Source organism: Aquarana catesbeiana, linkage group LG03, assembly GCF_042186555.1.
Source record: "Aquarana catesbeiana isolate 2022-GZ linkage group LG03, ASM4218655v1, whole genome shotgun sequence".
NCBI lineage: Eukaryota > Metazoa > Chordata > Amphibia > Anura > Ranidae > Aquarana > Aquarana catesbeiana.
The window spans coordinates 121,442,586-121,730,943 of record NC_133326.1 but is presented as its reverse complement, the minus strand read 5'-3'; the positions used below and the strand labels follow the sequence as shown (position 1 = coordinate 121,730,943).

The 288,358-nt window shown below is 42.0% G+C and overlaps 2 protein-coding genes across 5 annotated transcripts; one reads left to right on the top strand and one right to left on the bottom strand.

Moving 5' to 3' along the window:
- Positions 1-47,088: 47,088 nt before the first annotated feature.
- NR2E3 (nuclear receptor subfamily 2 group E member 3) lies at positions 47,089-59,201 on the top strand. The gene is made up of 8 exons (XM_073619112.1): positions 47,089-47,519; positions 49,019-49,169; positions 50,344-50,447; positions 50,547-50,795; positions 51,605-51,786; positions 52,060-52,300; positions 52,409-52,514; positions 58,130-59,201. Exons 1-8 carry the CDS (start codon positions 47,465-47,467, stop codon positions 58,260-58,262), a joined length of 1,221 nt encoding a protein of 406 aa, XP_073475213.1. The 5' UTR covers positions 47,089-47,464; the 3' UTR covers positions 58,263-59,201.
- Positions 59,202-79,965: 20,764 nt separating this feature from the next.
- MYO9A (myosin IXA) lies at positions 79,966-257,638 on the bottom strand. 4 transcript variants are annotated; one of them, XM_073619113.1, is made up of 45 exons: positions 257,505-257,638; positions 257,279-257,400; positions 193,146-194,051; positions 178,816-178,910; positions 176,505-176,567; positions 171,000-171,099; positions 168,582-168,638; positions 168,297-168,394; positions 164,796-164,922; positions 151,965-152,054; positions 151,752-151,874; positions 148,359-148,493; positions 142,829-142,950; positions 142,567-142,708; positions 139,837-140,032; positions 139,234-139,365; positions 131,244-131,319; positions 130,464-130,613; positions 130,236-130,275; positions 120,577-120,699; positions 120,389-120,469; positions 119,817-119,927; positions 116,117-116,239; positions 115,747-115,896; positions 114,229-114,542; positions 112,385-114,142; positions 107,113-107,197; positions 106,605-106,772; positions 104,567-104,679; positions 104,065-104,189; positions 103,641-103,852; positions 101,637-101,753; positions 99,849-100,040; positions 99,463-99,510; positions 98,196-98,307; positions 97,581-97,642; positions 97,251-97,443; positions 94,141-94,269; positions 93,780-93,885; positions 93,497-93,628; positions 91,826-91,949; positions 91,627-91,680; positions 88,188-88,375; positions 81,423-81,565; positions 79,966-81,311 (listed from the first exon to the last, which is right to left on the bottom strand). In XM_073619113.1, exons 3-45 carry the CDS (start codon positions 193,989-193,991, stop codon positions 80,902-80,904), a joined length of 7,965 nt encoding a protein of 2,654 aa, XP_073475214.1. In that variant the 5' UTR covers positions 193,992-194,051; positions 257,279-257,400; positions 257,505-257,638; the 3' UTR covers positions 79,966-80,901. The 4 variants fall into 4 exon arrangements, with proteins under 4 accessions (XP_073475214.1, XP_073475216.1, XP_073475218.1 ...); XM_073619115.1 differs by lacking the exon at positions 91,627-91,680 and having other exon boundaries at positions 257,279-257,632; XM_073619117.1 differs by lacking the exon at positions 106,605-106,772 and having other exon boundaries at positions 257,279-257,632.
- Positions 257,639-288,358: the final 30,720 nt, after the last annotated feature.

The window sequence follows — 288,358 nt, the reverse complement described above, 5'->3', positions numbered from 1 at the left end:
TTTCTCTCAGTCTCATTCGGCGGAAGAGAGACGACTGCACTCCTTGGACGTTGTCCGGGCAGTCAAGGTTTATTTGTCTAGATCTGCAGGGATCTGAGGATCAGTCTCCTTTTTTGTTTTACCAAAAGGACCCAAGAAAGGGCAGGTAGCTTCCAACGCTTCCATTGCCAATTGGGTCCGTCAATTGGTCATTCAGGCCTACGGTCTGAAACGTAAAGCTCCTCCCTTTAGAGCTCATTCTACCAAGGGTGTAGGAACTTTCTGGGCTTTTCGCCATCAGGTATCTGTGGCTCAGATTTGTAAGACTGCTGCCTGGTCTTCAGTGCATACGCTCACAAAATGTTATCAAGTGGATGTTCGAGCAGCCGAGGATACGGCTTTCGGCCGCAGTGTACTGCGGACTGATGGCTATTGCTTGGCAGGGTGTCTCCCTCCCCTCAAGGCTATTGCTCTGGGACGTCCCAGCAGGGAATGGATATTAACCTGACTCTGTGTCCCATGATGTATGAAAAAGAAAATAGGATTTTTTCATCATACCTGTAAAATCCTTTTCTTTGAGTACATCATGGGACACAGAGATCCCTCCCCTCTTTTTTGAGGATTCAGTGCTTGCTACAAAACTGAAGTGCTTCCTGTATGGGGATCACGTCCTGTCTAAACACCTTTGGTCTACCAGTGTCCATTCACCTGGAGATGAAGTATATCCCAGCAGGTAATTAATATTAGCCCGACTCTGTGCCCCATGATGTACTTAAAGAAAAGGATTTTACAGGTAAGTATGACGAAAAAATCCTATACTGTTTACACTTATGCCTGTTATACATGTCAGTTCTATGTCTGATGCTTTCACTGACTTCACGAAATGGATGTAATGACCTGTTTTCGCTCGTTGCGTGCTTCAATAGAAATTATATTTGAAAAATAAATCTCTTCCTCACAGTCCATTGAGGGACACAGGTACCACCCCTGTTTATGGTCATTGCCCCGGTACTGCTTGCTACAAACTAAGCACGATAGATGTAGGAGTGGTTATATTCCCTAGCATTGGCCTACAGTTTTCTGTATTTTATTGTCCAATCCCGTTGTTATTTGGCAGTTATTTTTAGAATCATGTGCACCTCAATAGGACTGACCACTAAAGTACATGAATAGGACAATTAAAATTTTCTGCATTTCATGTTTAGCCATTATTATTACTCCTTTAACTACTTGCTTACTGGACACTTATACTCCCTTCCTGACCAGTCCAAATTTCAGCGCTCTCACACAATGAAATTTGTATCATTCTTTTCACACAAATAGAGCTTTCTTTTGGTGGTATTTAATCACCTTTGAGTTTTTTATTTTTTGCTAAACAAACAAAAAAAGACCGGAAAAAAATAAAAAAAGTTTTTCATATTTTGTTATAAAATTTTGCAAAGGGGTAATTTTTCTCCTTCACTGATGGGCACTGATAGGCTGCACTGATGGGCGACACTGATGAGGTAGCACTGATCAGGAGGCACTGAAGAAGCTGCATAGGTGGCACTGGTAAGCACTAATAGGTGGCACTGGTGGGCACTGATTAGCTGACAGTTGATCACGTGGTAAAGGCCCGCTGTGATTGGCCCTTTACCCTGCTCTGTGATCAGCTGAGTCCCAAGGACCAAGTCCCAAGTAAACTGGTTCAGCAGGAACTGGACAACTTTTGCTTGTGTACTCCTCTGCGTTTAATAGAAGCTGGTCTAATGACTGGCTTCTATCGAAAGGTCAAGCTGGAAAACCAGCATTCGATCAGCGCTTGCAGCCTGTGGCTGCAGCACTTATCTGTGTATTTTGATGGGGTTGGAGTCCCACCTGTAAGGATACAGTAGTGCAGTAGGAGAGATCTCTGCATACACATTGTTTGTCTTGATGCGGAGATCTGTAAGGTTTTTTTTAGTGCAAGCCACTGGTTGAACAACAAAAATTTTATGTGTATACCCTGCTTTAGAACTCAAACATATATCAGGCTTTCCTCTGTGGTTAAAAGTATGAAAAAGGCTGCACTAGGATTCTGGTTAGCATTAGAATTTAATAGAATAAAGAATGCAAGTATTATCATTATTCATTGGTTAGCAGCTGACTAGATGAGATGCATTCCATTCTGACTGGTCATATTAGCATGTCTACGTTTACCAGTCATTTTAGCAATCCTCTATTTGCAAACATCAAGTTTTATTATAATTGCCAGTTTTTTTTTAGACTGCTAGGGATACAGAAACATTTGTTGGTCACTTTGTTATACATTTCTCAAAGCTACTGTATATGCCAATTTATGCCAAAATCGTATTTAAATTTGGGTGTGTTATATGTATTTATTCTGTCAAAAACTCACATTATCTAAAGTAATCTTACAGTATGGGTTTCTTTTAGCAAGTTGTAGTGTTCATAAGGATAAGAAAACGGTGCTATAGCTTTGATCAGCTTTGGATGTTCTAAATCGATCGGGAGCAGCTAAGCCCCATCACAGGGATGAGAGACACAGATCTGACAGCCTCAGCTGTCTGAGCGTCAGAAATCTGCTGAGGGCATGAAGATGGTGACTGTCCACAGATGGTGGCTGTCAGAGATCTAGGTCAGGACCATGTGCTAGCTGTCAGAAAATCTGCTGTACATTTTGGGGTGCCTATATGTTATTGTGTGCATAGGTTTTCTCCATGCATGGCTTTATGTCTTGCTCTGATTGATACATACATGCAGTGTTGAAAATGTATTGTTGTCTTTAAGTTTGATCTGGCTAGTTACTAAAGACAAAAAAAAAATCCAAATGTTTTTATTTTTATTCTACTCTACTCATTATAGGAATGTTGTAGCAGTCAGGACTGTTGTATTTATTACTGCTATTGACCATTAACCTTTGTTACTTAAATAAAAAACCTGAGACAGGAATTATTATTTTTTTATTCCCTTCTGTTCATGAGTTTGGGTAGTATTATTGGGTAGTAAAATGTGTTGACAATCTATCAGTTGTTATTTTATTGTTCCCTGTTATTTTAGCTTTTTAGCTCTGGGTAAATTGGTGTAGCAATGTCTGTGTAAAATACAATTCTTGTTATTTAGTATGTAAATGACCTACAGCACATCAAATGGAAAAATGTGAGGAAGGGAAAAACTGACTGATACCATGAAAAACACAACAGATAAAAAATTACAAAAGCTTTATTAAGTGATAAACACATACAAACACCAAGGTTTTTTCAGCTCTATTTAAATGACAGGCAAGTAAACCTCCAGGTCCAATAAATTTGATTCTCAGATGGCAAAGGGTGTGTATCTATTTTCCTTTTTTCCTCCCCTTTACTCCTTAAATATTTGTATATCTGTCTATTATAGCCATCATTTTCCTTTTAGAAAATCAAACCCTCATTGGGAATCTTCCTACAGTTATCTTTTTACTTGCATGTGATTTGTCACAATGATGTGGCTTTGCCTTATAAATCTAGTATTAGGGATTCTTCGTGCTTTTCTTAAAAATATATATATCATTTGTCCCTCTGTGAGACTGGTGTGATGGTAAAGTCTCTTCATTGTGAGGATTGTTCCCTGATTCTCTGAGCTCGCAGTCACCCTTACCTGACAGGTGATAGTAATCCGGATCAGATGGAGAATGACATGAGGTAGAATTATAGACACCACACTCCAGTGCAAGTAACAGGCTAAACTGCCCAGCTGTCGTGTAAAGGCTTATATCTCCTACACAACCTCTCATGCCGTGTACACTGACGTTCTAACATCTTTTTGTTGTAAGATGTCAGCTTGTTGTTTAGTTTATGTTGGACCATATGTCAAACAAATGATAATCCCACACTTGTGTCTGGCCTATTACAAATCCAGAAATGTTTCATTATAAGATTTGTTTTTTCTTAAATGTCTATACTTTATCTATACAATGCTAGGATATTATTTTTTTACTTAAACAACTTTGACAGTTCTATTCTCCTGTAAAAGAGGTACTTTTTCATTCTTCACAGTCTCGATCAAATCTGCACAGCTTTCCTCGATTACTTACTTGAGGTGATTGTAGCCTTATTAGTGCAATTGTGACAGAGAAAACTGAGAGCTGTCCATGATACTTTTTTATTTGCACTAACACACAATTTTTCAGGACAAGCTTTCGGGGTATGTCCCCTTCTTCAAGGTCCAAGCAGTACTGATTTACAAAAGTTTTAGCAGAATGTTAAAATGTTAAAAAAAAACAAAAAAACAAAAAAAAAACAATCTCTGAGGAAAAGGGGAAAAAAAGCAGCAGAGCTAATGAGATAAGACAGAGGGAGAGCCATAGACTGGAGGGGGTGGGAAGAGCCATAGACTGGAGGGGGCGGGATGATAGTCACAGAGGGGTTCTTAAAACTGTAGTATAATGGGTAAGGAAACCAATATCTAAATTTAGGCCATTATTTTTTGTGTCAAAAAGAAGTATCATTCTTAATTCAAACGTTTTCCTTTTCTGAATAATCCATTTTTAGTTTGATGGATGGGTGAAAAGTGTTGATCAATGAGAAAAATTGTTTTAGATTTTCTTCACCTTCAGTCCATATCATGAAGATATCATCAACATAGCGATAATATCTGTATGGCTTTTGTTTGCTGTTCAAGATTGTGAGGCCTTTGGACTCCTGCTATCAGCAACTTTTAACCTGATCCAGAATCCCAAGGTATCCCTTGTGCAAATGCTGACCTGACGGAAAATGTGGATAAAACAGAGGAACTCAGAATCATAAATTTGTCAAATCATAAACTTTCCGCATCAGAAATACAGTCCTCTCAAAAGGCCTCACATTCTGCCCAACTACAAAATTGGATAATTTACAGGTATGGTCAAAGATGGAGGAATTCTTCAGGAGACTAAGGCTCAAAGAATATTTAAACAGGAATGAAAGGAATCCTAGGACAACAGGAGGTGACAAAAAGAAAAAGAACAGCAACTTCACACCTCCACGAGAACCTCAAACTGGACACCTATATTGACAGCTTCAGGCTGCGAGTCACATCCCTGATATCCACCCAGCAAAAGAAAATATAATACAACCTTTCACCACTGGAGCGAGAAACTGTACACGATCTGCACAATAATCAGGCCATAACCATTAAACCAGCAGATAAAAGGGGAGCAGTCGTTGTGATGGATACAGACAAATATATACAAGAGGGCCAGAGGCATCTGGCAAATACTACTTACTACAAAAAACTGGATTATGATTCGACCCAGGATTTTACTAAGCAATTAAAAGGTCTCATTACAACAATGCCAAGCCACCTACATTCAGAACTTATCAATGCGTTTCCAGATAATCCAGAAATTGGAGACTTTTACATACTGCCCAAGATTCACAAGCCAGCAAATCCAGGCAGACTCATTATAACAGGTATGAATACACTTACGGAACATATCTCAGGCCTTGTAGAAAACACGTTCAAAACGTTAGTTATGAACACTGCGCGCTTCCTGCAAGACACCACTGATTTTCTGAACAAGATTAACAGTATACAATTGCCACCAAATACACTTCACTATAGATGTAGAATCTCTGTACAGTAACATCCTTCACAAGGATGGGTTTGTGGCATGTCACAGATTCTTACCATCCTCAACAAACCACAAATACACTGCTGAGGATATTACACAGCTCATGGTATTCATTCTTACACACAACTACTTCACTTTCAACAATGACATCTATCTCCAGTGTATGGGTACTGCTACGGGAAGTAAAATGGCACCCCAATATGCAAACGTATTTATGGCTGATCTGGAGGACAAATTCTTGAACAGCATACAACAAAAGTCATACAGATATTATCGCTATGTTGATGATATCTTCATGATATGGACTGAAGGTGAAGAAAATCTAAAACTATTTTTCTCATTGATCAACACTTTTCACCCATCCATCAAACTAAAAATGGATTATTCAACTTCCTAGACACTACAGTATACATCAGGGATGACAAGCTTCACGCTTCAATATACAGAAAACCGACTGATTGATGCAGCAGATTCCAGTTTTCTCCCCCAACACACTAAACGGGCCATCATACACAGCCAGGCCATCAGATACCACTGAATATATTCAGACCCAGAAAACAGAGATAAACATCTCATAACACTGACAAACTCCTTCCATAAGAAAGGTTACAAAGACAAAACCATCAACAGCATAAACACAGCCTTGAAAACCCAAAACCCAAAGAGAAAATCTCCTCCAATACACAGGGAAAAAAACAAATAACCGAGTACCTCTAGTTACCACATATGACCCAGCACTAGAAGGGATCAAAGATCTACAACCCATTATAACAGAGGATGAAACTCTAAAAGAAATATTCCAACAACCCCCTTTATTGGCTTTCAGACAACCACCCAACCTCAGACATAAACTAATCAACAGGAAACTTCTCTCCGATTATGAAGTCACAAATAATGGAAGCAAACCCTGCAATAAAAAACGCTGCAAACAGGGCAACCAGATCAATCTATCCAAAAGTGTCACACACCCAAATGGGACCTTCATTATCATGTGATCATACAGCTGTACCTCCAGTAATGTCGTGTACCTCATCCAATGCAAAAGGTGTAGCAAAGAATCTTATGTTGGTGAAACAGGACAGAAGTTGCAAGCGAGGTTGAATTTGCACAGACATACTATAAGAGAACTATCGTTGCGCTCCAGGCGCACTCGCACACGTGCACATAAAGAACTTGGCAGATCACAGATGCGCCAATGCGCATAGAAATTTCCTTTAGCACTAGCCTATTTAAGGGGCGCACTGACCTCAGACAGATGCTGACTGATCTTCAGCTGTTCCTGTACCTGTATCCTGTTGTTACTTGCCTGTTATCCATTGCTGAACCTTGGCTTTCCTTGACCTTGCTGTTGGACTCTCCTACACTTCTGATTACTGGTTCCTTATTCCGGCTTCCTATTTGACCCTGCTCCTGCCTGATGTCTTGGTACCTTGCTGCCCACCTGCTACCAAACCCGGCTATCCTTGTGACTACGCTCCTGTCTCCTGTTTGGCTCTACACTGCCTTCCGGGTATCTGCAACTATGTTCCTGCAACCTGCTGCGACTTTCTGCCTCCCAAGAGTCACATCTTCTGCTTCAAACGTCCGGGGCTACATTTGGAGGCACCCGTGTTCCTCCTGTCCCTTGGTTCCTTCTGTCTCCTCTCTCAACGGGACCTGGGCTGGAGATACAAGAGAGGCTGACCTCGTCACTTCAGACTCCGACCAGGTACGTGACACATACTTCAAGGAACATAAAGAAGGCCGGACTACACTATAGAAGACCTCAATGTTTTAGTTTTTAAAGGGAATTTCAGAACTATCCAGAAAAGGAAAACTTTTGAACTAAGAATGATACTTCTTTTTGACACAAAAAATAATGGCCTCAATTTAGATATTGGTTTCCTTACCCATTATACTGCAGTTTTACGCCCCCTCCAGTCTATGGCTCTCCAGCTTTTTTTTTCCCTCAGAGATTGTGTTTTTTTTTTTTTGTTTTTTTTTAACATTCTGCTAAAACTTTTGTGAATCGGTACTGCTTGGACCTTGAAGAAGGGGACATACCCCAAAAGCTTGTCCTGAAAAATTGTATGTGCAAATTAAAAAAAGTATCACGGACAGTACTCAATTTTCTCAATGACTTGAAACCTGAAGCAGCCTGCCCCCAAAACCTGTGCGCTGAAAAATAAGAATGAAAAATACATGTTGTTGCTGTTTAATATGTTTTAAAGTACATTTATATTTTTGGTGCTGCAAATGCGCGTAGCTTCTGCCATTTGTTAAAGCTAACCTATTAGCCACTTAAAATTTTAAAAGTCCTGCTTAGGAATAGGCTGCCACCTCTCTTCGCCTGAACCCCACCTGTGCAAGTTTTTGAAATTAGTTTCATTTTGTTACTGTGACTGCTTTTAAAGTTGACATGACTATGTCAACTTTATACCTTTTTATTGTCAATTAAAATGCCTTTGATTATTACTTGTTCAGCATGTCAGACAGAAGTGCAATGTTTCGGAAGAACAGTGGGTCCCTTTTCTGGGCAAAATATCAAAGTATCTGTCAGAATAATACAATGCACAGATGTATAGCGTGCAAAGACATCATTTTTAAAAGTCTTATCAACATGTTATACAACAATAACAAAACACTAGGAACAGAGAAGGCTACATACCCACTCTGCCCCATAGGCCTCCCAGGGCCAAAAAAATATAGAACTAACATAGTTCAAACTAGCCTAAGGAGCAACAAACATTTCCCCTCCGCCCACCACCCCTATCCCCCCCAACTATAACCATCAGCTGGAATTCAGGAGATATATAACACCAATCACCCACAACATGTACTTATTATGTCACTTGTTCGTTTGAATTCGGGATATAGCTTTCTAGGATAACTGGGTATACATAGATCTCAGAACATTCATAGCATTTAATAATAACTACTACCGCCCATCTCCTATTTTACGCGACTGCGTAATCCTCTAAATGAAAAAAGTCAAGTCATCACACAGTAGTAGAGGAGTCCAGCCATGCCTGCCATACTTTGTAAAAAAAAAACTTACATCCCCTGGAGACATATGTGGCTTTATATAGGTGGATTACCGAGTTCATCAAACCCTCCAGTAGGGTACAGTAGGAGCACTTTCTTCTAATGCAATAAGATGGCTTGCCTATCATAAAACAACCCTATATTGAGTAAGGTGCATTGAGTTAGAGAGGGAACAATTTCCTCCACCAAACTTAGGAGACAAACTCTTTGAGTCATAGGGATTGGAACACCGAGAACCTCAGATAAGCAGGAAATGATCGCAGACCAGAAACTCCAGAACTGCGCTCCACATTCGCTGGTGAGGATGAGCGTCATTGCAAACATGCTCCGCATTCGCTGGTGAGGATGAGCAACATTCATCCATGGCAGAAGGATAAATGCGTGCCAAGCTGGCGTGTAATAAATCCTATGTAGGTACTTAAACTGTCTCTAGCTGACACTAAGTGTTTGAAAGGGTGGTCCCACATATCTTCCCAGTCTTCTCCTTGAATTTCAGAAATTTCCGCCACCCACCGTTCCCGACATCTAGTTACCGCCGGTGGTGTTTTTAAAAAAAATAATTTATATGTAACCGATAAGGGGTTTAGCCAGTTCTTCATCCGTCAACAAATATTCGAGGGCAGAGAGTAACACCTCTACCCTCCAGGTGGAGGACTGTGTCTGAAATGCATGACATAAAAAATATGAGTTAGGAAGGTCATGTCTTGCCTTTAATTGATAAAACGTTACGAGTTCACCCTTCCTTGTAATGTCCCCTAGCACCTTAACACCCCTAGCCCACAGTATGGGGTCGGGCAGGGAGTAGAAATGGGGTAAGTTAGGATTCATCCATAGTGGAGCAGAGGGTGTAACACTGAAAAAGCTGGGGGAAGTTCGTAGCTACTTCCCAAGCTTTTATGGTCACTTTCATTGACACATGAATGAATGAATGAATGAATGAATGAATGAATGATTTATAAAGCGCTGCAAATGCGAACTGAATCGCCTCAAGGCACTGGATGCATTCTCTGATGTCCACTTCTCAGAAAAGGAAGGTCTTTAGTTTTTTTCTGAAGGCCTGGTGGTTTTCTTCCATGCGGATGTTGGTAGGAAGAGCGTTCCATAGTCGAGGTCCTTGGACTGCGAATCTTCGTTCTCCCTTTGCTTTGTAGCGGTATTTGGGAATGGTAAGGAGGTTTTGGTTAGCTGATCGAAGACTGCGATTCGGTGTATAGTGTTTTATTTTCTCGCAGAGATATGGTGGGGCGTTTCCTTGTACGCATTTGTGGGTGAGGCAGAGGGTCTTGAATGTGATCCGTTTCTTCACCGTTAGCCAGTGTAGGCTCTTTAGGGAGGGGGAGATGGATTCCCAGGGTTTTTTTCCTGTTAACAGTCTTGCCGCCGTGTTTTGGATGAGTTGTAAGCGCGCAAGCTGATATTGGGGTAGTCCTACGTAGAGCGAATTTGCGTAGTCGAGTCGGGAATTGATGATTGTTCCCACAACTGCCGCTTTGTCCTCTTCTGGGATGAAGGGGATGAGTCTACGTAGTTGGCGGAGGAGATGGTGGGATCCGCTCACCACTGATCCTATTTGTGCATCCATTGTCATTCCTGAGTCAAAAATGACTCCGAGACTCTTGGCTTTGGTACTTGGGGAGATGGTCTGTCCAAGGATGGTGGGAGATGTCCATGTAGTCTTTATTTTGGAATTTTTGTTAGCTTGTAGAAGAAGAAGTTCTGTTTTTGATCCGTTGAGTTTGAGGGAGCTAGTGGTCATCCAGTCGTCTATTAAGGAGAGGCATTTCTGTAATTGCTGATGAAGGTCTTTTTGTCCGTTGATACGAAGGTAGAGTTGGGTGTCGTCAGCGTATGAATGGAAACAAAGATCAGTTTTCCTGATGATATTGAGAAGTGGGCGGATGTATATGTTGAATAGTACTGGTGACAAGGGTGATCCTTGAGGGACTCCGCAGGAGACTGCCCGGGTTTCCGAGGTGAATGTACCTAGTTTCACTGTCTGGGAGCGATTCTCTAGGAAGGATGTAAACCATTTTAGAGCAGAACCTGTTGCTCCTGCTACTTCAGCGAGGCGGACGAGTAAAGTGTTGTGGTTTACTGTGTCGAATGCTGCGCTGAGGTCTAACAGTACCAGGAGACTCTGTTCTCCATCGTCTGCTGCTTCAAGGGCATCATCCCATATTTTGAGAAGTGCTGTTTCTGTGCCATGGCCTGGGCGGAAGCCTGATTGCAGAGGGTCCAAGAGTTGGTGTGTGTCCAGGTGGCGTTGTAGCTGTTGTACTACCGCTTTCTCCATAATCTTGGAGATGGCGTTGAGGCTAGTTATTGGTCTGCGGCAGTTAGGGTCCTTAGGGTCGAGATTGGCTTTCTTTAGCAGAGGTTTGACGATGCCTTGCTTGAGGGAGGTTGGCACAGTCCCTTCTTTAAATGATTGATTTATGAGCTGTGTTAGGATAGGAGCCAAGATGTCGGAACATTCTTTAAGCAGTTTAGTGGGGATGATGTCGTTCGGTGATGTGCTGTCTCGAAGGCTTCTGATGATGTTTTTGGTTGTGTCTATGGTGATTGGGGACAAAATGAAATTCGGTGGTTGAGTGATGTTTGTGTCGATATCTTCTTTTTGCTTTGGTTCAGTGAGGGTGATCGTTGTTTTCTGATGGATTGATTTCCGAATGTTGTCTATTTTGTCGATGAAGAAATCTGATAACTCATTGCAGAATTCTTGAGTATCGTTTCCTGGGGGCTCTAAGCAGGTCGGGTTCATAGACTGAGCCACTATTTTGAACAGTTCCCGCGGACGGTTTAAGGCGGATGAGATGGTGTCTGAGAAGTGTTTTTTTTTGGCTTTGAAGATTGCCTTGTGGTATTTCCCCGTGAGTGCTTTGTAGTTAGCATGGTTTTCCTTGGTAGGATTTCTTCTCCATGATCTTTCAGCTCTTCTACGTTCTTGCTTGAGTAGGGTGAGAGTACCATTGAACCAGCTAGAGTTTTTTTTGCGGATGAGTGTTCTACGTTTTGGCGCCACGAAGTCTGCTGTTTGTAGTAATACATTGTTTAGGGAGTTGAGCGTTTGTTCTGTTGATGGTAAACTGGATTTCGGGCCTCTGTATAAAGCTAAGCGCAAATTCTCATATGATCCTAACTGTGCTGCGTCTAGGACCATCTGACCAGTAAGATAATACTTCTGCCAATCTGGCAGTGCTAACCCCCCCTGCCCCCAGGGTTCTTGTAACACCTTTATGCCTATGCGAGGCGATTGGGGAGACCACAAAAAGGACCCAAATATACTGTTTAATTTGTGAAAAAATGATTTGGGAACCCACACTGGGGGTTTTCATAGAAAATATAAAATTACCCGCAGGAATTTCATTTTTAGAAGATTTATACACCCTAGTAGGGACAGGGGCAGCTGTTTCCACATTTGTGATTTTTGGTTAAGCTGTGTGACTAATGGGAGAAGGTTTAGGGACATGTAATCCTGAATGTTTGCTGTTTTTTTTACCCCCAATTAGGTAATAGAGGAAACCCACTGCAGCGGAAGACTTTCATCCGCAGCACTCCGTGCCTCCGGACCCAGCATTAATATGAAGACTTGCTCCAATTCACCCAAGAAGGAGGAAAACTGGTTGAGTATCTGCAAGGCCGCTTGAAGGGACAGCCCTGGGTCCCTGAGGAAAAGGAGCAAGTCATCAGTATATAGTATAGCACAAGGCTTTCCCTTATAGTTCCCACCTGGATTGCACCCACTTCACTAGATTGACGTAGAGTTCTCGCCATAGGCTCCATCATTAAGCGAAATAGGAAAGGGAGGAGAGACCATCCTTGCCTAGTACCCCTACCGATATCGAAAGGATCAGAAACCGAGAGCCCCAACCGAATTGCCGTCCAAGGGCTGCTATACAATAAAGTGAACCATTGCCGGAAATTAGGCCCAAATCCCATATTCTCCAATACTCCATGCATATACCACCAGCCAACATAGTCAAAGGCCTTTTCTATGTCTATAGAAACTATGACTTTTTTCAGGGACTTCTAGGGTATCTAGTTGTAAGTGAGTGAATAATCTTCGTAAGTTAGTATCTGTGGACTTCCCGGGCATAAATCCTGTCTGGTCAATGTCCACCAATGAAGAAATGACCTTGGCCAGGCGTGATGCCAACACCTTAGGATCTTCAGATCCATATTCAGTAACGTTATGGGGAGATAGAAACACTTGTGTGGATCTTTACCCGGTTTCAATAGGAGCACTATATTTGCCTCCAGCATTGAAGATGGGAGGACCCCATTTTCAAGGCAATTACCAAAAAGCATACTGAGTCTCAAGGCAAGTTGTTCCATGTAGTGTTTATAGAATTCTGCTGGAAATCCATCTGGGCCCGGGGATATATTGGGCGGAAAAGTTAATATCGCCGCTTCTATTTCTAGAGCTGAAATATCAGCATCTAGAAGGGTAATGTCTGAGTCTGATCATTTAGGGAGGGAGAGTTAATTCAATAACTTGTCTAGCTCATTGATGTCATATGATGGTATAGGGGAATAGCGAGCAGTTTAGTAAAGCACAAATTTCTCCAGAATACCGGCAGCACACGGCATGCAGTATGGGTAACATTGAGCGCTTTGATCTACTAAAAAATGGCCGCGATCACACAGCAATAGAGTGTCCGCAGTCTTCAACAAAATGGCCGCAATTACACTATATAATGATTGACAGCAGAACCGTACAATAGAATTCCCCCTGAGGAAGATGCGTCATTTCCCGGTATCGACGCGCGTTGGGGAGGGGACAAGACGAAGTGTGAGACGCCAGGGAGTATCAGCAAAGGAGAGGGCACAATAATACAGCGCTGATATTGTTTCTGGCTTGTATAGGATGGTGCACTTCAGCACTTATGAAATGTGAGTACCCCACTATAGGGGAGATTGTTATCTTTTAATAAAACTTTTAAAGCGATATCACACTATCGAGTTCCCTCTGTTTTTTATATGGATACATGTGCAAGCAACCGGCCAAGGATCTGAATGCTGATTACAAACCCAGAGGTGGTTTAAAAGCGTGTTTTGACCGAGCTTAGGTGCAAGGTCACACGCTCTAAGGTGAGCACATACACCAAAGGTTGAGAACAAGAGTGGACACTTGTTGTTACATAGTTACATAGTAGGTGAGGTTGAAAAAAAACACCAAAAAGTCCATCAAGTCCAACCTATGTGTAATTATGTGTCAGTATTACATTGTATATCCCTGTATGTTGCGGTCATTCAGGTGCTTATCTAATAGTTTCTTGAAGCTATCGATGCTCCCAGCTGAGACCACCGCCTGTGGAAGGGAATTCCACATCCTTGCCGTTCTTACAGTAGAGAACACTCTACGTAGTTTAAGGTTAAATCTCTTTTCTTCTAATTTTATTGAGTGGCCACGAGTCTTGCTAAACTCTTCTGCAAAAAAGTTTTATTTCTATTGTAGGGTCACCAGTACGGTATTTGTATATTGAAATCATATCCGCTCTCAAGCGTCTCTTCTCCAGAGAGAATAAGTTCAGTGCTCGCAACCTTTCCTCATAACTAAGATCCTCCAGACCCTTTATTAGCTTTGTTGCCCTTCTTTGTACTCGCTCCATTTCCAGTACATCCTTTCTGAGGACTGGTGCCCAGAACTGGACAGCATACTCTAGGTGCGGCCGGACCAGAGTCTTGTAGAGTGGGAGAATTATCGTTTTATCTCTGGAGTTGATCCCCTTTTTAATGCATGCCAATATTCTGTTTGCTTTGTTAGCAGCAGCTTGGCATTGCATGCCATTGCTGAGCCTATCATCTACTAAAGATGATACCATCTGTAAAGAAAATTACAAGAAGGAATCAAATAGAAATGGACTTTTATGTTGCGTTTTGTTTAAGGCACATTAATGCATGAATACATTTTGCACAAGAGCACTTTAAGCATGTATTAAGCATATATTTGTTAAATTAACTATATTGGTTAAAATCAATGTGGATGCTCTTTATTTATCATTGTGTACAGTCGCATGGGATTGCAATCTTTGTTCGCATTAGGACTATATTGGAATTGTCGTATAGGGATTGCAAATTTAATCGCATAGAATACAATATGGATGCACTTTATATATAGTATAGACAGTATCGCATATGATTGTTATTTTTAATTGCATAGTATTGACATTGGAAATATCGTATAGGGATTGCAATTTTTAATTTTATAGGAATAGAATACATGCAGAACATTTGAATATTTAGGATTGCAATATTTTGGTATGACTCTTCGGAGTTGGCAATGTCAGTATTGAGTGTGATGGTTATATAACTACATTCGGATAGCGCAGCATTTTATTATATCATTCACTGAGTTGGCATGAGCATATGGGATGTGATCACTGCTAGCAGCTGTCCCTAATCATCATTTGGAACCCTATATGGTAGCTCGCAAGAATTTATTTGTTCTTCGATAACTTTGATTAGCATTCCCAGGCCCATTCTTCACCAGGCTATCGACCAGACGACACATATCTGTGTAAAAAGAGAGTGGAGGGGCGCTGGCCCCTTGAGAATCAGTCCCCATAGACACGGGACTTTTCTAGTGGGATTTTGTCAGAGGTGGCTTCTTATTCCCTCCTCTCTCGCTTCTGAGGGGGAATACCCTTGCCATCACTTCCTCCATTATGCTGATCTCTTCCGCCTGAAAACACACTGGCACTTCTTCCTGCCATTCTATCAGTGCCCTGACTTGATCCATCTCTGCGGAGGCTTCAGTTTCCGCTAGGTAAGCCCGATGTCCTGGCACTAAAGCTCTCAGCCACCTACTGATCTCCCTCTCTGTATGCTCACTCCTAGAGATCTCCAGAACGGTGCTTCTGTCGATTGGAGTCCCATAACTTCGACCCCAAGCGACTGTGGCCATGGATGCGGCTTCCCACTCAGATTGCGGCTCCGGTCTATGTTGACTGGGGCCTGCTGCAGATAGCATCCCAGAGGAGCCACCAAATGTAGCACAGCCGCCTTGGGGACTGCTGAGAATTACCTGCTCATCTGCCATGACCAAGTGAACCTTCCAACCCACCTGACACTCTGGGTTCAGACAACCTGTTAACAATATGAAGTAAGAAACGATGGATAATGTTATATACACAAGTGTACACTATAGGCTTCATATAAGTAATAGCAATAAAGTTAACGTTGCAGATCTGTTATTCTTCGCTAGCTAGTTGGAGCTTGTTAACTGTAATCCATTTGGTTGTAGATAAAACAATTGGTTCCAAGTGGCGAAGGCCTAAGCCATCTGAGTACAGTGTTCCAGCATTGCAGTAAAGTGTTCTTGGGTAGAGATGTGTGTGCACGGTGTTCTGTACTGGTGGAAGTGAATAGCTAAAGATTGAGCTTGCTCTCTCACCAATGACCCAAATCGATCCGAGGTCTGCTAGACAGGAACACAGATGGTAACACTCCGGCAACGGATCCTCTGTCTCGGCCTTCTGTAGTGACTTTCCCCACACGTCCGCGCTGATGGGTAGGCGCTGTAAGTGATGCTAGTAACAGGATGTCTGACAGCGGGTAACAGGAGTAGGCCTCTTAGGCCTCGTGGTGAGAGTAGCATTCCGTGTGGTAGGCCGTGACCTCTCTCTCTGTCATAGTCCGTATATGCAGTAAAGCATGCTTGTTATACTCACTGTGGAACCAAAGGGGTTAATCCTCCGCATTGTATTAAAAGGCTGTTTAATCCTGTCTTCTCTGATCCACTCCTTCTTCCACTGTCCCCAATCCATGTCCTGATAGAACAGATTCTTGGAGTCAATCTGCACATGCTCAGTTTGTTGTGTCTTGCTAGAGATTTTTTTTTTCTTGGGAGGGTGCATGTGATCAACATAAGGCCAATCAGCACTATCCAGACACAGGGTCAGGGGACCTGCAGCCTCATAGGATAGTCAGAGGAGAATGAAAACTCCTGCAGCAGTCTGTATTTACTAAAATAATTGCATTTCCATGTTCTGTGTACTGTGGGAGAGCATATATAGTGAATGCAGGCTCCTGGGGTTAGTAACACTTTAATGTGGATGATCCCTCATGGAGAGGGATCAAATTTTACATTTTATGCAATAGTTATTTGAGTGACCAATGTTTACTGTTGTTTTTTTTTTTTTTTTAAGTTTAAAGTATAAGTTTAAACTAAATGCAAAACTTTGTTTTAATGGTGATAGGTTAGAACCACAGTCAGGTTTTTATAGATGTCTGTCTCTTCTTTAGAGAGATTTAGTCTTTCTAATTGTCCTGATCACCAATGTCACATAAAATGAAAAAGAAGTTAAATCCAAAATGTTGAGTCACCAGAACAGGAATAAAGGGAAAGTCTTTTAATTGGGGATTTCTTTCTTTGACAACTGTCTAAGAGAGGATATTCCTCTCATTGACAAGATTTCCCCTCTCTTCCAATTGAGTCTACAAAACAGGAAGTGAAGGAAAATCTCCCTAATCAGACAGAGATGGGAAAAACATTTTCATTACAATTCCTAAACAATACAAAGCGTTCCATCTGATCAGTAAATGCCACACTAAAGACCTTGTTGACATTTGACATGTCAATTCAAAATTATTCTACACTTTGTTTCTGAGGAAAACACGTTCAGCAGTCCATCAATAAGGGTTCATGCACATGGATGCAAAAAGATCAGATATGTACAGCATTTTCCATGCATCCGAATGCACCTTTATTCTAGCCAGAGGGGTTAATTTACTAAAACTGGAGAATGCAAAATCTGGTGCAGCTGTGCATGTTAGCCAATCAGCTTCTAGTTTCAGCTTGTCCAATTAAGCTTTAAAAAAAAATGGAAGCTGACTGGTTTCTATGAAGAGCTGCACCAGATTTTGCACTCTGCAGTTTTAATAAATCTATACCAGGGGTCTCCACACCCCGGCCCGCAGCTCACCCAGGCTCATAGCATTGCCGATTTGCTGCCTTTTAAAAGCAGCAGACCAGCGCTATGACTGGCAGGTCCCAAAAACAAAGCCGCCCCCCACACCCTCCCATGCTGCCAAGGGAGGGTGTGGGGGGTGTGGGAGCAGTAACCTATTACCTTTAACCACCAGATGCTGATACCGTATCTGTATGTGTGTGTGTATACCAGTGTTTCTCAACTCCAGTCCTCAAGGCGCACCAACAGGTCATGTTTTCAGGATTTCCCTCAGATGAAACAGCTGTGGTACTTACTAAGGCAGTGAAACTGATCAAATCACTTGTGCAAAATAATGGTAAGCCTGAAAACATGACCTGTTGGGGCGCCTTGAGGACTGGAGTTGAGAAACACTGGTGTATACTGTATGTGTTGCACCTCAGTCTAGAGCAGTGTTTCTCAACTCCAGTCCTCAAGGCGCCCCAACAGGTCATGTTTTCAGGCTTTCCATTATTTTGCACAGGTGATTTGATTACTTTCAGTGCCTTAGTAATTACCACAGCCGTTTCATCAGAGGGAAATCCTGAAAACATGACCTGCTGGGGTGCCTTGAGGACTGGAGTTGAGAAACACTGGTCTAGAGTATATATAGTGCTAAAAAAAAACTTTGAATGCAGGTATATTCCTGTGCTTGGATGTGACCTCATTCACTAACATTCATCCTCCTTTCTTGCTTTAGTTGTAAAGTTTTCTTGGGACTGTACAGAGGGCAAATGCATTATATTGCTAAAATCCTGATGTTGAAAGCATTGAAAGTACAGCAAAAAAGAAGCAGGTCCAAGAGTGCCAGGTCTTTCATAGCAATTAATAATTTACCATTTAAAATGACAAATGTTCAAAGGTGATTGTGGCCAGCAAATGTTACCAGCACCTGGATTTTACAGTAAAGAATAGGAAATCAAGATTTTGGGTGAATGGTGGTGAAAGGGGCTCAGTTGAGTAAATGATCCTGGGAATTGATCATTCGTTCTTATTTAAATAACATAGAAATAACATTGAAAAATAGAAAATGACTCGAGAAAGAGCTGTTGGTCTTTATTGATTATCGCTACAGTCTTTCGTACTATCTGTCCCTTAGTTGTTTGCTGTAGACAAGCTGACAACAAAACTGCCATATTAGAAGTGCCATTAAGTGCATTTCAGATGTCACTGAAGCTCGGTGTAGGCTTGTTTTCTTTTTCTTAGCTGACAGATGGGTAAACCAGCATGGTCTTCTGCTGCAGTAGCCAATTCTTCTCAAGGGTCAACATGTTTATCTCTAAATCTGGTAAACCATTGTAATTTTGAAGGGGGAGTTCTCTGTTTCCACATGGCCAGGATGCATGCTTTAGTAACAGTTAGCACGTCTTAACAGTCAGTGTAAATTTTTTGATAGATAAGGGGGTGTTGTGCAGTAAGTAAGCTAGATTCCTTTTTAAAGAAATTCGATTTAGGGGTAGGGTAGCTTGTTTCCACCAAGTTTCAAAAGATCCTGACACTTTGGGCAATCCCAGAAAATACTATATGCAGAAGAGTGCCTTCTGCCTCCAAACATTTCCAGCATTCATTAGAGTTACGTTGAAAATTAGGTGGAACTTTGTAGGGGTTCTATACCACCTTGTAAGGCGCTTGTAGCTTCTCTTTTGATATTTTCTGGCTATCGAGACCTTTTGTGCAAACAAGTATACATTCCCTCTGAGCTTGAGTAATAGTGGTATACAGGTCTTTTTCACATTTGTTTAGGAACAGAGGTTAGTATTCCCTTCCCCCCAGTGTGGCATTAAGATATGATAGAACATGTTGACTTGAGGACTGATCAAGACAAAGTTGCTTACAAGGGGCAGGTTCTTTCACTATCTTAAACTCTTTAGGTAAATCGCAGACATGATTGACTGGGAGCGCAGTATAGGAAATCAAGCTCAGCTGAGAAATTGGCTTCAGTTTCTGATCTGGTCATAGGGTGGTTAATGGAAAAGCAGGCTAATAGAAAGATCCTCTGCTTGAGCAGGATGTGAACTTTTGGAGTCTGAGTGGCCTTGCTGGAATTATATATAAGTGCAAAAAAATTATAGAAAAAAAATTCAAACGTCCAAATTAACGTGGAGACACCAAGAGGCGGTTAATCTGAAGAATAAACAACAATAGAAAGTCTCTCTTGACGTGTACAGGGAAATTGATAAAATATTGATCCCAAAAAGTGCAGTAGAAAGTGATAAGGTTGGTACTCTTACTAGAGACGAGGGACACATGTACTATATAGCAGGTGTGTCAAACAGGCATTGGTGAGGATGAACCTCAACGAAATCCACCACAGGAGGACACTGTAAGCAGGATAGGTCCCATCCGATATACCCCAAAGTTTCCCGGTAGCAAGACACAGACTCCAAAACTTGCGGTGAACCGCATCAAAATGGTGCAATGATCCATGATGTGCATGAAAAAAAAAAAGAGAACTGCACATAGTATAATACCGTTTGGTATATTTATTGTAAAAAAGGGGTTTACACGTACAAAAATTCTGGATAAACAAGCTTATATCATGTTGGTAAGTATGCAATGATATCACGACCGTCACCCGACACGTTTCATCCTATCGGACATCATCTGGGGTGTGCCTAAGATAGGGAACATGGGGCTTGGTGTTGGGGAGAGGTTAATGTTTAAAAATATTGTTTTAATAATCTGTAATGTAGCACCAACCCACAAATACTGTTCTGTGCAATGTGTGGTTGTTGTTTTTTTGCATTCTTTATTTACAAAATAATTTTCAATATTTTAAAACAGTCAGTAAAAAACTAACCAGAGAGAAAACAAATACAACAAAAATAGCACAGTAATAAAACACCCAATATTGGTGCATAAAGAAATTGGGCTGTAGCAACAACCAGAATTGGGCCCCGGTACCCTTACAACATAGAAATGGATTTCAAAGACAAGATTACTAGACATACAGTTTTCCTGTCTTTGCCGGGGTGTACCATGGCGTTGTAATGAATCACCAGGGAAGGCGGGAAAAGAAGGACGGGTGGGGGAATAGCAAGAGAGGGGGAGGTTAAGGGGTAAGGCGGGACATAAGTATGAGAAGGACATGTAGGGTCGCAATTAGACTTGCCCTCCCCTCCAAGCCAGCACCACTGTGGCAGAAATAGCCCTGTAGCTCTAGTCATGTCAGGGGGCCACCTCTTACGCAACCAGGTCAGTCCCGACAGTAAACTTACTAACTCATTCTCTCCAGGGCTTTACGTGGATAGAGGAGGCAAGTGGTCCACCAATATGAGCTCAAATTTAGAAGTGCAAGAGTACTGTAGCCAGTAAAACCAAATCTTGTTAAATTTCTCTTCTGTCCCCTTTAGAGCACTAGTAAGACTTTCCATGTATTAGTTGTCCTCGACCCTACGGAACCACTGGGACATGGAGGGCACTGTTGCAGTTTTGCATAATGAGGGGATGTATGAACAGGCCACATTGACCAAATATTGAACTACTGATTTCTTATACACCCTAACCGGCATCAAAGTATGGTGTAGAACAGGGATATGCAATTAGCGGTCCTCCAGCTGTTGCAAAACTACAAGTCCCATCATGCCTCTGCCTCTGGGTGTCATGCTTGTGGCTGTCAGAGTCTTGCTATGCCTCATGGAACTTGTAGTTCTGCAACAGCTGGAGGTCCGCTAATTGCATATCCCTGGTGTAGCAGGAAAAAAAAAGGCATATAAGGGAATATGGGTGTCTGTAAATTTTTGTACAGCATTGTGGACTTGTTTCCAAGAGGGCAGAGCACGACCAAAATATTTGTAGAATATCTCCCTTTTCAGAATCACAATGCCAACATCTTTCTGAAAAACCTGGGTATGTTCAGTGCAAGATAGTGGGATTCTGGTACCATCTAGTCATAATTTTGTATCTAGATTGGTACGTATTGCTGATAGAGGATTTGTAGGACAAGGTGAGGATTTTAGAGCAGTCTTTAGCAGAAAACTCTATATTAAGATCTTTCTGCCACATCTCCAAAAAACCTGGTGATGGGTAAAAGGTTTCTGCAAGCAAAGATTGATATGAAAAATGAGAGAGAATGATTGGGAGGGTCTATCAGACTACATTCCCATTGAAACCTGTCAGAGGGCGGTCATACAAAGGGGCGGAAGGCGGTGATATTAAATAGTTCGAAAGTTGGAAAAAATGGAAGTGGCTAATGTCTGTGAACCGTCAGTCTTGAGACATCTAGGTAACAACCAGCCAAGTGGAGTGCTGTATACAGTGGTGTGTGGTGTACATGTCTTGTGCGCACAATGTCTGAAAAGCTGTACCTTGCAACCCAGGCATGAAATTTGGGGTACCTAGAACCGATTAGAGAGGGGAGGGGCTCGATGACAGCCCAAATTGTAGGAAGGCCAAGCTGCAAAAGCGCCACGTAGGTGCAACGGTAAGATGGTTGCGCAAGGAAGTGGTGTGTAAGGAGGGGCTCCAAGGGAGATGATGAGAAAGTCTGTTTTATTGTGATTCACTGTTAAATTTCCTGCGTTTGCTCCAATCTACGGCCCTGGTTAAGTGTATTGTTAGTTAGTATAAGCATGCGATGGGCAACGCCATACCCCCTCTGTCTTTATCCTATGGAAAATAGAATCCTTAATGCGAGGAGGTTTATTAGCCCACACAAAATTTTTCCATGTAGACTGCACTGACTTGGGGAATGGAGATAGGCAGTATTTGAAGAACATACACGAATCTGGAAAGCAAATTTTGCTTAAAGAGGAACTGCAGTCTGCTTGCATAATTTGTAATAAAAACATCTTTGTCATTCTGAAGCTTCCCTCAAACCACTTTGCATATTATTTTATATATACTGTGATTCTGTATTTGCCAAATATGCTGCAGAAATCTCCTTCCACTGAGTATGGCTGCAATCATTTTAACTGTGGGCAGCTGAAGCTGCTGCCTGTTCACTTCCTGGATTTACACAGACACACAGAGGATTGTGAGAGAGAGAGCTGTGCATGATGTCATAAGCTTTTTTTCCGGACAAGAAACAGGAAGTGGGCTGTATAAGGTATTTACTGGCAGAAAAAAAAAAATTACTATCCAAAGTATGCAATGTACACATTGAAATGATAACTTCACCAAACATATTATTAATACAAAATAGTCCCTTTCATCCATTCTACATACCGAAACTCATTTTCATCAGTATTTTGAAATAATTTCCAGGAACATATTGCTGTTAATAAAAATGTACCAATCTAGTTCTAATGTTATCTAGCAGGATTCTGATGCATTGCTAACTCAGCATGGCATATAGTAATATCTAGTTTTTCTCGTTCAGCAGAATAAGAACTAAAATGCCATTATTGTGAATGGTCAGTTTTTTTTAAATCAAAGGCAGTGACAAAATGTGCAGGGGCAAACATTTAAAAAAACAGACACAATCCCTATATGTTAACCATGATGTGGCAGGTAATGGAACCCATATGTTGTGAAATGCAATCATTTCATAGTAAACAATTTAATTGCTATAAAACACGTTTAAACCTAACACTAGCAACAAAACACACACAAAAAAAAATGTTTTTAAATATTTCTGACTTGCAGCTATACTGTGATCTCCTACTGTTAAGCGCAACACGGAGTTGAGAGAAGTATCCTGACTTAGCCAATGTATCCTATCAGTATATAAGACTTATAATTACTGATGCTGGGAGGGGTCCTGGTCTGTGCTGTTGTTGCTCATACAGTAATTGCTTGCGTCTCACTTTAATGCAATGTGTAAACGTATTAGGAGAGGATTATGGGATTTACAACAACGTTGGCTCTGAACACACTCCTTTCTGATCCCTTCACCATGGGGGTGAGGGCCAGCAGTACATACAAGGAGTGCTTAGGAGTTTAGAATTTTTTTTATTGACCTTCAACTCGAATGTGTTTTGTATCATTATACCTATAGGATAACTGTACAGTATGCATATGTTCTATATACATATTTGTCTCCCAGTTTCCTCCTTGAAGTCAAACGATACTATGAGGATGTGTGAAAGTAAACTGCGACATAGCTATGGTTAGTGATGTACCATTCCATATTTTATGAAGTAGAAAGATGAGTATTCTCAGTGGAAAGAACTTCTGGCCGCAAAACAGTGTAGAAAACACACTGACAGATATATTATTTTTCTCAAAGCAAAAAGCAAAGTGGAAGGGGCAAACTGCAGTAACCTAAGAACCTCAGATTTAGTTTACCAAAAGCATAAGCCTGAAAGATGATTTCTGATAATTGTACTTTGCTCTTTGAATAAACCTGGAATGTTCATGTTCACCCTAATGCAATAGTGCATGTTCACTTTGCAAAATGAATTTTCACTTAGGCTAACAAATAAGGTAAGGCTGTGCTGACTTTGTCCAATCATGTGCGAGCAAAAATCTTTTTTTTTTTATTTTTTTTATTTTCCTTGCACGATTCTTTGAAAAATGAATATTCACTTAGCTTCACCCAATTCACTAAGTTTTGTGAAAACTCACTTTGTAAACTGAACATTCTCTTCTACTTAAGTAAATCAAATCATTTTGTCTGGATTGCCAAACATTAGTTAAGTTATGTAGAAACTACCCTGTTTCTTTGCACACCTGACCATCACTTTTATTTTTATTTTTAGCAATTTATAGTATGTAATCATTGAGGCTTATAATAATGGTTTTCTTACCAGTGATAAAAGTAGTAAGTAGAAATCCATACCGAGGTCAAACAAGGTAAAGAAGCCCCTCAGTCACTGTGCCCATTCTTTAAACCCACCATCTGCTGCATGATTCCTGAGCTTTGAACACATTTGTCAGCTAATTGTCTTGTGTGTTTTCTGCTGGGTCTATAATTTCTGGATAAATGGATTATTGAAGGATTTTTCTAATTACCATCATTTATTGTCTGACCCTACAGCTGTCACTATGTGGTAAAGAACATACCATTAATATAAGCTATTTTCTTATTTTTTGCAAATAAACTAAAACCGAAATGCAGCTATTGCCTCATGTTCTAATTACCAATGATGTAACATTTTATGAACAGCGGTAAATGTTTCATGAAGAAACAAAGAATTACGGAATTCACCTTTTCCAGTAGTAAGGTCAGCAAAAAGTCAGCAGTATCTAACATACCAAATGCAGCCTAAAATGTAGTAATGCTAAAAAAAAACAAAAAAACCTTCCGAATAATATAGGTTGATTTTTTAATTTTTTTTGTAAACTATAAATATACACAATATATTTTAAATTACAGTGAATGTTCACCTACATGGTGCACATCCAAAGTTAGAATAGTCATAAAGAATAGGAAAAGGGCTTTTAAAAATGTAAAAATGAAGGAACCGTATTATAATTTGAAAGCTAAAACAAATATAACAAAATATGTAGAGAGGAAATCAAGGTAATAAAAATTCAAAATAATTGGGAAAGATTAGGACAAACCCCCAAAAATGTTTAAAATAAATTAATTGTAAACATATTACGTCCGCGAATATAGGCCATGTACAAGATAATTCAGACTTTGTAACTGGTGATAAAGAGAAGGAAAATGTATTAAATAACTTACTCAGGTCAAAGGAAAATAGGGAAGCTAAAGTCCATAATGGGCATAGTTGTGGCATAGGATGACAATAGATGAAAAGTGATATGGGCCAGAAGCATTTAGACAAAATAAAGTAAATAAAGCACCTGAACCAGATTGCTAAGGCTGCTTTCATACTGATGCTCTGCGGTTTACCCACATGTCCCTAAAGACATGAGCTCGGTTATTTAAAAGCCATTGTTTCTAATTTTTTGAGATTTTTTAATGACTGGCGTAGTATTAGATTGGCGCAAGGCTGATGTGATGCTTATACTTAAAAAGGATCAAAGTCTTTACCAAATAACTACAGGCCAGTTGTAACTTCTAAATTCAGAAAAAATACTTGAAAATTTGCTAAAAAGAAACACACAGTAGAGTATTTGCTGCAAAACAATATTATAAGCAATTGCATTGATTCACAGAAGTCTGAAATTGTGAAACAAATTTACTTTTCATGAAGAAGCAAACACTTTGATAAACGAGTGGCTGTAGATACAGTATCTCACAAATATGAGTACACCCCTCACATTTTTGTAAATATTTTATTATATCTTTTCATGTGACAACACATGAGAAACAACACTTTGCTACAATGTAAAGTAGTGTGTGTACAGCTTGTATAACAGTGTAAATTTGCTGTCCCCTCAAAATAACTCAACATATAGCCTTTAATGTCTAATGCCGCGTACACACGGTCGGACTTTTCGTCTACAAAAGTCCGACAGCCTGTCCGACAGACTTCCGGCGGACTTTCGGCGGACTTGCAGCAGACTTTCTAACGAACGGACTTGCCTACACACGACCACACAAAAGTCCGACGGATTCGTACGTGATGACGTACACCGGACTAAAATAAGGAAGTTCATAGCCAGTAGCCAATAGCTGCCCTAGCATGGGTTTTTGTCCGTCGGACTAGCACACAGACGAGCGGATTTCGGGTCCGTCGTAGTTACGACGTAAAGATTTGAAGCATGTTTCAAATCTAAAGTCCGTCGGATTTGAGGCTGAAAAAGTCTGCTGAAAGTCCGGAGAAGCCCACACACGAACGGATTACCAGCCAGCTTTAGTCCGTCGGCGTCCGTTGGACTTTTGTAGACGAAAAGTCCGACCGTGTGTACGCGGCATAAACCGCTGGCAACAAAAGTGAGTACACCCCTAAGTGCAAATGTCCAAATTGGGCCCAATTAGCCATTTTCCCTCCCTGGTGTCATGTGACTCGCTAGTGTTACAAGGTCTCAGGTGTGAATGGGGAGCAGGTGTGTTAAATTTGGTGTTATCGCTCTCACGCTCTCATTCTGGTCACTGGAAGTTCAACATAGCACCTCATGGCAAAGAACTCTCTGAGGATCTAAAAAAAGAATTGTTGCTCTACATAAAGATGGCCTAGGCTATAAGATTGCCAAGACCCTGAAACTGAGCTGCAGCACGGTGGCCAAGACCATACAACGGTTTAACAATTCCACTCAGAACAGCCCTCACCATGGTTGATCAAAGAAGTTGAGTGCACGTGCTCAGCATCATATCCAGAGGTTGTCTTTGGGTAATAGACATATGAGTGCTGCCAGCATTGCTGCAGAGGTTGAAGGGATGGGGGGTCAGCCTATCAGTGCTCAGATCATACACCGCACACTGTATTAAATTGGTCTGCATGGCTGTCGTCCAAGAAGGAAGCCTCTTTTAAAGATGATGCATAAGAAAGCCCACAAACAGTTTGCTGAAGACAAGCAGACTAAGGACATGGATTACTGGAACCATGTTCTGTGGTCTGATGAGACCAAGATAAACGTATTTGGTTCGTATAGTGTCAAGCATGTGTGGCGGCAACCAGGTGAGGAGTACAAAGACAAGTGTGTCTTGCCTACAGTCAAGCATGGTGGTGGGAGTGTCATGGTCTGGGGCTGCATGAGTGCTGCCAACACTGGGGAGCTACAGTTCATTGAGGGAACCATGAATGCCAACATGTACTGTGACATACTGAAGCAGAGCATGATCCCCTCCCTTCAGAGACTGGGCCGCAGGGCAATATTCCAACTTGATAACGACCCCAAACACACCTCCAAGATGACCACTGCCTTGCTAAAGAAGCCAAGGATAAAGGTGATAGACTGGCCAAGCATGTCTCCAGACCTAAACCCTATTGAGCATCTGTGGGGCATCCTCAAATGGAAGGTGGAGGAGCGCAAGGTCTCTAACATCCACCAGCTCCGTGATGTCGTCAAGGAGGAGTGGAAGAGGACTCCAGTGGCAACCTGTGAAGCTCTGGTGAACTCCATGCCCAAAAGGGTTAAGGCAGTGCTGCAAAATAATGGTGGCCACACAAAATATTGACACTTAGGGCCCAATTTGGACATTTTCATTTAGGAGTGTACTCACTTTTGTTGTCAGCGGTTTAGACATTAATGGCTGTGTGTTGAGTTATTTTGAGGGGACAGCAAATTTACACTGTTATACAAGCTGTACATTCTTTACTTTACATTGTAGCAAAGTGTAATTTCTTCAGTGTTGTTACATGAAAAGATCTAATAAAATATTTACAAAAATGTGAGGGGGTGAACTCACATTTGTGAGACACTCTGTATACTTGGACTTTGAAAAAAATGTTTGCCACAGTTCCCCACACAGGGCTAATGTGTCAGTTATGGTCTATAGCAGGGGTAGGCTTTTGAGCACAGTGTGCCAATTTTTTTTTTTTTTAAAGAAAATTGAGAGTGTCGGTTCTAAAAAAAAAAAGTCAACTTCACACTCTTAATGACGAAAAAGAAAAAATGACTTGCATAATAGTAAGAAATGAACATTGCGCTTCCAAAGATCAATAATAACTTACCCTTTACACCTCAGATCAGTCCCAATTTTCTGCACCTTTACATCTCAGATCAGTCCCAATTTCCTGCACCTTCACACCTCAAATCAGTCCCAATTCCTTGAACCTTCACACCTCAGAACACCACAATTCTTGTACCTTCACACCTCAGATCACCCCAATTCCTGCACCCTCACACCTCAGATCACCCCCAATTCATGCACCTTCACATCTCAGATCACCCCTAATTCATGCACCTTCACATCTCAGATCAACCCAATTCCTGCACCTTCACCCCTCAGATCAGCCCCAATTCCTGCACCTGCACACCTTAGATCAGTGAAAAGTCCTGCACCTTCACACCTCAGATCACCCCTAATTCCTGAACCATTATACCTCTGATAACTTCAGTTCCCACACCTTCACATCTCAGATCACTCCAATTCCTGCACCATTACAACATACCGTATATACTCGAGTATAAGTCGAGTTTTTCAGCACATTTTTTTGTGCTGAAAGTGCCCCCCTCGACTTATACTGGAGTCGAGCACTTTTCTGCAGCAAAAAATTTCATTTTCTGAACCAAATTTGGGGCCCCATATCTCAGGGCCACTTGGTGCTAGGAACCCCAAATTTGGTGTGCAAACCCAGTGAAACTGGTACCACAACATATTCAAACCTGGGGTTCCTAGCACCAAGTGACCCCGAGATACAGGGCCCCGAAATCGGTTCAGAAAATGTAATTCTCTGCTGCAGAAAAGTGCTTGACATTTTCTGAACTAACTTCGGGGCCCCGTATCTCAGGGCAACTTGGTGCTAGGAACCCCAAATTTGGTGTGAAAACCCAGTAGAACTGGTACCATAACATATCCAAAGCTGGGGTTCCTAGCAGCAAGTGGCCCCGAGATATGGGGCCCCAAAATAGGTTCGGAAAATGTCATTCTCTGCTGCAGAAAAGTGTGACATTTTCTGAACCGATTTTTGGGGCCCTGTATCTCGGGGCCACTTGGTGCTAAAAACCCCAGCGTTGGACATTTTATGGTGCTAGTTCCACTGGGTTTGCACACCAAATTTGGAGTTCCGAGATACGGGGCCCCAAAGTCGGTCAACTGTGTCCATCTGCAGCAATGTCATTTCGGGACCCTTTGGGTTCAGAGACCCCAAATTTTGGCTGCAGCTAGGGGGCATCTAGGAACCTTTAACTACCGAGTTTGAAGTTCAGGGGACCTATGGCTGCAAATGGGCACAGTGAGGCTGCAAATGGGCATTGTTGACCCTCTTTTCCACTTACAGTAGCTGTGCATTTCTCACCCTCGTCTTATACTCAGGTCACTAAGTTTTTCCCATTTTTTTGTGGTAAATTAGGGCCTCGGCTTATACTCGGAACGACTTATACTCGAGTATATACAGTAGATCAGCCCCAGTTCCTGCACCTTCATACCTCAGATTACCCCAATTCCTGCACCCTCACACCTCAAAACATACCAAAACCTGCACCTTCACACCTCAGATCACCGCTATTTCTGCACTTTCAGATCTCAAATAAGCCCCAATGCATGCACCTCTAGAGACCAGATTAGCCCCAATTCTTTCGCCATCACACCCCAGATCAGCCCAGTTCCTGCGCCATCACAACCCAGATCGGCCCCAATTCCTGCGCGATCACACCCCAAGTCAGCCTTAGTTCCTGCGCCATCACACCCCATATCAGCCCCAGTTCCTGCACCTTCACATCTCAGATCACCTCAATTTCTGCACCTCCACACTTCAGATCACCCCAATTCCTGGACCTTCACAACTCAGATCACCCCTATGTCTGCACCCTCACTAACTACTACTTTTAGAAAACACAGACTAAGCACTTACGTCAGGGTTTCCAAAATCCCCCCCCTTACATCAGAGCTCCTCTCCTTCATACATTGGGTCCTTAGAGTCCTCCCCCTCACATCAGGATCCCCAGAGCCTTCCCTTATAACAGGGTCCCCCATTTACATCAGGGTGCCAAGAGGTCCCTGCCCCCTTACACCTGGGTCCCTAGTGTTCCCACCCCCTTATATCAGCGTTCCAAGAGTTCTCCCCAAAACATCATGTTCCCCAGAGCCTCCCCATTACATCAGGGTCCCCAGAGCCCCCCCCATTAAATCAGGATCCCCACAGGCTCCCCAGACTTAAATTAATCACCAGGGTCCCCCCTTACATTGGGGTCTTCAAAGTTCCCCTCCACTTAAATCAGGTCCCCAAAGTCTCCCCACGTTACATCAGGGTCCCCAGAGTTGCCTGCATTACATCAGGTTCCCCAGTGTCCCCTTAAAAACTCCATCATACTTAGACCATGTACCGCATGCAACCAAAACCCCACATAATCTCACTCATCAAACCATAACTCTACCAAACATATCCTACCTTCTATCCAACCCAGCAGTACCTCAAATGCTCAATACTCCACCACCCATAATAACCACATAATCTTGAAAATGTCCAAACCACCTATACATACATGCTCACACTTGCACCCAAACTCACACCCAATCCCCAGCGCAAAAACATGCACATACACATAACCCCATCCGTGACAATCTGCACAATCACACACCAACCTCAACACCCACACCACCATGCATGCTGACACATTTGCACGTGCATATACACCCACCCATGCACACACCACAACCACATATACACCAACACATAAAACATGTGCTTGCATGCAAAACATTCCTGTACATGCATACACACTTACCCACACATAACTGCACATACATACACATACCGCAACATATTTGCCCACACGCCAGCCTCCAAACTTGCAAAGTCACAACACCCCATTCATAAAACAGTGCCAGCCAACCCTGTTCATCTGCATTCATAGCCACATATCCCAAACCAACAGACACCAAGAGCAAACAAACCAAACCCCCATGGAACCAGACTGAAGAGGTAGGGGAAAAAAATAAGCAAAAAGCCAAGCCAGCAAGTACCCAATACAAAAAGTGACAGCAGACGAGAATGCTTACACACACCTGCTATTGGAGAGGGCAGTCGCCCCTCCTTCACAGTGTGTCCCAGCTTCCATGTGCCACAGGACTGCAGCCATTGCCTCTCCCTTATAGTAGTCCTGCCGTTGGCGGGGGGGGTGCCCAGCAACTGCACACGTGCCATCGTCCCGGGACCCAGTCAAAGAGTGTGGCTGCACCGGGCATCAACTGCGGGGAGACGGGGATTGGAACCATCAACAGCGCGCGCCCGGCAACTGCACACAAGCTGCTCTCCCGAGACTCAGGCACAGCCAATGAGCGCGGCTGCACCGGGAATCGCTGGGGAGGTGGAAATTGGCACCGGCAACTGCGCACGTGCTGCTATCCTGGGACTCAGGCACAGCTAATAAACACGGCTGCGCTGGGGAGGCGGGGATTGGTACTGGCAATTGTGCGCACACTGCTATCCCGGGACTCGGGCAAAGCCAATAGGCGCGGCTTAACCAGGAATCAATGGTGAAGGAAATGATTGCATGCCGCAGCAGACAGCAATACTCAGCTTGCATGCCATCATAAACACAGCTGCGTTCCATGTCTGACACGCGTGTTGGGGGTTGCTGACCCCTGGTCTATAGGCTTAGAAGATGCAGTTTGTAAATGGATAGAAAGATGGCTAAAAGAATGAATCCAGAGGGTAGCGATTAAAGATTTACACTCTGAATGATCTCAGGTTCAGTGTTGGGACCCTTACTTTTTAATGTACTTATAAATGATATTGTGTTTGGGATTAAAAGTACCATTTATGTGTTTGCAGATGACATCAAGCTAGCAGTGGAATAACATTCTTATAGGATGTCTCCAACTTGCAAGCAAACTATAAAGCACTATTTTATTGAACAACTATGTTACAAATAAGGTTTAATGTTAATCAATGTGAAGTTATGCACTTGGAGGCTAAAAACATACACGTAATATAGGTTCTAAGGGGAATACATCTAGCGTTGAGAAGGATCTGGGCAGGGGCGTAACTAGAAATAGCAGGGCCCCGTAGCAAAATGTTGTATGGGGCCCCCCTGCAAACAGCCCCCCCCCCACAGCTGCCCTAGTGTCAATGCAGCGTGACCTGTGCCCAATGTAGTGTGACCAGTGCCCCATGCAGCGTGACCTGTGCCCCATGCAGCGTGACCTGTACCCCATGCAGCGTGACCTGTGCCCCATGCAGCGTGACCTAAAAGTATGGTTAAACCATCAAACAATATAAATGTGCAGTCAAATAGACTTAAAGGTAGAGCTCACCTCTCATCACATCCCAAAAACAAATAACGAGAAAATATGGACCCCAAAAGAGGGGTGGTGACCCCAGGGATTTTATGGGTGGGAGGGAGCCAAAACAGTAAAGAAAAGTATAAAGGTGAAGGATGACAGAGTTTTATATAAAAATTGTAAACTTTATTCAAAATATCACATAATGTAGAAAATTAAAAACAATCCAATGTACAGAAACTGCAAAAGATCCTTTACATACAGGTTCTACACATGAAGAACTCATACGTGAACGATACATATGGAAGAATCCAACATGTTTTGGAATATATGAAACGTGAATTCCTTCTTCAGGGAATTTCCTGTGCAGTTATACAATGTAATCTGCAAGTGTATACAGGAGTTGGTTGGGGAGCTTGGGAAAAACTATAGCTGGTAATAGTGACACACCAACAAAAAACAAACTTACTTGTTACACCATTTATAGTTGATTATAAGAATCAAGGAGGATGCAATGTTCCGAGTGTAATGCTTGCAGTATTGATCGCCCAAATTTTAGAGGTAGTGAAGAAGAAAGGATTGGAGTGGATTGAAAACTCAAACCATCGTTTGGTAGTGTTGTCCCATATCAATATTCATGGGTAACAGCATTTGAGACAGGCAGAGTCATAGAATGCATCCGGCCTATGCGGTCCACAAGGAACGGCTAAGTGGATACCTATGCCAAATCCTATGGTACAAGAATAATGCATAGTCAGATATGCTATACTACATATGAACTTTGGTACACAAATCTATATATACGGGAAACGTGGCCTATATAGAAAATTGTAGGAGCTGGATAAACTCAACAATATATGCTACTTTCAAAAAGGGGGGGGGGGAGTGGAGAAAGAAGGTTTTATAGAGTAAAATGCTAAATCCATATATATGGACCTATGCTCTGTTGTATCCATGAGTATGGAACTGGCAGGCATGTTAACACATTATGGCAAAGAGGGGGTTTAGGGCCTATGTATAGTATAAAAAACTACATAGTTTTTGATTGCTATATAGGTGAAAAATTGCCCATGATTTATAAATAAGGAAGCAATTTACTAAATAAATATAGTTAGTTACTTGGTATCTAGCAATAATTCAAGTATATATAATTGCTAAGACATAAAAAGAATAAAGGACCAAAAGAAAGAGCATGATAGCCAGTGCTTACTTTGTAGTTGAGAGTCTGCATACACCTGCTCCACAAGACACACCAAAGGTGTATGAGAGGAGACTGGTGTGTTGCCAGATTATAAACCAGCGGATTGCGAGGTGTAACCGCCCATAGAGGGGGGAGAATCTCGCAGCTGTAGGTGTTTTGGTGGATCAGAGACGTCAGAGAGGGGAGGGCGGTATCAGCTAGGCGATACTCCTCCCACTGCTGACAAGTGTCAGCAAAGGAGGTGATACTATCACCTAGAGCTCGTTCCCCCAGCGCAGTGGAGTATGACGACACCTCGCCGGCTGGCGCGGTGACATCAGACGTCCAAGCGCCACCGACACGGAAAGAGGGACACCAATGTAGTGAATCCGAAGGTCCGCCTTCCAGCGCATGCGCAGATGGCGGAGTGCTGCAGATCCCCAGGCATCCATGGTATGGCTCCACGCATAAATGTAGTAGCAAAAAAAAAAAAGTAAAAAAAAAAGTAGAAAGCTGTAATAGCTTTCATTTGAATTTCCCGTCTTCCCAGGGCTCATCATCACATAGCCCCACTTCTTGGCCTGACACCTTTGATGACGTCACACGTCCCGCATTGGATTGGCGTTCTGTCTATCAGAGGCGCCAGGCCAAGAGGTGGAGCTATGTGACGTGAGCCCCGGGAACACTGGAAGTTCTAATGAAAGTTATTACATCAGGCAATTCAGCTCTCTGCTGATCCGGGTGGCTTGCCTCTTCCTCTGCACCGGTGAGGCTGTATGGGGCACAGGCAGACCAGGCTGTATGGGGCACAGGCAGACCAGGCTGTATTGGGCACAGGTCACAGCTTGCCTCTCCCTCTCCTCTCTCTTCCCCTGGCTGGGAGACTGTGCCGGCGGTGCTCTCATCCTCACTGGGCCCCACTTGGCTGCGGGCCCCATAGCACCCGCATGGGTCGCTATGGTGGTAGTTACGCCCCTAGATCTGGGTATTCTGGTAGATCAGACTTAATAATAGCATGCAATACAAAGCTGGAGTTTCTAAAGCTAACAAAATACTGTTGTCTTAATGGTATAGACTCCAGAAAGAGAGACCAAAATGTGCCCCTGCACAAATTGTAAGACCTCATCTTTAATATGCAGTTCAGTTTTGGGCACCAGATCACAAAAAGGATATTGGGGAACTGTAGAAAGTGCAGAGAAGGGAAACAAAACTACATCTTCCCCACTCAACACACCTTGCCTAACAGCACAGTCCAGTCTCCTTATTTGAACTGGCTACTACTGAAGAGGTTACAAAACTTTTTTCAGATGCCCACCTAACCAATTGTCCCCTGGATCCTGTTCCCTCACAACTATGATCACCCTCTTATTCTATTCTATGCTCCCTCACTCACATCTTCAATCTCTCTCTCTCTAGTGGCACCTTCCATTCCCCTCTAAAACATGTGCAGATCATTCCCATACTTAAAAAGCCCTCACTGGACCCCACCAACCTGAACAACTTAAGACCCATCTCATTGATCCCATTCACCTCTAAACTACTAGAATGCTTAGTCAACAGCCGTCTTAGCTCCTACCTCAGTGAAAATAACCTTCTTGACCCCTTACAATCTGGCTTTCGCTAGTAGCACTCCACAGAAACTACTTACGAAAACTCACTAATGATTTACTAACTGCTAAAATCAATGGCCACTACTACATACTTTTACTATTTGACCTCTCTTCGGCCTTTGCAAAAAGCCGAAGAGAGGTCAATAAACTCCTTCTCAATAAACTCTGTTCCCTTGGCCTCCAAAATTCTGCTATATCCTGGTTCTCCTCCTACCTATCACAGCGCTCCTTCAGTGTTATCTACAACTCTGTCTCCTCCTCTCCATTGCCCCTTTCTGTAGGGGTCCCTCCAAGGCTCTGTTCTTGGTCCCCTTCTCTTCTCTATCTACACCTCCTCTCTTGGTCACTCGATAACCGCCCACGGCTACCAATACATCTCTACGCCGATGACACCCAAATCTGTCTACTCAACTCACTCCTTCAGTCTCCTCTCGCATTAATAACTTACTAACTGACATATCAGCATGGATGTTGCACCACTTCCTTAAATGAAATCTCTCTAAAACCAAGCTGGTAATATCCCCCCCAGCCCATTCCCCCCTCCATTCCTCTTCCATCAAAATCAATAATCCAACCTTCAATCCCACCCCTCATGCCAGGGTACTAGGTGTAATCCTAGACTCTGACCTGTCCTTTCAGCCCAAAGTCCAATCGTTGTTAAATGCTTGTAGACTTCACCACCGTAATAGCTCTAAAATACGCTACTTTTTAACAAATGAAACCACCAAGCTCCTCATTCACTCCCTTCTTATTCACTCCCTTCAATCTGTGAAAACTCATCTCTTCAGGGAAGCCTCTAACGCCTCCAACTAATCTTTTACCACTTCCATCAGCATATTCCCCACAGGTACAACCTTTTGTACCACCTGCCCCACCTTATTAGACTGCAAGCTCTTCTGAGCAGGACCCTCTCAATCATCTTGTATTTTATTATATTGTAACTGTATTGTCACCCTTTTATATTGTAAAGCATGGCGTAAACTGTTGACGCTATATAAATCCTGTATAATAATAATAAATAATAGGCATGCAGGAGCTCAGCTATGAGAAAAGATTAGTTAGGAAGAGGTGATATAATCACCATTAATAAATACATACATAGGGGGTTATTTATGAAAGGCAAATCCACTTTGCACTACAAGTGCAAACTACAAGTGCAAAGTGCACTTGAAATTGCACTAAAAGTGCACTTGGAAGTGCAGTCGCTGTAAATCTGAGGGGTAGATCTGAAATGAGGGGAAGCTCTGCTGATTTTATTATCCAATCATGTGCAAGCTAAAATGCAGTTTTTTATTTTCCTTGCATGTCCCCCTCGGATCTACAGCGACTACACTTCCAAGTGCACTTTCAATGCAATTTCAAGTGCACTTTGCAACCCCCATAGTCCCTAATGTGAACTTAGTTAGAGTTATTCACTTTAAGATCATTGCAAAGGACATGGGATTATTCTTTACATTTGGAGGAAAAGAGGTTTATCCACTTGCTTACTGGGCACCTAAACCTCTCTCCTGCCCAGACCAATTTTCAGCTTTCACCGCTGTCACACTTTGAATGACAATTGCGGGGTCATGCTACACTGTACCCAAATGAATTTTATTTGATCACCTCTGGGGACAACAGTTTTATATTTTGTTATAAAATCTCACTAACAGGTAATTATTCTCCTTCATTGATGTACGCAGATGAGGCTGCACTGATGGGCACTGATAAGGTGGCACTGGTGGGCACTGATGAGGCATCACTGGTGGGCACTGAAGGGCACTAATAGCTGGCACTGATAGGTGGCAGTGATGGGCACTGATGGGTGGCAATGATGGACAGTGATAGGCAGCACTGCTAGGGCATTGATTGGCACCACTGGTGGACATTGATAGTTGGCACTGATTGGTGGCTCTAATATACACTGGTGGGCACTGATATGCACTGTGTAAACACTGGCAGGTGGTACTGATGGGCACAGATGAGGTGGCTGTCCCTCTTTCTCTTCGGGACCAATGTCCCTTACACAGAAGCCGGTGATCAGCTTTTTTTTTCTCCTCACGATGTCAGCGTGAAGAGAAAAAAAAGATTACCGATCTTCTATTTACATCACGTTATCAGCTGTCATTGGCTGACAGCTGATCACGTGGTAAGGGGCTGGGATCGGCCTCTTACTCTGATCTGTGATCACCCGAGTCTTATTGACTCAGTGATCACAGCACGCGCGGGGAGCATGCAAAGGGGAAGATGTCTATTGACGGCCTCCCGGCAAAGTAGGTCCGCGCTGTAGCCATCATTCGGCTATAGCGCAGATGGGAACAGGTTAACCTCCACATATGGAAAGGTTTATTCACACTAAGAGCTGTTAAAATGTGGAATAGACTCCCTCAAGAGCTAGTGCCGGCCAGCTCAGTTATCTGTTTAAAAACAAATAGCTGGATGTGGAGATTGTTAATCCGGGGAATATTCATTTGCCTTGAGGAATAAGGAAGAATCCCCCCCACTGAAGTGAATTGGAATATGCATTATATGTTTTTTTTCTGTCTTCATCTAGATTAACTGTGGTTATAGGGTTCTGTATATGAAGGTTTTCCATCTATTTATTTTTTTTTTCTATCGGTGTAACTAGATGGACTTGTGCCTTTTTCAACCTAACTGTCTATCATCTTTTCATTTGCTTAGATAAACGTGTAACAGTGATCACATTGATGTAAATAATAGTCTCAAAGTATGTTAAAACTTTTGTATGTGTAGCTTGTCATTCTTTGTGGACAGCTATATTTGCTCAAGGCATGTGTAGGCTTTGCTTCTTGCTTTGTAGTGCTACACAATGGATGTGCTTCACTTCTCCTTCTCACAATGAAAATGTATAAATAGGTGACTGAGCAGACATGGTAGTCATCTTGTTAAAGGTCTTTCCACCCTGTATGGCAGTGCACAGATGAAATGTATTAATTTGGTTCCTAGGCCAATGATTGATGGAAGCTTATTCTGTTAATAATTCATCAATATCAAACATTTTACTTTCAAATATTAAAATTATAACCAAAATTACAATGTTGCATAAACTGAATTCCTAATAGAGATATTATTTATCTTCATCAGTTGGAACAATCAGGGAGTCCATGAATGTATGAGAAAGTCTCCCTTTAGCCTCACATCGAAGCAAACCCTTGGATCAATGGTTAGTGGCAAACTCAGCCTGGACCCCCTCCAGGCCATGCCCCCAACACATTTTACTCCGCGCTTCAGAGCTTAATCATGGGGAATCAGGAAGTGCATCTTACATTCCCGGTAGGAAGTAGAAATGAAGCTACATTTCTATGTGTCATAGACATTCATTGTATGTGAAAATGGCATATTATATCAAACAAAAATAAAGAACATAAATGAAAGAAATGCAAATAAGGGAATGGGAGCGCTTCCTCGCCCCTACCACCCCCCAAATCTGCTTCTGGCCCTGTCTTCACATTCCCTTCTCCTTCCCTTGGCCCCCCATCATACTTCCCCCTCCCTTTTCCTCAGGGTTCCCCCCCCCCTTTTTTTCTAACTCCCTGAGCGTCTGTTTTGTCAATATTTTTCTGTTCCCATGGTCAAAAGGAACAAGGTGGTTTACCACAGTAAAATGTTCAAACTCATACATTGTGTATTTTGGGATCATTGCCCCTCATGTCGAGTTTATTTCTTTGGTATCTTACCAGTCTCTTATGTAGATATTATGTACCTTGTCTAGTGTTATTGGATACTGAAAAATTACTGTCAGGTTGTACTCTTGAGAGCTATTGCTGGTTCTTTGTGGGGCTCTTGCGGACATTTATTGTTTATTGTACACATTGGCACATACAGTATTGCCACAATCTTTTGTAAATGCACAATGTCTAAATAAAGAATCACAAAAAAATGTAAGCAGAGGATGGAGGAATTTGGTAAATATTGCATGACATAAATTTCTTGATCCAAGATAACCAAACTTCCTTGAATTTTTTTCAAGAAATAATGAAAAATGACTGATCAATTTTTGTTTATTAAGTACCATATCAATTTTGTTGATCTCTATTATTATAGGTATAGATGATCTCCAGGGCTTGGCTGGGGTTAAGATTAGAAGTTTGAATTTGAATGTTTTTGCATTCCTCCTTTGTAGACCGAGGAGGCCTTCTTACAGTTTGGGGTTTTCCATATTGCTTTACCTCATACTGCATAGATAAGATGTTAGACACATTAGGGCAATCTCACCAAATGTGTTTGAATGTGCCAGCCTCTCCTCATCCCCTAAAGCAGTTGAGAGAAGCACCTTGAATAAATTTTGCACGCCTTTGGGGAAACCGTAGCACTGCAAAAGTTATTTATAGTGAGCCTCAATTTCTGTAGAGTTGTGCAGCTGTTTTGCATATAATGTCAAACATCTTAACGAAACAACGGGTATGAGGTAAAATATATACGTTATAATTTTATATATAATGTACCAGGTTTCTGTGTACTGCTGGGGGCCTCTTGTTGACAACTTTAGTGAACACAAATTGATAGAGTAATGACTGAGGATAACAAATTTAACTTTTATTTATCTATGTCACACAACTGCATTTAGAAATATTGAAAAGTGATGGCAGAAAAAGTGGTCCACTGAGTCTGCCCAGTTTTTTTCGTAAACAGTTATTTAAGCATTTCATCATCTGAAGTATCAGCTTAATGTGTTTGAAATGTAATTATGTGTTTGTTGAGAACAAAAAAGTAATCCTTTTTTTCTCACTTGTGTACATTTTAGCAAACTTTGATTCTTACCTTGTGTTCATTTTACATGATACGCCATTGCACTTCCTCACAGAATGCTGAATGGGAGGGGGTCTGTCCACTTTAATCACACAATCAGTTCAAGTGTTGTAAAAAGAGATAACCACGACTTGCATCCAAAGGTCCAATACCTATTGAGAATATCTCATGTGGAGTAAAAAGTTGAGGATAAAGCTGGAGGTACCTACAATTTCTCCTCAACTATTGTGAAGGACTTCTGGAAAAAGAACAGAGCCAATTTCAAAAGCAGGGAATTAGATTTATGGGGGCCTACTACATACATAGATTCTCAAATGTTTTCATGGTTATCTTAGATTTTTTTTTGCTAATTTAAAGGAGTTAAAATGAGTTTAAAGGATGGTCACAGTATGCATTGCATTTTACAACATCAGCACTATAAAAGCAATATGAACAATTGTTATTTTTGACATTCCAATATTAACTTATTTTTAAAAAAATCTCCTTTATGTTGTGAGTGCTGCCTGTCATCTGGCCGCCTCTGTCCACAACTTCCTGAATTCCCTGCATGATTTCCAGCTTCTCCTCTGCTTTTTACTTTTAATTTCTAAGGACTACATATCCCATGGTACATTGCTGTCTGCGCGCCGTGATTCCTGTATTGACTCTGCCTCCTGAAACTCCTCCTCTCAGCACCTCTGTAGGTCAGAAGGCAGGCTCTGTGAAATGTGTTACACAGCAACGCCTATTTACAGGGCATAGTGAATACAGGTCACAGAATTCAATTAAATGTAATTTTACAAACTTCAAGATGGTTCAGATTAATAGGAGTAGGCTTGAAATAATTGAAATACGGGGGGGCAGGAGGCGGAGCCTAGCAGAGCAGACATGCATTGTTAGAGCTCCACACCGCTGAGGAGAGAAGAGAAGGACAAAGCGGAGCCTGCAGGCTCAAAAGGTATCCATTTGAACCTTTTTGCCCCAGGGAACAAACTGTGAAAGTTTGGGCAGGAAATATGGTACTGGGAGGAAACCGTGGCAGAAATAAAAATCACCTCACAAAGAGCTCACAGGCACTCACTGCAGCTGAAGCAGCTCCAGTCACCTCACAAGATACAACATCAGGGCGCTCTCACAGACAGAAAATGTCACAGCAAGACTCTCCATTTGAGTCAGATACAGAACAAATCCTCTCACAAACTTCTCCACAAGCCTCCTCAGCATCCCCAGTAATATTATTACAATTTGAAAAGATGCTTCATAAGGCTTTAAAACAAACCTCAGACCAAATAACAAAAAGCCTAACCAAAGAAATAAGAGAGCTGGGAAACCGCACCGCAGCCTTAGAAATAAAAATGGATGAAATTGAAATTACAACCCAAGAAAATATAACAGAATTGGAACAATTAAAAAAAGAGAATTTAATACTTCAAACTAAGCTCGAAGATTACGAAAATAGAGCCAGACGTTCAAACTTGCGCATAAGGGGAATACCTGAAACTGTGACAGACCTGCAATCTACTATTACTGCTCTATTACAAGAACTAAAGCCAGATATCCCTATTGAGCGTTTAGAACTGGACAGAGTACACAGAGCCCTCACAGCCAAAAAGAAAGATGGACCCCCACGTGATATAATCACAAAATTTCATTATTACAGAACGAAAGAACAAATACTAATTGCTGCAAGAGAAAAAAGGGAACTTAATTTTCAAGGACACAATTATCAAATTTTTGCTGACCTATCCCAACTTACTATTACTAAAAGACGATCCATGAAACCCCAACTAATGGAACTGCAATGCCACAACATTATGTATCAATGGGGCTTCCCCTTTTCAGTCAGATTTAACTACCAAGGTACAATTTACAGAAGCAGATCAGCAGATGAACTACAACAAACCCTTTTAAAATTAAATCTGACAGAACCCACAAGCAGCAACACTCCCACACGCAGAAGAATGGCGTCATCTTCACCTTCAGGCAGAACCCAGAAAATTTCAGAACAAAATGGGAATCATCATTCTCACAAAAGAGGCCGTTATGCCACATCATCCATGGACCAAGAAGATTCAATGGACTGACATCCTAATTCCTGATATCTCTTCATTTATTATACTAAGAGATGGTTCTCTATAAAAAACCTATATTTATAACTGAATGTAACTGCATTCTGATAGTCACACACTGTGTGGGATCATGTTACATTCCAGTTATATTTCTTATTACTTCTGATTCATATAGCCTTAGAATATATAAGTGAAATAAGGAAATTCTTGTTCAGTTATATATTATCAGGTAATAACAATAGATTTATTACTTTTTAGGACAAATATGTTCAATAATCCAGAAGTAATGGAAGCTTTTTCTTTCTTTTCTTAAAACAAATATATTATTACCTAACTAGTTCTTAGAATTATGTTTTTGTTTATTCTAATCTGAAGCAATACAACCTCAATTTTATGAGTTAACATATCTAAACAGTTACATATGAATAAAATATGTAATTGTTTACTCTAAAAGGGTTAAAATCCCCAAATAATTCAAACTATCTTCATCAATACCAAAGTTATTAACAGTACCTTTCTAACTGAATTATTTAGCCTAGGGCAAGACTAACCATATACAACCACCCTGGAATAAATAATTTCAACAAAAACTATATTCTGCACTCCAATTAATGAAACATCATTTTGATGTCTTTTGACATAGCACTTCTCTCCTGTAAGCGGAAGATCCGTGTACCCCCATTAGCCCTCCTCATTCTCCCAACCATATTATGTGGGAGTGTGACGAAGGCACTTATTCCCCTGAGAGAGATATTTATTCTCTTTCACGGGTAAATTGTGATTACTTGCAAAAAATAATTTATACAATGGATCATCTAATCTCATATGTTTTTTGTTTACTCTTTACTCCAGAATTCACTGGTTTCTTTTCTATCTATTCATCTCTTCAGTCCACACAGGTTGATCTGCGCAGTCAGCTCTGCATAACAAAAAGTAAGTCAAAACTATTTGATCTATTGCCATGGCACCACTGAATATACTTTCCCTGAATGTTCAGGGAATAAATGTCCCTCAAAAAAGGACCAAAGCCTTCCGTACTTTCCATAACAAGAAGGCTCACATAGTATGCCTCCAAGAAACACACTTCACCAAAGATTCTACTCCAAAATATATTTCTCCTTTTTATCAACAAATTTACACGGCTTCTGCCTGTACCAAGCAAAGGGGAACTCTAATTGCATTTCACCGATCCACACCATTCACCTTATCATCAGAAATTAAAGACCCAGAAGGTAGATACCTGATACTCATGGGTTATATAATGGATACAGCAATCACGGTGATTTCCTACTACGCTCCTAACAAACAACCTACACCATTCCTCTCACATATATTACAAGTGATTAATACACACAAAATAGGAACAGTGATAATGTGTGGGGATTCGAACCAGGTCCTCCTCCCATTTCTAGATAAATCACCTTTTACACCATCCAAAATAACCTCTAGATTACCTTTTTCTCAACTTCTTTCCAAATACAATCTGGTAGATTCATGGAGAGAAAGTAACCCAATGAAAAAGAAATTCACTTATTTCTCGCACCCTCATCAAACCTTCACCAGAATAGATCATATTTTTCTAACAATAGGAATGATACCAGAAATTATTGCATCAGATATAATTCCGATTCCGTGGTCTGACCATAATGCAGTATACACTACTATAGCCTCAGCCATACCAAAAGCGCATGACCCAACGTGGTACTTACCGGACATAATGCTCAAACACCCACTACATCAGATGGCCATTGAACAAACTTTAAAGGAATACATATCAATTAATAATACAACAGACATCTTCCCAATAACACTGTGGGAAGCTCATAAGCCTGTCTTGCGTGGTACAATACAAAGACAAATGGCACTATTTAAACGGGAACGCAAAAATCTAGCAAAAAAACTAGAACTCAATTTTAATGCAGCCTACATATCATTTCAAGATAATCCATCTCAGAGTACAAAATCTCATCTGGAAAAATCTAGATTGGAATACGATCTATTTCTCACTGAGTCAGTTGATAAATCCCTCAAACGCTCCAAACACAAATTCTACATGAATACAAACAAACCAGGTACATATTTGGCTCGGGCATTAAATTCAACTAACAAATCTTTCAAACCAATACGTTTGAAATTATCAAAAAATGTTTACACTTGTAATCCAGTTAAAATAGTCCATAAATTTCACTCACATCTCGCAACTTTATACAAGACAAACAATGAATTTAATCCTACAGAGGCTGAATCCTTCTTCTCAAAAATAACCTTACCTGAGTTATCTCAGAATCAAAAAAGCAGTTTGGATGAGCCTATAACTATAGATGAAGTTGCTAACGCCATAAAAGACCTAAAACTTAACAAAAGACCAGGCCCAGACGGCTACTCGGCTTTATACTATAAAACATTCTCAGAAATACTCTCTCCCATTCTCACTGAAACTTTTAACAAACTTCTAGATGGACATTCTTTTCGGCAAGAAACACTAATGGCAATTGTTTGTATGATCCCAAAACCCCTTTCTGATGATACTTCCTGTGTGAATTATCAGCCTATCTCTCTGTTAAACCTCGATATTAAATTATTAGCAAAAATAATAGCAAAACGCCTCAATAGCATTATAGGAAAATTAATACATAGAGATCAAGTAGGCTTCATGCCAAATAGACAGGCAGGCGATAATATACGCAGGGCAGTGTTATTGGCACATATTTATTAAAAAACGGAAAATCCCTTTATGTTTTCTATCTCTCGATATTAAGAGGGCATTTGACACAGTATCCTGGCAATATATGCAATATTCATTACAAAAATGGGGTTTTGGACCCCACTTTTTAACATGGATCAAAGCATTATATAATAAACCCAAAGCCTATATAAAATATGCTGGATACAAATCTGAAGCCTTTAATATCGAAAGAGGTACCCGACAGGGTTGCCCATTATCTCCCTTATTATTTGCCCTTATACTCGAACCCATGGCCCAATACATCAGAACAAACCAAACTATAACTGGCATTGAAGTAGGAGGTATTACACACAAATTATGTATATTTGCAGACGATATATTACTTTTTCTATCATCACCACAGGTCTCTGGTCCTAACTTAATACCAGCTCTTGATGGATTTGCAGCCCTATCCGGCCTTATGATTAATCCTAAGAAATGCCTAGTGCTTAATATTTCACTCACAAACATGGAATTGATCCCGGCTAGGGCTGCACTCCCATTCACATGGGCAGAAAAATCAATCCCATATCTTGGAATTCATTTAACAGCATCTCATTCTGACTTATTCTCAACCAATTATCCTCCTGTATTAAGACAGATCACAAATCTAATAAAACAATGGTCGCAACTTCCTTTATCCTGGATAGGGAAGATTAATGCAATCAAAATGACTATTCTACCCAAATTGCTTTATCTATTCAGAGTCCTCCCTATTCCAATTCCTTCCTATTTTTTGAGAATAGTACAAAAAAGAGCAACTTCGTTTATATGGGGCTCTTCTAAACCACGTATACCTATACACACACTACATCTTCACAAAAATAAAGGAGGCCTGGGATACCCTAATTTTACTAACTACTACAGAGCAGCACATTTGGCCAGTCTGTCCAAATACCATGCAAAACAGGAAATCCCATTATGGGTATTTATAGAGGCTTCAGAAAATGACCCTCTATTAATATCAAATTTATTATGGCTTGATCCTAAAGACCGCTTTAAAATTCATAATCCCATAACTAAACACTTCTTATCTCTCTGGGATAAACTAAAAACCAAATATCAGTTACAATCTCCACACAATCCTCTCCTTTCTTTTATCAGAAATCCGGCCTTTTATCCGGCATGGATCTACCCAAATTCTTTTAAAGCTTGGACAACATCAGGCATTCAGACACTAAATGACTTCATAGCATCTAAATCATTCCTTTCATTCCCATCGCTTAGAGAAAAATATGATCTACCAAACTCTGAGATATTTAGATATCTCCAAATCAAAAATTTCTATACACCATTCCTAAAGGGGGATACACCATTATCCCAATTATCCATTTTTGAATCAATCTGTACAAAAGATCCATTTGCTAAAGGTACAATTTCATCACTTTATAATCAATTATATGGAGTAGCAAATCTTAATAGACCCTCTTACGTTCAGAGGTGGGAGGAGGACCTGGGACGAACTTTAGAAGACACGGACTGGTCTAACATATGGCTCACATCTAAATCATCTTCACCCAACATCTTAGCACTGGAGACAAATTATAAAGTCCTAACTCGCTGGTACCTTGTACCCGCTAGAGTGGCAAAATATTCACCTAATACCTCAACTCTTTGTTTTCGAGGATGCCCAGAAATAGGCACATATTTACACATATGGTGGACGTGCCCAGTAATCCAAACCTTCTGGAAGGAAGTCTTCGTGATTGCATCTAAAATATTTAAAAAAATAATACAACCAGATCCATATTTAACTTTACTTAATCTAAAACCGGAATGGTTAACACTCTCTCAATTCAAACTTATGATCCAACTAATAACGGCTGCAAAACAAACAGTGGCCAAGGCATGGAAATCTCCTACATTGGTACTAGCAGAAACAATTCACAGAATGAATAATACAATGTCCCATGCTAAGATGGTAGCCATCGATCAAAATCAAATTCCAAAATTTGAAAAACTTTGGCATCCTTGGATAAAACAACAGTTCCTGTCAAACTTCAATGACTCTGTCCTGTTGCCATGGTAACAGATTAAATGACTTACAGAGACACCCATTCTAAGGCTTCAAAGAGAACTAAAAAGAATAATAAACTGACGAGCGGGACAACCTTGTGGACCATACCTCTACCTTTCAACCCTTTTTCTTCTTTCTCTTTCCTTTTCTCCACCTTACGATTAAAGCTCATTATCAGAATTTATTTGACCTATATACACTCTACTTGTAAACAATATGTATAGTAGGTATAAATCATTTAAATACCTACAAAAGTAACTAAGGAAATGATATATATCTTTAATTTAGGTTTACGTGAACCCAATGTTTAATATTTGAAATTTCATGATATTTACCTATTTAAACCCTACTGTAAAACAATGAGCTTACTTTATAGATCCTTGTAAACTTACTTTATGTATCTTTATAACATTGTATACTCAATAACTATTTTACATTTTGACCACAGATCATCCAGCAATAAAAAGTCATTGCTGGGTGCAGATTGAAATGAAAAAGTGATTGCTAAAAACTTCACATAAAATAATGTGTATTGTATCTATGAGGTTAACAATGATAGGCAATAGTCTGTCAGAAGTCTTCTGACTAACTTGAATACTAAACCTTCACATAACAGAATAGGCTCCATGCTTCTTCTCCATTAAGATGTGTGGCTGTGCCACCTTCTCATAGACAGTAAAGATTAAGAGGATGACAAGAGGCATCTGCTTACACAGCGTTAGGAGCTAATCTCCAGGCCCTACGAAAACTCCTGAACGGAGACAGGAGCAAGAGAATAATAAAGCTCTCCATTCTCACTCTGCAGAGCTTCACCTCCCTGCAGAATCATCTGATTTTTGGATCTACCCTAGTATGATACAACATATCAGCTGCTTCAATCAATATACTAACTAATTTAGTGAAACTGGGCTCACATGTCAAATTGACAGACTGTTCACACCTCTGAAAGAAGCTTAGAACCTGATAAGAGGAGAATCATCTGAGGAAATACTCTAGAAAGTTAATGTGACATGAGTTCACCCACTGGATCCATTCTTAGTACCAGCGCAGAAGAAAGCCAGTCAGGTAAGCCACAATTAATGATACTCTAACTCCATCCATCTTATTTCATCAATTTTTTTTGCAATAAAATTGTTTTCAATGAAGATTTCTAAAAAAGAAAAAACAAACAAAAAAAACATACCTTTATAGATAAACATATATATTAACATATTTAAAAAACACATATCTGTTAATAAAAAAAAAAAAAAACACATATATGCTTTAACAAAAAAGGAGTAGGCACTGGGCAAGATAAAATAGTGACTGGGAAGAGAGGGATCACTTTGGCGCAGTTGGCCAGCTTGAATATGTATTGCAATGTATGCAAACTAAGAATCCCTTGTTTCATAAACAAGAGTTTGCTATGTAAGGGTTAACAAGTGGTCACACCTCTTTAGTATTTCAAGTGTTGTATATAAAGAAGCTACTTAGGACCTTAACACTTATATCTCCATTTCTACCACATGGTGCAGGTTAGTAATTAAAAAGGGAAGGAATGCCTGAAGTTACTGTATTATATTTTTATTACGCTATAAGTTATGCTTACTCTGCTGTAACCCCTATATTATTTATTGATTATTTTGGGTTTTTTTTTTTTTTTTTGGTGGGGGTGGAACACACCTGGTTACACGCAAAGATAACTATTTTTAATACAATAAAATACATTGCCCACCTCCTTTGTACATTTATTGAGACAGAAATCATATTGTCTCAAATTGTTAAATCCAATCTCATTTAACAATATGGGTAGAAACAGGCATTATAAATATGTATATCTACATATCATCTCAGTAGCAATTATGAAAAAGCAATCAGACTGATAAACCTTGTACATATTTTTCAAAGCATCTCATTTTTGGCTGTGCAATTGCACATACTGTAAATACAGTAGGCACATCTAGCATTTATTTTACTTATACTGAGAATATGTTATTGTGTGTCTTTTACTGCATGAAGTAAAAACACGTTTCTCATGATTTAAAGAACATCCGTTTGAAATGCTGAGCCACTATATCTCTATAAAATGCATTGGTGACTTTTTCTTATAAGAAATACATTGGGAGAATTATTTTTACAGCATCAAACTGATTATGTTTATACAAAGTGGTGAACATTTAAACCACATTTTTTTTATTAGCAGATGTATAAATGTGTCAATTCACTAGCAGAAAAGCTAGGAATTTAAAAAATCAAATACACCTAAAATTGCCTATGGGTCTTATTTTTTTTAAAGTGTTTGACAGTGGTTGAGAGCAACCACTGTCAAACACTTGAAAGCAATAAGTCCAATCCACACCTTCATAACAACAAAAAAAAAAAATTAGGAATAGGAACTTCTATATCATTAGAGACTGTGCTGCATCACTTTAGTAAGCAAGGCCTGGGATGTAATCTTTGTTATGTTGGGAAACTTTGGTTGTATCTTTAGTTACTATCCAAATACATCTAGACAGATTTATGTTGGCCATAGAGAGAGAATGAATTGTGAAGAATGGTGTTTAACTCTTTGTTTTTCCTTCTAGTTCCTAGTCCTGTCTCAGGTCCAACCCCTAGCCCGGCTCTGCTGTGCAGAGTATGTGGTGACAGCAGCAGCGGAAAACACTACGGCATCTTTGCTTGCAACGGTTGCAGTGGTTTCTTCAAAAGGAGTGTCCGCCGAAAGCTTATCTACCGGTAGGTCCATTCTTAGAACTTTGAATTCTTCAAATTCTGTTCACTTTGGTGTCACAATAGAACGATTGTATAATTAAATATTAATTTAGGTTGTACATAATAAGATGTCAACTCTATAACTTCATATTCAGTAAATTATAAAAAATAAAATTAAAAAAAGAGCTAAAGATTGAAATGGCTGCTGAACAATACACCTAAAATGGCAGAGTGCACCGATAAATGGTGTTGATTGTTACAATGAACTCACCAAGAATTGTGTTTAAACTAGGCACATTTTGCATACAGTGACATGTATATTCACCTCATATAAAATGTAAGTTTCAATTCTGATTTTGAGCCCAAAACATTGGAGTTCCTTTGTTAGTAAATACTAATACTAAGTTAGGGGAAACAAGCATTCCGATGGTTGCACTGTTAAAGTGTTGGGTGCATCACAAGCTCTTAAAGTTTTGTGGATTGTTCAATGCTGCCTCAAATGTACAGGAAAGGAAGATGCCTTTCCATATATAGTAACATGTACAGAGACACTTTACACACATTTAGATGATTTCATATTAATAATGCAGTATTAAATCCGAAAACAAAAAAGTAATATATTGCAGTTTTTCAATCATTAAATGTGGTGACTGCATTTATTTTCTCTCTGTGGTATTTTTTTATTTTTACTTTATTTCACCTGTCGATCTGGCCAGTAATATACTTCCTGTCTTAGGATGGCTCCATTCTAGATGGAGGAGCAATGCAGACACCTTTAGACAGCAGAACTGACAATCTGGGGAGAAGGTGGTGCTAGATACACTAGCATATTTAGATGGACCTGACAAACTAATCAAACCTGAACTCCAGCTAACATTTTTTCAGCAGTTACACCAACAGGTTATTTTTTTTTTCATTTTTGGATAAATGTTTTAAATAAATGAACACTGACCATTGTAAGCACACCTGTCAGTATTAAATAGTTTAACTCAACCCCATAAATGCCACGGTTTCTGGGCAGGTCCGTCTGTTAAGGGAAGTTGAAAAACAACAGACTTACTGGCAAGATCATCAAGTGAAAATAAAGGGAAAAGGCTAAAACTAATACAGCTACTACATGCTTGTTCTTTTTAACCAATAAATAAAGAATACATTTTAAAAAACAGCCTTTTTGTTTTACTTTGTGTGTATGCTTTAGATGCCAGGCTGGAACAGGGATGTGTCCAGTGGATAAAGCACATAGAAATCAGTGCCAGGCTTGCAGGTTAAAAAAATGCCTTCAGACAGGCATGAACAAGGATGGTAAGTGTCTTGCCTGCTTTCTCAGGTAGTTGGCTTATAGTATATGACCGCTCTGTAAGATCGGTGATAAAACTATGTGATTTATTCTTTTATCTTCAGCTGTACAGAATGAGCGTCAGCCTCGCAGCACAGCACAGATTCGACTGGATAGTATTGAGTTAGAGACAGACAGCCGCTCTGAACACTTGGCAACCACACGAGAGCCTCCTCCTTCCTGTCCACCAGTGAACAACTTACGAACCCCCGTCCCCAATAACATATCAGGAACCCTCAGTCCACCCCATAACCACCGATTCATGGCTAGTTTGATGACAGCAGAGACTTGCGCCAAACTGGAGCCAGAAGAAGGTATGGGTCCTTTAATTGTGAATATAGATATAGATATGTACTTTTCAATATTCATCCAAGCATATTAACTTATTCCTAAATCAAAGACCACTCTCTCTGTAGTAAGGTCATATCATTTTGTAGTTTAGAGCGGATTTTTTCCTTTTCAGATATACTAGGTATTCAACTTCTGATTTTATCCATAATGCTAGGACCAGAAGAAAGAGAATTTATAAACTACTGAAAAAGCAGAAAATAGATTTCACATAAAGATTGAACTTATTTTAATTAATATGCTATGACAAAAGCAAAGAAGAAGGAATAGACTGCATGTGATCTGATCCCTGCTGCTTTCTATGTGATGGCAGCCTTGTTTCCATGTATCACAGCCTGGCGATAGGGTTTAAGACTCGTAGTGACTGACAGACGGGGAGAGTAAAACGACAGGCACTAATGTGTGAATCATACCTCTCTGACCAGAATGTTACTTTGAATTTCTGGAAGTGTTTTTATATTTTTCATGCACAACCCATTTAAATAGGTAATTTAAAAGAATTGGTTTTCAAAAGTGTGAAGTGAATATTAAAAACAATTGTGTGTATTGTAATTAGGAATTATAGCTTCTCTTGTTTGTGGATGCTTAAAATATAAACTGGTCTACTTCACTTCGATTCATACATTGGTAAATCAGTCCCATAAATGAATCTGTTTGATCAAAAGTCTTTTTATGGTCACAGAATTGCTATGCATTAAATCTACAATTACAGACAACTCAGTTTATTGTCAACTCTAATTTGTAAGACGTACCGATACCATTTTTTTTCTTCCAGCTGATGAGAACATAGACGTTACAAGTAACGAGCCAGAACGAACACCTAATGATTTTCAGATGTCTGCCTTTATCACATCCAGTCCAGAAGGGGTGTATGAGACCTCTGCCCGACTCCTTTTCATGGCAGTGAAATGGGCAAAGAACCTGCCAGTCTTCTCCAACCTTCCATTTAGAGACCAGGTGAGATTAGAAACTGCAAATGTAAATTCTACAATTGTGTGCTGATTTAGGAAGATTTTGGCTGCCTCAAAGAACAGTATAGGCTGCTTATTCAGAGCAGGAGTACAGTATTTAAATTTCACCGTATAGCCTAATATTCTGGAGAATGTCAACGTGCCCATGTTTGTGTAGACCTTTAATAAATACAACCATCATGCTTATACTATTATGCTTTGTGAATCCAGCTTTGCGGAAAGACTTGATCGAGTTTTATTTTTTATATTCATTATGTAGGTCATCCTTCTAGAAGAAGCATGGAGTGAACTGTTTCTTCTCTGTGCCATCCAGTGGTCTATGCCACTTGACAGCTGCCCCTTGCTGTCCGTGCCAGACTTATCTTCAAGTGTTCATGGAAAAGCTATCTCCTCCACTCTGGACGTACGAATCCTTCAAGAAACAATCAGTCGTTTTAAATCGCTAAGTGTTGACCCAACAGAATTTGCTTGCATGAAGGCAGTACTCCTCTTTAAACCAGGTGGGCATTTGAATTCTGACAAACACTCAAGTCAAACACTGAAATGAACGTTCTTTATTTAGAATAATCTCTTTTATCAAACCTTACATCTTACTTGCTGTATTTCAGAAACCAGAGGCCTTAAAGACCCTGAACAAGTAGAAAACCTTCAAGATCAGTCTCAAATGATGTTGGCTCAACATACTAGGAATCATTATCCCAACCAGCCAGTCAGGTAACTAAACATTCGCCAGCAACTTAATTTGTAAATATTTTCTAGCACATTTGCCATGTAAACAATTATTGATCACATTTGTTTATAATAGGATGTAGAATGTCACATATGTAGTAAGCTGCAAAAGGAGTTTTTACTCTAGACAGCAAATGAGTTGTCCATAAAACATTTCAGCACTAAGAGGGGTAATTGTTTATATCATGTATTTTTGATATAATTTATGTTTTTAGACTACATTTTTGGGGTTTTATATAGTTTGTTTTACAAATAAACATTTAATTTAAGTGATTATAAAGCCATTTTTTTGTAAAATGAGATGATAGCAGGACTTACATGCTCTTGCTTTTTAATATTTTCTGAGATTTTCGCAATACATAAATAATGGTGATTCTCCCACTGCTTATTTTGCTGTATGTGCGCCCCCTAGTGTGTGTGGAACATATTTGAGGGGGGCCTTGAATATCTTTTCTTTCTTCTCTGTTCTTGCTCCTCATACTGTAACCCAGCAATGCTGCCCAACTTCATGTATGTGTGTACCCTCTGTGCTTTCTGGGAACTATGGAGTCTCCCTGGAGCGTCCACTTTGTGCATGCTCCCATTTTAAACCACATGCTTATGTGCAGCCACTCCCAGCATCGCACATACATTCAGAGCGAAAGACGCAGAACCAAAGCCAAGCCTTTTCTCCTATTCACAGCAGTGATTGACACTGGCTCCCGTGCTTTGACTTTGGTTCTTGGTCTCTTGTGCTGCCTGTGTATGTGGTATTAGCAGCAGCTACACATAAGCTTGTGGTACAAAATAGGGGTATACATAAAGTGCAAACTCCATTGGGACTGCATATGTCCCGGCAGGCAGAGGGGGCACACATAACAGATGTCAGGCAGTGATGAGCAAGCACAGAAGAGAAAAAATTAGGGGTAAAAAACAGCAACAGCATACATGTCCTGCTATTAGCATCTCATTTTACAGCAAAAATTTGGTTTTATTATCATGTTAAGGAGCCATTGTGACAAAGGATTTCCCAAACACTATAGGGTTTCTAAAGAGGAACCACAGCAATAGTTGTTTTCTTTCATATTCGCAGGGGTTGCTTTACTAAAGACAAACAGGCTGATAGGGGTGGAGACCTGATTTGCTCAGTTAAGAGAACATTGATATGTACAATGTTATTGCTACTGATGTATGTTGGTTTCCTCATTGATCTTGATGTAACCCCTGTCTGATGTACTGTATGATTAATACTCATGTGCGCAATAAAATCTTAAACCCAAAAAAAAAAAAAGACAAACAGGCTGTTAACTTTGAAGGGAATTTTCCCTTAGCTTAGCGAATGGGGTGAAGATTTATTTTGCAAATAACGTGCACGGAAAAGCAAAACAAACAAACAAAAAAAAAGTATTTCTGCTTGTTCATGATTGCATAATGTAAATCAGTTCCTGCATAACTAAATTTACACCTGAAGCCTCCTCTAAATGTTTTTTGGGACTGTGATAAGCTTGGCATCTTCTACCCTATCTGGAGGACATGCCCCATGGTTTGTAAGCTTTTGACCAGTGTGTACCAAATGATAAAACAGGGATGCTCCCTTCAAAAAGATCTCAATTATTAATTTAGCTAATAATGGCTTTATTCATGGTAACAAAACAATAATGAGAGGATGGAAATCTGCAACTCTCCACACCCAAGAAATACAAACCATGCATCCATACAAATCAAACAAAACAAAAAGATAACTGTTAAATTGACACAATGCTAAAATTCAAAATAATCAGGACCCAATAGGTGGATAACTACCGCCCCTGCAGACTTTGATCAACTCCTCCTCAAATTATGACAGACAACTACAATGTGTCAGTGTTCCTCGCCATGATCCCCAGCAGTTACCCCCACCCTCTAGTCTTTACCTACCTTATCTTTTCTCTCTGGCTCCCACTCTTCACCTGTTACATAAATTGATGGGTTAGTAGGTGTTAGTCACTGCTCTGGCTCATTCACTTGGTGAGTAAATTTCCCCTACCTACCCCTCAACCCCTACCCCCCACCTGTGTTTTTGCTGTTTTGGTATATACTTACCTCTTTCAGAAGTCATCAAGCCAGTCAGGTGATACACCAGGTCTTGCTCTTCATTGCCATAAAGCCTGGGGGCAGTCCTCTGCTCATCCAAAGAGCTGGTGTGATGTTGCAGTGCATAATTACACTATAAATGAAGGGCACCATGATCACGCTTAACCGCCTTACCATTTCATATGTGACGAACATTTATTTCTGGTGTGCAGTTTATAAACGTTGCTTTGGAAATAGCCCTTGGATGGCAAGTGTTCCAGAATTGAGCTTTGGGGCTCTGTACCACATACTGTAATTGCTGATTGATTAGCACAGCGATCACATGATGTAAACTAAACAGTGTAGTGTTTTCATCTGTGAGTGCTCCCCTTGTTCCTCTGCCCTATAGCGAACCAAAAAAGGAAGGAGGCAGAGCTAATAACTGACTTGTTCATTCATTAGTTCCAGATTAGCGGCTGCAGAAGCAGCAGCTACTAATTTAATGAACAGATTTTAACCCTTACACCTCCCTCTCCATCCTGTCTCTGCAGTGACTGTATATTAAATCCTTCCCCTCCCTTAGGCTGCACATCTCAACATTTAACCCTTCATCGCCATCCTCCCATAGTAGGTGACCTGTACATCAGCCCCCTCCACTTTTCCTTCCTCTGTGTATGACCTGCACCATTTAAAAGTTCTATGCTTTACCCATCAATACCGGCGTTCGTTCCTTATTTCCCCATAATTTTTAGATCAAATTTAGATACCGCTCAGGTAGAGAGGTAAAGTCCAACTAGACCACTGTGAGTGCAGGCAGGGATAGGGAACTTGTCCTAGGTCCAAGTTGCAGCAATGTAAAAGGAAAAGATCCATACGTCGCACATCATGAAGTAGACCCATGTGCATGAAGTGAGATGAATGGCAGCCTCAGCCCAGACCCAAGCCAGGCCATGCCCCCAATGTGTTTTACTCATGATTAAGCTCCAAGGGGCAGAGCGAATCTTTTCCTTTGATAAAAGATTAGATCACCTTGGGGTGTCTATTTTTCAAAAAGGAGTAATTTTGGGGAAATCTGTATTGTCCTGGCATTATTAATTGCTATGTTTTATAGCTGTAAGTAAGAAAACATGTTTAGCCTTTTTTCTTTCTACATCAAAAGAAGAAAAAAAAAAAACAGCAGTTATTAAATACCATAAAAAAAAGCCTCTGTGTTAAAAAATTACCGGTATATCAATCTTATTGGTTACAGTGATGCATGACAGAGCAATTGTCAATTAAAGTTTCACAGCACTGAAAAATGGTCTGGTAATGAAGGGATATTACAACCTAGTACTTGTTGTTAAGAGAAGGGTGCAGTGACACCCTTATAAGTTCATGGCAGAAAGTATGTGTAGTGATGTTCTTTTCTCTGGTTCTTTATATCCAAAACCAGTTTACTATGTGTAAGGGTATGAACAGATTAATAATAAATAAATACATTAATATAAACGTATCCATTTAATATGTCAGCCAATATACCAGCAAATCCTTCATAAATATGGTTAATGGTCTGAAGTTCTGCTTTTCCTACTAATCTTCACCTCTCCACCTGCAGTGTGGAGGATGCATCACCACAACAGACACAAGAGGTAAATTTAGGTATCGTCACTCCTGTCCTCTTACAGCAGGGGTCTCCAAAATTTTCTGTACAAGAGTCACGTCGTATATTTTACAAATATTCACAGGTGATAAAATTTTGATTTATGAATTAACAAATCAAATTTAAGTAAATTAATATTTTTTTTTCTTGGGAATTTTTTTTAACCACTTAAGCCCCGGACCATTTGGCTGTCCAAAGAACAGAGCACTTTTTGCGATTCGGCACTGTGTCACTTTAACTGACAATTGCACGGTCGTGCGACGTGGCTCCCAAACAAAATTGATGTCCTTTTTTTCCCACAAATAGAGCTTTCTTTTGGTGGTATTTGATCACCTCTGCGGTTTTTATTTTTTGCACTATAAACAAAAAAAGAGCGACAATTTTGAAAAAAAAAAAGCAATTTTTTTGCTTTTTGCTATAATAAAATATCCCCAAAAAATATATAAAAAAAAAAAAAAATTTCCTCAGTTGAGGCTGATACGTATTCTTCTACATATTTTTGGTAAAAAAAAAAAAAAAAAAAAAACGCAATAAGCATTTATTGATTGGTTTGCGCAAAAGTTATAGTGTCTATAAAATAGGGGATAGTTTTATAGCATTTTTATTAATATTTTTTTTTTATTAGTAATGGCGGCGATCAGCGATTTTTATCATGACTGCAACATTATGGTGGACATGTCAGACAATTTTGGCGCGATTTTGGGACCATTGACATTTATACAGCGATCAGTGCGATTATAATTGCATTGATTACTGTGTAAATGTGACTGGCAGTGAAGGGATTAACAATAGGTGGCGCTGTAGGGGTTAAGTGTGTACTAGGGATTGATTCTAACATAATCGTGATGACACTTAACGATCACAGGGAGCTATGATCGGTGACACTGTCACTAGGCAGAACGGGGAGATGCTTGTTTACATTAGCATCTCCCCGTTCTTCCTCTCTGTGAGACGATCACGGGTATCCCCGCGGACATCAAGTCTGTGGGACCAGCGATCCTGCTCACGGCCCGGCATGCACGCATGCGATGGCACGGTGGCAAATTCAAAGGGACGTACAGGTACGCCCATTTGCGCAGCCATGCCATTCTGCCGACGTACATCGGCGTGCGCCGGTCGGGAACCGATTAATCAGCATGGTATGATTTAGAACAAGAGGAAAAAACCTAAATAAACTAAGCAAAGAAATTCCACATAAACTTGAGCCTGTCAGAGTCTCTTATATCAGACTCCCTATTAAAGTGCTCCTCACATGAGAGTCCCTATCAGAGTCCCCTCCCTTACATCAGGGTTCCCATAAGAGCCCCCTCTTATATGAGGGGGCCGGAGAGGATCTTGCAGCAGGCCATAGTTTGGAGACCCCTGTCTTTCAGTATACTTGACAATTCATATATCTACCCCTCTGTGTACTGAATCCACCAGACTAATTTTATCAATTGCCACCAAAACAACAGAGACATAAACTAAACAGCACACCATGTAGAGTTTCAGGATTGGCTAGCTTTCAAACAATTGTAAATATTTAGAGAAAGTTTAATAAAATATGTAGAAATATGAACAAGATATCTAAATTTGGGGGTGTAGTTTTTAAAATTTCCAAACTTTAGAAATTGTTTAAAAAAAAGTTTTTGTAACTAGGGCTGAGCTATATTTTTAACTACTGTATATTTAGCATTTCAAACTATTTTACCTGTTTGTCATAAAACAACGTGGGAGTATGAAGTCTCCAAAGAATTTAATGGAGATTGAAACACATTTGTGAGCCTGAGAAGCTGTGTGGCACTGAGGAGACCACATAGCTGACATCTCCTGGATCGGGGCCAGATGAGTATAAGATTGGTTGAGGGCAGGTAGAATGAATAAAATAAAATGTTCAGTTACAAATTAAGGGATTGGCCATTCACCTGCAATTTGTTTTCCCTTCTATTAGGTTTGGGAAGCTGCTTCTGTTGTCCCCATCTCTTCGCTTCATCTCCTCTGAGCGCATAGAGCTTCTGTTTTTCCACCGTACCATTGGCAGCACTCCCATGGAGAAACTCCTCTGTGACATGTTTAAGAACTGAACAGGTCACTCAGCCAGTGTTGCGGAAGCCTAAAAAAAAACAGCTGCTAATATAGTAGTGAAATGCAAGGCCCCCTTTCAGGGGTCCAATCATGATAAGAAAACTGACTTAAGAATTTCACTGGAACTTGAGCACAGCAATGCAATCACAAGCCAATGACTTCTGTCCTACTTATTGTCATATTGTGTGTGCGTACATACTCAGGGGATATCGTGTACCTCCTGTCTGCATTTACAATGATGTATGTGATGGTCTCTGCTTATAACATGTATGGTCATAATTTAGAAACGAATGCTAAGAAACTGGAAGAAAGGAATAGCAGAGTTGTTGTCCAAAGCAACCTCATATACTAATTTACAGAAGCATAATAACCTAAACTACAAACATGTCAGGGTGCAACAGGCCAGTGGTTCTCAATCCTGTCCTCAAGTACCCCTAACAGGCCATGCTTTGGGAATTTTTCTTAGATAAAATAGCTGTCCAAAATACCAAGCCATTGACTCGGATTTAAAGCACTTGTGCAAGATAAAGTAAAACCTGCAAACTTGGCCTGTTGGGGGTACCTGAGGACAGGGTTGAGAGCCACTGCAATAGGCAGCGCATATGTATTTATGGTGCTTTTGTTTCCCTTTATTTATTTATTTATTTTTATTTATAGACATACTGTTAGTAATTTTTGTCAGTGTGCTGTGTTGCCAGCTTCAGAAGGTTTCATGTGAGTAAAAAATATTTTTTTGTGTGTGTGTTTTCTGTTGCACCCTGCAATTTGCTTCTTGAGCCCTCCTGTGATGTTAGACCATTTTTCGTTTTTACAATGTTTTACAGCTTATATTTAATAAACATTTATTTTACAGTCCAGACGTACTAATCTCTGAAGGGTGAACCAAACTTCTTACGTATTCATACGGCATGGACACGGCTGTGCCTATACAATTTTCATAACATAGCAGTAATGCACTACCAAATTAAAACAGAATTAGAAGTGTGCTAAAGTGGCCAAAGCTCTTTAAACCTGCTAAAAAGTGATGTGTCCAGTAAAGGAATCAAAAGAGGTCCTGCAAATGTCTATTTGTTGACCACTGGACTTCTGTATCTGAAGAGGCTTTCACTCAATTGAAGAAGAAGTTGACATAACCACCAGTCTTAGCATAAGCTAATGTCTATAAGCCATACAGTGCCTTGCAAAGTATTCACCCCCCTTGGCTTTTTACCTATTTTGTTACATTACAGCCTTTAGTTCAATGTTTTTTTAATCTGAATTATATGTGATGGATCAGAATACAATAGTCTAAGTTGGTAAAGTAAAATTAGAAAAATATATACATAAAACTATTTTTCATAAATAAAAAAATGATAATTGGCATGTGCGTATGTATTCACCCCCTTTGATATGAAGCCCATAAAAAGCTCTGGTGCGACCAATTACCTTCAGAAGTCACCTAATTAGTGAAATGATGTCCACTTGTGTGCAATCTAAGTGTCACATGATCTGTCATTACATATACACACTTTTTTCAAAAGCCCCAGAGGGTGCAACACCTAAGTAAGAGGCACCACTAACCAAACACTGCCATAAAGACCAATGAACTCTCCAAACAAGTAAGGGGCAATGTTGTTGAGAAGTACAAGTCAGGGTTAGGTTATAAAAAAATATCCAAATCTTTGATGATCCCTAGGAGCATCATCAAATCTATCATAACCAAATGGAAAGAACATGGCACAACAGCAAACCTGCCAAGAGACGGCCGCACACCAAAACTCATGGACTGGGCAAGGAGGGCATTAATCAGAGAGGCAGCACAGAGACCTAAGGTAACCCTGGAGGAGCTGCAGAGTCCCACAACAGAGACTGAAGTATCTGTACATAGGACAACAATAAGCCGTACGCACCATAGAGTTGGGCTTTATGGCAGATTGGCCAGAAGAAAGCCATTACTTTCAGCAAAAAACAAAATGGCACGTTTTGAGTTTATAAGGCATGTGGGAAACTCCCAAAATGTATGGAGGAAAGTGCTCTGGTCTGATGAGACTAAAATTGAACTTTTTGGCCATCAAAGAAAACGCTATGTCTGGCGCAAACTCAACACATCACATCACCCAAAGAACACCATCCCCACAGTGAAACATGGTGGTGGTAGCATCATGCTGTTGGGATGTTTTTCAGCAGTTGGGACTAGGAAACTGGACAGAGTTAAGGGGAAGGTGGATGGTGCTAAATACAGGGATATTCTTGAGCAAAACCTGTACCACTCTGTGTGTGATTTGAGGCTAGGACGGAGTTTGACCTTCCAGCAGGACAATGACCCCAAACACACTACTAAAGCAACACTTGAGTGGTTTAAGGGGAAACATGTAAATGTGTTTGAATGGCCTAGTCAAAGCCCAGACCTCAATCCAGTAGAAAATCTGTGGTCTCACTGCTAATGCGCACAACTACCCAGTCCACCATTGTAGTTCTAGGAGTTTAAATGGGCCATCGTTGATAAGTTACAGTTATCTGCATGGCACTATGTAGAAAAGAAAAGATAATAATCCTTTGACATACATCCTAACCACAGCTAAATTTGATGCCAGAGGACATCATTGTTTGGCTGCCTTATCCAACTATCAATTCACCCTGAAGTACAGACTTGGCCCAAAAAACATTGGAGCTGATGCCTTATCTAGATGTCCAGGATTAACTTCTGTTGCCAAAAACAGTGAATGGGAAGATCTCCCTGGTCCCAGTGTTGGGGCTCACAATGGCTGCAATAGTTGAAGATCAAGTAGCCTATTTTTAGATGTGGCTTATAGACTACATGGGAGGTGGAGCAAAAGCTGTGCCAGACATGATTGCCTACCCTGCTGTATTGGGGGCATTTGAAAACTTCTTCATATCTCCACAGTGGTTGATCAGAATTGGTTCTCTGGAGCGGGCTGTGAGTGCCACAGACCAAGAGATGTTGAGGAAGGCTCTACCCTATAAGTGTAGTTGGTTACTAAGAGATTGTGAGAAGCTGAAGACAAAAGGACTTCCCTGTCGATATTGTATCATGACCACCCTGGGACACAGCATTGTTTCTGAAAGATGGTCTACATCTGGGCTCAAAATTTCAAGTCAAGAGCTACTAGCCAGGTCTTAAGAGATACTCAGCACCAGTTGCGCTACCCAACACCTACCCTGCCCTGCCATTTAAACATGCCCTCATAAATTATCTCATTAAATGACACTGTTAAATGTTTTATGCAGAATTACATTACAAAAATAAATATTAACAACTTTATCAGGGCAGCCTCACCAGTGCATGGGGATCAGAGAGAGGAGAGCTAGCCAGATTACACAGAGCGGGGATCTTTCGCTGTAACATAGCATGGATTTTAATTGCTCAGTGGCCGCAGTCAAACGAAGTCCCGCCTCCTGGACCGGCTCCTATGATACATGTCACACAACTTTTTTCTACTACTTATTTCCAGGCATTGGACTAGTGTGCTGTCTATCATAGGAGCTGGTCCAGGAGGCGGGACTTTGTTTGACTGTGGACACCGGGCAATTAAAATCCATGCTGTGTCACAGCTAGAGATCCTCCTGCTCTGTGTGATCTGGCCGGTTCTCCTCTTCCTCTCCAAGTTCCTGGCCAATCACTGGGAAAACAGCTCCCATTCAACCCTGCCTGCCCCCCTCCCTTCCGAAGGGAGGGGGCAGGCAGGGTTGAATGGGAGCTGCCCCCCTCCCTCCCACGCTTGCCCTCAAATTTTTTCCACTCGCCAAATGCGACTTGGGAAAAAGAGATACTGGGCTTCATTTACAGAACCAGATCGCATTCAGTATTTAGGTTTTTCCCAAATATTGCATGCAATCCTAAAATGTCAATTCACTATTTCTTTATGCAGTATTTACCGCATAAAACAAAAACGCATGGTAAATACCGCATAGAACAGGAGTGAAAGTCAATTTACAAAAAAAAATTTAAAAATGCATGTGGTAAATAAGTAGTAGACCAGGCGTGCTATGATTAAGAAACCAGCAGCCGCCGGCATTCTTAACAACTAGTAAACAACATGGCTGTTAAGGAGCGGGTGGGTGCCGCATTCTTAACCGATGAGTCATCAGCTGTCAGCTGAATGAAAGAAATGCCCGTAATGAAATATTAAGAAAAAAATTGGCGAGGGATCCCTCCCCCCCACCACCAATCCATTCCCGGCCCTTCAAGTCTGGTATGGATTTTGAGGTGTACCCCACGCAAAAATGTAAAAAGAAAAAAAAGCGTGGGCCCCCCAAATCCATAACAGACCCTTATGCAGCCCGGCAGGTCAGCACTAGGGGGGGACATGCAAGCACACCCTCCCCTCCTGAACCATACCAGGCCACATGCCCTCCTCATGGGGAGCACCTTCTTCCCTGTTGATGGGAACAAGCGCCTCTTCCACACAACCCTGGCTGGTGGTTGTTGGGGTCTGAGGGTGGGGGACTTATCAGAATCTGAAAGCCCCTCGTAACAAGAGGGCCCTCAGATCCTGGGCCCCCCCATGAGAATGGGGTACGTAGTACCCCTAGTCACTCACCCCCAAAAAAAGTGTATTGTAAAAAACAGTAGGCAGTCCTATATTGAAAAATTTTTTTAAAATGTCCCCCGGTGTAGACCCAATGTCAATCACGACACCCACCGCCACTGCCGCCCCAAAAAAGAAAAAGAAAGGTCCGCCCTCACCATTTGACAATTCTTAAATATCTAAAGGTCAGGCTACTCGGTTACATCACTGGGTAACCCTACCCCCTTGTGACATTGGCTAGGGGCACGCTGTGTCGATGGCGTCACAAGGGGCGGTGTCACCTGGTGACATCTGATGGCTCCATCCCTTAGTTGTTTAAGAACTTACAGCGAAGCTAAGGAGCGGGGTCACCCAATGAGGTCACCGGATGACCCCGCTCCTTGTGACAATATATACCCCAATTATTTTGTAGAATATGAAAGATGATGCTATGTTTAGTAATTCGATACTTAACATGGCACACTTTAAAATTGCGCACGCTAATGGAATGGCGACAAACTACAGTACTTAAAAATCTCCATAGGCGACATTTTAAACGACTTTACAGGTTACCTGTTTAGAGTTACAGAGGAGGTCTAGTGCTTGAACTATTGCTCTTGCTGTAATGTTCGCAGCGATATTTCACATGTATGGTGTGAACACCGTTTACATATGCTTGTGCGGCTTATATATGCGTTTGCTTCTGTGCACAAGCACAGAGGGATTGGGGTGCCTTATTTTAACAAAGTCCCTTTAATTTTTTTTGATCAGCTTTATTCCTATTACAAGGAATGTAAACATCCCTTATAATAGAAAGAAGAATGACAGATCCTCTTTATAAAGAGATCTGGGCTCAAAAAGACCCCAAATCTCTTATTTATCTTTAAAAACAAAAGATAAAAAAAAAATAAAATGTTTACTTCCATCCTGGACCAGAAGTTACATTGTCGCTCTGGTCCTCCAAGGCCATAGAGGCAATCAAAGATGATCTACTCTTTGATCGCCTCTGCGACCAGCTGGCGGCACCATCGGGCGAGCCGGCGGAAACGGTAAGCCAGAGAGATACCTGCGAGCAGTGGGAGGGAAGACATCCCCTACCACTGCTTCTGAGAGCATTCCAGCGGCTCATGCTGGCTATAAAAACAATACCAGGGTTATGGCTGAGATCTTCAGCCATAATCCTGGTAAACCACTTGCAAACCACAATACGTATTGCAGTCGGCAAGTGGTTAAGGATGCTGGCTACCGCCCGCTCCGTATCAACCAGCTATTTACAGGCTGTGGTAAGGACACTGGCTGCAGCCTGCGGTAAATTACCACAGGCTTTCACTATTAAAATTCCACATGACTTCATAAAATAACTCACGCTGTATTTTAGTGGTGTTTTTTAGTGAATGTCAAAAAACTTTTTGAAAAACGATGTGCGGTATATTACCGCTTTGTGACTGGAGCCCATTGTGAATAGTCTATGTAGACGTTGCCTCAAATGTTTATAGAGGAAAGCACTGCCAGTTTGTGCTGCTCCAATGGGGCATTTACAGAGTTTGAGCCCTATGGACTTCGTCTGTGTAGATTTTCTCTGCATTGACAATGATTCAAGAGAATTTGGAAATGTACTGGTGGTGACCGACCACTTTACCCAATACGCCCAAGCACTTATTACCAAGGACAAAAGGGCAGTTACAGTTGCAAGAGTGCTTTGGGAAAAATATTTCATCCATTACAACCTACCCCACAGGTTACTCTCAGATCAGAGATTTTGAGAGAAAGCTAATTAAAGAGTTACTTCAGCTGCTGAAAATTCACAAAAGTCAAACCATCCCTTATCACCTTGAAGGTGAAGCTGTCTCTGAGGAACACAACAGGATCTTGCTTGATATGCTAGGTACCCTACAGGCTGAAGACAAGCATACCTGGAGCCCAGGCTTGAAGCCATGGTCCATGCTTAGAACAGCACCAGGCATCAAATTTTCCACTGATGGTATTAGTCATTAAAGCCATTACCAATTCGCGTCTCACCTGCAAGATAGTCTGCTTATTGTTTAAAAAGAAAAAAAAAAAACCCCACAACTATAAAGGCCCCTTTCAAACTGGAGGAGTCTGCCAGCGTATCTGCCTGCTCAGCAGGGGACCTTCCCACTAATCCCTGCTGAGCAGGCGAACGACAGGTCTGTGTCTGCTCTGCTGATGCAACGCAAGCGAAGAAATGTCATCAGCACACCAAGGATTCCTCACAAGGGTCCAAAGCTTTATTCACCTGGTCACACGGTACAAATATGGCACACATACGTCTGATGCAAAGCGGACATGGACACAGCCTGCTGTCCTCTATGGGCCATCCATTTCCATCTGACTGTCATCCGATCCACCAGATGGACGGGGAACGATCCCCATATGTCTGTTTTTGGCAGACAGTTGAGGGACCTAGAAGCCTTTAACCTTCTGGGACATCCAAAAGTGGTTCAACTGAGGGGTGGGCAACACAGCAAACAAATTCCTATAGGCCCAATAAAACAATAGAAAACTGGGGGCTGGCTAGAGCAAAAAGAACCACTAAAAGCTGACATTAGATGAGGCTGAAACATTCACCTGGTAGAACTTCAAGAACATGTAAACAGAAGACCAGGTGGCAGCCCTGCAATCTTGGAGCAGTTGCTTGATGCCAAACACATCCAAGAAACACTCACAGATCTATTTGTGTGTACCTTGGCAGAAAGGGGTGGAACCCGATCCTTGAGACCATAAGCTTAAATGATGTTTTGTGTGGTACAGTATTTAAAGATTCAAGATAAGAAGCCAGGGCACCCTTGAATGTAAATTTTCATTTGATGAACCAGAGCAGAGAGAAAAAGAAAAATAACATTGTTATGGTAGAGGTAAAAAGCTAGAAACTACCATAGGCAAGAAGTCGTCCTAGCCTTGCAGGTGAGAGAGCAATGTCTCTGATGGGTTTAAATGGCAGTTCTTGAAGCACAGAGAGAACCAGATTCTTATCACACTGAGTCACAGGGGAATGAATGGGGAGCTACACTAGAGACTCCCTGCATCCATCCACAGGACAAGGCAAGGGTAAACATTGAACAAAATTGGTCTGCCCACCCATTACAGGCCATACTGTGGTCTGTATACACAACTGCCAGCTGACTTGGAATCACCCCCCCCAATTGGGGCGACTGCAAATCTTTTATTCGTGTTGCAACTCTACCACATTTACAGCACGGCAAAGTCCTCTGACTTCACTGATTGGAAACTCAGACTTTTCTCATGGAAACTCCTGTGAATTCACAGGTTATTGGAGAAATTGTTCCCCACCCTTGCCCGACAACTTTATTAAACAGGGATCAGTTTTCCCTAAACGTGACATTCAGACACTGGTAAACATTAACAAGCTACCATGGTAGAGCTACCTACAGATGACATTTTGTGACTCAAATACAATACAAACAGTGCTATGCACATCCTCTCTCACTTTTAGAAAAAAAACTGCATGAATAAAAGGTCCCAACACCCACTTGATCTATTTCGTATAAGAGAACTCCCCCAATGCTGACGAATAATCCTTTAGGCTGGGTTCACACCTATGCGAAACTGAATGTGGATTTCTCCGCATCCAATTCGCATAGCAGGAGAATGTGATTGGCTCTCTATGAAGCCGGTTCACATCGGGCGGCTGCGGAACGCACTGCACAGAAACGCTGTGCATCTTTGCCTCTGTTCAGGCAAAGATTCTGGCCTGATTCGTCCCTGAAACGGAGAACAGGGACAGACAGCGTTGCTATACAATCCACGGCCGATTTAGGAGTGAACGAGCCTTAAACAACAATGGGAAAGGAAGCTGAAGATCTCCTTCACTAATGAGCAATGGCTGACCATCTGCCAATCAGTTTACCAGAGCTTGTTTGTTTAATGACACAAAAGACAAATTATCAAATTGTCTTTTTCGTATAGGACCCCCTTTTGAGTACACAAAATTGACCCTAAAATTTCTTCAACCTGCTGGAGATGCAACACTGAAAGGGACACTCTGTGTCCAGTGGCGGCTGGCGATATATTTTTTTTGGGGGGGGCAAATAATCAGTTCCCAACACCCATACTCCCCTGAACCTGCTACACGCCAATAAACAACAACCCCATTTACTGGCTAAACACTTACTTCGCACCTCATTAACGCAGCATGCAGCTTGATCCCCTGATTATGGCCAACACCTACAGTGCCTGCGAAGAAAGACTGAATAAAGCAGGTGGATAACTTTTTTGAGATGCAGTCCATTATGCATTACAAACTTGACAGATTGCAACAATTTAACTGCACATGAAATACATGAGAGGAATTCCACAAATCAGCATCATACAAGGCAATCAAAAACAAAGATTAAAAGATTCTTTCTCATCACCGGTATACTACACTCAGGGCCAACATCAGCCCACACAAAAACCTTGCAATTTTCCCTCCTACTATTTTTTTTATTTTTCGAATGCGCCCCACATTTCTGCCATTCTTTCCTTCCCACAACCCCCTACCACTTACGGCTCTCTCTCTGCTAGCTCAGCTGTGGGCTTAACATAGCCAATATAGTGAGGGGTACTGGACCTCAGGCAAAACCATGGACCAGAAGGTTCAGAGTTATTTAGATATACCTTTTTCTTTCCCTTGCCTAACTTGATTATACCCTACCAATTTTCTCTCCCCTCCCTTCTTCCTTTCTCTATTTTTTTTCTCATTTCATCCACATGATAGTATACACTATTACTGCACAGACTGTCAGGACTTGAATATCCTCGATTTCTTGCCCGTCCTCCCTTTTTGTGGTGAGATTCAGTACAACCAGCAAAATGTTACCCGTGTATATTATCACTCATGCCCAACCGAATGATAATTCATGTGTAAGTTTTAGGTCTTTATTTTTGACCTGTATCATATTCAGTTTTTGTATATCCTGATGTACGACTTGCTTACATATACTCTCCATGTTATGTTATTTTGTGATGTGTGGAAATGCGTTTACATATTGTTAAAAATCAAAACTAAATAAATGTTTAAAAAAAAAACTGTTTCTGAAACATGATGGAAAGAGCAGAAAGGTCCTGCTATAGGAAGGAGGGGATTTCTATCCCCTCCCAATGGACAAACCCAATGGACAAACTCCTAAGGTTTGAAGGTCATCAGAAAGCCCTCCATCTTCCAGATGTAGGCATAGCCAGCTAAGGAATTCTGCCTATCAATTATCTGCATCTGGGATGTAAACAAAGCTTGAACATGAAGATCTTCCTAGGATATAATTTGATTTAAATTTCTTGTCCCAGCAAGAGTTCTTGTTCCTCCAAGATGGTTGATGTTGACCACTGACAGAGCATTGTCTGACTGGATCGAATACAGATCACAGCAGGATGGTCTAATGTTGGAGAGATAGTCAAAGTGCTCAAAGTCCAAGATGCTGATTAGGAAATTAGATTCTACTGAGAAGTCCCCTGCACTAACAAAGTGCCCTAGACTCCTCCCCAACCCAATAAGCTAGCATCCATTGATCTTTCAAAGGATAGGGCGGAAAGACTTTCCTAAATTCAGAGACGGCTCCTGAACTACCAAGCCAGGGACAATCTGGTTCTCGACGCTAGAGGTCGACCGATATGGGTTTTTCTCTGGCCGATGCCGATATTTAGAAATCGCAGCGGCCGATGGCCGATATATGATGCCGATTTTTTTGGGCCGATATGTTAAGCCAATTTTTTTTTTCTTTTTTTTTTTTTTCCCTTCATCTCATAAAAACTAACAGTTAGACCCCTTTCACACTGGGGCGTTTTTCAGGCACTTTTGGGCTAAAAATAGTGCCTGTAAAGTGCCTGCAAAACGGCTCCCCTGCAGTCTCAGTGTGAAAGACCGAGTGCTTTCACAATGAGGCGATGCGCTGGCAGGATGTTAAAAAAGTCCTGCAAGCAGCATCTTTGGAGCGGTGTATACCGCTCTTCCACCACTCCTGCCCATTGAAATGAATGGGCACCACTGCTGAAGTGCCTGCAAAGCGATTCGGCAGCGGTGATTCACGGGCGCATTGGGCGCTAGCTGGGTTATAAGCGCCCCGCTAGCAGCCGAATAGCGCCGCTAAAATGACGGTAAAGCGCCGCTAAAACTAACAGCGTTTTACTGTCAACGCCTGCCCGCTCCAGTGTGAAAGCAACCTTAAGTAATAAGTGATACAGAAAATGTCTTACATTTAAACATTTATTAAACAAAACAAACCTCCAATCAGTTCACTTGTATGTATAATTTAGATTAAAAAAAAAAACTATATCTTAAATATTAAATACACAAAAACAGGTAATCAAAACTTTTGGGCAAAAAAAAAACGGGCTAACTTTACTGCTTAGTTTTTTTTAGTTAATTCAATAGTGTATTTTTTCCAAAAAAAATTGCGTTTGAAAGACTGCTGCGCAAATACCGAGGACCACCAGGGAAGGGGGCAACATGTGGATGGCCAGGTATGTACCCCATGGCCATCCACATGTGCCCAGTCTGTGCCAATCAGTGCCCACAAATGGGCACTGATTGGCACCATTATATTTCAGTTATGCCCAGCAATGCCACCCATTAGTGTCATCAGTGCCACCAGTGTCCATCGGTGCCACCTGTCAGTGCCCATCTGTGCCCACCTATCAGTGCCACCCATAAGTACCCATCAGTGCCACCCATAAGTACCAATCAATGCCACCTACGAGTGCCCAGTGCCGCCTATGAATGCCCATCGGTGTCACCTATGATTGCCCATCAGTGCTGCCTCATTGGTGTCCATCAGTGCCCGTCAGTGCAACCATATAAGTGCCCATCATTGAAGAAGAAAACGTACTTATTTACAAAAATTTTTAACAGAAACAAAGAAAAACTTGTTTTTTTCAAAATGTTCGGTCTTTTTTTATTTGTTGCGCAAAAAATAAAAACCGCAGAGGTGATCAAATACAACTAAAAGAAAGCTCTATTTGTGGGAAGAAAATAATAAAAAAATTTGTTTGGGTACAGTGTAGTATGACCGCACAATTGTCATTCAAATGGCGACAGCGCTGAAGGCTGAAAATTGGCCTGGACGGGAAGGTGTCTAAGTGCCTGGTATTGAAGTGGTTAAATGGTTAAACTGAAAACTCCTACACAGGAGTTCAGTTCATTGATAAGTAGAAACATTGTATCTTTTTAGCTTCTTTTATCAGACTTGGCAGGTTGCCCAGAGAGGAAAGAAGTCACTCCACCAAAGACTTCAGGCAACTTGCATTGACTTCTATTATAGAAGTCATTTGCAAGTCGCGCTGAAGTTATAACCGGCCTTTTTTATCAGCACAATCGGCCGATGCCGATTAATTAAAAAACGCCAAATATCGGCCGATATATCGGTCGCCCTCAACTCGACGCCAAACAAATCGATCTGTCCAAGGACTTGATTGACTTGTCCCACGATGACAGAATGTTGTGTTGTAGAATTCTGGAGTCAAAATGGGCAAATGGGACTACCTTGAAGGACGCTACCATCAGACCCAGAGCTCCTATGTAAAATCAATTGTCAGGCAACTCCTAGACTACAGAGTATAAAACTGAAATTAGATTATTTGGGTTTTCTCCTGAGGGAGAAACACTCTAACCCTGAGCTATGGCTCAGACTAGATCCAGATACTCCAAATGGTTTCTGAAGGTTCAGAATACATCCAAACCACTGAAATGTCTAGACCAGTGATTGCGAACCTTGGCACCCCAGATGTTTTGGAACTACATTTCCCATGATACATAAGTACACTGCTGAGTGCATGAGTATCATGGGAAATGTAGTTCCAAAACCTCTGGGGTGCCAAGGTTCGCCATCACAGATCTAGACAGTCCACATTACAAGGTCCACATTACAGAGCCTCAACCAACGGTTTCCTCAAAAGAGGTTGTCTAAGTATTCTGCAATGCTAAGACTCAAAGACTCATTTATGAGTGCCAGGGACTATCAGAATCAAATTCACTGTGAAGTGTATGGGACACTTTGCTAAGTACCTTTTATTTTTAATCCCGTTTTTATAGTTATCGTCTATTTTGTAATTGCTTTTCGGTTAACATTTTTGTTGCACCATTTTTTGTTTTCATTATATATTTTAACATTGTTAAAATGGAACTCAACTGTATCTAAACAAACCGAAAATGCTATTTACATTTATTTTTAATAATAAAAGCAAACTCACCCATCCATGGCTCTATACCTAATTTTGTGATTTAAAAAATCACTTTGGAAAACATCCCCCAAGCATTTCTAGCTGCGGCCATCTTGAGTAAGGGCATATGATTCATGCAGCATTTAATTCCTGGAATCTGTCTGCCCTTAGCTCAAGCATGCAGGCAGGGCATGATTAGCTGAGAGAGCTCCTCCTCCAGATGAAAAAAATGCCTAAGAAGACTCAAGGGATGTATGGCATCATTTTTGCACAGGCCATAAACAGGAAACAACTGAGGAAATGGGAAAAAAAAAAAAAAAAAAAGTTTAAACGCAAGTAAATATTACTTACCCTTCTATCCAATTACTAATGCTAGCAGCATAAGGATTAAAAAGGTTAAATGTTGATTAAGAGAGTTTAGTTCTGCTTTAGGCTCTAAATACTAGTTAAAATATTAAAGAATCCTTGCCTCTGAACACTACCATATTTTAAGCTCTGTACATTTCTGTCTTGGCACGGTGAGTGGTTGACATTTCTTCAACTGTACAATTGCTACAGCAGATGCTGTGAATGATGTGCATTCCCATTAAAATGTGGTGGCGGCCACTGTTTGTGTTTGCAAAGGATAACAGCGTTAAACAACTGCAGCAACGAACACTCCATCTACTGGTGCTTAGATTACGGTCTCAAGAGCTAGAAAATCTCTGCAGGGCAAGGCTGAGAATGCAGTTGTACACACCTACACTTTGAAAAGTGAGGGTGCACCTTCATGCAGAGGAAGGTTTGTCTAAGGTTTTGGTGGACTATGAGCCCCGGCCTTGTGGGTGGATTCAGAGTTAAACATTAAAGAAATTGATGTTGCAGAAGTGGTGAAATGAAAAAGACTTTTCTGAACCATGAGGGGGAAACTTTTCCAGTCTGTACTTTCTCCTATGCTGTTTACACAGAGGAAGATAAGTGCACTTGCCAACAGTACCATCGTTGATAAGGACATCAAAAGGTCATGTGGATGAAAACTTGTTCACAAACAGGTTACATGGTCCAGTACTTTAACAAAAGTGCCCTATGCATGTTCACTGACAGTAGATGATAGATGAAACAGGAATCTTCAAGAAGACTGTCATAACTGAAATGTAAATCTACAGCCATTTGTTCCACGCCTTCTGTAACAGACATACCCAAAAAGACTTGCAGCTGTAATTGCAGCGAAAGGTGGTTCTACAAAGTATTGACTCAGGGGGGCTGAATACAAATGCACGCCACACTTTTAAGATATTTATGAAAAAATAAAATAAACTAAAACCATTTATCTTTTCTTTTCCCACTTCACAAATGTGGCACTGGTATATTCTCGCAATTCAAAAAAAAAACATATGCATATGGTAAAAAAATTGTACCATAAAATTTGAAGTTTGACTTCAAATCTTGGAGCATCCATTAGTTGTAATTAGTTGTATCCAAATTATTACCCTGGAAGTCTGAAATAAAGTGTAAATGAAATCCAGTTAGACTGTTAATTGGTGTTTAAGATGAAAGTCGCTGCTCTTAGTACAGAGTGGTCCAGAGGAGGTCTTGATATCCAAAGGCCACACGGGTATGTTTCCGTCTCCCTCGCACATGGTTAGAGGACCATGTCAGGATTTGTGTGTCCCAGCAGATAACTGAACACCTTGACACAGAAAGTGTAGATTTCATGCAGTGGTTAAAGAAAAATAGATGAAAGTGTGGTCCAGAGGAGGATTCCAGTGTAGCGAGTCTCTTTACATCCCTCACATGCTTAAAGCGGACAACCACAGGTCTATGAATAACTGGAAAGGCATCTCCTATATAGAGTCAAAATGTCCCAATAGCATATTTTATGCATCATGGAGCAAACATGAAATCAAGGCAATCATTCAATCCAACAGGTGGGTTGTCCCCATAGAAGTCATGCAATAGATATCAGATAGCAATGGTAGTCATTCAATTTAAGCACACATTTCCATATAAATCATAGTAACCAGATGAATACTTATCACTCCACTACATCCACCCAACCGGTCATGTTGGCTGAGATTTTATTGAGGAATAATGCCATCCTGACCGGTTCTGCCGGCTGCCTCAGAAGTACGGCTGCATTGTTTGGCATGAATCGTATCCAAATGTAAAATGGCCACTCAGTCGAGCGCAACCGCGCATGAGCATTTCAGACCATCAGGCACCAAATTATAACAAGGTAAAAACGGCAAGGGGTTGATACCCTCACTGCCATCTAACTGGACAAAATACAAAATGGCTACCAATTATATACAGTACTTTACCATAAAGGTATTTTCCTTGCGTTATAGATAAATGGAATATAGTAAAGGCCATTCACACGGACCCTCCCCTAAGGGACTATACCTGTTTGATGCATGCCAATATTAAAATCACAACAGACTATTCATCAAAAAGAGGTTGAATAATGCTTTAGTTTACAGATCGACTTCAAAATATTTGCAAATACCCCCTTAAACACAAGTTATTACAGTTATTCATAGACCTGTGATTGCCAGCTTTGAGCGTGCTAGGGAGGTAAAAGAGACTCACTATACTGGAATCCTCCTCTGGACCATGCTTTCATCTATTTCTCTTTAACCACTGCATGAAATCTACACTTTCTGCATCAAGGTGTTCAGATATCTGCTAAGACACCTATGTATACACATGGTCCTCTAACAGCATGCGAGGAAGGTGGAAACATACCGGTGTGGCCTTTTGATATCAAGTCCTCCTCTGACCACACTGTACCAAGAGCAGAAACTTTCATCTTTAAGCAGAGTTCCACCCACATTATTTATTTATTTTTTTCAATTTTAAGGCACCCATTCTGCTGGTAATTCTCTAAAGCATGTTGTTGCTAAATCCACCATTCTATTACATGTTTTTTTTAAACCAACCTTTGTTTTCTCTTTGCTGAGCACTTCCATCTTGATTGTGGGTAAGTGAAGCCCACTAGGACTCTTTTCCAGGATAAGACGCTGCTGGCTACCCAGCATGCACCTCCCGATATCGCGCATGTGCATTATACACTGTGTAATCACAATGCTTAATCTTACATGGTCTGAAGTCCTTGTAGAGAATTACAGGTAAAAGTGCAGTAATTTTCTTCTAAATATGCACACAGATCACCACGCTAGCCAGCTAGCTCCGCAGCTGCCTCTTCTGTATACAAACAACTGATAATGGCAAAGAACACCTCATTTCCCTTTTGAAAAATGGCGCTTAGGTCAGCCTTGCATCACGTAATTTCCTGTTTGGAAATAACGTGATGCAAACAAGCGGCGATGTCCACTGACTCCTGGGAATGACGACACACATCTCCTAGGAGCAGAGGCGCCACAGGATAGGACATACCTCGCAGCGGCGCTGTAAGGAGGAAGAAAAATGAAAGACACTATCAACAAGGTACACAGCGCTAGAAAAAAAAAGAAAAAAAGGCAACTGTTGTTCAACATGCGGGACTGTAGCCATTGAAGCAAAGATGAAATTATGGGTGAAACTCCGCTTTAAACATCAATTAACATAAGTCTAACTGGATGGAATTTACAGGTTTTCCAGGGTAACACATTGGGTCCAATAGGTATATACAGTTACATAAATACATAGTCAGGTTGAAAAAAGACACAAGTCCATCCAGTTCAACCATAAAAAATAAATAAATAAAATAAAAAATATCATACAATCCCATATACCCAATTCTATACCCACAGTTGATCCAGAGGAAGGCGAAAAAACCCCCAGAAAAGCAGAATCCAATTTGCTACAGCAGGGGAAAAAATTCCTTCCTGATCCCAGAGAGGCAATCAGATTTTCCCTGGATCAGCTTTACCTATAAATGTTAGCACCCAGTTATATTATGTACATTTAGGAAAGAATCCAGGCCTTTCTTAAAGCAATCTACTGAATTGGCCATAACCACCTCTGGAGGGAGTCTATTCCACAGCTCTTACTGTGAAGAAACCTTTCCGTATTTGGAGATGAAATCTCTTTTCTTCTAGACGTAAAGCTTGCCCCCTTGTCCTCAGTATTGACCATAAAGTGAATAACTCAACACCAATTTCACTATATGGACCCATTATATATTTATACATGGTGATCATATGCCCCTTTAATCTCCTCTTCTCAAGAGTGAATAAATACAGTTCCTCTAATCTTTCCTCATAGCTGAGCTCCTCCATGCCCATCAGTTTGGTTGCCCTTCTCTGCACTTTCTCCAGTCCCCCGATATCCTTTTTGAGAACTGGTGCCCAAAACTGAACTGCATATTCCAGATGAGGTCTTACGAATTATTTGTACAGGGGCAAAACTCTCTGGAGTCCATACCTCTCTTAATACAAGAAAGGACTTTGCTCGCTTTGGAAACTGCAGCTCGGCATTGCATGCGATTGAGCTTATCTACCAAAACCCCAGATCCTTCTCCACCATTGATTCCCCCAGTTGTACTCCCCCTAGTATGTACGATGCGTGCATATTCTTAGCCCCCAAGTGCATAACTTTACATTTATCATTAAACCTCAACTGCCACATAGTCGCCCATTTAGACAGAGCATTGAGGTCAGCTTGTAAATTATAGACATCCTGTAAGGACGTTATTCCACTGCATAGTTTAGTGTCATCTGCAAAGACAAAAATGTTACTTTTAATCGCAGACCCAATATCATTTATAAATATGATAAAAAGTAAGGGTCCCAAGCACTGAACCTTGGGGTACACCACTGATAACTTAGACCATTCAGAGTAAGAATCATTAACCACTACTCTCTGAATTCTGTCTTTAAGCCAGTTTTCTATCCATTTACAAACTGATATATTCAAGCCTGTAGACTTTACCTTACACATGAGCCGTGTGTGGGGAACTGTGTCAAACGCTTTTGCAAAATCCAAGTATACCATGTCCACCGCCACCCCTCTGTCCAAGGTTTAACTTACCTCCTCATAAAAAGAAATTAGGTTTTCCCATATACAGTCTATATGGAGCATACACATCCAGTACCAAAGGGGAACTTATACATGCCAAAATGGATATAATGTATACAACTAATGGATGCGCCAATATTTGAAGTCATACTTTTTTTTTTTTGCAGCAAGGATGTGGCAATACGTAGCAATAAGGGAGATGTGGCAATACCTCCCAGATGAGTTGCTGTAATGTGCACAAGTGCGGTGAGCAGTATGAGCTTGTGCGTTGTCCTGGAGAAACATGACGCCCTTAGAGATCAAAACAGGCCACTGACCATCACTCGGAACAAGACAGTAATATTCATTGTTGATAGTGGCACCACGGGGTATAAACGCCACATGAATAACATCACTTTGGTCTCAGAAAACACTTGCGATAACATTACTTGCAGATGCAATTGTTCAAAATGTTTTTGGTGTTGGTGAATCCACATGCTTCCACTGCTTTGATCCTCGTTTTGATTCCAGAGTGAAATGATGTTCTCAGTTTTCTTCACATTCAATGATGCGATCCAGAAAATCCTGGCCTCCCCTGTCAAAACGCTCCTTTAACGCAGTGCAGATTTAACTCACCTGTGCCAGGCAAAAGCAGAAAGCTGTCTTGGTAACCAGTGTGCGCTAACTTTTCGAAAATGCAAATGTTCGTGAATAATTGTGTTCACCATCCTCACAGAAAGCGTCATCTCGTGTGCAATTTCATGACAGGTTATGCATCGATCATTGAGGATCAGGTGTTCTACGCGCTGAATGTTTACAGGAATGACTGCTGTGGGCTGGGAACTACCACGGCCGGGATCGTCACTGACTGACGTACGGTCATCTTTGAAATGTTTACCCCATTCAAATGTCTTACTGTGGCTGAGCGTCTCATCACCATACTGTGCTTGAAGTCTTCTGTAGATATCCATGGGTTTTACGCCTTCGTTCACAAGAAACTTTATCACCACGTGCCCTTCCATGCATGCAGTAACACTGTTGTCTGCCATCTTGATTAACGGTTTCTGGACTGGCCTGTGATGTGTGTTGCCTATCAGTAATAGAACACACTTGCCACTTACTACTGCGTGAAGTACCGCCACGCTAGCATCCTTTTTTATACCTGTAAAATTAAAAGTCCCAGTTTGAACCTACATGGAACCCAGTACCCAAAGGTCACTTCCAGGCTATGCTGGCACTGTCCAGTTCAGAGGGGTCTGGACCTGGCACTTCAAAAGCCAAGCTGAGTAAGGCCACACTGAAGAGCTCCAAGCTTTAGCAGTCATGTGGAGTAGGGTTTTTACTGAAGAATAAATTAGAAAAAAAGGTGGCAGCAAACACTAGCTATTCTTTTCAACATGCAGAGAAGAAAAGATGTCCATCCTCTTGTGACACTGGCAAAAAAATTAAAGCATCCTGGTAGTGGGAGGATGGGTTGGCCCATTCAAAAAAGTGGCTCAAAGAGTGAGAGAGCTAAAAGCTGAAAATTGGTCTGGGCAGGAAGGGGGTTTAAGTGCCCAGTAAGCAAGTTGTTAAATAAAAACATAAAAATATTCTTCATTTGACTTATCAGTATCATATCATGTAAAAATACTTACATTTAAAAGAGTAACTCCACTTTTGATGAGAAAAAAAACATTCCCCTCTGATTGCATGTACATTACAAGGGTTTTAACAAACTGTTACAGATTCCTACTTTTTGTTATTCTGAGGAAATCCGTGTGTATGTGTCTGTGTTCATGTGCTCAGTAAGTCTAATGGGAGTGGTTTCATAATTAACCAGCTGCTGCACCTGCGGGCCTCTAATGAGGAAAGCTGCAGGGTCAGCATCCCTTTAGACTTGATTTCCTATTGGGAGTATCTCACCAAAAATGAAATTTTTGTTGCAGGGGATGCCTGAATTCTGACTTGTAGCTTAGTGCAGACTTTTGGGCAAATCAGTGAGCCAATCACACAAGCAGGCAATGACATATCTAGGGGGCGTTCCATACACATTCCGTGTAGGGAACACCTCCAGGTTGCCATATTGCATTGTATTTTACAGACAATGAAGGCTCTGCAGACTGAAAAGGAGAGGTAATTTTTAATATCATTCAATTACAATATGACTTGCGTGGCAATTGTATATGCTATATTATTTATTTTTTGCTATCTTTTTTTCCCCACGAAAGTTGAGTTACCCTTTAAGGTTTACATATCTTAAAGGTCCAGAAATCAGTACTCAAATTACATGAAAGTTTTGCTTGAAGCTGAATTCTATGCAGATACAAAAAACACCTGTTAATGCAGCTGAAGGATCTCTAAATCCAAAAACAAAATGGTTAATATATTGGATCTTACCAGTCATTAGATATTGTGGCTATATTCGTTTTATTGTAAATTTTATGTTTTCACCAGGTGATTCTGTTAGTAACACGCATTCTGTCTTAGGGTAAGCACTTTCCCAGTATTATTTCAAAGGACAGGATTACAGAACACACCCCTCCTCTTCCTCTCCATAATATATGGGGAGGTGTTCTGTACAGCATATACAGAGAGCACAAAATTCATCAGCTCGCAAGATTTCTAGCAAGATCAACAAGTGTTTTTTGCACTTGAAATTAACAGATATAACAAAACAATTTCAACTGTATATTTAACAGACCAAATAAGAAGTTTATGTTCAGGCTTACATACCCTTTAAGTATTCATTAAAAATCATTAAGGGCCAATTCACACCATATGCAGTGACAGACGTTTTGCCACATGGTAAAATGTCTGTCACCACAGGGACACACAGGAAACAATTGTTTCCTATGTGTTTCCATTCACACTGCAACGCAGCCTAGAGCTGCCAAAAAATTCAGACATGCTGTATTTTACCGCAGGACACTGGGCCCGAATCACACTGCAATGTCAGGCAGTGCAGTGTATTGCACCACCTTAAATTGCAGTGAATGAAGTGCAGGTTTTGTACACTTCAAATAAAGCTTGTACAAAAACAAAAAAAACAAAAAAAACAAAAAAAAAACACCCCTAAACCTTGTGAACAGCCTTCCCAGAAGAGTTGGAGTGTGTCTATGGGAATGTTTGACTATTTTTCCAGAAGCGCAGTGGTGAGGTCAGGCACTAATGTTGGACGAGAAGGCCTGGCTTGCAGTCTCCGCTCTAATTCACCCCAAAGGTGTTCTAACGGGTTGAGGTCAGGACTCTGTGCAGGCCAGTCAAGTTCCTCAACCCCAAACTCGCTTATCCATGTCTTTATGGACCATGTTTTGTGCACTGGTGCACAGTCATGTTGGAACAGGAAGGGGCCATCCCCAAACTGTTTCCACAAAGTTGGGAGCATGAAATTGTCCAAAATGTCTTGGATGCTGACGCCGTAAGAGTTCCCTTCACTGGAACTAAGGGGCAAAGCCCAACCCCTGAAAAGCAACCCCTCACCATAATCCCCCCTCCACCAAATGATTTGGGCCAGTGCACAAAGCAGGGTCCATAAAGACATGGATGAGCAAGTTTGGAGAGGAGGAACTTGACTGTCCTGCACAGAGTCCTGATCTAAACCTGAGAGAACACCTCTGGGATGAGTTAGAGCAGAGACCGCGAGCCAGATCTTCTCATCCAACATCAGTGCCTGATCTCACAAATGCGCTTCTGGAAGAATGGTCAAACGTTCTCATAGACACACTCCTAAACATTGTGGACAGCCTGCCCAGAAGAGTTGAAGCTTTTATAGCTGCAAATGGTGGGCCAACTCAATATTGAACCCTACGGACTAAGACTGGGATGCCATTAAAAGTTCATTTGCATGTAAAGGCAGGTGTCCCAATACTTTTGGCAATATAGTGTACTTACAGAAGGAGAGAGCAGAATGCTGACTTTACAAAAGAGTTATGCTGCTCCTTCACTGTCATATCAGTAAGTTGGAAACATACTCTGAGTCAAATGGAGGTCCAGGTCCTAAGGAGGCGACTGTATCAAGAAGGCTGGAAGAACAAACCCTTTGGTGTGTATGACAGTTCACGTTGTATATTTAACTGCTTGCATGGAATTCAGCTTTCAAGAAAAGAAATAAAGAGACACTACATTTTAACGTTTTGCAGCGTTTGTTCTTTAATAAGCTCTGGGTTTGTTCGCAATGTGATGGATTTTACAGCCGTGAATTTACAAGATTTTACTGAATACATACAACAGCATTGTCTCCCATTGCACTTTGCACCCAGTGTCTTCTCCAAGGTACAGGCCATTTACATTCAGTATGGAAGTATCTGCCCTGGATAAGGTTCAGCAGGCTAATCATGGGATAACATCTGCAGCCAAGATATTCTAGATAACAAGGCAGTGGCCCAGTTTCTATGCCTGTCCCATACAAGTTCTCTTCTGCATAAAAGAAGGTTTCACTTAAATTTCTTTGAGCTCTGAACTCTCAGCATCCAGATGCCATTCCCTGGAACATTGTGCAATCTGGAAGGTATATTGTGGATCCTGCAAACACATGGAATGTACTCATCCAATTGCTTGAGCTGTTCTGGTAGGCAGTGTAGACAAATGTCTTTGGAGTTCAAAAGCTGGAGTGACTTACCCCACAGAAATGTTGAGCCATGCATTGCAGGAGGCTCCAATCTATCAAAGCTTTGTGTAACCACAGTGCAGATGCTGCTTTAAATTAAAGGGAATGGTTTATTTATATAGGGCTTAGAAACCACAAATAAAATTAATTAATAACATTAATATAATAATATTTATAATAAAAGCCTCTTTCTCTTGAGATCAGTATGTGCTGATACAGGGAGTGTTAAAGAGTCCTGGATGAAGAACCCCATAAGCAGTAGATACAGCTGGATAAGGCTTTTGTTAACATGGCCCCTTGGGTTCTTGGTATGTTGCTGGCAGCCCATGCTCCGTGGCTCCTGGCCGCAGTGAGGCACCAGGGTAAAGCTATGGTGGAGGGCACAGGTCTTGGCAAGAAAAGGGTTAGGAATGAGCATTGTCAACAGAAGAAACAGCACAGTATACACTTTGTTCAAACCATAAACTCATTGCTCCCAAACAAGACAAGGGACTGTGAGCTGCCATCTGATCCCAGAATCCTTTGTTCCCCACTGTCTGGAGTATCCCTTGGTTTCTGGGGGGATTGTTTAACATTCTTTAGTTTTTGACGTCCTTTCTCAGGGTTAAAAGTTCCCCGACTTGTAAAATGTAGCGGGGGCGCAGAGTCCAAGACGTCGGCAGGAGCTGGTTCCCGATAAAAGGGAGATTTTGTGTGTAAGTGGAACCTCTTTCTGCCTAAGTGGGGTAAGCAGGAAGAGGCAGTTGGAGAAGAAAGGTTATGGTCCCCACTTTCTGTATTGTCACTTTCTCTTTTGATCGGTCTCCGGGCTCGCGTTGGCTCAGTTCTTGGTCCTCGCATGGAGCTTAAAACCAAGGCTCTTTCTGTGGAAACAAAAGTGAAATAGTGTGAGTGTGTGTATAAAAATGATCTTTCTGTGGAAAAGAATGTGAAGAGAGAGAGTGAGAGACAAGTGTACAAAAGTGTCATTCTACCTGTCCGGCTGGATGCCGCACCCTCAGATTCACAGTTCAGGTTCTCAGAGCTGTCTGCTGTGCCAAGTGATGCTTCAGACTCCAAGGTCTCATCATCTGAGGCTCGAGGTTCTAATGCCAACATTTCATAAGCCAACTCCTCTCTAGACGGAGGGTAAGTAAAAGAAAAAAAATATAATCATACATACACGTATTATATATTAATATATACACACACGCACATACATAGACACATACAATAACTACCAATGCTCTTACAAAAGTAATAGCGGTACCTCATTTTACTCGTTTCATGGCTAGAAAGTATGTAATGACAACAGAAGGGACCGACAAAAAGAAAAAAGTTTTTTGTACTCTCCATAAGGGACACCAGACATTCTTTAGACTGTGAACGACCGCAACATACAGGGATATACAATGTAATACTGACATATAATCACACACATAGGTTGGACTTGATGGACTTATGTCTTTTTTTCAACCTCACCTACTATGTAACTATATGTAACTAAGTTACACTGCTTGCTACAGTGGAGAGAGACCCTGGCAGCACAAAAAAAGAAATGCTGGCCTTCAGGATATCCTCATCCACAACCATCATGCTTCAGTTTTGTATCGAAGTAGTAACAAAAGCATAAAGAAACACAGAAGTGAGAGGAGAGGACATTTCATAAAGAGTACAAAAATCCAATTTTATTTATCCTCTTCAATTGAAGGAAACGGTAATTCTTTAGACTGATGGGATGTCCAAAAGCAGTCCACCAGAGGGGATGGAAAACGTAGCAAGAAGGCTAAAAGACTCAAGAAAAACAAAACAAATTGGCCAGGGACTACATGCAGGCCAAAGAGTTGCCTGAAGGACCCAATGCCCAAAACTCGCATTAGATAAGGCCTGAAAATCCACCTGGTTGGACTTTAAAACCAAAAGAGAACAGGTGGGTGAGAAAATTTCAAACTTATATCACATATTCACCAGCAAGGCTGATCCAAAAATACAACATCTGAGCAAAAGCATGAGGACCCCAGATGGTATTTTTGGCAGAAGCCTGTGACAAAGGGGTGGGTGGGGGGCTGGGGTGTTGGGGGTGCAGCCTGCGTCTCACCAGTGCTCTATAAGATCCTGTCCTTGGCTGCCTCTCCTCCCTCCCATTCTCCTCCTTCATGGCCACAGAGAGGGAAGGGAGTAGTGGTACAGGGAGAAGGGGTGTGGGTGCCACCCACCCTCTGCCTTGCAACCTTGTCCCCAGCAGGCCACAGATCGGCACCGGTCCATGGCCCAGGGGTTGGGGACCACTGCTCTAGACCCAGAAATTTTAACGATGAGTCAGTTCTAGTGATGAATTCTGAAGGGTTCAGGAATCATCCAACCCACTGCCTGCCACGGCCAACTTGTCAACAGTGAAAGCCATGTCCAACAGAGCCTGCATCAACTGTTCCCTCCACAGGAGGTTGCCCAATTATCCCACAATGGGGATACCACGACTAGTACTAGTACTAAAAGTACCTTGAACGCCGAAGGTTCAGATGATAGACTACAGGGAATCTGGAATAGACTCACTCAGGAACTAGTTCAGACCAGTTCAATTGAATAAATAAATAAAATAGATGGATGCATTCCTAAATGCACAAAATATAATTAAATATTAACCGCTTCAAAGCCAGGCACTTTTACCCCCTTCCTGCCCAGGCCAAATTTCAGCCTTTTAGAGCTATAGTTACATAGTAGCTGAGGTTGAAAAAAGACCATCAAGTCCAACCTATGTGTGTGATTATATGTCAGTACTACCTTGTATATCTCTGTATGTTGTGGTCGTTCAGGTGCTTATCTAATAGTTTTTTGAAACTATCGATGCCCCCCCCTGAGACCACCGCCTATGAAAGGGAATTCCAAATCCTTGCCGCTCTTACAGTAAAGAACCTTCTACGTAGTTTAAGGTTAAACCTCTTTTCTTCTAATTTAAATGAGTGGCAACGTGTCTCTCCGCATTGAGCGTCCACGTTGAAGAAGCGCTCTCCTTGGTGGACATCTGTGCGGGCGTGCTCCTGAGTCCCGCATCTGTGTCCATTCACACAGAATGCAGGACCCCCGCCCCCGTCATTGGATTTGATTGCCATCAGCGGGAGTTTCTTTCCTCTCTACATGTGGGCAACAGGATTGTGGATTTCACACAGGAAAAGTTAGTGCTTTTCTATTTGTTTTTGCATTTTTATTTCTCATTTTATTTTTGTTTGAATGTACATAGCTTCTAACAGTATCCTTTATAAATAAGCGATCAGGAAGTTTACACAGTAGGATATCCTTTACATTTCTTATTTTTTGCACTTTTTTTTCACTTTTTGCACTATATGCACTCGTGGTATACATACCCCTCAAGTATTTAGAGGTTGCAAATGACCTCTTAATAAGAGCAGCGCCATATCGATCCTTCCCCTCCCCCTTTTTTTACCCTCTCTATCCCTGTGATAAAGGGTATACCCTTGAATGGTTGCCAGACAATCATGAGAGCTGTTGAACCAGGTCTCTAAAATTCCCACAAAATCCAAATCCTCCTTGTACAACAGTATCTCTAGTTCACCCATCTTGTCCGCCAAGCTCCTGGCATTGGTGGACATGCCACGTAGCTTAGAGCGGTCGCATACTATCCTCTTATTGGGTGTTCCGAGCTGTTGCACTTTGAATGACAATTGCGGAATGTCATGCAACGCTGTACCCATATATAAAATGTTTATAATTTCTTTTCATACAAATGGAGCTTTCTTTTGGTGCTTAATAACCACTCGGTTTTTTATTTTTGCTAAATAAACGAAAAAAGACAGACAGTCAAAAAAAAAAAAAAAGTTTTTTGTAGTCGTTTCTGTTATAACCTTCGCCCACTGTAGTTTTTTTTTGCCTTCCTCTGGATTAACTGTGGGTATAAAGGGTACTGTATATGAAGGTCTTCTATTTATCCCCCTTTTAGCATGGTTTGAACTATATGGCCCTGTGTTTTCTTTCAGCCTATGTAATTTCCGAGGATCTATATACAGCACAGGGACAATGCCTGGCTGGTCAGTGCTTGAGTTATGTGCAGCACACAAGCACACTGTTCCATTCAATAACACATACTTCTAAGCGTTCATGTGTTCTGCCTCCTAAATAGCGCTGTGTCACTTATAGTTAGGGATAAGGAGGACGCAGGAAATAAACAGTAAAATTCCCCTTGTAAGCCCAAGCCAAAATAAAGATCAGGACTCCCCATGAGATCAACTTGCAATGTACAAAAAGTATAAGCCAGCTCAGAAACAAAATTAGAAACTGTAACTCTCCACAAAATGGCGATTCTGCTAGAGTTGTATCTGTAGAAAATATCCTCAATACCAAACACAGGTAACCATGACCCAGCATAAGCCTGCTAGGTAGTCATAATAGTGAGTTGCAGAGATGGGGACAGGAAAACTGTCCCAGCTCTGGACCAATAACTCCATATTGAATCACCAGATTTGAATAGCAGAGTCCTGTGTGAACTGGACTACTGACATCAGGATTGTTGCAAAAATTGGTATAGATAAAAAGGTGATCAGCGCAATTTTGATGTAAATATATGAGCTCTAATCCAAAATAAATAACTCCTATATAAATAAAAAATCTAACTCCTGTGCAAAATAAGCAAATATAATCCTGTGCAAGGTGTATGAATAAACGCATCAAAAGCTAACAACTGTAGCAAAGTGCATAAAGTGCATAAACTCCTGTGCAAAATATATAACACAATTACCATGGTCCAATTGAGCAAAATATATAACAAACTGTGCAAATAGGTTATAAAAGAGACTGTGCAAATATGTTATAAAGTCCCAAATAGTCCTAATAACATGAAACTACAACACAATCGATTGTGGTGTAATATTAGTTCACTCTATCAATAATGGACCAATGGATAAAGTGCTGAATGTGCATCAAACAAAGTCTTCAATAAAACAATCTTCGTGCACCCCACTTAATGCTCTCTGGACTCTTACCTCAATATGAAGTATATGTCGCTAATGTTATCGTTCACAGAGAACGGACATACATAGGGGAAAAAAAAAAATCTCCCATAGTGCAAAAACGTATGTATTAACAAATTTATTGAATGGCCAAATGGGCACTTACAAAGAAAAAGATTTAAAAACAGCAGAAATGTGAATAATTCGGCGTTCGGGAAGTTCCCCTGATGAAGTTACGTGTCGTGACGTAATGAATAGGGAGTGGCCGGGTACCAAATGAACCAGAAGTGACGTAAGAGGCGTCTGGAACGCCGAATTATTCACATTTTTGCTGTTTTTAAATTTTTCTTTGTAAGTGCCCATTTGGCCATTCAATAAATTTGTTAATACATACATTTTTGCACTATGGGAGATTCTTTTTTATCCCCTATGTATGTCTGTTCTCTGTGAACGATTGTGCTGGGAATCCGGAAGCCATCATTTGCCGGAAAGACACCACTTGCCATCAATGGATCCATGGATGTTCCCCAGTTATGTTGATTTCTTTAGCGACATATACTTCATATTGAGGTAAGAGTCCAGAGAGCATTAAGTGGGGTGCACGAAGATTGTTTTATTGAAGACTTCGTTTGTTGCACATTCAGCACTTTATCCATTGGTCCATTATTTATAGAGTGAACTATTATTACACCACAATCCATTGTGTTGTAGTTTCATGTTATTAGGACCATTTGGGACTTTATAACATATTTGTACAGTTTCTTTTATAACCTATTTGCACAGTTTGTTATATATTTTGCTCAATTGGACCACGTTAATTGTGTTATTATATATTTTGCACAGGAGTTTATGCACTTTGCTACAGTTGTTAGCTTTTGATGCGTTTATTCATACACCTTGCACAGGATTATATTTGCTTATTTTGCAAAGGAGATAAATTTTTATTTATACAGGAGTTATTTCTTTAGGATTAGAGCTCATATATTTACATCAAAATTGCGCTGATCACCTTTTTTTCTATACCAATTTTTGTGCACTGTATACACTTTAGGTCTAGCTGCAATTTTTATTCATTTTATTTTTTGAGATTAGATTTATTCACGTGATAGCGCGAGGGACCATACCTATACATATCCTACTATACACATTCAGGATTGTCACAAAGACATAGATAATGAACTGGCAACCTGTGCTACTTGGCTAAGTGGAGAGCTACCCAGGATTTTCAAGTCCAGACCATAGTTTACTGAAGAAACATAAAAACTTAGGGCTGTTGCATAGAGCAGTGGTCGCCAACACGTGGTCCGTGGACCACGATAAAATGTTGGTGGTTCCAGGGGTTCTGCCGCAAGTCAACATTGTGGCGGATGCCACCCGATGTTGTTTCCAGTGTTGTTCTCAATGTGCATTGATACCTGATGTCTCCTCTGTAGTTCCGGCTCCTGTGAACACCGAGTGCGGTTCCAGGAGTGGTGCAGAGAGCAGGAGGTGAAGAAAAAGGTGGCTTCCAATGGCAGTGCATGGCTGAATGAGGCAGTGAGATCCAATGATGAGTCTGTGTAAGGCACCAGTGTGATGCAGAGATGCAGACTGCAGGGGGGGGGGGGGGGGGAGTGGGACAGAGAGCTGCAGCATTGTGTGTATAAGGCAGCAGTGTGATCCAGGGGGAGGGGGGCAGAGGGCAGGAGCATTGTGTGTATAAGGCATGTAAAATTCAGGTTAGTGGTTTGCGGGATTCAAAATTGTGAGTTTAGTGGTCCGTGAGGTCCGAAAGGTTGGCGACCAATGGCAAGGAGAATACCAGTATAAAACTGGGAAAACCTGCTCTTGTTGGCCAACTAGAGAGGCTTCCGGGATTTAGCATATCTGGCATAATTTTACCAGCAGCTGTTGATAGCAGAAAACATCTTTCAAATGAGCAGAGAACAGAAGTGCTTAAAAGGGGGTTGTAAAACCTCATGGTTTTTCACCTTAATGCATTCTATGCAATAAGGTGAAAAACCTTCTGTAGTGCTGCAGCACCCCCCCCCCCCCACCCCCCTGTTTTACTTACTTGAATCCTGTCATCCTCTGGCCGGGAGTGAGCATACCAGCGCTAGCTGGTGTCTCGTGTCCTGATTGGATACATTGATAGCAGCCCGACCATTGGCTCCCGCTGCCGTCAATCAAATCCAAACACGTGGCGCTGGGGGGCGGGGCAGAGTCCTGTATTCTGTGTGAATTGACACAGATGCAGGACTCGGGAGCATGCCCGCACGAGTGTCCAACTTAGGAGAGCCTTTTCCAACGTGGACACTCTATGCAGGTAGGAGTCACCAGCGCCGCTGAGGGACCCCAGAACAGGAGGATCGGGGCCACTCTGTGCAAATTGAACTGCACAGTGGAGGCAAGTGTGACATGTTTGTTATTTAAATAGAAAAAAAAAACAAAAAAAAAAAAACCAAGGGTTTACACCCCCTTTAAGAAAGTTTTTTTGTGTCATCAGTACCCAGTCTAAAGAATGCCTGTGTCCCTCAATGGACAAAAAAGATGTATCATCCCTAAATTGCAAAAACATTAAAAATATTGCAGCAAACGATAACATTTACATAACTGCATTTAATGTAATCAAACCACTGAACCTATTTAGTATTAAACAATGAGAAGCGCTGCTAGGATCAGCTTGCATTGGTTTCCTGCTCTACACTGCTGTAAAACTATTTGATTGGTTGCTCTGGGTTGCTGCTTGATGTTGTGAAAATTAATTACAATCTCTTCATGCGCCTGCTACTGTACCATTAACTGTGCCCCAAAACCTACTTTTCTTTCTGCAGGGTCTCAATCTGATGAGCCAGCACTCTTTCCTCTTGCTGCATAGCTGCTTCCTTTTGTTCAGTGGTCTCATCCTCAGAAGGAATGGTTGACAGGCCATGATCGCCAGCAGCATCTGGTATAGAGGAGCGCCCAGTAATCACAGGGCTCAAGGTTGAACGCAAGCGTCCTTTGCCCTAAAGGGATAGAAGACACTAATAAAAGTCTACGTAATTCGATATATAAACACTTGAATAGATATGTCATACTAAATATTTGTTTTTGTCCATTAGCCTTAAAACCAACTACAGCCAAAATGTTCAGATACAACATGAAAGGTTAAAGTATAACTAAAGGCAAAACTTTTTATTCGTTTTGGATAGAGGAGAGAGGGATTAGAACACCTGTCAGTTTGTATTGCTGTCTGGGCCCCCATTAAAAGAGATTCATCCCCTATTTGTTCTGTTTACCATTACCAACAAAAGTAAAGTAAAAGAAAATCCCAAATTTTGAGTTGTCCCCAGAAAAGTAACAGAGGGGAAATTTTAGTCTTCCAATAGGGACACTAGTTCTGGTGACCTGGGGGTCCCCAAGGAATTTTCTTAATTTGCAGGGATTTCCTCCCACTTCCTGTCTGACTATAGGACAGAAAGTGAAGGTAAATTTCTGAAATGGAACACCGATGGTGAAAAAAAAATCTGACAAGCGTTATAACCCTCCCTTACTCTATCCAAAATGAAAAAAATAGTTTTGCCTATAGTTCTACTTTAAGTGTTTTTGTCTTTTTTTTTGCTGTCCCTGTCTCTACTGGGAGGAGTTCTTGTCACTCCCTGCAAGGACAGGAAGTGCCAAAAAAATATCTTTTAAACAAGTAAAAACAAAAAAAAAAAACAAACAAAAAAAAAAAAAACTAATGCAAGGAAGGGTTAGAACTTACGACAACATTTTATTGAGGTCAGTGTCTTCCTGTTCCATTGATGTCTGTACCCCCCCCCCCCTTATTTGTTGTAGAGGCTTCACATGGACAGGAAATGAGGGAAAATTTATTCAATGGAGTCACAGGCAGAAACAAAAACCTCACAGAAATGTTGACCTCTTTTCTACATTCAAAACTAGAAATAAAAATAGTTAACTAACTAAAAATTAGTTAGATTTGTGCTTTAAGCAACCTGAAAAAACACATAATGGCTGCGTGTCCTCATAACTGTATACCATCCTTATACATATAGCATTAATCAAAATGTAGGATGTCTGCCACTACTGTTAAAAATCGATTTGAACCTTTTTCAGGACTATAAAGTTATATATTTTTTTTAGTTCGATAATCATGACATTTTTATTTTTCTATTTATTTTCCAGCGAGAAGGTAAACAGTTAAAGAGGAACTTCGCCATTTAAAAAAAAAAAAAAAAGGCATTTACCAGTAGTCCAGCGCTGTCCCAGCCAGTTCCTCTCACTGCCGCGGGTCTCCGGCGCTGCCATCTTGGACATGGGAGCTGGTTGTGACTTCCTCAGGAATCACAGCCGGCTTCCTACTGCACATGTGCAAGATCCTGTGGGAAAGGGACAGGGAGACTTGCCCCCTGCAGCCTCCTTGGATGTGTGATGTGTCCTAGGGAGCTGCAGGCAGGGAGGGAGCGGGGCAAAAGATGAGGAAGTTAGGAAGCTGTTGACAGTCTGCTAACCCCTCAAGCTGTATTTCCAGAAATGTGAGTGGGAAAGTGGAAGAGTTCTGTGTGGGGAAAAAAGGGAGAGCTATAAATCATCCAGGCTGGCTGGTTGCACCAGGGGAAGAGAGTGTTGTATGCAGGTAGGGAGCACAGTAGTCACAATGTCCCTACCTGTGACTGTTTCTAAGCTGTAATGTGACAGGGCAGAGCATCTAAACTGCACAGTGTTGCAAAGGCCAAGGAGCAGGCTTGTGTGGGGCTAACAGGCAGACAGTTGCTGTTGTGCTTCTCTCAATCTACCACAGCCTCTCCTCCTTCATTCAAGTGGCCAGAGGGAGTACAGGATCTCAGGGGGACTAGAAGAGACAAAGTCAGGATCTGTAGGAGGAGGGCTGTAGAGGACTGATGGAAACAGAAGCAGGCACATCTGGTCAGAGGGAGTGACTGATCAGGGGGCATTTTCCTAAAATCTGATTGGCTAAAAAGAGGAAAGAGGTTGGCGGGGGAAGGAAGAGGAGACATTACTAGTGGAGGCAAAATGCTCCTAATTGGCCAAACAAAACTTTGACTAAAGCACGGGCCGAATGTGGGAGACAACAGTCGACATTTGGCCCATGTGTATGTTCGCCTGTCCGGTTTCGGTCGGACGAGTATGCTGGTAACCAGCATCCGACCGACTCCAGATCAGCGCTCTCTCAGCCAATGGCAGAGAGCGCTGATCCAAGTGTTCTGGCGGGGGTGCTGCCCCCCTGTCACAACACAACAGCTAAGCAGGGGATATTACTGAACTAAACTTGCATAGTTAGTACAGCGGCTCTGACCGGAGCTAATAGTTTTTTTCATTCAATCCGTGGGGTTGAACGGAAAAAAAAAAAACGAAAAATGTGTACCCGGCTTAAGGCAATATCCTTAATGGGAGGGAGAGTGAATCTGTGCTGAGAAAATGAAAATCTAAATAAGCTTTTATAATATTAAAGTGATTTTAATCCTTTAATTATGTTTTGTTTTTTAAACAAACATTTCTTACCTGCTCTGTGCAATGGATTTGCACAGAGCAGCTCTGATCCTCCTCCTCTGGGGTCGACCCGCCAGTGCTCATGGCTCCTTCTGCCTTCCGAGTACCCCCCTAGCAAGCTGCTTGCAAGCTACAGAGATTACCTTGAGTGTAAATAGCATGTCAAAATGACTACTAGATACGGCGATATAAGAAGCTGAAGCTATATACAATTTTTGACTTGTAAAAGTGTAATTTGGCCCCTCTGCTCCTGCATCCCTCTTGATTTTGTTAGATATGGGTGGCATTTTAGACAAAAAAAGGAAAGTTTGGGAAGTAGAAGAGAACAGTGCAAGACTTTTTATACTGAACATTCTTCCTATGCTAAATAAACATCAAGATATTTTTATGTGGTGTTGCAAGCTCAACATTTCTGAACCTGCAACCTATTCACCACAAACACACAGTGCACACATGTACATAAAGTATGCCATAAAACATCAGGGTGTAGACTATGGTACACATGAAATCTACTGGTCTATATTCAGGATAAATGCAAATTGTGAAAGGGACAACATGGGCACTATTTATAACATATGCACAGTAAAAGTTCTCTAAAGTAGATATAATTAGTGAACGTATATGATGGAAATAATGTGAAAATGACAAGACATGCTTAGTAAGGACTGTGTAATTAGCTACTGTGATTAACTGTGATGTTTAAGGATGTGGGTGGGAACAAAATGAGTGAATGCCACAGACAGCCTGATCTGAGTATACATACCGGCAAGGTGCTGCGGTTTATGCTCATAAATCTAACTGCAATTAGTACGGGTTTCTGGATTGAGAAGGAGATGAAAGGAAAGCAGAAGGTTAGAAGCAGGAGAGGAGTTAAAGATGGTGAATAAAGGAGGTAGTTCTGAGTGTGGAAGTTAAAATATGGAATTCCCTTTACCTCCCCAAAACAACCACATTCAACTTACCATGGACCTGCGGATAAGGGACAGACGACTCTTGGCTTTGTTCTCTGCAAATTCCAGGCTGTTTATGTCCTTCAGTCGAGCCTTGTATTTATTCATCTGCTCCACCACAATCAGCTCTACACATCTTTAATCAAGAAACAGAAGCAGAGGCAGAGGAAATTCAGATACAGTAGGATCAAAAGGATATCGATCAAGTAAAAATGCATATTTATATGCTACTTTTGGAAACATATAGCATGGAAATCTTGACATATGTCAAAAGATTCAGTTAAAAGTCACAAGTACAATTCAAAATATTGGCAATTGCAAAATTCAGCTAGAGTGTATGTGACGTGCAAACAAACATCAGCATTTTTGCTAATGTTCCTTGAAATTTCGTATATTTTGGTAGTGTAGAGAGAAATAACAACAAAATCAGGCTCATGCAAACAGCATGGTTCAGGCCCCCTGAAAACGTCCCATTAGACAAAACGTGTCTGGGCGGAACTTACGCACTGACGTCACGCTGCTGCAAACTCAGTCTGCAGCGCCCATCTGTGCAAGTATACAGCTTTGTATTTTCAAACAAACAGATTTGATCTGGATGTTTTTTTATTAATAAATCTTCTACACTATGAGAAATTCTAGCCTACTCTGTGCAAGCTGCTTTTTTTTTTGTTGCTTGATGCAACATGGATGTGAGAGTACAGAAATTATCTGGGTGGATACATCAGACCGGAGTTGATGCCTGAAACCACGGATTTGTGGAGTGATCGTGGGGGGGGCCAGCTGACATGGCCCATGGATTGGCTCCCGTGCAGCGGGCACGCCCACCGTATCTAGTGCACAAAACAACATACATTTACGTTGTTTCGTGCATTAGAGCCACCCTGCCGCAGTATATATGTGGCGGGCTGTCTTTAAGTGGTTAATGCAGCAGAAAGAACTCAGAAAAAAAATGTTTGGAAGATAGGTGAGTCACATGACTGACAGGTCACATGAGGTGCACCTCCCAGTTTTTGAACGTTCATTCATATAAATAGTTCTCCACTGGCATCAGATTCCCAAAGCCAGTGAAACTGAGCACATTTGTAAAATATACCACAGTGCTTGTTAAAGCAGTGGTAAACACAGCTTGATTACTACTATGTCATCCCTTCAGAGCGCTGTGCCACAATCATGGCTCCCGCACGCATGCCTGGGAGTGGCGTGATTGCAGCTCAGCCATTCTAACAGCTGAACCTGGAATTAAGACCCGGTGAAGAAGGAAGCCCTGTCAGTGGTGACAGCATGCCCCTCTGGAGGGCTTCGTTTTAAAGTAAGTCTTTCATAATGTGCTAGTATGCGGTGCATACTTGCACATTATGGAATTGACTAGCAGACATTACTACTGCTTTAAATGTGTATGTGTGTTTTTGAAACAGCAGTATAGCCAAAGTAAGCCCATTCTTCGCCTTAATAAATGGACCCTATAGTGTAAAAAGAGAGGTTATCGTTGCAGACTAAGAAAGCATTTGGTGATCATTATATGGGTGAATATATTCGGGGATGTTACATTGTAATACCTCTACATCATTTCTAAGAGAAATAAAGGTCATGCAATAAACTGTGTGAGTTGCTTGGTTTGACTAGGGGTCATTAGTGTCGATACTAAACAAACTAAAGTTTTTAGCTATTGTTCATCTTTCTTACGCTGTGGTTTTGCCAATGTCCTGAACACTTTGCAGTGGGTCTGTGGTATCCGGACAACGGAGAATACAAGGCGCAAACACAATTGCCAATGCATTGGCAGACATGCGATTAGTCTCCTCCTGCTGGGCAATCCTAAAAATATAGGTAACAAGTAATTAATAATATTACCATGAATATATAATTTAAAATACATATACCGCTATATCCAACATGGAAATGTATACTGTCACATTGGCAAACGATTCAGACTGTAATCAGCACAACATTGTAAGATGCAAGATACCTGACAAGGTGAAAGATAAGTCTTTCCAAAGTGCTTAGGTGCGTTCGAGATAGCTGATCGATAACAGAATAAACTCCCCTTACAGTTTCCTTTCTTTCCCCAAGACCTATAAGAAAAAAAAACGAATTACATATTTGAAAAAGTAAAAATACAAGTAAACCAAACTATTGCCTAAAGCTTTGGCGGTTCAAAACAACTTTGATATAAAGAATTGCATTTTACATTTAATAAAATGAGACCATAGAGAAAAAATTGCAATTATGTGGAAGTAGACAAACTGAAACAGACGCATAACATGACACTGGAAATTGTGACTGCAACAAGGCAGATAAAAAGCTTACAAGTACTTATTATTACTCACCCATAGATCTGAGAAACTCTTCATACAGTTCAAATGTCATCAATGGATTGGGAAGTTCCCTTAACCACTGCTTGAACGCGCTGGCAATCACATGGATGTTATATTCATCAAGATTAACACTATCAATATCTGAAAAGAAGGGTTAACAAAGATCAAGATTTGGCTTAAGGAATTAAAAAAATAAGACCCTGGTAGAGATGGTCTTTAAGTCGAAAAAAATACACACTATATGTAGAAAAATATAATGGTTAGAATAGAATATGGAAGAACACAAAACAGTCTTTTTATACTTCTTGTAAAATCCATTTCTTGGCATTTATTAAAGCGGAGTTCCACCGTTTTTTTTTTTTTTTTGTTTTTTTTTAAGTCAGCAGCTAGAAATACTGCAGCTGCAGACTTTTAAACTATGGACACTTACCTGTCCAAGGTGCCCGCGATGTCGGCACCCGAAGTCGATCTGTCCCTCGGCTGTCGGGTGCTGCCGCCGCCATCCTCCGTAAGGGACAGAGAACATGAAGCAGGGTGCAGGAAGAGAGTAAATCCCCAACTTGTAGCCCCTGAACACTTCCTTTACTCATACATCCAAAAAAAAAAAAAAATCTGATCAGATATCCTTAAAGACTACCAAACATCTCCTGACCTTGGAAAGTAGGGGCATCTCTTCATTATGAAGAGGGTTTGAAAGGTTGCTGGGTAGCACAGTGGCTTAGTGGTTAGTACTCCTGCCTTGCAGCAAAGTGGCTTAGTGGTCAACCCTCCTGCCTTGCAGAACTAGGGTCCTGAATCCACATTACCTAGAGTTTGCATGTTCTCCCTGGGCTTGTGTGGGTTTCCTCCAGGTACCTCAAGTTTCCTCCAGGTACCTCAAGTTTCCTCCCACACTCCAAAGACATGCTGATAGGTTAACTGGCTCCTGTCTATATTAGCCCTAGTATGTGTATGTATGCATGTAAGGTAGGGTGCTTAAATTGTAAGCAAATTGAGGGCAGGGATTGATATGAATGTACACCATATAAAGGGCTGCTTAAATTGTCAGCTACATAAATGTCTGTAATAAATATTTTGGAATTGCGAGGTTTGCAACTGAACTGGATTACTGATCTTGGTCTGGCCTTGAAATTGGAGGTCTGAGAGAAACAAAAGAAACGCTTCTTGGAATCAGAGGCAGGATACATTTTTTTTTCCAGTTTGAGGTAGGAGGCAAACGTTTTGAACCTTCCACAACTGCAAGATTAGTAAAGCTGGCAATACACGGTGGATTGTGGAATCAGTTTTTTTTATTTCCCCAAAAATAAACTAACAGTGTATGACCAGGTTTAGGATACAAGTGGGTAACTCAGACATATGCTTAGTCCATTCCTCCACAGTCTGACAAAGTGGCATGAAAGCTGGGGGGGGGGGGGGGGGGGGGGACAAGTTTTTGGAAAGAGCTTTCAGATATTTGTCAAGCTGATTTATAAACACTGAGGCATCCTGAAAAGAAACAGTCCATGTTTTAAGGCAGAAAAAGAACTGGGTAGTAGTGGGTAAAAACCATTTTTAAGAAGGGTCTCCTCAAAAGGCTATTGCTCAGAAAAAACATTTTGGAGGAGAGAATAACTTATCAGGATCAATTTATTCTTTATACAAGACAGGTTCACGGAAGGAATTTACTGGAAAGGTTTTTACTGACTTTAAAGTGGTTGTAAACCCTTACAGACCACTTTAACCTACAGGTAAGCCTAGGTTAAAACCTACATGGTCAAGGAGATATTTTCCTGAAAACGGGCACCAATGTCTATGGCGCATGCGCACTAAGCATGCCGTTAGTGACGGCGATCATGTCGTCACTGGCGGCTCCCGCGCATATGTGCTGGAGTGATGTCATCGCTGCTCCAGCCAGTCACAGCACCGGAGCAGTGATACCCAGAAGGAAGATGGATGCTTCGTGGAAGAGGGGACAGTGGTGACATTGCAGGCTCCTGTGTCAGGTAAGTGACACATAATGTGGCATGCATAGTAGCCCATTATGCTTAACCTTTGCAGGGAAACAAAGAGGAAGTAAATCCATCAGGGTTTACTTCCTCTTTAAGGGAAGAAAGACTTGCAACAACAGTGGTTTTAGTCAAAGGTTCCTCCATTTTTAAACATGTCTGCACCACGCCAATAAGAACCAATATATCATCATTGAGCCTGGAAGATATTAACAGGTCGAGGTTCCTCAGCTACAAAAACTCATCTAGAACAGATTTATGAGATTCCTCCTCAAAGAGTGCACCCACAACAGCAGGAATGTCAGGTAAAGACTCTGGAGGGGAATGTGTTCCAAGTCCGCTATTTCGGTAAAAATTTGTTCATAAAATCTAGCATACCGGTAGAGAACCCCTCTCTGTATGACACAGAGAAGAGATTAACACCTGAGAGAGTCAAAAAGGCTTTAAAAAAGTGTGTAGATTCAATAAGGGGGAACAATCCAGGCAATCTGTGTAAGGCGCCTGCTGGTGTGAACAAGGCCTAACATGCTGCAAACACATCGCACAATCGATGCAAACACATGCCACTGAGTTTACGGTGGGTTACCATAGACTTGAGTAGAAGATACTTCAACTCCTTCCAAACTCCACATGAAGTTTCATTTTTGAAGCGCAGCAATGTGATGCGACACAAACGCTTCATGTTTTCATAATGTAAACCGTACTGTGTGCTGTCCATATTATCAATTGCAGAGTGCTTTACTAGGAGTTTGAGGAGCGTTAAAAATGCGCCCCAAACTCCTGCATTTAATGCCAGTATGAACAGGGCCTTATAGTTTGTTCTACTCCGTTACTTTGGTGTTATTCGCTTGTGAATGTGGGAAAAAAAAAAACATAGGAATATGAAAAAAAAAAAAAATATTGAACAATTTCTTTAGATACATTTATACAATAGTTCATTTTTGTACATTTACAATCTTTCTTTCTTCTGAAATGCTTTTAATAATAGGCACTAGCACAGTTAGCCACAGTTGGGAATGACATAGCCAGAAGACATAGGCAAGCTAAATGCAAAGAACATGGAAGCTACAAACTATAGCATGGAACTGATAAAAGAAACATAGTCAGAAAGGTGGAAGAGAGCAGGCGCTGTGTCACCTGTGTCCAGGTTTTGTCTAAGTTCCCGAATCTTGTTGGTGGATCCTGGTTTTCTGTATATTCCTTCTGTATACAAGCCATGCATCTCAATGTAGTTGATGAGTTTCTCCAGCAGCACAGGTACTAAGCGGTCCTCATTGGTAAGGCGTGACAATTCTATCCCAAAGTGGCGGGGGGACAGTTCATTGTCATACTAAGAATAGCACAAAACAAAGACAAATCAGACAGGAGGGTAGCACTGTAAAGATGAATATTTTTATAAAGACAGAAATACTTTTAGGCAACACATTGCTATAAAAGTGCAAGTCTCAAGATAAAAAGTGAATCTACCTTTTTACTGCATGTAGTAGTGATCTGTGAACAGCACTTCTTGTGGCAGGCAAATCTACACACTGAGAAACAGTACCAAGGTAGTTTTTAGCAAACAGGTATTGACGTTTAGGGATTCTACATACTAGACATTCTATATTATGCAAATTCAAAAGGTAACAAAATGTATTTTTTTATACAACATTCATTTTATTAAACAGTCCTCCTCCTCCTAGATCTGAGAGTCATTAACAAACACATTGGCTTATACCGGTTATATTTTAACTTACAGCAAGTATTTTAATGCTGAAAAATAGTGCAGCAGACTTATAAAAGCTGAAAGAATGAAAGAAGGGAGGGTAGTTGTGTTGTGCTACTTTTCATATATAGATACAGTATATATATACACACACACACACACATTAATATATATATATATATATATATATATATATATATATATATATATATATATATATATTACACATACATACATACATTTTTTTTTACAACCCCCTTACACCTGAAAAAGACTATACAATAGCAATGTCATAACTGCATAAATCAATATGAGCTCATGTCAGACATGCACAACTGCATCTGTAAATTGGATTAATGTATTTCATGCATTCTTACATTTACAAACAGCTGCTCGGTCCATGATCCAGATAAGTGAAGAGCAGTACTCGCAGTATGTGGGAATGTTGTACTGAGTAGTTTTAAATATATGGCCATTGTGCTCCTCCAACTAAAATATAAAGAGAAAAATGGGTAAAAAATGGTAAGAGTAAAAGACACCACAGGAGATGTTAACCGGTTCCCAAATGGCTCACGCAGATATACTGCGGCAGAATGGCTCCCCTGGGCAAAACCCTGTATGGGTACGTCCTTCCACTTTTCGGCCACCAGGGGGCACGCACGCCCGCTGCACAGCTGGGGACCCGATGCGCGTAGCTGGCGGGCATGTTTGCCGCCGGCCACACACGAGCGCCAACACGGGGATTAGTGTGTGTAAAATCCCTGTGCTATCAGAGGAGAGGAGCCATATTGTTTGCTCCTACCAAGTAGGAAAAACGATATGTCTCCTCTCCTAGTCACTCTCATCCCCACACACTTAGAACACAATGAGGGAACACACAGTTAACTCCTTGAGCGCCCCCTAGTGTTAACCCCTTCCCTGCCAGTGACATTTACATAGTAATCGGTGCATATTTATAGCACTGATTGTTGTATAATTGTCAATGGTCTCAAAAAGTGTCCAAAGTGTCCGATCTGTCCGTCGCAATACCGATAAAAATCTCAGATCGCAGCCATTACTAGTAAAAAATAAATAAATAATAAAAATGCCATAAATCTTTTCCATAGTTGTAGATACTATAACTTTTGCGCGAACTCAATATACGTTTTTTGCAATTTTTTTTTTACCAAAAATGTGTAGAAGAACATATATTGGCATAAACTGATAAAGAATTTTTTTTTAACAAAAAAAAATTGGGGATATTTATTATAGTTATTAAAAGTAAAAAAAATATATATATTTTTTTTTTTCTAAATTGTTGCTCTTTTTTTGACCATAGCGCAAAAAATAAAACTGCAGAGGTGATCAAATACCACCAAAAGAAAGCTCTATTTGTGGGAAAAAAGGACACAAATTTCATTTGGGTACAGCGTTGAACGACCGCCAATTGTCAGTCAAAGCGACGCAGTGCCAAATTGTAAAAAGTGCTCTGGTCAGGAAGGGGGTAAAATCTTCCAGGGCTGAAGTGGTTAAACACCGACAAGCATTGGTTTCAAGAATACAAATGATACAAAAGATGACTCTGACAAATTTATGTAAAAAGCAGGCTAATCAACTAAAAGATGAGGACCGGTAAAACTGACAAGATGATTCCCATAAACTTACAATATCTGATTCTTTTTTCCTTCTTTTCTTCCGTTCTGTCTTTTGAATCTTGAAAGGAAAAAACACAACATAATTTTCATTTCAATAGAAAAATATATCCCATAAAGGTTAAGGCTGGCATAGATGGAGTGATTTTCTTTTCCGCAACTACAGGTTGCGAAGAAGAATATCGCTCAATTCCCCCATCAACACATACAGTGTTGACAGGAGAATTCCTCCTGCTGAGCCATTTCGTTCTTCCGAGGGGGATGCTTGCAATATTTGCATGTAAAATCCGGAAGGCTGATAGATACATTCAGCCTGCACATACATGGTTCGAAGCTCGGCTCGGATTGAAACTTGTCTATGGCCGTCTTTACTGCTGCAAGTCAGGTGCTTACAATTACCTTTCCTGGAGTATAGTTCAGGGGTTTATATTCGGTGACGAATTCATCCAGGAAAATCTTGAACGTATTAATCCAAACTTTCACTGGTGATTCACTCCAGCTCCGTGGCTGATGCTGTTTCATGGTCTTATCAAGGATCTGCTCAAACAGGGCACCTAGATCTCGGTATCGGATACTCTTTCCATCCTCGCCCTGTTACAGATCACACAAGTACATTTATTTACATATGTATACCTACAAGGAATCAATATGGGCATATAAAGTATCAAACAAACGTATAGATCCCTGGTGCCCAACACATGGACCTCCATCCCTCTGCGGGCTATTAGGCTGCATATAGATTACAGAGGGACAGAAGGGTACCAGAACGCTCCCTGTGTTCCAGCCCCCGCAACTGAGAGAAAGACTGTACTGTGGGCAGAGTTATCTCTGCAACTGAAAAAAAGTTTACCGTGGGCAGATATTTCACTGCCACTGGCCATCAACGCGGGGGGTGCAAAATTCTCTGCCAGTGACCACCAATTAGGGAAAGGGAGGGAGGGGGAGGGAGGGGGAGAAAGGGAGTACTGACACCAATGTTGGCAGCTATTATTGCATCCACTGACACCAATGTTGGGGGCTATTATTGTGTTAACTGACAAAAGTGTTGGGGTTAATACTGCACTCACTGACACCAATGTTGGGGATTATTAGTGCACTCACTGACAGCAATGCTGGGGGTTATTTATACTTCAACTTTTTCAGTGTTCAAAAAATGCAGCAGGACCAAAATTTATGGGCTTTGAGGTACGAAAAATGTGCTGCTATTGTGCAGCCCTATTGAATTGTCGGGGGCTGCACGTGATCCCCCCTATAATTTTTAGGTTGACCACCATTGGTATAAATCAATATGTAAAAAGCACTACTACCCAATAATCCAGATTAGAAATCATATACCTTACGTGTAAACAGCTGAAACAGAAATCTGAATGTGCGTAATAAACTACCAAGCTTCATTGGGCTTTGCATGGTTTTACTGATAAAGCTCTATAATGTAAGTAAAGTGAAAAAGCCTTCAGACATGAATTTATGCAAAGCATTGTAGCATTGACAATGGGATTTTAAAAGATGTATATTTTAAAAGATGTATATTTAGATTTGTTTTGTATAAAAATACAGTAGTCACAATCATTATTGTGACACCTTGTGATGCACTATGGAATCACAAACACAAGGGGGGATTCAATAAAGCAATAAAGGACACTTTTCTGGCAGTATGTCCCCTTTAACATGGCCTGAGCCCAATTTGTGAAATCTGTGTGCCAATTTTGGTACCATCACCAACACAAGAGCCAGAATAAGGTAGACTTTACTACCACACATTTTAGAATCTGTCAATGTTACATCTCCCAGCACATTAGCTAGAATGCTGGCATTCTAGCAAATAGTAATGCATCCCCAGCTCCATTCAACTGCCAGCTGGGAGATTCCCCAGTTGACAACTGTAAGCAAACAAAGAGGAAGGATGCTGGCTGACAACAGCGTCCAAATATGCCAATGGGCAGGAAATCTCTAGTATCCTGGCTAGCAAGGGGCTAAACCTACACTGGGAATGAAGTGTCCGTGGTATGGATTGATGTAGCTGTTTCTGACCGATACATGACTCTTTAACCAACACTGACATTTTTATGCAGAGTAGAGAGGGAATTCTAAAGAATGCCTAGGACACCATGAATTCCAGAGAATGGTGACCTTATGTTAAATGTTACATATATCAAAATCTTCTTGTTAAAAAAAAAAAAAAACTACCATGAGTGTGGTTGAATACAGGCTGAAAATATTCTGCCGGAATTCCTTCAGAGCTCTTTTAAAGAGAACGTCCACAAAAGAATCCTTCTTTCCATCTTCAGAATCCAGATCATTAATCTAAAAATGAGAAAAGTACATGTAACTACTATAAAAAAAGAAAGCTGCCCTGGCATAAGATCTCTGGAATTAAAAGGAAAATGCACTCTAGCCACTTAAAGACCAGCCTCCTTTTGAGATTTTGGTGCTTACATGTTTAAAACAGTTTTTTTGCTAGAAAATTACTTAGAACCCCCAAACATTATATATTGTTTTTTTCCTAACACCCTAGAGAATAAAATGGCGGTCATTATAATACTTTTTTTCACACCGTATTTGTGCAGCGGTCTTACAAGCGCACTTTTTTTGGAAAAAATTCACTTTTTTGAATAAAAAAAAATAAGACAACAGTAAAGTTAGCCCAATTTTTTTTTTTATATTGTGAAAGATAATGTTACGCTGAGTAAATTGATACCCAACATGTCACGCTCAAAATTGCGCCCGCTCGTGGAATGGCGTCAAACCTCAAAAATCTCCATAGGCGACGGTTCAAAAATTCTACAGGTTGCATGTTTTGCATTACAGAGGGCTAGAATTATTGCTCTCGCTCTACCGATCGCGGCAATACCTCACATGTGTGGTTTGACCACCGTTTTCATATGCGGGCGCTACTCAAGTATGTGTTCGCTTCTGCGCGGGAGCTTGTCGGGACGAGGCATTTAATTTTTTTTTTTCTTTATTTTACTTGATTTTATTTATTTTTACATTAAAAAAAAAAAAAAAATTCTGTCACTTTTATTCCTAATACAAGGAATGTAAACATCCCTTGTAATAGAAAAAAGCATGACAGGACCTCTTAAATATGAGATCTGGGGTCATAAAGTCCTCAGATCTCATATTTTGACTTAAATGCAATAAAAAAAATAAATAAATAAATACATTTGTCATTTGAAAAAATTACATTGAAAAAACGTGCCTTTAAGAGTTATGGGCGGAAGTAACGTTTTGACGTCGCTTCCGCCCTGCAGTGTCATAGAGACAGGTGGGGGCCATCTTCCCCTCACTCGTCTCCATGTCAGCCCAGGGGACAGATGCGATCGCCTCCGCCGCGGGCTCCGGTAAGTGGCGGAGGGCACCGGATTGCAGCGGGAGGGGGGCCCCTCTCCCGCCACCGATAAAAGTGATCTTGCGGTGAATCCACCGCAGAGACCACTTATCTTGTAGCCGACAGCCAGCCGAACATGGGGATACCAGGGTTATGGCAGCTAGCTGCTGCCATAACAACGATATCCGTCCCCAAAAAGGGACGTATATGTACATGCGGCGGCCTGGCAAGTGGCTAGACTAGTTTTAAATGTAAAGAAAAAACTGACAGGGGGGCGCATACGACAAGTGCATTACCACCACAATTTTTATTTTATAAAAATGCCAAAAACATTCTCACAAACATTAGAAGATACAAGCATGTCAAATCACAAATCCAGCTCAAGTGATGTCCAGATCGTTATGGTTGGAAAGCTGATTTTTTTTATCAGAGAACCTAACTTTAAATGTATATCAGTCCTTCAAACATTTCCTGGCTTCCCAGAGAAGTCAGGATTGCAGACCCCCACATATACATATATATATATATATATATATATATATATATATATATATACACATATACACATATACACACACACACAATATATATATATATATATATATACACACATATATATATATATATATATATATATATATATATATACATACATACATACATACATACACACACATATATATATATGCAGAAGCGAAAACATCAATGAAATAAATTTAAAAAAAACAAACTCTGAGACTCAAGGGGGGGTTTAGGAAGAAAAAGGCTCAGGGACTCAAGTGGATTACCAGCTAAACTAACATAACAATAAAAACATGAATATAAAACAATTGAAAAGCACTATGTAGTACATAATTTATCACCTTTTTCTGCAGAAATTCATCCATACACTTCAAGTCACTGGCACTGCAAATGATTTGTGCTCGTTCATTCTGCCACTGTGCAGGTTCCAGAGTAGTACTACTGATCTTGAGACTCCTCCTGCGTTGTACCTTTGGAGAGGGATCTTTGTTTTCTTTTTCACGTCCTCGGCTGAGGTCTGGACTGCGAGGAACAAGCCAAAATCCTGCATCCACTGGCAAAAAAAAAAAAGAGAGCAAGAAGCACAACATGATAAACAGGTGTATTACTTAAGGCAAAACAGTAAAAGAACTCCAACATTGCCCACAGTTTCACGTTACGTAAACAATTCCTTAGGACAAGGTTTAACAAACAACTACAATGAGGAACAAAGAAACTGAAATATATGTGATAGAATTGTATGTGATAGAATTGTATTACACTCACCATCCATGAAATGGGTGCCTTCTTTCCCTGTAGGCTCATTATCAATCTCCAGAATCTCTGACTGAGGAGTCAACTTCTCTGCTGCTTTCGTCTTCCCCCAGAAGCGAATCTTTCCTCTCTGAGGACTAACACGACAAATAATTGAATCAGTAATTCTGAAAAGAAGGGTAAAAGTAGTTTCCAGGAAGACTGGAAATCCTATTTGAAACGTAACTTTATGTAGTGATGTGGACGGTTCACTCTAACGCTAGAGTTTTTTGGGGCTGTACACTGAAGTTACACATTTATTTATGCCCAACACTTCCAATAATAAAATTTGGTATAGCATCAATTATAAGGGTTCTTTATGAGAATCACTGGTTGAAATGGATGGACTCAAAATATATGTACTGGAAACATATCATTTCATCAAAAGGAGTTGTAAAGGAGTTGTGAAGGGGGGTGGGAACACCTCCATGTACCAAAGAAAAGGAACACGTTATTTGCAGATTAAATGTCTCACCGCGAGTCTGGCTCTGCAGCTCTATGTGTAGGTATGAAGCGCGACATCTCTCCTTGAGAAACAGCCTTCTGGAGCTTGCTGGGCCTCTCCCCAGGCTGAACTTTTTGTAACAGCTAAAAGACAACATTCGGTTACCTCACTTTACATGTAAAGAACAAACAGTTCTGACAGATATCTTGACAATACACCACAACAGGGTTCCAGTAAACAGTTGGAAAGGACAAATATAAATATAATCTTCAATGAGTAATTAGATCTACATTGGATCCAAATTTGATTGTTTATAATTTTCCAATTATTACGTAAAACAGAAAATGAAGGCAAACACATTGTTAAAGATATTCATATTAAGTAAAAATCTGGTTAAACAGCACTAATCTGTTAAATCATAGGGTTTCTTGCTAGTTATTTTTTTTATTGTTACTGGTGAGTTTTGTTTCCGATATAAGCATGCTTTTGTACTGCATCTCAGATGAAAGAGCCAACCCCAGAACAGAGGAAGTACAGTAGTTCTGTCATTTGTGCCATGTAATTACTTGTCAGGGCAAGATGAAGGTTTTTAATAGCCCATGTGGAAAACATGAAGGGAAATCTACAGATGGATTGAGAAACCCTTGGGGCTCACGCACACGGCCGTAAGAGATCCATATTAAGCACACATTTGGGCGTAAAGCCCCTTTCACACGAGAGATCCGCTCAGATCTCCCTGTCCCTTTTTCAGGCAGACCCAATCAGACCCTCCAATTTCCTCTATAGGCAGTTGGATGTAAACAGACTTGTATCTGTTTACACCCAAGCTACCTCCAATCCAATCAAAAACAAATGAAAGGGGATCTGTTCCCCTCCGTCTGACTGAGTCAGATCGGAGGGCAGTCATGTGTAAATGGACTTGCCCATTTATTTGAATGCCCATTGAGCAGAACGGGCTGTGTGCGTTTACGTACTGCATAAGCGGAGCAGACGCAGACCTGTCATCCGGCCGCTCCGCTCAGCAGGGGATCAGTGGACACTTGGGTAAGTATTGCTTTGATGTGAGTATGACTGTGTACAGACACTTCATATTTCAGCCTTTCATTGATTCAGACAGGCTGCCGGCAGTGGGTTGTACACAGCTCCTATGACTCCCAGGCAGAGATTTACGCTCAAATGTACACTGCATGGCCCTGTGTATGAACCAATAATATAAATTGATCATTCCCTTCACAGTCCTTAGCGGTGGTCATTTGCAGGGACTCGCTCTCTTGGAACTGCAACAAACATTAATTAGTGCTGTAAGGTAAGCCAAGAGTCTTTGACAATGCTTGCATTGCTGAAAGGAAGAACAGTTTGTTAGTTCCTAATCAAAACCAAACTTTCTCTTTGGGAGGTCGTATTGGTTTTCATCTAATTTGCCAAAAGCTGTACAGTTGGTAGGAAAAGTGCTGATAAGTGAGAGTCTTGATTTTCAAGACACAGATAGTTCATGCTATTAGAGAAGGACATAAATAAAGAACAAAACAAAGCAGCAAAGAATATACAACTTGACTGTGCACCAGGAGACAACAGAGACGTCTGTGCCCAAGTGTGAAGGGTTTGATCTACATGCAATAGAAAAATCTATAAAGATATTATAGGTAAGAATTCTATGGCGGAAGAACATGACATATGCATACTATGAGAGAGGTACATACACTGACACAAGGAGAAGGTACAATGTCCATAGTTACAGGATTAGGACATACAATGCAAACGTCATAGTGACAGATGCTACAGATGAATATGAAATATAAAGTAGTACTTTATAATCCTGGGAAGAAGCAAATGGTCTGATTAATGTGCGCAAAGTCAGAGATCTAAGCAGTAACCGCTATGACACGTGAAGCTAAAAGCTAGACGTGGACAAGCATATGGCAGAGCAAAAGGTAAGATCTGTGACACATTCGTCATACAAGTGGTACAAATGATTTAACCCTGTCCAAAAAGAAATGGTAATGTGTCACCTGTACCAATTGTTGTAAGTGATTCATACTAGAAGCGCTACAGCTGTATCTGGATTTACCATTTCAGAGTCGCTGTGACAAGCCGGGACCTGTCTGCCTGCCTCATTAGGATCGGAGGAGGGGTTCGGCTCCCCCTGTTCATCTGAATCCTCCTCAGAGTCTGCCCCCCCTCTAGTCATAAAATCTGAACGTGTTCGCGCCATGCGAGCTTTTCGTCTGTGCGGGGCCTGACAGACAAATGACAAAGGACATGGGGAACGAAAAATAAAACAAAAATTACATGATGCAAAACGATAATCCACACCAGAACAGACATGAGGAAACACATAAGGACAAATGCACAAAAAACAAACCATATAATTGAGAAATGTAGAAACAACAAATAGGAGGCCTACATTAAAAGCAAACAACAAATACAAAATAAAGCACACAAAAAAACCCCCAAGACTACATGATTGATGTGTTAACATTGGGTGATCTGTATATGTAGATATGGTGAATTGTCCTAGAGATATGGAAAAGAGCATTTTCCCAGGTTTACCTCCTATTAAAAGAACTAGCACTCACCTCGCTAACTCCAGATGGTTCTGTTGCATCCAATCTCTTTACTGGATCACTGCGTGTAATTCGGTGTGGTTGAACAGTGGAATTACTACAACAGAGTAATACAAAATCAGCAAATATATGGAAAAAACAAAGAGCGATCCTTCATTTTAACCCAATGACCTTACCAGTAGCATGCTTCCTATCCACTGATGATAATGCTCACTCACTGTGCTATATCTATGAAGCTTTATCAACCTAGGACAGGAAGTCTTTTAGGACTACAGACTACTCCCTTTCTCTTCTGTTCTATATATATGTTCTATAGTTCACAGATAAAGCTGAGAACAATGCTAACTTATAAAAGTCAAAGTATAACTAAAAAGTCAGAACTTTTTTTTTTTTTTTTTAGTTTTGGATAGAGTGGAGAGGAATTAGAACGCTTTTCAGCTTTTATTGCTGTCTGTTCCCCTGTTAAGGAGATTCACCCTCTCTTTTTCTCCTGTTTACCATTATCATCACAGTACTCATATGTCTCTACCATTATCATCAAAAGTGAAAGTAAAAGAAAATCCCCAAATTTTGGGTTATCACAATAAAAGTAATAGAGGGGGATCTTCCCATGGGGACACTAGTTCTGGTGACTTGGAGGTCCCCAAGCAATTTCCTCAATTTGCAGGAATTTCCTCTCACTTCCAATTTGGTTATGGGACAGGGAAGGCAAATCTCTGCAATGGGGCACAGAAATTTGACAGGGGTTAAAACCCTCCCTTGCGCCATTCAAAATGAAAAAAAAACTTTTTTTTTTAAATCTAGATTTCGACTTCAATAATGGCAGACAGCAGAGAAAGTTATCAGCTCACATGATATCTGGCAGTATCCATAGGTGTATTGAACAGACATAACAAAAAGCTTTAAATAGCAACATTTAGGAGACCAAAAGAAAGCTAATAAGAGAAGTACCCAGTTAAGGATAAAGCTAAGTGACCTGAGTCTTTAATATCATCAGAAATGAAAAACAACACAGAAGTTTGTAACTTTAAAGTTCTCAAGCCATGGCTTACAAAATAAACTTAAAGGTTGCCTTTAGCTTGTGGAAATCACTCACTGGTAGCATTACTTTTTCTGTACTTGTTAGCAGTTGTTGGCTAAGATAAGCCTATTGTATCTTTGTGGGACAACTAATCTGAAATATTGTGAGAAATTCTTTATTACAGGCAACACCAACAAAAACGATTAGGAATGGCCTATGTAGCATAAATGTGGCATGCATTCCTGGAATGGTATGCTCACAGCTTTTTGTTCTCCAAGTTATAAATACAGCTGTCTACCACATGCTTGGGAGTGTATAATGATGCAGCCTAAAGAGGACAGCACAAAACGCAAAATGATGTACTACTTTAAAGTTCAAGCTGATAGAAGAACTGAAAGGGGTCCGGTAATATATGCAGTCATAGGGGGTTATTTACGAATAGCAAATCCACTGTGCACTACAAGTGCACTTAAAGTGCACTTGGAAGTGCAGTTGCTGTAGATCCGAGGGGGACATGCAAGAAAAAAAAACAAAACAAAAAAAACAGCATTTTAGCTTGCACATGATTGGATGATAAAATCAGCAGAGATTCCCCTCATTTCAGATCTTCCCCTCAGATCTACGACGACTGCACTTCCAAGTGTACTTTAAGTGCACTTGCAGTGCAAAGTGGATTTGCCTTTCGTAAATAACCCTCATAGTCTCTTTAATTTCCATAACTGTTGTATGTTTAAAGTTTGTTAAGCTATCTCTATTTGGACACATGCTTATTTTAACCTTGGGACAAATGTGCTCTATAGTACAAAGCAACTAGAGACTGACAGCGCCCGCAACATGTAAACCGCCACCAATTGGTATGGGAGCGGTCAGCCTCTTATTGCTTTGAATAGAGCATCCTTCCCGCAGATGTTCAAATACATTCCCCCGCTGAGTCTCCATCAAGAATCACAGTCTGCTCCTAATCAAAAGTGCGAGTGAGGCCTTATGCCTGGTACACACTACTAACGATCCGACTTTAGTACAGCGATCTCCCCCGCTGAGCTGTTATGTTCTGACAGGGGGCGGCCCCCCTGTCAGAACACCCTGATCAGCACTCTACACCACTGGCTGAGAGAGCTGATTGGTTGCTGGTTTTCCAGCACGCTCGTCCGACAGAAGTTGGCTTCTGTCCAACAGGGTGCCATACACAGGGGCCGAATTTCGTCCAGTTTTTATTGAACCGACTGATATCGCCCAACATTCGGCCAGTGTGTATGGGGCTTAAGGCTAGCCACAGGGCTGAGTGAGCGAAATCAATAGATTTCCCCACTCTACACTGAACCGAATGGATGGAAGAATCTCCCTTGCTGGCTACTGTATCAGAATATCTGAACAGTGACTGCATGACTTTCCAAAGTTTGCCAAGCCAAGTAGTTTTGAGAGGGTCACCCATGGCTTAAATTCTGGCCAGCATGAGTCGCAAAGCCCAAGAATGTATTTTAAAAAGAAGAAAGGGAGTGCAAGTGAATTATGTAATAATTATAAAATAAATGACTTGCATCTTTAAAAGAAAAACAAAAAAAACAAACATTTTTCCTGCACAGAACACAAACCAAAACCATTGCTGGTAGTGACCTACAGGGATTGGACAAAAATATGGAAACACCAGGTAAAAGAACTAAATCATTACCCACTATGATGTTGGACCGCCTTTGGCATCAAACACATTTTAAGCCAGTTTTAAGGGCTCCCTTTTGCGCAAACCAATCAATATACGCTTATTGCGATTTTTTTACCAAAAATATGTAGAAGAATACATATTGGCCTAAACTGATGAAGATTTTTTTTTTTTTTTTAATTTTGGGGATATTATAGCAAAAAGTAAAAAATAATAGAGAACCAAGACAGAATAGCTCCAACCACTTCCTGTTTGTACAGAGCAGCCACGTGGTAACACCATTTGCTTCTGTGTGCAGGCAAAAGCATCAAGCCATTCAGCAATACTGAACGTAGCAGGCAGGAGTAGAGGCACTGAGCATTTTTGCCAGTGGCAAAGCTTTTTGTGCCAGCAAAGTGTTGGTGCCAGCAATAGTCAGTGCCAGCAATACTAGTACTGGTGCAACACACTCCTCTTTTTTCCGCTGGGCCATTCTTTCCATGATCATCTTGACCTGAACCAAGTCAAGTGTCAAAGAGATCAAACTTTATGAATTCATCTTGCAAAAAATTCACAAAAATGCCTGTTATCACACCGCAACCTAACCACACCTCAAAGCAGATCATTTCCTCCACATCACTTCCTCTTTAAACACTTCCCACTTAAAAAAAAAAAAACAAACAAAGAAAACCACAACACTTTCACTCTTGATGCTTCTTTACCACTTCAAAAACACAAACAAAAACGCATCAAAAACAAGTCAAATGCTATAGGTGCATTAAAGGAGTGTTGTTTCATTCTCCATAATTAACACACGTGTGAACAAGCCCTAATACAGAAACCTTACAATAGGTTACACACAACCATGGGAAAATAAATTAGGAGTTAAAACATTTCAGATTTTTTTCTTTTTTTTACATTTCTGCTGAGAAATGAGCCAGCATGGAATATGGCCTTTTACATTCTAGGGTGTATTTGCATGATGGTTAAGAAAAAAAATAATCAATCTTCAGAAAGCAGGTTTCTTCCTATTGGGACAACTCTGTACACTTTGTTATGGATTTATCAATAAATCCCAATATTTAAGTATTTCTTGAATTCGATTTTCCACATATCCACTAGATATCAAAGCAAATTTCAACTGTTTTTGAACAGCATTAAAAAAAAAAAAAAAAAACAGTTCAAAATGTTATCAGACAGGATTCGCCCAATATCGGTTCTTCTATGGGAAAGTGCTTTAGTGTACTATTCATTCTATTTATCATTCTGTGAATTTAGATTAGTTTTGAAACTCTTCCAACTCTCAAACATTTGTCGCCTTGCAAAATATTCAAATTATTCCCTGGTTTTAAGTGTGGAGTGTGAATTTTTTAGTGATCCCTTTTTTGCCACTGTCAATTTTTCCCTTTTTAAAGAGTGCTGAATCTGCTTTTTAAATATTTTCATGATTATTTTATTTATTTTTTTTTTTTTACAGTAAAAAAAATAAAGTCCCCCTCCCCTTTTTTCAAACTAACCAACCTGACACACTTGGCAGACAGGCTGGTATCTAAACTATTCAGCACACCCTGTTTCCAGGAGGGAGTTTCAAGCAAGGGATGGTTCATTCCCCACCTATCTGTGCCACAATGGCTGTTCCCTCCCTGGTGGACTTGTTTTATGGGTACCCTGGACCACTAACCAGTCAACTGGTGAATGCAGGTAAGAAGGCTAGGAAAAAAAATGTAAAGAAACACACACCACACAAAAGAAAATATTTATGTCTTTTGAGGCAGGCAGGGGAACATCAGCCCATTTTGCTGGCACCACCCCTCCTGGGCACAGGTGTGCTGAAGAAGCCAGTGCTGGGGTTAGCATTGCATTAGATTAGGATGCTTTGGGGGGGGGGGGGGGGGGAGCAACCCCTCCCCCCAAGCTGAAGGACATGTGGGCTGGTATCAACATAGCATAAGGGCTGAGGATATCATCCTGCGTGCCAGGCTGGTTAGCTCGGCCAGGGAGGACACTTTTTTTTTGCTAAGTCTTGCTTTATTTTTAAAAGATGACATTACTCTCCAGCCCCATGGAAAGCATGTTAGCAAATGAACAAAAATGCCTGTTATTTAAAACAAGATTCATCCTACAAAGATTTATCCATTGGTGATTTATAAAATGTATAAATAGCTGCTACTGGACAATCAAGATGTGTTTAACTGTACTAACCAGATTCCCAAAGAATGTCATAAAATATAAAAGGACAAGTCTTCTCAGAAATTGCTGGACCAATTCTGTTGAATCTTACTTTGACTGAGTGGAATTTACTAGCGAATCATTGATAAATACACCTTTTAGTCTTTAGTAGCTTATAATCTATATTTTAAATACATTTCAAACTGGTCCCAATATATTTTTCTCATTGAGGTACCTAATCCGCTTGCATCTATTAACATTTCAAATCTACTACAAAAAGAGAATTGTGAACACCATAGTGCTTTGTTTACTTTAATTGTGTATCTGGCAAATTACCTTATTATTCATTTCTGTGCCCATTAACACCGTATGGCTCAATTTATCTCTCACAACATGGCAAATGACAAGATAATGAAGGAGAACTGCTATAAAAACAATTGTAATTCCAGTAAACTTACTCTGAATCGCTACTAACATTCCCTTTGGGAGTGAAAAAGATGCTGGAATTCACAGTGCTGTGCAACCAGGGGCGCTTCCCTGTATTTCCTGTGTCACCAGAGACTTCCCCTTTGGGGGCTTCACGCGACTCCCTTTGTTCAAGGAACATGCTAGCTGGACGGTCATGGTGCAAGCCTGTATTCCCTTTAACAGTCAGTCCTTTAATCTCTGTTCGGATAGGATGGCTTTTCCATTCCGGGTTCTGCAGTAGAAGAGACTGTGGCCTATCCGACTGCCTGTTAGAGTCTTTTTTAGGCATCTGCGAAGAGTGTTCAGGTTCTTTGACATGCCCCTGTTGTTCTTTCGATCTGCGTTGTCTTTCTAGCTCTTGGTTTTCTCTACGAATCTGCTCCATCATAAGTTTTTCTTTTTCCTGCTGCAGTTGCTTCTGTAACTCTTTCTTCTCTTTACTGAGCTTCTGAAGTCGTTGCAGAACAGAGTCAGAAGGAACTGACGCATTCTCACTTTGCTCCTGATCTTTAGACAATTCCTGGTTTGGAATATAAAAGGTAGGGAGGCTGCTGGAAAGGGGAGGCTCACGAACATGTGACTTGAAAGGGACAGGGACGGATGCCTTGGCAGGTGCACTTTCGGATAGCTCACCTCCAGGAGACTTCTGTCTCCAAGTGGAAACAGACCCCCATGCTATATCAACAGCACTGGAAGTAGATGAAGAGGAGTGATGAGAATTGTGATCCTTTTGGCTTTCAGAGAAGGCCACCTGCGGTGCAAATGGAGCTTGTAAATGTGAGGCATGTTCCTCAGCAGCTGGAGGATTGGTTAAAATAGTCTGAAAACTAAAGTCCACAGGTCCATTGGATGAAACATTTTCTTGTTTCATTGCCTTTAAGTTTTCATTTGAAAGTGTGCAAGGAATGCCATTGGACTGAGAGTAATGTGGCCCAAAGGTAGGCAAACTCTGTGGGCCATTGGAGTGTGATATTAAAGGTTCCTTCTTAGTGGGAGAGCTTATTTGGTAAGGAACGCTAGCACTTAGTTCATTGCTGGAGAGGCTCATAGAATCATTACTTTTAGTATTTTGGGTGTTGTGCACAGGAGGGTGAGGAGAACCTTTTGTTGGGGAGCTAGAAGATCCAAATGACTGAGAATACATTGGTTCAGGCATCAAAGTTGCAGGTAATTCATTGGCGAGAAGGTTTTGGGACGTGTCATTGACAGTATTTGCAAGTCTAGGAGTGAGAGAACCTGGAAGTTGATTATTAGATACTGGGTCTGTGACACGCTCCTCTAATGGCTGTGGATTCTCTTCACAGCTAATATGTTCAAAACTGCCAAGGGATCCCTCACTTTCAGGAGTGTCTGGATGTTTATCTAAGATTATTTCGGCGGACCAGCGCCTTTCCTCTGAAGGAGAGACGCCACCACTTCGCACTTTTAACAATTCAAGACTGAATTGAGCCTGTTCAAGTTCTCTCATGCGACGGCTTTCCCTCTTGGCACGTACCACTTTTCTCTGATTGGAGTTTTCCAATGATTTTGGCCTCTCTCTGATATGCACCTCACCAGATAAACATTTTTCAGAGAGTGTTGATGCTGGACTTGGAAGGTCTGCCTGCGTCTGTTCAGAGGTGTCCTCCCAGTGGCTAATGTCAGTATCAGGAGTGAGAGGTGGAGTCTTGGATGCTCTGCTATCATAATCTCCCAAAGAGAGTTCTGGCTGGAAGCAGTTTGGTATTTCTTGCTTCAGTAACCGTAACCTGTAAAATTAACAGGCATGAAAATACACACCCAATACCACATTGCTGTACAACTAAAGTATATAGAAAGTATTTATATGAATTACCTGCGTCGGGCTATAAAGCCTCTGCATGCTGCTTGTAAAGTGATAATGTGTTTTCTTTTATGTTGGTACAGTTTTCTTTGAACATAGCTCCTCCAACATGCTTGGATGCATATTGCCGCTTTTTGTTTGCGCAAAGAATGATCTCGCCAGGATCTCTGTATAGTAATGGATGAAGCTTTCATCTGCAGGTAGCTTTGTCTTGCTCTATGACCTCTCCACCAAGACTGAATGAAACAAGCTGCCTCGAAAAAAGAGTGGATCTTGACTGGAGGTTCCTCTGCATTCCACCGCCTCTTGTAACATCTCCAGCATCTCTGTAAAATAACAGGTTTTATTTCATTAAAAATCATTAATCATTAAAACCGGACCAGTACATTGTGGATATCAACTTTTTGTTTATAACTTTTTGTTAATTGAATATTTTCAAAAAATACACATTCACATATTTCTTACAGCATATAATAAAGTGTATAATAAAAAGTGTGGTAAAGGACATAATTCATACCAAGAGACTTATGAGGCAGTACTTACACATGTAAATCAATGATCGTTTATTAACATACAGTTGTCACTAAAAACAGTAGAAGTACCTAAGGGAGCTGAGCAACATCCTGGATGAGGGCAATTGTCAGCAATGTATTCAAAGCGGCAGCACAAAAAGTGTCATGTCTTATATATGCCAATAATGAATTTTACAATAAGTATGTAATAGAAATCTACAGTAACCTGAATCACAATGCTGTAATACAGATGAAGAACACGGTTGGAATGCGAGACAGAGGAGAGAAGGAAGGAAAATAAAAAAATGTTATAGAATAGAGCGAGTATAAGCTATGGAGGAGGCAGAGGAGAAGGTGGAAAGGGGACAGTTCTGTAACCCCTACCCTGCCAGATAATCTCAAATCTCCACTGCCACTTTTGGCACTTTTTGGGGGAGTAGGTATCTGGTTTTGACAGGTACCTGCTCCCACTTCCAGTCAGATGGGTGCGACAATCTGAGAAGATGTTCGGCCCCCCCCCCCCCCCTTCCTTCCCCCATCACAGGTCCCAGAAAACTGCGGAAACATTCAGAAAGTGCAGCACGGCTCATGTATGAGCATCCCTTAGTTAGCCAGCGCTTGGACGCAAAATCAACTGAAGAATCGGCTTGGGTGAGGACATCGCTGGATCCCTGGACGGGTGAGTGCCCTAATATTAAAAGTCAGTAGATACAGTATTTGTAGCTACTGACGTTTAATTTTTGGGGGGGGGGGAGCTTGGAGCTCCTCTAAGTTTCCCAGGGGTATGCAGAGCAGAGACTGCCTATTCGCCACACAAGTCATTGTATGTCCAAGATACACCAGCGCTGCCAGACTTTGTTAAAGTTGGTGACTGATTCTTAAGCTTAGCTGTTAATTATTCCATATTATAAACAAAATGTATGCATTTTTATAGGTCTTCTTTCGACGGTGGGGGCGTCTTCTTCCATTTTAAGGCTATTAGGCATCTGGCTGCAGATAGTGAAAACAAACTTTGTACCTGGATGATGATGGCTGCATCTTTAAGGTGCAAGAATCTCATGCGCTGTAATCTTGACCTTATCCAGCGCTGGAGAAGAACAATTCTTTGTAATACTGTCTGATGTAACATGTCTCGAAGGCACTGACGTTCCTGTTCCTTCAAAAAAACCTGAAAAAGCGAAAAACTATGAGCAAAAGACAATACTAGATTGCAGCAATGTTTTCTGTCGAGTGGGCAGAATATGTAACTGTAATTTGTTAGTGCACTAAATGAGCCATATGAAATACTTAAACATTTGGAATACTGTGTAAAACTACCTAGGTATGTGAAATGTATTCATTACAAATTCCATGTGATAGCAATGTAAAGGGGCCAATTCATTCCTCACCATAGTCTTCCCAACTTGATATAGCTCAATGCTGTGACCAATCCTCCAGAAGAATTCCTGGATACACTGGCGGGTACATGTAACATTTCTTGGCAACAATACTGAGAACTGATTTACAAAGTCCTAGGGAATACAGTAAGAATTCTGTCAGTAGCTGGTAAAATCATAAACTGTAAGTACATAATATAAGTGTTCTAATAGGTTCTTAATGTCTTTGTCGGGCACTTCCTTGTTGCAATACAGGACAGCTATACCTAAACACACCCAATGCAGGCTCCTAGCTGTTTTTGACATACAAAGAAACTGATGTAAAAAAAAGGCAATATTACAAAGTTTTTCACAGCACCTTCAGATTCAAAACAAAAAGTAAAAGGGGTTGGAGCAGCTGTATACCCAACAAGGCGTTCCCGATTTATAAGATGAACAGACAAAAGGTGGGGATGTAGTAGTAGTGATTATAGAGAGTATTATTTTGCTGGGCTTTTTAAATAGATATCAGGTCACATCCTGATTTCTTTTCTATGTCAAACACTGTCCTGATTGAGGAATATAGTGCACACAGTTTTAATGTGGAGAAGGGTGAATATTTAGCCACCACTGATGCCTTTACAGTAGTACACACCTACAAGTAGGAATGAATGCAATTAAGATATATTTGCAACAAGGCAGATTTTCAGAGGAGTACACAAAAATACGTGTGAGAAGATCTGGATTTTGTGCTGAAATAGAAGGCCTTCCTCTGTGATGGCAAGTGGTTCCATTAAACCAGAAAGAACAATTATTGATAGGCACATAGCAATTGAAGGCAACCCCCTAGAGGCTAGAACCCTCTAATGCATCTGTCGTCTGAACCTGTATCCTGAAAACAAATCTGACCAGCTTGTTGTTGAACCGAGCGGTTATTAAATCCACATCTTGTGAGCACAATGCAGACATATGTCCCGGGAACACCTCCAGATAGAGAGACCATTTCTCAGGTTTGGATAATGTCTGCTGAGAAAATCTGCCTGCCAGTGTTCCACCCAGGGAACCTATACCATGGAAATAAATGGAACATGATACTGGACAAGACAGGATAGACTCTCTCTCTGTCACAGCTGCAACACCCCTGATACTCCTCCTGAAGGCTAATGAAAGCCACAGATGTGGAATTGTCAGACTGAACATGGACCAGATGATTGGTCAGAAGAGAGGTCCAGTAAAATAATGACAGGTGAGCTGCTTGTAACTCTGGAATGCCAATTGGAAGCTTCGCTTCTACCTGAAACCAACCACCATGGATGGACAGATGATCCTGAACTGTCCCAATCCAGAAGACTAGGGTCAGCTGTAAAATCTTCCAGAGAAGAAAAAAAACCTGTCTCCTGACAACATCAATTACAAAAGCCACCATGACAGAAACATTGGGGTTCAAGGATGTAACTGGATCCAGAGAAAGACTGGATTTTTTCCACACCATTGAAAATGTTCTGTTGCAAAAATGTTCTGAAGTGAAATTAAGCAAACAGAATTGCTTAGAAGTTCCATATACCATCAAACCAGCACTCACATGCAATGCAGTGTGACTGACAAATTGAGTTTAAGGCTGAGGAGGTCTGTAAGTGTAAACAGGTTTGAATAAAAACCTTGAAACCTTTCAGTTGGGGAAGCAGAACCAATATTCCCAGTGGACAGTAATTCCTTAAAATGCTGAAAAGAGGCCCATCTGACTTTGCTGAGGCATATGAAAATTGTGACCTTTGGATGCTTCCTTTCCTCCTGCACCCAAGCGTTGCCCCTGTATCCAAGAAAGCTGGGTTCCCACCCTCAAAAAACAGAGCTAGCTATGCATGCAGAGGATATCGAAATTGGGGGTACACTGAAGCAAAGCCTCAGGTAGCTGACCATTGGGTGACAGGGTCCTGAGTTAGAAGATACAGTTAGCACTCACAGACAGTATGAGCCCACAGGACAGTATGAGCCCACAGGACAGTACAGAGCAGAATACAACACATTGGTGAGCATTTGGCAACACTAGGTTTCAAAGTAAAAAATTCCAACATTCCTGGAGCCTCCATAAGACCCAGGTGCACACTTTTCATAGTGTTCTCCACAAGTATTGTCTGTACAGTAACACACACCCATATCTCAGTCACATTAGCATAATTTAGGCGTCTTACAATTGTTGCAGGTACATTCCTGGCACCTTGGCTTCTACATTGAACTCCCAAAACTGCCAGGCTTACACCTCAGGCAATGTGCTCCTTGTATCAAAGCCGAAAGGCATCACAGATACTTGGTCCATGAGGGCAGGTATTGTGGGGTTAACTTCCACCTTCTGTCAGAGTTGTGCAGTTTAACATTCAGTCAAGAACACACAGACAGGAGTAAAATGGAGGTGCACTGCAAGTGCTGTGGGAGTATTCCCAGTAACATGCGTTTCACTACAGCGGGCGATACATTCGCCCATAAAATGGCAGTCACAATAATATTGGTAGGAGTTGGAAGTGTTTTTGTAGGTAGCATGTTTGTGACAGGCGGCTACTTGTAGCCTGCATTCATTAACATCTAGTCATGGGGTATACAACCATTGACAGGTACCCAATGCTAATTGCAGGATTGTCGAAGAGAGAACGGGGGGAAACCTGCACTTCTTAACAGTAGAAACGTCTGAAAATGTATGGCTGTCACTGAGAGAGCACCAGTATACTTAAAGAACTTGTAAAACTTGTGCCTGTGGGCTGACTGGAGAGACTTCTAGTATTTCAGTATCTGGCTGAATCTGCCAGCAGCTATAGATTGTGGAAAAAACTTCTTAAATGAACAGGAAAAAAAAAAATCAGAGCTGAGGAAAACGCGCCCATTTTCCTTGGAACACAAAGCAAAACTGAGCAGGTGTAAATTGAGAGCAGTTATAGCCTAAAATCACTGTTTATATTCAAAAACACTTCATAAGGGGGTACTACAAAGGGACTGTGGGAAGCAAACACATATGCATTTCACTGCATATAAATAGGACATTTTTTTAAAGTAGAAATCATGCTAGCTTTATTGTTCTGTACAAAAAACTTTTTCTGTAAGCAATTTCTTTATACACAACACTTTAAAAATGGTTCCTGGAGGAGCCATCCAGCTTGCATGGCTTACTTTTTTTGTACAAGGCCATCCACAGACTATGGTTATCAAATGCAGAACTAGTAGAAAACTGTTTCCTAAGATTTGAAAATTAGCTTGTTCCCACACATTCATCATGTGCTATAAGGCCAAATTAAGGTTAGTTCAGGTGTTTCCAGTGCAGGGCTCAGTTAATGCTGTAGCAAAAAAAGAAATTTCAGACAATTCTGTGCTTCCAATCTGTGACAACCGTTTGGGAAAGGCCTTTTTCTGTTCCATGATGACTGACATAGGCAGGTCCATAAAAACATGCTTTGATGAGTTTGCTGTGGAGGAACTGAATCACCTGACTTCACAAATACTTTTGTTGGATAAATGGGCACAAGCTTCCATGGACAACCTCCCAAGTCTTGCAGAAAACCTTTCCAGAAATGTGGAGGCTCTTGTGGCTTCTAAATAGGGGGAGCAACTCCATATTAATGCTCACAGTTTTCGCATAGGATGTCCAACAAACTTACACTGGTTTGATGGTTAGGTGGTACAAAACTCTTGGCCATATTTTGTGTATATAACAGAGCTTGTGTACATAATAAGACTGCATTCTAACCTGAAAGGGATACTTGCAGCTGTACCCAGATTGGCGAATTCGGACTGTTTCCAACATTCCTGTGTAACGAAGTTGCCTGAGCACCAATGAATCATTGAAACGCAAAGGCACCTGTGGCGTTAAGCAAAAAGCAAAAAAGAAAAGATAAATACACTCCAGCAGTAAGGTACACAAATATACTTTATCAGTTACTATTAATTTGCTTTGTTAAAGTAATCAAGATTGTATGCAGACAAATGTGTGGTTTGTATCTTTGTTCAGCCACGTTCACAAAAAATACCATTAAATTAGAGACTCGAAAAAACACACCACTGTGAAAACGTGACACCAATGCAAGATTGAGAATCTAATTGTACATATAAGAAACTTTTATTAGAATTTAGTCCTTGTAGTGCAGGAGGTTATACTACAAACAGTATTTTTGCTTTGTTCAAAGATGGGCTTTAAGAATAAGAAGCAGGCTCCCTCCAGAAATTCTAGTCACAAAGTATACTTTAGTTGATTCCTTATTGCTGCAAATGAATGTGCACATTCGTGATAGGTGTTTTGAAACTCAATTTTAAGTTAATTACCTTTTCTGCATTGGAGCGGATGCATTTCACAAAATAGGGCTCTGCCTGACCCAAAGTTTCCATCAGCTTGTTTAAAGATGCCTAAAACAGTGGAAAAGAAAGGGGATTTCAGAATACACACTGGCATGGGGTAATCTGTGATATGAAATGACCAGAGAGAAGACAATCAAAGAAACATGGAGCCGCACCTGAAATTGTGCACTGATGCTTGGTGGCTTTTTCTTCTTGTGAAGATGCAGCAGGGACTTGGTGATACGATCATGTAGTGTAAGGTTAGAGAGATGCTTTAGAGACTTCACATCCAACAAGTGCTAGAGTTTAATGAAAAAGTCAAAAACTTTTCAATTGTCTATGCAACAAAATCCCCAAAAACTAGAGATCACCAGTAGCTCTCAATAAAATATCCTAACAGTGGGTCTTAATCAACATTACTGTATTTTTTTTAGTTTATCTATTTATTTGTCCAGGCTGATTCAAACGTTTTTTTGTTGTATACAGATAAGTTCTAATAAAAGCAGCTTTCCAAACACACGTAACAAGCAAGGTGATATTCATTCGTCAACAATAACTGGGCCCTCCTGCAAAAGTTCAGGGAACCAAACATTAGAACTAAGGTGAAGGAGACAAAGGAACACTGGGAGCAAGAGAAAAAAAAAGGAGAAGAAATAGAGAAAACGAGAAGAGAAGGAAAGAATGAAGGTCTCTTCTCTACAGGCCAAAACCTACATATCTACGTCTAAAAGATTCCTGTGGGTTCTGAAAGTTGCAGCGTTGATGTAATCTACCCAGTTACCGTTCCAGGCTGAGGTGTAGAGGCCCATTGACACTCAGGATAGTAGGAATCCCAGCGTAAGAAAAACTCATTCAGTGAGCAATGAACATTTAAACATAAAACCACCATAACTGAACCTGGTGTGGTTGTATACATGTGAAAGCCTCAGTCAATGCCACGCTTGGAGCCAGACTCTCCAACATGTTTCGCCCCGCCCACCGGGGCTTAATCCGGGGTCACCTATGATTAAGCCCCAGTGGGTGGGGTGAAACATGTCAGGGGGCATGTCCCAAGAAGTGGCATTGACTGAGACTTTCACATGTATACTGTACATCCACGCTACGTGAGTGGTAGTTTTAACATGTCTCCAAAAAGTGGGGATAGGGCAACAAAAAGCTGGCAAAATACAACTCAAAAAAAGTTGGAAAAGGGCCATATTTACCACAATGTAGCATCACCTCTTCTTTTAACAACACTCTGTAAATGTCTGGGAACTAAGGAGACTAACTGCTAGCATTTCGGGAGAGGAATGTTGTCCCATTCTTGCCTGAGCATACGCTGCTCTAAAACCTGGATATATACCTTTTAGCATTTGATGGTGCATTTCCAGATGTGCAAGCTGCCTATACCATACACACAAATGCACCTCCATACCATTAGAGATGCAGGCTTTTGAGCTGAGCGCTGATAGCAAGCCAGAAGGTCCCTGACCTCTTTATTCCGGAGGATGCGGCACCCATGGTTGCCAAACAGAATGTCAAATTTCAATTTGTCGGACCACAGAACAGTTTTCCACTTTGCAACAGACCATTTTAAATGAGCTTTGGCCCAAAGAAGACGGCTGCGTTTCTGGATCATGTTCAGATATGGTTTCTTCTTAGCATGATAGAGCTCTAACTTGCATTTTTGGATGGCATAGTGAACTGTGTTCACAGACAGTGATTTTTGGAAGTTTTCTGAGCCCATGCAGTGATGTTCATCACAGTATCATGCCTGTTTTTAATGCATTGTCACCTGAGGGCTTGAAGATCATGAGCATCCAATGTTGCGCTTCGGCCTTGTCCCTTGTGCACACAGATTTCCCCAGATTCTCCGTTTTTTTTTGAGGATATGTACCTATAGATCATGATCAGGATGCGCATCAGGATTGTGACCACCATCTTGGTGATACACTAGGTGGTGCTGTTGCAGAGTTTTTTAGTGTGGAAGTCAGTGCTGGGGACAGCGTGGAGTGAGAGGGAGTGTGTGAGCAGAGGACCGGACCTCCCCTCTACCCCTGAGAGCAGCAGCGCGACGGATGGACCCCCCCCAACTGGATCAGACTCCCCATGACTGGACCGGATCCCCTCGCGACCGATAACGGCAGCGGTGACCTGGGGACCTACAGCGGTGGCAGAGTGGGACATCGTGGTGCGGGAGCAGGTGTACTGAGGACAGTAATCACCCCTCAAGCGCGGACAGAGGAGGCGGGGGGAGATCCAGCGGGACCGGGAGGTGGAAGGCTGACAGGGAGAGGCGGCAGGTAAGGGAAATGCAGATCGGAGGAAGAGTGCGAGGCTGATCAGTGAAGCGGCGGCACTAAAGGTGACTGACTGAATGCTAGTGTCAGATTACAAGGGGAGGCTGTGCAGAGTGACACAGAGACACAAACCATAAAACCTGACTGACAGTGTATGCGAGTACCTGAGTAGTGTGTGTACCTGTGTATTGGGAGTACCTGTGTATTGGGAATGTTGGGAGTACCTGTGTATTGGGAGTACCTTAGAGTGTGTGGATCGTTAGTACCTGAGTATTATGTGTACCTGTGTATTGTGAGTGCACGTGGACTGTAAGTACACGTGGGCTGCGGGTGCACATGGGCTGCGGGTGCACATGGGCTGCGGGTGCACATGGGCTGCGGGTGCACATGGGCTGCGGGTACCTGTGTATTGTTTTGTTGAGTACCTGTGCATTGTTGAGCATTAATGCCAGGAAACTAGCTGTTAATTAATTTGGACAAGGTATAATCCTCAATACTCATTAAATTAGTAGATACGATGCCCGGCGGGTGTGGAGATGCGACTCGGTGTACATCTGATCGAGGGCGAATATTGCTGTGCAAAATGTAAGCACATTGTTTCCTTGGAAGCCCAGGTTCTGAATCTAGGGAAGCAACTGTCAGCACTGAGAAGACCCTCCATACTAAAGGAGAGCCAGGAACGTACTCGGCAGGTGTCGGCAGGGGCCAGCACAGAGGCGGGTGGAGACAAAGAGGTGCAGGCACTGGAAAAGAGTAGATGGGTGACAGTCAGGAAGGGTTGAGGGGAAAGTGCCAGGGAGGCCAATCATGGGCTGGAACATCCCAATAAGTACACTCCATTGAGTGACATTGGTGAAACCAGTCAGGGACCAGCATTGCTGGAGCTGAGGGACTCCCCTAGCTGCCAGGGGAAGAACTGCTCCAGTTAGTGGGGGGAAAGCGAAGGTAAAGTAAAGACAGATTCTGGTGGTAGGGGACTCAATTCTTAGGACAGAGAGGGCAATCTGTGACAAAGACCTGAAGCGCTGAACTGTTCTTGTCTACCGCGCGCTTGGGTCCGGCACATCACAGATCTGGTGGACAGATTACTGTGAGGGGCTGGGGAAGACCTGACTGTCATGGTGCAGGTTGGCACCAATGACAAAGTCAGAGGCAGATGGAGTGTCCTATAGAACGATTTTAGGGACTTGGGAGCTAAATTGAGGAAAAGGACCTCCGAGGCAGTATTCTCAGAAATACTACTGGTACCTCAAGCCACATCAGAAAGGCAGAGGGAGATTAGGGAAGTAAACAAGTGGCTGAGGAGCTGGTGTAGTAAGGAGAGGTTTGGGTTCCTGGAGAACCGGGCCGACTTCTCAGTCGGTCACCAGTTCTATAGAAGGGACAGATTGTACCTAAATGAGGAGGGTGCAGACCTGCTGGGAATGAAGATGGCCGAAAAGTTAGAGGGACTTTTAAACTAGGCGACTGGGGGGAGGATCCAGAGGTAGAGATAGTCAGCATGGAACATATTCCAGAGGGTAGTATTGGGGGCATTAGTGGTAATCTCGGAACACTGAATAAGAGGACAGTATGCGACCGGTCTAAACTACGTGGCATGTTCACCAATGCCAGAAGCCTGGCGGACAAGAGGAGGAACTAGAGAACTTGAGATACTGTTGTACGAGGAGGATTTAGATTTTGTGGGAATTTCAGAGACTTGGTTCAACAGTTCTCATGGTTGACTGGCAACCATTAAAGGGTATTCCCTCTATCGCAGGGATAGAGAGGGTAAAAAGGGGGAGGGGTATTCCTGTATATCAAGAATAATATACAAGTGAATGTGAGAGATGACATCACTAAGGGAGCTAGGGAGGAGGTGGAATCCTTATGGGTAGAGCTCCAAAAGGAATGAAACTATTTAGGAAACAGCGATCACAGGTCAATTAGCTTCAGTATAAAATCACACATATAGGAAACATAAGGGGAATACAAAGACACTGAATTTCAAAAGAGCCAACTTCCCTAAACTACAAACCTTGCTAGAAGATATAAATTGGGATAAAATCTTAAGAACAAAGAACATGGAGGAGAGAAGGGTTTGCTTTAAGAGTATATCGAATAAGGGCATTAGCCAGTGCATCCAATTGGGAAATAAATTTAACCACTTAAGGACCAAGCCTCTTTCTGAGATTTGTTGTTTACCAGTTAAAAACAGTTTTTTTGCTAGTAAATTACTTAGGACCCCCAAACATTATACATTTTTTTTTCTAACACCCTAGAGAATAAAATGGCGGTCGTTGCAATACTTTCTATCACACCGTATTTGCGCAGTGGTCTTACAAGTGCACTTTTTTTTGGAAAAAATACACTTTTTTGAATTAAAAAAATAAGACAACAGTAAAGTTAGCTCAATTTTTTGTTATATTGTGAAAGATAATGTTATTTCGAGTAAATTGATACCAAACATGTCACGCTTCAAAATTGTGCCCGCTCGTGGAATGGCGACAAACTTTTACCCTTAAAAATCTCCATAGGCAAGGTTTAAAAAATTGTACAGGTTGCATGTTTTGAGAACATTTTTCTTATTTATTTTACCTTATTTATTTTTCCTATTACACGGAATGTAAACATCCCTTGTAATAACAAAAAAGCATGACAGGGCCTCTTAAATATGAGATCTGGGGTCAAAAAGACCTCAGATCTCATATTTACACTAAAATGCAATAAAAAATTTTTAAATTGTCATTAAAAAAAAAAAAAAAAAAAGGTCCTTTAAGAGCTATGGGCGGAAGTGATGTTTTGATGTTGCTTCCGCCCTGCAATTATATGGAGATGGGAGGGGGGCAATCTTCCCCTCACTCGTCTCCATGTCAGGCCACAAGAAGGATCTGATCGCCTCCGCTGCTGCCGACAGCTCCATTAAAGTGGTGTTCCGGTCGAAATTATACTTTTTAAATAGAAATACCCCTATAATACACAAGCTTAATGTATTCTGCTAAAGTTAGTCTGTAAACTAAGGTCTGTTTTGTTAGTTTATAGCAGTAGTTTGTTATTTTATAAACTTACAGCAGGCCATGGGCATCTAAAGCCAGACTGTATTTCTTCCTGGATCTCATCCTTGCAGATCTCGCACATGCTCAGTGCAGCACAAGCGGTGTAATAGGTTTCAGGTCAGGTTTCCATAGCAACAACAGTGTCAGAGGAAGTTGCCGCCCCTTCCCAGAAGGCATTGCAAACAGGAAATGATGCGATGGGCCACGGCCAGGGAGGAGGAAGTGAAAAATGAATACAGCAGATATACAGTAGGTGCTGAGAAAAAAAATTAAAAAATATCCAATTTGTTTACAGTTCACAGTTTAGTGAGGGATGCTGAAGAGTTGTAAAAGTGGGTGGAACTCCACTTTAAGCGGTGGAGGGCACCGGAGCACGGCGGAAGGGGGGAACCCCTCCCCCGCAGCCGATAATAGTGGTCTCGCCGCGAATCTGCCGCAGAGACCACTTTTTTCTGAAACTGGACAACTCACTGAAGAAGAGGACACCGGGGTTATGGCAGCTAGCTGCTGCCATAACAACGATATTCCTCTTCAAAGTACCAACGTATTACGACGGTGGGCAGTCCGGAAGTGGTTAAAAGAGAGAACAAAAGTCCTGGATGGCTTAACTCCAATGTAAAAATGCATATAAAAGCAAAGAAGAAAGCCTTCAAAAAATACAAGGCTGAGGGATCATCATCAGCATTCAGACTTTACAAGAAATGTAAGGGTGCAATTATGGCGGCTAAGATAGAACCTGAAAGACACATAGCGGAGGAGAACAAAAAAAAAATCCCAAGAAATTCTTTAAAGTACTCTTTAAGTATATAAACAGTAAAATAGGGAGAACAGACCATATTGGCCCTATAAACAATGAAAGAAATCTGGTTACAAAGGACGGGGAGATGGCGAAGGTATTGAATTTATTCTTCTCATCCGTTTTCAGGAGGTAATCAGGGGGCGCTTCAGTAACCAAAACTGCAGTGTTTATCCTCATGACACATCACAGGAAGCACCCTCATGGCTAACAGGGGACAGAATTAGAAATAGACTTGGAAAACTTAACATTAATAAGTCACTGGGACCAGATGGCTTGCACCCGAGGGTCCTTAGGGAACTCGGTCAAGTAATTGCCAGACCATTGTTCCTAATTTTTACTGACAGTCTACTGACTGGAAAGGTACCAACTGATTGTAGAAAATCCAATGTAGCACCAATATTTAAAAAGAGCCAAAATACATCCCTGGGAATTACAGACCAGTTAGCCTAACAATAATAGTATGCAAGCTCTTGGAGGGGATGATAAGGTACTATATACAAGATTTTAGTAATGAAAACTGTATCATTAGCAGTAATCAGCATGGATTCATGAAAAATTGTTCTTGACAAACCAAACTATTAACCTTCTATGAGGAGGTGAGCTGCCATCTAGATAAAGGGAGGCCCGTAGATGTGGTGTATCTGGATTTTGCAAAAGCATTTGACACAGTTCCCCATAAACGTTTACTGTACAAAGTAAGGCCTGTTGGCATGGACCATAGGGTGGGTACATGGATAGAAAACTGGCTAAAAGGGCGAGTTGAGAGGGTGGTGATAAATGAGGAGTACTCAGAATGGTCAGGGGTGGAAAGTGGGGTCCCCCAGGGTTCTGTGCTGGGACCAATCCTATTTAATTTGTTCATAAAGGACTGGAGGATGGGGTAAACAGTTCAATCTCTGTATTTGCGGACAATACGAAGCTCAGCAGGGCAATAACTTCTCCGCAGGATGTGGAAACCTTGCAAGAGGATCTGAACAAATGAATAGGGTGGGCAACTACATGGAAAATTAGGTTTAATGTGGAAAAATGTAAAATAATGCAACTGGGTGGCAAAAATATGAATGCAATCTACTCACTGAGGGAGAACCTCTGGGGGAATTAAGGATGGAAAAGGACCTGGGGGTCCTAGTAGATGATAGGCTCAGCAATGGCATGCAATGCCAAGCTGCTGCTAACAAAGCAAACAGAATATTGGCATGCATTAAAAAGGGGATTAACTCAAGAGATAAAGCGGCATTTCTCCCACTCTACAAGACTCTGGTCCGGCCTCACCTGGAGTATGCTGTCCAGTTCTGGGCACCAGTCTTCAGGAAGGATGTACTGGAAATGGAGCGAGTACATCGAAGGGCAACAAAGCTAATAAAGGAACTGGAGGATTATATTAGTTATGAAGAAATGTTGCGGGCACTGAACTTATTAGAGACGCTTGAGAGGGGATATGATTTCAATTGACAAATACCATACTGGTGACCCCACAATAAGGATAAAACTTTTCCACGGAAGGGAGTTTAATAAGACATGTGGCTACTCATTAAAATTAGAAGAAAAGAGGTTTAACCTTAAACCGAGTAGACGGTTCTTTACTAAGAGCGACAAGGATGTGGAATTCCTTTTCACAGGTGGTGGTTTCAGCAGGGAGCATCGTTAGTTTAAAAAAACTATTAGATAAGCACCTGAATGACCACAACATACAGGGATATACAATGTAATACTGACATTTAATCAAAAACATAGGTTGGACTTGATGGACTTTTCTTTTTTAAACCTCACCTACTATGTAACTACGATATATTTAAGGTCTTTGGAATTTTTAAGTTGAGGAACAATATTCTGAAATTGTTGACAATTTTTAGACACAGCTTTTAACAGATTGGTGAACCTCTGCAGATCTATAGTTCTGAGACAATCTTATTCTCTAAGACACCTTTTTTTATACATAATCGTGTTACTGACCTAGTGCCAATTAACCTAATTAGTTGCAAATTGTTCTTAGTACCACTTAGGCTTCATGTACACGGGACATTTTTATAACCTCTCCTGAACGATTTAACTTGGCAGATAGTAACCCACGTTTAAACCGTCCGTTTTCCAGCGTTTACATGCCGTGTTTAGCGGCGTTTTGCCACGTTTAGAATCGCTTTTTATTTCCAATTTATAACCAAAAATAAAAAACGCTTGTAAAAGAAACGCAGCTAAATGCGGGTTACTGCGTTTAGTGCTTGAGATACTTCTAAACTCAGCTTCTGAACCCATTTTTTCACGTTCCAAAAGAAGCCTCTAAACTCAACTGCCTAGAAAGGACTATAAACGACCCTGTGTACATGTACTGATAAGATAACAGAGGAGAGTTCAGGGGCAGTTGAAAAAAATGCCCAACCGCTCCTAAACGTCCGCTTACCAGCAGCAGTGTACATGAGGCCTTACTTTACTAGCTTTTAATTGCCGTCCCAACTTTTTTGAGACAAGTTACTGCCATTGTCAACATTACCTTATTTTTTTTCTTAAAATGGTACATTTTTTCAGTTTAAACATGTGATATTGATGTTTTCTATTGTGAATAAAATATAAGATTTGTAAATCATCTCATTCTGTTGTTATGTAAATTTTACACAGCATCCCTTTTTTTGAATTGAGGTTGTAGTTTATTTTTGAGAGATTGTTCAGTGAAGGCGGTATATTGTTAGCTTTATGCCTAGGTCCAAGCCTGTGATGTTTCTGACCACTTCCCTTTCCAATCTCTTAGAACTCCTGCAACTGCAGATAAACCCCCCAACATATGCAACAGGGTACCACAGTTCTACTGGTCCCACAAATATAGGGGAAAATAGAGTAACATTGGAAATTTGTTTATTTAGGAAAAAAAAAAAAAGAGACGTGCATCCAGCATTTATGACCACAGGCAATTGCAGGTTGTGCAAACAGCCACGGATAGCTGCCGCCACCAGCATCCAGTCATTAAAGTGATTGTAAAGCTTATTTTTTTTTTTTAAATAACAAACCTGTCATACTTACCTGCTCTGTGCAAGGGTTTTGCAAAGAGCAGCCCCGATCCTCTTTTTCTGGGGTCCTCCCGTGGCGCACCTGGCTCCTCCTCTTCTCGAGTGCCCCCACAGAGAGCCGCTTTCCATGGGGGCACTCGTGTGGGTGCGCTCCCGAGTCCTGCTGCTGCGTCCATTGACACAGACAGCAAGACTTGGCTGTCCGTCTCACTGGATGTGATTGACAGCAGCGGGAGCTAATGGCTCCTGCTATCAATCTATCCAATGAGGACCCGAGACAGCGGCTGGATCTGCTGTGCTCGTCCCCATCGCTGGAACGAACGGGTTCAGGTAAGTAAAAGGGGGGCTCTGGTGGGCTGCTGCAGCACAAAAGGTTTTACAACCCCTTTAACGTATACAGGCTCGGCAGCCACAGCTAGCCACTCAGAGGTGGCAAAAACAGCAGCAGAAATCAGCAGTTTTCTGTAGCTGCCTTGAGACACTGTGGATATATATATATATATCTATATTAGGGGGTTCTAAGTAATTTCCTAGCAAAAAAAAAAAATCGATTTTTACATGTAGGAGTGAACTGTCAGAATTGGCCCGGATGGCAATTAGTTAAACATAAATAGAGTGAAGATTCACTTTTATACAATATTGTGCAGATAAAATAAACAGGGATTTACAGGTATTCCCTTTTATATGAATTTTCCATCTTTACAAAAAAAATTAGAGACTCACCTTAGGAAGAGCCGGCTTGGATTTTGTGTTCTTGTTCCTCCTGAAGGGAAAAAAAAAAAATCATCATCATCCATAGTAAGCACATACTGTACTCCATAACCTTTACTAGCCATAGCCATTGATATAATATATTTGCATATTTCTAATGTCATCCACACACAATATCTACAAGAATATTTCCTGAAATAGCTAGAATCGAGTCCTGTATGTCTACAAATGTTGTCTTACATCAGAATGCCGTGAGCCCTCTCCAGTAGTTTGCTGTCACTGCTGTTATTCAGGTTGGAGCTGGGGGAGCTAATAAAGATTCCGCCACCTTCGAGGTAGGAACCAGAGGATGACAGCAGGCTCAGTCTACGTGAAGTCCAGTTCAGATCACTTGAAAACAAAAGCGCATTGTAAAAAATGGAAATGAGAATTAGGAGAATATATAAATCTAAGACATGGAAAAATTGCAGTTTGTTGGAAAACATCTGGGAAAAAGGATGGAATCATTTGCCATAAAACTACAATCAACATTTTACAAGTCAAACAAAATTATACATGGCATATAAATAAAGGCAGATCTCACAGAAATCTTCCTGTCTATAGCCAACATACGGCTTTTGTTAGACTTTTCATGCAAGTAATTATTCTCTACCAAAAATAACTGTAATCCTACAGAATCAATCCCTTTCTTGTAGTTCATATGCTACAAAAAAATGCTCAAACCTCCATTGCAATTTTTTTTTTTTACATGCATCTGTAGTTTTTGAGATGCTGCAAATGAGGCTAATAGCAAATGTAAGAAGCCAATCCAATTTTCACCCAAAACAGGGGTATTGGTATGTGTACGCTAAGTAGAATTTAGATACTTCTGCTCTCACTTTATTATATGAAGTAGCCCAATAACTACGCTCTTACAGTATGATTAACCATTTACCTTATATTTGATTATTTGAGCTTTAGCTATTGAGGTCTGTAAACAAAAATCACAATAGGCAGGCAAAACTCAACAAGGATACTTACCGGGGACTTCTTTCTTGTATGGTGTTTACTCCCTGTAGGTCAGAAAGTGGGGACCGAGGGGTCCGGCGGGGAATATCTGAAAAGGAATTGTGTGTTTAGATAAAAAAATCAAGTTCTCTAGGAGGAATCAAAGTCCTCCAACGTATGGTCTGTGTACCTGACCTTTGATATCTGTGTATTCTAATATTTTACATGTAGTGATGCGTGAAATAGATGTGTCCCAAATAAAAATGTGTAGACAACGGTGTGCATCAGTACCAAAATTACATTAGTGGTCTCTATATTTCTACTCTGTGTGTATGGTTCACTGTTAAAAACACATGCCCAAAGAGACCATCACTTGCAATTCCACACTTTCTGTGCACAGCTCAAAATATGGTTTAAAACACAAGGACAATACTAGAGGCATGACATGGGTAGCAAGCATAAATCCTCAGTGAAACAGCAAGACAGTTACTGGGAGGTCTGTGAAGATGTACACATGCTTTCCCAATAGGGCACATGCAGAAAAATGAGTGGGAGGCATAGCAAATACACAAGAAAAGTACAACATGCAAAAGTGAGTTTTGTTATAAGCGCTGAATCAAGTAAGAATCAATCGCAATCCGAGTCCTTGTCAAGTACTAAGTCCAATATGCTTTACTCTTAAGGGCTTATTTTTCCTAAAAATACATCCTGTCCAGGTTCCAGCAGTCAGGCTGTTTACAACTCAGTGTTTTGCGGTGATATATTAAAAAATGTGTTTCTAAACTATTGCATGAAGTATTTTTGTGTGTGTTTAAAACCAAACTAAACCCTCCAATCATTTACAGCCAAGGAAGCTGCCATCTTAATCTCCTTTCCATCTGCTTGGTGCTGCACATGTGATCAGCTATGATACCTGCCAATTGATGACTTGATAGTCCGGTTGAGAGCCAACATAAACTGACCACTCAATGTTTTCATTCATGGCATGCCTTGAATGCAACGGTTTTGGGGAAATGTTAAAATGATGGTTTAGTTCTGCTTTAACCAGTTGCCGACCAGCTCACGCACATATACTGCGGCTGGTTGGCAGCGCTGCGTGAATCGCCGTACCTGTATGGCGGCTCGCACAGTTGTGGGCGGTGCGCTCTCGCAGCGGGAGCATGCCCTCGGGTCGGGCGGACTCTATGTCCGCTGGCAACCCACGATCGCCTAGTACAGAGGAAGAACGGGGATCTGCCAGTGTAAACAAGTGGATCCCCATTCTGACAGGGGACATGTCAGAGATCTTCTGTTCCCAGTGATCCAGAACAGTGATCTCTGTCATGTGCCAATGAGCCCATCCCCCCTACAGTTAGAACACACCTAGGGAACACACTTAACCCCTTGATTGCCCCCTAGTGTTAACCCCTTCCCTGCCAGTGTCATTTTTACATTGATCAGTGCATTTTTATAGCACTGATCAATGTAATAATGTCACTGGTCCCCAAAAAGTGTCATTTGGGGTCAGATTTGTCCTCCGCAATGTTGCAGTTCCACTAAAAAATGCAGATCGCCGCCATTACTAGTAAAAACAATGAAAAAAAAAAATAAAAGTCCCTAAATCAATCCCATAGTTTGTAGATGTGATAACTTTTGCGCAAACCGATCAATATATGTCTATTGCGATTTTTGTTACCCAAAATATTTAAAAAAAAAATATATATATCAGCCTAAATTGGTGATTTTTTTTTTGGGATATGTATTATAGCAAAAAGTAAAAAATGTTCTTATTTCTTTCAAAATTGTCGCTTTGTTTGTTTATAGCACAAAAAATAAAAACCGCAGAGGTAATCAGATACCACCAAAAGAAAGCTCTATTTGTGGGGAAAAAAAGGACATCAATGTTGTTTGGGTACAGCGTTGCACGACCATGCAATTTTCCAGGTAAAGCGATGCAGTGCCATATCGGCCTGGTACTGGCCTGGTCATTAAGGGGGCAAATCCTTCCGGGGCTGAAGTAGTTGCAATGATGGAACTGGGACATCATAACAATGCTGTGATTGGTACATACTGTGAATGAGTCATAAAGTGTTACTAAACCCAGTAATATGAAAATAGTTCATCTGCGCTGATCTGTATACCACGGTCACGTAATAAACTGCAGGGCCTGCCCGAGTGCTCAGGTAGGAGGAGATTTCCACTACTGCCTGTGTCCTCATGCTTATTTGGGAGGCGGATCATCCATCAATCAAGATGTAACATCTCACCCACTGTGTTCTGTTTTAGTTACTGGGCATGGAGGAGGAGGGAGGGACGGGGCTGTCATTTAGGATCTGTATACACGCCTAAATGTGTGATGTCAATATCATGTGATCTGGCTAGCTCAGCTCAACAAGTAAATGTTCTCTCCAGCAATAGAGACCAAACTGAGCATGTGCAGGGGGGCTACTGTGTCTCATCTGGCCTTGCCCAGAGTAACCCTGCAGGTGGGGGAGGATCTGTGCACATAGGATCAAAAAGCTTTTTTTTTTTTTTTTTTTTTACACAATGCAGAGGATTAACCCCTTAATTTCCACAGTAAGTATAACAAGCATGCTATTCTGCATATACAGACAGATTTTACTTTTGTGGGTTTTAGTAACACTTTAAGCCCCCTACACACGACCCGAAAATCAGACGACAGATTGTCCATTTTTTTGCATGCTAGTCGCATATCGAACATGAAGAGTTTACTAAAGTTACGAAAATTCACGTACGACTGAATAAAAAATCTGAAGTGATATCATGTGTTGTAGTGCATTTCTATTGTATTTCCAACGACAACTGTATTGATTAAAACGAAAGTCGTACAATCTGGTATCATACAAGAAAAATTTTCGTGCTTGTCTGATCAGATAATATCGGACGAACTGTCGTGATCGGCTCTTGAAAGCTCTGTACTAACGTTCCGATTATTGTACGATCGCTTCGAAAGCAGCATTTTTCGTACGATTTTCGGATCGGGGGTACGGGCCTTTAAAGTCTAAAAAAAAATAGACAACACAATAATGTTTCTTAAAACATTATACATTTGTAACAAGTTTTGTCACAATACAGATGTATTATTTAATTTGTCTAAATGTGCCGATACCTATATCAGAAAACTGATAGTCCAAAAGGAAAGTCACAATGTCAGAAAGCCCAATCAGTTTAACCCCTTTATGATTGGGTAACATATATGCAGGTGGGCTTTAAATCTGGGCGCCGCATATATGTGTTCTTGCTGGGAATGTCCTTGATTGCGCGCTCCCAGCACTGACACCAGGCTGTCGGTGACAGCCCCAGCTCAGCTACTACTGAGGGGTACCTGGGGGAACTGGATCCTAGTCACATGATCACTGTGATAGCCTCTGATTGGCTATCACGGTGATCATTCAATCTAGTGAGTGAAGATGAGAAGATACACTATCTTTTATCTTTCCTAGAGGACATGTCTGAAAAGAAAAATCTGTTAAAAAAATATAGATTAACTAATTCAGAAGTTGAAGTAGTGTAGTGAGAGTTCGTGTCAGAGTGTCAATTACTGTTGGGGCCCATTCACACCAGATACATGTTTGACTAGACTCCAACTGCATAGATAATCCACAAGTGCATAAAAATGCACTGCAATGCGGTGCAGTACACATAAAAGCCCAAAGAAGAAAGAAGACAGAAGTGACCGCAAAGAAAATGCAAGCTTAGGAAAATATGCACTGCAAATGCAAGCAAATAAAAATCTATGTCAAATGCAGGTCACTGTGCATGCAAAAACACGCACTAAATGCGCCGTTTCTGGTGTGAATGGGCCCTTCGTGTCAGTGTCTGTGAGGGCCCATTCACACTACATGCATTTTGTTTTTCGACATCAAAAACGCACGGAAAGTAGGTTATATGGTTTCCAATGGCATAGTTCACACCAGTCTGATCAATTCCAGGGCGTTCCAGTTTCAGAAAAAAAAAAAAGTAGAACATGCTGCATTTTTCCTGCACTGGACTGTACTGGAACACGATAAAACGCACCAGACCAAGTACAGTGAAAAAATAAAAACGGGAAAAAAATAAGAAATAAATAAAAAGCATCTGGAATGCATCCGGATATGCATAAAAAAAAACATCAAAAGAGGTTTAAAACAAGCCCTCACTGACCTCTCTAGATGTGTGTAGTGTGAAGTAAAGCAGAACTAAACCCTCCTATCCTTTACAGCCAAAAAAAAGCCATCTTAGCCTCTGTTTCATCTGCAACTGCCATGGTTCTGCACATGGGATCAGTTATGACACCAGCCAAATGATGGTTTGATAGTTCATTTGAGAGCTGACATAAGCACACAAATACTTGTGTTAGTCATCATTCAATAAATGTCTTGAATGTAACCGTTTTGTGAAACCGTTAAATTGGTTGGTTTACTTCCACTTTAAAGTGGAACTTTAGTCAGAAAATTTGATACCCCTATTTTAGAGCCTTTAGTTCTAATTCTTACTCTGAAAATTGTCTCTACCCTATACAATTGCAAGAAGCCAACATTTCTAATATATCCAAAGTCAATAGGTTGGTAACTCGCATATAAACCTATTTCCCTAAAAAATCCTGACCTAAAATTTACACCAAGATCAAAGCAAACTGCTTCAAACCCTACATCTTTTCTTCAATATATCTGGACCAAGCAGGTTTTGTCATAGGTTCTTCCTGAGTACCTTATAAATGTTGGAGATGTGCTATTCACTCAGGAGTGATGCTACACATCTGGTGGACATGTCCTTGGCTACCCATGTTCTGGTCCTCCATTTTTTTTTATTGCTGGTTCTCGATTTTTGATTTTAAGCACCTCACAGCTTCTACAATCCAGCATTCCCTACAACCCACCCTTCTTTCCATCCTTCCTGGGATCTAGAGCCACTGTAAAGAATAACCTTCTCAGGTTCTAATAGCAGCTAGGGCAATCATAGTTGAAATCTACCACCTCTCATTTCCTGAGGGACTGGGTGGATGAAATGAAATATTTGAAGTATACCGGAAGAGTCAATGACCCTGCATAATTTTTACCTGGAGCCCCTGTTACACTTCTATACTACAGCACAATTCAGAATCTTACTGGCTCTAAAACTACGGCCATAGACATGGATATTTCATAAAACAAAAAATATATACTTTTTTGCTACATTGTCTATCATGTTTACTGTTTAGAGCCCATTTACACCACAACGCCTGTGTTTTGTGCACGTTAACGCATACACGATTAATGTGTCTGAACATATTTATTATTAGCAATAAGCAAATTCACATGCAAGGTAAATAAGCAAATCCCACCATTTCATTTCTTCCTAAATACATTCATACAGATTTGTTTAATCTGCTGAACATATTACCAGTTTGTTAGTTACAAATGTGTGAATCCTACATTGAGCAATTTGCAGCACATTAGGCAGATGTGCATGGAAATTATTAGGTAAACCAAAAATGAGCAGTTTGCAGATTTTCCTGATACTACAAATAACATTAGGATATAAAACACAATTTAAAGGGCAAGTTCACCTTCAGAAAGATTTTCCCAAAATCCCCCTAGGCGATTCCAAATGTTGTGAATTGTGCATACCAAGGTTCCTCCTGTTTTAAATAGTGCATGTCTTCCCATTACACATGCAGCTGTTGGGGGACCTCTCCACAAAGCTCAGCTAGAGAAGGTGAAAGTGCACTGTACAGGCGCACATTTGTATAGCCCGGAGGAGCTAGCTCAAGTTCTTTTGTTCAGCCCTCTTCTTCACCCCACAGACTATACATATCACATTTACTCCCTTCTTCTTATTAGAGTACTCATCCCCTCCTGCTCATTCTACATATACACCATCACAACCATCAAGAAACTGGTGCATGTGCCCCTATGTAAGGCCTCATTTAGATGGGCATACTACAGAGTACACTCGTACAAGGCCCATGTATGGAAACACACAGGTATTCTGTGCATCCCTGTGCAGGTGGTCCATTCATGTAAAATGGAACGCAGCAGCTGCATGGACAGAGCTGCTGCTCCCAATCTGACAGTCCTGAATGCACAGTAATTGTAAGTAAAAGCAAAAAATGTTTGTTTAATGAATGAAAAATTACTTCACATCAGAACGCACAACTGCACGCTGATGTGATTTTTAGTGAAATGGGAGAAAGGTCTGGATTAACTCCACTTTGTTCCCCACTGCCTCCACCCACTGGCTTATTCATTGCCCAGAAGATTGACAAACATTTAAAAAACAAGACTGATGCAATTTGACATACCATGTCTACCATTACATACAATAATTAACTCTTTCCACAGAGGATGTCGCTATACATTTTACATGCTTACCTAACCACCTCTTCCCTGGACCACATTCCCTCAAAACTACCTCCAGTCACCCTCTCAGTTTGAACTCAAGACCCATCTCTTTGCTCCCGTTTACCTCCAAACTCCTAGAGCACCTAGTCTACAACTGTCTGAGCCATCACCTCTCTTAACCTTTTCAACCCCTTATAACCTGCCGTTCGCCCATAACACTTCACAGAACCTGCCCTCCTAAAATTCACCAACAACTTACTCTCTAACCTCCTTATATTCTCCTGTGCTCGCCCCCACCTCTGGACTTCTCCAGAGCCTCTCTTATTCTATGGAACTCTCTGGCTCTCTCCTACTCTGTCTATATAGTATGGTGTTTTGCACATTGTTGCATTTTTTAACTTTATTTGCTATTTAAATAGCAAGCTAATATCATTTATCACATATAATTTTGATCTTTCACAATTCATATATTATTGATTTTCAAAATTTTTTGCACTTTAATTATTGGGTTTTTTTTGCACACTGTTTTCTTCAATTTGGAGTATTTGCACAATAAGATATATAATTATTCACAAAATCACATATATATTGTAGAATACTGTGAACCTGCGCTAATCTTGACTCTCATCCAACCCTTATTGATTAACATTAATATTGATAAAGCTGCGGTTCGGTCAGTTTAGTCGTTATATACACATCTTTGGCACTGTTAAAACTTTTTTACTTTTAATAAATGACCACTCACCTGTCCCAGGATCCAGCGATGTCCTCTCCCAGCTGGTTTCTTCACTGGTCTTCAGTCCCCGGCATCTTAACTGTGGGCAGCTGGCTGTTACTGCTTGTGGCATCACAGCTGGTTGCTTGCCGCACTGAACTATCTGAATGGTTCTGCAGCTTTCTAGGACCTGTGACATGCCCCAGAAGGCTGTGGAGGAAGAGGGGGGGGGGGGCAGCGATGATCCAACAGGAGGTGGGATCGGGTACCTGTCAAAACCAGGTAACCAATCCCGATTCTCTCCCCCCCCCCCCCCCCCCCCCGTAAAAAATAAATAAAGTGGCAATTGAGAAAGAGTGGGGTGGGGTGGGGTAGGAGAAGGAAGAGTGGAACTTCTCCGTTTGGAAGCAGTTCCGCTTTAACCACTCCTGATCTCAGATCTCTATAAGGCTAATCATTATGTAGTCCAAAAAAAAAAAAAACCTGGGAGGACTTTATGAAATAACCCAGCAAGTGGGATGAAGACACAGGCCAGGTCTGAGTTTCTGACAAAAGTAACAGGGATTTTTTTTTTTTTTACAATTATATAACAGAATGGTTTATTTTACACACCAAAAGGGGGAAATTAAGAAAAGTCCATTGTTAGGGTTTACATGTACTTTAATGCAAGTATTATACAAACATTTAAGATGTTATTTGATTATTCTAACAAGCATGTTAATTAATAGACTCTTATATTGCACAACTTGTGAAAGGATACAGAAATAGAACACCATATTACACATACACGGAAAGCATTCAAGCACATGAGTAAATGTACATTTACGTGCAAGGAAAGGACAAACTTTGTTATGGAAGCCTGTCTGAGCATAGGTGATGGAAAACAATCAAATATGAGTCTGCAGGAATGCATTTCTGTGTATATATGCATGTGTAGTGTCCTAAATGCTACAAACGGAGCTTTGTGTTCATGAAATTGCAGAGGATTCTGGGATGGGAGCCTTACTGTATTGGTCGTTCTGACACCTCTGCAGGATCTGTAAGCTCCTTTGGTGGACGGGGTGCTGCAGAAAGCTAAAGCTAGAAAGGCCTTTGTGAGATGAGCCAGGAGGCCCCGATGTACAGGGGGGGCCCGAGCCTTGAGAGCAAACACACAGGAAGAGAAGACAGAGACAGATTAACCAGAGAGAGGGCAGAGTAACAAACTCCCAGCAAAGACAGAGGCAGAATACCCAAAGCTGCAACTACTGAACCCAGAGACAGAGACAGGCAAGTGTGACTGTGCACAGCCAGATTTCTATTTTTTCAAAAAAAAAGCTGGGATGTGCTATGACATAGGGCAGATCTAAACAGAAGACACCCATGATCTGCTTCTTTATACAACTGGTTTCAAAATATATTTTCACTGAACAGTTATTGAAATACTTAGACTCCTCTATGGCATCCCGATAAAACAATCAATCAAAAGGAGCCCCCCAGACTAACACCCATATAGTTCCATTCCTGCAACAACCAATCACAAAGCTGTCATTCACATGTTCTGTTTGCCTTACTGTAGTGATCACTCACCAGTTCACTCCTAGAGCACCCCAATATACCAGTCACTCACCAGTCTTCTTGCCCACGTTGTTTCTACCACTCTCCCTGAATGCCCACAGTGCTCTGAAAAATGCTCTTAGCAATGCCCATCGAAAAGCTGCTACTGGACTGATTGCAATCATTCCTCGAATGAAGGCATTACGGCTGCTACGCAATAAGGCCACAATATCTGGACGCATGTGATCTGTGTTTTTTTCCCGAAAATCCTGCAAGAGATAATTTTAAGATAACTGTAGGTGAAAGAAAACTTAAAATCCAAATCCTAAAAAGGCATACATCATCAAAAACATATGAATTTTAATCAGCATTTGCACTGCTCAGCACTTTTCTTAAAGTTGACGTTTAGTGATTTTTTTTTTTTTAAAGTGGTTGTAAACCTCAAACATGAAATATGAACAACACCTATACCTCTGTAGTGTGTACTTGTCTTAAACCAGGGCACTAAGTGTTATTTCTCTTTGCTGCCTCATTCCTCTGTTATCAGCAAAAGTCACTTCTGGCAGGTTTCCCTGACACCAATAGAAAAAAGGTGACAGGGGAGGGATCTCTAGCACACAGCCTGTGATTGACAGCCCCAGCTCTGTTCCTCTGTGCTGTGTCAAGGAGGAGTATATGTCCCTTTCCTCCAGTCAGTTTACAGAACTCTCCTTACTGAGCTCTGTAGAGTACAATTTCAGCTCCCCATCCCCTGCTTTCTGGAAGCTCAGGCAAGCTATATACATTCTGCACTTTGAAGGGATATAGAGAAGAGAAGACTGCAGATAAACAGGTACAACTTATGTAGGAGGATTTGTTTAATCTCTGAGTATCACCTGAGGCTAGTCACTTCACTAGGTATATATATAAGGGTTTACAACCACTTTAAATCAGTACAAGTGATAATACTTATATAAAAGTAGTGTGTCCCGTGTGCTGGTCCCTGCATTGTTCCTTAAAATCCATCATCCTCGGCCCCTTTAGACACCCCCTCAGCTGTGGTTTTCTGGAGATGTGTGGGTTAATATTTAAGCAGCTTCACCCATCACAGGCACTCATCAAAAGTGTGGGCTATGCCCACCCTTTTCTCCCCCTTGTCCATTAAAAGAAGTTATACTATTGGTTCCCACAATGAAAAGTGCTCTACTGTTTAAATGGCAAACAGGCGGGTGAAAAAAGGTCTGCCTCCTCCATTAATGGAGCTCTTTTAATTGTAGCCACCAGCACAAGAGACACTCTTTGTTAATGTAAAGTCTGTCCCTGGTGCTGATTTAGGAAAAAAAACAATTACTAAACTTCAGATCTAAATCATTACTGATTTAGATTCCAGTTTGTCCATCACCACTAGGGGGCAGCACATAGTCATGCTTGTCTACTTTCTGAGGATATGGTGACTGCTTTGCATATATAAGTATCATACATCACAAACAAAATTTACACCGCTCAAACTCAACACACCAGTTACAATCTTTCTGTAGAATCTGTGCACAAATTCCTTTAAAAATGACCAAAAAATTGCAGTGCAAGAGCACTAAACAATTCAATTTATATGCAAACAGGTAGAATCCCCTATAGTCGATAGTAAATCAGATTGTAGCATCGTTAGCTTAAATATTTCTTTTTTATAATACAAAAATCTGAAAAACAAAACATTTCATTTGGTTTCTAATGACAGCTATTAAGAACTCTAACAAACTTTCCATTTTGTTTCTTTAGCTGGGGTAACTGTCATTATGTAATTAAGTTTGAAGATTATTAGGAGAATAATCCTTTTTCTATCACTGACTAATATGACAAGCTGAAAAAGTGGAGATGGCAGCTACACAGTTTTCACAGAATTACAACTGCAAAACACGCAGGCTTCTGCAAGTGGTTGGCAGCATCCAATGTGCTCCTCAGGATCTAAGATTAGATGGAAAGAAGTGAGTTTTGTTATTTTACACTCTTTTTTTCCTGAAGGGCAGCCTTGATCGGGGAGGCGATGACCTGATTCTGCTTTTCTATTCAACTCATCGGCAACAGATCACTTTCAATAGTTTCCTACAGCTTGGTGTTATCAGCAAACTAGACTGATATTGCATTAATCTGTTGCTGCACGGAGAAGCAGAGCAGAGTTGGGTCCGAAGGCCAGCAAATGCCAAGATAGCCAGGAAAAATCCCAGTTACCTCAATATAACTGATTATACAGTCCAATGTAACCATGAGGGGAGTTGATTACAATGTGCCATAGGGGAATTAACAAAGAATGGCACAAGTTTTATTACTGCACCACTCTAAGCTGAGAAAATGAATGATTCCAATTAATAAAAGGGGTGCAGTTCCACCCCATACCCATCTCCATCTTCTGCTTTTAAAGCTCTGTGGGATGACTACATTGCTTATCCCAGGAGGCATCAGCTGCCTCATCAGCTAGAGGAGGAAGGACCACGCGGCACATCATCACAGAGACAACTGGCTCTCTATGTAAAGAAGGAAGATGGCGACGCTGCAACTTGCATGCAGCAGCAAGATAGCGGGTTACAACAAAGCACCGCTGGATTCACTGGGCATGGGTATGTTTACTGAGGGTAACCCCAGTGAAAAAAAAAAAAACATATTGAGAGGGAACGGTTATGAGGCAAAGTGCCACTTTAACGTATTACAGAATAAACCCTACTACTAGAAAAGAACAACTTAGTTGTTGCCCATAGCAACCAGATTGCCATGTTTATCAGTAGTCTCCATTGAGGGAATACAATCATATGATTTGTTTCACAGCACTCACCTTAACACCATATTTGACCTTGCCAGCATAGTGATGAATAATGAAAGCTGGCTCCATAACTGCTGGAAACTCAATGTATTGGTTGCCTTCATTATGTCGTTTGAATTTTTCAAGCAGAGTCTGATGAGTAGCTTGCGGGAAGCTAATTAAGAAAAACAAGATAGAAAAAAGGCAACTTTGAAGGAAAATGGTTTCTTACAATAGATAACTGATAAATACGTTTGCAAATGTGTCTCAGGAGGACACCGGTGGGGTATCTTACTTGCTCTCTTCATCCAGCAGCTGGAGCAGTCCTGTTGGCCTCTTGCTGATCAGACTGATGCAGCCTGCATTATCTGAGTAATTGATGTTACTCCAGCTTATTCCCTCTAATCGATATTGCTCCTGGAGTAAAAAAATAAATAAAAACATTACAAGTTTGATTATATCACTAGAAGAGAAAATGCTGCTCCCTCTTGCCAAACATACATATTGATCAAGGTTGTTGAAGCAGAGTAACAAGTTACAATTATCACATAACAAAAGTTACACACAGCATAAGGATTCTTTATGTAATTCACAAATTAAATGTTTTTTTTTTTTTTAAGTATTAGTATGAATGTGCCACGAAGACCTGGTAAATGGTACATGTTGTTTCATGAAAAAATGTTACTGCTTAACTGAATTTGCCCTCGGGTTACATCAGGTGCTCAGTTTAGACATAACTAGTTGTCAGCGCAGATTTTAATATCTCTATCTACACACAAAAATACCTTTTTCTATTATAAGGGGAACAGTAATCTTTTTTCTGTGTTTTGTAAATGTAATATTGAAAACCTTGACCCTGTATATAGTTTGTAATAATATGTGCACAGGTAAGTAGCCATATTTGCTTTCCTGCTTGGTGATGCTGCACAATGTGGATTCTCTTTTTCAGTATATGTCTACCAGACAGAGGCAGTCTGGCCACGAACTGATCGAAATTTTAATTAGGGTATGGGCTCCCCAGCATGGCAGAAATTGACTGTATAATGGACTACTTTCAAAGGCACGCATTGGAAAGGATTCCATCAATCAGCTGCTCATCAGTGTATTCAGACAGCGGCAACCGCTGCCGTCAGCATACAAAAAAATTACTCCACTCACTTTGCTAGTTGCAAGAAAATAAAAACAAAAACGTGTTTAAGGCCAACTTACAGACCCATAGCAAGCTGTGTGCTGAGGGGGCACCCACGTAGGTGTGCTCCTGAGCTTGGCTGTGTGCTTCTATAGACACACAGAGTGACTTGGCCACACCCCTGAACCCTGTTCACAGGATTTGACTGACAGCAGGAGAGGAGGGGAGGAGAGCAGTGCTACAGCTGGGTACACTGCTGGATAATAAGAGGACTAATAAGAGGTAAGTGTTTTGAGATAGAGTGGGGGAGACAGGAATTGAAAGCATTTTTTTTTACCTTAATGCAAAGAATGCATTAACGTAAAAATCCTTTTTTGTATTTAGAACCACTTTAAGGAACCAAATGGACAGAAATCTGTGTTGAGCGCAATATGGAGGCCGTCCCTGCAGACCTTCCTACGAGAATGCTAGTTGTCTGTCTTTGGATTCAGAAGTCACCGATCAAGAACAATTATGTAGTTCAGGAAAGTCAGAACTTCTGATCTACACACTTATGCTGTGATAGTAACCATGGCAGTACTGGAGCCGCAAAATCATGACAGCAAGGGAATTTATATCTTCAGAATGAAAAATCAACAATGGCAGTTTCATTTTATGCCTTGAACAAATGGGCTTCAGCTTGTATAACAGCAGTGTGAGAGCAAGCTTCCGCAAAAGCATTTGCATATCTTTCAGCAAGCTTTTGGGCAACTTTCTACAAGTCTTTAAAATAACCTTTCCCCTTTTCACAGTTTTGGTTTGTTAAACTCATAATTTAATGAGAGTCTGGTTGTTACTTTAAGGGCTCGTTCACACCATACCTGCATGAAAATTGATGGGAAAACCGTGCAGATTTCACTTGCAGAGACATCCGTTTTCATGCGTGTTATAGTGTTTTTATGCACATTCACATCAGTTTTCATGTGCGTCAGTTATTGTATGTGCCCTGTTCACATCAATGTTGATTTCATTTTTTTTTTTTTTTTTTCCGTGCAGAAAACTGCATAAACGTTGCAGATTCCTGCACAGAAAAATCTGCACGTTGTGGTGTGAACCAGGCACATAGAGAACCATTGGTTTCTTTGAGTCCTTGCAAAACACGTGCAGAAAAACTGACGTCTGTGTACCATGGTGCAGAGACGTCAGTTTTTCTGCACACGTTCTGCAAGGGCACCAAAAAAAAAGATTTGACCTCTATGTGCCCTGTTCACACCACAATACTGGTATCATGTGCAGATTTTTTTTTCTGCGCAGAAAGCTGCAATATGTATGCAGTTTTCTGCTTGGAAAAAAAAAACTGACATGACATTAACTTTGGTGTGAACAGGGCACAAAACGAACGCGCACAAAAACTGATGTAAACTGATGTGAAACGGATGTTTCTGCAAGTGAAATCTGTGTAGTTTTGCCATCAGTTTTCATTCACGTATGGTGAGAACAAGCCCTAAACAAGCAGGTAGAATACTTCAGCAGGCTTTCAGTGCCAAGCAGTGTTGAAGCTTGTTGAAAACCTGCTAAAGCATGCAAATAGATTAAGTGACAGTCAATACTCCCATTAGGATCTGCATTAAACATCCCCAAATGGAAATGCTTTATAGGCAAGCTGAAGACTTTACAAAAGTAAAAGCTTCTGTATACACACGTTGACGTCTGGGTGTACATGGCAAAGAATTTCATTAAATTAAGTTGTTAGAGGAAAATTAGACTAAAAAAAGTCTGTAAATTCCCTGCTTTTTCCTATGCTGAGAAGAATCAATAACAATGTGTACAGCAAGCTCACAGTTGAATAGAATTCGCTTCCAATGCCTTCACGCTTTACTTGTGCAGGGACAGGATTAGAAAAAAATCACCATTTTAAGGCAGCAGGAAATTTCCTGACGTTCTTTCTGATGATAGAATGTGAAAGCAGAGGAGAGGTTTCTCTGAGACCATCTAAAGCTCTGATACTGTAATGCAGGGGTCTCCAAACCGCGGCCCGCAGGCCACATCTGGCGTGTGGCTCACCCAGACTCATAGCATTGCCGATCTGCTGCCTTTAAAAGCAGCAGATCGGCAGTATGACTGGCAGGTCCCGCAAACAAAGCCTCTCCCCCACACCATCCCATGCTGCCATGCTGTGCTGAGGATTGGCTGCTGGGACTGCCTGTCCTAGCAACCAATGACATCATCAGCGCGGCAACTCCCGGCGTCCCGCCCGCTGTTTGTATTTAAGATCCTTCCATGTGTGTAGCAGCGGGCAGGAGTCGGGAGGTGCAGGAGAGCTGCTCGAGGCACGTGGCAAATGTACATGTACAGGAGACTCTGCTGGGGACACTGATGAGGAGACTGCTGACGGGGACACTGAGGATTTGGAAACTCTGCTGGGGACACTGATGGTGGCGAGACTGCTGGGGACACTGATGGTGGCGAGACTGCTGGGGACACTGATGGTGGCGAGACTGCTGGGGACACTGATGAGGAGACTGCTGGGGACACTGATGAGGAGACTGCTGGGGACACTGATGAGGAGACTGCTGGGGACACTGATGAGGAGACTGCTGGGGACACTGATGAGGAGACTGCTGACGGGGACACTGAGGATTTGGAAACTCTGCTGGGGACACTGATGGTGGCGAGACTGCTGGGGACACTGATGGTGGCGAGACTGCTGGGGACACTGATGGTGGCGAGACTGCTGGGGACACTGATGGTGGCGAGACTGCTGGGGACACTGATGGTGGCGAGACTGCTGGGGACACTGATGGTGGCGAGACTGCTGGGGACACTGATGGTGGCGAGACTGCTGGGGACACTGATGGTGGCGAGACTGCTGGGGACACTGATGAGGAGACTGCTGACGGGGACACTGATGGTGGCGAGACTGCTGGGGACACCGATGGTGGCGAGACTGCTGACGGGGACACTGAGGATTTGGAAACTCTGCTGGGGACACTGATGGTGGCGAGACTGCTGGGGACACTGATGGTGGCGAGACTGCTGGGGACACTGATGGCGGCGAGACTGCTGGGGACACCGATGGCGGCGAGACTGCTGGGGACACCGATGGCGGCGAGACTGCTGGGGACACCGATGGCGGCGAGACTGCTGGGGACGCCGGTGATGGCGAGACTGCTGGGGACGCTGATGATGGCGAGACTGCTGGGGGCGCTGATGATGGCGAGACTGCTGGGGGCGCTGATGATGGCGAGACTGCTGGGGGCGCTGATGATGGCGAGACTGCTGGGGGCGCTGATGATGGCGAGACTGCTGGGGACACTGATGGCGAGACTGCTGGGGACACTGATGATGGCGAGACTGCTGGGGACACGGTTGATGGGGAAACTGATGGGGACACTGATGATGAGGAGACTGCTGACGGGGACACTGAGGATTTGGAAACTCTGCTGGGGACACTGATACTTGGGAGACCAATTATGGGGACACTGATACTGGGGAGGCTGATACTGGGGACACCGATTAAGGGGAGACTCTGATGGGGACACTGATATTGGGGAGACTGATGGGGGACACAGAGGTGCGGAAAGGCTCTAATAGGGACACAGATGTGTGGAAGGGTCTGGTGGGGACACAGACATGTTGAAAGGCTCTGATGGGGGACACAGATGTGCGGAAATGCTCTGATGGGGACACAATGTGCAAGGAGACTCTGACAGGGACACACGTGCGGAAAGGCTATGATGAGATTATTTAAATTTTATTTATAAATACATTTTTTCGGCCTGCAAATATCTGTAAAATCTACAATGTGGCCCTCAGGCTAAAAAGTTTAGAGATGCCTACTGTATAGTGTACAGCTTTAAATAGAGAATTTGTTTATTAAAAAGGACAATGCCAGGCAAAAAGTGAAAGCATACGATGGGGTAATTTACTAAAACCGGAGTGCGCAAAATCTGGTGCAGGCTGTGCATGGTTGGCCAATCAGCTTGTTCAATTAAGCTTTGACAAAAAAAAAAAAAAAAAAAAAACCTGGAAGCCGACTGGTTTTTATGCAGAGCTGCACCAGATTTTGCACTCTCCAGGTTTAGTAAATCAACCCCAATGAGTTAACTAATGCTAACAAGTCAACACAGCAACCATGATAAAACTAGAAAGCTCACCTTAATCTGAATTCTGTGTTACTGCAGAAAAAGTACACAATGCTTCAAAAAAAATTGTAATAGAAATATACTTTCTGAAGCCTGTACTGTGTAACTTTATTTCTGCATCAATCATATTTAAATATTTCTGTTTCAATCAGAATCAAATTTTGCAAGGCGGCCGAATGTAACTGGTGGCCTCAAGGACATCTTAGTACTGACATTTGCTGTGAGAGGCAGCAATGAGGGTGTTGCAGCATCAGCAGCTGATGAGTGTAAGGATTGTCAGATTACAGGCAAAAGTAGGACAAAGGGAAAATAGTAACTACTAGACAGGTAGGTTATGCTCTCTGTATGCATCTAAAAGTTTTGTTTTCAATTTTGACTGGGTACATCTTTAAGCAAGATGAAATATGATAAACAGATAATATTCCACTAGAAGATTCCATTATATTAACCCATTATTTTCTCAATGCTCCCAGATCTCAACTCCCAACTGCAACTGGCGTAAAAACTGAGCAGTTAGCGAGTCCTAATACAAATGTGCTACGATTTTAAAATTTACTTTGTAAAACACCAACCTGTTCTAGCTGAAAGAGATGTTGATTGAAGTAATGTTGTAGACGCTCATTGGCAAAGTTAATGCAGAATTGCTCAAAGCTGTTGCTTCCATAATCCTCAAAACCAAAGATATCCAGGACCCCGATGGAAAGAGTCTAGATTAAAAAAAAAAAAAAGATAAGAAACTACAATAAATGGGTAGCAGAGACTTCTGTTCATATTCTTATTTCCTTAGAAGGGAACTCTTATCGTTTTTATACCATGCATCTTAAGTTTAAAACCTGATATTTTATGTTTTTTACCATTTGTATGAAATTGTTATTTTACTAAGAAATATTTAATATAGGGTGTTTCCCTCTGTTTGCAGAACATGCAGTTTTTTTTTTAGAAATGTCTGCTCTTGTTGCCTGCTTTTGATAAAATAAAAAAAAAGTTACGGGTCTATATGAGCTAGTAGACAGGGAAGGGGCCTGGTCTCTCCTCTGATCATTAAGTGGCTTGTGTGCTATGAATACACCTATAAATCAGCAGATGAAATTACATAGGCTACAGTTAAAGCTATCACACAACATGGTAAAACACAAGAACTGGTCTGTACAGTTCCTGTGGTCGTAGAGTTCCTAACTAATCAGAATCCAAGACACCGGATATTTCTGTAACATTTGTTTTGTTATTGATTTTTTTTTTTTTTTTTTGGGGGGGTACTTTGGGGTGGTTGACATCTTGGGGTTGATTTACTAAAAGATAAGCTGTTCACTTTGCTAGAGCAATTAAGTTTTGTTTGCACATGACTGGATGACGGAAGTCAGCAGAGCTATACCTCATTCACTAGTCTAAGCGAAACTTCCCCTGCAAACTAAACAGCCTATTTGCATTTAGTAAATCAAGCCCTATAAGTGCATGAGACACACAGAATACGGGTTTACAAAGGTGTCAGGCAAAGGCAGTCCGAGTCTTGGAATGCCGCAGCTTCACTGCTCCCGGACTACTGCAGAATTGTAACCCTTCCAGGTAAGTCAATAAATGAGTTGTTGAATACTGCTGACCACCCGCTCCTTCTCAATATATTACATTCCCTTGGCCTCCGAGATTCTGCTCTATCCTGGTTCTCTGCCTACCTATCACAGCGCTCTTTCAGTGTCACCTACAACTCTGTCTCCTCCTCTCCATTGCCCCTTTCTGTGGAGGTCCCCCAAGGCTCTGTTCTTGGACCCCTTCTCTTCTCTATCTACACCTCCTCCCTTGGTCACTTGATAACCGCCCACGGCTTCCAATACCACTTATACGCTGATGACACCCAAATCTATCTGTCTACTCCTCACCTCACTCCTTCAGTCTCCTCTCACATTACTAACTTGCTAACTGACATATCAGCATGGGTGTCGCACCACTTCCTTAAATTAAATCTCTCTAAAACTGAGCTATTAATATCCCCCCCCCCCCCGCGCCCGTGCCCCCCTCCTCGTCTTTTCCATCAAAATCAACAATGCACTTATCAGTCCCTCCCCTCACGCCAGGGTACTAGGTGTAATCCTAGACTCTGACTTGTCATTTCAGCCCCAAGTCCAATCATTGTCAAAAGTTTGTAGAATTCACCTCTGTAACATCTCTAAAATTCGCCCCTTTTTAACAAATGAAACCACCAAGCTCCTCATTCACTTCCTTGTTATCGCTCGCCTTGACTATTGAAACTCCCTTCTCATTGGCCTGCCTCTCCATACGCTATCCCCTCTTCAGTCTATAATGAATGTTGCTGCCGGACTTATCCACCTTACCAACCGCTCAGTGTCTGCCAACCCTCTCCTCCAATCCCTACACTGGCTCCCAATCACCCAGTGAATTAAATTCAAAATACTTAGCACAACATACACAGCCATTCACAACTCTGCCCTGAGCTACATCACCAACCTTGTCTCCAAATATCACCCAAATCATCCGCTCCGCTCTTCTCAAGACCTCCTACTCTCAAGCTCTCTCATCTCCTCCTCCCATGCTCGTCTCCAGGATTTCCCCAGAGCCTCTCCCATCCTCTGGAACTCGCTACCTCCACTGGTCCGGCTATCCCCTACTCTTGCTACCTTCAGGCGATCCCTGAAAACTGATCTCTTCAGGAAAGCCTATCACATCTCCAACTAATCTTTTACCACTTCTATCAGCTCATTCCCCACAGTTACAACCTTTTCTACCACCTACCCCACCCTATTAGATTGTAAGCTCGTCTGAGCAGGGCCCACTTAATCCTCTTGTATTTTATTGTATTATAACTGTATTGTCTCCTTTTTATATTGTAAAGCGCTGCGTAAACTGTTGGCGCTATATAAAGCCTGTATAATAATAATAGTAAGGGAACTGTCGCAAACAACAACAGAGAAAAAGGGACTTATTTTCCATTTTGATTTTATAAAAGACTTTATTGCTGAGAATGCCTCCAAATTGACGATTTACCAGCATTTTCTGTTAATGTGACAGTTGTTACTGGGATAGCAAGTGAGAGTAAATAGACCCAAAAAGACAGAGCATTATAATCCTGAAAAAACTTCTAAGGCTAGCTATAAGTCTTCCTTCCGCAAAGCCATTGTGTTCTCCAGCAAGGGGGTGGGAAAAGCCATCCCCGATGGGAGAACACAGTGATTATTGCTAGTGGCTATAACAGCCACTAGCAATAATCGCATGTAAAATCTGATAGGCTGGTTGTATCCAAGTTGTTTGATCAATCAGCCTGCCCATACATGGTTCGAGTCTTGGCCAGTTCCTGCTGAACCGGCTGACATTCGAACAGTCTATGGCAGGCTTTAGGATGAGATTGGGTTCGGTCCAAATCCATGTTCAACCAAATCCAGAAGGAAGCAGTCAGTGCCGGCCCAATCAGCTGTGACCTGAGTGTCGCAGCACACACAAAGGGGAGGGGTGCTTGTGATATCATTGACCTAATATGGCCACACTGGGTCAATGACATTTTTCTTTGTTGGTTTTTGACATGAGCCGCCCTTCCATGTGCTCCTTGCTGCAAAGGCCAGTTACAGGTTGGGGTGGTTGCCATTTGTTTGTACTGTTGGTTAATTGGTGAGGAGATGCACTAGATGCCTTTGATGCCACTGTGCTATTGCTGGGTGTCCAGGGTGCCCCTGTACCTATAAGGAGGAGTGGGCTCACTCCAGGTATACCTGCCCTTAATCTATTCATTACTATATGTGCTCCATATATGATAAATGTGCAGGAGTTAGATCTGCAGTACACTGGGGTGCTTTGAAGTGGCCCTGCAGGTTACACATATATTTGCAAATGTGTGCAAACGAAACCCCTGGTTTTAATGTGAACTGTTAGACAGGACAATTCAGTTTGTTGTAGGCTGACTGGTAAGTAAGCTGGGAATTTTTCTTTGTTTTTTTTTTTTTTACATATTCTCAGCTTACCTGGCTTGCTTCATCCATTGCCTTGCTGTTGATGTTGAGAAGAGCATGGTTGATACGGAAGACGATCCAATCAAACAGTGCGCTGTAGAGAGACTTGGCCAAGGAGTCCCTTACTGTAATAGCCTGGAAAGGCACATAAAAGGGGTGGTAAATTTCTTCCCACATACAGCAAAACCTACAATCTTGGGCGACCGGATAAAAAAAAAAACTCACCTCTGGTAAACGATAAGGCAAGATGAGTTTCTCTCCAACTGTAACAGTTTTCCTTGTAATCAAAGCATCCAGTAGCATTTCTTCTCGCACCTGAAGTTTACATAAAAATATTACAATTTGTTATAAAGAGAAAAAGCCATTGGCCAGTCCAGCCAAAATTGAAATTTCAGTTATAAACTTAATGTTGAATTCACACATGGTGCGGGGACACTGTAAATAATAGCTTTGTGTATCCCATTCTCTCTGCAACGCAGCCCCAAGCTGCGCTGCAGCGTGAGGAGTAAAAAAAAAAAATGTAGACCTGCTGCATTTTATCACAGTGTTCTGTACAGAAATGCATGGCACAGTAGAGTGGCACAATGCATCACGCTGCTGTACAGCAACAGGAATGAAATGTACTTTTTTCTTTTTTACTCTTCACATAAAAAAACAAACAAAGAAGAAAAAAAAGGAGCTGTATGACGCAATGAATCACCACCACTCTGCCCCCTACTGCAATCGGAAAAGACTGCTGCCAAAAAGGTAAAGCACTCCGTCAGCTCTCTGTTCTAGTGTGAATTCACTGTAAGAAAATCTAACAGTGAGATATACTGTACCTTATGCATTTTACAGGCATGACCCTAAGCAGAGTCTTGCTATTATTTCCTTAGCAGAAAACATTCAACAGGAATAGTAAGACTCCTTGTAATGGCTATGACAGTGGGCCTGACAACTCTACAACAGTCTTCATGCAGGAGTTAGAGAGGACACACAAAGCTGGCGGGCGAGTTTTTTTTTTAATTTATATAGAGTAAAACTTGTGCTAAAAAGGAAAATAAAATACCAAAAACACAAATACCATAACATCTCCACACAAAGCAAGTGTGTGTTATCGAAGTTTGTTAAATGCAACCTAAACCAATTTTATTACTACAAACTGGGGGGGGGGGGGTATCATACTTTGATAGCAAACAGTAAATTATCTGTATGTGTCCATAAGACAGCTTTTGTTTTGTACACAGTAACTGACAGTGAATCTTCTGTTTGGCGTCACTTTTTAGATTCAGTCCAGACAGCAGAACGCCAAACGTGACTCTGAACGTGTAAAGGGAAAAAGCTGCATTTCTTATTAAAGTAAACTTATTGAATTGAAAATTAACAGTAAAACCACATTGCATAGCATGTCTTTTGTAGATGTAGACCATGGAGTAATATAAACATTAACTATGATTATTGGCACAACTTATACAACCAGCATATAGAAAATAAACAGACAGATAATTAAAGCCGAATTCCAGGAATTATACAAAATCAGCCCTTGCAGTGGGGTCCTCCCAAAGGTTAAAGTGGATGTAAACCCAATGTCATCCTTTCTAAACTACTGCCATAGGGGTTATCTATAAGGATATACATGCCTCCTGCATGTATCTTTACCTGTCAAATGTCTCCCCTCTGTCTGTTATGAGACTCGAAAAACTGCAGATTCTGTGGGTGGGTGTGTTGTCTGGAGCTCGGTGGGTGGAGTCGTGATGTCAGTAGACTCCCCGCCCACCTCTACACTCCCCTTGTCAATATGCATTTTCTCCTGTGTATTTCTAACTGAACTTCTGCTATGATCTCTAACATCCAGTGAAAAGACAGGAAAGTAACCACATGACTTCAGCATGCCAAATCATGCTGAGGTGTGGAACAGACAATCCTTGCAGAGCTGCTGAAGAAAGGAGTGGGAGGGAATTAAAAAATCATGCATGTCTTAGGCTAGTGCACGAGATGTAAATCACCTGTCAATCACAGCAAGGGGGAGGATTTGACAAAGTTTTTCTCTGTTTGTCAAGATTTATCTCACTGAACAATAAAAGAGGATTGCTCGGAGATGGATTAACACTCCGTGGCAAGACTGGGCTCAAATGATAGGAAATCTTATACTCTACAGCAGGTGTATGCAATTAGCGGACCTCTAGCTGTTGCAAAACTACAAGTCCCATCATGCCTCTGCCTCTGGGTGTCATGCTTGTGGCTGTCAGAGTCTTGCTATGCCATGGGACTTGTAGTTCTGCAACAGCTGGAGGTCCTCTAATTCCATATCCCTGCTCTACGGTATGATATTAAAATTTACATCCACTTTAATGCTTGTTTACCAATCCTATCTCCTGGGTCCAGCAGGCTCTAGTGTTGTTCTCTTCTGCCCAAAGCTCTAACCTGAGGTTGGCCCCTTGGCCTCATTATGCACGAGGAGGAGGCGTGCATGCAACTACAGCCCAAAGCACTTTAGGAGAGGCAGCAGCACTGGACTGATCACATGGATGAAAGGAGTCTGCAAGAGCCAGGAATAAGGGCAAGTATTAAACCTTATCCCTGAACAACTAGAATAGGGCTCTTTTCACACTGAGGCGCTTGTAAACTCCCAGTAAAACACTAAGCACTTTTGAAGAGCTTTTCAGGCGCTTTTGAAGAGCTTTTCATTAATTTCAGTGGAGAGAGGCGTTTTTTCACCACCCTGCCAGCGCACTGCCCCAGTGTGAAAGCATTCATCGATTTTAATGAAAATAGGTTTTCGTGAGCTTTTCAGCTTTTTTTAGCGTGAAAGCATCTCAGTGTGAAAGGGGTCTAAATGAGCATTTAACCCTTGATTAAGGCTTAAAACTAGCAAAACTCAAAATTCAGTATCTCAGAAAATTAGAATATTACATAAGACCAATTTTTTAATAGAGAAATGTCGGCTTACTGAAGTATGTCCATGTACAGTATAGTATGCACTCAATACGCTCCTTTTGCATGAATTACTGCATCAACGCGGTGTGGCATGGAGGCGATCAGCCTGTGGCATTGCTGAGGTGTTATGGAAGCCCAGGCTGCTATGATAGCGGGCCTTCAGCTCATCTGCATTGTTGTGTGTGGTGTCTCATCTTCCCAATGACAATACCCCACAGATTCTCTATGGGATTTAGGTCAGGCAAGTTTGCTGGCCAATCAAGCACAGTGATAGCATGATCATTAAACCAGGTATTTTGGCAGTGTGGGTAGGTGCCAAGTCCTGCTGGAAAATGAAATCAGCATCTCCATAAATCTGGTCAGCAGAGGGAAGCATGAAGTGCACTAGAATTTCCTGGTAGAGGGCTGCTCTGACTTTGGACTTGATAAAACACAGAGGGCCAACACCAGCAGATGATATGGCTCCCAAAATCACCACAGACTGTGGTAAATTTTGCATTTCATTTGGAAATCAAGGTCCCAGAATCTGGAGGAAGAGTGGAGAGGCACAGAATCCAAGTTGCATGAGGTCCAGTGTGAAGTTTCCACAGTCAGTGATGATTTGGGGAGCCATGTCACCTGCTGGTGTTAGTCCACTGTGTTTTATCAAGTGCAAAGTCAGAGCAGCAGAGCAATACCTGGTTTAATGATCATGGTATCACTGTGCCTGATTGGCCAGCAAACTCGCCTGACCTAAACCCCATTGAGAATCTGTGGGGTACTGTCAAGAGGAAGATGAGAGACACCACACCCAACAACACAGATGAGCTGAAAGCCGCCATAAAAGAAACCTAGGCTTCCATAACACCTCAGCAGTGCCACAGGCCGATCGCCTCAGTGCCACACCGCATTGATGCAGTAATTCTGAGTGTATACTAAACTGTACATGAGCATACTTTTCAGTAAGCCAACATTTCTGTATTAAAAATCTTTTTTTTATTGGTCTTATGTAATATTCTAATTTTCTGAGTTACTGAATTTTGGGTTTTCACTATCTGTAAGCCATAATACTCAAAATTAAAAAAAAAGAAATGCTTGAAATATATCACTCTGTGTGTAACACATCTATATAAAACATACAAGTTTAATTTTTTGAACTGAATTACTAAAATAAATTAACTTTTTGATGATATTCTAATTTTATGAGATGCGCCTGTAACAGGAAAGAGTTAAAGCAGTGTTCCAGCCGCAAATTTTTTTTTTTTTTTAACTGTAGCTGCTGACTTTCAATAAGGACACTTACCTGTCCTGGGAGCCCGCCATGTCAGCCCCCCCGAGGCCGATCCGTCCATAAGCTCAGGTGCAGGCGCCACCATTGTAACTAAGGGAAACCGGCCGTGGAGCCTTCATGCTTCACGGCCGGTTTCCTAATGCGCATGCGCGAGTCATGTTCTGATTGGCCCAGTTGTCTTCTAGGACACACACAAGTCCCAAAAGGCAGCGAGGGAGCAGGATGAAATGAAGCACTGGGCTCCGTCTGAGGTAGGATGGAAGTATACGCAGTACTTCATAAAAGGGAACAAAAAAAAAAGAATTATCCAAAAACGAGTGGTGGAGGCGTGGTCTTTCCTTTACGATAAAGTTGTAAAAGTGGGTGGAACTCCGCTTTAAAACCTCTATCAGATTACCTTTTGTTTTCCTGTCATGCTAGGAATATTTTGCTTCACTTTCTGTTCTGGTTATACAACAGAAGTGTGAGATAATCTCACCAAGGTGAGATTATCAACATTTGTCCTTGGTACAAGAGAAATAAAATCCTGAGTACACAGACCACAAAAAAAAAAGGCAGAGGAACCAAAGCTCTGGTACCAAACCTGCAGCCCCTGCAGACACAAATCTGTTTTTCCCTACTGAATTGTTATAGCAGGGACTTCTAGCAGTCTTGTGTAATAGGTTTTCACTCTCTGACTATCTCTTGTTTTATATCCACCATCTCTGACCATCTCTTGTATCCTGCCTGCTTTCTCTGACCATCTTTTGTATCATGCCTATAGTGGTTGACTGTATCCAGCTGTGTGTCATTTATGTGTGGTCCTTTGATGATGTAGAGGGCCACATTTGTTTTCTCATTCAGCCCATGGAATGGATTTCTCCATCCACCCTAAAGAGCCTGCTATTATAACTGAACAGTGACTGTATCTCAATGTTATATAAACAATTTTCCACCCAGCTCTGACGAAAGTCAATAAAAAAAAAAAAAAAAATTATATATATATATATAACACACACATACATACAGTGTCTCACAAAAGTCAGTACACCCCTCACATTTTTGTAAACATTTTAATATATCTTTTCATGTGACAACACTGAAGAAATACTTTGCTAAGTAGTGAGTGTACAGCTTGTATAACAGTGAATTTTCTGTCCCCTCAAAATAACTCAACACACAGCTATTAATGTCTAAACCGCTGGCAACAAAAGTGAGTACACTCCTAAGTGCAAATGTCCAAATTGGGCCCAATTACCCAGTTTCCCTCCCCGGTGTTATGTGACTCAGTGTTACAAGGTCTCAGGTGTGAATGGGGAGCAGGTGTGTTAAAGTTGATGTTGTTATCACTCTCACTCTCTCATACTGGTCACTGGAAGTTCAACACAGCACTCTATGGCAAACAACTCTCTGAGGATCTGAAAAAAATAATGGTTGCTCTACAAGAAGATTGCCAAGACCCTGAAACTGAGCTGCAGCCAAGACCATACAGCCGTTTATCAGGACAGGTTCCACTCAGAACAGGCCTTGCCATGGTTAACCAAAGAAATTGAGTGCACGTGCTCAGCATCATATCCAAAGGTTGTCTTTGGGAAAAAGACATATGAGTGCTGCCAGCATCGCTGCAAAGGTTGAAGGGGTGGGGGGTCAGCCTGTCGGTACTCAGACCATACACCACACACTGCATCAAATTGATCTGCATGGCTGTCGTCCCAGAAGGAAGCCTCTTCTAAAGATGACGCACAAGAAAGCCTGCAAACAGTTTGCTGAAGACAAGCAGACTAAGGACATGGATTACTGGAACCATGTCCTGTGGCTTGATGAGACCAAGATAAACTTATTTGGTTCAGATAGTGTCAAGCGTGTGTGGCGGCAACCAGGGGAGGAGTACAAAGACAAGTGTGTCTTGCCTACAGTCAAGCATGGTGGTGGGAGTGTCATTGTCTGGGGCTGCATGAGTGCTGCCGGCACTGGGGGGGCTACAGTTCATTGAGGGAACCATGAATGCCAACATGTACTGTGACATACTGAAGCAGAGCATGATCCCCTCCCTTCGGAGACTGGGCCACAGGGCAGTATTCCAACATGATAACGACCTCAAACACACCTCCAAGATGTAGTGCTAAAATCTTGTGAGCCACAAATGGGTTAATGCCTCCAATGTGAATAAATGAACCTAATTCAGCTGCACACACTAACCACGTTCCATACCGTGTATATGCCAAAAATAAATAAATATATGTGTATGCGCTAAAGGCTATAAATACGTGAACAAAGAATATAATAAATCTATACAATATTAAAAATTATTATAAATTATAAACAGTGTCACACACCTGTGAAGAAAGTGACTATAATCCACAATTGAATATATGAAAAATGGTAACATGCACCATGCAAAAAAATGTAAGAAAAAAAAAAAAAAAAAAAAAAATCCTTTAAATGATTAAAAAAAAACAAACACCTCCAAGATGACCACTGCCTTGCTAAAGAAGCTGAGGGTAAAGGCGATGGACTGGCCAAGCATGTCTCCAGACCTAAACCCTATTAAGCATCTGTGGGGCATCCTCAAAACGGGAGGTGGAGGAGCGCAAGGTCTCCAACATCCACCAGCTCTGTGATGTCATCATGGAATAGTGGAAGAGGACTTCAGTGACAACCTGTGAAGCTCTGCTGAACTCAATGCCCAAGAGGGTTAGGGGAGTGCTGGAAAATAATGGTGGCCACATAAAATATTGACACTTTGGACATTTTCACTTAGGGGTGTCCTCACTTTTGTTGCCAGTGGTTTAGACATTAATGGCTGTGTGTTGAGTTATTTTGACGGGACAGCAAATTTACACTGTTATACAAACTGTACACTCACTACTTTACATTGCAACAAAGTGTCATTTCTTCAGTGTTGTCACATGAAAAGATATAATAACTGTCCTGTTGCCATGGTAACAGATTAAATGACTTACAGAGACACCTATTCTAAGGCTTCAAAGAGAACTAAAAAGAATAATAAACTGACGAGCGGGACAACCTTGTGGACTATACCTCTACCTTTCAACCCTTTTTCTTCTTTCTCTTTCCTTTTCTCCACCTTACGATTAAAGCTCATTATCAGAATTTATTTGACCTATATACACTCTACTTGTAAACAATATGTATAGTAGGTATAAATCATTTAAATAACTACAAAAGTAACTAAGGAAATGATATATATCTTTAATTTAGGTTTACGTGAACCCAATGTTTAATATTTGAAATTTCATGATATTTACCTATATAAACCCTACTGTAAAACAATGAGCTTACTTTATAGATCCTTGTAAACTTACTTTATGTATCTTTATGTATCTTTCTAACATTGTATACTCAATAAACTTCTTTTGACAAGGAAAAGATATAATAAAATATTTACAAAAATGTGAGGGGTGTACTCACTTTTGAGAGATACTGTGACTGTGTGTGTGTGTGTGTCTATCTCTATCTATATAGAGAGATAAATAGAGATATCTATCTATCTATCTATCTAGGCTCGCATTTTGAGCATGTATGGTAGGTTTATTCCTTCCCTATGCTATATAAAAAAAAAAACAGAACTTTACCCTTGCATACACTTAAATATTCAGAACGGTGGACAATTTGTCTAATGTGAAAAGAAGTCTGTAAAGTCTTTGAAGAGATTGTAACAGAAATCTATGTAGCACTGTAATCTAAATTACAACCTGAGCTTGAACAGACAAGGGCTTCAGGCTAAAAGGTAACCTGACTAAAAGGGACCCTTCCCCCTTTAACTTCTATGAGTTCCATGTGCTTACCAAGGAATGTCCATTGACTTCTTTTTTTAACAACTACTGCCTTGTAGCCTCTAGCCAAGAATGCTGATAGCATGCCCAGATAAATATAAGTAATGCATATACAACATTTCCCTTTGTTTTACATCATTCTTATATAGGTGATCAGTGTTTGTACGGCTGCAGTGCTGTATGATAACCAAATTACATTACATCAAGCTAAAGTCTCAATGAAATCAAACTAAACTATGCTTTAAATCCAGGTATTAAGGCCCCTTTTACACTGGGGCGGGAGGTGCGTCGGCAGTAAAGCGCCGTTATTATTAGCGGCGCTTTACCGTCGTTTTAGCGGCGGTATTCGGCCGCTAGCGGGGCGGTTTTACCCCCTGCTAGCGGCCGAGAAAGGGTTAAAACCACCGCAAAGCGCCTCTGCAGAGGCGCTTTGCCGGCAGTATAGCCGCGCTGCCCCATTGATTCAATGGGCAGGAGCGGTGAAGGAGCGGTGTATACACCGCTCCTTCACCACTCCGAAGATCCTGCTAGCAGGACTTTTTTTCCCGTCCTGCTAGCGCACCGCTCCAGTGTGAAAGCCCGAGACACAGCAGCGGCTGTTTCGGGTCGGTTTGCAGGCGCTATTTTTAGCGCAATAGCGCCTGCAAACCGCCCCAGTGTGTCCAAACTCAGATCCTATAGGGACTGGCCGAAATTTAATCATGTGTGGGCTCCCCAGCTCAAAAGAAGAAGATTTTTAATCAACTTCTGTTAAAGGGACATGCAGGAAAATATTCTATTGAGCAGTGGCTGCAGCTGGGGGGGCTAATAGAGAAATCTGTTAGGAGAACGTTAACCACACACGTTTAAAATTTCTCTGCAAGGGCTGAACGAGAGAAGTCACTCAATTTCTTCATCCACCCAAACAGTGGCTGCATTGGATTAGCAGCAATCATTGATTGGCTGACAATTTTCTACATGGCTTGAATTTCAGCTGATTCAGCAGTAATCGGCCCAAATTCAAGCAGTGTATGGCCAGCTTAAATTTCAAGTTTTTGAAAAACCTGAAAGTGTTAGGCAGGCCATACATGGGTCGAATTTCGAAAGAATTTTCTTTCGAAAATCTTATCTAAGAATTTTCGTTCGTATTTCGCGCCATTAGTGGGTTGCAGCAACAGCCGATTTTTGTGCGGCAATCCAATTTGAGTAATCGGACATGTTGGAAATTTTTTGAAAAACAAACGATTTTCTAATCAATGATGGGAGAATTATGCGAGAAATGTAATCGAAAAAGAAATACGCATGTGCAAGAAAAATAAAATTCCCGGAAAAAAAAGAAGATTCCCGGCCAGAAGATTCTTTTCTGTAGCAACATGAGGTGAAATTGAAGGCTTGGTTGGTCGAATTTCGAAATCAATGGTGGCACCATCGGATCACAAAACGTACATATTTTCTGATTTTCAAGAGAAAATTCTTTCGAAATTCAACCATGTATGGCCAGTCTTATACTGTAAAAATAAGGGCAGCAATAAATAATCTTGATATGATAATATCTATGACCTAAATTTAAATTTATGTGGGTTTTTCAAATCTCCATTTTGCCAAAAAAAGTATTCAAAAATCTTGTTTTTTAAAAGTTTTCCTTGCATGCCATGCTTACAAAGTGGATTTTCACAAAAGCTCCCCATACACTTAAGTCTCGTACACACAATCGGATTTTCAGCAAACAAAGCGCCAGACTTTTGTCCGAAGGGGCGTGTGCCTGGATTTTGTCTTGCATACTAATGGTACACAATTGTTGGCCAACAAACACGAACGTATTGACGTACTACTTTGGAATTTCAGCTCTTGAGCGCCACCCTTTGGGTACATTCTGCTAATGTCGTGTTTGGTGAGCATTGATTCCGAGCATGCGTATTTGTACTTTGGACATTTGTGTGATGGACTTGTGTACGCATGATAGCAAAATCTGACAACAGACCGCTGTCCGCAGAAAATTTACTAGCCTGTCATTCAACACTTGTTGGCGGAAAGTTGGCCAACAATTGTCTGATGGAGCATACTAACGGTCGGATTTTAGGCAGTCTGTCAGCACACAACTGCCTGCCAAAAATTTGATCGTGTGTACGAGGCTTTAAATTTCTTTTGTTCAGGTGAAAGAAATCTGTAGGGCCAGTGTTCATTTCAGCATATTTACTAAGCTAAATGAAAATTCACTGAACACACTCCACTCTTAGTAAATTAACCCCATTATTTCAAGTTTCTTAAGTGGTGGAGAAGAAGCCAGAAAGCAGAATCTAAGCATTTCACATTTAGGAAACTGGATATCTGAAGAGAAAGTACAAGTTGAAGGAAACAGGAAAGCTAAATAAATACCATTTATGAAGTTGGCTACTTGGCCGACGCATATTTTGGCCTTACAGCTTATAACCACTTTTGCACCATTATATGTTTATGTGTTCCCATTCACACAGCAGGCCTACATTTTTTTTCACCAGATGATCCAAGCTGATTGCAAGGCTTTTTGAAGAATGTTAGAGTGAGCCTGTCCTAAGTCTGTCCTCAAGATGAAATACAAGAAGCCTAGTCTTTAAACCTTTAACCCTTTGTTAAGCCTCGTACACATGATGAAAATATTGGACGAATAATTGTCTTTTTTTTTGTTTTGTTTTTTGCATGCTAGGCTCATATCGAAAACGAAGAGGTTACTTAAAGTGTTTGTTACCCCAACAATTTATATTCCTGATATGTGCCTCCTGTACCATGTACTTGTATGAGAAAGTATCCTGTTCTCTTTGTATTGCTTCCTTTGTGTGAAATCCCTGGTGTTCCTGCTAGTCCCCTTGCTTTATTATTAAAAACTGACCCCACTAAGCAGGAGAACACACCATGGTCAGTTCTCTGGCTGTGCTGGGAACTCAGAGTGCTCTCCTCCAATGATCAGACTTGTCCTGACACACCCCCGCCTTTCACTGGGAAGCTCAGTGTGCTACTGCTTCTCCTTCCCCAGCTCTTCTGCAATTGAGAACAGAAGGAATGTTGTAATTTATAAAAAAAGGGAAAAAAAGGGAAAAAAAGGTATTGGTGATGTTTTTTTTAGATCTATACAAAAATGTTTTGCCTTTCATTTCTATTTTAAACTGAACGGGTTGTTTTACAAGGTGATCATTTACAATCACTTTAAGTTACGAAAATTCTCGGAGGACAGAACACAACTTCGAAAGTGATGTAATGTGTTGTATTGTATTGTAATGTTTTCTGTTGTTTCTGGGCATGCGTGGTCTTGGTCTTCCGATTTTTTTCAGACGAATACTGTACTGATTATATTAATATCGTACGTTCTGGTATTATACGAGAAAAATTTTCATGTTTGCCCCTTCGGATAACTTTGCATGAACTGTCGTGGTCGGCTCTTTAAAGCGGTGTACTATTGATCAGATTATCAGATAATTGCTCCGAAAACTGTATTTTTCGTCCGAATTTCTAATTGTGTTTACTAGACATTAGGTCAGACAGTGTTCAAATCTAGTTGCAATTAATAATGAAGGTCTGCCTACATAGTACAGACAGATAATTATGGCAAACACAGCTGCCCAGCCCCTCATAAACAAAGACAAACTAGTCAGATTTTTCCCTTTTGAAGGGTCCAGAATACAGAATCTTAAAATACAGGCTGCAATTTTTTTTATTTTTTTTTTTTGTTGTTGCTAAATTATGCTATGCAGATGGGGACATGTAACAAAGATAAGGTCGGTCTTATCCAATTGTGGCTGCAAAAGTGGAAATGTTACTAATATTATACAGGATTTATATAGCGCCAACAGTTTATGCAGCGCTTTACAATATAAAGAGGGACAGTACAATTATGATACAGTTCAATACAGAAGGAATAAGAGATACACATTAAATAAGCCATAGAGGTGGTAGAGAGCTTTAAACAATTCCCTTCCCACTCTCATCCTAAAGCAGCAGACAGAATGCATCATGGGAAAATACTACAACTAAACAGCATTCTCGTTAATGCTCCCAGATTATTACAGTATGCTAATGTGGGAGCCAGCTTTGCACATAAAAGGTTATGTGTAGGTTATTCATTACAGCAATCTGGGCCTGAAAAGAACAAAAGCATTTAAACATCTGGTGAAAAATACTGGATTCTAAAAACCAATGACACACATAACACATACAACGCAGATGTTTGAAAAGCTACCAGTTATCAGACACAAAGCACAGTTTAATCTCTGTAGCTTTATACAGTGCTTTCAGTGCATATCGTAACGGAAAAAAAAAAAAAAAAAAAAAAAAAAAAGCAAAAAGACCTGATAGACTAACAGACGCTAATTGTGAAAACGGCAACCTGGAAGGAAAGCAATGGAAACAGAAAGACTTATTACAGAACACCATAGACAGAGGATAGGTCTACACAAGGCCGAGGCAGCACTATCATGGCTGTGTTAAACATGCAAAGCACATACATTGGAACCTTTAGAATGAATTCAGAATGCAGGCATTTTTGCTGCAGGGAAACTGGAAAAGTGGAACAGATTTATGTGATAATGGAGCCCAACTTCAAACATCTCTATTAGATTTTATTTATGTTGAAAGGGGCGTCATGTTGCCAGAGGGGTTATACAAAGTTGACTTTATGAGGACAAAGTAAGGAAGGAGAGTTTCCACCTGACCCTGGCCTGTCAATGTTGGTCGACTCGTACTGCAATTATATTAGACAAGATGAATGATGGGACAATAGGAGACATAAGGACGCATAAAGTGTTGTAAAGCCATCAAAGAGAAACAAGGCTACTCTTAACTTAACCTATACACACACACTTAAATCATTTGTAAATTAGTACTGTTCTGTACCATTAACAGCCTCTGTAGAAAAGCCAGTCAATTTGGAAAAAAAAAAAAAAGAAACAATGCTGCATCTGGTGAACAAATGGTATTCATTACAAGCAGCTTGCCAACTGACACATGCAAGCATTAAAGGGGCAACCTGATTATATGTGAATTATTCCTCTATTTCAAAACATGCATGGAAAACCTCTACAAATATGTCCCTACCAAGAGACAGCAGCGGGGAGTGGAAAATATGAAAAATCATTCTGGACTCACCTTCAGAAGATCAGATACAATGCGGAGAGTATCAGGGTTAGAAATGTCAATTGATTCATCTCTGTATGCCTTTCTCTTATACTGGATGTTTCCAAGGTGAAGGATGGCAGACAGGAGAGACACAATCCTATTGTGTGTGTAAAAAAAAAAAGAAAAAAAAGAAGGATATTTTCCACATGCAGAAACAATTTATCAGAAGACAAAAAAAATCATGGAAAACAGTTAAAAGGAGAATCCAGATTAGGATCACCAGGAAACTTACAAATATATACAGTTGCTGTGAATTGCAAAATAACGACACTGAGAAAGTCATTTACTTCTCAATTCCCTATAAGCCTGAGTGGGCTGCCATTGCCCCCCATTTACAACAGATTTGGTCATCCAAGGCAAAAAGGCAAATATGACCATTGGTGGCCATACATGCTTTGATAAATGACCAAAATATTTTCTGAATGACCTCTTCCGATAGGAATAATTGTTCGATAGTCAACAACACAATCAATCCATATGCTACACAGGCATGAGTGGTATTCCATTGATAGTTGTAAAAGACGATCCCTGTTTACAAATGCAATATCATAAACCAATCTAGTCCAAATTGATGAGAGGGGAAGTTAAAGCCATTAGATCAGCTTCGGATTAGACTGTTTTGATTGAATAACAAATCGATCAGATATTAAAATGGAAATGTGTATGGTGTATGTGTCACCATTTGATGGATGTTTGGCTCAAAAGGGAAAGCCTTGAGTGCATATACAAACGCCCGTGTGTGTATACATGAGGGAGTCCTCTAAAAGTTTCCACACTTTATATATACACATACATACATACAGTTGTGCTCAAAAGTTTGCATACCCTGGCAGAAATTGTGAAATTTTGGCATTAATATTGAAAATATGACTGATCATGCCACTTCGGGCACGCGATCGCGGCTTATCTTGCTGGACATCATTTGACGCCCAGTCAGGATAACTGAACCACTTCCCAGCCATCATTCTGCTATAGGCCAGGCGGGAAGTGGTTCAGTTATCCTGACTGGGCGTCAAATGATGTCCAGCAAGATAAGCCGCGATCGTGTGCCCGTGAGGGCACGCAGCGTGGTGATCGGTGGTGTGGCTGATCACAATGTAAACAGGAAAAGCTGTTTATTGGCTTTTCCTCCCTAGCATCTGATAGACGCGAGTAGAGGAGAGCTGATCGGTGGCTCTCCTAACGGGGGGGGGGTCTGTGCTGATTGCGCTGATAAACAGCCCCATCCCCCCCCCGCGGATGCCCGTCCAGAACCACCAGGGATGTAGCCAGGACCCCCAGAGATGCCCACAAAGGTACCCCAACTGGTATGCCACCCTAGAGCACCAGGGATATGCCAATCAGTGCCCAGGCAGCTGCCAATCAGTTCCCCTTTATTTTGGCCTGCCAGTGCCATTAGTGCAATCTATCAGTGCCACCTATCAGTCCAACCCACAAGTACCCATCAGTCCAACCCATAAGTACCCATCAGTGCAGCTTTTCAGTGCCCATCAGAGTCACCTATCAGTGCCGCATATCAGTGTCACCTAATCGGTGCCACCTAATCAGTGCAGTTTATTAGTGCCCATCAGTGAAGGAGAAAACTTATTTTTTTTTCAAAATGTTATAACAGAAACAAAGAAAAAAAAAATTCCCAAATTTTTGGTCTTTTTTTATTTGTTTAGCAAAAAATAAAAAACTGCAGAGGTGATCAAATACCACCAAAAGAAAGCTCTATTTGTGGGAACAAAATGATAAAAATTTTGTTTGAGTACAGTGTAGCACGACCGCTCAATTGTCATTTAAAAAGCGACAGCGCTGAAAGCTGAAAATTGGCTTGGGCAGGAAGGGGGGTAAGTGTCTGGTATTGAAGTGGTTAAGGATAGCAATCACATGAAGCCATGTTTTATCTTTTTCCAGGGCAGCCTTTTTCTCCTGTGTGATTTAAAAAACCACAAATGTGGGAAATTAATCTTTAATTGACATTTTAACCTGTGTGTGCCACCTTCTGTGTCTGTACCAAGGTCAAACATTCCCGGGTATGTAAACTTTTTATCAGGGCCATTTGGGTGATTTCTGTTATCATTATGATTTAAAAAGGATCCAAAAAACTATGTGATAATAAATGACTTCATGTGATTGCTATCCTTAAATAAAAGACACAGTTTTTTGGCATGATCAGTCATATTTTCAATATTGAAGGGGTAGTAAAAGCTCGTGTTTTTTCACCTTAATGCATCCTATGCATTAAGGTGAAAAAACACTTTGCAGTCACCGGCCCCCTAGCCCCCCCGTTTTACCTACCTGAGCCCCGAATTTTCGTCGGCGCCACCAAGGGACCCCAGAAATGGATGTTCAGGGACAGAGTGCAAAAAGAGCTGAACAGTGGAGGCAAGTATGACATGTTTGTTATTTAAAAAAAATAAAAAACGATCCTTTAGTATCACTTTCATGCCAAAATTTCTGAATTTCTGCCAGGGTATGCAAACTTTTAAACACGACTGTATAAACACACATACGTTTTTTTTTTTTGGTAACCTCAGTTGCCAGAGAGACAGTCCATGGAATAGGTATTGTCAAAAAATGTATAAATCAAATTTATTTATAGGTGCATTAATCTCCAGATTAGCTCCATCTAAGTTGCTTGAAACCCATATTTGTTGTTCATTATATAACTTTTTTATGAGTTCTTTTCTTAAGCTTGAAATCAATGGATAAGCACCAAAACATGTCAAGGAGCTTTAATGTGTGTTGTCGTGTTTTTAATACACATTGCAATGCACTTTGTCTTGACCGTTCACATATATCATGTGTACACCGATATGCATCTTGGCACATGCAACGGACATGACTATTGATGTGTTTCCATTAATTTCCATGAAAAATACATTATGGAAAGACACACGAATGAATAGGCTCTTAGCTTCTCTGGCTATGTAAAACCTCAGGCATGGCACCTATTGTTCCTTTGAACACATGTATGCTCAGTGTTGTCAACCATCAAAAAGTCAACTGGAGTCTGAAAGGAGGCAGATAATCGGAGCTTCCACTTTTGGGTGGAACTCTGCTTTAAAGTTATTTTCGTTTACTGGTCCTAAAACTGGAAAAATGCTAGATTTTCTATTTCATGTTCTCATTGCTTTCTACCATAGTATACTGCATATACAATGTATGATGCCCATTGGCAGATCTTTTTCTTTTTATATTTTTTGTACAACAAAATAACTATGATGGTAGACTGTGTATAGGATGCCCATTGGCAGTTTTTTTTTTTTTCTTCTTAGATTTCCTCTAAAATTAAAATTCCACTGGCGCACTGCATTTTATACTGTACTGCACAGAGTGGCAGTGATAAACTGATTTGATTAAAACTGTAATGAGCTATACAGCAAAGATAAAAAAGGGGGATTGAGATTAAAATAAAAATATCCAATGCCTACCACAATTTGGGAGAGGCTCTAATGCACTTTAGAGATTGCATGCAGAACTTACTGTCTACGTGTGGCTGACAGGAAACCAACCATCTCCATTGCCAGCTGCAGTCGTTCAAAATCATGTCTGAGGTCTTCGCCCTCCCCACTTAAGGAGTCCTGTAAAATTCAGATAAAGTCACAACTTTAGAAAATAAAAACAAGATCTCTCTGTGCTAACTACAAAACGTCATTGTCCAGCACTGCTCAATAATAACAATGCAAAATATAAACAGTCATAACGTGAATGAAAGGCATAATAGAAAAACAAGACACAAAAGGTGAACAAACTGCACAATCAACTTACTGTTTCATCTTCACAATCATACTCTCCCCAGCTCTGTCTCAGTGGCTTATGCGTTTTCTGAAAATAGCAATAAAAAATTAGAAAAACAAGATATGAAAATAGATTACTACAGATCGCAGGTAATCTGCTGCTACCACGCAAGTCAATTCATTCTTAGGACCCGTTCATACTTGTCTTTTTTTTTTTCTGTGCTGCAACATAAGCATTGCGGAAATCTCATTCAACACTATGTAGCCAATTCACATACTGTATATTCCCTAGAGCTCAGCACATACTGTTGAATAAAACAGGATATGTAGTATATTTTTGTGTAACATGTGATGCAGGCCAAATATTTTGAATGGTATATACACAAAAACACACACAATTCATTTTTGTGTACATGTAATGCTTTCACATCATAGAAAACCTCCATTCTTAAATGTTCTGCCGCATCCTAATGGACTAATAAACAAAAAAAAAAAATGCATATTACCAAACTTAAAGAGATATTAAACCCAAAAACATAGATTGAATATATTGCAGGCTACCAATCATTAAAAGGGTACATTCACCTTTACAGAAAATCTGTAAAGTGAACTTACACTGGAACCCCTCCCAATCCCCTCCCCCCAGTATCTGAGGTTGAGCTAGGCGGGTTCTGATTGGTCAGCTCCGACCAATTAGAATGCCTCCTATACGTACCTTTACGAGGTACGTTTAGGAGATTAAGCCGCAGGGATTTCAAATCCCTTGACCGGTAAACGGCGACTCGATCTCTCACAGCAGGTGATCGCGGGACTCTGATACTGCGGGACGGGGGGGTGGGGGTGGGGGGGGGATGGGGAGGGGGTCCAGTGTAAGTTCACTTTACAGATTTTCTGTAAAGGTGAACTTACCCTTTAAAGTGGTAGTAAAGTCCCCCTTGACACTTCTGCCTACAGGTAAGTTTATAATAAAACTTACCTGTAGGTACATGGAATATCTTCTATACATTCAATTTAGGAGACATTCGGTGTCCCTGCAGCCAGTGACGTCTCCCCGCATGCGCTCTGAAGGAATGGCATATCGGTGCCATACCTTCAAAGCTCTAAAACAGTGGCTCCCACATGCATGCGCAGGAGTCAGGTCATCGCAGCTCAGCCACTCAAGGATTGCAGCCCATGAACACAGAAGGCAGACTGGGTGAAGATGGAAGCCGTCAGTGGTGACAGCACAATGCTGGAAGGCTTAGGTTCAATGCAAGTTTTTCATAATGTGCTAGTGTGTATATATATATATATATATATATATATATATATATATATATATATTTTTTTTTATGTTTTTAGCAGACCCTAGAGTATAAAATGGGGTTGTTGCAATATTTTATGTCTCACTCTATTTGCGCAACGGTCTTATAAATGCAATTTTGGGTAAAAAAATAAACTTCAATTAATTAAAAAAAAAACTAGACAATAAAGTTAACCCAATTTTTTGGTATAATGTGAAAGATGATGTTATGCCAAGAATCGTGCTCTTTAGCCTAAGTAAAATCGGGGGGGGGGGGGGGGGGGGGGGTCCTAGCGTTAGATGCACTAGCAGATTATGATGGATTTGACTAAAACCAAACTCCACATGACACTTCTTTGGCCCCTTGGTCCGGTTTTGCTCAGCAGAGGATCTGTCTGCGGAGTGGCCGCATGACAGGCCCATGCCCGCCTCACCTATGCAAAGTAGGCACAGCCAAGCTCTGCTCTATGGGCTGCTGGATGTAAATGGACCTGATCTTTTTTTTTTTTTTGTTTTGCCGTATTGGACCCGGAGCTAGCATCCGACTGCCCCTAGAGGAGAATGGAGGGTCTGATCACTTTTCAGCTGGATCTGATCGGACTTTTCATGTGAAAGTGGCCTTAAGCAGTTACAGCTACCATTTCATTTACTCTTGAAATAAAGGTTTTACATAAAAGCAAGCACCCCCGTCAGTGCTGAATGGTTTGTCTCTACCTTCCAACTGCCACTTTTGCTGGACAGCTTGGTCTTTTAAAAGGAAGCTGAAGAATAACACTTCCTGGCCGGATCATCAGATGAAAATAGTGTAAAAAGGTAACTAATGCAGCCATCAGATCTAAGAATTGATAAGCTGCAATATAATACATTTTTGTTTTTGGGTTTAATACCACTTTAAAATAAGTCATAACCCCATATGAAAACATTTGCAGTAACAAGCTTAACAAGTTACCAAATGCACGCAAGTGTAAAAAAAAAACCCCAATATCCAGCTGTCCATACTTTCCAGTGGTGGTGCTCAACCAAGTGAAGAACAACCAGCAGTGCACTAGAAACAGCTGCTGCATGTAATCTAAACAAAATGTACAATTATTTCTGGTATTGTTTTTTTGTTGCAGTCCCTGAGGCTTAATTCCCAATGTTTAGCAATGTAATATGTGTATGTCTTACCTGGTTCAAATAATGATAGCTCTCTGGCTGACTAAGATGAAATTCTGCTTTCTCCTCCTCAGTCGCTCCAGCCAACAAATAGTAGAACACATGGTAATTCCTGGTCATATTGTACAGAGGATTTATTAATATTAAATTGATAAAAAACACAGACACAGAACAAACCAGCAATAAAATGAGAGACAGACTATAGGACATGCATAGACAATGCATACAGGCCAACAGAAAATTTGGACAACGAGCCGAATAAACTGTACATGCCGCCATGCCCTTCACTGCACCATATACAGTATATACACATTTGTTCACACAAACATGCACACAGTGCATCAGACCTGGCACAGATTCACAGTTAATAACCACCCCATATTGTAGCACAGATATTAGTTTATGGCATAAAAACTGACATTTCAACGGCAAATTACATTTTGTCAATTTTATGGCACGCATGTCGCAAATCCTTTGCAACACAGGCCTACTGGTGGAGATTTACTAAAACTGGAGTACACAGAATCTATTGCAGCTGCGCATAGTAACCAATCAGCTTTCAGGTTTTATTGTCAAAGTTTAATTGAACAAGCTGAAGTTAGAAGCTGATTGGTTACCATGTACAGCTGCACCAGATTTTGTGTGCACCAGTTTTAGTAAATCTTCCCTACTATGTTGTTGATTTGGCGCATGACAAATGTACTTCACATGTGAGACAAAAACATGTCGCACAAACAATAGCTTATTGGGCACAGTGTCTTGTCTGTTACAAGACAGAAGAGTACCTAATGTACCTATGACATTGGCAAAGCCAGATTTCTGAACAGCCAATGTTAGCTAGAGCCTTAAAAACGAAGTTCACCTTTAGGGACAGGTTACACCCATATTTAGGGCACTTGTAATATGTTCTCATCCCCTGAGCCCCCCCCCCCCCCCCCCCAAATGGCAGTGCACAGGGTTCCTCTCCATGCAGCTGTTGAATTAAAATTTCATATGGCTGTGCATGCCCCCCCCCCTGCACAGCCCCATCATTCATTCATACTGTGTAACTGTGAATAAATAAACTACAAGTCCCATCTTCCACTATGGCAGATGGACTTGTAGTTCTTAATAGACTTCAAGTGCAGTAATCAGCGCACTCAGTCCATTGACACTTCCTCCAGCTGGAGAAAGTGTCTATAGAAGCCTGACGTTGCACCCACCATCCACTAATTGCGGGTGCAATGCTATTAATAATAATAATTAAAAAAAGTGATCCTAGGCTTTAAGGCGATAGGGCCACTATGGGATACACCTAGCCAGATGTTGGGCTCCCAGCAAGTTCATGCTGTGCAGATTGACGTGATTTTTTTTTTGTAGTTTTCTACATTCCCATGTTGCATTTTAAAGCTGGATGGTACTGGCATTAGTACTGATCAGTGGCGGCTGGTGCTCAAAATTTTTTTTTGGGGGGGGGGGGGGGGGATGAGGGGTGAAAACAAACTGAAAAATTCTGAAAAAAAACCCATCAATTGCAGCCTCACTGTGCCCATCAAACACAGCCACTGTGCCCATCAAACGCAGCCACTGTACCCATCCAATGCTCCCACTGTGCCCCCCCCACCTGCCCGGCACTTACTTTATCTCGGTGGGGCAGCGGGTGACGGCTGTGGGCAGCAAGCAGTGTCCTCCATGCTCCTCCATGTCTTCTCCCGTCCTCTCCTATGATTGGACACCTGATAGGTGTCCAATCACAGCGCCTGTCATTTCAGCAAATCAGGTGACGGGTAACAGACCTGAGTACCTGATTGGCGGATAGGCAGTTCAGTGTTAGGAAATCGAATATTCGTTTGCTTTTCTAACACAGCTGGGTGAACTGCGAGCGCCAATTATGGCGCTCGCTGTTTAACTTTTTTTGACGCCTGCTGGAGCCTATGGCTCTAATTAGGTGCTTCAAAAACACCCCCCGCAGCTATAATTCAGGTGCCCGGCGCCCCAAAAGGGGCCGGGCGTCTGAATAGGGGGTGGCAGCGGCGGCCATGGATAGATACATGCAATGCATGAATCTATCTATTGGTGATAGAGGGCGTGGTTGGAGAGAGGGGGCAGCGCCCGTGCGCCCTTATGGACGCACCGCCACTGGTACAGATTATAGTGCCAGAGTTGCAACATTGTAAAGTAAAGGGTCTCTAAAGATTTGTGGTCCAAAAACATTCTGACTTAATTGGTGTTTCTCTGTAATAATTGCTCTTCCCCTCTTTACCAAGCTGTCCATTTACACATGTTGCTCACTTACAAATATAAAATGTGGATGGATGTAACAACAGAAAGAAGGCAAGGCATTCATATTGGCTTGAACTGTGTATTTTCCTTCCTTCCACTAAACTTTGCGGCCAGCATTTGTCCCAAAGCTGGCACGGTGGAGATCCCCCAGGACAGCCCTCAGGAAGTGGGTAGCAATGACTGTAATGAAGTTTCCGTTACATGGCAAGACACCAAAACAGTGGCCTCAACAACCGAAAGCCACAAGCTTGGAAGATATTTTTAAACCACTAGCATTAGCAAATGCCTACACAGGTTCCTATCCAGCCCTGCGTAATAATATGTTGCCACTTTATAAATACAGCATAATATTCAGCATTCTGGTATCTATATTAACTGTAGCAGGAACAGTTAGCTGAGGCCAGCAGATGCTCCAGAAACATGTGATATTCATTCATTAAACAGGATTCAATATATGATGATTATACTGAACAGTGTATTTTAAAAGAAGAATTAAAAAAAAAAAAAAAATGTATACTCACGTAGATGAATGCAGCATTGATCCAATGCTGCATCTGTCCTGCGCCGGCTATGCAGCAAGAACTGAGCGATCAAACACCGCTCGCTGACTGCTCAGTTCTGCTCTGCACACCCCACCCCCTGCTTGCCATCTGCCCACCACTTGCCCTGTCTCGGTGGGGCAGCGGGTGATGGCGGTGAGCAGTGTCCTCCATGCTCCTCCAGGTCCTCAATGTCTTCTCCTGTCCTCTCCTATGATTGGACGCCTGATAAGGGGCTGGCTCAGGCTCTTAGCAGAACGCTGAGAGGCTGAGCCTGGTTCTGGTCCAGGCATCTGTGTGAATGTCAGCCAACAGAGGATTTCAGCCCGCTATCGGCTGAAAACGGATCACAGGAGTGCAGAACGAACTGTAATCCTGTGACCTACAGGAAAAGTACAGCCCAAATAAGCTCTGGCTAGTCTTCTCCTTTTAAAGAGAATCTACAAAAGATAAATATGTAGACTGCCACTACTGACATCTCCTCTTGAAAATGCTAGTTGTCTGGCTAAGCCTAAGCTGGCTATACACTGACTGAAATTTGGCCTGTTCAACAGGGACCAGCCGAATATCGATCAGTGCTCAATGGTTTGATCAACTTCGAAGAGTCATGTTAGACATTTTTTCTGGATCAGTGTCTGCAGCTGCTGATCAGTGTAACTGACAGTTGTGGGTCCCATTGCCAGAAAACAAAGTCCCAGTGGGTGGCAGGGGGTGGGGGAACTCCTCCATCCACCTAATGTGTGTGGATGGAGATGGAGGAATCAGTTTTTTACTATTAGCCGATAGGCTGACAAAAAAAAAAAAACAGTGTATGGCCAGCTTTAAAGTACAACTTCAAGGGTTTGTTAACCCATTTAAGACTATGCCAGCCCCTCTATTAGAGGCTGGCATAGCACACTATGTACTTAGTTTTAAAAAACGAGCAGTCTAAATACTGAATTTGAGCTTTCTTCAGGCCGTTCACATGACTCGCGCCCGCTTTACAGCTCCGATGGATGTTTTCATGGGAGGATCCGTGATTTCCCTCTGACGTCAGCCGGGGAGATCACGTGGCCGCACGTCTCCTCCACAGAAGCTCTGTCTCAAAGCTATAAAGCGGTCGTGAGTCACGTGACTGGCTTGAAGACAGCTGAAATTCGGTATTTAGACTGCTCGTTTTTTAAAACTATGTACATAGTGTGCTATGCCAGCCTCTAATAGAGGGGCTGGCAGTGACCATTGTAGGCTTTTATTTTTAATAGTAGTAGGGGATACAGAGACAGACACAGCTGACAGGCAGGAAGGAGGGGGTGAAAAGAGGGAGAGGAGAGCAGGGCAGCGTATGACGAAGGCAAGTAGCCCCGATTTTCATGGTCAGAATAGAGAGGGCATACAGGAAGTGGCAGATTTAAATTTTTTATTTCTTTACAGTTTAGAAGAGGCAGATTACCAGTACAAGCGCTGTGCTGTGTAATCTGCTTTAAGGGACCAGGATCTGTACATATTTTTTTTTTTTTTGGGTTAAACACTTTAAAGGCAAAACTTTTTTTTCTTTTGATAGAGCGTAGAGGGATTAGAACACCTGTCAAGTTGTCATTGCTGTCTGGGTCTGCTTACCGATATCACCAAAAGTGAAAAAGAAAGAAAATCCCACAATTTGGGTTGTCACCAGCACAGAAACGGAGGCGAAATCTTCCAATGGGGACACTAGTTTTTGTGACCCTGGTGACAACCAGAGATTCCTACACCTTGGAGGAATTAACGCTCACTTCCTGTTTTGCCTATGGGACAGGAAGTGAAGGGAAATCTTCCCAGTGGGACACAGATGACAAAAAGTCATTAACAGGGGTTATAATCCTCCTTTACTTTATCCAAAATTAAATAAAAAAAGTTTTGCCTTTAGTTCTGTTATACTAATTCACTAGCTGGATGTTTGCTCTTCTTTAGTAATTTAGAAAGTAGGAATGCCAGAGAAAGCTTTTTGGGGCACTTTTAACTGACTTTTTATACTTTTGACGATCACCCTTTCTCCCCATTTCAAATATGTATTTATTATCATCTGAATTCTTTACAGAAGGTGACATTTGCTTCCACTTTATTTAAATGCTTATTTTGATGTGCGAATGCGGTTAACCTTTGCCCAATAAGATTTGTACAATATACGGTTTGGTAGTATAGTTTGAGAACGGAACCAACAATACTGGGTCTAAGGATGAACATTAATAAGCAATTAAACGGATGGCGGTCAGATTAACACTGGCCATAGATGGATTGAATCGTGGCCGGTTCAGCAGGAATTGGCCGATATTTGATCCATCTTTGGGCATGCAGATTGTACCTAAGTCTGTACAACCAGCATGTCAGATTTTTAGCATGTGATTATTGCCAGTGGCTATAGCTATAGTTCTGGCAGGGGCGACTCCCCCTCCCCCCCACCGGTAAAACACAATAGCTCTGCGTGAGGGATCCCCCACATCAACACTGACTTTGCTGATGGGGGAATCAACCCTTTGCAGGAAAGAAAATCTCATAATTGATGGCTTGCTTTACAAGTAGCGGGTAAAGGAAAGGGGAAGAGAGGACCTCAATCATTAGATTAGAAGGATATGCTTCCACTTTAAAATTATATATAATTAAAAGCTGATTAAAAGTTTGTTGCTTATACAAAACCCATCACACAGCAATGGTAAATTTCTTACAATCTTCCACTGCAGTGTATTTCAGTGACCTCACTCACCTCTCATGCTGTTCTTGGTAAACCAGCCTGGATTTCTCCAGAAGATACTTCTCCACGTATGCTCTGCACAGGGGATAAACGTCAAGTAATAATACAGTGTCTGATTTATATTCCATACAAGGGATAATTATTGAGACAGGTCAAAAAGCAATACATAGATAAAAAGTAGGGTACTTCACAGCAATCTACCATGATAACTGACCTGACAATAGTGATATGAGCGTCCATGTACACATAGGTGCTTGGGTTAAATGATCTATGAGACCCAAATGTTTCTGGGACAAATTTATTTTAACGGTTTCCTTTTTTTCCCCAGTTTAAAAACTTTTAAATAATTGTTTTATGTCTGTGTATGTATATGCATATGCATTTCAATACACATGACACAGAAAACAAAGGCGTTGAATTTACGAAAAAATGGAGAGTGCCGCTCTGCATAGAAACCAATCAGCTTCTAACTTCATCTTCTTCAATTAAGCAGTGACAAAAAAAAACCTGGAAGCCGATTGAGCTGCACCAGATTTTGCACTCTCCAGTTTTAGTAAATTAACCCCAAAGAGTCATGCATTACCTTGCACTGTGGTTACTTACAAGTAGATGTGGTGGCTGCATTCGTTCTTTTTTTTCAGTGTTTTTCTTTCCACCTGGTGATTCTGCAGATAACACTACTTTCTCTGGGTGACTATGCTCACTCCTTCACTGTATCTATGGAGGGAGCCATGATGGTTTCTTTTCATTTCCATTATATAGGATGTGGGGGGTATTGGTAATTTACAGAAGACAGATAAAATGGTTTGTTGTTTGAGTCAAGTTTAAGTAATTTCTGCACTAGGCAAATTGTTATCCTGAAAAAAAGAAAACTAATGCAGCCAGCACACCTAAGGACTAGTTAGCTACAATACATTATAGGGTTATTCTCACATTTAAAATATCCTTTAAAGAATTCCAGGTAAGGCAATTTTTACATAATTACAGCTTGGACTAATGTAGGTATGTAAGCACCATACCTGTGGAATCCAATCACTCTAATAAGAGTGCTACTACAGTAATCTCAACTAGCACCCAGCTCCTGCACCGAGCTCCTGCCTGCTGCAATGTGAACACAGAGGGTTGCTCATTCGGCCCTGGTGCCATTCAGAGAACACTTTCCATTTTCCCAATGAATGCAAAGTGTTTTTTGATTGAAAGAAGTGGGACGGTGACACCAGAACTGTTTGCTGTGAACACTCGTCTAATCAAAGAACACTTTGCATTTATTGAAAAAATGGAAAGTGTTCTCTGAATGGCGCTGTGCCCATTGTGCAACCTCCTGTGTTCAGTAAGCAGAAGTACATCTGCTCAGCAATGGACCCGGAAGCCAACGGCAATCACTGTAGTAGCAGTGCCTACTATACTGATTTCTAGCTTCCACAGGGAAACCACAGGTATGGCACATACATACTTACATTGATCCAAACTGAACTAATGTAAAAATTGCCATACCTGGAATTCAGTTTTAGGCAGATCCAAAAGCAGCGATCTGAACATGTATATTTTTCCCAACATTGTCCTCTTTCCTAAAACCAATGATATTTACAGATGTATGCATAGAGCTATTAAGGCAATTACTCTTTGGAGCCTCATCGCCAGGTGGTCAGTGTGCATTTGCCTTCCACTGTACAGCAGACTGAATGCATACTCCCGAGCCATGTTTGCCAGCATAACTTAAATGCACTTTAGTTTTCAGGAACTGATTTATCACACACCAAAAAAGCAAAAAACAGAGACTTCAATATTGTAAGCCAGTAACTCGGACTATATGAGATTAGAAAGCTGAGCAGAATGACTGGATGTTATAAAATAAAGAAAGTTTTCCTCTAAAATGTTTTACAGAAGAGAATTTTATTTTTTTTTTTTTTTTACAGCAAGAACAAAACTTTCCAAGCACCCAATGTATGGCAAAACCACGCTTAAAGCCCAACCAGGGGGAAAGGAAAAAAAAAAAAATTACCCTTGCAGTGATTACCACCCCCCTACTGCAAGGGTTAAATGCTTGTTCTTGCCTACGGGTAGAGTAGTGGGAGTATTACTTACCTTTACACACTCTCAGTGATGGTTGCACTCCTACCTCCTCCACTTACAGTGCGGGGTTAATAGCCCTGCATTGTACGTGATGAGGCCGAAGGGCCACCCACAGCCCCAAACGCTGGAAGGGTTTTTATTCTTCCAGCCCAGAGTTGGGCCCCATAGAGTAACAATTGGTGATCTGGAATACATTATGCACATATTATAACATTACACGTGCACATTAAATACATATATGCTCCCTTACCCACGAACGGTTCCTGTCTCATGGTAGTTGACTTGGATGAACTTCCCAAAGCGACTTGAATTGTTGTTCTGAGATGTTTTAGCATTTCCAAAAGCCTGAAACACATCAAAGAAATGACAATATAAGGCAGGTGTTAAGAGGGGAACAAATAAGCAGATGTCTGAAAAATCAGATGTGCCTGTGCTCACAATGACAGCTACTTACCAAAATACAAATGGAATCTCTTTTAGATACATGTACAAGCCTAAAATGATGTAGCAGCACAAGGGAAAGAAATCACAAATCTTTATTGTGTCACATACAAAACAAACCGCAATTCGTGACATTTCAACCCTACCTGACTTTTATCAAATTATATAAAAATACAGCTTGATAAAAACACACATTAGGATCGAAATGTCATATACCAATTTTGCATGGAGCTGCTGCAATCAATGACTGCTGCGATGGTGGAATCGGTGCATAGTGTCTACCAGTCAGCTGACCACCACTGATTGCTGTCACTGTCAGCTCTATACCTTTGTGGTAAACTGAATGACCAATCCGGGCATTTTTAGAGATTCTGCAACAGTTCTAAGATCCCCTGCAAACAAATCAGCAAGATGTGTATGTCGCTTGCAACCAGCCAAACTCAGCTGTTAATTTAAAGTTTGTTACCCCAACATTTCATATTCCAGATATGTACCTGCCGTACCTTGTACTTGTGTGAAAAAGTATCCTGTACTTTTTGTATTGCTTCCTTTGTGTGAAATCCCTGTGTCCCTGCCAGTCCCTCTGCTTTCCTATTAAATACTGACCACACTAAGCAGGAGAACACACCGTGGTGCTATGTGGGAATGTGATCAAAAAAAGTTTTAAAAAAAGGAAAAAAAAGGCATTTCAAGTTTTTTTTTTTCTTTCTTATATTTATATACAAATGTTTTGCCTTTCATATCTATTTTATTTCACAAAACTTTTTTGGGGTTTTTAACCACTTCCCACCCACCCAGTGGGATATTCATCGTTCTGGGTGGACGTCATATAAAGTCCTCCTGGAAAGGGACGTGTTGCAGTGCGATCTGTCACCTATCATCTATGATTGGTCACAGGGATCACATGGTACCGGCAGCGGGCTAGTACACTGCCGGTACCATGTGATCCCTGTGACCAATCATAGCAGATCACATGACAAGTGTAAACAATGGACAGCTTTGTTTCAAGTCATTCATTGCATACAATTGCTGTGAAGTGATGCTAGCTGTGATTGTCGCAGTGATCACATGGTACAGATAGGGCCAATAACAGCCCATCTGTACCATGTGATTGGCTGCAGCCAATAACCGATAATTACAACAACATACACTGATTGAATCAGTTTCATTCAGTAAAAATGGTTGCGTACAGTGAAATTCACTGGTATAAGCAATCATAATGTGTAAAAAAAAAAAAAAACCTGATCACTTCCCAAGAGTCTGATAACACCGTATTGATCTATTGACAGATGATTTTTTTTTTTTTTTTTACATACTGTCACCAGTCGGTGTAATGGCATCACCACAAAACCAGTTACATGATGACACTGTACTGCACTGGTGACAGGAGGTAAGAAAAAAAACAAATTGTGCAATTTTTTTTTTTTTAATTTCTTCATTTGGCAAAAAATTACAAATTACAAAAAAAAACCTGCCATGCCTCTTGCTAAATACCTTGGACTGTCTACTTTCCAAAAAGGGGTGATTTGGGGGATATTTGTACTGTCCTGACATTTTAGGGCCTCAAGAAACTAGATAAGCCATCAGTACATCAGGACTGATTTATTTACATAAATATATATACCATAGTTTGTGGACTCTATAACTTTCCTACAGACTAAATAATATACACTGATTTGGGTTATTTTCATCAAAGAAATGTAGCAAAATACAGTTTGGCCTACATTCATGAAGAACATTTATTTGTAAAATTTTATAACAAAAACTAAGAAAAACGTTGTCTTATTTTTTTTTTTAATTTTTGCCTTTTTTTTTTCATTTGTTTAGCAAAAAATAAAAAATCCAGCAGTGATTAAAGCGGAGTTCCGCCTGGAAAAAAAAAAAAAAAAGTCAGCAGCTACAAATACTGTAGCTGCTGACTTTTAATATAAGGACACTTACCTGTCCAGGGAGCCTGCGATGTCAGCACCCGAAGCTGACTCGTCCCTCTGCTCTGGGTGCAGGTGTCGGCATCCTTACCAAGGAAACAGTAAGTGAAGTCTTGCGGCTGCACAGCCTGTTTCCCACTGCGCATGCGCGAGTCGCGCTGCGTGTTCTGAATGTCTTCTAGGACCTGTGTGTCTCCCAGAAGGCAACGAGGGGGGGGGGGGAGGGGCCAGACATTGGATCCTTCCCCGGAAGTGGGAGCAGATACCTGGATTTGACAGGTATCCGCTCCCCTCTCCGCCCTGAAAGGTGCCAAAATGTGGCACTGGAGGGGGGCAGGAATCCGACTAGCGGAAGTTCCTTTTCTGCGTGAAACTCCACTTTAAAGCGGGGTTCCACTCAAATTTTTAACTTAATCTTACCCCCTTCAGTTAATTGCATAGATATTCAAATGCCGCACAAAAACTTTTTTTATCGCTGTAATTAGCTTTATATTGTACTTTATTGTGGTACTTCCTGTCTCTCCCCCCATGGGAGTAGGCGTGTTTATTGCCTTTCCCCGGCGCCGCACTGTCTTCTGGGAGCTTAGGGTCAGGCTTCCCAAGATTCAGTGCGCAAACAATGATCATGCGTGTGAACAAGCTGTGAACAGCATTCACCGCATCCAGGAAATCGATGCTTGTGGGCTTCACATGCCCACAAGCAAGATTGAAACAGCCAGCATCACATTTTTTAAGTTATTCTTCAGTACGAAAACAGACAGAGGCGGAAATATTACACCCAAACTGTGAGTATTATTTTGGGATTAGCAAAGTGTTTCAATGACCTAAAAAAAAAAAAAAAAAAAAAAAAAAAAAAAAAAAAAAAAAAAAAGATTGGTCGCCGGACTCCAGCTTTAAATACTACCAAAAGAAAGCCCTAGTAGTGTGAAAAAAAAATGATAAAAATGTCATATAGGTAAAATGTTACATGACCGCGCAATTGTCATTCAAAGTACGACCTGGGCAGGAAGGGGGTGAAAGTGTCCAGTAATGAAGTGGTTAAGTATTAATACAAGGTATGAAAGGCATTCACCTGAAGAAAAAGAATGCAACAACTGTAAGGGTAGAGGTGACACAGCAAGTGACATCACAAACCAGGAAACGTGCAGAGAAGCCACTTTCGATCCACGTTCATTTCTATTTTAAACTGAATGGGTTGTTTGTAAATGATCACCTTGTAAATCACTTTAAGCACCAATCACAAAAACACATATATAGAACTAGAAAATAGAACCAACTGGTGGTCCACTTCTCCCTGCTGCAGAAATATCTACAGGAGTATTTTAAGCATTACAAGCTGAGCTCCAAGGAAAGTAAAAATATTTCCTTGAAGTGGGGCTGCCCCAGAACTACAGGGTTGAATACTTATTTACATGTAATGGTCTGGGAACAGCACTTTTATTTACCCGAACTTCCAGTCCTGCAGGCTCCTTGAGAGCCGGTTCACACTGAGGCAGCACAACTTGCAGTGCAACTGCCTCAGGCGACCTGCACACGACAGCAGCGACGACTTGCAAAACGACTTCTATATAGAAGTTAATGCAAGTCGCCCCCAAAGTAGTACAGGAACCTTTTTCTAAGTCGGAGCAACTTGCGTCGCTCCTATTAGAACAGTTCCAGCTCCTATTAGAACGGTTCCATTGTACAGAACAGGACGCAGCTTGTCAGGCGGCTAGGTCGCCTGACAAGTCGTCCCAGAGTGAACCGGCTCTCACACTGCAAGACTGGTCCCTGCGGCCTCTTCTCTCCTGCACTCCAGTGATCTAGGGTCCTCCGACGTCATCAAGACCATTGCAGATCCCATAGCCCTGCATTAGATGTAAGCATGCCAAGGAACAGTCCACAGCTGGAGCATGGGGCAGCACCGTCTGCTGGGGGGTGGACTAAGGACCCCTTAGACCTAAACGAACATTTACCCCCGCAAAGCAGAGGCAGCCCCACAGTAAGGGGGGATTTTTACTTTTTCTGGAGTTGAGCTTTAACTTCATAGTGTGTGATTATATACAGTATACCATGTGTCTACACTGTCCATGCATTGGGTGATGATGGCTGCATGTATAGTCACTACATAAGAAAACAAACCATGGGCACACTACTTCACTAGTGACGAATGATAAAGCTGGCCATACATGGTGCAAATTTCTTTCCTGCAACCACAGGAAGAAAACTGCAAAGCCATCCCCACCAGGAGAACACAGTGATACCAGCCACTAGCGATAATCGGAAGTAAAATCCAGAAGGCTAGTTGTACTCAAGGTGATTGATCAATCAACTTGGTACATTCAGCCTGCCCATACATCAGGGGTGAACAATCAGTGGCCCATGGAGCCCTCTGATTTGGCCTGTGACCTCCTGCTCTGGGATGGCTGGTTGGCAAGCCCAGATTGCAGTTTGCTTACCCGCCATGCTAGAGCATCAGTATTGTGAATGAAGCCAGCGGTAGAGGAAGCAAGCAGCTGCAGAGCCAATGCTTTCTGTATAGGACTGGCTTCCGTCATAGGCGGAGTGGTACCAAATTTACTCCACCAGGGACAGCAACAGTCGCGATACCTGAAGAAAGGGCAATTCCTGAAAGGAAGACCATTATGAAAGGCAAGTTTATTACTAAAATAACAGTGTATATATGGGCATTTCTGTTATGCAGTGGTTACTGGGCTGCTTTCAAACTGATCGGCAGGTGTAGCGCAGTGCACCGGCGGCTTACTTGCACTGAGCCATAGACTTATGGTTTTACCTGTGGGTTTTGTGCACAGCTGCAGGATATAATAAAGTTCTGTGGCAAAATACAGCTAACCCACAGGAAAGCCACAGGTGCACAGCACTGCACCCGTGGTGTGGGTAGAGCGCTGACCATCAGTGTAAAAGCAGCCTTAGGCCCCTTTCACATGATCAATCTGACCCAATCAGACCTTCCATTCACTTCTATGGAGCTGCAGATGTAAACATCTCCGCCTACCTCCAATCCAATCTGGTAAAAAACAGAAGTGGATCGGTCCCCTTTCATCTGATTGGATCAGAGGGCCCATAGAGTAGAGTGGCCTGTGTCTGTGTCCGCTTTGCATATGCAGAGTGGACATGGACCTGTCATCCGCCCACTCCGCTCATTGTTGCCCATGACTGGTTACCAAGTCTTTTAAGTGGCCCTCGCTCTTCAAAAGGTTGGGCACCCCTGCCATATATGGTTCCAATCTCGGCAGGTTCAGCAGGAACAGATTCGAACCGCGTATTGCCTGCCTAAGGAAAACAGCTTGATGTGGGGCATCAGTAAAGCTGGCCATACACAAGTAGAATCTGGTTGGAAAATTTTGATCATTTATTGAAAAGTAAAAAAACATTAAATTGGGAGATGTAGGCACAATACTATGGTGCCTTTGTTTTATATTAGATGCCCTGCAGGTTTACAACCACTTTAACACTGCGTTGGAAACACACCAATACTGAACAGTGACCATGTTGGCATAATTACATTGAAGTGAGCACTGGCAACAAAGAGGCCCTTACTTTTAGACAGACAGTCATGACAACCTGTTTACATGACCTCCTCAGTTATTTGGCAGTGGTCCTCCTGCTCACAACTCTCGTCAATCAGCAGTTTTCACATAGCTGCCAAGCAGCCTTGAGGCTTCCATCAGCCAGAGCTGCCCAACTTTCCTCTATGTGATATTAAACACCCCTGAAAATGTATGTCTTTTCAAAGTGTTTCTGAGCCTGGTCTGAGCTTGTGTGACATGGTCAGTACTGAAAGGCAACAGATGACTAGGGACAGGATCCACCACACCAAGAAAGTTAAAGTGGAACTTTACCCATAACTTCTTGATAAAAAAATAATGTTCTTTAGCAAGGAACATACATTCATAATTATGCTACCACAATTGTGCGTTGTAAATTACAACAGCATTGTTCCTGTTTCTTCTTGCTGGAGGCTGCCATTTTGCTGAAGCCCAGAGCCCCTGAGCAGCAGTAAATCATTAGGCTGTCAGCAGATCGACTTATACATTTTCAGCACAATGTCTAAAAATGGAGAGCAACTGAGGCTGTACAGAGCAGGGTGAGACAGTGTATTACTTGATTTTAAATAGTATAGACACTTATTTTTAATGTTTTGCATAGCTTTACCTGCAAAAGGGTCCAGCCTGAAGTGATCAATCAAGACTTTCTTAATTTCTTAAAGTGGAAGTAAACTTCCATCTTTTGCTTTTGCCTATTAGGTAGGCCTATAATAAGACTTACCTATAGGTAGTGTAAATATCTCCTAAACATGCACCGTTTAGGAGATATTTAGTGTACATGCATCCAGTGACATCACTGGTGCATACACTCTGAAGGAACAGCCACCCATGCAGTTTTTTCAGAGCCCTGTCCTGTGAACAGCGGCTCCTGCGCGTATGCCAGTCACAGAGCCGCAGTCCGAGAACCCAGAAGCAAGATGGGTAAAGGTGAGAGCGCCTTCAGCGCTGACATCTCAGCGCTGGAAGAGCTTTGTTTTAAGGTAAGTTTAACATAATGTGCTAGTATGCGATCCATACTAGCACAATATGCCTTTACCTTGCAGGTACAAGAAAAAAAAAAAAAAAAAAAAAAAAAAATTGTCCAGCAGTTTTCAACTGCTTTAAAAAAGTTCCACTTTAAAGCGTTTGTTAACCCATTAAAAAAAAAAAAAAAAATGCTGCTCCTGTCCCTTTAATGTGCAAGCTGTAGCATGGTGCTTTTGCTTTTTGCATTACTTCTCTGTATCCCTTAGGCTTCATGCACACGAGACGCCGGTGCAAACTCTGCTGAACACGTTTTTAAAAGCTGAAACCGGCGTTTAGAAATGGACGTTTTGCCGCATTTGCATGCCGCGTTTAGCCACGTTTTACCGCGTTTGTGTCTAGAAGCGTCTGCAAAGCAGATATGTTGTAGTGCTAGTTCCACTGTGTTAGCACACCAAATTTGAGGTTCCTAGCACCAAGTGGTCCCGAGATACAGGGCCCCAAAGTTGGGTCGCAAAATGTCATTCTTTGCTCTGCAGACGCTTCTAGACGCAAACACGGTAAAACGCGGCTAAACGCGGCATGCAAACGCGGCAAAACGGGCGTTTCTAAACGCTGGTTTCAAATTTGGGGTTCCTAGCACCAAGTGGCGCCGAGATATGGGGCTCCAAAGTCGGGTCATAAAATGTCATTCTCTGCTGCAGTTTGCCATCATATTTCTGTGTTTTCTGGTCCAAAAAATAGGGTTCCGTTAAAAACACTTATAAGATGCAAACACGGCTAAACGCTCTACTGGCTTTTAGCTGCATTTGGCATCTGAAACGTGGAAAACTTTTGCGTCTGAACCCATTTTTTTGCTTCTGGAAAAACCGAGGTTAAAACGCAACTGCCTAAAAACGCCAAAAAACGAGACTGTGTACATGGACACATAGGTTAACAATGGGGAAAAAAGTGTCCAACTGCCTCTGATCACACGTTTAACAGCGTCTCGTGTGCATGAGGCCTAACAATACGGGTTTGATCCTGCCAGGTCCTGGCTTCCCCCCTGAGAACTGACCACGATCATCATGGCAGCTGAGCCAAGATACTGTGGTCAGAATGCGTGTCTGCTTCATCCGCAGCCGTTCTCTCTCCTCTGTGCCTGTCTTCAGCTTCCCCCTCCTCCCTCTTCCTGTCAACACATAGTCAGGAGTGAGAAAAATGGTCTGATCTCATCTCCTCTCCTCTCTCAATGGTAATGATCCCAAGTCTGCGAAAGTGAAACTGTTAATCAATAGTAACTCCACCCTGTCCACAAAGTTCGATTTAGAGGAATCAAATTTATGTTTTTACAACATAGATATGCTTTGTGTACTGTCTTCAAAGTTTCTAGTGCATTTAAAAACATCATTTTTCTTTGTTTTTTCATGTTGATTTTTTTTTTTTTTTATCACAGTCATATGACTGGTGTGGCGCCAATCAGTGCTCCACGGCCACAGGGTGTACGATCACAGATTCCTCTTCTGATGTATCTTGCATTCGTCAGAAGGAAACTGAGTCACACCTACTCGGCTCCCCACAGCAAGGAAGAGGGGACATGTGAATGAGTTTATAACCCCAGATTACAAGGTATTTGAAATGAAAAAAAAAAAAAAAAGACACGCTGCAATGCTTAGGGAAGCATATAATGTCTGTCAGATCAATATATGGCAATTGGGTTAACAACCACTTTAAGCATCCTTCTGATCAATGGTAGCTTTAGAGCTGCTCAGCAGCACTGTAATGTCCCGTACACACGATCGGATTTTCCGCCAACAAATCTTGGATGTGAGCTTGTTGGCTGAAAGTCCGACCGTGTGTATGCTCCATCGAAAATTTGCTGTCTGACTTTCTGCCAACAAATGTTGGCTAGCAGGTTCTCAAATTTTCCGCCAACAAACTTTGTTGTCGGAATTTTTGATCGTGTGTACACAAGTCTGACACACAAAAGTTCACGCATGCTCGGAATCAAGCAGAAGGAGCCACACTGGCTATTGAACTTCATTTTTCTTGGCTCGTTGTACGTCTTGTACGTCACCGCGTTCCCACGTTTGGAATTGTTGGCCAACATTTGTGTGACCGTGTGTATGCAAGACAAGTTTGAGCCAACATCCTTCAAACAAAAATCCACGGTTTTGTTGTCGGAAAGTACGATCGTGTGGGGGCATTAGAATTATGTTGACAAGCAATCATGTCAAAAACAGCCCTCTCCATTCGAGTACAGAACTGCTCAAATGGTTAAAGTAGAACTATAGGCAAAACGTTTTCTATGGATAGGGCAAGGTATAACCCCTGCCGGGTTTTTTTTTTTTTTTTTTGCCATCTGTGTCCCATTGGGGAGATTTCCCTTTCACTTCCTGTTCCATAGCCAATAGAAAGTGAGAGGAAATCCCTCCAAAGTGAGGTGTAACCAGGGTCACCAGAGTTAGTGTCCCCATTGGAAGATTTCCCCTCTATAGTCCAGATGTTAACCCAAATTGTGGGATTTTCTTTTAATTTTCACTTTTGAGAACAGTAAACAGGACAAAAGGAGAGGGTGAATCTCGGTAAGGGGCTCACAGACTGCAATAAAAACTGACAGGTGTTCCAACCCCTCACCATTGTAAAGGGTTCTTTTTTTTTTACATAACAAAATTGTCATACTTATCTGCTCTGTGTAGTGGTTTTGCACAGAGCAGCCCCAATCCTTCTCTTCTCGGGTCCCCTGCCAATGCATCTGGCTCCTCCCCTCGTAAGTGCCCCCATAGAAAGCTGCTTCCCATGGGGGCACGCATGCGTGCTCACTCCTGAGCGCACACAGAGCATGGCTTGGTCTTGCCCCCTGCTCCCTCACTGGCTGTGACTGACAGCAGTGGGAGCCAATGGCGCCTGCTGCTGCGTCTCAACCAATGAGGAGGGAGAGACCAGGGAGAGCTGGTTCGGGCTCAGGCCAGAATAAAGGTGGTGGGAGCTGCACACTGAAGGTTTTTTACCTTCATGCATAGAATGCATGAAGGTAAAAAAAACTTCAGGCTTTAGACCCTTGTTAAGCACAAATGTAAAATGCATCCTTTGACAAGAAAAATACATCTAACAAACTCTGAACTGCAGGCGGCTAGAAGGAAAAGCACCAGAATTCTAGATTAGCATCCTGAAGGGTTCAGTTCACATATATCCAAATTGGATGCAATTTGAACCACATCCGATTTGCATAACATGTGACCCAGTCTTGCTTTCAATGGTGCCAGTTCACATTTATGCGAGCCGGTTGCGGTGCGACTTAGGTCAGGTGAAATTTAAGTGTCAAAGCATATTACTCTATAGTGTGTAGCTGCCTTAATTCAAAGCACATAGTGCGGTTCCTATCTGCTCTCCCTTTTCTCTGCTATCTGCATGAGCCACTTCTGGAAGGTTATGCAGATGCCGCAGAACCACAGACCCCCAGGGGGCGACCCCAAACCCCCCCCCAGACTCCCAGGGGGCGACCCCAACCCCCCCCCCCCCCACACACACACACACACACACACACACAAAGCCTGTGATTGACAGCCTCAGCTGTGCATGTTTTCCCTATAAAACTGTGTAGAGGGGGCGTGTCCATTCCCTCCACTCAGGTCCCTGATAACACTCATCTCCCTGCTCTATGCTGTATAGTGTGTGAAACCAGGTCCTTGCCCCCTGGCTTCTGAAGCTCAGAGATGCTGTGTAAAATTTGTGCTTTAGGAGGCTATCGAGAAGAGAGGGCTGCAGATAAACAGGTACAACCTATATAGGAGGATTTATATTAACTCTGTATCTCCTGAGGCTTGTCAATTCACTGGGTATATGTGAGGGTTTACAACCACTTTAAAAAGTGATTTTAAAGGCTCCCCCCTTTTTTTTTTTACCTAAAAAAAAAGAAAAGAAAAGAAGAAGAGGTTTATATTTGCCTGCTCTGTGGCACTGGTATTGCACAAAGTGGCCCCTTGCCTCCTCTTTTGGGGTCACCTGCCGGTGCTGTCCATTTCTCCTTTCCGAGTGCTCCCGTAGCAAACCACTTGATATGGGGCACATATACGTGCATCCAATGACACATACAGCACAGCTCGGGTCCGCCCCCAGCTCCCTCTGCACTGGATTTGACAGCACCAGGAGCCGAGGAAGAAAACAACTAGTGAATTTTTTTTTACCTAAATGCAGGTAATGTAAAGATAAAAAACAAAACAAAAACCTTGCGACTTTAGAGACACTTTAAAGTATAGCTAAAAGGCAAAACTTTTTTTAGCTTTGGATAGAGTGGAGAGAGATTAGAACACCTGTTAGGCCTCATGTACACTGCTGCTGCTAAACGGACGTTTAGGAGCAGTTGGGCATTTTTTTCAACTGCTCCTGAACTGTACACAGGGTCGTTTATAGTTGTTTCTAGGCAGTTGAGTTTAGAGGCCTTTTTTGGAAAGCAAAAAAATGAGTTCAGATGCTGGAGTTTAGAGCCAAATGCTTCTAAACGCGATAACTCGCATTTAGCCGCATTTAGTTTACAGCGGTTTTTCATTTTTGGCTAGTTTGAAAAAAATATATACTGTATATACTCGAGTATAAGCTGACCTGAGTATAAGCCGAGATACCTAATTTTACCACAAAAAACTGGGAAAACTTATTGACCCAAGTATAAGCCAAGGGTGGGAAATGCAGCAGCTACTGTAAGTGGAAAAGAGGGTCAACGATGCCCATTTGCATGCCTCACTGTGCCCATCTGCCTGCCGCACTGGAGGTGGTGTAGCCCCTACACAAACAGATGCACAAACAATACTGCCAATTGAAAACTGATGGGCAGGGGATCATTACCATGTAGGACAACTATAAAGAAGCATGTAAGATAATGAGCCTCATCAACCCTAATTATGGAGCGGGAGGGAGACCTGGTGGGAGAGATATAATAGCCCCCCACCAGCGATCTCCCTGGTCATGTCAACATGGCACAATGCACTGACAGAGGAAGCCGGTCTTACCGATCGGATTCTGCTCGATACATGGTGCCATATGTGAAGACGCCCCGTGGCAAATATATCTTTCCTGGCCAGTTCCAGTGTCTGGAATGCACGCCGTTGTGTTTGCGCTCCAGACAACAGGAAGAGCGGGCCTGACGTCACTTCCTGAGCATCGGCAGCCGCTCGTTAATAGCATTGGCGGGGACGATGGATCGCCACCATTTTGTTGGGGAACAATCATAACGACCAAAAGAAGTCAGTATCTATCCTTTCCTATTTAATAGGAAGTGATTAAACGGACCATCATAGACGCCCCATATATAAAGGCGTCCAAACTAACATCGGTAAGCACTGTAGGGGGAGGGAAGGGAGAGGGAGGAGGCGGGACTGTTACACCGCACGGCCGTTGACTAGACTGCATGTCACAGCGCCGGGAGATCAGGCGCATGAGGCTGCAGAGGGACAGTGACTCGAGTATAAGCTGAGGGGGGCATTTTCAGCACAAAAAAATGTGCTGAAAAACTCGGCTTATATTCGAGTATATACGGTATATATTTTTTTTCAAACCCTTCTAAACGCAAACGCGGCAAAACGCTGCTAAATGCTGCATGCAAATGCGGCAAAACTGACGTTTTAAACATGGGTTACTATTTCTCAAGTTGAATCATTCAGGAGAGAGTAAAAACATCCCGTGTACATTAATCCTTAGAGAAAATCACAACCGCTCTATTTTTCCAGTTCACTGTTTATCACCCAATTGAAAGAAAACCCCACATTTTGGGTTATCACCAAACCGGTAAGAGGGGAGATCTTCCAATGGGAACACTAGTTCTGGTGACAATCAGGAATTCCCTCACTTCCTGTTTTGGCTAAGGGACAGAAAGTAAAGTAAAGGGAAATCCCCTTAGTGGGGAGACAAATGGCAATAAAAAAAAAAAAAAACTAACAGGGGTTTGAACTTTCTCTTACACCAATAATTGAAAAAAGGTTTTGCCTTTAGAGCTGCTTTAACTAATTCAATTCCTGCCCAGGCCAATTTTCAGCTTTCAGCGCTGTTTTGATCATTTTTGTTGACACAGATAGAGCTTTCTTTTGGTGGTATTTAATCACCACTGGGTTTTTTATTTTTTGCTAAACAAACAAACTAAGACCAAAAATGTAGGCGATGAGGCTACACTGACAGGCACTGATAGACTGCACTAATAAGGCAGCACTGATGAGGCACCAATATGCAGCATTGACAGGTATCACTGATGGGCATCACAGATAATCATTGCACTGATTATCAGTGCAGATGTCCCCACTGAGAAAAAACGCTTATCGGCTCTCCTCCACGCTATCAGTGTGAGGAGAGGAATGCCGATAACCGGCACTTCCCATTTACACTGATCAGATGTGATTGGACACCGCACCACGAATCGCCACGCTGCGTGCCCATTCTAAAAAGACGTCATATGATGTCCACTCAGAACAATGAAACCCCCGCCCGGCTGTCAATCTGCTATAGGCGGGGCAGGAACTGGTTAAGCCAATGCAATTATAATTAAATATTACAGTTTCAGCATAAGCGCAATTCAGTCCTTTCTCCTGCACGTTCTTTTATATACACAGTGCCTCCCTTGGTCCTTCATGTCACAAGGTCGTCACTTTCTTTTCACTTCCTATTCACACTTGAATCAGTCAGACACGAGCTTCACTCTCACACCACTTCTTGTGCTAATGAGGTAGCTCTTCTAGCTAAACAAACACACTGAGGGTTTTGTTATCCACTAAGCAAGTGACCATCACAAGAACATTTCTAGTGGCTGCACACAAGGTGTGTGAATCCATACAAGGAAATGCTAAGAATTATTGATTGTCCATGGAAACTGAATTATTTTATGGGAGCAAGTAGATAACATCACTCAATTACTTAGGGCCTTCAGCCTGAAAGACACCATGTCATCAACTAAAACAATTGCAGGTAAAGCACAAAAAAAATTAGTTATTGAATTTTTCCTTTCTGTAAAGTCATAGCCCTCTCCTCTGGAAGCATATAATTACTGTCTATACAGGTTCAGCTCCTCTGTGCCTCCCTTCACCTCCCTAGATAACCTTTAATGTAGCTGCTGGGCAAAAAAAGAAGGCAAATACTATAAAGTGTCAGTCAAGTCAGCGCACATCACATCCAAGATGGCAGCACCCAGGAAGGCTTTTACAGGTAAAAAATCAAGCATTAAAAAGTAAAAGCCCATCATCTGTGAAAGGCAAAATGCTCCCCTGCAGTAGGGCTGCCCCCTGCAACGTAAAGGTTAAATGCTCGTTTAGGTCTAGAGGGCAGCAAAAAGCTGTTTTTTTACCTGATGCTTTGCTCCTCCAGCAGCTAGCACTCTCCTCTAATCCCCTACACTCCAGTACTGGACTATCAATCAGCATCCTCATGTTCAATGAGGGGTTTGACCTGACGTCATCAGAGGACCTATGAACGAGTATTAATAAGAGGCTGAAGGGTCTGGCCTTTCAGCCTGGAGGGAGCCTGCTTGAGAGAAGGACTAGGTAAGGAAAACCGTTTTTGTAGACCCCTAGACTTAAAATGTGCATTTGACCCTTGCAGTGCTGGAAGATTTTTACCCTCCCTGATGTTCAACTTTAAATGCACATATAGTCTTCTTATAGAAAGATTTATGTTGAAATGAATGGTCTGGCAATAGCATCCCTTTAATGCACCACTTGTTAAAAAAAAAAATGAACTCTTACCTCCAAGACTGGCCCTGCACCCAAAATGATCTGTTCCACTCCACTGGCATATCCCTTCTGGCTAAGAGCTGTCAAATGGTGGATGAGAAAATTGGTGCTTTGAGTCTTTCCAGAACCTGTCTCTCCAGAGATAACAATGCATTGATTACGCTGCCTTCTGAGCATAGCATGGTAAGCAGCATCTGCTACTGCATATATATGAGGTTCTCGTTCTCCAAGCCTTCTGTTATCATACATCTTCACATACTTGGGGTTGTAAATTGGTAAAAATCGGAATGGATTAACTGCCACCAAGATACTTCCAACATAAGTATAGATTTTCTCCTGTCGGAAGCGTGTTCGGAGAGTGTCAAGTAGTGTCCTTTCGTTAAGGTCAGGCAAACCACAAAGGTCCTCACATTCTGGTCCTTGTTCCTGGGGTAGAAACCCCCTTTCTACCATACGTCTGCGCTCCTCTGTCACTTTTAGCCAAGACTGAAGACTTCCATAGTGAATGGAGCCATCCACATTCTTTTCCCTTAAGAGGAAGCGATAGTCCTCTCCAGATGCACGAGCCTCTAATGCAAGTCTGGGCCATAACATCATTCGCTGTACTGGACAATCAGTTGGGTTAAGGATCCACTCTTCTCCACCAAATTCCTTGACTTCGGCCAGCACATAGCACTTGGCTCGATCCAAACGCAGTGCTGTAATGAGAGCATCAATGACATCAGCAGCCGTAGTGTGTCGGCGGGCGGGCACCGGGCAGTAGATGACATCTGGGGATATGCTGCCAGGGTAAACCTGCAGGGTGAACTCTTCATCCAGCAGGCGACGCCGCCCACCTCCACCCCCCACCTCAGACATGGCGGCACTCCGTGTCCCATCAGAAGGAGTGTGGATGGTTCCCCGTCAGAGGGGGGACACCTACAAAAGAAAAAAAATAATAGAAATCGTTAGTCAGTATACCTTAAATTCATAAAAAATTTTGTCAGCAATTGGTCTAGCTCTAGTTTCTTATTAGTAGTTTTGAAACCACAACTACAGAGCCAGCCCCATATCAGTTCATACTGAATCCTAGGACTCACAAATTCCTCTGCAGCAGCTAGTATGATGCTCAAGAGAAGTGTCTGTGGAGCTGCTACACAGGTAACAGCATTGTGTTAGATAAGAAAGGGTAATCAGCAGAGAGCCCCAACTCTTCCTTATGCACATTGAAGGGCCAGGAATTTCCCAGCAGATGACCGTGTAAATTGTGTTGCTCTCTACAAGTGAATGCAGTGCTGTTTCTCAATGAGTGCCTTGCTATGTTCCATAATATATATATATATATATATATATATATATATATATATATATATATATATATAATATAAATTAAATGATAATATGCACTGTACTATCCACTTATACAGGAGTAGTCGGCCTTTTGGCTAAAATCAAGTGTAGTATCTGTTGTTATCAGTGACCAGTAGGGGTGCTACGGCATCATTCTGGCCTTTTGGTAGGAATTTTATCCCTGCTGGTGATACAGGGACTCTGAAGGCTTGTACTGGCTGGAACAGAAATTGGGTCACCCACAGACAGTTGGGGCACAGGAGTAATTCCCCCAGGAAAACTGGATGGGCCCAGTTCCTCCTGGTTTGAATTGATGTACCTTGTCTGGCCATGGGCTGGGAAGGCAGAGAGTCCACGGCATCTGTGCCCCCTGGGATGGGTCGCCCCAGAGCTGCTTCTAGTAGCACCTGGGCATGGGGAAACCCCCCGTGTGAACGAGCACATGGTCACAGCATTTTCACAAACATTTTTTGCACTGAGCCTCTAAGGGGTAAGGCCTTTTGGCTAAGCCTGGGAATTTTTTTGCTACCGGGCCTCAGGGCTTAGCCAGTGCACACTGCATGGTCACTATTTAATTCATTTTTTTCTCCTCAAGTTTGTCACTTTTCACTTGTGTGTGTTTTTTTCACTTGATGGAAGGTGTGGTCCTTGGGCCTTTCCTGAAGTCTAGGGGGAGGATGTGTGGCCATTAGGTTTTTTCCTCCCCTTAACTGGGGGGGGGGGGGGGATTTCTCTTCAGGAGAGCCCCTCAACCTAGCACTCGTTGGTCAGCTTCGGCTGACCATGAGGAAAGGGGCCCGCCAGACCTCTTAGCTAGGTGGACCACATTCGAAAACTTGTCCCCATCAGGAGCCTTGCGCCCGGGAGGGGTCAGGGTAAGATCCTACCCCTTTGGGGGGTGGACTAAATCACACCCTTAAGTGCATTTTTTCGTGTGTCTGCACATGCACCTGTTTTGTACACTTACTGTTTTTTATTTTTACACACCACCGCAGATTAAAAAAATAAAAGGAGTAGTTGTAAGGAGTATTGTATGGTAGCTCAGAGTGGTGTCTTATGCTGTGCAGTGTGATCTGGACTACAGACACATGCATCATGTGTAGCTTGGGCAAAATGTCAAACACTGCTGCTGTGGGTATAACCGTTGTAATGTCCTGGCTCCACCTGATTCCTCCAGCCAGTGCATAACAGGATAAAAAAGAAGCATGGATGATCATGTGGCCCATTTTTTTGTTACCAGTTTTAAAAGGTTTTTTTTTTTTTTTAAGGCAGAAATCTGCACAGAGGGCTGAAGGGGAGTATATAAATAAACAAGGGAGCATACCCCAGTTTTACATCTACTATAGTGAATTTTACAAACCCATAAAGCCATTCTACTGTCCTTCTGTGGTTGTTCTGGATCTGACTGTATACTAAAAATGTCCCTGGTCACAGCAAAATGAGAAAACGGAGGCTAAAAAAAGAAGTACTTGTAAACATGAGGCATGAAAGTCAAATGATGTCTTTAAATGTGCACTCCAACCTTGTTAAACATTACTGTGTCCTCCAGCTGTCAGATTAGCTATTACTCATTCCTGGCAAATGTCTGACCTCTCAATGGCTAAAGCCAAAGTTTATTAGATTTTGTCAGATAAAAAAAAACAGTCGTCACTTTTCCCCCGAATGATAAACTTTTTGTGCCAGTAAACATAATAAATATAAATTGTAGATGACGCAACACTTGTTCCTGGTCACTATATCATATGATTGAATCAACTGTTCCTGATTGCTATTGCCCTATGGTTAGCCAAGGTTGAGGAAATCAATAGAATGGAGGACCTTTTTCTTGCCCGAGCAAGGACCCGTGAAAAATTCCTGAAAAAAATGGTTCTACTGGCATGAATTTATGTTCCGACTGAATATAAAGACATTATTAAGAGATATGAGGACTTTCTGCCCCCTTTGGTGGTATGGGCTTGAGGAGAGGTGGAAAACGTATCCAGCCCACCTAATCTTTCCCTCCCACCCCCCCACCCCCTCATTTTTTTTTATATATTAAAATCTCAGACTATCAGAGGTCATCAGCTGTTCCAGTTGTAGTTCCTTTCGCCTTGTTGGTTTTATCATAAAAAAATGGAAGTACATGCTCAATGTACAAGTAGACTGCTATCAATATTGCCCATTGCAGAGAAGTACATTACCAATACTGGGCCACCCAACTACTCGGATTTTGGTTTGTTTGTGCACATCCCTTTTTATATGCGATATGTCAATAGGCTATGCAGATTCAACCTCCTGTATGTTACCTGCCTTGTTTATAAAAAAAAAAAAAAAACGATTGAATCTACTGTCATGTTCTACTGCTATGTTCATCCCATAGCCGAAAGAATGTGCGTCAGAGAAAATGCAGATCTGAGCAGTTCCCAGCCACTTTTGGGTCTGACCATTTCTCCAATCTTGCAGCAGAGCCACAACAAACACTTCCCATTGCGTGCGTCACTTTGTAAGAGTTGCTTGCCACCAGTGGGCCAATACTCAGACAAAACACTGTGCTTCCTGTACTCTGCCTAAGGGCCAGTCCACGCCATAGTAATGAAAACCTGTGCTGGGGCTTAGAAGGAACTGCACATAAATGTCTACTCTGCTAAAATTAGCTCAAACAGTGCAAAGGCTTAATTATGGCTTAATATGATCACATAAATGGGTGCGCTAAGCCTTTTCCCCCCACCACATTCAATACAGTTATGAAAATTTAATTAGGATTAACACTTTTATGGGTGTAGCTTTTACCTAATCTAGCATAATTACAGATGAGGCTCCATTAGTGTTACTGCAAGCACAATGGGACAATGATTAATGTATCAAGTGGCAGGAAATGCTGTTAAGGGGCAGGATGAACAATAATGCATTCATCTTTTAAATTTTATACTTTATTCTGATGGAGTCCTACATATGGCAAAAATAACGTTTTCATACTGAGATCCTGCTATCAAAACATTTCATTAAACAAAATGAATAAGGTTTGCAGCTAAATGTAATAATTCGGCCTGATCTGAACCAATTATTAAAGTAAAAAATGGAAATTAAAAAAAAAAAAAAATGGCCCATATACTACTTTCACACTTAGAGGAGCTCCAGTCACCTTAATTGCAGAAAAAAAAATAAAAGCAATATTAATAATATTAGGACACCTACCAGTCCAGGAATGCAGCGTTGTCTTTACCCGAGCCAATTTTGCAATCAGCTCCCAGGTGCTGCCACCACCATCTCCAATAAGGGAAACCGGCAGTGAAGCCTTGCAGCTTCACCTCCGGTTCCCTACTGCGCATGCGCAAATCACCAATCTGTGAATGGGCCGGCTGCGGGGGAAGGAGAAGGGGGGACGAACTTCCGGCTGATTATGCTGCTGTGAACTCCGCCGCAAGTGGGCGCGGGTACCTGTCAAAAGGCAGGAGGCGGCAGATGAGGGAGCTCCCCCTTTTGGGTGGAGCTCCGCTTTAACATATAACTACTTTCCTTTTCTTTATGGTTAAAAAAGTCCACACAAAACTGATGGTTCAGTCTTTGAAAGATGCTTAAGATTTAAAAGTGGTTGTGAAGGCTGAAGGTATTTTACCTTCCTGCATTTTATGCAGGAAGGTAAAAAAAAAAAAAAAAAAAAAACCTCTCCCCTCAGCCCCCACTAATACCTACCCAAGCTTGATCCTGCTCCAGCGCAGTGCATGGGAGCCTCGGCTCTTCCGGGTCTCCCTCTCCTCATTTGCTTAAAACAGAGCAGCGGGAGCCATTGGAGGAGGGAGCAGGGGCAGGACTGAGCCGCACTTTATGTGTCTTATAGACACACATAGGCAGCTCAGCAAGGGGGAGGAGCCATGAGCACTGGCGGGGGACCCAAGAAGAGGAGGATCTGGGCTGCTCTGTGCAAAACTACTGTACAGAGCAGGTAAGTATAACAGGTTTGTTATTTTAAAAACGAAAAATCCGTAACTTTAGTGTCACTTTAAAACACCTCACAGTTTCTTATATCTCTCAGACTTTTTTTGGCCAGATCACTGTTTCAGCTCCTGGGTCTGAACACCTGATGTGACCATTACAAGGGGGTCCCACTCTCCCGGTCATGTTTAAATTACAGAGAATGCGTCAGAAAATTTTGGAAAACACGTGGGTTAACATGAACACCCCAAACTCACAGGTGGTGAGGAACAGTCAGGCATTATGAATGGGAGATCTCAATGTTAAAGTACTAAGATTTCCTCCTCTCACTTCCTCCCTCGTTATCTGACCCATTCCCTCTCCCCCAACCTTTTTTCCCCCATTTTTTTGTTCTTGTGTGTCCGGTTTATGTTTTATTTATCCCAATTTTTGTGGATTGCTCCACACCCCAGCCCCTGAGCACTACGGCTAAGGCACCCTGTGTTGACCCCCGGCTCTGGTCGGCGGGTTACTGTTGTTCAAAGTTTACACCTTAAAGCACATTCTAGATGTGTATTCTTATGTTGTATTATGTTATGAATACTGTTCATATCCCCTGTGCAGAATTATCACAGCCGTCCTCTTATATCTCAGTAAAAATACTGCACCAGAAGTACTAAGGTTTCCAAAACACTTAGTGGGATCTAGGCAACTTAAAGTGTTACTAAACCCAGAACCTGCATTCACTATATCTGATCTCCCACAGTACACAGAACATGGAAATGCAATTATTTTAGTAAATATAAACTGCTAAATACCTTTTCTCATCAGCAGTATATAGCAGACTTCTATCAGTTCCTAGTAAAGCTTGTAGGAGGAGTTTTCATTTCCCCCATGACTGTCTCATCAGGCTTCAAGACCCCTGACCCTCTGTCTGGACAATGCTGATCACATGCAATCGCCCAAGAAAAAAGAAAACTATAGCAATACACACCAAACTGAGCATGTGCAGCCTGACTCCAGACACTGTGTCTTATCTGGACTTGTCCAGGGGGGACAGTGCAGGAAGGGAAGGATCTGTGCATACACAAACAGCCTTTTTACACAATACAGAGGATTTACCTCTTAGTTTCCATAGTGAGTATAACAAGCATGCTTTACTGCATATACAGACTGATTTTACTGTGGTGGGTTTAGTAACGCTTTAAATATCAGCTTTGAGTGGGATGGTTTCTTACTTTTTGATAATACTTATTACAATAAAATAGACATTTAGTATATACGAAAGCATTCCATCAATAGAATGTCATCAGACCAGGATACTCTAGACCAGTGTTTCTCAACCGCCAGGCCTCAGTTGCCCTCCTTCCGGGCCACAGCTTGACAGCTGACACAGTGAAAACAAAAACAAAAAAACAAAAAATCGAGAAAGGAACACCATGTCCTAAGGGTCCATATTCATTTATTGCAGATTAAAATTTGACAAGGGAATGGTAGTTAATTCATTTTAGGGGCCATCAAACCTCCTTCAGCAGGGCTCAAAAGAAAATAATGCTTCCTATAGGTTCCTAATGCTTCCTCTAATTTAAGGATTCGGGAGTGTTCTGTGTAAGAATGGATAGATGTATTGTATGTTTAGAAGCACAGGAGATAAGGAACATGACCCTTCATTGGTGTACACAGAACAGGTCGCTGCTTGGGAAGAGTCAGTGCCAAAACACAGCAGAGTGAGAACCAAGTGGGTGGAATGTCCTTCTTACGACCCCCTTCAGATTAGTAGCAGCTTGCACAGAAGCAGGACAGGAGCAGCAACAAGCAAGCTAGGACCCATTCACACCATAGGAACTGGGCTGTGCTGGGCAACACATTCTAAAAACACACAGACAAGGCAATTAGTCTTATGCCCCTTTTTAACCATTTCAGCTCCGGAAGGTTTACCCCCCCCCCCCCCCCCTTCACGACTGGGCCATTTTTTTTGATACGGCACTGCGTTACTTGTCCGAATAACGAAATGTCAGCTGGTTTCTATTGAACCGGCCTATGCCGCACAATATTTGGCCCTTGTGTTTGGCCCTTTATTGTTAGTGTATTTTATCTGCAGCCCAAGACAATGCCTCTTCTTCCAATATGGCCCGGGAAGGTCAAACAGTTGTATACCCCTGGTCTAGACAATAAAGTGGTAAAGAATGACCAAGTAACTTGAATGAGTGAAAAATCTGACTGAGACAGCCTGTGTTGCTTCATCGGTCAGATTCTTCAATTCTTCAGAAGAAAATGATAGAAAATAAAAGTTTTAATCTGATTGGTAGCTACTCAGCAATCCAGACCATCTGAGATTATTATACCATCAAGCACTTTTTTTTTTAAAGTCCTACTATAGGCCTGCAATAGAAGCAGATTGCATTTTAGCCCCCCAATTCATACCTGAGCATTTTGTTGTGCAATAAAAAGCATGACAACACTCAACATAAAGAATCCCACTATTCTTAATTCCCTGTTCACACCTGAGCATTGTGTTGCTTGCCATTCATCATGTGAAGCTCAAAAAAACACACAAGCTTCTTTGAAACAGAATTGCACATTTTTGGCCTTTCTAGACTTTAATAGGAGCACTTGGAAAATGCTTGAAAATGACATGTTTATGCACATTTATAAGTCTATGGGTCAAAAAACATGTGATTCTGTTCCTATACTACAGTCGCACATAAAATGCACAAAAAAAACCCCTCAATCAATGCTGCGCACATGCTGTGCATTTATGGTGGCTCCTCTCGCATCCTAAAGCTAACCACAGAATTTACAATATGTTTTTTAAAAAAACCTTACGCTACAGCGTTTTCAAATCTATAGAGGACTGAACAATGTGTGATCAACCTTACAATAAGTGTACCGTGAACAGTTTACTATTTAAAAAGGAAATCCCCAGGTTTCAATACTTTCTGAGTCACTGACCAGAACAAGTACGTAGATCAGGAAAGTCACAGACCAGATCTCCATGCTTGCTTTCGGTAAGTGACGCAAAGTATTAATGCTGGAAGGTCAGCATGACAGCTAGTCAACTAGAAATTGCAAAATGTAGTGGCAGTTGCTATGTCTCGCATATCTGCAGAGAATTAAAAGATACCAACTTTAATTTATTAATGTATAACTCACTTTTTTTTTATTTGAATAGAATAAAGGGTTTACACCACTTCCTGTCATCACCAGACATTGATGAAAACCTTGCAGCCTTTCTAAACCTTGGTCCATAACAAAAAAAACGTTTCAGCCAAGTTGGCTTTTATAAGAAGTTCATATACACCTAAGGATACTTCCTGCAGCATAGGAATCTGCAACGGAGAGAGCAGTGAGCACACCTAACTGGTGACAAGTTGACACCCATACTGGCTACTTGTATCTCTTGGGACTCTAGTGATGTGATTTTTCTACTCTGGGTATTGGAAAGCTAAATAATGGTGCTCCAGGATGTATACCCCCTAATTTAGAAACAACAAGCCATGGTGTTCAACTGCAAGAAAGTGACACAATCATTATGCATTTGTGGGAGGGTTGCAGACAAACCTTACCACTGGTGTCTAATGCCGTGTACACACGACCGGACTTTTCGACTGAACTGGTCTGACGGAACGAATCCGTCGGACATTCCAATTGTGTGTGGGCTTCATCTGACCTTTTTTGTCAAAAATTCCAACGGACCTAGAAATAGAACACGTTTCAAATCTTTCCGACGGACTTGAGTCCGATTGAGAAATCCGTTCGTCTGTATGCTAGTCCGACGGACAAAAAAGGACGCAAGGGCAGCTATTGGCTACTGGCTATGAACTTCCTTATTCTAGTCCAGTCATACGTCATCACGTTTGAAACGATCAGACTTTGGTGGGATCGTGTGTAGGCAAGTCTGTCTCATTGGAACTCTGTCGCAACTCCGTCAAAAAGTCCTTCGGAGTTCAGGCGGACGAGAAGTCCGCTCGTGTGTACATGGCATAAGAAAAAAAAATGCAGCTAGTAAATGATTCAACCCACCTGTGTCCTTTAAAAATAAAATATTAAAAAAAAAAAAAAAAAAAAAAAAGGCTTTCCCTATGCTTCATTGACAAATACAGAACTAGGTTTTGCTTAAAGTTTATCTAAAGCTAAAACTATATTTTGAGAAGAGAAGACAAGGGCTTAGAACAAATTTTTTTGCCATTTAGGTTTCATTAGGGAGAATTCCTTGTCCTGTAGACTTGACAGGAAGACCGTGTTTGCATGTGTGGTAAAGTTGACCTCCTCACTGAAAAAGGAATTGCAGCGGATCACTTTTCAGACGCAGCTGACCGGTAGCTCAGGGGTGTTATGTTGCCTCCTGAACCCGTTTTAACCACTGAAAGACCACCACACTGCGTCACGAATGGATGCATTACACACAGATGTGACATGGACCTATTCACTTGATTAGATTGGATTTGGCAGCGGTTTCCCCTGCCAAGCGTAACCGCAATGTGTACTAACATGGGTGCTGGCTCGGTAGTCAGGGGTTATCTTTCCAATGTGAGTGAGATCCCCTCTTAGCTGTCTAAATCTTAAAAAAAAGTTTTGCCTTTAGTTCTACTTTATTCTAGCCTTTTGCTAAAAATAGTTTGATCCAGAGAACCTTTCCAGAAATAAAGAAATAAAAGATTACCATCATTGTTCCATATGCTGCATTTGTCTTTATTCTTCAAAAGTTAATATTTACTTAAGAGGTGTGTTTAAATTACATTACAGTTATGACCCTGCCGTTAACCACAAATGCAAAACTGCATTTGACATTCAGGTCCTTGTGTGGGTTGGTCACATCAATGCAAAAAAAAAAAAAAAAAAGAAAAAAAAAGAAAATCAGTAGTTACAAAATCACTATACAGTTACAAGTATAAAAAAACAAAACAAACAAACAAACAAAAAAAAAAAACATATGCTTTCCAAATACATCAGACACAAACAAGAATACCAATGCATATGGTGAGAAGCAGCATAAGAACATATATAAATATGACAGAAGGAAAGGAGGAGGGGGATAAAGGTATCCCAGAAAAATGAAACAAGAGGAGTAAAAAGGGACATCCCAATATTCATGCGGAAGGAAATGTGTGTGAATGCAGTAAAAAGGAAATGGGAGGGATATGGAGAGAAAACAGAAAGGAGAAAGTGCATAAATAAGAATGTGCAAATATAAGCATACATACATACACACACTAAAAATAATTTTCTATGTGAAAGTTAAACTTTTTCAAATATTTAAAATGTTTGCGATATTTAGGTATGCATACTGTATGTGGTTGTGTAGAAAAATGTTTTATTATTGCTGTTGTAAAGAGTACTTTGAGAAGTCTTGTATATATACACAATGACCAAAAAGTAATTTTTATATAAGATAGATAGATAGATAGATAGATAGATAGATAGATAGATAGATAGATAGATAGATAGATAGATAGATAGATAGATAGGATAGATATTTGTATGTTATGAGTAGCAAACAAAAGTATCAATCCTCTGTACAAATACAATGTACAAATACTATTTCATTACATGCTCTCAGATTTAGGAGGGAAGCAAAGTTACTCATACTGTATACATTATATATTGCCCCCCCTAAGTCTATTTATTAGTACACACACTGCCATGTCCATTCTGTGCACATCCTGCGCTGGCCTCGCCCTCCACATACCTTCCACATTAACCCTATTTGTTCCAAGATGGACAATACACGGAAACTGGAGAAGGAAACTAAGCCGTAACCACTCCCCTGCCAGAAACCTGAAATGTAAATGTGACTCCAGAGGAGCCAGATACCTGGAAACTGTCTACTTTCAACCACAACATGTGATGACTGACATCATTATCTGATTAATGGCGAGGGGCACGGAGAGCGTTGATTTGTAAAAATTCTCAGTCCTGATCTTTAGAGAAGACGTAGTCAAAGTGTGCAATCTAAACTTAGTTTTACAGTACAGGATCAGCTATTTTATAAATGCTTGCCATTTATAAAAAAAATGCTTCAGCCCTTGAAAAATATACGTTTAACATTAGGAAAGTTTTATATACAGGAAGACACAATAAAAGTGATCTCCATGTTTTAGTGAACATTAAAAAGGGCAACTCCACTTTTACAGGGGAAAAAAAAAAAAAACAATCGCAAAAAAAAAAAAAAAAAAAAATCTAATATAGGATATACAATTGCTACAGAAGTCATATTGTAATTAAAGGGGTTGTAAAGGCAGAAGGTTTTTTTAATCCTAATGCATTAAGATAAAAGGCCTTCTATTTACAGCAGCCCCCCTCATACTTAACTGAGGTCCATCTAGATCCAGCGATGTTGCAGGTGTATCTTCGGCTGCCCGGGACTCCCCTCCTCCTCCCGTTGCTGGCAATCAAAGCCAGTCAACTAATAAGGAGAGAGAAAGGGCGGGCCGGGGCTCCGTTTCTGAAAGGACACACTAAGCTGCGGCTCGGCTCAGGTGCCCCCACAGCAAGCCACTTGCTGTGGGGGCACTCAACAGAAGGAAAAGGCCAGGAGCACTGAAGAGGGACCCAAGAAGAGGAAGATATGGGCTTCCCTGTGCAAAACCACAGGTATGTATGAAATGTTTTTTTTTTGTTTTGTTTTTTTAGTTAAAAATAACAAACGAGGACTTTAGTGTTACTTTAAAGCGAAACTCCACCCTAAAGTGGAACTTCCACTCATCGGATTCCTCCCCCCCTCCAGGGCCACAATTGGGACCTTTCAGGGGGGAGGGAGGTGCAGATACCTGTCTAATACAGGTATCTGCACCCACTTCCGGGCATAGATAGACGCAGATTTTTTTTAAGGTGGAGCTCCGCTTTAAATATTAAAAATTACCTTTCCTTTTCAATCTGTAGCACTGTACTTTTCTGTAAAATGCAATGCAATATGGCAACTTGGAGGCATTCTGTACACAGATGATGTACAGAACACCCCCAAGAAATGTCATTTCCTGCTTGTGCGATTGGATAACTGATTTTTCCAGAAGTCTGCACAAAGATACAAGTCATATTTCAGGCATCCCCTACAACAAAAAGTCATTTTTGGCAAGAAACTACCAAAGGGAAAACACATCTAAAAAGGGATGTAGGCCCTGCAACTTTCTTCATTAGAACCCTGCGAGTGCAGCAGCGGATTGATAATTCTAAATTTACTCCCATTCACATTCCCTATGCACATGGATACAGACCAACAGCCAGCTATTTCTTCAGAACAAAAGATAGAAATCTGCAAAAATGTTTGTTAAAATCCTTGCAATGTACATAGATGTTTATTTTAAACAAAAGTAGAGTTACTCTACAGTTTGATTGGACCAAACTGGTGAGCTGTATAAACTGTACGAATCCTCAGTTACATACAGTAATACAGCACTGTGTTCCGGCAGTGGGATGGGAACTTTCCGTCCCACTTCTAGGACAAAAGCAAGTCAGGCTGAGCGCTGCTCAGCCATTCACAGGGAGCTTTGTATTCTATGAATTAATACAAAGCTTCCTCTGATTGGCTGAGATAATGATGTCATTCACCCATCTCACATATTCTTTTAAAAACTGCAGATTTGAAAAGCTTATATTTTGCAATCGTGCCACGGAGATCCTTGTTCTGGCAATTTCTGATCCGCAATGCAACAAAAGATAAAAAACTTTTGAACAAAGTATTTTAACCGCTTGCCAACAACCCGCCGTCATACTGTGGCAGGTCGGCACGATCCTGCGAGCCGTCGTAGCTATACGTCTTCTCCTTTAAGTGGGATAGCAGGCGCACGCACGCCCCCTGCACTGCAGGGGTGCCGATGCTCATGGCCGACGGTCGCGATGTGCGCCGACCACGAGCGATCTCGGGCACGAGAGGCAGAACAGGGACGTGTGTGTGTAAACACACAAATCCCTGTTCTGTTCTGTGAGGAGAGACAGATCGTGAGTTCCTAATAGCTAGGAACCAGGATCTGTCATTTCCTCTAGGTCAGTCCCCTCCCCCTACAGTTAGAAACACACACAGGGAACACAGTTAACCCTCTGATCACCCCCCTAGTGTTAAACCCTTCCCTGCCAGTGACATATTTACAGTAATCAGTGCATTTTTATAGCACAGATCGCTGTATAAATGGGAATGGTCCCAAAAATGTGTCAAAAGTGTCCGATGTGCCCGCCATAGAGTCGCAGTCCCGATAAAAATTGCAGATCGCTGTCATTACTAGTAAAAAAAAAAAAAATAATAAAAATGCTATAAATCTATCCCCTATTTTGTAGACGCTATAACTTTTGCACAAGCCAATCAATATACTGTACTCTTATTGCGATTTTTTTTACCAAAAATATGTAGAAGAGCACACATCAGCCTAAACTGAGAAAAAAAAAAAAAAAAGGGATATTTAGTATAGCAAAAATTACAAAATAATGTGTTTTTTTCAAAATTGTCGCTCTTTTTTTGTTTAGAGCGCAAAAAATTAAAACCGCAGAGATGATCAAATACCACTAAAAGAAAAGCTCTATTTGTGGGAAAAAAGGATGTCAATTTTGTTTGGGTGCAGCGTCGCACGACCGCGCAATTGTCAGTTAAAGCGATACAGTGCCGAATCGCAAAAAATTGGCCCGGTTATTCAGCAGCCAAATCTTCCGGGGCTGAAGTGGTTAAGAGCAGTCTGATCAGATCCGCCTGTCAGTTTTTCAGCTGTTAATCTATGAGCAGTTGGATGTAAACAGAAGTACGACATTAGATTAGCATCCATTTTGTTCAGTTTTGATTCAGCAAGGGATCTATTTTTGGAACCCCTGCTAATTGGATTGGAGGATCATCATCTGACAGGACCCTAAGGTTCATTTCACAAAGGCAGCCAAGGGGTGGTAAATCAGGTGGTCACTTCACATTTTTACACAATCCCAACCGCCCACCTACAAGCGGGCACGGTGCCGCTCAGATGAACACACACAGCCAAGACTATGAACTCTGCATTACGGTGCAGCAATTTTGACACTATGTGCATAGTTTGACAGGTGGCACCACCTGTCAAACTCTCCCTTGTAAGACAATGAGATCACACCACAATTGTAATGCCCTGTACACACGGTCGGACATTGATCGGACGTTCCGACAACAAAATCCTAGGATTTTTTCCGATGGACGTTGGCTCAAACTTGTCTTGCATACACACGGTCACACAAAGTTGTCGGAAAATCCGATCATTCTGAACGCGGTGATGTAAAACACATACGTCGGGACTATAAACGGGGCAGTAGCCAATAGCTTTCATCTCTTTATTTATTCTGAGCATGCGTGGCACTTTGTGTGTCAGATTTGTGTACACACGATCGGAAATTCCGACAACGGATTTTGTTGTCGGAAAATTTTATAGCCTGCTCTCAAACTTTGTGTGTCGGAAAATCCGATGGAAAATGTGTGATGGAGCCTACACACGGTCGGAATTTCCGACAACAAGGTCCTATCACACATTTTCCGTAGGAAAATCCGACCGTGTGTACAGGGCATAAGCCAAATGCAGCAGAAAAAGAAGCCAAAAATCAAGCATCAGGAGTGGCAGGATCCCCGTGAACCTCCTTCCCTTGTTCTCTGAAAAAGCAATACACTATGGATTACTTTTCAGGGGGGCAGCAAATACTGCTGCTAGTGTGAAAGGAGCCTAAAATGTTATTCAGTTGGGATTTCTATCTTCCATGATACTAAATGTCATGCATGTCCATAGGTTAGCAGTTGAAGATCTATGCAAAAAATCCATGTTAAAAAAACCCAGGAGATAAAACCGCACAGCTAGTTGTACAAATTTGTTATGGTGCTGCTCATGTGAGAACAATGTGTGATTATTACCTGTCACTGCATCATTATATGAATGACCTTCATTTAGCATTTTCTTGGCCATGTGACAATATACATATAAAAGCCTTGGAGGTATTTTTAAACATCTTGTTACCTAGTTTTGTGTCTTTTCTGTACCCACACTAATTAATGTAGAACATCTAGGAAGTTTTTTTTTTTTTTTGTGCATTAACAGACACTTTGTTCCTTTTCTTAATACTAGGAAGCAAAACTATACAAGTCTACACCACACATTATGGACTGCAACACTTTTCTATTATGATAAATAGATAATACGAGCGGGTACAAACACAGGACTCCTGGGGTAATAAAGTTATTAGTCAGGGACCCACTGAAGAATACATTTAGGTTTTCTTGCCCATCAATCCAATATATGTACACTGTGATGTTGTCAGAACATCAAAGCTCATTCATGCCTTAGGCCAGTGATGGCAAACCTTGGCACCCCAGATGTTTTGGAACTACATTTCCCATAATACTCATACACTCTGCAGTGTACTTGAGTATCATGGGAAATGTAGTTCCAAAACTTTTGGGGTGCCAATGTTCGCCATCACTGCCTTAGGCAAACTGACCTGTGCATTGGGTCTGCCATCTTTTAAGGGAAGACAGGTTTTTTTTTTTCTTTTTTTTTTTTTTTAAGAGGATCTATACCCTAAGCGTATACCATTTAGCCTGCCACACAAAACATTGCCCAACATTTGATCCAGTATCACTTTTTTCGCATCCTTTTGGCCTCCCTTAGTCCTAAAGCCCCTTTCACACGATCGGACCATTCAGGTCCGCCTCTCAGTTTTGTCGGCGGACCTGAACAGGCGCTCCATGTTAGTCTATGGAGCGACGGATGTCAGCGGTGACATGTCCACTGACATCCGACCCGGTCCTATCCGCTAAAATCAGACGGATGGCCCTACATTCGCATCCGTCCCTGGCAGATCGGATCGGGTGAGATCTGATGAAAACGGACATGCTCAGTGAGCAGAGAGGGACCTGCCAAGTCTCCTTTGAGGGGCAGGAAAGAGCAGCGCTGCTACAGAAGGGTAAGGTGCTGGATCAAGATCAGGCTCAGGTAAGTATTTCAGGGGAGCTGACATGAAAAGGTTTTTTATCTTAATGCAGAAAAAGCATTAAGGTTAAAAACCCTATTAGCTTTACAACCACTTTAAAGTCCAACTCCAGGAATTAAAAAAAAAAAAAAAAAAAAAAAAAAAAAAAAAAAAGGCACCTCTGCAAGGGTAGTTTTTTACTCCCAGAGCTGGGCTTTAAAGTGGAATTAATATAAAGAAAGAGCTGGCAACTCCAAAGTCCTTGTTGCAAAAATGTATTGGCTACATATAAACATTAAAAAGCAAACCACTGACGTGTTTCGGCATGAGCCTTAAGGCCCGTACACACGATACGAAAATCAGGAGTAAAATTTTGTCCAAACGATCTGCTGATTTTCAGATCATTAGTACGATGCTTTCGACAGCCAATTCCAATTTTTTGTCCGACAAAAGCTGGATGTGCAGACTATAAAATGACCACGCATGCTCAGAAATGAAAGAATACATACAAAACAGTTCAACACATTACGTCACTTCTGAAGTTGTATTCTGTCGTACGAGAATTTTCATATGGCGAGTAACCTTTTCACTTTTGACATGAGACTAGCATGCAACAAAAAACGGACGAATGGTCGTCCGAAAATCTGATCGTTTGTACAAGGCTTTAGTCATAGCAAGTTTACAATAAAGACATTTATAGAGAAACAGATACATTAAAATGGAATTAAACCTCCACAACAAAAAATTCTCAATTAGGCCTCAGGAGCTTTAAGCCATAATGTGCTAGTATACACAGCATGCTAGCACATTATGGCAAGCTTATCTAGCTAGCAATCCCCTCTAGCTCTGCGCACACATCAATCACGGGCGCTGCCATCTTCTCCCGATCTTCCTTCTGACCCTTCAGTTGCAATGATGTCACTCCCGCACATGTGCCCAGAAGTCACATCATCAAGGCAGAGAGCAGTGTTGTAAATGTACACTGAGCTGCGCACACGTGGCTTAGTGTACACAAACGCGGACAAGCAGGGAGAGGGCTTTATGACAGAGGAGACCAACAGGGTCCTACCGGTCAGAGCTTTTTTTTTTTTTCTGTTTTTTAAAGGGTTTATTCAATTTTAATATGATATATATTCTTAAAGCTAATTCAAAACCCCTTGAAGGGGTTGTACCCTCAAGGTTTTTCACCTTAATGCATTCTGTGGAAATAAAGTGAAAAACCTTCTGCACCCCCAGACACCCCCCCCCCCCCATTATACTAACCTGAACCGGATTGTTCCAGCAACGGGGATGAGCACAGCAGCTCCAGCCGCTGTCTCGGGTCCTCATTGTATAGATTGATAACGCAGCGCAGCCATTGGCTCCCGCTGCTGTCAATCAAATCCAGTGACACGGGAGCTGGGGGTGGAGCCGAGTCCTGCTGTCTGTGTCAATGGACGCAGCAGCAGGACTCAGGAGCGCGCCGGCACGGGTGTCCCCTTGGAATGCGCGTCTCCGATGGGGCACTCGATGCAAGGAGGAGCCAGGAGTGCCGCTGGGGGACCCAAGAAGAGGAGGATCGGGGTCACTCTGTGCAAAACCCTTGCACAGAGGAGGCAAGTATAACAGGTTTGTTATAAATAAACAAAAAAAAACCCCAAAAAAACACATTAACCTTTAGACAACCCCTTTCAGGGCATAGGGACTTGCCATTGAGATGACATAATAGTTCACATCTTTCCTCCTACTGTTTGATAAAGTTCACATGCCAGCTGTTCAGTGTACAGGTCTCTGGACATAAAAGTATATGTAAACTCTAAAGTTTTTCTTATTTTCTGGCATTTTTATGTATGTATGAACCACAAATTCAAGACCAGAATTGCAGTCACTATGAACACCACTTGTTTAACCACTTCAACCCTGGGAGGTTTACCCCCCTTCCCAACCAGGCCATTTTTTGTGATACTGCACTGCGCTGCTTTAACAGCGTCATGCGACACTGTCCTTTTTTTCCCCACAAATAGAGCTCTCTTTTGGTGGTATTGATCACCTCTGCGGTTTTTATTTTTTGCAAAAAAAAAAAAAAAAAAGAAGACGACTGACAAATTTTTACTTTCTGCTATAAAACACATCCAATAAAAATAAATAAATATCTAATTTCTTCATCAGTTTAGGCCAATATGTATTCTGCTACATGTCTTTGCTAAACAAATATCCTCCCAATAAGCGTATATTGATTGGTTTGTGCAAAATTTATATCGTCTACAAACTAAGAGATATTTTTATCAACGATTTTTAGCGGGACTGCCACATTTCAGCTGACAAATCGAACACCAAGTGACACTTTTTGGGGAATCAGTGACCAGTGCTAAAATAAATGCACTGTCACTGTACTATTGACACTGGCAGGGAAGGTGTTAACATCAGGGGCAATCAAAGGGTTAAATGTGCTCCTAGAGAGTGCTTTCTAACTGTATGGGGGGAGGGGGGGGGGGTGATTTGGCTGTGAGAAGACAGAGATCCATGGATCCATGTTGCTGCTTAGCAGAGACACAGGATCTCTGTCTTCCCTACTAGCAGAACAGCAAACTGCCTTGTTTACATAGGCAGACCGCCGTTCTGCCTCTCTCGGGAACGATCAGCAGGTCCCTGCGGACACCCTGATTGGTTCTTGCTGTGTCCAATCACAGCAGGAGCTGGTCTCCGGCGGCGTGCATGCGCGCCACAGACCCAGAAGAGCAAAATCACGTACCTGTACGTGATCTTGTGCAGGAGAGCCGCCGCCCCGCAGTATATGTATGTGGGGCAGTCGGCAAGTGATTAATCAGCAATATCAACCACCCTGAAATAGTCCGAAGCCCTCCGTTATTTTTGGTGTTTTCATTGGGCATTATACAGAACAGGGAATATACAAATTAAACACCATGGTAACATTAATATGCCCCACAGAGTCATTCCAATACATCCCCACATTTATTCAGGCAATAGCTGACCAAGGAGGTGAAGGAGATTTATCTAAAAGGTGCATAACATATGGCACAAACCCCGCTATCTAGATGGTAAAAAATATCAATGGATAAGCCTCACTGAAGTCAAAATTGTGTCAACTGTACAAATAACCCAGCACAAGTATCCATCAACCACAAAATTGGTATAATATTCATACATCAAATATGACCACAGTAGTCATAAACTAACTTATACTGATAAGGAAAAAAGTGGCAGTTGAACCCAAAAGAGTATCTGCCAAATAATGTCCATGACAATATCAGTACCAAAAATGACACTGACAGACACACTACCTAATGAGTGTCCATTGCGTTGAGTTTTAAAAATACACAGACTTGTATTATTTCAATAAAAGCCACTAGAAAAATGAAACCCACAACAGTAAAATCAGTGTGGATATACAGTAAAGCATTCTGGTTATACTCACTGTGGAATCTAAGGGGTTAATCCTGCGCATTGTGTAAAAAGACTGTACGATCCTGTCTTCTCTGATGCTCCCCTTTTTCCACAGTCCCCAAGCCATCTCCTGATAGAACAGTGCCTTGGGGGCACTCTGCACATGCTCAGTTTGATGTATATTGCTAGAGTTTTTTTTTTTTTTCTTGGGGTAGTGCATGTGATCAGCACAGGGCCAATCAGCACTGTCCAGACAGAGGACTAGGGTCCTGTAGCCTCATGGGACAGTCAGAGGGGAGCGAAAACTCCTCCGACAAGCTTTAATTAGATACTGATAGAAGTCATAAGACTGCTATATTGTATACTGCTGATGAGAACAGGTATTTAGCAGTTTAGAATTACAAAAATAATTGCATTTCCATCTTGTGTACTGTGGGAGACCCGATATGGTGAATGCAGGATCCTGGGTTTAATAACACTTTAAGATCAGGACATGGTAGTCATACTCTAGGCACCTGCCAGTATATGTTCCTAAGGCTGAATTCACACTTCAGCGTTTTAAATCGCGGGCAGATATGCAGCGCCGATGTGTGAATGACAAATTGCGGGGCTCACATTTGAGATGCCATTCATTTGAATGACACCTCAAATTGTGGGGCGGGTCTTCTGCGATAAATCGCACTGCAATCATGGGAAGCATGTCACCCAAAAGTAGCTCCTGAACTTTTTTTGAGTGACATGCTTGCCGCGATAGCGGCACGATTTGTCACACGACAATCGCTTCAGACCCGCACCACGATTTGAGGTGAACGGCATCTCAAATGTGAGTCCCGCCATTTGTCATTCACGCATCGGTGTGGCAAATCCGCCCGCCATTCAAAACGCTGAAGTGTGAATGCAGCCTAAATAAAGTACGAGTCAGTGAAAAGCATCCCAGTCTCAAAATGACCATTGGGAGTGTGGTACAGCAGTCATACCAATGAGGACTCTGCCAAGCAGGTGTAACAATGCAAAAGAGGGTGCATTAGACTGTCAATAGAACACGCTCCCAAACTGAGCTACTGTACTATAAGGGTTAGGTCAATCCAATCTCATCCTGGCCGATGGGTCAAGTGGAACTTCACACTGTCAATCAACATTGACTATTTGCAATCCTTATGCTGCTAGCATTGGTAACTAGATAGGAAGGTACCGGTTTATTATATTTACTTGTTTTCAACCTCTTTTTACATTTCTTTGGTTACTTCCTGGTCTCCAGACCTAGGCAAATGATGACATATCTGAACACGCCATTATTCATGGAACGGTTTCTGTGTACACATGTACAGAGACTGCAAGCCCATAGATACTGTTAAACAGGTATACTTCTGATAAGGGCATGTGGGTGGAATTCACGTGTATTCATGTGAAGGAGACGCTTTTTCTATACAGGTAAGTCAGCAGCCACTGCATCTTCAGCTTATCTTGATCTTCAAATGCAAAAAGTATAAAACTTTCTATTACGCACATGAACTAGTGAATTTCAGGTTTAAATGATTAGATTAGCCTCCAAACCCTAAACAAAGTCTCCGGTCTCCTGTATATTAGCTGTCCATAGGATCAGGACACCAATGCACCTGTGCCAGGTGGGTATCCTGGACAGGTACATCGATGTGTCACCACCCTCTCTTTGGAGTTTTCTATCGGTTTCCTTGCAGTGCCATACATTTGGAATGACAGCTGAATGCACCTACACCAGCCTTTTTCAACCAGGGTGCCTTCAGGTTTCTTCAGGGGTGCCTTGGCAAAATGCCTAGAAATTGCCCAAAAATTGTCAACAAGCCAACTGGTGGATAAAGCCTGCCTTTTTAGTTACACAAAGACACGGTTTTACATTGTGCACTATTACAACTTTTTAGCCACTGGCATCCTAACAACCAAAAGCATCATCAGTTGATAAGGAGGACATTGGGCACCTGTACCTCCACTACCCCACGTGGTCATTACTAGGTTCACATTAGTGGAGTGAGGCAGAAGAAAAACACCAGTGTGCAAAGGTGTATTTGCTTTGAAAGAATAAGTCACCTCTAACGTTGAGTGTCCTACGTGTGTGGATATTAATGTGGCATGTAAAACTATTTGTTTTGTTTTTTACATTTTAGAATGGGGTGCCTCATAATTTTGCAGAATTTTAAAGAGTGTCTGGACTGACAAAAGGTTGAGATACACTGACCTACATAAACACACATATGCAAAACATGCACGGGGTGTTGTTTAAAAAAGGGTGCACATTCATTAAAAAATATGCAGGTTGTGGTAGGCAGCCCAATCAAAAAGAATGGGTTACTTTGATGCAACACACATGAATGCCCACAAGGCATCGGCACAATCTAAATGGGCCTTGAGTAAGCATAAGGCAAGTAGTAACACAATTATCTTGCTGGTACAGGGTACTATATACCTTGCTTATTGACAATCAGGAAACTAGGCTAGTTAACCAGACATAGGGTGGTTTGACTCTCGGATCCAGCTGAGATTCGAACCATGTATGGGCAGGCTGAGTGTACCCATCGATCAACTTGGGTACAACCTGCCTGCCAAATTTTAATGCGCTTATTGCAAGGGGGTATTATATTGCGAGAACACAATGGCTCAGCAGTAGGGATTCTCCTGTCAACACAGTCTGTGTTGGTGGGGAAAATCGAGCAAATGTTATTCCTGCAACCAAAATATATTTGCTCCGTCTATGTCTACACTATGTATAGTGTTAATTTATTCAATATTGTATTATAATAACCTACACACACAGTAGTAATATTCAGAAAATTAGTACTGAACTACACTCATTGCCCTATAAGCATCTCATTAGCACTTTTGCATGCAAATCTTGGCCCTTGGTTCGAATCTCACCTTGGATGCTATATAGAGTTGCAATGTCCTTCGTCCCATGTGAGTTCAGGTGCTTTGGTTTCCTCTCATTATACAAAAAAACTCATACCAGTAAGTAAACTTCCTTTCAAAATTTCCCCCAGTATGCACACAAAAGCAGAAGGATCATTTGATTGTGAGCTCCTTTGACTAACAGGGACTGATGCAAATGCTTCAAACTTACTGTGTAAAGCACTGCTCATTATGCTGGTGCTATAAAAATAGTGGACAATAATAAATCTTATGGCATTCTAGAAAAAGAAGATTATTGGCAGTTTAGTCACATTACAAATATATGACCATGGAACAATACAGGATGAGTATACACTTATGAGCTTCATGCATCACACCCTTGCACTTTTGGGTGCCTGGAAGGCACAGGTACAGCATTCACCCTCACCGGCTTAAATATTTGTTGCGGCTGGACAATGTAACTGGCCGTGTGTATTCGGGGACATATGAAATAAAAGGAATTCTGCATCTCAGACATAGGCCCTAAATGCATAAGGCCCTTAACATGAGTCCTACTTGATACGGGATCTAGCTTCTGCATATTTCATCCTTAGATTTTGTGTCACCTGTGTACATGAAAGCACCAGGATGTGGCACACATGGGCCTAAGCACCATTGTGCATGAGGCATAAGTACAGATACACACAGAGCTACAAAACAGTTTAAGAAATAAGTGTTGATAAATGCTCAATGTGCAATATAATATTTCATGACCCTCCCACCTCTCTATATATAACAATCTTGTGTTAACATTTACTCAAAAAAGTGCTTAGGCAAGGTTCACCCATCTACAGGTGCGGTAAAGCTCACTCAGTTGTCAAAAGAATAAAAAAAAAACAAAAAAAAAAAACAAAAAAAAAAAACGGGCAGCCTGCCAAGTTTTTCACAACATTGTCTGCACTGGTAGATAACTATAAACATTGTAGAATTTTGTTCTTAGATCAAAAGGAATGAACTTTGGTCTGCAAATTGAGGTCAGTTTAACCACTTCCTGCCGGCCGTCATATGACGTCCTTGACTTTGTGCGGGTATATCTAAATGATGTCTGCAGCTACAGGCATCATTCAGATATCGGATTTTTCAGCCGGCGATTCCCTACACCATACGAACAAATCATAGTGGCTGTTCCACCACTTGCTCGTTCTTACGGCTGGCGAGAGGGGATGTTGCAACCACTGCCATTGTATTCTCTAGAGTCTTTGCTAAAAAAAAAAAACATGCATAATGTTTGGGGGTTCTATGTAATTTTCTAGCAAAAAAAATATGATTTTTATATGTAGGAGAGAAATGTCAGAATTGGCCTGGGTGGCAAGTGGTTAAAAAGAGTAAACCTTTTTCTGACACTTGTTTCTTTCAAAGCTAAAATCAGTATTTTTTGCTAGAAAATTACTTGAAACCCCCAAAAACATATATATTTTTTAGCAGCGACCCTAGAGAATAAATGGGCGTTTGTTACAATATTTTATGTCACGGTATTTGCGCATTGGTCTTTCAAACACAATTTTTTGGGAAACAATACACTTTAATGAATTAAAAAAAAAAAACTAAACAGTAAAGGTAGCCCAATTTTTTTGTATAGTGTGAAAAATGTTACGCCACGAGAATTGTGATCTTTATTCTAAGCAAAAAAAATTGCGATTCTCATTTTAGCCACAATCATGCAGTTCTAAGGTGCGGGACAGCGTGTAAATTGTGTGCTTTCCCACACCCGCAGCAAAAACACATAGCTGTTAGCAGATGTGCAGGGATGCCATTAAATGTTATTGCCACCCCTGCACACTGGAAACCACAGCTGTGAGCTGCATAGTGCTATGCAGTTTCCCTGAGGATGCGATTTTGGAAAAGGTAAAAGGGACAATTTCCTTGCGTTTTCCATAGGTACAGCAGTCCCATTCAAATGAAAAGACTACTCTGCCCACACAAACGTGGCCAAAGGGAAACCGCAGTAATATGAACTTAGCCTTAGAACAAGCAAACAAATAGTTCAAAACCAGTTTTCCCTATTGACTGGGAAGGCCCGCATGTAGGTGCACTATGTTCAAACAGTAAAGCTAAACTCCAGGCAGACATAGAAAAACACAAATTAATTCAGCTCTGTATTCATTAATATCAAAAAAATCAAAAAAAAATTTTTTTGTATTTCTATATTGTCATTTCTCCCTTTCTTTTAAAAAAAGTGTTTAAATAAAATTTCTATTTTTTATACAACACTATCTCTGAACTGATTTGCTACAACATTTACGAGGCTTAACCAGCCTTAAAGTCCATTCCTCTTCTTTCCAATTGTATACCTGGGATGTGGTGTTTTTATGTTTGGTCTTCTCTGTTTCATTTCTTACGTGTATTCACTAATAAATCATTGAATTGTTTAATGCAACCAGTGTGAGAGCTGTAGTGAGGTTTAACATAAAATCACAACTAGCAATTTGAAACTATAGAAGACAGGGAAGGACAACAAGTACAATCAAATAGGTTTACAGGAAAAGTTCTAAATAAATGTTTTATTGTAGCGAGGAGGAGTCTAGCAAAAGAGGAGAAGCAAGTTTTTCCTGTACAGGTCATTATAGCTGAACTCGGTCAAACACACATCTCACAAAGCAGCGCCGTTGTAATAAAGCTTTGCATGCATTATCATATGTTAGGTTTATAAAAGGGTACATGTCCATTACAATATGCAGGTCACGGTAGGTAGTTCAATCAAGTTAATTGAACTATTTCAATTGTTCAATCTGAACTATTTCAGATAGCAGAAAAGGGTGGCACAGTGGTGTAGTGGGTAGCACTCTCACCTAGCAGCAAGAAGGGTTGCTGGTTCGTATCCCAACCATGACACTACCTGCCTGGAGTTTGCATGTTCTTCCTGCGCCTGCGTGGGTTTCCTCCAGATACTCTGGTTTCCTCCCACACTCCAAAGACATGCTGGTAGGTTAATTGGCTTCTATCCAAAATTGGCCCTAGTATATGAATGTGAGTTGGGGACCTTGGATTGTGGGCTCCTTGAGGGTCGGGACCAATGTGAGTGCGCGATGTATGTGTGGAGGGCTACGTAAATTGACAGCGCTATATGGGTACCTTAAATTAAAAAAATAGGGATAATTGTAGACACGCACCCACACTCACTCAGGTTGAACTGGATGGACTGGTGTCTTTATTCAACCCTACTAAGTAAAAGACCGAAGATTTTCCTCCAGTCAACAATACAAAACCACAAATGATGCTGTACTTACATTTTGCATGTATTAAAAAACAAAAAAAGTGAGTTAAAAACTAAAGAAAGATATAAAAAAACTAATTAATGCAGTAATAATTTTTAAATGCAAATAGTGTAAGTAACAGAATGCGACCTGGTGACTGTTTCAGCCCAAGTACAGCAGAGCCGGAGTGTTGGAGGAAGAAGTAGCACAAGGAGCCAATCAGTTTATATGATGACAATAAGAATGCTGGTGGGAAGTGAGAGCTGCTGGTGCTGCTTCTTCTTGCACTGTCTCAGGCTGGTGCGGGTCCAGAATGATGATTCGGGTGAGGGAAAAATTAGTTGAAGGACACTGGCCATCGGACTGAGGATGTCTAACAGCACAGGGAAAAAAAAAAAAAAAAAAAAAAGCACTGCAGGAGAAATCTCTAGGTTGAAGCTGAATATTGCAGCAACAGCTATTTATTATTGTGCTAATTTATGTTTATTTTGTGATTTTGGTAGGATTTCTGCATTAATGTTTTGGAACACACTGTGGTAAGCACTTTATAATGGGTTAAAGCCTAACTAGAGCTTGCTGTCACATTCGTTTAACAAATTAGTTTAGACAAGTGAAATTTGTGACTTCTATAGCCAAATCCAAAATTAGAATGTGAAAAATTATGGACCGACCAGAAGAACTAGACTTTATAGACTCAATATAGGAGACCACACAATTATAAAACATACTATATCTTTATTGTTAAACATTAAAATAAGATTCAAGGACATAGGTGTTAAAGCCTCCAAAGTATCCACATAGTAGTATCACATGTACTCTACTTGGGGTACTGGAAGTCTATCCACATATATTGGTCTAACAAAGTAGCTAGTTACAGAGAATGTATGCTTCCGGTAGCCAGGTCAACGTTTCATCAATTCTCGGCTTCTTCAGGACCCAATATGGCAGGGCAGAGCAAAAATTACTGAGCCCCCGACGTAGGCAGCAGTGAACTGGATTAATATGGCTCACTGGAGCAAAGGGGTACCAGCAAGCCATGGGATAGTTAGTATATAATGATATCAAGGTATTCAAATGCTGAAATAGGTCATCAGCAGGCTAGCCACTAGCTAGCTGAAGAAACATCTATTAATTAATATCCAGGGGCCAAAAGACATGCCTTGTATATGCCAGTAACTGCAAATGAGTGCCACACTGGTAGCCAATTATTTGTGGATAGACTTCCAGTACCCCAAGTAGAGTACATATGATTTTAAATTAGTTTGTTTTGACCAAGCTGGCCCAAAACAAACTATTACCTTCTCCAACAGATGCATCTGCTGTAAGTGCTGCATAAATTGTATCTAGCATCAGATAAATACAGTATACAACAATGTATTATGGCATCAGAACTAGGACTTCCTCTCCTACTCCCAGAATAAACTGCCAGTCCGGTCCCTGGAACAAACCCAAGTCGGGCTGAGCGTTGCTCAGCCACTCAGAGAGCTTTGGGTTTTCTGAATGAATAGAAGGCTTCCTCTGACTTGCTGAGGTGGAGAAGTAGGTGGATGCAGTCACAATCTCCACCTCAGCCAGAAGAAGTTCTGTACTCATTCAGAAAATGCAAAGTTCCCTTGTGAATGGCTGAGCAGAGTTCAACATGACTTGATTTAGTTCCATGGAACAGGGAAGTTCCTATACTGCTACCATAACACAGTGCTGTATACTGTATATAGATAATGCTACATCAGGTTTATACAGTGCTCGCAGAAGGCACATCTGTTAAAGGAGAAGTTTGGCTGTACTTCTCCTGTGGATCACGGGAGTGCAGTTCATTGTGCACTCCTGTGACCCATTTTCAGCAGACAGTGGGCCAAAGCCCGATGTTGGGCGAAGTCACAGAGCCGGTCCAGGCTCGGGAAGGATCACAACCATATGGTCAGGATCTGCACACATGCCTGCACCAGCACTGGTCAGCCTCTTAGCAAGCCGCTGAAAGCCTGAGCCGGATGCTTGCAACCCCTCCACAGCCCAGCGCTCCAGTGAGCGTGGGGGGGGGGGGGGGGGGGGGGCAGTGAGAACCGAGCGATCTGCAATGTTTGATCGCTCGGTTCTCAGTGTTAGAGCCGGCAGGGGACAATGTTGCATCCACCTAGGTAAGCATGATTCAGGAAAAAACGCAAACCTCATACTTTTTTAAAAGTAATTGTTGGTATGGACCAGCTTGGTCCAAACAAAACTATTTTAAAGTGACAGATAGGCTGGCTTAATAAAACATTGTGGTTCACAAAATCATTATCAAGAGGAGCTATGCTACTTCAGAAGCAACTTATCCCCAGAAACGTCAGCTATATCATGGCAAAAAGAAAATGAAAAACTAGAAAGCTATTTAGAATACTTGAGTTGAATAAGTCAGTTGAGAATGTCCCAAGATACATACAGACATTAATCTACTTTATATTTTTAGTGGCTAAAATCGCTATCGCATCGGCATGGAAAAGTCTGGTCATAGATCTTGCCTTGATGAAACGCAAGCTCACCTGGATCATGCTGAATGATAAGATTTTGAATGTCTTACAGGACAAGCAATCAGGCTTTGAAAAAAAAATTGATCCCCCTGGCTTAGTTATTTGCAAGTACCGAACACACGGAGTTGACCCTCCCGGCCCAAGAGAGCTTGACCCTCTGGGTGGAACCACTGTTTTCACCTTTCTTTCTCTTCTTCTTCTTAGACCTACTATTCTTTCTTCTTAACCCTCTCAGTACATCTCTTCGATTTCTTTTTCTATGTATATGTCCCCCCTTCTATTGGTAGAGGGGTCCTTGGACCCAAATACACGGTCAAATAGATGCCTGGCCCTGGGAGGGTACGGGATATAAGATGAAAGTATTGTGGTTATATAGTTTTCATTGTTGTTCAGCTTTTATGATGCCCTAGGTTTTAAGGGCTTTTACGTTTCCTACTTGGAAAGGCACTACTTTCCTTCCAATCAGGGTCCTTCACTTCATGGAATTGCTGTGAGTGGCCCACAATAACTACCTAAACCTTTAATCAAACTAAATCGAGCAGTTCAACTTTGTTCCTTATTGCCTTATTATTATTATGTATACCAATACTGCTGTGTATTTTACATTAGCAATTTACTGTTGTAGCTATATTTTGTATTTCTTTTATATCGTGGAAAGAAAAACATAATATAAACGATTGAAATACTTTAATGATCAGCGTGACATTTAATAAATGATCACTTCCTCGTTCAAAGCTTGGAAAGTGTAGGTACAGTGAATGAGAGGGTCGATAAAGCCTTGCCATAAAGAATTAATTGTATGCGCTTCTGTAACAGAGAGTCATGTGGGACGCACGCTTCCTCTCCCTACAGCTGTTCCCAGTAAAGGATACATGGCTCAATCAACTAGAGATGGGGTTTGGCAGGAGTCATCAGTCGTTGTGTAGTAAATGTACGATTCAAAGCTAGCAATGTTACAAACTTATCTTTAAACCACAAATAAATAAATAAATAAAATGTAGAAGCAGAAGCACACTGCACTTTACCTTCTGCTACAAAGTCATTTTGTCAGCCATGTGCAAAGTCAGGTAACGTTACCCTTTCACTGACACCACTGTTTGTCATACATTGGTGGCAGCGGGGCGTTTTAAACACACTCCTGGCTGCTACAGCATTTGGGAGTGTGTGTACTACACTCCACAAATCGATTGTCAGCTCTCTGATCCAATCCAATTTCCAATCACTTTCTGTGACCCCTCTAAAGGTGCCGCAACCCCCTCCCCCCCAAAAGACCCCTGATGCTTTATTAAAGGGGTTGTAAAGGCTCATGGTTTTTCACTTTAATGCATTCTATGCATTAAAGTGGTGTTCTGCCCACCAGTGCAAAATTTAAAGCCACCTGCTACACATACTGCAGCTGCTGACTTTTAATAATAGGACACTTACCTGTCCTGCAGTCCAGCGATGTTGGCACCGCAGCTAATGTTTCCATCAGCTGTCGGGTGCATGCCGCCGCCATTGAGGGTATGGGAACTTGGCAGTGTAGTCTTACGGCTTCACACCAGGAACCCTACTGCGCATGCGCGAGGCTCCGCTCCTCTCTCCTACTGGGCCACCAGCAGGGGGAGGAGGGAGCTGAGCGGTGACGTCGTGGGCCGCGGCCCGGACTCCCGGAAGTCACCTGGGGGGCGGGGAGACAAATCAGTGGAAGTTCCACTTTTGGGTGGAACTCTGCTTTAAGGTGAAAAACCTTCTTTGCTGCAGCTTCCCCCAGAGCCGCCGGCAGGCACCCCAGAAGAAGAGGATCGGGGCTGCTCTGTGCAAAACCCTTGCACAGAGCAGGCAAGTATAACAGGTTTGTTATTTTTAATTTAAAAAAAAAATGCACTTACAACCCCTTTAAAAGGGAAACTCCAGGCTCCTTCACAAAAAAAAAAAAAGTCAGCAGCTACAAATACTGTAGCTGCTGTCTTTTAATGTTAGGACACTTAGCTGTCCAGGAATCCAGTGGTGTCCTCACACGAGCCGATTTTTCGATCGGCTCTCAGGTGCTGCTGCTGCCATCTCGCCAAAGGGAAACGGGCAGTGAAGTCTTGCGGCTTCACAGCCGGTTCCCTACTACGCATGCATGAAGCGCAGGAAGGAGGAGGGGTGAGCCGAGCTTCCAGCTGAGTTTGCAGCAGCAAACTTACCTGGAAGTGGGAACCTGTCAAAATGTACCAGCTCCCCCCGAAAGGTGACAAATTTGGCAGTGGTGGGGGTCGTAGACAAGCGGAGTTCTTCTCTTTTGGGTGGAGCTCCGCTTTGAAGAGCACCAGTCACTAAGACTTTATATCACATAGGGAACTTTTTGTCGCCTATGTGATATAAATAAAGTTTTAATGAGATAAAAAAAAGTAGAGAAAAAGTTACACCGAAGCATTTAGAATCCTATGTACAAAATCTGCTTGCGCAACACATTTTCCATATCGACACGCATGCTGGACAGCAAGAATTCTGGGGCCAATATTCATGGAAAACTCTAAAGTGATGACCTGTAGGGGCTTTTAAAAGCCAACTCTGCCTTTAGCGACATGTTACTTACACCTGTATTTAGAATGTAATATGTTGGTAAGCAAACCTCCCACCCCCAAAGCACCCCGCCTCTTGTGACAGCGTGCAGGGTTTCCTCCCCCCTTCAGCAGCTGTCAAAATTGAAATCAGCGATGTTGTGCGGGGCTCTGCCCACACAACCGTGTCATTCATTCACAGAGATCTGTGAAGGAATGAACAAACTAAGGCCCCTTTCACACTGGGGCGGTTTGCAGGCGTTATTGCGGTAAAAATAGCGCCTACAAACCGCCCCTAAAAAGCCTCCGCTGTTTGTTCAGTGTGAAAGCCCGAGGGCTTTCACACTGAAGCGGTGCGCTGGCAGGAGAAGAAAAAATCTCCTGTCACCCGCATCTTTGGAGCGGTGAAGGAGCAGTGTATTCACCGCTCCTGCCCATTGAAATCAATGGGACAGCGCGGCTATACCGCGGCTATAGCCACGCTATACGAGGGGTTTTAACCCAGCGGGGGGGGTTAAAACTGCACCGCTAGCGGCCGAATACCGCGGTAAAACAGCGCTAAAAATAGCGCTGTTTTACCGCTGACGCCCCCTACCGCCCCAGTGTGAAAGGGGCCTAAAGGTCCTGTCTGCCGTGGTCTTTTAGTTCATATGTAGATCACCACATTCATTGATCATCGACTGCTTTTCAATCGAAAGCCTGTACAGAGAAATAGTCAGGGAGCAGGAGGAAGACTTTACAGGAACCTTGCATTGCACCAGTGATCCATTGGTCCTGGGAGCAATGCTTTGCAGGTTCCTGTGAAAAAAAAAAAAAAAAAAAAACAACACTTTTTCCTGCAAAAAAGAATGAACTTGAAAACTTTGCCTATGGAAAATATAGAGTACCAAAGTTCATTGTTGTTTTGAAGGTGCACACAATTTTAAAGCTTGACATGTTTGGTATTTACTTGGCATAACCTCATCTTTGATATGTTACCAAAACACTGGGTAATATATCGTGCTTGTGTACCCAAAAATGTTCTTTAGTGTATTTTTTACTGAAAATCAGCACCTGATAAACCACTGTGCAAATATTATACAAAATAAAAAAATTGGAACTTCCACCATTTCAAGCCCATTTCACACAAGAGATCCGAATGGGTCTGGCTGTCGGCAAAACCAACAACCAGACCCTGAATGTCCTGAATTCTCCCCCAATTGGATTGTCTATTCTCCTCTATGGAGCACAGAATGTAAACGGACTTGTGTTCGTTTACACCCCCTACCTTCGAATTTGATCCGGCAAACAAAAAAAAAAAAAATGGAAGGGGATCCGGATCATTCCCCTCCTGCTGACAAGATTGGATCAGAGAGTAGCTGCGTGTAAACGAACAGTTGGTTCATTTACATCCGGCTGCCCATAGACCAGAGTGGGCTGTGTCTGTGTCTGCTCTGCATAAGTGGAGCGGGCACAGACGGATCTGGCCCATGTGAAAGGTGCCTTATTTCTCAGGCTGTCTGCTTTCAGAAAATGTTATGTTTGGGTATTTAACTAACTTCAGGCTTAAAATTTATTTTTAAACAGGTATGCAAAATTAAAAAAAAAAATGCATAAATGGCTCTGGTAGCAAAAGGGTTAAACTGTACCTCTGAGACCAGCACACGTAGCAGAGGATGTATGTGTGTGGGTTTCAAGGTCCTCATCAAAATCTCACTTCATAAATTTTACGGTTCCATTTTCTAGATGGAGCAGCAGCTGTTGAAGGATAATGTTTTGTTGTAAAAATGTCCTGAATTCTCCCCCAACAATGCTTAGATGCAGAGGCTTGAAATGCCCATCAAATCTCTCTGAAGACCACTGGACTTTAAATATTAAAAATAATCTTTTATGGTTTGGATGTAATAGCGTTCTAAAGATGAATATCCTACCCCACCTACTGTATTTACTACAAACCCTCCAGATCAACCCCCCTCTCACCCAAGTTTCTTAAGAGATTTACAGACCCACTTACTCATCTGTCTATAAAGGGAGGTTCGAGCTAGCTTAGTAGGTTACCCAGCAGCACTGACTGACTTCTAGACAATGCACCAAAATAGACAGAAAGCCAGACTTCTTCCCAATCAAGGGTCTGCCATGGGAAGACACTCCTATCTAACACCAGATCTCAAACCATGCACCACAATTACCATTGCCAAAACCCACTTCAAAAGAAACATTTTTACCTCCAACTCCTAGTCCAATGATCCTGATGGTGGGATCTCCACTCCTCCCTTACAGCCTGACTGAACCAAATTACGTAAGCTAATCAGGAAAGGCCAATTCCATTGAATCAAATTCAGCCATCAGAACAGATAAATATAAACTAATGTTACGTCCCCAGCAACCTGTTGGGTGCAAAGCAGCTAGACCGTGTAACATGGTTCAGAACAATCTGTCTGTGTCTAATTCCTCCTACGATGGGAACTGCAGGTTCAGGAGAGCACTTTACAAGGAAGTCCAACTTCAGATAACATCCAATACATGGTACCTTCAGGGTAGTGAAGTCACTGTCAGTGCACCTGTCCAAGCAAGACTCCGGCCAACTGACTTTTTTTTTTTTTTTTAAAGCAAAAAAGCCGAGATCTACATTAAGTTTCAGCCTGTTGTAAACCAAAGACAGATTTGTGAAAAAAGGAATTCTCAACATACTCCGGAAAAAAGGAATGTGTGTACTCACTGTAAAATGCTTTGCTCAGCGTTGAGAGACACTGAATTCACATTTGGATTGTTCTGCTGTCTACAGGAGAAACCGGACACTGGTCAACCAAAAAAAAAAAACCCAGTGATCCTCCTGTAAAAACCACTCCTAGAGCTTCTCAGTTTTGTAACAAAGCAGTGCGAGAGCAACATCATAATCAATGACTGATGGGGCTTTGTGTCTGTCAATGAACTCAAAGAAAGTTTTCACACAGAGTCCAAAAATCCTGTCTTCTTTGTTTGTATCTTGAGGGACACGAGACTTGCAGACATTTGGGACTCCAAAAGCTGTCCAACTGAGGGGTGGGCAACAATAGCAACAAAATGCTAACAAGCCTAACTATAAACTGAGAATTGGCTGCAGTTTAAAGAGCCCCCTGAAAGACCTCATGACTGAGGTGGACATCAGAAAAGGCCTGAACATCCACCTGGTAAAAATGTAACAAATGCGTAAACAGAAGACTGCCATCACCACACAGCAAAAATAGCTACCATTTTTCTTACAACGCAGAATACAGTAAAACCTTGGTTTGAGAGCGTTTTGCAAGACAAGCTAAATTTTTTCATAAATTTTGACTTGATATACAAGTAGCGTCAAGTCACAACTGAGTATAAAAGAGAGGAGAGGCACCTCTAATGCCCCGTACACACGATCCGAAAATCGTATGAAAAATGCCACATTCGAATCGATCGTACGATAATCGTATCGTTAGTACAGAGCTTTCGAGAGCCGATCAGGACAGTTCATCCGATATTATTCTATCGGACATGCACGGAAATTTTGTTCGTACGATGCCAGATCGTACGATTTTCCTTTCATCAGTACACCTATCGTTCGAAAATGCAATACAAATGCATTACAACACATGACATCACTTCCGAATTTTTATGCTGTCGTACGGGAATGTTCGTGACTTTAGTAAACTCATCAGATTCGACGTGAGATCAGTATGCAAAAAAAAAAAACGGCCGATCATTCGTCCGATAATCAGATCGTGTATATGGGGCATAAGTGTGGCAATGTGGTTACATTTTATGAAGTTACAACATTTAGAAACTCACATGGTTGATGATTAAAATAGGCATATCTAAATATACAGACATCTCAGGTGAAGCTGTTTACATAGACCATTCTCCACACCGCCATTGATGTCATCCCTTCCGCGCTGCGCTCCACAAGCTCTTCAAGCCTCGCTTTCAGATCACTCTACTGCAAGGTAGTCTTCCCATTCACGATTGCAGATTGACAGCGGTGAGAGTCTAGTTTTACCCCAGATGCCTGCATACTTAGATGTGCCTGTTTTAATCATCAACCATGTGAGTTAATTGTTGGACCTTCATTAATTGAAACTATATTGCTACACTTAAAAGGCGCCTCTCTTCTCTTTTATACTCTGTAGCTCATGCTGGATTTTGCTTCTAATCGCCTTGTGGAGGCTTCCATTTGTAAATGGACATTTTATGGTTACACAGCCTATCACATTGCTATAATCTTTTTATATGGACTATTAACTGAAAGACCTATGAATAGTCGTGGAACAAATCATCTGAGTTTCCATTATTTCTTATGGGGAACTTTGCTTTGATATACATGTGCTTTGGATTACAAGCATGCTTCCGGAACGAATAATGCCCGCAATCCAAGGTTTTACGGTACAACATAGCAGAAAACAATAAGTGGCTGTAGGAGTGCCTTGAGATGCAATTAAAGGAGAAGCATAGCCAAAGCTTGTTTGGCTGGACTTCTCCTATGGATCATAGGCATGCAATTTATTTGTTTTGCACTCCTGTGACCAGTTTTCAGCACCAGGAACCCCGTCATCCCAACCACAGAGTCTGGATCCGCCAGGTGCCTGGACTGACACCCATCTCAGCCTCTCAGCGAGCCGCTGAAAGCCTGAGATGGCCGCTCCACCCCTTCCCAGCTAAGCGCTTCAATAAGCAAGGAGGGAGAAGAGCAGAGGGCTGTGACTGACACTGGCGGTGTTTGATTGCTCGGTTCTCAGTGTTGAGGCGCCGGGGGACAGTTGCAACATGGGACCGATGTTGCATCCACCTAGTTAAGTATTAATCAGGAAAAAAAACAAACATTTTCCCTTTACTTCTCTTTTAAGGATAAATGGCAACACACATACAAAGTGTGCTTCTGCAAGCGCTGTGGAGTGAACAAACCCCAATATACACAGTTTAAGTGAACTGAGAAAGCAGGCAATGAAAATGAGTGCTGATAATTAGTTCATATGAGCTGTGTCCTGGGAGTGTGGGGCATAAAACAGCAAGGGCTTATTTACATTAGCGTTGCCCTCTGAAGAATGATCTGTGGTGGATTGCTTTTCAGAGGGAGTTTGGCAGGCAGTAAGGAGGTGATCTGCCCCCTCCTCCTAAGCCTGTACTACAAATTTGTGGATCACATTAGGCCGTTGTGCATCCCTATTCACTCGTACTGCCTGCTAAAGAGAGATTTGCTGATCTCCTGGATCAGCGAATCAAAGCAATTAAACCTTTGGGTTAGCATGCCAGCCAGACCATTAGCATTTACACAAGGGGAGAGAGGTAGAAAGGGAGAGAGATTGACAGCTCTTCTTGAGCCTGCGCTGTCCTTAGTACAGGCTTGCTGTGATGTAATAGGGCATGAGCTCCCCTACCCGGAAGTTGGGGGAAGCAGCGCCTTGGGGACCTGTAGCCAGCAATGGTGAAAAAACTAAACTGGAAATATATTTTACCTAAAACAGATGAAAAATTTTTAAGAGATGGTTTAATAAATGATAATATATTTAGATCAGGCTCAGTAGATCTTTTTTAAAAGAAAGGCCTGGATTCTTACCCAGATACACATAATATAACTGGATACTAATATTTAAAGGTAAAGTTGATCCAGGGAACATCCGATTGCCTCTTGGGGGGGATCAGGAAGGAATATTTTTCCCTTCTGGAGCAAATTGGATCATGCTTTATTATTGTTTTTTTGCCTTCCTCTGGATCAGCTGTGGATATAAGATTTTATATATAGGATTGTATTTTTTTTTTCCTTTTGTCCTTCTAATTGGTTGAATTAGATGGGCTTGTGTCTTTTTTCAACCAGACTAACTATATAGTCTTCCTGTAAATGAATCACAACCCCACTGTCAGTTTGTGTGTAACGTACAACCTTTAGCTGTATACAGCAGGTTTCTGTGTCTGTGATGTCACTCCTCATCCAGGCTGAATTTCAAAGTTCTCTGACTTCCTGTTTTCTTCCTTTTCCAGTCCTGATACTACATGTCCCATGATCCCTTGAGCCTCTGTAGCTCCAGGGCAGGCCATGGGAGTCACTTGTAGCAGCTCTGGGAGTTGATATGGGTGGGTCCTAGGATTACTGTGGGTGTTTCTGGGCCTTCATGTGAGTGGTGAAAGGTGTAAATGTGTTATACCCACTCCTGTATGATTCCGGTCTTGCAGCATGCCAAAGAATAATGGCTTACTGCAAGACTACAGAGGAGGGCTATGAGAGGGTATTAAAAAGGGGTTTCCTTTATATGTAAATGACTTACTTCATAGAGAGAAGGGCTCTAAGAGGGTGGGACTTTCCTTGTTCAGACTGGTCGACATATTAAAGTAGTTCTAAAGCTGAAGGTTTTTTTACCTTATGCATTCTATGTATGAAGGTAAAAAACCTTCTCTGTGCAGCAGCCCCCAGCCCTCCTAATTCTCACCTGAGCTCCATTACGATCCAGTGATGTGCAAGAGTGTCTTGGCTCTCTGCGGACTCTCCCTCCTCATTGGCTGAGAAAGCAGCCAATTACAGCCAGTGAGGCAATGAGGAGAGGGGACGGGGGCAGAGCCATGGCTCAATGCCTGAATGGACATGCAGAACAGTGGCTCAGGAGCATGCCTGCTTGGGTGCCCCCATTGCAACTGCTTGATCTGGGGGCACTCAAAGTAGTGAGAGGCCAGGAGTGCCGGGCGGAGAAGAGAAGGATCAGCGCAAAACCACTGCACAGAGCAGGTGCGTATGACATGTTTGTTTTTTTCTTAATTTGTGCCCTTAATATCACTTTAAACTGAGCAGGATTAAATTCTAAGGCCTCATACACACGGAAGTTTTGAAAAACAGGCTGTAAAGCTAGTAACAACGCCTGGAAAAAAGTTAAAAATGCAGCTTTATTAGCGTTTTGATTTGGCGTCAATGTGCGTTTAACGTCGTTTGTAAGCGTTAACGCTAAGGTGTGTTTAAAAAAAAAAAAAATCCCTCTGCTATTTTCCACTTCCAAAATACCCACAAACATTTTTACATCTCAAAAACATCGGTATATTGCTAATGTGCGTTTTTGAGCTTTTTTTCGGCATCAGCGTCAAAACAGCACTAGCGCTGGAGCCTCAGAACGCAATGGTCCTTGGTTTTTTTTTGGAGCTTAAAAACGACCATGCCTGTTACAGCTCAAAAACGCCATGGTGTGTATGAGCCCATTGAATAACATGGAGTGGCGTTCTTAAGCAGCAAAAAAAGCTCAAAAAAGCCGCTGTTAAAACGTCTGTGTGTATGAGGCCTAATTGTGATCCATTCAATCCTGCCCAGCAGCTTTCAGAACAGGCTGTGTATGAAGGGGTTTCCTTCTTGAATAATGTTGTGATCTGTGGGGGCGGGTCTTGGGAGGTTTGTACTCTTCCTGTAGGTGTGACTGGGCGGGATTGAATGCCAATTACAATGTATTTAATCCCACCCACCATCAGAGCTGTGAAGGAAGTTAAATCATTTGCAGAGTCTAAAAGACTACAAAAAGGGGAGTGTTATAGACTCTAGCTGCTGCAGGAAGTGTCTGTGGAAGGGGCAGAGTCTATCAGCAGGATATACAGAGTGTCACATGATGCAAAGCCACAACTAAACCCAGAAAATCATGGGAACTGCAGACAACAGAGCAACAAGGTACAGAGGTATGATCTATGCTGGGATTGATCATTCCATTCAGTTCTAGAAAAAAGAAAGTTGGAGTTCAGCTTTAAGGAAGAACAGTAGGCTGAAAATATCTGTATGCTCCATTAAGGTTTACAAAAGGGAGCTAAATACTTTAAACCTACTATTGATATCTCAGTACAATGTTAAGTGGATAAAAAGGAAGAAGGTAAAAACTATGGCTCTAGATAATTCTAAGCAGATAGATAGAATTACTCATTTTTTTTTTCAAAGTCAATTCTAACCATCCCCACACAAAAGAAGCTTGGAACGTCACATCCCCCACCGAGACAAAGCCAGACAGTCTGTCCCTTTACAAAGGATCACCAGTGACAGGAGGAACTGACACACAGTCCTTAGAATGTGTCCCACCCTACTAGAATGACACATGCAAGTGATCACACTATGATCATTCGCCAAAGTGCCTCTAGATCTTCCCATGGGTCAGATCTTCAATAACGTAATAAGATGAAGATTAATCAAAATAAAACTGGTACATTACAAGTCAATTTAACATACAAAATAGTGAAACGCTTATATTCTATAAGAGACTAGGAGATGCAAGGCAAAACATAAACATGCATTATAAATAGGAACCTGCAGACAAGACAGTGACCAGACTGGAGTGACTTTGTGAATAGTTACAAGAAATCGACTTCAAAAGAAAAGAGAAAAGCCCAACCCCTAACAATGAATCATATTCCAGCTATCATTTCTCAGGGCAGAAAAAAAAAATGAGACTATTACATTAAACCTGAACTCCAAGGAAAGAAAAAAAAATGCTCCTTGAGGCTTGGTTCACACTCTGAACCGCATGCGAGTCGCACAGCAACCACACCGCATTCCTGTGCAAGTCACATGAGATTCAGGGAGGTGCGATTTGAGCCTATTCATTTTGAATAGGCTCAAATCACACCCAAGACGTGCATGCACCTTTTTTGGAGCTGCACCGTTTTGTACCATGCGATCCAGTGCAAGACGTGCAGGTAAACACACTGCATTTGCGGTGTCATTCATTTTGGATTGACACCAACATTTTTTTTTATTTTCCCTGGAGTTGGGCTTAGATTGCCTAGAAAATCACCACAGTTTTACTGAAGTCCATGTGCCTTGGTCTTATGATTTCACACATTCCTAATTCTTTATCATGCATCCGAGAGTTTATAACTACAGCATGTAATCATCAGCAATGTGAGCAACATCTTTCTGTGACATTTATGCCTAATCTTCAGTTTGTGCAAGTCTATTGCATTTTAGGGCTCATGCATGCATTGGGGGGGGCATAAAATGCTGCATTAAGATCTGTACGTGGAAATAAACACAGCTCTATTATGGCGTTTAGCTCCATGTTCTAGAGAATTCATCCAGAAAATACAGTGATACCTCGGTTCATGAACGCTTCTGTTCACAAACAATTCGGCTTGCGAACAGAAGAGTTCACAAAAACTTGCTTTGGTTCACAAACACGAGCCGCAGCCATCTTCCCTGCTCTGATACGTTCCTATTGAGAAGAGCAATGCAAGATGAGAGTCTAAGGCCCCATTCACACCTCAGCGTTTTGTAGCTTGAAGCCTGAAGTTCACATCTCCGCTCCAAAATGCCTGAAGCGCAAAAAAGTTGTGGAGCTTTTTTGTAGCTTCATTTGGGCAGATTTGGGCATTTTTCTGCTTTTTACATTGGTGACCTTTTGACCTGTACAAAAATTGTACGACTTTCTGCCTGAAAATGATATGCTCAGATGTAAATGCAGCCTGAGGAAAACTTGTCCACTCAGATAGGGGTTTCTGCCCCAACTACCATAAGGGTGGGCTCACTTCATTGGGAATCATGAAAAAACAGTTCATATAAAAATTCTACAACTTTATCATGTCCTCAGATGATCTTTTCCTGGATGCACAGTGCTGTTTTCTGGCCCCTAGATTGGTTATGTAAATTGGGGTTTGGGATTGTTTCAAACAAGTATTAAAGAGGAGCTATAGTATTTTTTTTTCGTTTTAGATGTACACATGAAAGAGGTCAGCTTAATGTAAAAGACCGTATGTAATATATGTTTTTGTACACACACACACACTATATATATATATATATATATATATATATATATATATATATATATATATATATATATATATATATATATATATATATATACACACACATATATGATTAATAATTTGCCTCGGTTCGTGAACAGAGTCGTTTCATGAATGAAATTTGAGAACCGAGGTACCACTCAATGCCCAAATCCAAAGTTCGGAGATGAGCATACCTGCATCTAAACGTATGTACACAAGTAAATCCATTCTCCTTGTTAAAAGAGCTCTTACGCTTGTAAACGCTGCGCATATGCATTAGGCCAGCTGCACACAGACATAATAAAAATTTACTGATTTTTTTTTTTTTTTATACTCAGGATCTTGTTAATAGAAATCCTGAGTATAATGTTCCCTAAAACTTGCGTAAAGGCCCATAAGTGTGTATGCGTAAAAATCTTTCTCATCCTGAGGGCTAGTTCACACCACATGCAATCCAGTGTTTTTTTGTTTTTTTTTTCTGCATCCAAAACACATAGAAAACAGGTTACATGGTCTTCAATGGCATAATTTACACCAGTGCTTAAAGTTCCAGTGCGTTCCGGTTTCAGAAAAAAAAAAAGAAAGAAGTAGAATCTGCTGCATTTTTCCTGCACAGAACTTTACTGGAACACAGTAAAACACATCACAAATGCACTGGAATGCATCAAAAATGCATTAAAAAAAAATGCACCAGACCCCAGTACCGTGAGAAAACAGGATAAAAGAACAAAAAAAAAACAAAAACAAAAAAAAACGCACCTGTAAAAGCACTTGAACTGTATCAAAAACATGCATGCAGAAATGCATCCAGAACGGATCTGGAAGATGTTTTTGTGGTATCAACTTGCCCTAATTGATAGCGAATGCTTAAAAATTCCTGCATTTAAACGTAAACATTTCTATTTTTATTTTACGGCTCTGTACTCAGCTGCATTACTGGTCTTTAAGCATTTGTGTTTAGTTCCATAGACAACAATGCACCTATGTTCAGATCTATGAAAAAAAGTGTTTTTTTTTGTTAGTCCAATGTGCAAGAGGAAGACATGCAACTACTTTTCATGCATTTTTTTTTTTTATGCCGGATTTTTCTACCGACTTCTGCCAGCAAGATCCAGCGTACTTGTGAGTAAATGAAATACGTCCTTGTGCACGAGCCCTGAAAAAGCTACACAGAGGTACAGAGACCAATTGTGCATTATACTGACAAAAGCAACAAGCAAACCAGCTTTGGACTGAAATATTTGATCACTACCAAGATCAAGGTTTGCCATGGTTCTGGTGACAACGTTTACGAAGTGTTAAAGGTTCTCCACATAGACACACGCTGGGTACAATGCTGAAAATGGTATTGAACCATCTCACATGTGCATTTGCAGTTCACTGCACATCTGGCAGGTTGTAGTCAATGATTGACCGGAAAAAAAAAAAAAAAGTCCTCTTCACATCAGTGCACTCAGAACTGCAAATCACATCTGACTAGATTGATTCTTTTTTATATCTTTCTGGTCAGTGAAATGTGCCTCATTGCCAAGTCTTCCAACTGTTCTCTGGGCATAGTCCACATATGAATATCTTAACTGCAGTGCAGCCAAGTGTTGGTGTGCGAACAGTGTTGTCACCCATAATGACAGCATTTCAGTTCCCGCTTTCATCTTAGCTACATAGGAAAAAGCAATGCCATGACTGTGACTTTGAAGGAAATAGATGCGAGTTATGCATCCTGCTTAGAAATTGTTGCACAGCGATTCGGATTCCTCTCAATGCAATGCTTTGACTGCATGAAACCAGACTCTCCCCATGGCTTGTCTTATCCTGTACTCCCAATAGCAGTTTTTAAGATGAGAACAAAACCATTACAGCAGCCTTTATCAACCTTTTTACCCCAGAAAAACCCTTGAAATAATTTTCAGGTTCAGGGAACCCTTGTTAAAATGAACTTAGGGTGCACTGCAAAAACTGAGTCTTACATCAGTGGTCAGTGGGAGGATTGCCCCTTCATTGGTGGTCAGTTTGAAAAATGCCCCTTACATTAGTGGTTAGGGGGAAGGATGCTCCTTACATTGGTGATCAGTGGAAAGAATGCTCCACTTACATAGGTGATCAGTGGAAAGAATGCTCCACTTACATAGGTGATCAGTGGAAAGAATGCTCCACTTACATGGGTGATCAGTGAAAATAAGGATCCCCATTATATTGCCTGTCAATGGAGATAATGCCCCCTTACATTGATGGACAATAGGAATAATGCCCCTTACATTGATGGTTAATAGGAAAAAATGCCCCTTACATCAGTGGTCAGTAGGAATAATACCCCATTACATTCGTGGTCAGTGGAAAAAATGCCCCCTTACAGTGGTGGTCAGAATGCCACCTTTCTAGAAAGTTTAAATGATCATTAGTGTCATGCAACTGACTCTGCCAAATGGCATTGGACCTTGAACTATGGAGGCACCATCGGATTGGAGGTCAGTCAGTCACAGCTCAAAGAACCCCTAGAAACCTCTGACATTTCAATGAACCCGATTGAGGATATCTGCATAAAGTTGGCAATACTCTAGTAGATTTTTAAACGAACGTTTGTACAAACATTCAGACTAAGATTTGCATAAAAAGTTTGCGGCATATTCAACCGGTTAACAAATGTCGTTTAAAATTTCATTTAACATTTGATTTTGGAGTGAATGTACTTTCCCAAACGACAACCACTTTATTCACTGTTAGAAATTAATATGCCTGAGAAAAATTTTCCACCGTATAACTTCACCATGGCCGAAAAATAAAATGTCGATTTGAGCCCACTAATGATTAGAAAATCAAACAAACGTTCTTAAAGTTGTATTAAACCCACTTTAAAAAATAAATAAAATTGCTGACAGGTAGGGCTTTTTTGTTTTTACAACAAATTGTTTTTACCCAATCGGTCTATCATAAAAGCTTCCCCTGCCTGTCAGCTGTAATGCACACTGAACCACACATGCGCAGCTCAGCGTGCATTCACAGCGCCCAATCTGTGGCATAATGATATGATTCCTGTGTGCATGCGTGGGAGTGATGTCATCACGGCCCGACCATTCAAGCGGCCAAAGAGACAGGACCCAGATGGTAGACCATGGCGAATACGGAAGTGCCCAGAAACTGCAAGATCGGTGACACCGCAGCGCTAGAGAGAACATTATGACAAATAGCTCTGCCATAATGTGCTAATATGCAGCGAGTTTACCACCACTTTAAAAACAAAAAATTGAACAACATTTCACTAGAGCAGGCGGTCTCCAAACTTTCCAAAGGGCCAGTTTACTGTCCTTCAGACTTTAGGGTGGCCAGTGGGAGTAAAAAAAAAAAAAAAAAAACTACACAGCGCCTGTAGTTAGGAGGAGGACTAGTGCCCCATCATTGGTATTAGTTGAAAGAAAAATGCCTTATCGTTGGTATTAGTTGGAGGAATAGTGTCCCATCATTGGTATTAGTTGGAGGAATAGTGTCCCATCATTGGTATTAGTTGGAGAAATAGTGTCCCATCATTGGTAGTAGTTGGAAAAATAGTGTCCCATCATTGGTAGTAGTTGGAGAAATAGTGTCCCATCATTGGTAGTAGTTGGAGGAATAGTGCCCAATTATTGGTATTAGTTGGAGGAATAGTGCCCCATCATTGGTAAATTGGAAATTTGGAAAAATGCCAAATGCCATTGGTAAATTGGAAAAATGCCCCATTTCAGTTAGAGGAATGGTTCCCCAATATTAGTGTCAGTGGAAGGAATGGTACCTCCTTGCTGCTGTCAGTGAGAGGAATAGGGCCCGAGGGCAAGATAAAGGCTATCAAAGGGTCGCAGTTTTGAGACCACTGCACTAGACTATAGCCAGCTTTAGAAGAGAACTGCAAAGAACTGAAAAATGTTCATCAACAATCCAACAGGAGACTCTAGTTAGCCTTTACATTGTCTGAGTAACTGCTGTTAATACCTATCTGAAGGACTTTCCAGTCTCCAAAGACAGCAGCTAAGGTCCAACACTAAAGTCTTTTACTAGCTCTGTGACAGCAACATCACTGCCAATGTAGGTGAAAGAATGAGCTTCCGTATGCCAGAACCATATGTTAGCCAGAAGCTGCTGACAGTGAAGCTGTATAACAGAAGGATGCAAAGTCCTTCCTACAGAAGTTATCAGTGGAGACACATTGCCTTAACAGGGCCCTATTGTGATACTACACCCCCACCCCTACCCCTACCCTTCCCTTCTACCCACCACCCTGAGCGAAATCTGTAGGCTCCCACTGCATCTCCTTCTGAAAATGTGAGATGCCTGGCTGTCATACGGATCCCTGGATTTACTGATTTTTTTTTTAGCTACTACCCCAGAATTGTACAGTATATCGGGCGCTCTGACTACCCTTTGCTGCATACTTGTTTCAGGATGTCATTCAGAGCTATCTGTTACGGCTGGAAAGAGACCTGTCTTGGTAGAAGTCCTGAAGTACTTCTGTTGCACAAACTGCTCCTCCGGGATGATTCCACCGTGGAAGGACACAAATATTACCTGATCTCTGCTAAAGGGGAGGAGAACCAATATAAACATCCATCAAGTTCAACAGGAATAATGTGACAATTACCTAAATAACTCAAATTTTGTCTGATTTCTGCTGAATCAGAACTACGTCAGCACTACCCGGCCTGACAAAAGTTCATTTACAAATTGACCAAGCCAAGTGGAAAACTGTTGGCCGATCGGTGACTGAATCCAATCAGATGCAGATACTGTTTAGGTATTCAGGCCCCTGCGGGAGTGGCAGCTATCTGAATACAAAAGCCAGAAGAGATTTCTCCTACTCGTGGGCTGAACAAGAGAAATCACAGTGGTTGTAAGTGCTTACTCATACCCAGTGAAGTACTAACCTCAGGTGATACGATAAAACAAAATTCTCTTACATAAGTTGTATTTGTTTACCTGCATTCCTCTCTTCTCTACATCTGTTTAAAGTACAAAACTTACACAGCTTTTATGAGCTTCCAGAGGCAAGGGACAAGGCTCTGATGTCACAACACTTCGCTTAGAGTATAGAGCCAAGTGAAGGGAAGGGAACTGACACCCCCCCTACACAAAAAGAGGCTGTCAATCTCAGGCCATGTGTTAAAAGTGCCCCCTCCCCACTCAATCCTTTGCAGTCGGCACAGCCTGTCAGATATGACTATAGTACACACTATAGGAGGGGTCTCCAAACCTCCTATAAAAATGGCCAGTTCATTGTGCTTCAGACTTTAGGAGGCTGGACTGTGCCCAGTGGGCATTAATGACCGATCTTTCGTATTAGGGGAGAAACAGTTGGTGTCATTGGGAGGAATAGTGCCCCGTTTTTGTTGTCAGTGGAAGGAATTGTGCCCCATCGTTGGTGTCAGTGGCAGGAATTGTGCCTCAAGGCAGGTACTTGTATGAGAAAGTATCCTGTCCTCCTTGTATTGCTTCCTTTATGTGAAATCCCTGGTGTTCCTGCCAGTCCCTCTGCTTTCCTATTAAAAACTGACCACACCAAGCAGAAGCACACAGCATGGTCAGTTCTCCACCTATTCTGGGAAATTGGTGTGCTCTCCTCCAATGATCAGACTTGTCCTAACATGCCCCCCCACCCCCACACAGCCTTTCACTGGGAAGCTCAGTGTGCTGCGGAACAGAGGGAATGTGATCACTTTAAAATGTTTTGCCTTTTATTCCCATTTTAAACTGAATGAGTTGTTTTACATGGTGAGGGCTTAGATACACTTTAAGTATACATATTGTCTACTCTCCGCCAACCACCTCTCCTCTCTTTACACCTTTATTTCGGCAACTATGCCCAAGATATTTTACTGCCAGAATTAAACACAAATTATACACACACACTGTATATATATTATATATATATACACATACACATTCTTATCTGTTTGTAACAGAATTTCCTTTTGCTCAGCAAAGATAATATCACATTCCAAGATGACAAGTGGCCACATAATGCAATAATGTCATACAGGAATTACATTCACCAGCAAAGCACATGTGACAGTAGAAAGACACAATCACTGTCCTACACACAGCCAATACTATTATGCATATAAGATCTGCAGAATGACTCATCCTTTGTTCTCGATGTATTAAAGGCCCGTCATAGGAGAAATAAGTAGGCTGCCATTGCTGACCTTTTTCTTAAAATGACAGTTATCTGGGTGTCATCCTAATATTACGCACCGGTACTTTCTAAAGCCTAGTAAACACAAAGTGTTTTTTTTTTTTCGTTCAAACCAGAAGGACTGAACAAAAAAAAAAAAAAACTGACAGCTCCACGATGCGATGTTAGTTGGGGTGCTAGGAACCCCAAAATTTGGTGTGCTAACACAGTGGAACTAGCACTACAACATATCTAAATTTGGGGTTTCTGGCACCAAGTGGCCCCGAGATATGGGGCCCCAAAGTCAGGTCGCAAAATGTCATTCTCTGCTGCAGAAGTGCTTGACATTTTGTGACCCAACTTTGGGGCCCTGTGTCTCGGGGCCACTTGGTGCTAGGAACCCAAATTTAGTTATGTTGTAGTGCTAGTTCCACTGTGTTAGCACACCAAATTTGGGGTTCCTAGCACCAAGTGGCCCTGAGATATGGGTCGCAAAATGTCATTCTCTGCTCTGCAGATGCTTCTAGACGCAAACGCGGCTTAAACGCGGCATGCAAACGCGGCAAAACGGGCGTTTCTAAACGCCAGATTCAGCTTTTAAAAACATGTGTTCAGCAGAGTTTGCACCGGCGTCTCGTGTGCATGAAGCCTTAGCCGGGTCCCAGTCCAGGCATGTGGGCGGATCCCAATTTCACTGTCGAGATCTTGCCCAAGCCTGGACCGGCTCTGTGACGTCAGCAGACAGCGGACTTCAGTCTGGAAACGGGTCATAGGAGTGCAGAATGAACTGCACTCCTCTGATCCACAGGAGAAGTACGGCCAAACAAGCTTTGGCTGTACTTCTTTAAAGCGGAGTTCCGCCGAAAAGGGACCTGTTTTTTGTAACAGCGCCATCTCCCAGAAGTTCGGCCCCCCTCCTCCTTGCTCCGCCACTAGGCCAAGTAGACAGTGGGGAACTGGCTGTGAAGCTGAAAGGCGGACGTCCGCTTTAAGTCAAAGACCAGAGAACCGTATATAGATGCAGAGTTGATGCAGAGTTGACACAGACAGCAGGAAACAATGCTACCTGATAACAATTCAGAGGCACAGAGTACAGGAAGTTATCAGCTCACAAGATTTCTGGTTGAGTAAACTGCTATTTTTTGCACTTGTTGAACAGATATAAACACTTTTAGTGGTATATTTAACAGATCAAAAGAGAGCAAATAAAAGAAATGTATTGTTAAAGTTCACAAACTCAAATGCATAAACTGAAGCAAAGTATTGGTTTTGATTAAGCATTGATAAGCATTTGACTTAAAATAAAAAAATACAGTGCCTTGAAAAAGTATTCATATCTCAATTGGATTTAGGTCTGGGCTTTGGCTGGGCCATTCTAACACATGAATATGCTTTGATCTAAACCATTCCATTGTAGCTCTGGCTGTATGTCCTGCTGGAAGGTGAACCTCCGCCCTAGTCTCAAGTCTTTTGCAGACTCTAACAGGTTTTATTCTAAGATTGCCCTGTATTTGGCTCCATCCATTTTCCTATCAACTCTGACCAGCTTCCCTGTCCCTGCTGAAGAAAAGCATCCCCACATGATGCTGCCACCACCATGTTTCACAGTGGGGATGGTGTATTTAGGGTGATGTGCAATGTAAGTTTTTCACCACACATAGCGTTTTGCTTTTATTCCAAAAAGTTCAATTTTGGTCTCATCTGACCAGAGCACCTTCTTCCGCATGTTTGCTGTGTCCCCCCATATGGCTTCTCACAAATGACAAACGGACCTCTTGTGGTTTTCTTTCAGCAATAGCTTTTTTCTTGCAATTCTTTCATTAAGGCCAGATTTGTGGAGTGTATGACTAATAGTTGTCCTGTGGACAGATTCTCCCACCTGAGCTGTGGCTCTCTGCAGCTCCTCCAGAGTTACCATGGGCCTCTTGGCTGCTTCTCTGATTAATGCTCTCCTTGCCCAGCCTGTCAGTTTAAGTGGACGGCCATGTCTTGATAGGTTTGCAGTTGTGCTATACTCTTTCCATTTCTGGATGATGAATTGAACAGAGCTCCGTGAGATGTTCAAAGCTTGGGATATTTTTTTTTTTTATAACCTAACCCTGCTTTAAACTTCTCTATACATTTATCCCTGACCTGTCTGGTGTGTTCCTTGGCCTTCATGATGCCGTTTGTTCACCAAGGTTCTCTAACAAACTACGGAGGGCTTCACAGAACAGCTGTATTTATACTGAGATTAAATTACACACAGGTGGACTCTATTTACTAAATTAGGAGACTTCTGAAAGCAATTGGTTCCACTAGGAGTATCAGAGTAAAACGGGGCTGAATACAAATGCATGCTACACTTCTCCATATTTGTACAAAAGTTTAAAAACCATTTATCATTTTCCTTCTACTTCACAATCATGTGCCACTTTGTGTTGGTTTATCACATAAAATCCATTTATGTTTTTGGTTGCAACACGACAAAATGTGGAAAATTTCAAGGGGTGTGAATACATTTTCAAGGCACTGTAGGTCACACCTTATGCAAGCAATGTGATTAATGAAAGCATTGCTTTAAAGTGTATGTATATCTGAACAATACATTTCTCCTATTTGCTTGCTTTTTGTTTGCCAAATACACAGTTAAAAGCATTTTGTTAGATCTGTTCCATATGTGCAAAAATGTGTCACACTTTGCCTTATTTCAATAAAAGTAATCAGCCCTCCCAGTCTATATTGTGGGACTACGGAACGATCAGCTGTTATATTGTGGAGATGGGAAGGTTATTGGGTCTGAGTAGTATTGGAAGAGTAAACTGGGAAGGAATGACACCACTCAGTTCACAAAACTGCTGTGTGTTGTCCACCAACAACACAGCTTAGAAGCTTATAGATTTCTGGCAAAGTAACAGATATTCAGTGTTTACAGGGTCTTTAAAGAGTAGTTCCACACCCCCTCCAAAAAAAATAAAAAAGTCAGCAGCTACAAATACTGTAGCTACTGACTTTTAATATTGGGACACTTACCTGTCCATTAATCCTGCGATGTCGGCACCCCAGCCGATTTTCCGCCATACATTGTAAGGGAGCCCGGCAGGCGCTTCCATCTTCACCCGGTCTTTCTTCCAGGTTCACGGACTCCCTTGCGTCATCCCCTCGCATGCGTACGGGAGCCCCTGTTTATGGCACAGGAATGGCTCGGGTGGCCGGTGATGTCACAGGCTGCACGTATAGTAAATATCTCCTAAACGGCACACGTTTAGGAGACATTTACAGTACCTATAGGTACTTATTATAGGCTTACCTATAGGTAAAAGTCAGAGATGAGAGTTTTCTTCCACTTCAAATGTTCAGGTTTGAGGTTTATTAACATTTTGGATTGACCGAGAGCACTGTAGTTGTTCAATAATTAAATAAATCCTCAAAAATACAACCTGCTAATAAGCGACGCTGACCACGAAAATGACTCAATTCTGCATTTTCCAAAATGGTAAAAAAAGCCTCACTTCTCTAAAGATAGTTCCCCTTTCCTCCACAGAAAACACACATACATTACTGTGTCAAACTGAAGTTAATTAACACAAAATACACTTGGAATTTACAATAGTTTAACCGTCATTCTAGCAAGAGCAATAAATCAGCATTGAACAATCAGTACCCACACAATCAATACTGAGCTACAACAAAGAATATAAAAGGTGTCTGCAAAACAGAATAGTCACAAAAGTACACATCATAAAGATAAAAGCATTTCCATTACTCGTTGTGTCTAATTAGATCTTAAAATATAGGTTTCTATAACAAAAAAAAACAAAAAAAATGCTGCTCTTTTATTAGCAATGGAACACCAAGTTTGACCCAGTTTTATAAATAAAGAACCAACATAATAGTGCCATAGAAAACATCTACCAAGAGCCTATTCGCACCCTATGCAGCCTTGCCCAACACAGTCCCAATGCATAAACAAGGCAATCTGGCTTATGTCCTGAGTGCAGTTCACACCAATGCTCTGGAGTTGTTTGCCATGAAAAATTAAATAAATAAAGCAAGTGCTCTGTTTTTTCAGCGCAGCGCGTTGCAATGCAGTACACCACATCGCAACCCGCTGCAGAGACTAAAATATGTCACATTTCAATAAAGTTTAAAAAAATAATAATAATAATAATAATAATAATAATAATAATAATAATAAACCGTGCGATACATCACTACAAAGTATCAGCACTGCCCCCTTCACAGCGCACACCAGCTGTTGTGAACGAGCTGTAAAAAAATTGAAGCCCATCTCCAGCTTCGTTTGTCTGATCGACAACAGAGGTTTGCGGAAATAACAACAGAAAAAGCACGGAATCTATGGAATCTAAAAGATGTACAATTCACTAACATTAATCAGGGCTGACAGTGTTAAATGAAGGCTCCTGTTTTTGTTTAAATACCATCTTTGGATAAAAAGCAGCTGCTGAAAGACAGTAGCAAATACTGTTACCTACTAGAGAGTAAAGACTTGTTACATGCCTGATAATCAATCGTTGACAATGATCTTTGACTTAAAGAATGCCCAACATTGGTGAGAAGCTTGGACATGACACATCAAGTGCCCATTTGAACATATCCATAAGGCCTAGTTGACATTTATGTCGAGGGATGGTGAAAACATGAAGTCCAACTGCCCACCCCTCTCAACTTCGCTCCCTAAGTGGCAAAGGAAGCCCCACAGGGCTGTACACGTGCTGCGGCAATTCAATCATTTTTATAAAAAAAAAAGGAACTTACCACACCACACCATATTTTGTGCTGATTTCGCCCACCATTTTGGTTTCTATTTGAAAAAAATCTTTGTAGGGTTGGTACAACAAAACTCATACCCCTCAGCTTCTTGAAGTTTGTTTACAACAGCCTTCCTCAAGCTTTATTTTTATCCCAAAGGAACCCTTGAAATAATTTTCAGGTCTCAGGGAACCCCATCTAAAACAATTTGTTTAGGAGTGGGGGGGGTGCCCTTTATACTGGTGGTCAGTGGGAAGAATGCTCCCCCCCCCTTTACATTCATGGTCAGTATGCCCCCCCTTTACATTAATGGCCAATGGGAAGAATGGCCCCCCCTTTCCCCCTTTACATTGATGGCCAGTGGGAAGAATGCCCCCCCCCCCCCCTTTACATTGATGGCCAGTGGAAAGAATGTCCTTTACATTCATGGCCAGTGGCAAGAATGCCCCCCCCTTTACATTCATGGCCAGTGGCAAGAATGCCCCCCCCTTTACATTCATGGCCAGTGGCAAGAATGCCCCCCCCTTTACATTCATGGCCAGTGGCAAGAATGCCCCCCCCCTTTACATTCATGGCCAGTGGCAAGAATGCCCCCCCCCTTTACATTCATGGCCAGTGACAAGAATGCCCCCCCCCTTTACATTCATGGCCAGTGACAAGAATGCCCCCCCCCCTTTACATTCATGGCCAGTGACAAGAATGCCCCCCCTTTACATTCATGGCCAGTGACAAGAATGCCCCCCCCTTTACATTCATGGCCAGTGACAAGAATGCCCCCCCCGTTTACATTCATGGCCAGTGACAAGAATGCCCCCCCCTTTACATTCATGGCCAGTGCCAAGAATGCCCCCCCCTTTACATTCATGGCCAGTGACAAGAATGCCCCCCCCCTTTACATTCATGGCCAGTGACAAGAATGCCCCCCCTTTACATTCATGGCCAGTGGCAAGAATGCCCCGTCCCCACCCCTTTACATTGATGGCCAGTGGGAAGAATGCCCTTTACATTGATGGCCAGTGGCAAGAATGCCCCCCCTTTACATTCATGGCCAGTGGCAAGAATGCCCACCCCCTTTACATTGATGGCCAGTGGGAAGAATGCCCCGTCCCCACCCCTTTACATTCATGGCCAGTGGCAAGAATGCCCCCGCCCCTTTACATTCATGGCCAGTGGCAAGAATGCCCCCCCCTTTACATTCATGGCCAGTGGCAAGAATGCCCCCCCCTTTACATTCATGGCCAGTGGCAAGAATGCCCCCCCCCTTTACATTCATGGCCAGTGGCAAGAATGCCCCCCCCCTTTACATTCATGGCCAGTGGCAAGAATGCCCCCCCCTTTACATTCATGGCCAGTGGCAAGAATGCCCCCCCCTTTACATTCATGGCCAGTGGCAAGAATGCCCCCCCCTTTACATTCATGGCCAGTGGCAAGAATGCCCCCCCCTTTACATTCATGGCCAGTGGCAAGAATGCCCCCCCCTTTACATTCATGGCCAGTGGCAAGAATGCCCCCCCCTTTACATTCATGGCCAGTGGCAAGAATGTCCCCCCCTTTACATTCATGGCCAGTGGCAAGAATGTCCCCCCCTTTACATTCATGGCCAGTGGCAAGAATGCCCCCCCCTTTACATTCATGGCCAGTGGCAAGAATGCCCCCCCCTTTACATTCATGGCCAGTGGCAAGAATGCCCCCCCCTTTACATTCATGGCCAGTGGCAAGAATGCCCCCCCCCCTTTACATTCATGGCCAGTGGCAAGAATGCCCCCCCCTTTACATTCATGGCCAGTGGCAAGAATGCCCCCCCCCCCTTTACATTCATGGCCAGTGGCAAGAATGCCCCCCCCCTTTACATTCATGGCCAGTGGCAAGAATGCCCCCCCTTTACATTCATGGCCAGTGGCAAGAATGCCCCCCCCTTTACATTCATGGCCAGTGGCAAGAATGCCCCCCCTTTACATTGATGGCCAGTGGGAAGAATGCCCCCCCCTTTACACTGATGGCCAGTGGGAAGAATGCCCCCCCCCCCCTTTACATTGATGGCCAGTGGGAAGAATGCCCCCCCCCCCCCCTTTACATTGATGGCCAGTGGGAAGAATGCCCCTCTTACATTGCTGGCAGGTAAAACAAACAATACCACCCTTTACAGACAGCTAAAGAGATAATTGGTGTCATGATGCTGGTTCTTCCAAGTGCTGTTCAACCCAGAACTATGTAGATGGCAATGCTATAAGATAGGATGTCAATCAGCTACACCTCAAGGAAGACCTACCTCTGAAAGAGCCCTAGAACTCCACAGAACCCTGGTTAAGAATGGCTTGTTTAGAATTAAACATATATGACTCTGGAGAAGCAAAGTGCTGTAAGCCAGAGAGTTGCGGAGTGACAAAATATCAAATCGCATAAAAACACATACTTTGACAATGACCCAGAACTACATAACCAGTATTGAAAAATACATAAGGCGTCCAGAAAAAGAAGCATGAACATCAGTGACACATAAAGTGTATTGTAACATAATGAGGAGGCTGGTTACAAAGCAGCAAAGCGTAAATCCAGTAGCAGAGAATGACTAATCACCAATAATAATGGACTGCACATCCCAGCTACAACCACAGATCACATTAATTGCCACTATCCATGAGTCAATGACGAAGCTCACAATTTCCCATAATGGGATATCCTGAGGTTTTCTCCCGTCATGTGAAAATGTCATCGTCCCACAACATGAAAAGGGCTTTGTGCAACAAACAGAGACACACTGATTAACCCAACCAAGGCCAAGAGTGCCGTAGCCCTTTAACACAAAACATCAGACATTTTTAGTAAGGAGTTATCACAGACTCAACACATACGGCGTTTAATTTATGCCGGGACTTAGGCCTCAATACTCAAGGTGATTATATCTGGGTCAAAGCAGATTTTAGTGACAGATGTTAATGCACTGGCTGTTCGGCCAAGCCAAGCTTTATCTTCCGTTTCATCCATATGACACAAAGCAGAGACTAACCTTCATAGCCAGAGAGCCGATATCTCCCCCCCCCCCCCATAATGCCCCCTCCTTATCCATCCATTTCAACATTGCTACTACTGAGAAATAGAAATCAGCTTCTTCCTGAATGCTATGTACACATTTACATGGACGCCACACGTGTGACAACAAACGTCCGTTCAGGCTCTTCTACAATGCACCAAATTACACCTATAAACAGATCCCCGGCCTATAAAATGTGAGCTGACAGTCACTTTGTGAAACTAGAAATAAACGTTTCATAGACGCATTTCAACCAGATTAAGGATGAAGCACACATATGAATAACTTTATTGCCTATAATGGGTATCTTTTATGTTTTTAAAAGGATGACTGGGCAACTTCAATAAACTTTCAGCTCAAGGAATCAGATTAGAAACTGACCATTGTATCTTGGAATGTTTGAATTTACACCATACAGAGAACACACGGAAATGTAGTAAATGCTATCTTTGGTCTCAATCTTTTTAATTAAAGCTCTGAGTCTTCAGGAATCAATTACCAATGGTTTAAAGTTTAACTTACCGTTTAAAGGAGAATGTCACCTTTTGGGGAAAAAAAAAAAAAAAAAAATTATAAATACACATTTTTTTGCAGGTAAAAAAAAAAAAAATGTGCATTTAGAAATAAAAAAAAAAAAAATCAAAAGGAGCCTGCAGAGCATTGCACCTGGGAGCAACCCCAGGCTCATGCAGACTCTCAGGATAGCTGTCTGCCCGTACCTCCGATACAGGACGTTCACCAGGGCCTACAGTTTTCATTGAGAACTAAAGGAGTAAGCAACAATGGATGACGGTACTTGTAGTCCATTCATTCACAGGAAACTGGAGCCCCACACGTCTGCAATGTTTTCAAATTGTGACAGTGTGTGGGGGGGGGGTCCCTTGCCCGCTGTCATAAGGAAGAGAGGGATCGAGGGGAGAGCGGGTGCATGCTGAACCCCCAAAACAGGTATAACATGTAACATGCTCAGAAAGGTGATCTTTGCCTTTAAAGTAGAACTATAGGCAAAGCTTTTTTTCCATTCTGGATAGAGCAATGGAGGCTTATAACCCCAGTCAGTTTTTCCTTTCTCCTTGTCCCATTGCTGAGATTTTCCTTTACATCCTGCCCCATAGCCAAACAGGAAGTGAGAAGAAATCCCTGCAAATTAAGGGAATTCCTTGGGAACCCCCAGGTCACCAGAACTAGTGTCCCCATTGGAAGATTTCCCCTCAATTAATTTTCTGGAGACAACCCACAATTTGGGATTTCTTATACTTTCACTTTCAATAATAATGGTAAACAGGACAAACACAGAAGATAAATCTCCTTAACCGAGGCACAGACAGCAATAAAAACGGGATGTTCTAATTCCTCACCACTCTATCCAAAACTAAAAAAAAAAAAGTTTTGCCTTAAGTTATAGTTTAAGGTCTCTTTCAATAGTTTGTTTGGGCCAACAGGTATGCTTGCTGAGTGCTCTGAATTGTATGTAGTCTCCGCTACACACAGTATATAGGGCTGTGTTCCGGGGTCTTGCTGAGAATGTTCCCTCGGCGGATAAGTTCCATCCCTGTACTGCGCAGGCGCAGCGCCTGCGCAGTACGGACTACTGTCAGCCGCCGGAGATAGCCGAAGCTCAAACGCTTCAATCAGCTGTACACGGCGCCTGCACTCTGGGTCCAGGTTCCTTCCCCACCATCCAAGTGGACCTAGAGGGGGAATCTAAAAGAGCCGAGCGAAGCGAGGCCGTGCCCGAAGCGTGGCGAGCAAAGCGAGCCCGCGAGGGGCCCTCTTACAGGCGCCGTGTACAGCTGATTTTCAGCTATTCCGCTTCGGCTATTTCCGCCGGTTCCTACTGCGCAGGCGCTGCGTCTGCGCAGTAGAGGGGGGAACTTAGCCGCCGAGCGGAACTTTCTCGGCAGAACACCGGCACTGAAACAGGAACTTCCCGTCCCACTCCCAAAACAGAGTCAGGCTGAACATTGCTCAGTCATTCACAGGAGGCTTTGTATTATATAAAAGAATACAAAGCTTCCTCTGACTGGCTGAGGCGGAGGAGGAGGGGAGGGGTGGATGACAAGCTTTGTATTCATTCATAGAATACATAAGCATCCCATGAATGGGTGAGCAGAGCTCAGCCTGACTATATTTGGTTGCGGAAGTGGGGCAAAAAGTCTCCGTCCCACTGCTGAAACACAGTATACTGTATGTAGCTGAGGCTATATACTTTTAATTAACCATGCACAACAAGCACACCTGTTAGCTCAGTAAGTAGTTTTTTGGGGCCAGCTTGGCCCTAATAAGCTATTTAAAGGGGCCTTAAAAATTGAGATGGGCTTTAGGCTGGCCATACACTGTACACATTTCCATTGTTCCTCAGGAACTGGCTGAAATTTGCTCAGTGGGTGACCCTGTCTTTTGATAAATTGAAGGAGCTGATCTTGGATCTACCAAAACCAAAGAGGATTGACAACAAATCTGGCCCACGATCACTAACTGTTTCATAGGCATAACATGCATTCAGCCTGCCACTGAAGTGCTCACCCAATGGTCCAGGTTAGGGTTGCCACCTCATCCCTTTAAACCCGAACACACATGAATTACACAGGTTCTGAGGCTAATTTAATCCAGATAAAGCACCAAGTGAGTTTAATTATCACCTTAATCATCCACAGAACCTGTGTAATTAATGTGTTCGGGATGAGGTGGCAACCCTAGTCCAAGATGCCAACCAAACTAACACACCTCCACCCGGCACATTCTCTGCTCTACTTCAGAGACTATAATAGCAATGGAGAGGTCATGCAAATCTGGTAACAAAAAAAGACTTGGTGTATAGGCAGCTTTAGCCTAAAGCTGGCCATAGATGGATCGAAATTTGACCGATTCAGCAGGGATTGAAAGAATTTTGATCAATGTGTGGCCGCTAATGATCAACTTCTTGTTGAAAAATATTTCCTAATTAGCAGCTGCAGCCTGTCCCTGGAGAGACAGCAGAAAGTCTCATCACGGCAGGGATTCCTCTATTCACCTCGATTGTATAGATGGAGAAGAAAGAGGATTGAAGATTCATCTCTGGCCAGCTTAACCCCTTGCCGCCAAGCGTACGCAGATGTGCGTGCTCTGCTTTTGGGGAGTTATACCGGGATGATGCCCGCAGCTGCAGGCATTATCCCGGTACTGTGTTTTAGAGCCGGCGATTGGCTTTCCAGCGATAACAACCGATGCGGCTAAAAGCCGCTTAGCTGTTATACCGGAGGAGAAGGAGGGGACGCCCCGCCCCTTCCGCCGCTCTTACAGGGCCTCCCGTTCCACCGGGAAGCCCGATTGACAAACCGCCACCTCCGGCGGCTAGAGACATACTGGAATGAAGCCATAAGCGGCTTCATTCCGGTCTCCTGATTGTAAACACGGAAGCAACGTCATGACGTCACTTCCCGTTTACTCAGCTGCCAATGGCGCCGGTTTTAAAAAAAATATACAGTATTCAGAATCGCCAAAAACGGCGATCTGAATACTTTGAAGTGCCAAAGGAGGGATTTGGAGAATTTGGAGACCCCCGATCCCTCCATAAAGAGTACCTGTCACCACCTATTACTTTTACAAGGGATGTTTACATTTCTTGTGACAGCAATAAAAGTGATCAAAATTTTTTTTTAAAAAAACAATTTATTAATATTAAAAATAAATAAGAAAAAAATAAATACATTTAAATCGTCCCCTTCCCCGCAAGCTCGCGCAGCAAAAAAAAAAAAAAAAAAACCCATACGGAAGTCACGCCCGCATATGTAAACGGTGTTCAAATCACACATGTGAGGTATTGCCGCAATCGTCAGAGCGAGAGCAATAATTCTAGCACTAGACCTCCTCTGTAACTCTAACCTGGCAACCATAAAAAAAATGTAAAGCGTCGCCTATGGAGATTTTTAGGTACCGTGGTTTGTCGCCATTCCACGAGTGCGTGCAATTATAAAAGCATGACATGTTTGATATCTATTTACTTGGCGTAACATCATCTTTCACATTATACAAAAAAAATTGGGCTAACTTTACTGTTTCATTTTTTAACAATTCATGAAAGTGTCCCTTTTCCCAAAAAGTTGCGTTTAAAACACAGCTGCACAAATACCGTGTGACATAAAATATTGCAACAATCGCCATTATATTCTCTAGATTCTCTGCTGAAAAAAAAAAATATGTTTGGGGGCTCTAAGTAATTTTCTAGCAAAAAATATGGATTTTAACTTGTAAACACCAAATGTCAAAAATAGGCTTAGTCATGAAAGGGCTAATTATCAAATATTTACTATAAAATGTATGTACTGCTTGTGTACTACTGGAGTTATTGTCAACATGTATACTAATAGCCAATAAAAAACAAAAGGCTTCATTTACAAAGGTTGACACAGGGGTAAGCATCTTAAAGTTTGTTCATATAAAACTGTACTTTTCATATAAAAATAAAATAGCGGTCACTTTTTTCACCACAGTGATCCTCATCTGGTGTTTCAGCCTCATATTGGTTATAATCAGCAATGACAGTTGAAAATAACAGTCACGTGGCTGATAGTAACAATTGATATAGCTAGAATATGTATCATTTTTGTGTTGTCACTAATAAGCACATAACACAGATACAAAAGTAAACAGCATGTCTGGAAGTTATCAGTAGGAGCTGAAATAGGGCATGGCAATAAACCACAATGCAACATTGTACTTCCCGTACCATGAAGGAGGTTTCCTAAACAAACAGACAGCAGACTTAAAGTGGTTGTAAACCTCAGACATTAAATATGAACAAAGCATATCCCTCTATAGTGTGTACTTATCTCAATTAGGAGCACTAAATGTCTTTTCTGTCTGCTGCCCCGTTACTCTGCTATCAGCATGAATCACTTCTGATGAGTTTTCCTGACACCAAGAGAAAAATGGTGACAGGGGAGGGAGCTCCAGCTGATTGACAGCCTCAGCTCTGTTCCTGTGTGCTGTGTGGACAGGGGTGTGTCGCTTCCCTCCAATCAGCTCTCAGAGCTCTCGTCACTGGGCTCTGCAGTGTAGAATTTCAGCTCTCCGCCCCCCAACCCCCCCTCCCCCCCTGGTTTTCTGACACCTCAGACAAGCTTTATAAATTCTGGACTTTGAAGGGCTGCAGATACAGGTACAGCTTATGTATGAGGATTTTTTCATCTCTGAGGCCAGTCACTTTGCTGGGTATATGTAATGATTTACAATCACTTTACAGCGTATCCAAAATCAAAGCACAAAAATAATATATTGCAGCTTACTAGTCCACAGATCCAGTGGCTGCATTGGTTTTCTTTCCTTTATTTTCACCTGGTGATCCTGACAGTAACAACAATCACTCATTCTACCTATGGGGAGCAGTGTTGTCACCCATTGTTTATCCCAATTTGGACTGCAAACCCCACCCCTAATCTCCATTACATAGGGAAGAGGTGTTCTGTACTTCACAGAAGAAAGCTGGGAAAGTTAGTATCACTGATATATCAGTTCAGTGCACAGCAAATTACAAGGACACAAGATTTCTAATCAGTCAGTTATTTTCTGTACTAAAAACAAATGTACTTAGTCTGAAAAAAAAAGAAAAAAAAAAACAAATGCAACAACCACATCTAAAGACTAGTGATCTGCATTATATTCCGATTTTGTTCTGGAGTATAGCTATCCAGTAAAGTATAACTGAAAGAAAAACATTTTTCCATTTTGAGAAATGGCTTTGAGGCAAGAAGTGAAGGGAAATCTCTCCCAGACACAGGCAAAAATAAAAAACTGACAGGGGTTATCCCTCTCCCGATCCAAAAAAAAAAAAAAGTTTTGCCTTTAGCTTTACTTTAGTACATTAACTACTTGCCTACTGGGCACTTTTACCCCCTTCCTGCCCAGGCCAATTTTCAGCTTCCAGTACTCTCACACTTTGAATGACAATTGCGCAGTCATGCAACACTGTACCTAAAAGATTTTTTATACATTTTTTTCCCCACACAAAGAGCTTTCTTTTGGTGGTATCTAATCACCACTGTTTTTTTTATTTTTTGCTTAAGAAACTAAAAAATGATGAAAGTTTTGGAAAAAAAAAAAAAAAACACGTTTTTCTCCTTCACTGATGGGCACTGATAATCAGGACACCGATAATTAGCGAGGTGATGCTTACAGCAGCCTGGTCTTCCCTCATTGGCTGCAGTGGCAGGAAAAAGAACTCATAAGGGCGGTGAGGGGACCAGTGAGCAAGAAAATAACCAGCAGGAAAAATGTCGGGTCCCCAGGGCAGGATATGAGCTGGGCTCATAGAGCAAACTGTGACTTTGATCCATTACACTGCAGAATGGCTTAGGAGGACATGTTTGGAATGAAGACTGAGGAGTAACGGAATGGATACACAATGCACTGCTTCCATTTCATTTTTCCTGAAGTTGGACTTTAGGGCCCATTCACACAATGAGTATTTACCTGGGTTTCCTCTCAAGGAAAAACGCAGGTAACTGCAATGACAATAGTTTTCTGTGTCGTGTTCAGACCAGAATGCAAAGTTTCTCTGCATTCCAGTGCACTGCAATATTATACAATGTTTCCATCATATCGCATCGCTCTGCATGGTCCTGTACATCTCTGTGCACAGTACACCATGCTACTGTGCTGTGACAAGAACGAAGTGTCACTTTGTACATTTCACATAAAGTTTCAGCGGTTTGGGCTGTAGAACAGTGTGAACAGGCCTTTAAAGTGGAACTTCACCCAAAAAGTGGAACTTCCGCTCTCCCCTCTTCACATTCAGATGATTTTCTTTTGGGGGGGGGGGGGCAGCAGATATCTAGTTTTGACAGGTACTCACTCCCACTTCTAAGGCAATCACTTGAAGCTCCTCTTTAACCACTTCCCGCCCGCCCTATAGCGGATTGACGTCCGGGAAGTGGTTCCGTTATCCTGACTGGGCGTTCGGTGGAGCGGTGTGTCAGCGTGACACACCGCTACACCGATCTTGGTAAAGAGCCTCCGGCGGAGGTTCTTTACCACGTGATCAGCCGTGTCCAATCACGGCTGATCACGCTGTCCATGGGAAGAGCCGTTGATCGGTTTTTCCTCACTCGCGTCTGACAGACGCGAGTAGAGGAGAGCCGATCGGCGGTTCTCCTGGCAGCCCCCCCTCAGATCACCACACTGGACCACCAGGGAAGGAGCAACATGTGGATGGCCAGGTATGTACCCCATGGCCATCCACATGTGCCCAATCTGTGCCAGTGCCCACAAATGGGCACTGATTGGCACCATTATGTTCCAGATCTGCCCAGCAATGCCCCCAATATGTTTGATCAGTGCCACCTGTCATTGCCCATTGGTGCCACCTGTCATTGCCCATCTGTGCCCATCAGTGCCCATCAGTGCCACCCATAAGTACCCATCAGTGCCACCCATAAGTACCCATCAGTGCCACCTACGAGTGCCCATCAGTGCCGCCTATGAGTGCCCATCAGTGCCGCCTATGAGTGCCACCTATCAGTGCCCATCATCAGTGCCACCTCATCGGTGCCCAACAGTGCCCGTCAGTGCAGCCATATCAGTGCCCGTCATTGAAGGAGAAAACGTACTTATTTACAAAAAATTTTAACAGAAACAAAGAAAAACTTGTTTTTCTTCAAAATTTTCGGTCTTTTTTTATTTGTTGCGCAAAAAATAAAAACCGCAGAGGTGATCAAATACCACCAAAAGAAAGCTCTATTTGTGGGGACAAAATGATAAAAAATTTGTTTGGGTACAGTGTTGTATGACCGCGCAATTGTCATTCAAATTGCGACAGCGCTGAAAGCTGAAAATTGGCCTGGGCGGGAAGGTCTCTAAGTGCCTGGTATTGAAGTGGTTAAAAGAGAACTTTGGTTTTTTTTTTGTTTTTTTTAAGAAATAATAATTACCTAGGTGGATGAAGCATCAATCCAATGCTGAATCTTCTGTCCTCCCCCCCCGCCAGCTCTAAGACTGAGAACTGAGCGATCAAACACTGCTGATTGCTCAGTTCTCAGTACTCCGTGAGCAGAGAGCTGGTGACTGTCAGTCAGTGGCTCTCTGCTCTGTATCCCCCACAACAATCATTGGAGCGCTGGGCTGTGAAGGGGGCAGAAGGGGCCGGCTCAGCCTCCCAGTGGCATGCTGAGAGGCTGAGCCAGGTTGGTGGTCCAGGCTTCTGGGTGGATCCCAACCATATGGTCGCGATCGTTCCTCAGTCTGGACCAGCTCTGTGACGTCAGCCCACTGTCCGCTGAAAATGGGTCCCATGAGTGCAGAACGAACTGAACTCCTGTGAGTACAGCCGAAGTACAGCTGAACGAGCTTTGGCTGTAACTTCTCCTTTAGCGCCGGTTAACATATATGCAATGCATTCACCAGCGTGATTTCAGTGCAGGTTCCCGGATCGCATGTCACCTGCTGGCAGTTCACACTGACATCTGCGAACCAATGCGGGTGTCAATTCAAAGTTAGTGACACCCCCAAATTGGTTCGCAAACTGCCAAATGGTGCAGGAATCAGATTGCAAATAAAAGGGTCCTGCACCATTTTGGTGCGAATGCGATGTGAATTTAGCCATACGATCTGTATGGTTGAATTTGCATCGCACAGACATCACATGTGATCTGCACAGCAGTGTGTTGAAAATCACATGTGATATCCAACATTGCACAAGTGTGAACTCAGCCTAAATGTGACCTTAGTATTCCTTTTAAGGAAGTTAAATAATAACAGACTTACGGGCCAGATCACCAGGTGAAAATGAAGGAAAAAGAATGCAGTGAGCACATCTAAGGATTGGTAGGCATTAATATTGTATGTATTTGTGTTTAGCTCCACTCTAAGGCCTGCCTCATCTACATGGAGTGTACATCTGTAGAGGGCCAAGTTTACTAACAAGAGGATGTTCAGGAGTTCTGTGCATCCACATGTAGTCAGTCCCATTCATATCAATAAGGATGCAGCCGCTGCACAGACACAGCCACTGCTCCCAATTTGGCATCTGTGCCAATACATATCTCTGAATGAAGACATTGTGCACTTGGACACACACACAGCTGTCAGATTGGGAGCAGCAGATGTGTCTGTGCAGCCTCTGAGTCCTAATAGACATGAATGGGACTGCCTGCACAGAACTCCTGTGTACCCCGTGTGGGTAAACCCGGCCCTGGCACAGATGTGTACTGTACACGCCTGTGTGAGCGAGGCCTGACCCTCTGGGTAAAAAAAATAAAGGAAAACTAATGCAGCCATCCCCTGTAAGGACTGGGGACCAGGAATATAGGATTGTGTATAGATCTGATCTCAGAGAGCGATATTACTTCTATCCACCAATCACGGTGAGTCTAGTGGTTCGGGGTGAATGGCGTTCTTTAGAGTCCCGGGCGAGGAGGGCGGCCCCCTCTGACATACATGATGAGGTTGTGGGATCCTCCAGAGTGGAATGGGTGAAATAGTTTTTTGGGTGGGGTCCCATGGATGACAGGGGGGGGGGGGGGGGGTGACATCACTGACCTATTACATCATAGTAGGAGCTGTCAGTGATGGATGATGGGTACAGGTGTCAGGTGTGACCCCATCACATCCCACTATTATTATTATTATCAGGGCTAGGATGGGATCCTCCATCATTCCAGACACATGGAGTATGTAGAAGGTCAGGAAGTGATCGGTGCTGCCAGACATACCACACATGCCGAGCATACTGACAGCACACATCCAATGCCAGCCGTGCGGGGAATGCCTGGTATGGGGCGGGCGGGGGTGACCGGGGACACCCGGCACTGTACACGTCACACATCGGATCCATCACATCACACACACCGATCCCACCAATCACATCGGGATCCTTACCTCGTCCTCCGTCCCCGCACAGCTCAGGCCTCCTGACAGCAAGAAGAGACATCCGGAGAGGCCGGGAGATCCGTCCGATCACACGTCATGAGAGGGAGAGATCTGTGCACCGCACGTCAGGCCTGGAGATCGGAGGAAGAGACACACATCCACAGATCAGTGAGGGGTCCGGGGACACTCCGTACACTGCCCGGGGGAGAGAGAGCACTGGGCGGAGGACACTTACTATGAGAGACACAGGGGAGGCCGGAGAGAGGAGGAGAGCCGGAGAGAGGAGGAGAGGAGAGCCGGAGAGAGGAGGAGAGGAGAGCCGGAGACAGCTGCAGAGACACGGAGACTGCAGGATGTGAGAGCGGGGCGGGGGAGAGGGGGAGGGGCGGAGCACAAGGGCGGGGACACACATACAGAGAGGGACACAGATTTATTACATGGAGGACCGACACAGCCTACACCCTATACCGAGAACCCTACACCCTCCAATACTAAGAGCCCTACACCCTCCAACACCCTATACCGAGAACCCTACACCCTCCAATACTAAGAGCCCTACACCCTCCAACACCCTATACCGAGAACCCTACACCCTCCAATACTAAGAGCCCTACACCCTATACCGAGAACCCTACACCCTCCAATACTAAGAGCCCTACACCCTCCAACACCCTATACCGAGAACCCTACACCCTCCAATACTAAGAGCCCTACACCCTCCAACACCCTATACCGAGAACCTTACACCCTCCAATACTAAGAGCCCTACACCCTCCAACACCCTATACCGAGAACCCTACACCCTCCAATACTAAGAGCCCTACACCCTCCAACACCCTATACCGAGAACCCTACACCCTCCAATACTAAGAGCCCTACACCCTCCAACACCCTATACCGAGAACCCTACACCCTCCAATACTAAGAGCCCAACACCCTCCAACACCCTATACCGAGAACCCTACACCCTCCAATACTAAGAGCCCTACACCCTCCAACACCCTATACCGAGAACCCTACACCCTCCAATACTAAGAGCCCTACACCCTCCAACACCCTATACCGAGAACCCTACACCCTCCAACACCCTATACCGAGAACCCTACACCCTCCAATACTAAGAGCCCTACACCCTCCAACACCCTATACCGAGAACCCTACACCCTCCAATACTAAGAGCCCAACACCCTCCAACACCCTATACCGAGAACCCTACACCCTCCAATACTAAGAGCCCTACACCCTCCAACACCCTATACCGAGAACCCTACACCCTCCAATACTAAGAGCCCAACACCCTATACCGAGAACCTTACACCCTCCAACACCCTATACCGAGAACCCTACACCCTCCAATACTAAGAGCCCTACACCCTCCAACACCCTATACCGAGAACCCTACACCCTCCAACACCCTATACCGAGAACCCTACACCCTCCAATACTAAGAGCCCAACACCCTATACCGAGAACCCTACACCCTCCAATACTAAGAGCCCAACACCCTATATCGAGAACCCTACACCCTCCAACACTAAGAGCCCAACACCCTATACCGAGAACCCTACACCCTCCAACACTAAGAGCACAACACCCTATACCGAGAACCCTACACCCTCCAACACTAAGAGCCCAACACCCTATACCGAGAACCCTACTCCCTATACCGAGAGCCCAACACCCTCCAACACTAAGAGCCCAACACCCTATACCGAGAACCCAATACCCTATACCGAGAACCCTATACCGAGAACCCAACACCCTCCAATACTAAGAGCCCAACGCCCTATACCGAGAGCCCAACACCCTCCAACACTAAGAGCCCAACACCCTATACCGAGAGCCCAACACCCTATACCGAGAGCCCAACACCCTATACCAAGAGCCCAATACCCTATACCGAGAACCCAATACCCTATACCGAGAACCCAACACCCTCCAATACTAAGAGCCCAACACCCCTATACCGAGAACCCAACACCCTATACCAAGAACCCAACACCCTCCAATACTAAGAGCCCAACACCCCTATACCGAGAACCCTACACCCTCCAATACTAAGAGCCCTACACCCTCCAACACCCTATACCGAGAACCCTACACCCTCCAATACTAAGAGCCCTACACCCTCCAACACCCTATACCGAGAACCCTACACCCTCCAATACTAAGAGCCCTATACCAAGAGCCCAACACCCTCCAACACCCTATACCGAGAGCCCAACACCCTATACCAAGAGCCCAACACCCTCCAACAACCTATACCGAGAGCCCTACACCCTCCAATACTAAGAGCCCAACACCCTCCAACACCCTATACCGAGAACCCAACACCCTCCAACACCCTATACCGAGAACCCTAAACCCTCCAATACTAAGAGCCCAACACCCTATACCGAGAGCCCAACATCCTCCAACACCCTATACCGAGAACCCTACACCCTCCAATACTAAGAGCCCAACACCCTATACCGAGAGCCCAACACCCTATACCGAGAGCCCTACACCCTCCAATACTAAGAGCCCAACACCCTCCAACACCCTATACCGAGAACCCTACACCCTCCAATACTAAGAGCCCAACACCCTATACCGAGAACCCTACACCCTCCAACACCCTATACCGAGAACCCTACACTGAGAGCCCAACACCCTCCAACACCCTATACCGAGAACCCTACACCTTCCAATACTAAGAGCCCAACACCCTCCAACACCCTATACCGAGAACCCAACACCCTCCAACACTAAGAGCCTAACACCTTCCAACACCCTATACCAAGAGCCCAACACCCTATACGGAGAGCCCAACACCCTATACGGAGAGCCCAACACCCTATACCGAGAGCCCAACACCCTATACCAAGAGCCCAACACCCTATACCGAGAACCCAATACCCTATACCGAGAACCCAACACCCTATACCAAGAACCCAACACCCTCCAATACTAAGAGCCCAACACCCTATACCGAGAGCCCAACACCCTATACCGAGAACCCAACACCCTCCAATACTAAGAGCCCAACACCCTATACCGAGAATCCTACACCCCCCAACACTGAGAGCCTAATAACCTATACCGAGAACCTTACACCCTATACCGAGAGCCCTACACTGTCCAATACTAAGAGCCCAACACCCTCCAACACCCTATACCGAGAACCCTACACCCTCCAATACTAAGAGCCCAACACCCTCCAACACCCTATACCGAGAACCCTACACCCTCCAACACTAAGAGCCCAACACCTTCCAACACCCTATACCGAGAACCCTACACCCTCCAATACTAAGAGCCCAACACCCTATACCGAGAGCCCTACTCCCTATACCGAGAGCCCTACACCCTCCAACACTAAGAGCCCAAAACCCTATACCGAGAACCCTACACCCTCCAACACTAAGAGCCCAACACCCTATACCGAGAACCCTACACCCTCCAACACTAAGAGCCCAACACCCTATACCGAGAACCCTACACCCTCCAACACTAAGAGCCCAACACCCTATACCGAGAACCCTACTCCCTATACCAAGAGCCCAACACCCTCCAACACTAAGAGCCCAACACCCTATACCGAGAACCCAATACCCTATACCGAGAACCCAATACCCTATACCGAAAACCCAACACCCTATACCGAGAACCCAATACCCTCCAATACTAAGAGCCCAACACCCTATACCGAGAGCCCAACACCCTCCAACACTAAGAGCCCAACACCCTATACCGAGAGGCCAACACCCTCCAACACTAAGAGCCCAACACCCTATACCGAGAGCCCAATACCCTATACCAAGAGCCCAATACCCTATACCGAGAACCCAATACCCTATACCGAGAACCCAACACCCTATACCAAGAACCCAACACCCTCCAATACTAAGAGCCCAACACCCTATACCGAGAGCCCAACACCCTATACCGAGAGCCCAACACCCTATACCGAGAACCCTACACCCTCCAATACTAAGAGCCCAACACCCTCCAATACTAAGAGCCCAACACCCTATACCGAGAATCCTACACCCCCCAACACTGAGAGCCCAATAACCTATACGGAGAACCTTACACCCTATATCGAGAACCCTACACCCTCCAATACTAAGAGCCCAACACCCTCCAACACCCTATACCGAGAACCCTACACCCTCCAATACTAAGAGCCCAACACCCTATACCGAGAACCTTACACCCTCCAATACTAAGAGCCCAACACCCTATACCGAGAACCCTACACCCTCCAATACTAAGAGCCCAACACCCTATACCGAGAACCCTACACCCTCCAATACTAAGAGCCCACCCAACACCCTATACCAAGAGCCCAACACCCTATATAAAGAACCCTATACCCTCCAATACTAAGAGCCCAACACCCTCCAACACTGAGAGCCCAACACCCTATACCGAGAGCAGGGTCGTTTTTTCGATTGGGCACACTGGGCAGTTGCCTGGGGGCCCCACTTGCCTGGAGGGCCCCATCCAGGGCCAATCCTCAGCGTTGCAATCTGCTTCAGAAGACTTGAAGTTTTGACTGACTGCACTGGTTGCTCACTTGCTAGAATCACCGGCCGCCCGGCGTCTAGCTAGCAACCAGTGACGTCAGTCAGAGGCTGCGGCTGCCCCAGCATTCATAGTGCGCCGCGGCTAGTGAACAAGCTCCGCCCACCTCTCCCATGTTCTTCAGACAGCGTGGCTCAGAGGGAGCGGAGTGGACTCAGCAGAGCAAAACTTTCAGTTTCTGAAGAACTCTCAAGTAAGTCTGTCTAAGTCAGACTTAAGTAAGTTCAAGTGAAGTTATGCCCATTAAAAGCAGCCACTGTGCCCATCAAACACAGCCACTGTGCCCTTTAAAAGCTGCCACTGTGCCCATCAAACACAGCCACTGCGCCCACTGCCCATCAAAGCTGCCACCACTGTGCCCAAACACAGCCACTGTGCCCATCAAAAGCTGCCACTGTGCCCATCAAACACAGCCACTGTGCCCACTGCCCATCAAAGCTGCCACTGTGTCCATCAAACACAGCCACTGTACCCATCAAAAGCTGCCACTGTGCCCATCAAACAGCCACTGTGCCCATCAAAAGCTGCCACTGTGCCCATCAAATACTGCCACTGTGCCCATCAAATGCTGCCACTGTGCAAATCAAACGCTGCCACTGTGCCCATCAAATGATGCCACTGTGCCATTAAACACAGCCACTGTGCCCATCAAATGTTGCTACTGTGCAAATCAAATGCTGCCACTGTGCCCATCCAAGCTGCCACTGTGCCCATCTAATGCTGCCATTGTGCCCATCACATGCAGCCATTGTGCCCATCAAATGCAGCCATTGTGCCCATCAAAGCTGCCACTGTGCCCATCAAAGCTGCTACTGTGCCATTAAACGCAGCCACTGTGCCCATTAAATGACATTCTAAAAGCCATTGACTTCAAGTCAATTATAAAGGAATTCTCTACAAAGAAGTATCGCAAGTTTAATAAATAATAGTGCTTTTGTACTGTCCCATTTCAATCTGTAATTTCTTGTTTTTCAATCTCTTGCTTTTCAAGCTCGTGTTATATTATCCAAACATTGTGTTAATGTTTTAACACTGATTTTGTTGGAAGTACCAATAATATAGCTTTATTGATAATTTGCATTTTTATTCTTGTGCGTGATTGTGTAGACAGGGCCCCAGTGCACTGTATTGCCCGGGGGCCTATAATGCTCTTAAGATGGCCCTGACCGAGAGCCCAACACCCTCCAACACTGAGAGCCCTATACCAAGAGCCCAACACCCTATACCGAAAGCCCTACACCCTATACTGAGAGCCCAGAGAGCCCTACACCCTATACCGAGAACCCAAACCAAGAGCCCTGCACCTTATACCGAGAGCCCTGCACCCTATACAGAGAGAGCCTATACTGAGAGCCCTACACCCTATACAGAGAACCCTACACTTTCCAGCAATGAGAACCCTACACCCTGTACTGAGAACCCTGCACAGAGAGAGCCCTACACCCTATACTGAGAACCCTACACCGATAGAGCCTACAACCTACAACATCGAGAACCCTACACCCTCCAAGGAGAGCCCTATACTGAGAACCCTACACCCTCCAGCACTAAGAGCCCTACACCAGATACTGATAGCCCTACATCCTCCAACACTGAGAGATCCTACACTCTCTGACACCAAGAGCCCCCTACACCTGACACTAAGAGCCCTACACCCTTCGACACTAAGACATCCTACACTCCGACACTGAAAGATCCTACACCCTCCAACACCAAGAGACTCTACACCAGATACTGAGAGCCCTATACCCACCAACACCAAGAGCTCCTATACCCTCTGACACCAAGAACCTCTACACCAAATACTGACAAGCCCTACCCCTCTGACACCAAGAGATTCTACACCCTCCAATACCTAGAGCCTCTAAGCCAGATACTGAGAGCTTACACCCTCAAACACTAATAGATCCTACACCAGATAAGAGCCCTACACCCTCCAACATTGTCCCATTACCAAGAGCACCTACATCAGATACTGAGAGCCCTACACCCTCTGACACTGAGAGATTCTACACCCTCTGACACTGAGAGATCCTACACCCTCAGGCACCAAGAGATCCTACACCCTCCCAACACTGATCTGACATTATCTACACCAGATAATGAGAACCCTACATCATCTGACACTGACAGACATCCTACACTCTGACACTGAAAGATCCTACACCCCCAACACCAAGAGCCTCTACACCAAATACTGAGAGCCCTACCCCTCTGACACCAAGAGATTGTACACACTGTAATACAGAGAGCCCCAAAGCCATATATTGAGATCCTACTCCCTTCAACACAGAGATTCTACACCATCTGTTACTGAGAGCCCTACTGCAGATACTGAAAGCCATACACCCTCCAACACCAAGAGATCCTAGGCCCTCCAATACCAAGGGCCTCAACACCAAATACTGAGAGCCCTTACACCCTCTGACACGGAGAGATTCTACACCATCCAATACCAAGAGCTTCTAAGTCCAGATACTAAGAGCTTACACCGTCTCGACACAGAGTCCCTACACCAGATAATAAGAGCTTCCCTAAAGCCTCCAACACTGTTCCATTAGTGAGAGCCTCCTCACCAGATACTGAGAGCCCTACACCTTCTGACACCAAGAGATCCTAGACCCTCCAAGCTGAGAGCCACTACACTCTCTGACACTCAGAGCCCCTACACCCATCAGCATGGAGAGTCCTTACACCAGATACTGGGAGCCCTACACCCACCAACACCGAAAGCCCCTGCACCCTCTGACAGCAAGAGCCCCCCACACCATCTGACAGCAAGAGCACCCTACACCTGCTGACACAGAGACTGCAAGATGTGAGAGGAAGTGCACATGGACGTGTTCATAAACAGGGACTCAGATTTATTACATAGTGGACTGACGTCAAGAGAACCTACACCCTCCAACGCCAAGAGCTCCTACACTGGATACTGAGAGCTCTTTCAACCCCAACACTGGCAGCCCAAAAATCCTTGGCCACAAAAGCAAATAGGCAGAGATGGGGGAATTACATCATTGCCTAAATATAGCCACATGGTCATATTTGGACAATGATGCCCCCGACTATCACCGTCCCTTCCTCTATATTGCCGATGACAGCTTGGGGCTCTGATGTTTGATAAGTGGCATTGTGGATGTACATTATGGGACTGTTTTTTTTTTTTTTTAAATAAAGGACTTGTCAAAACTGTCTTTGAGTTTTATGTACACTTTATAGTTTTTTTGGAAAGAGTAGGGTTCTGTGCTGGGACCAATCCTATTTAATTTATTCATAAACGACCTGGAGGATGGGATAAACAGTTCAATCTCTGTATTTGCAGAAGATACTAAGCTAAGCAGGGCAATAACTTCTCCGCAGGGTGTGGAAACCTTGCAAAAAGATCTGAACAAATTAATGGAGTGGGCAACTACATGGCAGATGAGGTTCAATGTAGAAAAATGTAATATAATGCATTTGGGTGGCAAAAATATGAATGCAATCTATACACTGGGGGGAGAACCTCTGGGGGAATCTAGGATGGAAAAGGACCTGGGGGTCCTAGTAGATGATAGGCTCAGCAATGGCATGCAATGCCAAGCTGCTGCTAACAAAGCAAACAGAATATTGGCATGCATTAAAAAGGGGATCAACTCCAGAGATAAAACGATAATTCTCCCACTCTACAAGACTCTGGTTCGGCCGCACCTAGAGTATGCTGTCCAGTTCTGGGCACCAGTCCTCAGGAAGGATGTAGTGGAAATGGAGCGAGTACAAAGAAGGGCAACAAAGCTAATAAACGGTCTGGAGGATCTTAGATATGAGGAAAGGTTGCGAGCACTGAACTTATTCTTTCTGGAGAAGAGACGTTTGAGAGGGGATATGGTTTCAATATACAAATACCATACTGGTGATCCCACAATAGAAATAAAACTTTTTCGCAGAAGAGAGTTTAACAAGACTCGTGGCCACTCATTAAAATTAGAAGAAAAGAGGTTTAACCTTAAACTACGTAGAGGGTTCTTTACTGTAAGAGCGGCAAGGATGTGGAATTCCCTTCCACAGGCGGTGGTCTCAGTGGGGAGCATCGATAGTTTCAAAGAATTATTAGATAAGCACCTAAATGAACGCAACATACAGGGATATACAATGTAATACTGACACATAATCACACATAGGTTGGACTTGATGGACTTGTGTCTTTTTTCAACCTTGCCTACTATGTAACTATGTAACTAAGTATCCTCCTTCACATGGGGGGGGGGGGGGCAGTATCTGGGTGCCCCCTTATTGTTGAAGTGGGTTTCCAGAGTACTGGACAAATATCTACATTCTCCAGTAGCGTGTGTGGCACTAATTGTTCCATGATACTGTGGAGCACTGACATTTGACGACGATATTCTAATTGAAGTAGGATAAGAAGACCTATTATCTTGAACAGCTTTTGGCATCCTTAGCTGAAGAGGGAAATGTGCAGTATTCTCTAACTCACAACCATCTAAATTTAATAAGGGGGTTAAAATACTCTCTATTCCTGGGGTCATGGGTGCACTAGCATGGGGTACATTTCTAAATGTGGTAGGTGTGAGGGCATCTAATATGTCAAACTACCCTGCACACTGAGCAAGGGATTCCCTTATTTTATTCATTATTGTATCTTTCAGTTTTTCCTTAAAAATAAAAGAAACCTTCAACACTTACTGAGCTAATTCTCAACCTATTTTGAGAGGCGGCTCTAGGCATTTTTGTTTCATTCTTGCTGTAGGATTCGCTACAGCAAAAGTGACATTAGAAAAATGATCCAGGTAAAATGGCTAGCAAATGACATTTCATTGCTGGCTTCTTAAAAAAAATGGCACACAGGCCTCTCAAAAGGCTCCCCAAAATACATAGCAGATACTTAGGGGGCCTGTGTACTCTTTTATTCTTTTAAAAATGAAGCCAGGAGGGAAATGTCCTTTGCCAGCAATCTAAACATTTTTTTCCCTTTGTAAATGTCAGTACTTTCACCAGTTCCATACCGGGCCATAGTAATGAGACGGGCCATATGCTCCTAGAACACCTGACTGCATTAAAAATCCTGCTTGTCTGCGGCCTGCCCATTTTTGTTATCTAGCTTAAAGTTCCATTTTAAGTTATAAACAGACTGAACTTCATGAATTGGTATACAACCCCGGAAGACCCCTGAAGTTTATCTCTTGGGCATTCTTACATACAAATAACTTAGTACCCCTTACCTATATCCACACAATTTTTAGGCTCATCCTCTAGCAAGCCAGGAAACCTATTCTTCTTAGCTGGAAAAATTCTGCTCCCTTAACTCTACAACAAGTTTATGATCAAGTGAACTCAGAACTTCCAAAATACAAAATAATCTACAGTATATGGGTAGGGCCTGTCCCAAAAAATGTTCTAAGCTATGGAAACTGTGAATGGACATGTCTACAGTTCAATAGTTTGACTTTTCTCCATCATAATAGTCAGTGTAGTCCCCAATGAGGCACCAATGGACCTGTCTTCCACTTTAGTTACTGTATTTACATTTCTGCATGTAGAGGGGAGAGAGCAGTGTATGCATGTTATTAGTGTACTGTATGTTTGAATGCAACAGTAAATCTTATTGTTCAGGGTCTGTGAAACCTAGGTATCAGTACCTAGATGCAGTAGTTGCTGTGCCTACAGTTGTACTCATGCAACCAACATAAGAAAAAATAATAAAGTAAACAACTTCAGCTTTGATGCTTAAGAACATTTATGAGGCACATAATTAGGCGATGGATGCCTAAAAAGATAAGTTCACCTTTGGGAAAAAATAATAATGTACATATTTTCGCAGAAAAAAAATGTGCATTTTAAAAAATTTTCCCCGGTCATCTGCTTAGAGTTTTGAGGCTCACATCTATGCGAATTGGATTTCCTTGCATCCAATTCGCATGACAAGAGATTATGACCGGCTCTCTATGGAGCCGGTTCACATATCTCCTTTGCGGGTGCGGAGTGGCTTGCACAGGAACACTGTTCGTCTTTGGCTCAGTTTCAGGGCCGACTTCAGGCAAAAATTCAGCCCTGATTTGTCCCTGAAACAGAGAATAGGGACGCACCGGACCCCTGCTGTGAGCCACATCGGTGTGAACCCAGCCTCATTGAGTAGTAATCGTTAAATAATATGTCAAAGAGGAACATATAATTAAAAAACAGACTGGAGAGAAAAGGGTAGATGAGGGGTCTCTCAAGAGGTTGCAGAGGCAATAGGCACTGGCTATTACTGTGTCATGGCCCTAATAGAATTGGAATCCTAATGAATCAGCCAACAGGAGTATCTAAAGAGTATATCCTCAGATTGATTTTGCTCAGATGATACCTGGGTCCCCATAGCCATCATGTCATTAAGGATCTGTGTCCATTCCACAATGTGGGATGAGGTAGTGGACTTCCAATGGTGGGAAATCACAGCTCTGGTTGTCAGTAGGCAAAGCCTTTCCCCAGCCATTTGTAATGGTTGAGGAGACTAGTAATTTGATTATTTGCTTTCTTCTGCAAGGCCTCTTACTGCGTGGAGTCTTCAGACAAGCTGTTTTAGAAACTCCTACTGCTATATCTCAAAGTACAGTTCCCAGCATAGTCTACTCCAGGGGTCTCCAAACATTCTAAACAAAGGGACAAAATGACTGTCCTTCAGACTTTAGGGGGGCTGGACTGTGACCAGTGGGAGTAGAACATGCCCCTGCATGATGCCTTAGGCTTGGTTGTCTGTGAGAGTACAAAAAATACATAGCACCTATGGTCTGTAGAAGGAGGAATAATGCCCCATTATTGATAATGGTGGGAGGAATAGTGGCAATTGTTGCTATCATTGGGAAGAATAGTTCCCCATTGTTGGTGTTAGAGGGGGAAATACCCCATCATTGCTGTCAGTGAGAGGCATAGTGCTCCATTGTTAAAGTGCAGTGGGGGGAATGGTGCCCCATTGTTGTCAGTGGATAGAAATAATACCCCATTGTTTGTGCAAGTGGGAGGAATATTGATCCATTGCTGATGTCAGTGGGAGGAATTGTGCCCCATCGATGGTGTCAGTGGGAGGAATAGTGCCCCACTGTTAATGTCAGTGGGAGGAATTGTGCCCCATCGATGGTGTCAGTGGGAGGAATAGTGCCTCTTCATTGGTGTCAGTGGAAGGAATGGTGCCTCATTGTTGGTGTTAGTGAAAGAAATAGTGCCTCATTGTTGGTGTCAGTAGAAGGAATAGTGCCCCATTATCATGTCAGTGGAAAGAAGGGTGCCCCATTGTTGGTTTCAGAACAGTAGTTACCAAAATTCTTGTAATACAGAATGCAACTTCGAAACTGATGTAATGTATTGTGTTGTAATGTAATATATACTTTTGTTTCCAAGCATGCGCGGTCTTGGTCACTCGATTTTTTCCGTGCAAATACTATACTAATTACACAAAAATCATTTGTTCTGTTATCTTTCAAGAAACATTTTTGTGCTTGTCCCTTCGGATATTTTCACATTAACTGTCAGGACCGCCTCTCAAAAGCTGTGTACTAACAAATAGTTTATCGGACAATCCCTCCTGTGTTTTTTTTTTTTTTGCCCGATTTTCTCATCGTATGCACTAGGCATTAGTATTGAGCTATGAGCAATAAGCAGTGGGTTTGGCTCCAGACAATTTCTTGGGGGTGTATGTGGGGGAGTTATTGTAAGTCTTTGATCCTGAATACCATGGTAAAATGTTAAAAGCAGACATGCAGTAATGAGAAATGCTTAGTCAGAAAGTGAAAGATCCAGTGTTATATAAAAACTATTCCCAGTGTAATAATAACACAGAATATAGCCACTTTTAAACACATTGAAGGTTATATAGTGCAATACAGTAGTGTCAGAGGTATGTAACAGTGTTCCTTACATTGCAGGTAAGCAAGTTCAAAATCAGTACTATATAAATGGTGTCAGTGGGTGTAAAAATAAACCAGCGTTGCCAACATTTGAAAAGAATTAGCAACACTTTGAAGGGATTGAGAAATAAATGTGGTGATCTATGTTTGAGGTCTGCCATCCTTAAGGAGGAAGTAAACTTACTCTGCTGACATGTACCTCTATAGGTAAGTCTATAATAAGGATTACCTATAGGTAGTGAAAATATCTCCTAAACAGGTACAGTTTAGGAGATTTTTACATTGCATGCAGCCAGTGACAGCACTGGTGCATGCGCTCTGAAGGAACGAACACGGATGCAGTTCCTTCTAAGCCCGGCATGAACGGCGTTACGGCGGCTCCCATGAAGTGATGTCATCGTGGCTCCAGCTAATCACAACGCAGAAGCCCGTGAACCCGGAAGAAACTCCGGGGAAGATGTTGGCCGTGTCCGCAGGGACCGCTGCAACAGCTTCGTTCTAAGGAAAGTATTTCATAATGACCTAGTATGCGATGTATACTAGGTCATTATGCCTTATCTTTGCAGGGTTTTTAATTTTTTCTGAGATTTACAATCTCCTTAACTGAGCAACTGCTCCACGAAGCTCCCTCCTTCCTGCATTGGTGCCTGAATTATAATCTGTCAGCAGGAGATCATGCTGCCTACTGCTGCTACTGTAGATGCTTGCAGCACAACTGCAGGCAGGGTGCTGGAACACACAGGTTGATTTACTAAAACTGGAGAGTGCAAAATCTGGTGCAGCTGTGCATAGAATCCAAACAGCTTCCAGGTTTATTGTCAAAGCGTAACTGCTTCCTGCCCGGCCTATTGTAAAATGAGGACCGGGCGGGATCCCTATTATTCTGGGTGGACATCCTATGATGTCTTCCCAGGATCACGCCTCATGCATGCCCCATGAGCTATGCTCCGGTGCGATCTGTCTCTCGCCGTGTTCACCAGACACACCGAATAACAGATCAGTGTACCGCTCTGCTCATTACATGACAATTGTGCATAATGAATGGCTTCGATTTCTGCCATTCATTGTGTTGATCTCTGTGATTTGTCACAGTGATCACATGGTACAGACGGAGCCAATTACAGCCCATCTGTACCATGTGATTAGCTGTGGCCAATCACAACTAATCACAACAATACACACTGAATGAATGAATTGCATTCAGAAAAAAATGATTGATGAATTTTACCGTTATAAGAACGGTGTGTAAAAAAAAAAAACTGATCACCTCCCCAGAGTAGTACAGTATTACTATGGTAACACTAGCTCTGGTCACAGTATGTAAAAAAAAATGTGAAAAAAAAAAGTAATGAAAAAAATATTAAAACCAGATTAGTGATTAGTGTCCCTGGTCACTGCCACACCAGTTTTATGATGACGCTGTGTTGCACTGGTGACAGTATGTCAATTTTTTTTTTTTTTTTAAGTGAAAAAAACATTTCTTTTTTATTTCTTAATTTTTCAAAAAAATTGTGAGAAAAAATTACAACTTTAAACAACTCACCATTCCTCTTACTAAATACCTTGGGCTGTCTACTTTCCAAAAAGGGGTAATTTGGGGGTTTTCAGGCCTCAAGAAATGAAATAGGCCGTCAGTACTTCACAACTGATTGATTTTCAGATACTCTATATACTGTATACCATAGTTTGTGGACTCTAGAACTTTCCTACAGACTAAATAATATACACTGATTTGGGTTATTTTCACCAAACAAAAGTAGCTGTATACATTTTGGCCTAAATGTGTGAAGAAAGTTTGTTTATTTGAAAAATTTTATAACAGAAACGAAGAGAAACAGGTCTTTTTTTTCAAAATTTTTGGTCTTTTTTTCGTTTATTTAGCAAAAAAAAAAAATGCCATTAATAAAAAATTTTATTTGTGCAAAAAAAAATGGTAAAAATGTCATATGGGTACAGTGTTGCATGGCCACACAATTTTCATTCAAAGTGTGACAGCGCTGAAAGCTGAAAATTGGTCTGGGTGGGTAGGGGGTAGGGTGCATGGTAATGAAATAGTTAATTGAGCAAGTTAAGGTTAGAAGCTGGTTGGCTACCATGCAGAGCACCAGATTTTGCACTCTCCAGTTTTTGTAAATTAAAGAGATTGTAAAGGTTCGTTTTTTTTTTTTTGTTTTTTTTCTTTCAATAACAAACATGTTATACTTACCTGCTCTGTGCAAGGGTTTTGCACAGAGCGGCCCCGATCCTCCTCTTCTGGGGTCCCTCAGTGCCGCTCCTGGCTCCCCTTCTGCATCCAGTGCCCCCACAGAGAGCCGCATTCCATGGGGGGCTCCTGAGTCCTGCTGCTGCGTCCATTGACACAGACAGCAGGACTCGGCCCTGCCCCGGCTCCCGTGTCACTGGATTTGATTGACAGCAGCGGAAGTCAATGGCTCCCTCTGCTATCAATCTATCCAATGAGGACCCCAGACAGAGCTGCTGTGCTCGTCCCTGTCACTGGAACGATTGGGTTCAGGTAATTAAAAGGGGGGCTCTGTGGGGCTGCTGCACTACAGAAGGTTTACAAACTCTTTAACCCCACAGTGTTCCTAGCACTTATTTTTGCAAAGGCAGCAGGAGGACAGTGGATCGAGATGCCGTAGGGGTGCTTAAAGAAATTTTGGGGGTTCTTTAGCACACCTAAGTAGCCTCCTGGTGTAGCCACTGTATGGAAACAACATTAGACAGGTTCAAAAGGTTATATTAGGCATTATTTGCAAGAACAAGCCTGAAAAACACTAAATACACTTGTGTACTTAACCTGATTCTGTAAGAACTATAGAATACTATAGACCAGTGACCTACAGAAAAAATTGCAGATATGTCATATGGAAAACTCAAGTAAAGCAACACATTTACCAACACTTCAGAGTCATAAAATTAGAATCCAGCGTTCAAGAATATGTGGCAAAGATTAGAGCTGAGGGAGTAAGCATATGGAATCTGCCTTATCTAAACCTCAGACATCTAGGCTCTGGTGATCTCATTTGTATTGAGCGTGTGTGTGGTGTCATCATAGAAAATTCAATAGAGCTCACTATGGCCCTCAAAAAGAAGTTATCGATGCATATAAATCTGGCAAGGGATTTAAAAAGATCACCAGATCATCTAAAATAAATCATTCCACTGTAAGGAAAATAATCTACAAGTGGTAAAGGTTTCAAACAACTGCTAATGTGTCCAGGACTGGCTGGCCCAGTAAATTTGACCCAAGAGCTGACCATTTGATTATAAAAGATGTCTCTAAGAACTCCAAAATTTCATCTCAGTTTTCAGTTAACTCTTGCAAAGCTTGGGGTCAAAGTGCGTGTATCTACTTACGTTTAGAAAGAGAGTACACATAATCAACCTACCTGAGGGTTGTGTTAAGAAAAAGCTCTTGCTATCCAAAAAGAATGTTAGAGAAATATTAAAGGTTGTCATTGAATAGGCCAAGACTAGGCCTTCTGAAATAATGTGCTGGAAAATGATCAATCAAAAATAGAGTTGTTTGGACAAAGTAACAGTAGACATGTTTACCGAAAACATGATTTCAGGAGGAGAGCCTCATAACAGATGTGAAGCATGGTGGTGGAAATGTTACGATTTGATGTTGCTTTGCTGCTTCACAGCCTGGGCAGCTCCCAGTAATCAAGTCAACAATACATTCTGCATCACATCAAAGAGTGTGCTTGATGAGAGACCATCAGTCCAAAAGTTGAAGTTGAGCCAGAAATTTGTTTTAGAACATGGTAGGGATAGGAAACACAGAAGTAAATCGACCAAGGAATGGCTCAAAAAGAAGAAACAGGATTATGGACTGCACTACACTAAGGGATTCATTACCACTGAAAGTTTGTAGGTGGGTTTTAAAAAGGACTGTCAGGAAACTTACCAACATCTACAAGTGGAGGAATTTTTTATAGAGAAGTGGTCAAGAATTTCACTGAGTTGATGTCAGACACTGGTGGGCAGTTTTACAAAATGTTACTTTTTTAAAGTCATTACTGGTACAGGAAGCAATACCAGCTTTTAATGTCAAGATTGTTCCTATTTTTCCTTATTACACCCTTTCATCTATTGATTTTTTGTTGAATGAATCATTGAAAAGGCACATTTTTTATTGTGTTCTTATTCAAGTATACAGCCTTTATCTGAAGGCAGTGTTTAAATAAAAAATCTAATCTTTGCCTATTCAAAAATGTTAAAAAAGTTAAACATGGGGTGTACTTATTTTTTAAATGACTGCATATAGTATACTACATCAACTTGCAGACCACCCACCCGCAATGTACTGCGGGCAGCCTATACAGGCAAAGGTACATACTGGTACATTGCTGTCTGTTTCTGGGTTTAGGGTGCGCCCATGTGCGCCCCCCTCCCCCTTTGCCGACATGCGCTGTGATTGTACACAGTGGGAGTCTGTCAGCAGGTCCCAGCCAATGATTCATGGACCTGCTGAGCAGCTGTGTCCAATCACAGCCCAGAGCCCTATGTTGACAATCAAAACAGGGCTCTGTACAGAGGCAACGATCTCTCTGTTTCTTATCCCTGTAAAACAGGCATTAGAAACAAAGAGATTACTATTAAAAAGCAGCACACGTTACACATTGATAGGCACACAGTTAACACTTTGATCGCCATAGATGTTAACCTCTTCCCAGCCAGTGTCATTAGTACAGTGACAGTGTATAGTATTAGCACTATCACTGTATTAGGGTCACTGGTGATGTCAGTGGCAGTTAGTCAGTTCCCACTCAGTATATGGCAAAAAGAAAAAGTTCCCACTCAGTGCCAGTTAGTGCCAGATTGCTTGCCGCACCATCACAGTCCCACCATAAGGCCCCTTTCACATGGGTGCCTCAGTTTGGCGGACTCAGCTTGCACAACAGAGGATCGCTTCGCTGATCCCCGCTGAGCAGGAGGATGGCAGGTCCGTCTCCACTCACTGTGCAGAGCGGACACGGACACAGTCCCGCTCGCCTCCATTTTCATCCGATCGTATCAGATCCAATCCGCCAGGCGGATAGAGAATAGGACCCCCATCCGTCTGCATTTTGCAGACAGGATTGGACAGCGGTGCATGTCAGCGGACATGTCACCGCTGACATCCGCCATTCCATAGCGGAGACTGGAGGGTCCAATCAGGTCCCCCTGAAAAACTGACAGGCGGACCTGGTTGGACTGCTCGTGTGAAAGGTGTACACACAATAGGGGAGTACACACTATACGAAAATCGGAAGTAAGATTTCATCCAACAAATGATCTGACGATTTTCAGATCGTTAGTACGGTGCTTTCGACAGCCGATTCCGTTTTTTCGTCAGACAGAAGCTGGATGTGCAGACTATAAATTTTTTGTTTGTACATGAACTCAACATCCAATTTTCATTTTAATTAGTACAGTTTTCGTACGAAAAAAATCATAAGCGTAAGACTATGCATACTCAGAAACGAAAGAATACATACAAAACTAGTCAACACATTACGTCACTTCTGAAGTTGTATTCTGTCATACAGTAATTTTTGTATGGTGAGTAACCTCTTCACTTTCGACATGAGACTAGCATGCAACAAAAAAACGGATATTCAGTCGTCCGAAAATCTGATCCTGTGTACGAGGTTTTAGTCTCTGATCACCACCATTACTAGTATAAAATAAAAATAAATAAAAATTTCAGTATATATACACCATAGTTTGTAGACGCTAAAACTTTCACGCACACCAATCACTATACACTTATTGGAATTCTTTTTTTTACCAAAGACATGTAGCAGAATACAATTTGGCAAAAATCTATGAAGAAATTTAATTTTTTTATTGGATATGTTTTATAGCAGGAAGTAAAAGGTCGCTTATATAATAAAAAAATGTAAAAAAAAAAACAAAAAAAAAAAAAAAACAGTGGTGATTAAATACCACCAAAAGAAAGCTCTAGTGTGAAAAAAATTATAGAAATTTAATTTGGTTACCGTGTTGCATGACTGCTCAATTACCAGTTAGTAAGTTAAAGCAAGTAAGTTAGCAAGTAGAGCAGTGCTAAATAGCAAAAAATGGCTGGGTCATGTATTTAGGGGGTAAAACCTTCTAGAGCTGAGGTGGATATACTATGCAGAACCTTTATTTTTGTGTGCATGGAAATAGATTTAGGCCCCATAAACACTATTAGATTTTCTACAAATTTTTGTCTTCAGACTTACCAAAACCATGTAGTGCAAGGGCATGCCTTATTGCATACAAATTGAAACTCTTAAGGTTTGACCTCATATTATATGGTTTTGGTAAATCTGAAGACAAAAATCTGCAGAAATTCTAATAGTGTGTATGGGGTCTAAGTCCTTATCTAAAAAGAGGGCTTGGTTGAACTGATAATGGTGATAGTAAACAGATGCTCTTGATGGAATTCGTGGTAAACTTTTTTTTTTTTGCCTCTTATAAGATATTTGTACTTTTTTCCATGGCACAAAACCATTCATTTACACATTGGGGTTCATTAGGTTACTGATAGTTGAAAGATTCACCATGATACAATTTAGGAAAGGAATTTACAATATTCCCATTGGATTTTTGAAACTGAAAACAACTACAGGCAGTCCCCGCGTTATGAACGGGCTAGGGACTGTAGGTTTGTTCTAAAGTCGAATATGTTCGTAACTTGGAACAGCATGGGCAGAACAGCAGATATGTCATTTTCCGTTGTTCCGTCGAATGTGCCCGCCGTCGAAAAGGGTCCGTCGAATGTGCCCGCCGTCGAAAAGGGTCCGTGGAATGTGCCCGCCGTCAAAAAAGGGTCCGTCGAATGTGCCCGCCGTCCCATTCGTAAGTAGGAGTCGTTCGCAAGTCGGATGTTCGTAACTCGGGGACTCCCTGTATCCAAATTTGGCTTCTATCTTTGAATCCCACTAAGATGTTCTACAAATCTCACTGCTTTTAAATAGCTAAGTTTCTGAATAGCCAGAACATGAGATTAATTATATGTGATAATTTCTATTATCAGAAAGGGAGGTAGAGATTGGTATTGTTTTGGAAGAGGTACAAAAACCACAAATGTTAGTTTTGGCACTGAATCACTCAATTAGCTCTAGTATAAAGGAGTCTCATTGTATGCATTTATCCAGATTGTACAGAACCACTTTTCATTTAAATAAGAACACCCTAATGTTTTTCTTCTTACTTTCAGACCTGCACCAATTTTTCAGATGCAGTGCACTACAACGCATGGTGAGTTTGGATGCCAGTCAAAATGATTGCCACTGCTATGCATAGGGGTACATGCATTGCTGTTAATTGCAGTAGCACATTAAAATGATACTTGTTGTACTTGTGGCAATGTTACTACCATGCGGCAATCTTAATGGGTCTTAGTCTGTAAATAATCCCCAGCTATAACTAATTGATACAAAGAGGATCCTTTGCTTCTTTCTTTTTTAAAGGTGGATAAAAGACTAACGTATAGGCCTGCTTTATACAATGTAGATAGATGTGAAACTAGATTGCAGGACCATAAAAGGTACCTGTCATACAAATTTCGTATTCTATTTCCTTTAGATTTACCTTCAACAATGTAGTGCAAGGGCCTGCCTGATTGCATAGAAATTGAAAGTGTTTAGCTTTGACCTCATATTATATGGTGTTGGTAAATCTAAAATTGTATAATGCCCTGTACACACGGTCGGACATTGATCGGACATTCTGACAACAAAATCCATGGATTTTTTCCGACGAATGTTGGCTCAAACTTGTTTTGCATACACACGGTCGTACAAAGTTGTCGGAATTTCCGATCGCCAAGAACGCGGTGACGTACACCACGTACGACGTGGGCTCCTTTTGCTAATCTCGTGTTAGTAAAAGTTTGGTGAGAGACAATTTGCGCTTTTTCAGACTCATGGTTTTCAGATCGTTTTCTGCTGTTCAGTTTGTGCTTGTGGGTTTGTATCTGCTCTTCAGTGCGTGCAGTCAGTTCGTATTGGAATTTTCTGTGCGATCTTGTCCGCTCGTTGCTGTTTTTCAGGTCGCTCTTCACAGGCCTTGCTGTTCTTCAGTGCGTTCTGTTACTTCGTTCTGAGCAGCCGACCGTTTTCCAACCATGTTGCGTATAGGTACTCCTCGTAGAGTTTGTGCTGTGCGGGGGCTTGGTGTTGGGGTCCTTACCTTGACACAAGTTCAGTCCATGAACAGGGTGGGGAGGAGTTCATGGACCAAGAATTGGTTGCTCCAGCGTGACCAGTTCTGTCACATGCCTTTGCTCCGTGAGATCCATGAGAATAATCCTGATGATTTCAGGAACTTTCTCTGGATGACGGACCCCGCATTTTACCGTTTGTTGGCTTTGCTGACCCCCTATATCAGCAGGCAGGATACCTGCATGAGGCAAGCCATCACTCCGGAGCAGAGGCTAGTCGCCACCCTGTGGTACTTGGCAATGGGGAGAAGCCTGCAGAACCTCAAGTTCTCGACAGGCATCTCCCCCCACGCTCTGGGGATCATTATCCCAGAGACCTGTTCTGCCATCATCCAGGTCCTGCAGAAGGACTATATTAAGGTAAGATTTATCCTTTAACATCACATTTTATTGTATTTAATGTTTGATAATATATTGTATTTCTTTCCTCATTCCCTAATTACCATGATTGTAATATGCTGTGAATATCCCCTTTGTCCTCATGCATGCTGGATTTTTATGTAATTATTTTTTTGGTCCTTCATACATATTTGCCCTCACTTACCTCCCCAGCATGCTCTCCTGGCCCTATATTCACCTCATGTAGTCACTTAACAATGTATTTTGTCAGCTCCATAGTAGTGCTTTACCCTAAATACCCCCTAAAATGTTTATAAATGTGATGTGTGCTTTAAATTCAGGCAGAGTGGCAGAGGTTTTTTTTTTTTTGGGCCCCCCAATCATTTGGAATCCTCCCTCCCCCCAACTGCTAAGTCAGCTGATAACAATCCTCTATCTGCTGACTTTGCCAAACCCATACATACTATACCCACCTCTTTTGTGGTCAGATGTATGGATGAATTGCCCAAAGCATGTAGTGCAAGGGCCTGCCTGTATACTTTCAAATGGTACTGTTTCAAGTTTTTTTATACTATTATTTTCTTGATAGGTAATAGCAGAATGTCCAAATGTTCTAAAATGTGTACAATGTGTATTTATATCTTTGTATTATGACACTTCTTACCTGTCCAGTGGGCTGTCAATAGTGTAAGTAAGGAGGGGCTGGCCAAAGTAATACACATTATTTAGGCATTCATCTCTCAATGAAGTGGAGAGGGTTACCTGTCCAAAAGATCCCCCCCCCCCTAAAATGTTAGAAATGGCCCATGAGGAGGGGGGAATCTGATAGGTGGACCTTATACCTTGGTCTTTCAAAACTCCCTAAAATAAATGTTATACTGATGTTGGCCAAGAATGTTTGTGTCTAATCTGCTTTCTCTGTTTATGTGCTAAATGATTAATTTATTTTTCTTGTTTGACTCCACAGTTTCCTTCCAACCCACTGAAATGGCAGACTGTGGCCTCCCACTTTGCCCAGCGGTGGGACTTTCCTAACTGCGGAGGGGCAATTGATGGAAAACACGTCCACATCGTCCCACCATCCAACTCGGGGTCATACTATTACAACTACAAGGGGTTCAATAGTATTGTGATGTTGGCAGTGGTCTCAGCTACTTACGAGTTCCTGTATGTGGACGTGGGGAAGAATGGCCGATGGTGGAGTCATCGCCCAGAGTTCTACAGGCGTCTCCAGAATGGCAGCTTGGACTTTCCACCTCCAGAAAACAATGCGGAAGGACTCCCATTCGTCTTCGTTGCGGATGAAGCGTTTGCGCTGGGGGATCATCTTATGCGGCAATTCCCGATGAGGACCCTCACCCCGTACCAGAGGGTTTTTAATTACCGGTTGGCCAGAGCCAGAAGAGTGGTGGAGAACACGTTTGGAATCATGGCCAGCCGGTTCCGCCTATTTCTTACACCCATACACATGGAGGAGCACAAACTGAATCATATCATATGCGTGCTGTGTTCTACACAACTTTTTAAGGCAAAATTCTGCCAGCTATGCTGCCTCAGTTGGGCCTGAGGCCAGAATTCATAATGGACAAACCCTGACGGGGCTTGAAACTGCCTGTCCTGGCTTGCCCCTCCTTAATGCCCGTGAGGTCCGTCTAAGATACCTTGAATACTTTGCGGGTAGGGGGGCCATCAATATGCCAGACAATGTCTGAAACATTTGGAAAATAAAATAATCATTTTAACTACTAAAATCTTTGGTGACATTTACTGCTTGTGTTTCTTTTAACTGACCCTGACAGAAATGTGGTGAGTCCTGAAAATGGCGTGATTGTGTAACATTACAAAGCACTGTTGGTTGTTATTTATTAAAGGCAAAGACACTTTGAACTACAAGTGCACTTAAAACTGCACTTGTAGTGCAAAGTGGATTTGCCCTTAGGAAATTATCCCCATTGTCACAGAAAACACCAATTTGAGCACAACAAAAGTTTAGGAGCGTTGAAACAATAATCCACACATTCTTGATTATCAATCTTTTTAATACCAGCACAATCACATGTGCATTTGTAAAAGGTTTTTAAAACAAACCAACATGTTTGTTGTATAACAATTTTTTGGGTCACATTACTAAAAGTAGAAATGTCCATTTAAGGTAAAACAGGCATGTTTAAATCCAACAAGAAAGACACAAATCTGGAACTTACAAAGTTCAGCTTTTGTAGAAATTGAAGGCAATATCAGACATGAGTATTTCTAAACTGTGTTTGATATTGCGTTCAGATGGGTTGAAGTCACCCCTGGAAAAGTCAAATTTTGAAGATGCACACAAATTGCCGAATGTCAACATGTGCTACCTGCCATCACGGGGGATCAAGGGACTTGTTTTGGGGGTGCAACCCCTTCCTCCCATCTACTTTATTATTGAGGAAGGGGTTGCACCACCAAAACGCATACATTGATCTCCCATGATGGCAGATAGCACATGTTGACACAATGTGTGCATCTTCAAAATTTTGCTTTTCGCGAATATGTCAAAAAATGTTTGAAATTTTTAGATACCAAAAAACAACAAAAAATGAAGGGATTTTGAGGGGTTTTAAACTCTCCCTAAAACATCAATGATGTTCTTCATTTTTTTTTGAACATCATTGATGTTTTCCAAGTCCCTATTACACTCCATGATCTACTCGATCAGGATCTGTGCACTTTCAGAGGTGAAATGACCGGGATCCACAACATCACGATCACCTAAAAACACACCATGTATTATAAATATGCCGCCATCCATCTCTTACCTGAGCCTGTGGTCGCAGACACTCACCTGTTGTGGTGACAATTTCCACCACATCTCCTTCCTCCTCCTCCTCCTGTTGTCTTTGGTGGGTCTTCACTTCTTCATGAGGTGGGGGGTCTGTTGTCTCCTCGGATGAGGGGTGTCCTCCGAGTCTTTTCTCCCCTATGTAAAAAAAAATAGGTATACTTAGCACACAGATATTTCATGGCAGAAATCGGAATATGAAGCATTGCTTGGAAGTGGGGTACAATTGTCCCTTTTGGCAGAGTTCCAAGATGAAGAAATATTGTTTTACTTTGTCAAGCTTGAATACTTACCTGTTTTGTACAAGCTTCTCAGATGGAGTCACCCTATAGTATACACTGGAGCACCTGTGTGGGACCCCCTAATAAAAAGGGTGTTCTTGTGTCCCACACTAGTGCTCCAGCGTCCAGATGTGTAAACAGCTGCTGAGTGTCCTCTCCTTACACAGAATCTAGTTTGCATTTAATTCTAGTTACAAACCCATCTAGACACCAAAATTATTTGAAGAGAAGTAGGCCATAAAAAATGTATTCAAATGCATATGGCCAAAACAATGGTGTTTTCTAGGCCGAACGAACAATGTTCCATACGAACGAACAATGTGCCCATGAACATGAAAGTTGCCATTTTAAACTGTACAATAGTAAAGAAAAGCACATGGAGCAGCACGAACGTAATAAACATTAAGAATAGGAACACAGGACAACTACTTACTTTTTTGCAGCACTCTCCTGATCCTTCTGTACTGCTCGTGCTCCCTTAATTTCAGGTCCAACCACCGCTTCCTGAGCTGATCCTTGGATCGTCGTACCCCGAAATTCCGGTGCAGACTTTTGACTACTTTCGCCATGATCTTGGCTTTTCTGGCATTGGGGTTGGGGTAAGGTCCATACTTCCTGTCATAGTCGGCCCTCTTCAGGATGTCCACCATCTCCAACATCTCCCCAAAGGACATATTTGATGCCTTAAATCGTCTCTTCCGGGATCGGGACGTTTCAGGCTCCGGGCTTTCCTCCTCCTCCTCCTCGTTGCTGTAATTATCAGACACCTGCTCTGTCTCCGCCATGTGCTCTTCCTCCACTGCGATGAACGAGAAGGGGCGGGGAATAGACTAGAAAGAACGTCAGGGGCGGGCGGAGTTTCACGCATGCGCAGTGTCTATAAAGCGTAACACGCGTGTGTAGTACGTACGATCTGTGAGCGGAGGAAGGAGTAACAGAGGTGCCGATCGTGATAACGAAGGTAAGATTTAAAATTGTGCCTATACTGCTTCTAGATTGAGGCCTGTATTTGCACACGTTTAAAAGACTTAAGGCTGACATTAGGGTTTGTCTTGTGTTGTGTCTTGCAGTTACAATGAATATCTTGAAGGTTCAGGACTTTATGCCAATCTTCATAGATATGTTCATGGAGCTGCCCTGTCTGTGGCAGATAAACCACCCTGAATATAAGAACCAAACAAAGAGGAAGGCAGCGCTGGATAAATTGCTGGAATTTGTGAAGCCGGTGATCCCCACGGCAGACATCACCTATTTGAAGATCCTAATTGTTGTCATGAGGAGCACCTATCTAAGGGAGTGCAAGAAAGTCCAGGATTCCCAGAGATCAGGAGCAACAGATGACATTTATGTCCCCAGGCTGTGGTACTATGACAGGCTGCATTTTCTGGCAGGTCAGACTGAACCCAGGCCAGCACTCTCCACTCTTCCTTCCACACTTCCTTCCCAGCCAGCTGAGGCTTCAGATGCCCAACCTGGGCCTTCCAAGCAGCAACATGTGGAGGAGCCCAGCTTGAGCGAGGTATAGCATTCTTCTGAATATTTCTGGTTGTCCAATCAATGATGTTAAATAGATGTTAGTTTGGATTAATAATTTATGATTGTGATTGATGAAGAAAAAAAAACTAAAACAAGGTCCCTTTTTCATACACAGGGAAGTCTCAGCCAGGAGGTGGCCGTGCCAAGCAGGCTGCCCGATACCCAGGTCCCTACCCTCCGCCTTCAAAGACAAAGTGGCAGGAAGAGGAGTAACCTGGAGGAGGCTGCCATAGGCCTATTTTGGAAGGCTACTGAGGCCCTCAGAACACCCCACAGTGTGGAGGAGGACTTTGCTGCCATAACTGCATGCAAAATGATGCAGATGGAGGAGGGCCAACGACTCCTATGTGAGTTTTTAATTTTGGAAGCTCTAAATAAGGGGTTGAGGGGCCAAATCACATGTGCAACCCACATTTGTCACCTCACCCAGACACCCATGGTCCTCCTCCTCCAGGTCCTCCTCCTCCAGGTCCTCCTCCTCCTCCTCCAGGTCCTACTCCTCCTCATCCTCCAGGTCCTACTCCTCCTCCTGCCACACCTCCAACACCAGAGCCACAGCTGGGAAGGAAACGTGGAAGGAAGACTAGAGAGTGATGACCCTGGGTTCAGTCTGGTCTGACAAAATATGCAGCCTCTTGTATGACCACAGCCTGGGGACATGTATGCCATCTGCTGCTTTCATGATCTCTGGGACTTCTGGACCAGACTGCACTCCCTTAGATATGGACTCCTCAGGCCACCAATTTTGCTGTTAAATAATTGATGTGTGCCCTGGGGGCCAAAGGCTTTGCCAATTTCTGCTGTTTCGCCAGCGTTGCCTCCCTCTTTGTTTGGTTCTGAGCCCTTAATAAAGGAATTTTTGTTTCAATTAGACTCGCCTATGTGTGTTTTCCTTCATAAAGGACAGTTTTTTTGTGAGGAGGCAGGTACATTTCAAAAATACAATGTGAAATTAACAAGGGACACCAACACCAAGCAACCTCCTTGAGATTAAATAATACAAGATAATAATGGAGTTGTGGTAACTTAACACACACAAAAATATTCTGGAGTAAAACTAAAAATAAAATAAAACAAAGATCAGCCTTGAAAAAAATAGAAACCAAAAAAAATTTAAAAAAAACAAAAAAAATCAGCCTTGAAAAAAATACAACCCCCCAAAAAAAATAATATATATATATTTTTTGTCAGATGTGAGAAATCGAAATATATTGAGGGAATCACGATAAATAATAAAGAAAGAAGTTTGTGAGAAGTCTGTGTGAATATGAGCAGCAAAACTACTTCGTTCTTCTAGCATTATAAAGAAGAAGAGAGTGCGCTGTATTAAACTATTTTAAACATTGCAGCCTGACGAAAGTGCTCTATCCATTCCGAACGCTAATTTTACCAGACCGAGCTGTTCCGTATCGGAATTTCTTCTGAGCATGCGTGGCACTTTGTGCGTCGGAATTGACCACACACGGTCGGAATTGACGCGATCGGATTTTGTTGTCGGAAAATTTTATACGGGGATGCCTGCTAAACACTAGCTAGTGAATCTAATCCCTTTCGGCCGAAGCTCCGTGGCTGAGTGTCTCCGCCGACCGGGCGGTACTTGCAGCACTTACCTGACCCAGTAGGACGAGCTTGCGGGACACCATTCCCGGTCCCGCTGCCCCTTCAGCCACTTGCACAGGATCAGAAGCTGCACACTACAGCACACCTCCTACTAAAGAGGACGGAAGCCTTATGAACGGCTCGGATCGGGACTTGGAGGATAGTCAGTGCCAGGACCGGTAAAGTTCCACAAATTTTCACTTGTTCGACTATGTACTTTGCATTTGCATCTGCTGTTACCACCAGGGACTCTGTTTAAAGCTGTATATGCGGACGTTTGGCCATCAACAGCATTCTGCCTATTGGGGACTTTTATTCATCTGATACCTATCAATAGGTTTGATTACCAATAGGCCCGATCACCATCTCATGTGCGCTCAACTTAAACCTACAGACCAGACCAAGTGTACACCTATAAGCACGACTAGCACCACTCCAACATCCCTCCCCTCCCCCCCATACCACCCTCCCTCGCATATCTCCCCAGGATCTTTCACGTATGTTTATTTGGTATCCCTTTTGGCCATCATTTGATTATTGATATTTGGTTAATTAACCACCTAACATCACCAAATACTCATAATATTTTTCTGTACCAGTTAATACGTAGCAAGATCCTATAGGCGTCCGGACGATGTCTCACGTTGTATGTTTTTTTGTTTTTGTTTTTGTTTGTGTTGTTGTCCATTGTCTTTGATCTATAGTTATTATTGACAGTAATTGGCTCTGTCTGACCCATTATCAGATCATATATATGTAGTAACAGGGTTCCAGCAGAACCCAATCAAATTCACCAGTTTTTTATTTTAAATCCAACACATTGTCCAACATGTCTAATGTTGTTTTAAGGTATTTAATAAAGTGATACTTTTAATAATTCTTTTTGGTAATTAGTTGGTTATTACCGGATAATTGAAACTCAATTAGTGCTGCTAAAGTAACCCCTTACCCGGACACTAGTACCGGGCATTTTTCCTTTTGTTTTCCGGAAAATTTTATAGCCTGCTCTCAAACTTTGTGTGTCGGAAAATCCGATGGAAAATGTCCAATGGAGCCCACACACAGTCGGAATTTCCGACAACAAGCTCCGATCGCACATTTTCCGTTGGAAAGTCCGGCCGTGTGTACAGGGCATAAGAGAATTGTATAAGGTATGGCCAGCCTAAGAAAGTTACCATCTTAGCCTCAATTACAACCCCAGCTATTTGATCTCTTGACCGTTTGGTTGAGAGTGGAAGCAGCTGTGACAGTTATAATTCGCAGCATGCCTTGAATTTACCTGTTTTGATAAACCTTTAAAACAATGAGTTTAGTTTCACTTTAAGTAGTAACAATTTCCATACAAAACAAAGTACAGGGACAGTACAGAAAAATACGATTAGACACAGACAATAGGTGTTCAATAGTATACATAATCACTGAGGTAAAGCTTCAACAGCCATTGTACAAGTAAGTAGGGGTATTCTGTATGATCTGGCATTCAGTGGCAAAAGAGAGCAGGTCCAGTGAAAATTTCTCTTGAGAAAAATCCAGCATAATAGGAAAGGCATATATAAATAGTAGTAAAAGAGTAAAAGGAGGGATAAAAATGGAAGATGGGTAACCATTGAGAGGGACAACTTACACGTCTACGCCATGATGTCATAGTTGGCTTCTAAAGAGGTCAGTGCTCATTGTAGTAAATCCAAATGCTCCACATGGATACATATTGATTAAATTTATCTTGAAGTCAGGCTGTAAGCTCCCCTATGCGTTGCAGGTGAGTGGTAGATAACCCATTTCTTAATAGAATGAGGGTTATTAGTTTTCCAGTGTCTTGGTATTACCGTTCTAGCCACAATAAGAAAGAAACAAAGAAGAATTTTCTTGGCATTCAATATTGATCTTGGGAGTAAATGGAGAAGGGCAATTTCAGGTATTCCCCTGTATTCCCCCTGAAAAAGTATGCCACCTGTTCATATATCTTGAAGCCCTGTATCTAGAAGGGTGAGATCAAGGAGCCAGACCACTAAATGTCCAAATGTACCTTTCTCTGTCAAGCAGGGCCAGCAACGGTCTGACACTGAAGAGAAAATTTTATGCTAAAGGACAGGGAATTAATACCAGCTTGTAAGAATTTTATCATTTTTTTTCTTTAACTGTGATGCTAATTTTATGTGTCAATGTGAATGATTTTTGGAGGTCCTGATCAGTGAACTGTTGATTCAGGTCCCCTTCCCACACTAAGATATATAAGTGGCCCAGGTCTATACCCATTAGACCTAGTTACTAATAGACTTTTTCTTTGATTAACCCAGCCTTAGCTGTTTAAGGTAGTTGCTGAGGGGCACAAGGGAGTACATATTACCCTCATCATCCTTATATTACCCTCATCATAGGTTTTGTTTGCCTAGGTGGAGATACATTGACAATATGCTGTGAATTGCTAAAAACCTCCCGTGTGGAAAACCAATGAGCCTTTGTCAAGCTTTTAAAATAAAAGTGGCAAGTTAATTCTAAAAAAAATAATTGATGAGTGGTGGATTCCTTGGAAATGCTACCTTGAGTTAATCTTTCCAAAGAACAATAAAAAAGTAATTCAAATACTGTAGCCTAATTTGCATTCAGCGAGACAATTAGGGAAGAAATCAGAAAGTTCCAATCATACAGTGCCACAGCAATTATATTATAAATTGAGAGGATCATGCATCCAAGCCATTACGTGGCCTATTGGTAGTTAATCTAAAATTAATTCTCAACAAAGTGTCAGGAACCATTAAACAGACAGAGACAGAAAATGCAGTAAAAATCATGTGGGTTACCGTCCTTACTGATCATATCAGTCGGGGGTCTGACTAGAGAAGAGAAGTTCCGAATAAATTTCCGATAATAATTTGCAAAGTCAAGAAAAAACGTTGTAATGGACGTAGACCTATGGGTTGAGGCCACTATAGAACTGCAGATAATTTCTCTGGGTCCATCGAAAAACCGGCAGTAGAAATGTCATAACCGAGGAATGTAACACTTCTCCATCTTACAATACAGGTTATTATCTCTCAGCCTCTGTAGCACACGGGAGACATCTGTGTGGTGGCTCTCTAGGGATTTAGAATATATGAGAATATTGTTGAGATAAACCACCACACATTCCTGCAACATATCTCGGAGGACATCGTTGATGAACTCCTGAAAAAACTGCAGGAGCATTGCAAAGACCAAATGGCATTACGAGGTATTCATAATGTCCTGTGCTGGTGTTAAACACAGTTTTCCATTCATTGCCCTCCTTGATCCTCACAAGATTGTATGCCCCTCTCAGATCGAGCTTGAGGCTGTTAAATAATTCCGTAATCAATGGAATCAGGTAGGCGTTCTTAATTGTGATGCGATTGAGACCCCTATAATCGATACAAGATCTCAGTTCACCACTCTTCTTTTTCACAAAGAAGAAGCCAGCACCACACCAACAGGAGACGAGGATTTGACGATGAAGCCTCGAGAAAGTGCATCAGCAACATAGTCCTCCATAGCTTTATCCTCCGAGATAGACAAAGGGTAAACTCGGCCACGGGGAAGCATAGCACCAGGCTGAAGGTCAATTGCGCAACCATATGACCGGTTGTCAGAAACCATGAAATCAGGCCGAGACAGAAGTACAGTTAAATCACACTTGTTTAATAATAAAAGTAAAAAGAACAAACATAGTCAAAACATAGCCAAAGTTCAGTAACCAGAACGGATGGTCAGCCAAGCCAGAAGTCAGGGATCAATGTAGTGGAACAGCAAGCAGGATCTGGAGCCAGAAGGGATGTCAGCAAAGCAAGTCTTGAACAGCATCGCAGGAGATAGTTTCTCCTGCGGACTGCAGATCCTCTGGAGTGGACGGCT

What these genes read in the sequence shown, in the direction of transcription:
- NR2E3 (XM_073619112.1), top strand. Translation starts at nt 47,465, where the DNA reads ATGAGTTCACCCACTGGATCCATTCTTAGTACCAGCGCAGAAGAAAGC. An exon ending in CAAACTGGAGCCAGAAGAAG is followed by an intron (nt 50,796 to 51,604) that starts GTATGGGTCCTT and finishes TTTTTCTTCCAG; the next exon opens with CTGATGAGAACATAGACGTT. An exon ending in TATCCCAACCAGCCAGTCAG is followed by an intron (nt 52,515 to 58,129) that starts GTAACTAAACAT and finishes CCCTTCTATTAG; the next exon opens with GTTTGGGAAGCTGCTTCTGT.
- MYO9A (XM_073619113.1), bottom strand. Translation starts at nt 193,991, where the DNA reads ATGTCTGAGGTGGGGGGTGGAGGTGGGCGGCGTCGCCTGCTGGATGAA. An exon ending in AGGTCAAATATGGTGTTAAG is followed by an intron (nt 140,033 to 142,566) that starts GTGAGTGCTGTG and finishes TATCTCTTGCAG; the next exon opens with GATTTTCGGGAAAAAAACAC. An exon ending in TGCGGCATCCAGCCGGACAG is followed by an intron (nt 81,312 to 81,422) that starts GTAGAATGACAC and finishes TTGTTTCCACAG; the next exon opens with AAAGAGCCTTGGTTTTAAGC.